Source organism: Thalassophryne amazonica, chromosome 3 (genome assembly GCF_902500255.1).
Source record: "Thalassophryne amazonica chromosome 3, fThaAma1.1, whole genome shotgun sequence".
In the NCBI taxonomy this organism is placed as follows: Eukaryota; Metazoa; Chordata; class Actinopteri; order Batrachoidiformes; family Batrachoididae; genus Thalassophryne; species Thalassophryne amazonica.
Window position 1 is genome coordinate 89,823,282 of NC_047105.1, and position 247,364 is coordinate 90,070,645.

General features: G+C 40.7%; 6 protein-coding genes and 1 long non-coding RNA gene across 8 annotated transcripts in view; 3 read left to right on the plus strand and 4 right to left on the minus strand.

Annotated features, from left to right (window-relative positions):
- aggf1 (angiogenic factor with G patch and FHA domains 1) overlaps positions 1 to 2,306 on the minus strand; it is a 15,167-nt gene extending 12,861 nt beyond the window's left edge. The window contains exons 1-2 of the mRNA XM_034167056.1: positions 2,182 to 2,306; positions 2,035 to 2,096 (exon numbers count right to left, since the gene is read on the minus strand). The gene's annotated coding sequence lies outside the window, so the exon portion shown is untranslated. The remainder of the gene's footprint in view (positions 1 to 2,034; positions 2,097 to 2,181) is intronic.
- A 10,184-nt stretch (positions 2,307 to 12,490) lies between these two features.
- Positions 12,491 to 41,347, plus strand: tacc1 (transforming, acidic coiled-coil containing protein 1). Of its 2 annotated transcripts, XM_034167057.1 has the most exons (14): positions 12,491 to 12,879; positions 15,100 to 15,206; positions 20,517 to 21,849; positions 24,037 to 24,072; positions 24,386 to 24,449; positions 28,753 to 28,936; positions 32,431 to 32,495; positions 33,503 to 33,619; positions 33,705 to 33,781; positions 33,905 to 33,948; positions 37,465 to 37,628; positions 37,723 to 37,829; positions 37,914 to 38,034; positions 41,159 to 41,347. In XM_034167057.1, the coding sequence occupies exons 1-14, from the start codon at positions 12,731 to 12,733 to the stop codon at positions 41,222 to 41,224; spliced, it is 2,634 nt and encodes an 877-aa protein (XP_034022948.1). In that variant the 5' UTR covers positions 12,491 to 12,730; the 3' UTR covers positions 41,225 to 41,347. The 2 variants fall into 2 exon arrangements, with proteins under 2 accessions (XP_034022948.1, XP_034022949.1); XM_034167058.1 differs by lacking the exon at positions 24,037 to 24,072.
- Positions 41,348 to 53,200: 11,853 nt separating this feature from the next.
- Positions 53,201 to 164,528, plus strand: loxl2a (lysyl oxidase-like 2a). Its single transcript, XM_034167060.1, has 14 exons — positions 53,201 to 53,328; positions 56,310 to 56,617; positions 74,220 to 74,395; positions 93,071 to 93,279; positions 106,936 to 107,152; positions 121,272 to 121,455; positions 128,202 to 128,353; positions 128,430 to 128,597; positions 143,850 to 144,015; positions 144,845 to 145,085; positions 151,811 to 151,926; positions 152,018 to 152,154; positions 152,445 to 152,556; positions 163,055 to 164,528. The coding sequence occupies exons 2-14, from the start codon at positions 56,341 to 56,343 to the stop codon at positions 163,123 to 163,125; spliced, it is 2,226 nt and encodes a 741-aa protein (XP_034022951.1). The 5' UTR covers positions 53,201 to 53,328; positions 56,310 to 56,340; the 3' UTR covers positions 163,126 to 164,528.
- Positions 161,125 to 207,750, minus strand: r3hcc1 (R3H domain and coiled-coil containing 1). Its single transcript, XM_034167601.1, is given in 10 exon segments — positions 161,125 to 162,653; positions 176,968 to 177,103; positions 181,622 to 181,717; positions 181,816 to 181,886; positions 182,145 to 182,320; positions 183,504 to 184,042; positions 184,045 to 184,067; positions 187,392 to 187,529; positions 187,753 to 187,878; positions 207,548 to 207,750. Coding segments are annotated over 9 exon segments (1,482 nt in total). The 3' UTR covers positions 161,125 to 162,653; positions 176,968 to 176,993.
- Positions 207,751 to 210,992: 3,242 nt separating this feature from the next.
- golga7 (golgin A7) lies at positions 210,993 to 216,481 on the minus strand. Its single transcript, XM_034167062.1, has 6 exons — positions 216,325 to 216,481; positions 213,985 to 214,107; positions 213,753 to 213,905; positions 212,151 to 212,252; positions 211,565 to 211,823; positions 210,993 to 211,489 (listed from the first exon to the last, which is right to left on the minus strand). The coding sequence occupies exons 1-5, from the start codon at positions 216,331 to 216,333 to the stop codon at positions 211,776 to 211,778; spliced, it is 435 nt and encodes a 144-aa protein (XP_034022953.1). The 5' UTR covers positions 216,334 to 216,481; the 3' UTR covers positions 210,993 to 211,489; positions 211,565 to 211,775.
- Positions 216,482 to 216,523: 42 nt separating this feature from the next.
- LOC117507238 lies at positions 216,524 to 236,885 on the plus strand. Its single transcript, XR_004559652.1, has 3 exons — positions 216,524 to 216,601; positions 228,009 to 228,012; positions 236,872 to 236,885. It is a non-coding gene; the product is annotated as an uncharacterized LOC117507238 (long non-coding RNA).
- Positions 220,438 to 229,490, minus strand: rplp0 (ribosomal protein, large, P0). Its single transcript, XM_034167061.1, has 8 exons — positions 229,451 to 229,490; positions 227,110 to 227,217; positions 225,359 to 225,534; positions 225,053 to 225,140; positions 224,255 to 224,401; positions 223,939 to 224,124; positions 220,968 to 221,108; positions 220,438 to 220,672 (listed from the first exon to the last, which is right to left on the minus strand). Exons 2-8 carry the CDS (start codon positions 227,161 to 227,163, stop codon positions 220,517 to 220,519), a joined length of 948 nt encoding a protein of 315 aa, XP_034022952.1. The 5' UTR covers positions 227,164 to 227,217; positions 229,451 to 229,490; the 3' UTR covers positions 220,438 to 220,516.
- Positions 236,886 to 247,364: the final 10,479 nt, after the last annotated feature.

Sequence of the window (247,364 nt, forward strand, 5' to 3'; positions counted from 1 at the left end):
AATTTGGCATAAACAACATAAAAGCATGGCTCCACCCTGTTTTGTATCAACACTTTAGACTGGTGGTGGTGTTGCAGTGATGTGGTAGCTACGTGACGCCATCATGTCAATATGCACTCAAATCTCAGCACCATGCTGAATCAATGCCAAAAAGAATTAAGATAGTTATGGTGGAGCTGAAGGGAAGAGGTAGTCCAAACCCATGCGAGCGTGCATGCGTGTTTTAATGGAATATGTAAATGTGAATAAACTCAGAAGATTTTTGCTGGATTCAGAACGGGCCACGCAGTATATTTGTATGATCATGATTTCCCCCCATATTGATCAATATTGATATTTATCATGACCTTTCATTTAATAATGCTGACAGAGTGACGAGTATCCTGATTATTAACTGAAACGTAAAACAAACCTGACTTAATTTGTTAAAAATTAATTTGTTAATTCATCTGCATTTTATTGCATGAAATAAGTATTTGATACAATCGAAAAACAGAATATTTGGTACAGAAACCTTTGTTTGCAATTACAGAGGTGAGATGTTTCCTGTAGTTCTTGACCACGTTTGCACACTGCAGCAGGGATTTTGGTCCACTCCTTCATACAGATCTTCTCCAGATCTTTCAGGTTTAGAGTTTCAGCTCCCTCCAAAGACTTTCTATCGAGTTCAGGTCTGGAGACTGGCTCGGCCACTCCAGGACCATGAAATGCTTCTTACGGAGCCCCCCAGTTGCCCTGGGTGTTTGTTTCGGGTCACTGTCATGCTGTAAGACCCAGCCACGACCCATTTTCAATGCGCTTACTGACGGAAGGAGGTTGCTTGCCAAAATCTTGCGATACATGACCCCATCCATCCTCCCTTCAATACGGTGCAGGACTGTTGCATGGGAACATGTACACTCATTTATTGTTTCCTGTTACAGAGTACGTCACAAAAACATACACCCCAGAGATGACATACCAATAATGCAGGGCAGCTGTTTATGGAATCTCACTAGTTAAGGTATAGTTAAGATGGAGTTACTATTTATTTATCTATTTCTTTGAATGTATTTGATATCAGGTTCATTAATGATACATGGACATGGTATGCCACGATTTCTGTATGTCACGTTCTACAGCATTCCAGTTGTAACAGAACCAGCCTGGAACTATACCATGAGTTAGAGTGCACAGTTGTTTAGTATTCACAATACATATTGGTTTGAACACTTCAAGGAGTAGCTAACAGTTCCAACAAATCCCTCTCAGTTGCTGTACGTCACATTTTTGTGCATCTCGTATTGGACCAGAAATATGGATATGCCGATGGAAGAGTATTAGTTTTAAGGAAGTAGGCTAGTCAAAGTTTTTTCTGCCTCAATAGGGTTTCAAATCCCACAATCATTGCTGGTTATGGAAAGTGTTGCTTTCTGTAGCCATCTCTGCCTTTCCACAAAACTAAAATGTCTCTTTTAACATTTCAAAAGTGTCTTCTGTTGAAGAGCACAACATGCTCATGGTTTTCATGTTGGGAGGACAAACAAAAGGAGGCATCTGCTGGTCTACTTTCACCTATGTTTACTTTACACAAGACTACCTCCAGTCTGCATCAGTTAAATCCAGTTATTAACATTTTAAGTTATACAAGCGCAACGGCGCAAAGCTCACTCTTATGGTAGACAAGGCACAAACCGTAAACAGTACATAATCTGGAAATGGCACAAAAAAAATCTGCCCATAGGGGGAAAAGCGACAAACTGGACAACATTGTCGTAAAAAGCCACAAACCGATGGTAGACGAAGACATTGACATATTTAAGTCTCAGAAAACTGTATTAAACAATTAAAAAAAGAAAATTGTGCTAAAGGATAAAAGACCTATAAAGCCCCATAAAGCCCCCCCCCAACACGCGCGCGCGCACACGCACACACACATACATACCGGTGCGTACAAATATGACGAATACATTTCAGAAGCGAGCGAGGACATTTGACAGACGTCAGCAGAGAGACATTAAAACCAAATAAATGAATACAGGCTGCGCTTCTTACCGTTTGTTTCGTTTTCGTCTCTTTATCAGTAAACCTCTTGCCAGCACCGGGCATGAACCGACCTGAAAGTTGAAAATACACATCTTAAAATCAGCCTGCACTGCCGACACAGTCCACTACATGTTTGGATGATAATTAGACAGTTACAGTTAAAACCGTGGATGTTTACAGTCCACCGTGTTCACGGTCGCCATTTACAACTGAGGCAGGGGCTGTTTCTCATGTTGCCAGATTAGGTACGCAGCTTTCCGTCAAAATAAAGCAAACACCCGCCGCTGTAACATAATGTTTCCGTCTTTGCAGCCTCATCAAACTCTACTCCACTGTCTCTAAGCTGCTGTTACAATTCTGTGACTCATCACATTCGTATGTATTAACTCTAAGGAGAAGGTTAGAAGATTGTCTGGTGTTCTACTTGTAAACTCTTGAACATACTTCCAGGTTAATCTGAAAACACTTGTTTTTTCTGTTGCATAGGACAAGATTTTATCTCATGCTATTTTCATTTGTTGGTTTGCCTGATGTTTTAATTCGAGATTTAAATTTAGAAAGTCAACCTTCTGTACAGCCACATAAAATAGCCAAATAAGTTGCTCACAGATGCAAAACCCTGCAGTTTAAAAAAAAATTAAAAAGCTATACAAAATCCATCTACCCGTTTGAGCAACAGTTTATGCATGTAGTGCAATGATCTACAAAGCGCCAACACAATCTGGCAACAAGAACTACTGCTTCTTCGTCTTGCTCTTCTTCCGTCCAATCTGTTGCAAACGGCTTGTTATCGCCCCCTGTCTACTATGTTGACGCTTTCTTCCTTATTCGGAATCTTATTGCAAAACCTTTGCAGTAAATTAGATATTTTATAGATCGCTTCAAGCCAAAGTCATCAAATTTTTTTGTTTTGTTTTTGTAGTTATTAGTGTTTTCTTAGGGGAATGTGGAAGCCACTAGCTTAGTTTATGGCAAGCTAAAAGTGGATGCTGTCGTTTTGGCCGAACAGCTATCCAGTTTCTGGATATTCTGTGTTAGTACGCACTTGCGGGCCAACTTGCTTGATGAATTCTTGCACAAAAAGTAGTTCCCAGATAACTGTGGTATATTCCTGTGAGATAATGGGTATATCTCATCTAAATAAATTCTACAATTTACCAGTAATAAAATTATAAAGATAACTTAAGTTTTAAGAGTTCATGAGCAACTTCACTTGTTATCGCTCAAGCACTTTGTAAACATTGACACTGATGGAGTTTGATGCACAAGACTTCAGAAAGATACGATTGGAATGGTTTGATGACCATTTGCAGTTAGCGATAAAGGACTTGGGTGTTAACTTCGTGTTAAAGTCAGAACAAGAAGCTGCACTGAAAGAGATCTATCTGAAAAGAGACACATTCTGTGTGTTGCACTTGCAAGTGTAGGCACTTGCTTTGATTTAATTTTCACCAGGAAAATCCTAATGATTTCACCACTCAGCGGCACGCTGGGCAGTGCGGCGAAGGTAGTCTCGCGAGCTCGATCTGTGGGCGAGCTATCCCACAATGCCAAAATAGCAGCGATTAGAGGTGGGCGGATTGATCCTAATATCGATAATATCGATACCAACGCTGGTATTGATATTGGACGATCCTCGTGTAAAAAGATCGATACTCAAGATTTTTTCTCTCCCACATGCACTGACTGCTGTGCACGCAGATTCATCAAAGTCCACTCTCTGTCTGTAAGAGCAGTGCTGCGCTGTGTCACACACACAGAGCAGCGCACCCTTGTATTGTGGTTTGTCAGCCCTCTACCTCAGGAGATTTTGTTTTAAGTTGTGTTGAATGATATTTTTTTAAACAAAAATGTTGATTGTGATAATAAAGTATTTTGCTGTCACGTACAATGTTTGGCGAAATTCTATCCTAGGTCTTTTTAATCCTTTGGATCTATGACGCTTAATATGAAAAGGTATCGGTAATGGTATCGATATCGGCGATACTGGGCCTGTATTTACTTGGTATCGGATCAATACCAAAATTTCCGGTATCGCCCACCTCTACCAACGAGAGCGGCACACTGAACGGTCGACAAAGCCACAAACCGGAAATGGCACAAAAAATCTGCCCACTGGATGGAATCACGTCACTGTTCTGTGTTATATTCAGATCAGTGAATCACGTTCGAGCGTGAAGTTATCGCTTCCGAAACATGAATTCGTATTGTTTTGTGTAACACCATGTATGAAATAAATGCACTCAGTAACAGAAACAATAAGCAAATGGCTAAAGGACTGCGGTAAACTGGTTCTGCAACAATTATTCAGTTTTAATTATTGTTGGATGATATATACACAGATAGTGAAGAGCGTCGCTCATTAATCTCAGCGATATCGAACATATTATATATAATATGTTATAAAATGTTATGTAATATTTTCTTGGTTGGAGTCGCACTGACCATGTGTAATGGTGTCTTTTAACCATTAGGTGTCACTGCAACACAACGATTCTCCTGTTTGAAAGCTTGAATGGGCTGTGTTGACACAGGCACAAACAAGCTAACTAAACTTGGAACAGAACAAAACTGGTGATCTTAATCTGGTGTGGACTATTGTCTCCACAATATGTCCCCACAAATGAGTGCGGTAAGGTATTTCTGTCCCGATAACAGCGACCAGTTCTATGTTTCACTTATTCTTTTGGTGACATTTTGAGTCACTTCTTTCCTCCTTGAAAGTTTGGCGCATTCGATCTGACACTGAAGTGAAGCTCATCAGAAATATCTGTAATCATGTGGTTTCTGTATTGTCCTGTGAAACTAGAACACAGTTTTGGACATGTTTGAATGATTTGATACCCACCCAGTGTTTGTGAAGGCCCGAGCCATTCTGTCAAGTCGTCTTCTATAATAAGTACTTCACAGTATTGTTCCTTCCTGGAGGTTCAGCCACATTGAGACTAAACACTAAAGCCTTTAGTCTTATGTCAACTGAGAATAATAGGAGGAAGGTCAGATTGTTTGTTCTATTTCCAGACTTTGTGTTTTCCTTGAAAATGCCTTTTGGTGTTGTCATACAGTGTTTGAAATCTGAGCTCTTTGGACTTGTCAGCTATGTTTGGATTTCAGCAGAGAGAAGCCTTGGCACAAGTTGTGTGATTGCGTTGCAGCTTTTTAAAAATGGTTTGCTCTTTTATTTGCAGACACACAAACAGCTGCCACACGCGGACTACTGATGTTTATTGATGTCACTTTTAGATGACAAAGGCACACTTCTCCAAAAGCTTTTACAAGATAAATATGTTTGTGGTCTTAATAATAATAATGGTGGGCCAGCAAGGTCTTTTGTGCTGGTCTAGATATTGTCAGTGAGAATTTATTTTCATTCATATTACATGTATTTCACAAAAAAAAAGTTCCATTTATTTATTTATTGCTGGTATTTATTTATCATTATTTAAAGCACAGGTCTACAACTTTTACCATCAAAAGAACCATTTTTGTCCCTACTCCCACAAATGGGATGGGACAAAGGAAAGTCTTACATGTTAACATTTTATTGTTTAAAAAAAAACAAAAACAAATGAACACCAAACTCTTGTTTAAAAAAGCAACAAAAAAAAAATACATGTGCATGAGCAGGCATACTTTGAAATAAATTGAACAGAACAATGCAGGCTGATTTCACCCTGCATATTTTTGGAAAATAAATAAGAATAAAATAAGAGGTATAGCCCACTTTGAAATAAATTCTCTCTCTCTCTCTCTCTCTCTCTCTCTCTCTCTCTCTCTCTCTCTCTCTCTCTCTCTCTCTCTATCTCTATATATATGTGTGTGTGTGTGTGTGTGTGTGTGTGCGTATATGCAGCCCAACTTTGAAATGTAAACATAAAAATAGGCCAGTTAGTTGATTTCATTGTGACAGATGCTATTGTTTGTTTTTTCTCTCCCACCTCCTCAGTCACATGCAACCTTAGCAGTTGAACATAAAACACAATTACATTAGGTCAGAATCTGAAATAAATCATTTTGGAAAATTACAGCCTATTAAAGGATCATGTTCTCAACTGCTAAATGTGATTTCTGCTTCTGAAAATCATTGCAGAGTTTCTGCAGAAACACATTTAACACATTCAGATATCCACATATGTTGTTTATTGAGTTTTGACCATTTCTTTTGTCTGTGACAATGCTTAATGCATAAATTGACTTTAACATTGTCTCATAAATTTGTAATAATTGACCCCAGCAGGTGCTGTCTGTGACACATCGTATGCACTATGTACATGTGCACATGGTGTGAATGGGTCTGTACCACATCGGTAGTGAGAGATAAGGTGGTTTTACAGGTTTTTTGTTGTTGTTGTGTGTTTGTTTATTTTCTAGACTTGTTGTTCCACTCCTGCTCCATGCTCGCTGTCTCGCATGCACTGATGTACTCACCCTGTCTCAGTAGAATGTAGTGTTTGGACACAGACACTATGTTCTGCTGGTACCCACCGCTTAACCACAAGACCATCACCTCCCCAAAATGCAGAAAGAAGCAGTTTACCATGTTTTTTGCTTGCCCCGTGTTCTAAATCAATACTGCACCATTTAAAATCATATATTTCCTGTCTAAAATAAAATTAATTAATTAAATAAATAAAATATGGCCCCTGCTGAAAAATGTTGGAGTTCCCCTTTAAAGCAGAGATTTAAACAGATTGTACCAGGGCCTTAGGCCTCTAATGGGAAAGTCCCTGTTAGTCAGGACTCTGGAATTAATGGATTTGTACTTGAGTATCTCAAAGCACACATAAGAAATTAAAAAGGATTTTGTAACACACCTTTTCAGCCAGCTAATAAAGGTGTTTAGGTATCAGGCACTCACTGACAACTGAATCCTCCCTCATTTGACCCAGAAACAATAGGTCAAGGTCTTCAACCTCTAAACTCATGCAAGAGGGATGTGAAGTGAATTTATATTCCAGTTAGTTGGGATACTCAGAGTACAACAACTATACTTTATTTGTTTGACATTGACTCACACAAATTCATTCTTTTTGATTAATTCCAAAATATATGGTTCTGTGTGGCCTTGGCTTATGAGCAGTTCTTTCCAAAATTGAACCACTTTATCCTTGACTAATACACAACACAACCCTTGCACTATGTTTAACCCATATTGGCTCCAAACTGTTTGAATTCAACTGGTATGAACTTGAATTTATCATTTCAAGGTCACTAAAGGTCAAAGACCATATGACCAATAGAAAGGTCATGTGTAACTTTATGTTGGTGTTGAATAGTAACCATAGTATTTTATTCAGTTCCTCAAAATGGTCATTCTAAATGTCCTCTGTATATATATATATAAGCAATGCAAAATGTTGACCTTGGCCCGTGACCTTGAATTTGAACCAATTTTTCTCAAAATCAAATCACTTTGTCCTTGGTTGACTCTCAATTATTGCACCAAGTTTGGCCCAAAGTGGATCAAAACTCTGGTTTATGTTGTTGACACACACAAACACACATATATAGAGAAACAGAACTAAAAACAACCTCGTATGGACCACCATGTGTTGGTGCAAATATGGCAAAATCATATGTAAATATGTTGTATCTATCTGCAAAGGCTTGGAATTGAGTAATCACACGGAAAAGGCCACGGACGGACGGATGCACCCACAAAAGACGCCCATTTCAATTATTCTTACATTGTGGTTGGAGGAGCTAGCAAATAGTTTTGGGCCATTCAGAAATGATGTGTTTTCTGTATCTTGCTTTAATTGTAAAGTAGGTACTGCTGCTGTCCACGCCCCTTGCGTTCTCTTGGGTGGAAGCGTGGCCAAGTGGTTAGTGCACTTGGTTTCAGTGCAGAAGGTTCCCAGTTCAAACTGCCACATTTCTCCATGTAATGTGAAGTTGTGTCAGGAAGGGCATCCGACGTAAAACTTGCGCCACAGTCATCATGCAGCTCCACCTTGGATCTGCTGTGGCGACCCCGAGTGAAAACAAGGGAAGCAACCAAAGGGACTTGTTTTATGTTGGTGTACCGCACAGAGCAGCTCAGTGATCTTGTCTTGGAGAAAACAATTATTTAAATATAGACTTCACTGACACATGTCACAGTGGGCTGAACACATTTCAAACCAAAATTTCATTTATAGCTGGGGTGTTTCTACAAATACAGTTATAGAACTGTAGTTCTGAACATACACTCAACAAAAATATAAACGCAACACTTTTGGTTTTGCTCCCATTTTGTATGACATGAACTCAAAGATCTAAAACTTTTTCCACATATACAATATCACCATTTCTCTCAAATATTGTTCACAAACCAGTCTAAATCTGTGATAGTGAGCACTTCTCCTTTGCTGAGATAATCCATCCCACCTCACAGGTGTGCCATGCCAAGATGCTGATTAGACACCATGATTATTGCACAGGTGTGCCTTAGACTGCCCACAATAAAAGGCCACTCTGAAAGGTGCAGTTTTATCACACAGCACAATGCCACAGATGTCGCAAGATTTGAGGGAGCGTGCAGTTGGCATGCTGACAGCAGGAATGTCAACCAGAGCTGTTGCTCGTGTATTGAATGTTCATTTCTCTACCATAAGCCGTCTCCAAAGGCGTTTCAGAGAATTTGGCAGTACATCCAACCAGCCTCACAACCGCAGACCACGTGTAACCACACCAGCCCAGGACCTCCACATCCAGCATGTTCACCTCCAAGATCGTCTGAGACCAGCCGCTCGGACAGCTGCTGGAACAATCGGTTTGCATAACCAAAGAATTTTTGCACAAACTGTCAGAAACCGTCTCAGGGAAGCTCATCTGCATGCTCGTCGTCCTCATCGGGGTCTTGACCTGACTCCAGTTCGTCGTCGTAACCGACTTGAGTGGGCAAATGCTCACATTCGCTGGCGTTTGGCACGTTGGAGAGGTGTTCTCTTCACGGATGATGCAAAGGAGATGTGTTGCACTGCATGAGGCAAATGGTGGTCACACCAGATACTGACTGGTATCCCCCCCAATAAAACAAAACTGCACCTTTCAGAGTGGCCTTTTATTGTGGGCAGTCTAAGGCACACCTGTGCACTAATCATGGTGTCTAATCAGCATCTTGGTATGGCACACCTGTGAGGTGGGATGGATTATCTCAGCAAAGGAGAAGTGCTCACTATCACAGATTTAGACTGGTTTGTGAACAATATTTGAGGGAAATGGTGATATTGTGTATGTGGAAAAAGTTTTAGATCTTTGAGTTCATCTCATACAAAATGGGAGCAAAACCAAAACAAAAATATAAACGCAACACTTTTGTTGCGTTTATATTTTTGTTGAGTATAAGCTCAGCATAAAACCCAAACCATACTTATCTGTAAAAGATAATCAAAAGCAAATGTTGTAAAGTATGACCTCTTTAAAAGTTCATAATGTTTTGGGGAGACATGCCAATAAAAGCATGAGAGGTAATCAGTGCATGTTAAATCTATAAATAAACTATTAACAATCCAGGTTCCTTACAGTCAAGAAACTACACCATTCAGATGGGATGAGATTGTATTTGACACATTTTTGGCTCTTCCCTTTTGACAGTTTAGTTTCAGTTTATGCTGTTCCTGTTTCTGAATAGGGGCGGTGTCATGATTTTGGAGACTTCCTCTTCCTGTTTAATAGTGTAGCAATACAGTTGCGTTTTGGACACAGTTGAAAAGCTGACAGTTGTTTGATTTCTTTTACATGGTGTCAGTCACACATTTATGCTTGTTATTAATATTATATTGTAGTGACTGTGTGTTATTTCAGAGTTGACTTTTATAAAGTTTTTAGCTCTTTATATCATCTATACATCACCATTTACACAGAGGAGAGGTCTCAAAGCAGAGGCCTGGATCCAAAATAAGGAACCCTCCTAAAAAATGTTTAAAATCCTTTTAATTATAAATCTCAACTGCCTATTAAAAACAAGTTGTAAACCCACACACAAACTCCACAAAACAACTAAAAATAGTTGCTGTTTAAAAACTATAAAATTACTTTTTGGAAGGACAAAAGTGCAAATTTGGAAAGTATGGAAAAAGCTTCACATACGGTACTTCTGGAAAGTATTCACAGCGCTTCACTTTTTACACATTTTATGTTACAGCCTTATTCCAAAACAGATTAAATTCATTTTTTCCGTCAGAATTCTACACACAATGACAATGGGATTTTTTTTTTTTTTGATTTTTGCAAGTTTATTAAAAAAAAAAAAAAAAAGAAATCACGTCTACGTAAGTATTCACAGCCTTTGCTATCTGGAGAAGGGCACAGAAACATTTCTGCTGCTTTGAAGGTCCCAATGAGCACAGTGGCCTCCATTATCTGTAAATGCAAGAATTCCAGATCCAACAGGACTCTTCCTAGAGCTGGCAGCTCGTCTAAACTGAGTGATCAGAAGAGAAGGGCCTTAGTCAGGGAGGTGACCAACAACCCGATGGTCACTCTGTCAGAGCTCCAGCATTCCTCTGTGGAGAGAGGAGAACCTTCCAGAAGGACAGCCATGTCTGTAGCAATCCACCAATCAGGCCTGTATGGTAGAGTGGCCAGACGGAAGCCACTCATTAATAAAAGGCACATGTCAGCCCACCTGGAGTTTGCCAAAAGGCACCTGAAGGATCTTTAGACCATGAGACACAAAAGTCTCTGGTCTGATGAGACAAATAATGAACTATTTGGCGTGATTGCCAAGCATCATGTTTGGAGGAAACCAGGCACCTACAGGGAAGCATGGTGGTGGCAGCATCATGCTGCGGGGATGTTGGCAGGAACTGGAAGACTAGTCAGGATTGAGGGAAAGATGAATGCAGCAATGTACAGAGACATCCTGGATGAAAATCTGCTCCAGAGCGCTCTTGACCTCAGACTGGGGCAAAGGTTCATCTTTCATAAGGACAAGCACACGGCCAAGATATCAAAGGAGTGGCTTCAGGACAACTCTGTGCACAGCCTTGAGTAGCCCAGCCAGAGCCCAGACCAGAATCCAGTTGAACATCTCTGGAGATATCTGAAAATAGCTGTGCACCAACACTCCTCATCCAACCTGATGGAGCTTGAGAGGTGCTGCAAAGAGGAATGGGCAAAACTCCCCAAAGATAGGTGCAACAAGCTTGTGGCATCATATTCAAGAAGACCTGAGGCTGTAATTGCTGCCAAAGGTGCATCAACAAAGTATTGAGCAAAGGGTGTGAATACTTGTACACATGTGATTTCTTTAGTTGTCTGTGGGTTTTTTTTTAATATAAATTAGCACAAATGAAAAACAAAAAAACAGTTTTTTTCATGTCATTATGGGGTGTTGTGAGTAGAATTTTGAGAGAAAAATTATTTACCTAATTTTGGAATAAGGCTGTAACATAACAAAATGTGGAAAAAAGGGAAGTACGCACATTGGATTGCTTACAATAAGTTCTGTGGAAGTGCGATATCTAGGAAAATACCATTATGAGATCATAAGTTTGTATCAGTAGATAATCAAAATGAATTATATACTTGGATTACTTGGTTAAATTAGTTTGCTTGCCATGTAGCAAGTAAGTTTGATCCCTTCTTTGCCTGGCATGGCAAGTGACCTCTGGAACTAAGCGTTCTAAAATTTGTCTCACGCAGGCTGTTTTTAATGTGCCATGTCTCATCAAAGAAAAAAAATTTTTTTTTTTTAAGTTCTGCACTCCCACATGTACTTCTGTCCCAGGAAACAACTTGGCCACAGGCCTTCAGGTAATTTGAAACGGAGACTTCTGTGTTTTCTGGCAGAATTCTGAAAAAGAGGGAGTTTCTCACTCTGCTGATTTGTTTCACATACACCTCATGTCTGGTTTTATCACCTTTTGCAACGTAACAGATGATGCTTTTGGTTTGTCACCGTCCACCAAAGAGTCCAGGTCATTGCCTCTTGTCATGCTAGTTTTTTGCACTTCTCGACAGAGTGAATCACATCTGCAGCCAGGTGGATCCAGTGAGGCCACCCGGCAGAACTGGTTCCTCTGGTCGTGCATGCCTGCCACTGGATGCAGAGATAAAGTGAACTCTTAAACAGCCCGGAGGGAGGCTCAAGAGCCAGCCTCACATTCCTAACCTTTCTGTGGGCTATAAAATGTGGAGCCCCAACAGTTTGGCTCCTCCTCCTCCTGTTTGCTTTCTGTCTCCCTCTTTCTGCTTGAAGAGCTGCATGACAGGCACGTACCATTCTGCAACCACAGGGGAACTCCTTCAGCAGCGGCAGGCAGACTTTCAGTGCTCTTAATGGAGGCCGAAGCTGCTTCCTCCCTGCGCTTTGAGTCTGTGAACCTTCCCGAGGTGGAGGGGGGAGGATGAGGAGGCGGGGTGGAGGAAGAGAGGAGCATTTTGGAAACCAGCTGATCAGAGTTGAGGTATTCTGCCACAGAGGCAGTGGAGAGCAAAGGGAAAGAGAGAGAGAGAGAGAGAGAGAGAGAGAGAGAGAGAGAGAGAGAGAGAGAGAGAGAGAGAGAGAGAGGGAGAAGGCAAAGCCTGCGTGGCTTTGAAACAACTCCAGCAGACAGTGAGGAGGCTCTACTAAGAGAAGAAGCAAGAGGAGCTCTGTGGGAAGATGTGAGGAGCTGCTGGCAGGGTGCAAATCTGAGGAGGAGACACAGCAGAGCTTGAAGCCACTTTGCTGAATCCTTCTCCATCAGTGAGTCTGAGGACAGAGGAAACTCCTGTGATGTCTTGGTTGTCACCCGTGTCCTGGGCCAAATGGACATGGACGGCGGTGAGAGGTGGCGAGGGAGAGGAGGATGAAAACAGACAGGAGGAGAGGGCGCAACGTGGAGAGACATGGGAGGAAGAGGAGGCGAGATCTCAAGGCTGCAGGCAAGTGTGGTGCTGTCAGCAGGCATCGGCCTGTCCAGGGAGGAGTTTGCACATTAAAGAAATGCTGATGGTCTAAAACAGCTGGACAAAACAAGCAAAAGAAGAGATCAGGTCATCCCACGGTTTTGTTAAGACCGGCAGTGTGCTGTTTTCATGCAGAAATGTGCTGACGTTTGTGGTGTTCCTGTGGTTTAGAGTGAACTGCCTCTTTAACTGAAAGAAAAAAACAGTGTGCATTGGGTCTCACTCTCACTGCACATCCTCATTTCTTTGTTTTCAGAAAAACAACTTGAAAGTGCAGCATTCATGGACAGTACAGTGTTATGATGTCATTGCATCGTGACCTTTGTTTCTCTGCTCATCATTTTAACTTCATGTTGCAGAGTTTCCAACATTTTGTTACCAGATACTGAGATCCCACCACATACTGCACATTTATTGTTTACCAGCTGCCAATAAACACTACAGACTTGTAGTGACTGAGTGCTGCACAGTGAATGCAGAAAAGGTTCCACTTAACGTATTGATTGCTTTAAATAAATGTCATGTGACAGGAAAGAATAAGCGGTTGTATTTCCTGTTCTTTTACTTATTCGCACGCTTGCGGAGTTGATTGTACTTGAAGCTCATTGCACCTGCAGAGGAGAATGTTAGCTAGAATACAAACGGATTTTGTGCAAAATTAAAACGTGCATACATTATAGCGTGCAGTTAATATAAAGGGTTAGCAAAATGTTAAATGTAACATTTTATACAGCAGTATGAATCATAAATAGTCTTTTCCAGTTGTGTTTTATTATCACCCTGCTGTTTGCTTGAATTAATTTGATTAACAATTCAAATATTGATTTTGGTTTTTATGCTTTTGGGCAGTTTTATTAAAAACATGCACCAGTTGAATTTAATTGTGAAACAATTTTATATTTGGAGTTTGGAGCAGCAGCAGATGTTATATTACGGTTTATAACTATAATGTGTCAAAGTTTTATACATATTTGACTAAACATTTTTGGGAAAAATCATTTTAATAATGTCTAATTTTGCAATATCTATATTCATTCATTTTCAGTACCCACTTGTGCCAATTAAGGGTTGCAGGATCCTGTCCCAGCAGTCATAGGGCGAGAGACAGGGTACACCCTGGACAGGACGTCAGTCTGTCACAGGGCAACACACAGACAGACAAACGCATACCGTCAATTTAAAGTTTACAATTCACCTAAAATGCATACCTTTGGAAGGGTGAGGAAGAAAAATTTATCAGAGGGCAGCACAGAGGGCAGCACAGTGGCTTAGTGGTTAGCACTGTTGCCTCACAGCGAGAAGGTCATGGGTTCAATTCCCGCCTGTGGCCTTTCTGTGTGGAGTTTGCATATGCTCCCCGTGTTTGTGTGGGTTTCCTCTGGGTGCTCCGGTTTCCTCCCACATCCAAAGACATGCGGGTTAGGTGGATTGGAATCTTTAAATTGTCCGTAGGTGTGCGAATGGATGTAACTGTGTTTGTTTGTCTGTTTGTGGCCCTGCGACAGACTGGCGTCCTGTCCAGGGTGTACCCCGCTCTATGACTGCTGGGATAGGCTCCAGCCCCCCGCGACCCTTGATTGGTCTAAGCGGTTGGTTGAAGGTGTGTGTGTGTGTGTGTGTGTGTGTGTTTGGCTCAGTGATTAAAACACATAGTGATTGGTCTCCTGCAACTAATAGAAAAAATACAATACACCAAAGGAATTAAGCTTTTCGTGTGTTTTTTGGTTGTTTGTTTTGTAATTTGGGATCTTTATAACTTTGTACGTGGGAGATAATGGTCAGGTGGTTAAAGCAGTGGGCTTGTGACCAGGACGTCATCTGTTCAAATCCCTGTCAGACCAAGAAAATCACTCAGGGCCCTTGTGCAAGGTCATTAAACCCACCTTGCTCCTGATGTGCACATTGCATGGCAGCACCTTGATATTCATCGGTGAATGTAAGGCATCACTAGAAAGTGTTTTGACCACAAAAGCACTATATAAACACAGCCCATTTTCCATGATCCTAAAATGAAGCATATAACTTGATAATTGATTGATGTGTCATTATAAAAAAGTCTCATATATATATATATATATATATATATATATATATATATATATATATATATATATATATATATATATATATATATATATATATATGCTGTTTCTTTGTTTCTGAATGCTGTGTCCCTTGTGTGTTTGACTGCCACAGCTCTGACTCAGAGGGTCATTTTGACACTCCAGAAGCTGCGACTCCGGTCCACACCCCTGTGACTGTGCCAGAGCTGGAGAACAACAACACTGATGCAGTCAAAACAGGTGAGGACACTTCTGGGCAAACAGTACAGGTGAAGAGGAGGAGAGACAGTCTGCATACTTTAAAAGAAGTACTGTAAATGTGCCGAAAGGCAAACACTGACCAGAATCACACCATAAACACACACTACAATATCTCTCTTTGATGTGGAAAAAATCTCATGTGTTTGTCAAGACGGGAATTAGAATCACTTATTCTCACTTTCAAAAATATTTCAGCTCAAATAATTGTGATCTGTGGAATTCATTGTTAACAGACAATTTGAGCTATGAGTGTTGGCAGTTACTGTAATTGGATGCATATGTGGTCTGACTGTTGCAGGAATGTACCTGCCTTAATATATATCAGCTTTCAGTGGAATGTACTTGTGAGAGAGTATGGAATATGTGTGTATATATACATACATGCCATGTTTCAATATTCAAGCAAGCTCTGAAATGTGCACTGCACGCATGGTGTGAACTGATGAGATTTTGAGGTTTGTCATTGTCATTTAAATCACTAAGAGGTGGAGCCTGCGGAAGAGTGTGGGAATGGTCTTTGCTCTGGACCTCAACAGGTCTGACAAAAGCTTCAGCTCACCCTGTTTTACACTGGTAACTTGATAGACGTCAAAGAAAAAGGGAGCAACGAGTGAACAAAGCAAGTTATCGGGCAGAACCATCACTCAGGTCAGATTTTAATTAAGCAGACTCACATTTTAGTCTAATTTAACATTGTTATTAGCAATTAAGGCTGAGTGTTCTACTCACATTTGCCAAGCCATCTAAAGAAATATGGTGAGTGTGGTGGTTTTTAAAAAAAATAACATGCCAGGTTTTTTTTTTTTTTTTTGCATCACCGTTAACTCCTGTCAGTATGTTTACCATTCATAACCATCATAAATCTTGCAAACTACAATATAAGAAAAATAGGTAATATACATAACAGGTACAACATAAAATTCCTTGCAGGCCTCTCTGGTAAACTAGCAAAGGTGACAGTGACACTTGTTTACTATTAACCGAGACAACTAACATGCATTTGGGGTTTTGTTTTTTATTTTTTTCAGTCATTACTGAACAGTGAACAATGGCGCACAGCAACGCCGTGATGAAGCCTCACGGGACATGTTCTGGCATGTCCATGAACATCCACAATTTCTCAGATAATCACTCGATGGAAAAACCACCGACAGCTGTCTGAACGCCATCTCAAAGCCGTCCTGTGAGACCAAAACGGAGGTGTTCCTTTGTCTCGCTCCATCAGCAAATCGGTCGTGACGCATGAAGCCTCTGCGCGGCTTTCCATGACAAAATCTCTTGTTAAAAGTGAAATCTGCCGGAAAATGGTTGATGTCCAGCTCTTGTGATAACCAGAGAAAGTGCACACGACGGTCTCGGATCCACAGAGCCATCCGTTTAGAAATGATCCGGTGGTTTGTGGCTCTCGATGGCGGCACTGAGCGCGGCGTGCCGAGCGTCCTTAAAGCCGTCCTTAAAGCTGTAGTAACAGTCCTTATTCTCTGTGAAGCCTGTAAAGTTTTCACCGAAAGTCAGATAAATTTTTCGAATGGTTTCCAGCTGCCAGTCTCTAACAGTTCCTGAAAAAATTCTGATGGGAAAAAAAGCCCAAATCATTCCGCCATTTCCTGACAATGAAAATCCGCCGAGGGGGTGGACCACTCCTCACTCAAAGCCTGCTCACAGGCGAATGACGCAACCGACAGGGTTCACGAGGGTTCAAGCTTGTCTGACGCAATCACACGTGATTCAAATCCATATAGTTTTTGAAAAAATAAAAAGGTTGGTTTCTTTTCTAATAGACCTCATATATTTATAGTATAAGTACCACCACTGGGTAAATAGTTCCTATAGAAATATAATATTATCACCAGCAGTGTTGTATGTCAAAGTCAAGTGTCTTTATTAGCCTCCCTAAGGAGAAATTTGCCTTGGACAGAGGGGTCTACTGCACAACAGCACATCTGATACATACCACTCATTCATCAAAAACAACCCCATAATAGATCAAAATTAAAATACAAATACATAATCAGCAAAAACCATATTAGCATCTTAGTGCAAATTCAGCAACACATGACCTTATACTATCTTCCCTGAGCTATCTGCTCATTTATGAGCTTCACTGACAATGGAATAAATAAATGTTTATATCAGTTATATTTACAAAGAGGAACTCTGTACCTCCTTCCCGAGTTAAGTAAAATATATTCAGAGTGCAGAGAAGCATCTGATAAAATATTTTCTGCAAGTCTGAGAATTGCCTGTTCAAACAACTCTTGGAGAGTTACAGGTACCACCATACCAATGATTTTGCCAGTTTTGTCAGATTTAGTATTTGAGTTTTTGATTTAACCATTAAATTACCAAGCCAGCTGGTAATACCGTACCGTAACACAGACTCAATAGTTGCTCTGTAGAAAATCAGCATAATATTCCTACATACACCCCAGATATACCCCCAGATATTTATATGAATCCACTGGCTCAATGTTACGTCCATGTATGGCTGCCACACGACGGTCCCCAATAGACCTGGGGTCCACCAACATCTCCACTGTTTTAGTAGTATTAATCTGCAGTTGGTGGGCGTCACACCAGTTCACAAACCTGTGCACTCCAGATTTGTGACTACTTAAATTGGTATTAGTGTTTAGCAGACTAAGTATTACAGTGTCGTCTGAAAATTAAACAACATACATTTAATCATAAAATGCATTTTTTGAGTTCATTCATAGCTCTACTGCCAGTTACTTATTCATACTGTGTGTTTCTTTTCTAGCAGTTTGTAGAAAAGGGGATTTCTCCGATAGAGGTGATTAGAACACTCACAGGCTTGATTACTAACAATGTTTAAATATGACTAAGGTTGTAAGAAGAGAACATGCCAATTCAAATAACAACTGAAAGATTAATTCTACAGAAAGTGTCTTTGTGTGTCTACTGCTTGCAGTGCAAACCAACTCTTGTTTTCAGTCATTAGTTGTGCAAAATAATTAAGCTGTATCCATAATTAATGCAAGTTTCAAGTTTAAGTTCAACATTAATGAAATTGGTTCTTGTAATAGCGTACATGCTAACTGTTCCTCCACTTAAAAATTTTTCTGGTTACTGTTTAGCTCAGACGTTTCACCAGTCAACGTTGTTCAGGTAGAGCAAAACAAACAAACAAAAAACTTACATGATTTCTAAGCTCTCTTTTGCCAGAAGCCAAGTGGTAGACTCTAACGTGAGCTTGATGAAGTATCTATCTTCAGAGGGTAAAATGAATGTAGCAATTAAAGGAAAATCTTGATGGAAACCTGATGCAGTCTGCAAGAATTCCATGACTTTGGAGAGTATTTGTTTCTCAATTGGATTGTGACTGTAAGCATAAAATCAAATCACAGGCAAGCGTCTGATGGCTGGGCTTTTAGCCATGTGGCTCGACCAGGATCAGCCCAAAGAAACAACATGGTGTTACCTTTATATGGACCCACAAGGAGAGACAGAAGGGTCTAGTGCATCGCTCGATGGGCAGTGGATAGGGACGCAATCCCAGATGAACTGACACTATCTTATGGTACTTGACTCTGGAAAATTCTTTGTATATGATTTTGAAAATATTAATACAATAAATTAAAATGACATTCATATTTGTAATTGACTTTTAACAATCTCAGAAAAAGCTCCAGGCTTTTAATGTCTTCCTGGACTTGGCCATCAGAAGTGTATCTGTAAGTGGTGAAAGTGTTGAACTTGTAGGGACATTCACTTATCTCAACAGTAGTACTCTGCCTTTGAGATCAAGAGACACCTGAAAAGAGGTTATTTATTCATGAGGGTCGCTGGACAAAGGTGTTTGGTGATGCTGACATCTTTGTAGGAGAACGAAGGTCCTGGTGCTGGTTGTGAGACTTGGATGCTAACCAGTGACCTAAGGCAACAATTGGTTGTATTTGGTATTAGGCCTCATCGGAGGATCTTTGGGTACCACTGGAATGATATTATATCATGGTCGCAGAGAACACTGGATGAACTCTTGGACATTATGGATGATGCCAGTCACCCTCTGCACACTGTCATCAGCAACCAGAGGAGTCTCTTCAGCCACAGACTGCTCCTTCCCAAGTGCAGGACCAACAGACTGAAAAACTCCTTTGTCCCTCAGGCCATCACACTGTACTACAACTCACTCAGGGGGAGGAGGAGTAACAGGAAGACAGAGGACAGGAATGAGAGGAACAGTAGTAGCCTGTAAACCAGTACTAATCAGTGATATGTATAGTATTTATATTGTGTATTTATATTTGCAAACTGTTTTTCTTTTTACTTTCACATTTGATGCTCTGTGTGCTTCTTACCCTGTGTGCCGCTGTTATACAATGCTGCTTGAACCTCAGTTTCCCTGAGGGTGTCTTCCCAAGGGATCAATAGCATTCTATCTCATCTAAGTTAATCTAATTTATCAAGTGAGCAGTTACTTAGGGAGACTCAGATGAGGAGTATCATTCGCATTTTTGAGGGAGCAGATACATACGTAGATGGTTTTTTTAGAGAGGTGGGGATGGACAGGTTGTCTGCCTGAGTGATTGTCATCCAGGACCCAAGGCGATTCCTTGGTGTCATGGATGTGGCAAAGTGCAGCACCATCACATGCTCCTAGACTTGATGTGACTTCAGAAGATCCCAAACAATAACTTTAATAAATGAAAATTGCTATGTGTGCACACTTTTTAAATGCTCTGTCACTAGCACATTTTATTGATCATTATATCAAGCTTATAAGAAAATGGTGCACACATCCCAAATGATTCATTTTATTATTCACACTGGATCACGGTGTTTTGGTTGAAGATGAGTGAGTGTGATGTACTGTAGAAATGGGCATGTCAGATTGCAGGAATATTTTGAAAATGACATGAGGGCTACATGTTATTGTGTAGAGACACATCAGGCTGTACTTGTCTCCTAGCAACATAATATTGCATGTCTAACGGCGTCATGGCATGCACACTGAAATCTGTTGATGTTTCAAAGAGTCCTGAGGGTAAATATCACATCTTTGCACTGTGGCTGATGTGTTTGACTCACAGTGCAAGATAAAACATATGCTGTCTTTTCTTTCTGAGTTACATGTCTTGGGCCTTGTAGAAAGATATTGCCATAGCAACAGCAGGAACTGGAAGATTTGGCTGACTAGTAACCTGCTTTCAGGGACCCAATCAGAAATCACCTAGTTCTGAGATAAACACTGATCATTTGGAGCTGAAATGTGAGGGTTTCTCTCCAGTTAATTCTGGTGTGCTCTTTTCTTTGTTTCATCACCAGATGTGGAGCAAGATGACCACCTGATGGTTAGCTCTGTGGCTGGTGATCAAGACATTGTGCTCAACTTCAACATGGGTCAGGATGAACCTGTGGTGCCACCAGGTGGCTCACTGGAAGTTAACCTGCAGAACCTCGAAGCAGAACAAACACAGGACCTCCTAGAAGCTTTGGACTCTGTCCCTTTTCCACATTCATTCTTACAACAGGAGCAATCTGACATGGATAAATGCACGACTTCAGTCTCTGACACATCCCAAACACCACACACCATTCTAGTTTCAGATCTTGTCCCAGGTTTGGATGCAGATTGTGCTTCAATCCTAGATCCATACATAAGCAGTGAGCCTGCATCCACCTTATGTCAGGACCTCATTGAGAAGAAACCTGTTGAAGTTCCAGAATCAGTGTGGAACGGCATCCCTGACCAGACCGAGCCAACTCACAAGGCTAAAACCGGTAAATCTAAGCCTCCAATACTCAAGATGCAGACTTCACAGGATGAGATTCTACAAGTACATGAGGAATCAGAACTTTTCCTTCCCAAAGCCAGGTACAACTTTGACCCCGAGGAGCTGGATGATTTTAACCCCTTCACTAGTGGCGGATCCAAAATTCAGAACTCTCCCCCACCGCGTGGACTTAACTCTCTTCCCAGGTTTGATTCAGTTGGTAGCTCACTACCTGTCTTTGAGTCCAGCTCCACAGGTCAAGCTGAAATACAGTCTATGGAGTCGACTTCAGAAATGAAGCCAATGATGTTGGAGTTTGGACTTGATGAGGGGACGATCACCAAGCCACCTCCAAGAAAACTGGGTGGAAAAAAGACAATCAGCAAAACCACTTCCAAGAAGCAGAGGCTTAAAGGCTCAGAGGTTTCCTGTAAAACTGTGCCAGAACCAGAACCCACAGTACCAGCTCCGGTTCCTCAACACATATCAGAACCAGTTTCCAGTACTGTTACAGAAACTGCTCTGTCAATCTCAGACTCTGCTGCACCCTTGAATCTGGATGATGTTCCTCTTCCCAAAACAGGAACATATAACTTTGATCCCAGTCAGTGGGACGACCCGAACTTCAATCCTTTTGGGGGCAACAGCAAAGTGAGCAGCTCTCCGGTGCTCCCTAAGGGCTCGTACAGTTTCGACCCAGACAATTTTGATGATTCTGTTGACCCTTTTAAACCTTCCAAAACCCTTAACAGTGAGGACACATCTGGTAGCACCCCTCTGCCTGAGGAAAAAGTAAAGGACAGAAGCAAACAGAAACCAGTGCACCCAGCAGGGGAAAAGAAAGCAAGGCAAACGCCCAAGAAAGGCAAAGAGAGAACAATCACGTAAGTCTGCAGGGAAATGTCTTGAATGGGATCCAGTTTCCATCCATGTGTTTGCAATTTTCCCCCCAGTGGTGGTTACGAGTGCCCTCAATCACACAGCCTTCCTCTAAAAGTGTCAAAATTTTGAAAATGTAACATTACCACATAAAAAGTTACATTTCCATTTATGCCATACAGAGCTTGTTGTTTCTCAAGATGACTCAGTGGCGTCGGTGGGGGTGGATTTCAGGTTTACACACTGACAAAATATTCTTCACACAGTGGTTGCATAAGCAAGACTTTCTGATGAGTTGAAACTAATCAAATCATCTCCTAACTACACATGGCATCCTGAAACAGTCACTTAAGAAAATGCTTCTTTTTAAAACACGTGAAACATAAAATGCAACACTTGCTTCAGAAATTGATTCATTGGTTTGAAACACTCAAAATACTGAATGAACCAATTGATTCAGAAAAAGATTCAATGTTCGGAACACTATGACTGACATTTATTGAAAAATGCAACCCCCAAAATGAATTTCCAGCTGTATCCCTGAGCTGACTCCATTATTTCAGTGGTGGGCACAGCTATCAAAAAAGTTAGCTTCAATATCCATTAATCCACTAACTGAAAGTTAACTTTTATAACGCTAAACCGATAAACCACTAAAAAATTTAGCGGAAGTTACCACTAACTTTTAGTATTGACTCTGTCATGGCTACATCGGATTACACTGTCGGCAACTGCCAGCAGGGGCTGCTGGGTAAATTCCCAGGATCACAAACACAAAACGAACGCATGAAAAATAAATAACTAAAAAATAAAACTCCAAACACTTTCATCATCTTTATCAAATGCAACACATCGCACTATTAGAAGTCACAGTTTATCTCTATGGGTTGCTGCGGACTTTACACCGAGCGCCCTCTGGTGGCCATTTCTGGCTGATGAAAACTGCCAACCTCAATACAAATACATACATACATTTGGTCACTTTTCAAAGGGGTCAGACTCGTCAATAAAGTCAATTTAATGTACAATGGTTCATTTCAGGTCAGCTTGGTGTATAAATCTCATTGTTTCAGGCAGTGAGAGCTGTCAGATGGCTGTTAGAAGCAAGTTAGAGACAAACCAGCTGATTTCAATCAATGCAACCCGAGGTGGTTTTCATCAGGCGGCCAGTCGTGGAAGTACGAATTCTCGCCTTCGGATTGGCCACTTCACCGGAAGTGACATGGCTCCGCGGCAACCCATATTATATATTTATAAACCGTTAACAGAGCTGCATTTACAAACACAAAACAAATGCATAAAAAATAAAATAAAATCCCAAACACAGTCATCATCTTTATAAAAAGCAGTAAATAGCAATATTAATAGTCACAGTTTATCTCTGTATTATATTTATAAACATATGAAAAGCTCAAATCTACACCTCACCTGTTGCATTGAGCTTCCCCATTGAAGAAAACCCACATAAGTTTTGTCTTTACATAAAAATACAGCAATAAGTGTCTTTTCGCTTTAAAAAAAGTAAAGATTTGCAAGTGCACGCTATCTTTAAAGTAGATTTACGCTACGGGAGCATCTCAACAGAACAACAAACAGGAACTAACCTATGATTTTAGAGTTTACAAACATTTTTGACCATTAAACTTTACTCACTTTCCCAGCAAAAAAAAAAAAGTTAGTGGACTGAAAGTTAGCTGAATTAAATTTAGCGGAAGCTAACTGGTCTGCTTATGGTTTTTCAAAGTTATCTGAAAAGCTAATCTGGCAATGAAAAAGTTAGTGTCGCTGATTAGCGGTTAGCAGATTAGCAGAACTGTGCCCACCACTGCATTATTTACATCCACTCCTAGTGGGATAGAGTCCAAACAGTGGTTTCAGCGCTGTTCCAAATGTTAAACGCAGCATACTGTCCACTGGTGCAGTTTTGCAGCAGGTTATAAATAGGCTCTACTGTATGTGCTGATAGCTGCAGCGGTTGAATTACTCTCAGCTTTGTTCAGGCTGTCCACATCAGACTTTAAACTCTATCTAGCACCTCTATTCGCTCACTCGCCCTCTATTGTCTCCCCTCTGCTTCCCATTGCCTCCTACTTCCTGTCCCTCACTTTATCCCTTTCATCCTTCACACTTCCTCCTCTTGTCCGTTATGTAACCCCTCAACCTTTGCTTTTGTCCATGTCTGTTGGCTTCAGGACATCTGATCAAGTCAAGCTTCTCTGTTTTCTTTTGTAAGTACTATCAGTGCTCTCTTTCCTGTCTGTCCGTTCATGCTTGATTCCCATTTTGCACTCACAGCACGTGCACTGTTGAAACCGACTGTTGAGCCATATGAATGTCTCCCATAATTCTGTATGACTCACAGGGCCGCCACATCACATGTGAACATGTTGTCCCATCTTGTGCTCATCACAGAATCTGAGCAGCACCAGTATGGCTGCATGTGGTCGCACCTCCTTTACTTAAAAAGCTTCATGCCTTGTTTAATTTTTAAGGATATCTGACTGTAACATTTGCATTGTCACCATGTGCTTGTTTTTGTAGGAACTCCTGCAAAGTGCAGAAATATGATGAAAGCCAGTCGTTGGTCCTGGACGTGTGTGCTCAGGTAGAGTGTGTCAGAGCTGTTTCACGTTACTGCGTTGACACAATAGCATTCATTATTCAGCAGCTATAAGCAGACGAGAGCATTGGCAGCTTCTCGGCTCTGCAGTGTCTGGCATGGTGACAGATCTGTGACTCATCACTTAACAGTCAAACTTTTATCTTTTTCTCCCATGTCCTCTCAGCACTATCATCACCTTCATCCTCAGGATATGCTCTAAGAGCCTGATACACTCAACCATGATAGCCACAGCGCAGTACGGTCAAATGAATATGGATTTCTTCTGAATATTGGTCTGTAATATTAAAAACAAACACACAGATTGGACACACACAGACATAAAGTTCAAAGTGAAAATATTGAATATGATGGTTTTTCCTCAAAGACAATTTTTTCAAGCATCCATATCACAGTCAATGATAAAGACGTGAAACAGCTGTAAAATATGAGCCTGAACCCACAAGGATGAAGGACGACACAACGCAATACCATGTTTAAAACTCAGCAGTTCCTCAGGTGGACAGATTATTTTCTAACAATTTGTGTGTTAATTCTGTTAGAATACCTACTTTATCATCTTTATCATATTATTTATAAGTAATAGTTGTAAGATGTTTGTTTGAGTCTGTCACATTTTTCAGTCTAATAATTTTTTACATACACCAAAAAATGACTCCCTCTTTGGCACCAGTTCCTTCATCAGTTCCCCAGTTGTAATAATGAGGTTTTGTTGAGGCCTTTAGAACTAGGGTGCATCTGGAAAGTATTCACAGTATCCCCACAGCATGATGCTGCCACCACCATGCTTCCCTGTAGGGATGGTGCCTGGTTTCCTCCAGACATGATGCCTGGCATTCACACCATAGAGTTCAATCTTTGTCTCATCAGACCAGAGAATTTTGTTTCTCATGGTTTGAGAGTCCTTTAGGTGTATTTGGGCAAAGTCCAGGTGGGCTCCCATGTGCCTTCACAGTCTTATTGCAGTTTGTGATGGCATTACAAAAAGTCAGTTAATCTATGGGTTCATGATATCGTCACAAAAATGATGTGCTTTTCGTAACAGGGGATTGAATTCATTTCGTGACGGGGGCATGAAGTGCGGTGTGACGGGGGGTCTTGGGGGTTATTGTTAGGGTTAAGGGAAGCGAGACACTTATGTGATGGTTATGGTTAGAGTTAGGAGAAAGGGGAGGGTTATAAATAGTAAAATAACAAAAAAAAGTCACGAAAAAGCGCCCCATTTTCATGATGGGGGCACGAGAAAAAACGTGAGGGCTTCCATCTGACCACTCTACGATACAGTCCTGATTGGTGAATTGCTGCAGAGATGGATGTCCTTCTCAAAGGTTCTCTTCTCTCCATAGAGGAATACTAGAGCTCTGACAGAGTGACCATCAGGTTCTTGGTCACCTCCCTGACTAAGGCCCTTCTCCCCCGCTCGCTCAGTTTAGATGGGCGGCCAGCTCTAGGAAGAGTCATGGTGGATCCAAACGTCTTCCATTTACGGATGATGAAGACCACTGTGGACATTGGGACCTTTAAAGCAGGAGAAATGTTTCCGTAAGGCACAAATCCTGTCTCTGAGGTCTACAGACAATTCCTATGACTTCATGCTTGGTTTGTGCTCTGACATGCACTGTCAACTGTGAGACCTTATATGTAGACAGGTGTGTGCCCTTCCAAATCATCTCCAATCAACTGAATTTGCCCCAGGTGGAGCCCAATTAAGCTGTAGAAACATCTCAAGTATGATCAGTGGAAACAGGATGCACCTGAGTTCAATTTTGAGCTTCATGGCAAAGGCTGTGAATACTTATGTAGATGTGATTTCTTAGGGTTTTGTTTTTTTTAGTTTTTTTTTTTTGTAATAAATTTGCAAAAATCCAGCAAAAAAAATCACATTGTCATTATGGGGTATTGTGTGTGGAATGTTGAGGACAAAAATGAATTTCATCCATTTCGCAATAAGGCTATAACATAACAAAATGTAAAAGTAAAGCACTGTGAATACTTCTGGATGCACTGTACATTTCATTCATTTCTGTGTGGTAACTTTGCTCTCCTTCTTCACTCAGGTAAAGTCTATAGTTTTATGTCATAGATTGTGCAGTGGCTAAGATTACTATGAATATTCTATAGATGCTCTATAAAATTAGGAACTGGGCTTGTGAAGACCCAAAATTTTGTTCCATAAGCCTGGCTTAATTGTTTAGATTTTTCTCCTGGTGTTAAATGTTAAAAGCTTCTTCCTGTTAGTCAGGAAGAAGCTTGTAAAGTAATTCCATTGACTTCTTGAATTTTCTGTACTGTGCAAAGAAGCATTCATCTTTGTGTGTTCACTGATATGTTGACTCACTGAAAATCTGAGATAAAATTTGAAATAAATATCTTGTTACCATCACTTCTGAATAATTTTAAATGGAAGTAAAGTAGACATTTGAAAGGACTTGACATGCAATTTATTTGTTTGGTGTTGCATCAGGAAGGGTATCTGGGTTAAAACTTTTGCCATATGCCCAATGTGGACCTGAGCTGCATGCACCGTGGTGACCCTGAACACCTGGACACAACCGAAAGACAAAAAATAATACACATATTATTTGATGAGACAGAATAGTAAAATGATGATGCTGGAGCAATTTCTGCTTTTTTTTTTTTTTTCCAAACCCAGATTTATGCACTGGGTCAGGAATCAGACGTACATACTAACCTCAGGTCACAAGGCCATTGCTGTCAACTGCTATAGCAGGGGTTTTAAACTTACAAGTCTGTGTCCAGTGTAACATTAGAGATTTGTGATGTCACAAGGCTTTAAATACTGGGAAACAGCTAAAAGGGAACCAAATCAGGATCTGCCTCAAAACTGAATCACCTGTTCTGTAACCTATAAGCACCATTCCTCCAGGAAATTTTGTTGAAACCTGTCATCTACCTTCTGAATTATAATGAGTTAGTTGCAGACAGGAATGATTGTATAACCCACGCTCTCCAGACAGTTAGCAGAGACAAATGGGTGACATGACTAGAGCCTGACCAATATATCGGCCGGCCGATATTAACGGCCGATATAAGGCCTTTTCAAAGTACTCACTATTGGCCAAAATTTTGCTGATAGAACGCCGATAATTTCTCATAAACAGAACAGTTACTGAAATAATGTTTGTGTCGGCAATGTAAAATGTCCTTGCACTGTTTGTCCAGTAGATGGAGTTCTGACTCCATTCAGCTGAGAGCTGCTTACACCCCTGCTTAAATGTGTTCATCACCACCCCTCATAGTTCGCCGTCACACTGCACTGATCGGCTGACAAAAGCATACAAGTAAGTTTATAAGGATCTATATCCTTATCCTGAACCTATATCTAAATTGTAACAACAAGATCAGATGTATTTCACAACTCTTTTTAAGGATATGTATTTGCTAATTTCACAAAGGTTTAATTCTTTATTGCATTTTTTGAACTTGAAAATTCTTCTCTGTTATAAAGTTAATTAATATGAGGACAAAGCTTTAGCTTTTAGCTCATACCTTTTTTGTTAAAGTCCAAAAAAGAACATTTTATTCATTAAAAAAATATTGGCTGATTTATCGGCTATCGGCAAATCAGCCGATTTATCGATTATCAGCATTTTTTCATCCAAATATCGTTATTGGCATCGGCCTCAGAAAATCCATATCGGTTGGGCTCTAGACATTACCTCATTTATGTCTGGCGCTCTGCATTAAAGGAGCTTGATTTTTTTCAGTCCTGGTGAGCAGAAATTCATGTTTCCATAGTTACTAAAATAATTCATATGAAGCAGGAAGCTGATTGTTGTTCCTAAAATAAAATACTTTTTCTTAAAAAAAAAAAAAAAATCCCTGCTAAAATTCATTACTCAGTTATGCTAATACACATTTGCACCACACAAAAGTACTGTATTTTTTATGTGAACAATATCTTTGATGTTCAGGATACACTGTATTTTAACATTTACTTTCTACAGGTGGTGTGAGTGAGAAATGGAAATGGACTGCAATTTTCCATCTGCAGCAGAAGCTCAAACCGCTTTACAATTAGGTCTCACATTCACACACCGATGTCAGGGTGCTGCCTTGTATGGCAGCACCCTGACATGCCGGAAGCAACAAGCCCATTGCTAAAGGCCCTTAGTGATGGTCTAGTCTGGCTGGGGTTTGAACTGAGGATCCCCTGGTCTGAAGTCCAACGCTTAACCACTGGACCATCACATCCCTCATAGAATAACTACAAAATAAGAAATCTTTTGAGCACGGCTCACACTGTATCTTGCTCCTTGTTCTTTAGGAGGAGGATGAGGTGATGGTTCAGACGCCAGAGATCACTCAGCGAGTTCATCACGCCACTGACGAGGAGAAGTTGGCTTCTACTGGTTTTTTGAGCCAAACGGACAGCCAGGAGGAAAGTGGAGAGCTGGAAAACAATAAAACAACAAAAAACCAGCCAGGCAGCAATAAATCTGTAGTGGAAGGTATGTTTGTCTTTAGGGAACTTTTATGTCATTTTACTATTGTTTATTTGCAGAAGCAGCAATGATAAACCAGACAATAAAGAGTACATGCAACATGAAAGAGATGAAATATGTAGATGAAACTTTAAAAAAAGGGTTTATAAGAAGATTTTTAAAATAAAGAATAATCATTTCGGTTAAAATTTTTCTGCATACTTTCAGGGACTGTGTACAATTTTGAATATAAAGGTCACCATCTGATGTATTGTACCAAAGTTAAGTATATTAACTGTATGCTCATTTTTGTATTTGGTCCTTTAAAGCATTTCTTTTGAAATATTTCTGTTACCTAAATTCCATGGCAAGGTCATGTTGTCATCACAACTCAAACCACATTGCATTGTTGCCATGCTCCGCCACACTGTTAGTCACTGTGAACAAGTAACATTACATATGAGACTGGCAGCGTGTTGTATTAAATGTTACGGTTTATTTGAGGAAACTGATATGAAGAATTATGACAGATTTGCATAATAATAAACAAGTTTGTACATTTACAGAAGCCAGTAATCCCTTCCATTGGGGGAAAAAGTTTACATCCATAAATCAGTGGGAGTGGCTGCCAAGCTAAAATCAGCTGGCGTGTCTGCTAAGCTAGATTTTAAATAACTCACCCTTCAGTGATCATATAAATATATTGCTTTTTGAAATTGAAATACCTCCCAAAATCCTTTGTTCTTCTACTAACAAACTGATTTTGAGTTTTAATACCACGATCGCTTCTGAAAGCATCAAAAGCGACAACAGACCCAAGCAATGAGCCAGCACTTCTATCTTTGAACATCTTGCCCCCTGCTGGAACTTCCTGTTTACTACTGGCTTCCAGCACAGAAGCAACTGAGAGAAGCCATAAAGCTCAGATCTACTCAATCACAATGCTGCCATCAGGCCGAGGTCTTGGAAAATAAAGCAGTGCTGAGTTATGGTTTGGTGTATAAATAAAATGAATACTGATAGAATAACTCTATTAACGTCAATTCTGTCATTTGTACAAAGTTAAAATATAACATATATCTTTTAATGTTGAATAATGCACTAATTCTGAAGTTTTGTAACAAACAGACAGATTGCAAAGGATTCTGGGTAAAATGTGCCTCCGCTAAACACTGATTGCTTGGTTGGTTGGTTGATTACGTTAACCAACACGTTAATGTGACGTTTGTCGTGTGTTGGTGTTTACAGATAAATGTGCTTTTGTAAAATATTCTATTTTTTTATTTGTAAAAACAGGTATTTAAAAAAAAACAACAAAAAAAGCCAAGTTGTAATTAGATAACCATCTGATATAACCGGTGTCAAAATAAATAGAACGCTGCCATGATCTACTGGTGCCAGTGCGAGTTTTGGCCCTTTTTCAGTTGATTTTTCATTGGTGCGAGAATTTTTTGGATCGCACCGAGTTTCAGGTTAATCGCGCGTCCTGCATCGTTTAGTATACATGGAGTAAGGAGCTGCGTTTAACATCTCACAACCACCTCTCGCACTGCCTGTGCAAACACCGCAGATCTGTCTTGTAATGTTTTTTTGTTGTTGTTGTCTTTTTTTTTTTTTACTTTGATGTCTCCCATCGAGAGTTTTTGTAAATTAAGTTTGAAAAAAAATCTTCCGCTTACGTTTTGCTTCTGGAAACACGAGTCCGATGTTGGGGGGGGGGGGTTGCATGCCGCAGAGTTGCTGCAGTTTAAACAGCACAGAGAGAATCCACAATGACAATTGTAAATGAACATTATACAACCAAAATGTACATTTTTATTTCTTTAGCTGCAGCAAGAGGCTGCAACAACTCTCTGATGTGCAAAGGATTATGGGATATCTCACTACTTAGGGGGAATACTGCCATGAACACTACTGGCCAGTAGATGGCAGTAGAGACCTTGAAAACTTGCCAAAACAAATATTCCAAAATAAATAATCCGTGTCTGCTACGTTTAATCTGCATGGAATTTAATAAACGCAAACCGAATTTCAGACATCCTATATATATTACTCTGGAACAAAGATGACAAGCAGTGTTGTAAAGGATAATAAGCACGACATTAAAGAGCAAACAAGAAGCGATTACAACTCACAGTGATTACAATTGAAAATAATGGAGAAGCAACCTGAGCTTCTTCTGGCATTTTTACATAAAACAAACACAATAACAATGTCTATAAACCTCGAGAATATATTCACGAGAGTTTTAGGCACAATATACAAAGAGTTTAATGCTGTTGTCCATGTGGAGCCTGATCAGAGCATCTCAAATGCATTTCTCCTGTTGTGAACTGTTACCCATAATGCACTGGCACTGCCAAGGCATGTCCACACTACAACCTTCAAAAATAGTGCAATACTTTAAAACTAAAACATATAGCTGATATTTCACTTTATAAAACCTTAGAAGTAACGTTAATTTAAATAACATGTCCGGAATTAGTTTGGTTAAAATTTTAACAATAAGTTAAAACTGTATGCCTCTGGATGACTTGGGTGATGTTGCCGGTAAGTTAGTATGGTGTCAAGCAAGGTTGGGTAGGATTACTTTGAAATGTAATCCAAAAGTAATCAGATTACAAGTAATCCAAACGTATGTACATACATGCATGTACCCAACCCTGGTGTCAAGAGCAATTATCCTGTGACCAGTTCTCCTCTGACTACAGAGGATAAAGCAGTTTCTCCTGGAACCATCTTTTCTCTGTTTACAGAAACTAGAGCTGTTTATCTGCTACAAAACATTTAACAGATAAGCGCTCAAATCTTTGATATCAGACTTAACATGTTTTTACTGTTAAAGCTTTATTTACTATGCCTGCAAATACACGATCTAAAAATTATCTGACCAAAATTTATCGGAAGATAATTGGTCCGCTGATGGTTTTCAAAGTTATCTGAAAAAATAAAAATAACATAAAATAATATAAATGTTTAACACGACTGCTAAAAGTGGAAAATCTGACATTTTTTTTAAATAAATAAATGGGATCTGGCTTTGGTTTGTTGGCTAAATGGCACAACTCTACTTCAGTAAGCGGACAAGCTGAGTGTGGCCTTCATGAAACAATGCAGTTTATTCTTTATTATCTAAAGAAAATAGCTCAGAAAGCCAGTACATCATAGGTCTAAATACTCATCATATCTGGTCTGTTTTAATTCTTCAAAGGTCGCCTTGATGAAATGAAATGACTGGAGTTTATGTGGAAGGACACAGTTTAGCTCAGGGAATGCATGGAACATGGTGTTCGGAAAACGTGCATGTTTGTGCAGAGAAGCATGTCTGGTCAAGTTGCAAACTCGATAATCTGATGTTAATAAAACCTGTAATGTTTTAGTTCACATGAATGTTGTTGCGGTAGATCACAGTTTGGATTCTTTTCTTTCTTTCTTTTTTATTCCATTGTGTCTGAGTAACCTATGACTTGACGGTCACTAAGCTCTCCATATAGTCAACTTTGTGTCAATTCCTCATTTAGGTCCTGAGAGCAAGATGGTAGAAAGTCTGAAGGAGGACGATGTCTCCTGTCTGAAAAATGATGCAGTAAGTCAACTCACATGGATAGACGTAATCGGCATGTTGGGTGAGAATACATTAACTGTGCTTCATCCCAATAGGGAAAAAGGAATTTTAACCACAAGGGAAATTGTACTTTTACATTTTCATATTGTTACACTGCGGCATCATTTATTTCCCAAGACAGGCATTAAATCTTTGATCCTGTTTTATCTGTGCAGTATTTGTGTAAGAATGTCATAAATGCATATTGGAGATACAAATGTTTAATTGTTAAAATCAACTCAAATGTCAACACTTTTGCCAGAATCTACAAAACACCTTTTTTGTTTAGAGTTCAAACGAAATAGTCCCATACCTTTGATGCCTTCTGTCTTTGGGAACTTTTACCAAGCTCCTTAGCAATGATTTAAGAAAAAAAAAAAAAAAACAGAGCTGACAGATGGCTTTAGTGACATTTCTCCCTTCTCCAACTGCACACAGTGAGACAAGTCAGTTGTTCCATTGTTCATCCAGTTGGTAACTGGATGAAGACACCTGACAGAGCTGATCTGCTCTGAGGCGATCAGAGACAAATGGGAAATGTGCAGTACTTTGGGTCTTGAGAACCAGGATTGGGAAACTTTTTCAAAGCTAACAGAGGAGCCCTGTGTGCAGAATGTACGTGCATCCTGTGTGAGGCCATCTGTATATTATGCACTGTAAATAGTAGAAAAACTTTGGACTTTACACCAGATTTGGTGATCTGTGACACATATGACGATCTGTTGCCCCATGATACCAGTGCACCAACACCACACCTGACCAGACCTCATTTTTAGACCCATATACATCTGGACACACAAGCACAGCTACTTAATGATGTGGACACTAGGCATGAAAATGGCAACTACATTTGTTGTGAACGAGTGATGACACTTGTGCTGCGTTGTATCGGGGTACAAATACTTGAAGCAGCAAAATGTTAACTTGTAATAAGCCAGCCATAATGTGGCCAGACACAGCTCACGGGCAGCTTTCTTTGTTTTCTGTAGAATGAAACATGCGTGACCCCAACAGCAAAGACGGTGGACACTGAGGCCTCAGACTCAACAAGCACATCTCTGAGTGAAATGGACAAGGCCGCAGTGCTGACTCTGATCAGAGAGGAGGTATGTAAAGTCAAATTCATGATTATATACATTAGATGCAAATACGCCACTTTATTCCATGTTCTTATATTCTGTCTTCAAATAGATCATTACTAAAGAGATCGAGGCCAATGAATGGCAGAGAAAGTTCGAGGAGAGCAGAGCCGAAGTTTTAGAAATGAAGTATGAAGCTTTACTCTTTCTACTTGTGTTCCATTCACAAAACATCATAGTGCAGTTCTACAAAAAATAATGTATGTTGACAAAGTTTAACATTCAGTAAACTTTCTGTTTTTGCCTTGTTAGGAAAATAGTTGCTGAATATGAAAAAACTGTTGCACAGCTGATTGGTAAGTTGCTGCCCCCTGGTGGTGGGATGTTTTTGTTCTCATAACTTTGAAACCATAGTCAGAATCACTTTTTTTTATAAATAAGTTTTTTGAAGTTACATATAAATATTGAGAGTCATGTATTGGAATTTTTTTGGTTGGTTTCCAAAATGTAGCTGCACATTTATGCAGAACTGGAAGTGCAAAAAGATATACACAAAGAAGGCGCTACTCACTTGAATATCATTCATTCTGAATTGCAAAACTGCTGGAGTGAATTCCCAATATAATATTCAGACTGATGAAAGGACATATTGTTACTGATTATTAATATGATCATTTTATTATTGCAGTAGCTGTGGTATTTATTAGGTCTGCATCTCAATGGAGAAAAAGTAACAATAATACAAGTACATTTTGTTAAAATAACTGTGACCCTTAACAGGACATAGCTGGTTCAATAAATGAATGAATGAATGAGGTGTTTGCTATTGTGCATTACTTTTTTGAGACTTGAAGTCATTCTTTCGGGTTTGTTGAGCTGATTCCATACAGTAACTCCACCACTGAGGGTGTAGTTATGATTGTGTTCTTTTAACTCCAGCATTACTTATGACACCAGTTATGTGAAAATATTGCTTGTTTTCAAAGGAAACTTCCATGACATTTTGGTCATTTTCCAGATGTAGAAACAGAAGTTATCTTTATTCTTTTTCCTTCCCACTGTAGCCAAGTGCTTGCTCACAGAGAGTCGTTTTGACCGTTGGGGTTTTACATAATTATTGTATGGTCTTGCCGTACAATATAAAGTGCCTTGGGGCAACTGTTTGTTGTGATTTGGCGCTATATAAAAAAATTGATTGATTGATTGATTGATTCTCATATATGTGAATACTGCGAATACATTCCGGATGCACTGTGTGTGTGTGTGTGTGTGTGTGTGTGTGTGTGTGTGTGTGTGTGTGTGTGTGTGTGTGTGTGTGTGTGTGTGTGTGTGTGTGTGTGTGTGTGTGTGTGTGTGTGTGTGTGTGTGTGTGTGTGTATATAAGGTATTCACAGCGCTTCAGTTTTTCCACATTTTGTTATGTTATAGCCTTATTCCAAAATGGATGAAATTCAAACCCCCACCCCCCTTTCCAATTTCTACACATAATACCCCATAATGACAATGTGAAAAAGTTTTTTTTTACCAAATTTATTAAAAATTTTAAAAACTAATAAATCACATGTACATAAGTATTCACAGCTCCAAATTGAACTCACGTGCTCACTGACATCCTTGAGATGTTTCTACAGCTTAATTGGAGTACACCTGGGGTAAATTCAGTTGATTGGACATGATTTGGAAAGGCACACACCTGTCTACATATTAGGTCCCACAGTTGACAGTGTATGTCAGAGCACAAACCAAGCATGAAGTCAAAGGAATTGTCTGTAGACCTCCGAGACAGAATTGTCTCTAGGCACAAATCCAGGGAAGGGTACAGAAACAGTTTTGCTGCTTTGAAGGTCCCAATGAGCACAGTGGCCTCCATCATCTGTAAATGGAAAAACCACCAGGACTTGTCCTAGAGCTGGCCGCCCATCTAAACTGAGCGATCAGGGGAGAAGGGCCTTCGTCAGGGAGGTGACCAAGAACTTGATGGTCACTCTGTCAGAGCGCCAACATTCCTCTTTGGAGAGAGGAGAACCTTCCGGAAAGACAACCATCTCTGCAGCAATCCACTAAATAGGCCTTTATGGTAGAGTGGCCAGATGGAAGCCACTCCTTAGTAAAAGCCTGGAGTTTGCCAAAAGGCACATGAAGGACTTTTAATGGAATTTTTGCTTCTTTGGTTTGTTGTTGTTTTATTTATTTATTGGGGGGAGATATTTTGTCTTTTTAGTCTTGTCAACTTAAGCTTTCATACACCCAACAAAAAGGGAATGTACCACTTTTTAATCACAGCCTCAGAATGTAATGCACAGCAACAACTTGACTATTAATGTCCCAGGTGAGTTTATTTCAAATTTCACCATTTTATTTTTACATTGGTGACATTGAACCTTGTGTAATGCCAGTGGTGTGTCTCAGAATTGATCATATCACTGGTAATTCCACTGAATATCATTTAAAGCCTGTTCATGAGTTGCACGACACATGAAAGAAACAGTGACACACGTGAGTTTTCAGTGGTGGTGGCATGAAAGTGCTATGACATCTTCATAACCGTGTATATATACAGTGTATGTTCATAACCTAACCAGGAGGTTGCAGGTTCAAACGCAACCTGGAATCTTTGGTCTTCTGATAAACAATGGAAACAGTGAGAGAGTGAGAGTTTTAAATCCAAACTGTGCAAAGTACACGCCATAATGCTGAAAAGATATTTTCTTATGTCAAGATATTGTTGAAAGTGTAACTTCAATTTTGAGCTAGTGAGAAATACATAAACACCATGTTAATTTTAACACTATAAAAGTTGAATTAACACAGAGGATTTTGACCACAATAAGCACAAATGATCCCATCGAAAGAGTGGGTCCTGTTTGGTACCTGGCTGGGAGACTGTTTGGGCTCATCAGAAACTGAGTGTTTCCCCATGTCGAACTGGAATTGTGTCAAGAAAGGGATCCAGTGTAAAACTTGTGCTAAATCCAAATACTACTCTGTAGTGGATCCTTTGCAGTGATCCTAAACAATCATGGGCAGCAAAAAAGAAAGAAAGAAAGGAAAAAAAAGGATATTTATGGACCAGCTCTTTACCCTCGTAAGGATGATAGAATGGACGTGAGAGTATGGCCAGCAGGTCTACATGTGTTTTGCGGACTTGTAGAAGACATATGACCGGGTCCCTCAAGATGTCCTGTGGGAGTATCGAGTACCAGAACCACTGCAACGTATGATCCAGTCTCTGTACAACTAAAGTAGAAGCTGTGTCCGCATTCTTGGAAGCACATCAGTCATGTTCCCAGTGGGTGTTGGACTCTACCAGGACTGTCCCTTGTCACCAATCCCATTTGTGAAGTTCATGGATGGCATTTCAGGGCACAGTCAGGAACTGGATGGTGCCCAGCCCGGTGACCTCAGAATTGCATCTGTGCTTATTGCAGATGATATCGTTCGATTGGCTTTATCGACTGTGACCTCCGATGTACACTGGACAGTTTTTGAGGACAAGTGTGAAGCGACTGAAATGAGAATCAGGACCTCCAAATCTGAGATCCTGGTCTGTCAGAAAAGGGTGGCTTGTCCCCGCTGGGTCAGGGGAGAGTTACTGCCTCAAGCAGGGAGTTTAAGTTAGCTCTAGGTCTTGTTGACAAGTTGGCATACGTTGGAGCATGACCGGACCATCGTGGTGAAGAAAGAGCTGAGCCAGAAGGCAAGACTCTTGATTTATCAATTGATCATTCAAGTGGATAACCCAAAATGTTTTGAGTGGAACTGATTTCTTAGGCTTCACGGTGTGCTGAGGTTGTACAATTGTTGGCGTTTCTTTCACATCTGTAAGATGAGCTGTGAGTGCTCTGACTTTGTGTCTCTTCTGTCATTTACAGAGAATGAGCAGCAGCAGAAGGCTCTATCTTGCAACAAGACTGTCAGGCAGTTGACTTTGGAGAGAGATCAGGCCCTGGCTGACCTCAACTCTGTGGAGCGCTCCTTCTCTGACCTCTTTAGGAGGTACGAGAACATGAAGAGTGTACTGGAGGGCTTCAAGAAGGTGAGCAGTGTAGCCTAATTACTAGATGCTGTGTAGTCCATCTTTACAAAACAGCTACATCACTAGATACTGTCTACAAATTATTTTTATCCAGAATGAAGATGTGCTGAAGAAGTGTGCACAGGAGTACCTAATGAGGATCAAGCAAGAGGAGCAGAGATACCAAACCCTCAAGATACATGCTGAAGAAAAATTGGACAAGTAAAAATCCTATTTCCCAATCATCAATAAATATTTTTGGAGTCTTGGACTTTTAGTGATTCACTCTTGTTGCGTGTTCAACAGAGCGAATGAGGAGATCGCACAAGTACGTGCCAAAGCCAACGCTGAGAGCGTCGCACTAAACGCCAGTCTGAGGAAGGAGCAAATGAAGGTGGAGTCTCTCGAAAGAGCTGTCCTTCAAAAGGTAGGATGGCTGTGCAAGTGAGTAAAATGATTTGCATCAGTGTGTGTAACTGTACATGTTTAAGGTTGGAACACTGGTACAAAACTAACGGATTTGGGCAAGGTTGGCGTTATTGCTTGGAAATTTGGATTTACATTGACTGTTTATATTTTTTGAGGTTGTCATGTGCATAAACCATTATCCAGTCAGGTCCATAAGTATTTGGACAGTAACACACACGCACGCACACATACACACATCTGTACACCACCACAGTGGAGTAGAAATGAAACAATGAAGCAGTTTTTATATTGTAGATGTTCAGCTTTAATTTTTATTTTTAATTTGGAGGTTAACAAAAGTATTGCGTTACCTGTTTAGGAATTACAGTCATTGATATACATAGGCCCTTCATTGTCAGAGCCCACAAGTAATTTATAAAATAAAAAAGAGGATTATTGGTAATACAAATGCAGCCACTCTGCTTTGTGTAATCCTGATCCCGTCAGACCTCAGAAGCTAAGTACGCTAGGTCTTGATTTGTACTTGGACGGGAGACCTCTTCAGAAGAACCAGGCCTATGTGTGTTTCTCCAGGTAAAACTGGCGATAGTTCTGGAATGGCATCAGGTGTACAATTTGTGTCAAATCCCGATGCAGGTCTGTACTGGATCCATTAATGTGACCCTCAAGAAAAACAGGGACAGCCAAAAGACAAACAGCAACATTAAACATTATTGTTGATACAAATCATCACTTTTACCACTAGCTTGTTTTAAACAAGTAATGAGATGATACCTGATCACTTCCAAGACACAGAATATGTCTTGGACTTCATTTCCATCAGTCAGTTAGAAATATAAACACTATGGTACTGTACGGTAAATCTGTCTGGATTAGGTAGTTCTCAAAAACAGAGTGACCACACAACAAAGAGACTACAGAGGGAAGCCACCAAGACATCCATGACATGTGTGACGGAGGTTTAGACATCTATGGCTATGACTGGATAAACTGTGCATCATGCAGCTTTTCTCAGTTGCATCAGCACTCACAGCTTCATGGTGAAGCAGAACAGAGATGAATTTTCATACAAGAAGACAGATCAAATCTGGGCTCACGCCTCTCATGTTTTGTATCTTCTTGGCAAACTCACTGAAATTTCACATCTCATTTTTAAGAAAATTTTTCTCTGTTATGCTCCTGATTCAGCAATGGATTTGTATTTTAAAACAGTGTATGTACCATCATTAAGTGCATAATATAAGCTCTACTAGACCATTGCTCAATCCAGTGTGCAGACATGAGTGATTCATGAGGCTTCAGACGTATGGAGACTAGTCTTCATTAGGTAACAGTATATAGATTCAAAGCAAACAACAGTACATCACACCCTGTAAGAGCTTCATGACACACAAGTGCATATCAACAATAACCAGAGAGTGTGTGCCAATTTACAGGGGCATAACACTACTCAGCCTCCCTGGTAAAGTCTACTCCATGGTGCTGGAAAGGAGGGTTCGGCCGATAGTCGAACCTCTGATTGAAGAGGAACAATGCAGGTTCTGTCCTGTTTGTGGAACAACCAGCTCTTCACTCTCACAAGGATCCTGGAGGGTGCCTTGGAGAATGCCCATCCAGTCTACTTGTGTTTTGTGGACTTGGAGAAGGTGTATGATATTGTGGGAGGTGCTGCGGGAGTATGGAGTGAGGGTGTCCCTTCTCAGGACCATCCAACCTCTGTGCTCACAAAACAAGAGCTGTGTTTGGGTGCTCGGCAGTAAGTTGGACTCGTTTCCGGTGGGGGTTGACCTCTGCCAGAGCTGCACCTTGTCACCAATCCTGTTTGTGATATTCTTGGACAGGATATCGAGGCGTAGTCAGGGGGAGGAGGATTTCCAGTTTGGTGGGCTCAGGGACTCATCACTGCTTTTTGCAGATGATGTGGTCCTGTTGGCTTCATCGGCTGGTGACCTCCAACACTCACTGGATCGGTTTGCAGTCGAGTGCGAAGCGGCTGGGATGAGGATCAGCACCTCTAAATCTGAGGCCATGATTCTCAGCAGGAAACTGATGGATTGCCTACTCCGGGTAGGGAATGCAGTCTTACCCCAAGTGAAGAAGCTGAAGTACCTCAGGGTCTTGTTTACAAGTGAGGGGACAATGGAGTGTGAGATTGGCCGGAGAATCGGTGCAGCAGGGATGGTATTGCATTCACTGTACTGTACTGTTGTGACGAACAGGGAGCTGAGCCAAAAGGCGAAGCTCTCGATCTACTGGTCAGTCTTCATTCCTACTCTCACCTATGGTCATGAGGGTTGGGTCATGATTGAAAGAACTAGATCGCAGGTACAAGTGGATGAAATGGGTTTCCTCAGGAAGGTGGCTGGTGTCTCCCTTAGAGATAAGGTGAGAAGCTCAGTCATCCATGAAGAGCTTTGAATAGAGCTGCTACTCCTTTGCATTGAAAAGAGCCAGCTGAGATGGTTCAGGCATGTGGTAAGGATGCCCCCTGGGCGCTTCCCTAGGGAGGTGTTCCAGGCACGTCCATCTGGGAGGAGACCCCGGGAAGACCCAAGACTAGGTGGAGAGATTATATCTCCACACTGGCCTGGGAACACCTCGGGATCCCCCAGTCAAAGGTGGTCAGTGTGACCCAGAAAGGGAAGTCTGGGGTCCCCTGCTGGAGCTGTTGCCCCCGTTACCCAATCCTGGATAAGCAGTTGAAGATGAGTGTTAAGTAAACAATGACTGCTACGAGTGGAAAATAAAAGTAAAGCATGTTAAAACCATGATGAGCAAAAATAAAATGACTATTCATTGAAGACACAGATCTTCTCATGAAAAATGTAATAATTAAAAATTTATATATATATATATATATATATATATATATATATATATATATATATATATATATATATATATATATATATATATATATATATATATATATATATATATATACATATAAAACTTAGATAAACTGTGCATCTGGCAACGTGTCTGTTACATGATCATTTATACAGCTTCATGGTGGAGTCCTACAACCCAGATGCCCAGTTTACCCAGGATTTTGACAAACTCCCATGAAACTTATCTTTACCACCAGTAATGAAAAATCTGCCTCTTTCTGTCCGTCACAGAATCAAGAGATCGAGGAGCTCACCAAGATCTGTGATGAACTGATCGCAAAACTTGGACCAGAATGAACAGTTGTCAAACCCATGAACACTTCTTCGTTATCAGAGGTGTGTTTCCTGTAGTAGTCCTGTAGAGTTCTTCGCTGTAAGGCAGGGGTGGACCTGCAGAAAGAAACATTCATGGGGTGGCAAGAGGATAGCATAGAGACTTTAAAGGGTTTTTTTATACACACACAAACATATAAAGGATGTGCATGACAAAATTTGAACCATTAGTGAGCCTTCAGCCAGGTTTGCTATCTAGCAAACATTGTATGTGTATTCCACTTGTCTTGCACTTTTCTGATTATTCTGATAGATGAACTGTACATTTTATGTCTTTCCTTCATGCTTCTGTTGACTGCAAGTGAAGTCACGAACAACTCTGCATGGTGTTGTGGAAGTCGCTACCGCTTTCTTCTAACAGTCCCATGCTTTTGGAATACGTGGCCCTCTGATCTGCACATGTGCAACAGAAAGCAAACATGCACAATGTCTGGCGTACATGCACATATAAGTACAAGAGGACTGAGTATTTTGTAGTCCAGTCGCTTCAGACAAAAAGTTGTGGGTTTTTTTTTCTTTCTACGAGGTCTGTTAGAAAAGTATCCGACCTTATTATTTTTTTCAAAAACCATATGATTTGAATCACGTGTGATTGCGTCAGACAAGCTTGAACCCTCGTGCGCATGCGTGAGTTTTTCCACGCCTGTCGGTTGCATCATTCACCTGTGAGCAGGCTTTGAGTGAGGAGTGGTCCAGCCCCCTCGGCGGATTTTCATTGTCAGGAAATGGCGGAATGATTTGGGCTTTTTTTCCATCAGAATTTTTTCAGAAACTGTTAGAGACTGGCAGCTGGAAACCATTCAAAAAATTGATCTGGCTTTCGGTGAAAATTTTACGGGCTTCACAGAGAATAAGGACTGTTACTACAGCTTTAAGGACGGCTTTAAGTACGCTCGGCGCGCCACGCTCCGTGCCACCATCGAGAGCCACAAACCACCGGATCATTTCTAAACGGATGGCTCTGTGGAGCCGGACCGTCGTGTGCACTTTCTCTGGTTATCACAAGAGCTGGACATCAACCATTTTCCGGCAGATTTCACTTTTAACAAGAGCGTTTGTCATGGAAAGCCAAGCGGAGGCTTCGCGCGTCACGACCGATTTGCTGATGGAGCGAGACAAAGGAACACCTCCATTTTGGACTCACAGGACGGCTTTGAGGTGGCGTTCAGACAGCTGTCGGTGGTTTTTCCATCGAGTGATTATCCGAGAAATTGTGGATGTGCCTGGACATGCCAGAACATGTCCCGTGAGGCTTCATCACAGCGTTGCTTTGCACCATGCGGCACTGCCGCGACGCGCGGAATTCCTCCGCACGTCTGTCTCAATGTGCCGAAAAAGTGCTGATGTCCACTTCTTTTCACAATTCCTGTGCTAGTCAGACGACGTCCCGGATAAAACACAGCGTCCAGTTTGGAAATGAATGGCACATACCACTGTTACAGGAGTTTTTGTCATGGAAAGAGGAGCGGAGGCTTCGTGCGTCGTGGCGGTGCCGCATGGCGCACAGCAACGCCGTGATGAAGCATCACGGGACATGTTCTGGCATGTCCAGGCATATCCACAATTTCTCGGATAATCACTCGATGGAAAAACCACGGACAGCTGTCTGAACGCCATCTCAAAGCCGTCCTGTGAGACCAAAACGGAGGTGTTCCTTTGTCTCGCTCCATCAGCAAATCGGTCGTGACGCGCGAAGCCTCCGCTCGGCTTTCCATGACAAAATCTCTTGTTAAAAGTGAAATCTGCCAGAAAATGGTTGATGTCCAGCTCTTGTGATAACCAGAGAAAGTGCACACGATGGTCCGGCTCCACAGAGCCATCCGTTTAGAAATGATCCGGTGGTTTGTGGCTCTCGATGGCGGCACGGAGCGCGGCGCGCCGAGCGTCCTTAACGCCATCCTTAAAGCTGTAGTAACAGTCATTCTCTGTGAAGCCCGTAAAATTTTCACCGAAAGCCAGATAAATTTTTCGAATGGTTTCCAGGTGCCAGTCCCTAACAGTTTCTGAAAAAATTCTGATGGAAAAAAAGCCCAAATCATTCCGCCATTTCCTGACAATGAAAATCCGCCGAGGGGGTGGACCACTCCTCACTCAAAGCCTGCTCACAGGCGAATGACGCAACCGACAGGCGTGGAAAAACTCATGCATGCGCACGAGGGTTCAAGCTTGTCTGAAGCAATCACACGTGATTCAAATCCATATGGTTTTTGAAAAAAATAATAAGGTCGGATACTTTTCTAATAGACCTCGTAAAGTCAACAGAAATACCAGGGTGAGCTTGTTTGGTTACGGAGACAGTAGTTTGTTTTGGCTTCATTCAGTTCGCCCAGGTCGCACTGGTCTTGCTCACGCTCCGCTTCTTTACTCACAAAGTCAGATACAAAGATCAGAGCAATCACAGCTTATTTTACAAACGCGACAGAAACGTCAACAATTGTACAACCTCAGCACACCGTGAAACCTGAGACATCAGTTCCACTCAAACATTTTGGGTTATTCACTTGGCTGATCAACTGGTAAATCAAGAGTCTTTCCTTCTGACTCAGCTCTTTCTTCACCATGATGGTCCAGCCCAGCATCTGTGGAGTTAAGCAGAGTAAGCACTGTCTCCATTGGAGCTTCAAAACAACACTTCAGAAAACCAATGGATAATGTCACAGAGGGTTTTCTAGAATATACACAGTCTATGGTCATCTCTTGCTGCTATATTCACTTGCACCTCAGTTTCTAAATACTGTATCTCTACTGTACTTTCAAATTAGATCGTCCAGAACTGGAGTGGCAGCTCAGGTGACAAGGTATTTTTTGTTGTTGTTGTTTGTTTTTTTAGAGGTGCCACTTGCCACCTCATGCCACCCCAATAGATCCGCCCCTGCTGTAGACTTTGGTGTTATCAGCTCATACGAACATATGAAAGAGTCTACACTTTTCTGTCTGTCTGTCTCCTCGTGTTTTTCAGAAGTGACATTTTGAGAAAATTTTGATCCACTTGGTTTTTGCTGTTGTTGTTTACAGGCCACAATCAGAAAAAATCTCAATCATGTAATGGCTAGTAAAGCACAAGGTTATCATGTGATGTATTTAAAGATAATTATTTTGAAGGATAAATATCATGATGACATTACAGCTGTGATCATTTGCAGAAGATTTAAAGACCCTTTATCAACTTGTAATTCTGTAAGCACTACAGATTTAGCATTTTTTCTGCTATTTTATGCAGCATGTTTAAGGAAAATGTATCGCCAATATAGTGGAGTGGGATTACACAGTTATGGCATAATTAACTATAGTGATAATTTTAACAAAGAACAAATCATTTCATCGAGTGCCTAAACCTATCTTATATTGTTAGGTCTTTTTTGTGTGTTTGTTTGTTTGTTTGTTTTTTGCTATATCTCATGCAGGTGTGTGTGCGTGTGTGTGCGCGTGTGTGCGCGTGTGTGTGCGTGTGTGTGTGTGTGTGTTACTGAAAATGAGCCATTTCCCATGTTGCACCTGTCTTTAAGGAGATTTTGAAGTGACACCAGCATCATGTACAGCAGTCTATGGAACTGTTATGGAAAGAGCACTTAAGGGGTTCTTATCTGTTATTTGGATCTTGCAGTTACTTGATTCTTGATTTGATTTGTTTGATTTAATCTGATTATGTAGGAAATGGGCAGAAGTCCATTTGAAGCTGCAGCAGTAACAAACATTGCTATATTTATTAAAAGAACTGTCATGACGTCCAACAAGCAGTGGTGACGTTGGTGGCCATCAGACCTACTTGTGAGGATACATGGTCGAGTGGCACCCAAGGTGGGTGGACACAAATGCAAACTCTGAGACAATACGTAAGATGTAATAATAAGCTTTATATCAAAAACAGTCCAGGGTCCAGTACACAGAAAGGCAGGCAGCGTAGCAAAGGTACAAATGAGGGCAAGGCAAAAATACATGGTCAGGAACAGGCTGAGGTCAAATGGCACGGAGACACAATATCAGAGGCTGAGGCAGAAGGCAAAATCCGGATAAACAGAACGAGTTCAAAAACACTATGAGGCAAAAGAGACAAGATCAAGGCTGGAACGAAGATGCAAAAGATCAACGAGCTGGCACCGCAGTGAGGGAAGTGAGGACTTAAATAACAGGTGATGTAACAAGGTGCACTTGTAATCGAGGGTTCTGGAAGGAGGTGTGGTCTAGTGAAGAAAAGAGACGGGAAGAGAGGCAAGAGAGAGAGGCTGAGTGAAAACAAAGCAGATCAAAAGCAAGAAGAGTCAGTGAATGAAAACCAATGGTGAAAGTATTATGTGCCCACAGATCAACAAAAGGAAACATGAGCAAAATAAAGGGCAAAACTAGGAAACAGAGTGACAGACCTAAAAAGAGCACAATAATAATAAAAGACAAGACTAGAACCAAATCTGAATATGACAGATGTATAAATCCACTCACAAACACAGAAAATAAGATAGAACAGATTATAACCCAAACTAGAACAGAACGTGGCTGAAATATAACGAATAACCATCACAAAAATAATAAACCAAAGCAAACTATGGAATGACCAGAAAATAAAGAAAGAACAGAAACAAAGCCAGAACCTACAGCAAAACAGATAATGGAATGACTAGAACAAAAGATAAATGATCACAGGTGACAATACCAAAAACAAAAAGAACACAAGATAATAAAACACAGAAGATACATAATAAAGAGAACCAGAGAAAACATAATACAAAATGATCATATAAGGGCAACCAAGAGGATCAAATAAGGGGAGGCAGATGACAACAGGGTACAAACCCATAACCTCGCCCCGAGCCAGAACGCACCCTGACACTACTGTAGGTTTTGGAAATGAGAAACTGAAAAACATGCTCATGTAAAGCTACATATTACTTCAAAAACAACCAAGTTCATTGCTTTACTTCTTTGCTGTGAAGGGTCATAAATTAACCTGGATGGAAGGTAGTGGGCCAAATGTGGATATTGTGGGAATTACATATAGATACAATTACAATGCAGTTGGGCACTGCGGTCTTGTTTGATGTCAGGCGCTTAAAGGGGTAAAATATGACGCATATGACCTAATATCTGTACTTCCGGGAAAAAACCTGGCTTTTTCTCTGAGTTTTGGGCAAATTACACACAAACAAAGTAAAAATGCAAAGAAAAAGTGACAATGCGGTGGGAAAGTGGTCATGTGTTGCGGTTTGTTTGTGACCCAGACCACAAACGTGTCGAGGCGGTTTTGCAGGCGAGAGAATGTGCCTACTCTGGTTAGCTGTGTAGGCTAACACTTACCGACACAACATCTTCCATTTGCCCCTTCTCCACTGGGAACCGCAAAAAAAAAAACAAAAAACAACACTTTGCATCTGCTTCGGTAATTGCAGCTGAAAACAAAACACCATTTTTCCATGTGAAGTTATGCTGTGTATATATTGCACAACGGGAGCGGCTGTCCCCGTAAGTGGTCAAATCCCGTGAATGAGACATTATATCTCATACAAAATCCAAAGAATTTGTCAGTTGGGCGGCGCATTGGATTAGTGGTTAACACTGATGCCTCACAGACAGAAGGTTGTGAGATCGCATCCTGCATGGTCCTTTCTGTGTGGAGTTTGTGTGTTCTCCCCATGTTTGCGTGTGTTCCTTTTGGATGCTCTGGCTTACTCCCACTTCCAAAGACATGCAGGTTAGGTGAATTGGTAACTTTAAAATTGATCGTCGGTGCAAGTGACAGTGTGAATGTGTTTGTCTGCCTATTTGTGGCCCTGTGACAGACTGGCATCTTGTCCAGGATGTACCCCGCCTCTCGCCCAGTGATCGCTAGGATTGGCTCCAGCTCCCACATGACTCTTAGTTGGAATAAGCGGGTATAGAAAATGAAAGCTTGAATCAGTCCACATATTCACACATTTCAAACAGACTGCAGGGTATTGTCAAAGTATTTCCCAAAATTGCCAGCATGACCTTAAATAACCGTCTTCATTTGTACAAGGTTTGGTCTTTGAAGAAGGCCCAGTCGTTTTTGGCTGATCCTAATCTCTTCCTGTTTAAATTGTTCAGTTTAAATTGTCCACATCTGGCTACAGATGCAATCTGCCAAAATGCAGGATATTTTGACTTAAAAACTCCTCTTTCCCAGCTGCTATTGGCATTTTAAATAACTAAATGTGATTCTTATTTAGTATTTACTGTCCAGGTCTTATTGTTTGTCTGATAATTACATGGTTGCTGCTGGGTGGACAATAATTTGCCCCTTGGGTTCAGTAAAGTTAACATTGATTCTTGATGTTATTTTCCACTCATTCTGCATTTGTGTGAAAACTAGAAGCACATCCTACTGAGGATGTGAACATTTTTTAAATTCGATTTGTATTTTATCTGTCCCTGTATGTTACTAGCAGGCCTGTTTTTTTAAACAGAGGTTTTGATTAAATAACAAGGTCAATTCTCAAACTGGTGCCAAACTGAACTGCATATGAAGTATCATTTAAGATGAAAATGTGCTTTGTGCTTTGATTTGCAGTTCTGATGCTTTACTTGTATTGATGGTATGTTGTTGCGTGCTCACGGAGTGCTGTAGTACCATTCAAGCTTGCCTTATTTTAACATTTGTGGAGGAGTAAAGGGAGGCTGGAGGAGCACACAAGTGCACTTTTTGCTCAGATATATTTCAGATAAAAGGATGTGTTCTAGTATCATCACCCTGATTTGGACCTTCCCTTTTGGGGATCAGAACAAGCAGCTCCACTGAAATTAAATTGGTTACAGAAATACTCTTTGTCTTACTGCTGAAGTGATTTTCTTTGAAAGTTTTTTTTTTCAATGCAAATCCAGTATTGCAGTAAACTACGTTGTACATTTTATACTAAAATAAATATTCACAAATTTATCCCTAATGTTTGTAAAATATAAGAAATATTGTAGTCAGATTGTATGTTAACTGATATATTTTGTGCATAATGTGTTTCTGAATAAATGTCAGAGTTAATATTATGGCAGTGTCTTATTTATCTTTGCATTTGGCAAGTCCTTATTTTGCTGTGGAACATAGTATGTCCACATCCTTCACACCATTCATAAAAATCCATTATTCAATGATAAATGTATGAGCTTGAAGCCCTCAGCAATGATGCACTGTTCAGGATAACTGGTGACATCATTGGAAGCTATCTGGTCTGTAGTTCTTCTTTTTCTTCTGGACAAACATTGTCATTATGGTGAAAATATAATTTAATTGCGTTCATTTTTCTTCTGTAGCTTTTTTGCCTCAGGTTCCATTCATACAGTTGTGGTCAGAGGTTTACATACACTCATCATGGGCTTCAGTGTCGTGTTAATTTGGGGTTTTTAATGATGTCTTTGAACTATTCTTTTGCAAGGGTGGAATGATTGTACAGCATGCATCATGAACAACTTAAAAAAAAACAAGAATTGAGTGCACAAGTTTGAATTTATTTTGTTCTCTAATCTACACGGATTCAAAATTATACATACAGCCTCAAATATATTCATACATTCACTTCAGTCTTTTAATAGGTGGTGCTGAAGGTTCTACAGGGTCTTCTAACATGACAAGGCCAAGGTCTATTAACTCCTTAGTGATCATTATTGACTACAACTGGTAGTTTCTCTTTGGCAGCATAAAAAGGATGTGTTTGACAGCACTCATTGTTCTGACCAAAACTCAAAACAATGGGAAAGTTCAGTGAAGATCTAAGAAGAATTATAGATTTACACAAGTTTGGAAGGCATTTTGGAGCCATTTCTAAATGACACCAGATTCCAAGCTCCTTAGTTCAAACAATTAAATGGACTGCATTTTAATAGCACTTTTCCATCTGCATCAGACGCTCAAAGTGCTTTACACATCAATGCCTCACATTCACCTCGATGTGAGGTGGCTGCCATGCAAGGCACCCACTACACACTGGGAGCAATTAGGGGATTAAGGACCGTGCCCAAGGTCCCTTAGTGATTTTCCGGTCAGGCTGGGATTTCAAACAAGGATCCTCTGGTCTCAAGCCCAATGCTTTAACTGCTAGACCATCACCTCCCAATCACAATTATGTTAAGTACAAGTTAGTTGGATATGTCACCATTTTGCCAAGGACCGGTAGAAGACCCAAACTGTCACCCTCAGATGAGAGAAAATTGGTTAGGATGTTCAGGAACACTAGAAACTGCTGGAACACCAGCATCACTGTTCACAATTTACATCACCATGGACTAAGAGGATGCCAACGAACTAAGAAGCCCCTGGACCAAAATCAACACCTTCAAGCTAGACTGAAATTTGCAGTTGCCCACATGAACAAACCAAATGCCTTCTAGAGAAAATTTTTATAGATAGACGAGCCAAAGGTTGAGCTACTTCACCACAATAACAAGTGGTATGTTTGGAGGAGTAAAGGTGAGGCTTTCAGACCTAAGAACATTGTACCAGCTGTCAAGCATAGTGGTGGTAGCATCTGCTCTGTTTTGCTGCTAGTGGTACTAGTGCTTTGCAGAGGGTGGATGGAATCATGAAAAAAGAGAACTGCCTCTAAATTCTTCATTGCCACTTCAAATAAACAGCCAGCTGGTTAAAACCTGGCCACAACTGAATGTTCCAACACGAAAATGATCCCAAACACACATCAAAACTGGTTTTGGGTTGGATACAGCAGACTAACATTAAGTTTCTGCAATGGCCTTTCCAAAGTGTCAACCTCAAACCCCGTTGAAAATTTGTGGGCTACACTTAAAAGCCTAGTCTGTGCCAGCAAACCAACTAGTTTAAATTAACTAATTCTGCCAAGAAGAGTGGTCAAATATTATGCCAGAAGCTTGATGATGGCTACCAAAACCATCTAGTCAAAGTGCAGTTTGCTGAGGGAAATTTAAGGACATGTCAAACGTTTTTTAACATTCCAGTTACCAACACAACATCAAAGTATTCATGATTGTAAGTCTCTCCGTGCACAAGTGCTCATAATTAGTGGCATGTTTTTTATTGCTCTCCCTGAGCGAGTTAACAGGTGCATTTCTGGAAAACGTCTCACTCAGCAATTCTCCGTGTGTGACGTACATATTAGCAAAACAGAAACATCCCGATGGCTAACAGACAGAGTCAAATGAATGTGGTTATGTCAGATAATGAAGCATTGAAGCTTTTCTTTGAAAGTGATGGCTGATTTACAGAGGAGACGACACACTTCACCCCAAAACTCTTAACTTTCTCGCAGTCTGTCTGATTTTGGAACCTAATTATGGTGACACTGCTGTTTGTTTTGCAGGATGATGGTTTACTGCTGCCCTGATCATAGACATGGACTGTGTACACCATGCTGTTTTGAAAGACATCTGTGACTGGACAGATGTGATCAAAAAGTGTCAGATCTGATCTGATATATCTGATCACATCTGGCATTCCACATCCATATACAAAGGCAACATGATGACACAGAACTATAGCTATCTATTTATCTAGATCTATATTTTCACGGTTATATACAACACTTATAAGCATTTGTTTTGATTTTAACAGGCTGTGTTGTGCAGATGCACTAAACCTTCTCAGGGGTGCTGCTTTCACCGTGACTGCATCAAAATACACAGTTATCACTTAAAAATGAGTCATCATAACACAACATCACACTTATGTAAACTTTGTAATTAATCTGTGCCTTAGTTCTTAATGTTAGCAGATAGATTCCGTTCAAGTGCATGCTGGGACACTTCTAATAGTCACGTAATTGCTGTCAGAATCACTCAAGCACTCAAGAGTACTTTGTTTTCTTAAATGTCTGCAGCTGCTTGTTTTTGCGAATGCCGCATACTCTGAAACCGGTCACGGAAGTACACAAAGTAATCCCGGTGGATCAGATGGTCTCAAACAACTTAAATCTTAATTGTTATGATTTCGGTGCAACATGTTCTTTCACCAAATATTAGTGTGGGATGCAATTCTTCTTAGTTATTAATGGTTTATGCTGTACAAATCATTCCACCCTAGCAAAAGAACAGTTCAAAGACATCATTAAAAGCACCCATGGCATTCATGTCCATGATGAGTATGTAAACCCCTGACCACGTCTATATGTTGTTGCTCACCAAAAACTGTAAAACTGAATGAAAATAGGATTCTGAGCCTGGTGCACATGGAAAACAAACCTGATACATATTTTAACCTGAGTATAAAGAGATGAAAGTACATTGGAGAAACAGAAAAGTCATTGATAATCTTTCCCTTCCACTTTCCCACTTCCACTTTCCAAAAACAGGAAAATCAGTACACCATTCTGTAACTACCACTTTAAACAGTTTTAGATTTGCAGATGTGTTTGTATCTGCTGCCGCATTTTCCTGGTTTGTTGCAACTTGATTACAAATGTGAACATCACCTGCTCTTGGCTATGCAAGCAAACTGTCAATCACATTTCACTTTTTGTTACAGTATCTGATTGTAACTTGATCAACTGTTTGTGCTGCACAGTGCACACATTTTACCCTCAAAATAATAGCGGACAAGGTAGTAATTAAGAAGAGATTTCTGACACTGTGTGGGGCTTTCACACCGCAGAGGTCAAAGGTCAAATGAGAGAGACTACTATTGGGTATTTGGTATTTGTCCTGAATTTACTCATCTTGAAGCAATTAGTATTTGCAAAAACATCTTTATTAAAATGCCCATCAAGAAATAAATATGCATTTGCATTCATGGACCATATATGGCCATGGAGTAGAAAAGTAGATTTAGTGATGTTTGACAAATAGACTAATTTAGGTCATTTTTAAAATAAGTATTTTGTTATTTGATTTAGCTTGTCAAACTGAACATTTCCATATTCTGTAATTATATATGGCTTCTGGTTTCTAAATTTCTGATTTAAATGTATTCAACTGTTGATCACCACATGCAGTTTCTCACCACCACAGGGTGGCGTCCTTTAACAACAGCGTTAGTTATGTCAAGATGCAGGACCCAAAATACCTTCAACATGAGTTAATCTGTAGTTACACTGTAATCCCAAATTAATGGGACATGGCAGAACCAGTCAGACACAATGCCAGGGTGAAAAGGAAGAATCTGTTTCATTTTTAAGATTCCTAATTTAGCACACATCATACCAGAATAGAGGTCTGGATACTGCACTTAGAACCAGATCAAGAGTACCTTGTACCGTGCAGCATAACCCCCCCCCCCCCCCCCCCCAAAAAAAAAAATCCAAACATGCACTGTTGATGCAAACACAGTGCACAGTTAACTTTAAATTTTGATACATCAGCAGTGAACTCCGATCAGTTAATTTATTTATTGCCGGGGCAAACAGTGTTGGATGTTACAAGTGAACGATATGATGCCATTAGTACAATGGACTACTACCAATACTACTACTACTACTACTAATAATAATAATAATAATAATCACAATAATATGCTAATAACAGTAATAACAACAAACATAATATAATAGAAGATGAAGGATAAAACTAAAATGATTAAGAATTATTATTACTCTTTTACTTATAGTATACATCATCATTATCTCTATTTGTCCTTTATTTATGCAATTGAAAACATAAGCAAAATAAATAAAAATCAATAAAGCTCATTGGAATAAATTAAAAATAAATTAAGTTTGCTAACGGAATAAAGTTCAACAATTAATTGACATTTGTCCATTTATTAAGCAAATGTAATTAAATATAACTAAACTCATTAAAACTTTTGATGTATTTAATAGTTATGTTTTCTCAGATTTTTCCACAGTTTTGAGCGACAGTGTATATTACCACTGGATTAAATAAATGATGGCTGTTTGCAGATGTTTTACTTGTAGAGTTTCGGTTTTTAAACAGATGAGAGGCGTTACTTTGGGTTGAGGGGGCGGGCTCAGGATGCTTAGGCGGCCGCTGATTGGCTGTCGTGTGTGGAGTACTGGACAGCAGGAGAGAGGAGCTGTGAGGAGCAGAGGAGCAAACGGAGCAGTACAAGGACAAAAGAGCCGCTGCTCCACATCCCGGCTGCTCCAACAGGTTCCTAACACTAACCTGTCCTTTGGAAAAGCGTCTTCTTCACTTCTGTCAAAGTAAGTTCGTTTTAATGTGATGTCTGTGTGGTCTTTTAGCACCCGCATGCTAACTGAAGAAAAAAAAAAAAACAACAGTTAAAACTTTTTTCTCATGTTCAAGGATTTTCTGCATTTATCTTAATAATTGTGTAAGCCTAAAACATTTTATTATATTTCTTGTCCTTGTCTGACTAACCAACCCCTAAAAGTTAACACTTTTTGTGGTATTTGTGGTGTTGTTACAAAATGCATCAATATTTCGTCTATGTCCATTATACAACATTGCAAAATACCATCACACTTAATGTGCTATGTTTTTCAACAGTCTAGCAACCAAAGCATGTAGAATAAATCAGACACAAGCTAGAAATCGTCATATTTCAGAAAATGCCAGGTATTAGTGTTTTCAATTGATAAATTAAGGATCACATTGTGCAATGTGGGTTTTTAAATATGTGCTCCAGTTAAAGGTGGTAATGCCACAAGAATGTGACTGCACTGATATAAACTGCTCTCCTGTAAGCAAAGAGCTCATTGTAGACTTGTGTGACATGTCACAGAAGTTGATTTCTGGTCTCTGAGACACGTGTCCACTGAGCCGGTCTGCACACTGTGTCTCACACACCCTTTCCGGACAGCAAGACTACATGTGCTGTTTCGGCTTGATGAAGATGATGTATGTTATTAATTCATTTGTGTAACAGACACAAAGGAGTTTATGATAGCACTTGTCCAAACAGTGGCTGTGTAATTTTACCAAAAGCTTTTTCTAGCTGATTTCACTTCACCACATAAAGAATAGGATTTCTGCTGCTGTTCTTTTCACTTTCTCAAGCATAATACAGATGAAGAGTTGGAGTTTGGTCAGGGAGCGGATGAGTTATTAATGCAAATCATTAATGCCAGTTATAGCTTCTGTCAAACAAAATAATGGTCACATTTTTTATATCCAAAATGTGACCTTGACTTGATGTGTCTTTGATTAAAAATGCTTTTGACAAATTATGAATGACCACAAGATTTGATCTCTGAAATGTAATTTTATTGTCAATTATATGTGGTCATTTTATTAGCATTATGACATCAAATGTTTATGTTAAAATACAAGCAGTGCATGAATGTCAATTGGCACATCACGTAGCATATGCTTCAGTTATGTAGAGAAACTTGAAACTAACAACACAGATTGCGATTATATTCTGTGAAGGAGCAAATAACAATTAAAACTAGAGACATTCATCACGAAATGTCCTACGCGCAGTATTATTTTCCATGCAAAGTGCAGTAATATGTACTTGTATGGGGTAGGTATTTGGTTGAAGCCTTATGTGTTTGATGTAAACTGGGATATACAATGAAAAAATTGGAGATTGGCATAATATTTATTTAGAGGATGTGACAAACAGTGACCATAAAAGGTCGGTCACGGTCGCCAGCCTTCAAAACAAATGCAACCACTGGTGACCTTGAAACAGAGGTCAAGGTCACCGGCCTTCAAACCCATGCAAAATAGTCCTCCAAGGCATGTACCCACCAAATATGAAGTTTCTGCGAGCAGTAAGTGCGAAGCTACATTGCGGCGAAGGATTTGACAGTTGTGACCACTGGTGACCTTGAAAAGTAGGTCAAGGTCACTGGCCTTCGAACCCATGGGAAGTACTCCTCCAAGGCATGTAACCAATAAATATGAAGTTTCTGCGAGCAATAAGTGCGAAGCTACATTGCGGCGAAGGATTTGACAGTTGTGACCACTGGTGACCTTGAAAAGTAGGTCGAGGTCACTGGCCTTTGAACCCATCTGAAGTACTCCTCCAAGGCATGTAACCACCAAATATTACGTTTTTGTGAGCAATAGGTGCCGAGCTACGTTGCGGCGAATGAATTGTGGACAGACGAACTGACGGAAGGACGGACGGATGGACGGACACCTCGGATGCCATATGCCCCGCCTCTAGAGTCAACATGTTTTTATGCGGGGCATAAAACATCCACTTAAAGTACAGTATGTACCTGACGGTAGCCGCTCAGGCATGCACTTTGAACTGTGATGGGTTTACTACTAATGTATAACTGACATCATGCTGCTGCTTCAGTTCTGTGTTAAACTGTATCTAATGTTGAGACAGACACTGAATTTTCAAACACTAAATTAAAGTCACAGTATTGTTCTTGCACCTCTTATGGGACAATGAATCAGGTGTTTAAGTGGAACATCTTACACACCACGGAACTTTATTGACTGTACTTCAGGGTGTTTTTTTGTTTTTTTTGTCAAGCATGCCCACGGTGCCCTTTGTGTGGCTGTTTGCTATGATGTCATCTCGGAAAGAACCCCCTCCCCAACACAGAAGTGTAGCTCTCCTTCCCTCTCTCACCCCTTTGCTTGCTTTCACTGTCATTTTCCCATCACTTAATTCCATCAGCATTCCTCCCTTAGGGTCTTCGGTGCCTCACTTGGTACTAACTTGAAATACTGAGGCAGAGTTAAAGTTCTCCGTCTCTGAACTTCAGTCGTGCGGCTTCCGGGCTCAGATCAGCAGATAAATGAGAGGAGCAGCACCCTCCCTGCAAAAGTCGACATTTGCTCTTCATTAGGCTGTCAGAGAGAGGCCTCTGTCTCACTCTTGTTCAAATATGGTAATTCTTTAGTCTCTCTTTATGGCAGTCAACTTTACTTTCAGTGATTGGTTGATCTACAGTGAAACAGCTGAATCCAGTTAGTAACTGTTCGGTCTAAATGTATGATCAATGCTGGTGGTTGGTTGGGTGTGTGTCACACTGAAACTGCTCCTTCTTTTACATCATAGATAAAATTACCACACCACAAATTACTGTCTGCCACTGCTTGTTTTTTGATAGCATTTAATTCTGTCAGATCTCTGTCAGTCCACAATAATAGCCATTACATAATTCAAAATAAGCCATTCTTTAATTAATTTCAGATGTACATGGCATCTGTTGATATTTATGCTGACACTTTATTTTTTATCCCTCCTTAGGTCACTGCCTTCACATTCGTCATCCTGCATCATGTTGCACCTAGTTTCCTGTTTCATGTCCACCTTGCTGTGTACGTGGATGCTGTGCAGTGCCCAGTCAGACACTGGCATTCCTGTAATCCAGCTGCGTCTTGTTGGGGAGAAGCGGAAACATCACGAGGGCCGGGTGGAGGTTTTCTACAATGGAGAATGGGGGACAGTGTGTGATGATGACTTCTCCATCTATGCTGCCCAAGTTGTGTGCAGAGAACTTGGTTTCCTAGATGCAGAGAGCTGGTCACCTTCAGCAAAGTATGGAAAAGGAGAAGGTAAAAGAACTAGTATTTTAGGTGGTAGTGTCTCATTGTTTCTGGGAGATTTTTTAACTTTAACCAGAACTACTTTGACTGCTGTGGGTCTTGGACTTGAGTGTAAATGGAGGCCCCCAACTACTACAAACACATGAGCTGTTGTTGAGGATTTACAACTCGGATATCGGCCTAATTATCCTGCCGTGTGAACCAGGCCTTACAGAGCTTGTTGTCTGAGTCCTGCATTTGCGTCCAGCCAAATCCATCATTCAGACCTGATAACAGTTGCTGAAGTGTACATATGTCTTCACCCATTCTCATGCCAAGTAGTGGCTGGAAGGCCATGCTGTCATCAAACACTTGATACAATAACCTTTACCTCATACACCTGTGTATTTTTATTTTATTCTATTTTATTTATTTATTGGTGATTGGATTAAATTCAATTTCAGTTCAGTTTTTTTTTTTTTTTTTTTTTTTTGCAGCACCAAATCACAACATAGGCTGTGTCAAGGCACTTCACAAGAGCAGGGTCCAAATAAGAGTGGACCCAACTCAGTTGGGCGACCTTCCATTCTGACATCCACAACAATGTTATACATCAACAAAAGCAATTCAGAGTATAAGAAATTTGTTACAACTAACAGCAATGAAAGCAAAATTGACAAAATGAACAATAAAATTCAAACAATTAAAATTAAAGTACAAATCAATACCACTAAATCAGTGTCAGTTATAAGAAACAGAAAACAGATCATTCTTCAATCAGACAGTGGTCACATGAAAGGACAGCTGTAAACCCAAAATATATTGAGGCTAGATTGTGAGTTGATCAACTAAGGCTTAGTTCTGGATACAATACCCTTTTTAAGTGTAAATACACGCTCCATGTATAATTCCTGACATATTTGCATATGGCATTCTACAGTGCATCTGGAAAGTGTTCATAATGCTTCACCTTTTCCACGTTTTGTTATGTTACAGCCTTATTCCAAAATGGATGAAAGTTCATTTTTTTCCTCAAAATTCTACCCACAATACCATATAATAATAATAATAATAATGTGAAAAAAAGGTTTTCATTTTGTTTTGTGTTTTTTGTTTGTTTGTTTGTTTATATTTTTGCAAATGTATTAAAAATAAAAAACTAAGAAATCACATGTACATAAGTATTCACAGCCTATGCCATGAAACTCAGAATTGAAGTCAGGTGCATCCTGTTTCTACTGATCATCCTTGATGTTTCTACAGCTTAATTCAGGGGTGCCCAACCTTTTTTGAACTGAGATCTACTTTTAAAGTTGACAGTGTATTGAGATCTACCAAGTTATACAGAATGCCATAGCATAGCAACAATTTATTTTGAACCAATATAATAACACAATTTTTTGGCACAAAGATAAAGTTTTAACAATAATAATGCATTATTGAAGTAAATGTGCATGGTGAGAAGAGTAAGCACAAGTCCCACTACCTTAGTGGGACTTCTGGCACTGAGAGGAGGAAGCTAGTCTCTCATAGTCGAGACAGTAGGCCATAAGCAGGCACTCAGACACACTCTTTCTGCATTTGATTCCAAATGTGGACATTCATGTCAGGTGTTGCTCTGAATTTAAGCTCAATGTCATTTTTCAGTGTGAGGATCTCATTCTCAATAGTACAGATATCCAGGCTGAAGAGTGATGCCACTTTGAATGTTATGCCATCCACATCTACAGTGAGGAAAATAAGTATTTGAACATCCTGCGATTTTGCAAGTTCTCCTACTTAGAAATCATGGAGGGGTCTGAAATTTTCATCTTAGGTGCATGTCCACTGTGAGATCAAAAAAAAAAATTCTGGAAAACACAATGTATGATTTTTGTTTTTTAATTTTATTTGTATGTTACTGCTGCAAATAAGTATTTGAACACCTGTGAAAATCAATGTTAATATTTAATACAGTAGCCTTTGTTTGCAATTACAGAGGTCAAACGTTTGCTGTAGTTTTTCACCAGGTTTGCACACACTGCAGCAGGGATTTTGGTCCACTCCTCCATACAGATCTTCTCTAGATCTTTTAGGTTTGGAGTTTCAGTTCCCTCCTAAGATTTTCTATTGAGTTCAGGTCTGGAGACTGGCCAGGCCACTCCAGGACCTTGAAATGCTTCTTACGGAGCCCCTCCTTAGTTGCCCTGGCTATGTGTTTGGGGTCATTGTCATGCTGGAAGACCCAGCCATGACCCATCTTCAATGCTCTTACTGAGGGAAGGAGGTTGTTTGCCAAAATCTCGCAATACATGACCCCATCCATCCTCCCTTCAATACGGTGCAGTTGTCCTGTCCCCTTTGCAGAAGAGCACCTCCAGAGTATGATGTTTCCACCCCATGCTTCACGGTTGGGATGGTTTTCTTGGGGTTGTTCTCATCCTCTAAACATGGTAAGTGGAGTTGATTCCAAAAAGCTCTATTCTGGTCTCATCTGACCACATGACCTTCTCCCATGCCTCCTCTGGATCATCCAGATGGTCACTGGTGAACTTCAAACGGGCCTGGGCATGTGCTGGGTTGAGCAGGGGGACCTTGCTGTCCTCCAAGATTTTAAACCATGACAGCATCATGTGTTACTAATGTCATCTTTGTGACTGTGGTTCCAGCTCTCTTCAGGTCATTGACCAGGCCCTCCTGTGTAGTTCTGAGCTTTCTCTTGCATGGAATCCCAGACCGAGGGAGATTGACAGTCATCTTGTGTTTCTTCCAATTTCTAATAAATAATCATAACAGTTGTTGTCTTCTACCAAGCTGCTTGCCTGTTGTCCTGTAGTCCATCCCAGCCTTGTGCAGGTCTACAGTTTTGTCCCTGGTGTCCTTAGACAGCTCTTTGGTCTTGGCTATGGTGGACAGATTGGAGTGTGATTGACTGAGTGTGTGAACAGGTGTCTTTTATACAGGTAACAAGTTCAAACAGGTGCAATTAATACAGGTAAAGAGTGCAGAATAAGAGGGCTTCATAAAGAAAAATTAACAGGTCTGTGTGAGCCAGAATTCTTGCTGGTTGGTAGGGGCCCAAATACTTATTTGCAGCAGTAACATACACTCAACACAAATATAAACGCAACACTTTTGGTTTTGCTCCCATTTTGTATGAGATGAACTCAAAGATCTAAAACTTTTTCCACATACACAATATCACCATTTCCCTCAAATATTGTTCACAAAACAGTCTAAATCTGTGATAGTGAGCACTTCTCCTTTGCTGAGATAATCCATCCCACCTCACAGGTGTGCCATATCAAGATGCTGATTAGACACCATGATTAGTGCACAGGTGTGCCTTAGACTGTCCACAATAAAAGGCCACTCTGAAAGGTGCAGTTTTGTTTTATTGGGGGGGGGGGGGGGGGTACCAGTCAGTATCTGGTGTGACCACCATTTGCCTCATGCAGTGCAACATATCTCCTTCGCATAGAGTTGATCAGGTTGTCAATTGTGGCCTGTGGAATGTTGGTCCACTCCTCTTCAATGGCTGTGCGAAGTTGCTGGATATTGGCAGGAACTGGTACACGCTGTCGTATACGCTGGTCCAGAGCATCCCAAACATGCTCAATGGGTGACATTTCCGGTAATTATGCCGGCCATGCAAGAACTGGGACATTTTCAGCTTCCAAGAATTGTGTACAGATCCTTGCAACATGGGGCCGTGCATTATCCTGCTGCAACATGAGGTGATGTTCTTGGATGTATGGCACAACAGTGGGCCTCAGGATCTCGTCACGGTATCTCTGTGCATTCAAAATGCCATCAATAAAATGCACCTGTGTTCTTCATCCATAATAGACGCCTGCCCATACCATAACCCCACTGCCACCATGGGCCACTCGATCCACAACATTGACATCAGAAAACCGCTCACCCACACGACGCCACACATGCTGTCTGCCATCTGCCCTGGACAGTGTGAACCGGGATTCATCTGTGAAAAGAACACCTCTCCAACGTGCCAAACACCAGCGAATGTGAGCATTTGCCCACTCAAGTCGGTTACGACGACGAACTGGAGTCAGGTCGAGACCCCGATGAGGACGACGAGCATGCAGATGAGCTTCCCTGAGACAGTTTCTGACAGTTTGTGCAGAAATTCTTTGGTTATGCAAACCGATTGTTTCAGCAGCTGTCCGAGTTGCTGGTCTCAGACGATCTTGGAGGTGAACATGCTGGATGTGGAGGTCCTGGGCTGGTGTGGTTACACGTGGTCTGCGGTTGTGAGGCTGGTTGGATGTACTGCCAAATTCTCTGAAACGCCTTTGGAGACGGCTTATGATAGAGAAATGAACATTCAATACACGAGCAACAGCTCTGCTTGACAATCCTGCTGTCAGCATGCCAATTGCACGCTCCCTCAAATCTTGTGACATCTGTGGCATTGTGCTGTGTGATAAAACTGCACCTTTCAGAGTGGCCTTTTATTGTGGGCAGTCTAAGGCACACCTGTGCACTAATCATGGTGTCTAATCAGCATCTTGATATGGCACACCTGTGAGGTGGGATGGATTATCTCAGCAAAGAAGAAGTGCTCACTATCACAGATTTAGACTGGTTTGTGAACAATATTTGAGGGAAATGGTGATATTGTGTATGTGGAAAAAGTTTTAGATCTTTGAGTTCATCTCATACAAAATGGGAGCAAAACCAAAAGTGTTGCGTTTATATTTTTGTTGAGTGTACAAATAAAGTATTAAAAAAAAATCATACATTGTGATTTCTGGATTATTTTTTTTTTTTAGATTATGTCTCTCACAGTGGACATGCACCTAAGATGAAAATTTCAGACCCCTCCATGATTTCTAAGTGGGAGAACTTGCAAAACCACAGGGTGTTCAAATACTTATTTTCCTCACTGTATATTTTCCCCGAATGGAAAACAGAGAAAACTGCAACAGGTTAAATGGATGCAAAGTCAGTAAAGCACCTGTCAGATTCTGACAAGATGCTCTGCACTTGATCATCATAACGTGCACCCTCAAGCTCCACCCAGTCTTTGTCCTGCTGCTTAAGTTCTGTGGCCATGTGTGGAAAGTTCTGCAGGTCAAACTGTTGCAACCTGCTTGATAGATGTAACTTGCTTTTAAATCCAAAAGCTGTGCATATTCAGCATGGCTTGAACATTTCAGAAACTGGAATGCTGGGTACTGGATTCATGCAGCTGCTTCAGCTGTGGTTCAGAGGGCAATCAAGACTGGTGTTAGTGTTGTAACCCTGACAAACCTACGTATGTGCCACCCAGAGGTAGACATCCCCAGCTTCATTTAGTAAAAGTCCTACCATGCATTGCTTCTACCAGTGCACCTAAAAAAAAGGTGAGTTTACTAATTAGCTCATGCCTGAAGAGTTGAAACAGCTAGTTTAGTAGGTAGATGGAAAAAGTATGTGTTAGGATGTTTACTCACTCAAGCCAGGGTTTTCGACCTCTGGTGCTATCAAAGCTTTCATTCTGTTTGCAAAAGACTGGTCAGTGTTATCCACAAGAGACACATACTTGTTCTCAGCCATACTGTTGGGAGAGGAGGGTCACAGAAAAAAAAAGAAAAAAGAAGATTAGCCATACTAAAAAAGACAGTTCCCGGTGACTATTTGGTACTGCTCATGGAGGTGTTTTGGGCGACTGGTAACACATTTACAGTTAAACTGGTGCTTAATATTGTCATAATATATCCCGACCACCTCCATAGGTGGTTTGGCCAATTGGATGGTTTGGATGACAATCCGTCCTCAATGGCTGCATTTACATCTGTTCTTTCCTGTGCCTTCAAGTGGTCAAACACTACCAATTGCAGTCCGATCGCCCAAAATGCTTTTTAATATCAGGTGTAAATTTGGTATGAGGGTTGTCTTTTTTGTGGTTGTGGTTCTCGTGAGTCTTGCAGTGCTGCTTGCATAGCAAATAATACAACACAGCAGGTTTTGCACCAATACACGCTGTTATTTGCCAGCTAAAGCTAACATGAGCATATTAACAAATTATGATAAATTAAAAAACTAACATGAATGCTAGCTTGCCTCTACCAACTTAATTTGTACTAACAAGATAAACACAGTAATGCACTGATGGTGTATTCTAACTGTATTGTTATTCAGTTAGAAAATTAATAGCAATAACTAGCAATTCCTTGCTAACATCAGTATTTTTGAATTGCAGTGATGCTAATGTTTTGCATGTTAGAATCAGTGGTATATTCTTGGTTGTCAAGCAGCAGCTTTAAGTAGTCCAACAGCACCCATATCTTTCCCACATTATTCCTCTGGCACTATGAAGGTATGGTCACATTAACAAGAAGTGACAGCAAGTCACAGAGGCAAAGCAGCGACTTGCCATTCATTTTCAATGAGAAACGACATATTGCAGTGGCAAAAGACAATGGTTGCTCTGCTGCCAGCTGGGTGCGGCCAAAATAGATTTGAAGTCTATTTTATGACGCAACACAGCAATTGCCATTCTGAGTGAATAGGCAATGTGATGCCACCTGGCTGCTACCAAGATGGTAGAAAACACTCGGAAACAGTACAGTCTGTTTCTGTATAAATCTAATCTTGTTCTCATATATTTTGTAACGGTTGGGGAGAAATAAACACTTCTAAATCTAAAAATGCTTTTTTGTTACCAGAAAACACCTCATAGAGACATCTTACCTCAGTAAGATGTTAGCGTGCACGCCCAGGAACACCCACAAAGTGACAAAGCCAACTGCAGGTCATCGTCATTTTTAGGTAATGTTACCGTAGCATTAAAGTGCTACAGATCTGTTCTGGTGGATTTTTTACTGTTCCACTCACTTTTGGAGCCGTTCAGAACTTTTTTAAGTTCTCCTAACCCCCCCAACCTTGTATTATCTAATCAAAATCCTGCAAAGTTCATCAAAAGTCAGTGTTATTTAGATGTGTAACAAAAACTTTCTGTGGGTTATGAGGTTTTAATTTCAGCAAACCGTCAAACCCATATTTTCATAGGGAGTGCTTTATATGCTTTGTGGAAAATCTGCAGTGAGATGCATGTATGTTCTTGTGTGACTGCTAATACCCCCGTGAACTGGTTTCTCCATTAGTGGAGAACTGAGAGACGCCAATCAGCTCCAACCATTAAAGTCTGGAAATAAGGTTGTGTAAGCCAGCCATGCTCAGACATAATCTCATCTCCACTCTCTTTTTCTAATAGGAAGTCATCCATCTAATAAAAAACCCAGAAAAAAAGAGAGAGAGGAGATTCCCAAATCTGTAAATGTAATGGCTGTGGCTCTTGGTAAATGCAAGTTGGTAGCTGATAATTAACTCTGTGTTCCTTGTTAAGGACATATGTTTTCACTCTTTGTTGGCCACATCCAGTCATCCACTTCAAACAGGAGGGAATTAACTTTGGTTCCCAAAGCACCACAGTCACGGTAGCAATTTGGAGAATAACGTTCATTAAGTAATATACTGTATGCATGTAATGTTGCATGCATACAGTAGTTTACAAGAAGCAAAGAATAGACTGTAAATTACAGGGAACCATTTGATATGTGTGTGCTTTGCCTGGGAAATAAGGCAGCTGTTCGTAGTGGATCTCAGTGACCTCGATGTGTGAAAAGGGTTTTTGCTGTGAGTGTTTTTATTAAATGTATTGTTTAAAAAAGTTTCAAGCAGGGATAGGACATTAACAATTTTTTGTCCATTTGGCCAGGGGGCCAGTCACTCTTCAAATTTACTGGCCCACTTCATTTTTATCTTCTGCATACTTGCCTATTAATTGTAATCCAACGAAACAGCAGCCAAGACTTGAGAACTTTCTTACAAAGTATACTGCAAATTTTTGAAATTATAAATGGCATGCTTGTAACTTTGCAAATGGTGGGTTCTGTACTGATGTTGTCTCTGTGTGGTTTCCACAAAGGCATGCGAGTTGAATCTGCAAAGGGCTTCAAAGAAACCAGATGCCATCAGGATCAAGCATTTCCTAAAATTACTGACTTCAGTCTGAAAAGAAATGAAGAGCGCGTGCAGGTTCAACATATTAGCTTTAGTCTCATGCTGTGTACACATTATATCAACAAGACATGCGTGGCCCCGCCATTTTTGTTTGTTTTGCATTGTGACAGTGTTGCATGGAGGAAGGCAATGCACACCACAGAGGAGAACCATGTTGAAAGTTCAAATTTGTTGAAGTGTGAATCCAGAAAAATTAAGACCTTTTGAAGCGCAGCCATGAATGTAGAGTAGGGTGGTGACTGTGCCGACAATGGCAAAGAAAATGTTAATAGCATGTGTAACATAATTATTTTCCCATACAAAAATTTAAAAAACAAACTACATGGGTAAATGTCCACTTTCAAATGCAGCCATCCAATATATTATGAAGTAATCATTCATTCATTATTCATTCACTATACCCACCTACTCTAATTAAGAGTCACGATGGGACTGGGGCCCATCCCAGCTGTTATCAAATAATCTGAAGTCCAAAATAAGTGCACCTGATATCAAGCTGATGTTATGGATAATGATACACATACCCACAGGGTTTATACAGAGCACAAGACCACAACAATCTGAACAACTTTTTTGCAGTACTTTCTTGGTGCAAGTGGGCCAACACATCCTAGGCAAAGAAGATATTAGGTAGGCCATTTCAGGTTTTGTCCAAATCATAAAAACATGCTGTTGGGTTATTGGGCAAGTCTTAATATTTGCCCCTGAATGCACTATTGTACAGTGTTGTTAATTGCAAAATTGCACTTTGTCTTATAATGGGTTAGGCAAAAAATAATTTGCTATTCAGTAAATATGTACAGTATAAGTTCTTTCTTACTTTCTTCTTTCTTTTTCTTTCCAGTTATCGTTAAAATTGTACCATATAAAGTACTGAGTTGTTAACATTTTAGGAATTACAGCTGGGATGCCTTCTCTTTTTAAGATAATTACATGAATCCATTTTGAAATGAGTGTATTTGTGTCTGAAGCTTAATCCCTTGTAAACCCCTTTATTGGTTTAAGACAAATGGCTATAAAAGTGACCAAGAGAATTTCCATTTCCCATTACGATGACTTTTGCACTGGTGAAAGAAACCACTAGATGTTTTAATTGAAGACCAAACTTCATAACCAGGGCCAAGGGGATCATTGTGTTTTTCTGCTCAACCACTAATTAGAGTTTTAGCAAATTACACAGTCATTATGTTTTTCAGTCTGTAAAATCAAGGCTAAGACTGCACACTTACATGTTCACTTGTTATTGAAAGTGCTGTCTAATTTTTTTATGGTTCTGAATTAAGATGGCGGTTGTCTTTGAAGCATCAGTAAATGCTCAGTTTAAACGTTTTTGCTCCCTGAGTGTTGTACTTCCTGCACAATTTAGTGGGATGTGAAATTAGATTCTCATAAGTCTTGCAAATGATAGTTTATTCAAAAAAGTCCACATTTAACACAACTGGCAATACTAAATCCCCCCCAACAAAAGCATCCAATAAGTGTTTTTCTTAAGTCTTTTCAGCTCACTTTGAAACTGTCATATTATTATGAAATTTTTCCTAAGGCACTCATCTTCTCCCACCGGGGTGTCTACGTGACCAGAAACATGAAGTCACTTTTGTGGCATGATCGGGATGTTTCTCAACATGTTGAGACGGTCAGAGTGAGGAAGAATTTATGGTGGTTTCCATGGCCACAGTCAGTTTGTGGATTTCCTGACAGCTGATTCACAACAGCCAGCTGGACACCAGATGATCCACTTGAAATGTGACGACATTTCTTGGCTACATTTTTTGTTGAAAGAATGTGTCAGGTTAGGTTGAAAACCAAACACATCTCCGTGTGAGTAGTTTTGTTGTCTATGTGCCCAGACGTCAGTGGAAATGTGGAAAAAGCTGTCAGTAGGCCAGGACACATGACTTAGGTTATTAAGGTAAGATGTTAAAATTAGTCTCACATTTCTATTTTCATGTAAAGTAAGTATTTATCCATTAAGGAAAGTCAGGTGTAGTCCAGCAAGAAGAATACATGTGACACCAACTCTGGGATTGTTACTGATTTGATTTGTTATTGTGAAAGTTAGCCACATTTGGTAATTGAGTGCATGTTGAGTATAGCATACTCTCATCACAATAACAAGTGAAATCTTCTCACACAGAACAACAACACACAGCACTTACAACAGAATTACAAATACTTTCTGTCTTTACATTTGTATTTATGTAGCTCTGCATATTTAGGCATAGAGCATTCCAAGCCAAGATGATGGGTTGCATAAGTAATAACCCCTTTGGTATAATACCTGTAAATAATCTGTTTAATTGCCAGTTTTCTTCAGACAAGTCAGGGGATGGATACATGAACATTTCCAAGTCACTGAATGTGTCTTGAACTTTATTTACATCAGTTATGAAGAAATACAAACAGTATGGTACTCTATGGTATATCTGTGTGGAGTAGACAGTTTTCAAAAACTGAGTGACTGTGGAAGAAGGAGAAGAGTAAGGAAAGCCACCAAGACAACCCAGAAGAAGTTACAGGCTTCTCTGGCTGTGATTTGAGAAATTGTGCATCGTGCATGTTTTGCATTTAGTATCCCCAGTTATACAGCTTTACAATTTGCCAGAAGGTACATCTGAGATGGAAGCCTAGATTTAATGTTTTGGTGAATGAAAATCCTTCTCTGTACCACTTCATCATGAAGCTGTATAACTGGAGATACAAAATGCAAAATATGCACTGTGCACAATTTCTCCAATCACAGCCACAGAAGCCTGTAGCATCTTCTGGGGTGTCTTGGTAGCTTTCCTCACTCTTCTCCTTCTTGCGCAGTCACTCAGTGTTTGAGAACTGTCTACAAAGATTTACCATAAAACGCCATTTTGTTTTTATTTCTTTATAACTAATGTAAATAAAGTTCAAGACATATTCAGTGACTTAGAAATGTCCATGTATCCATCCCCTGAGTTGTCTGAAAAAAAAAACTGTCAATTAAACTGATTATTTACAGGTATTATACCAAAGGGGCTGATTACTTATGCGACCCATCATCTTGGCTTTTATATTTTTAATTAATTAATATCATGCTGTAGAGATTTACTTTCAGTTTGAGTTTAAGGAAGATAATTTAGAAACTTTATATTGAGAAGCCTGATTTACTTTTTGTATTTGAAACGCCATAAACAAATTAAAATGTGTGAAATACCAAGGGGCTGAATACTTTTGCAAGCCATTGTATGTATATATATATATATATATATGTATGTATGTATATATATATATATATATATATATATATATATATATATATATATATATATATATATATATATATATACACACAAATAATGGATGGTAAGGAGTCCAACATAGAGAAATATTGGATTCAGAAAAGTTATATTGGACTCGGCTATGCCTCGTCCAATATGACTTTTCTGAATCCAATATTTCTCTATGTTGGATGACTTGCCATCCATCAATTGTTATGTTCTCCACCCCCCTCCCAAATTAAGCAAACAACAAAGAGTCAAGTAAATTAGATTAATTTATTTTGTTGTGAACAGCATATGAATGCTTCTAAAATGTCAGTAGCGTACTTGTCTACCGTCTTAGTGTTTTTGGCATCCTTGGAGTTCAATATTTCCACTGCTGTTGTTGACATGTTTGCTGCCATTTTTTCAACCAGCGTCTGTCAGCAAGTTTCTGACCTCCGCTACGTCATTAGTGATGTCATTTCATGAATAATTGTATGCCGCGCTCTGATTGGCTAGCTGTTGGCAGTAAGCTCTAACGCTATTGGTCAGTGTGAACGATCCAATATAACTTTTGGTCCTAGCCTTTTTGGATCCCTTTGGATCCAACATAACTTTCTAGTGCCAAGCATGCCAAAATACAGGTAAATGATGGACAGAAAGGCTAATCTGTGATTGGCTATTGCAATCTGAGTGGAGAACATACGTATATCTATATATATATATATATATACTCAAAAATATAAACGCAACACTTTTGGTTTTGCTCCCATTTTGTATGAGATGAACTCAAAGATCTAAAACTTTTTCCACATACACAATATCACCATTTCCCTCAAATATTGTTCACAAACCAGTCGAAATCTGTGATAGTGAGCACTTCTCCTTTGCTGAGATAATCCATCCCACCTCACAGGTGTGCCATATCAAGATGCTGATTAGACACCATGATTAGTGCACAGGTGTGCCTTAGACTGCCCACAATAAAAGGCCACTCTGAAAGGTGCAGTTTTGTTTTATTGGGGGGGGATACCAGTCAGTATCTGGTGTGACCACCATTTGCCTCATGCAGTGCAACACATCTCCTTCGCATCATCCATGAAGAGAACACCTCTCCAGCGTGCCAAACACCAGCGAATGTGAGCATTTGCCCACTCAAGTCGAACTGGAGTCAGGTCGAGACCCCGATGAGGACGCCGAGCATGCAGATGAGCTTCCCTGAGACAGCTTCTGACAGTTTGTGCAGAAATTCTTTGGTTATGCAAACCGATTGTTTCAGCACCTGTCCGAGTGGCTGGTCTCAGACGATCTTGGAGGTGAACATGCTGAATGTGGAGGTCCTGGGCTGGTGTGGTTACACGTGGTCTGCGGTTGTGAGGCTGGTTGGATGTACTGCCAAATTCTCTGAAACGCCTTTGGAGACGGCTTATGGTAGAGAAATGAACATTCAATACACGAGCAACAGCTCTGGTTGACATTCCTGCTGTCAGTATGCCAACTGCACGCTCCCTCAAATCTTGCGACATCTGTGGCATTGTGCTGTGTGATAAAACTGCACCTTTCAGAGTGGCCTTTTATTGTGGACAGTCTAAGGTACACCTGTGCACTAATCATGGTGTCTAATCAGCATCTTGATATGGCACACCTGTGAGGTGGGATGGATTATCTCAGCAAAGGAGAAGTGCTCACTATCACAGATTTAGACTGGTTTGTGAACAATATTTGAGGGAAATGGTGATATTGTGTATGTGGAAAAAGTTTTAGATCTTTGAGTTCATCTCATACAAAATGGGAGCAAAACCAAAAGTGTTGCGTTTATATTTTTGTTGAGTATATATATAGATAGATATATAGATAGATAGATATTTGTGTGTGTGCGTGTAGCTCTTTTAACTAGCAAAAAGTGCTGCATTGATATTATATGATATGCTACTATTCAACTTTATGTGCCCATCAGAGGATCATTGTAAGATCAGCCTAGCATCAACCATAGTACGAATACAAAGAACATAATTATTATAATTAAATGCTGCAGACAAATTATGAGGCATGAATGGAATACACTACAGTATTTCAGCATTTTTATATTAGCTTTATCAAACACAGTTTTCATTTCTTGTGTGTTTAATATCAAGTTAAATACCTTGAGATCACAACATGAACAGCAACATTAATTTGGGGGGGTGAGGGGTGTACAGTGGTCCCTCATTTATCGCGGGAGTTACGTTCTAAAAATAGCCCGCGATAGGCGAAATCCGCGAAGTGGCCAGCGTTATTTTTTACAATTATTATAGACATTTTAAAGCTGTAAAACCCCTCACTACACACTTTATACACTTTTCTCAATCAGGCATGAACATTTTCTCACTTTTCTCTCGCGTGTAAACACTCTCAAAGTTCAAACCTGAGTAGAAAAATAACACCAACCTGTTTTCAGGCCCAAACATTTGTTTGAGAAATAAAAATAGAACGTTTTCCTATAAATAATTATGATGGCTTTTAGAACTAACAAATTTAATTTTAACGATCAACGTACGAGGTTGGACACATAAGAAATTATTAATAGTGACTGACCAGTATTTCACAGTTCCTCTGATCGTGCCTCTTCGTCCTGGCGCCGCTGCGCTGTCACGTCTTTTTCCACTGACTCACACCTCGCTGCAGGTGTCTTTTTCCGAGTGTAGAACACAGTTATGGGTAGTTGTTGTTGTGTGTGGGCCGCCAGAAGAGGAGGTACTGCTGGCCCACCACCAGTGGGCGCCCTGCCTGAAGTGCGGGCTTCAGGCACAGAGGGCGCTGCCGCCACGGACACAGCCGGGGGTGACAGCTGTCACTCATTATCTATTGACAGCTGTCACCCATCTACTCAACATCATCTCACTCCATAAAGACCAGACGTCATCTCCACCTCGTTGCCGAGATATCGTACTTCATTGGAGGTAATATCCTCAGCCATTTGTGTTACTTATAAGCTGTATATTGTGAGTGTTTGCAGGAGTACCAGTCCCTCTTCCTGTGGAGGCTGAGTGCAGGACGGCACTCTTTTCCTCTGAGGGATCACTGTAAATTCATCAGCGTATTAAGTGAGAGGTGGAGGTGGCATTCCCACCGTTGTTGTTACTGGGTGTGCACACACCTACACTTGACTGTCTTTGTTCTCGCCAGCAGTACCAGATCCGACAGTCGGGGACGCTGATCACCTGGGAATTCGGGACTTGGCGGCTCCAGTATTCACCAGGTTCGGTGGCGGCGGAAATCGTGTGGTTCCGGCTCTTCCCAGGACAGACGTCTTCTATCCTCGAGCCTGCCCACATGTCACCTTTGTGATTTGACTGTAATTATATTCTGAGATTGTCTGTATTTCGTTGTGCACATTTCACAACATTAAATTGTTACTTTTTGGCTCATCTATTGACCGTTCATTTGCGCCCCCTGTTGTGGGTCCGTGTCACTACACTTTCACAACAGTTGTTGGCGCTCTTTTTTCTTCTGGGCGAGAAGATTCTTATAAACAGACACGCAGAACACAATGCACGTGCTCTCCCTTCGCAGTGTCGCGACCGGCTGCTTGATGAGGCTGCGGAACACAATGCACTGTAAAAAAAAAAAAAGCATGCAAAATTGGACTAAAAAAAATCCGCGAAACAGCGAGGCCGCGAAAGGTGAACTGCGTTATAGCGAGGGACCACTGTATACTCAACAAGAAGGCACCTAGGTGCACAGAGAAATGTAACATATATGACGTTATCACATATTACAACAAAAATATGCCCTATACTAGTGAACGAGCACTCATGAGATGCAAGAAAAAATAGGGCTGATAAATCATAAACAAGCTGATTGTAATTAGTTCAGCTCTTCAGGCAGGTTGACGAGCTATTTATTGAGCTCACCTGTTTTCGGTGCGCACATGGAACACATGGGAAGGCTTTTACTTTCTGAAGCCAGTTTTACACCTCTGCAGAAAATACTGTGTTAAATTTGAGTCTGTGGATAGCTATCACTCAAAGTCATTCATGTGGATGATATGTGGTTCTTGTTCTTTATTTTTGTTGTAATATGTGAATGAGTTGTTATTAAATGGAGATGACGATAATTATATGATTCTTGTTCTTTATTGTATTGTATCTGTACCAGCCTTCGTCCTTCGGACTCGGGGCTGATACGATACGTGAAAAGAGATGTGATAAGGTATACTTACACTCCCTCACAGTGCAAGCGGTATTGATACTGAAGGCCAAGTGGTTCTCACGCTTTATCTGGCTCTGGCAGATGGATGGTTACTTTCAAAATACAAGGATGGGGCTGGTTGCCAACCAGTACTCAGCTTTGTGGATGAGACACCTTGCCACAGCAATGGATACTCCAAGACGACATGATTTGACTTGACCTTGGGTTTATACTTCCTGCTGATCATACTTTCTCAACTAGTGATCTAATAAACATACCAATACAGTATTAATTCAAAAAATAAATTTAAGAATGTTTTCTGCAAGCACTCATGCTCCATTAAATTTTGAGTTCAGATAACAATGTTCACGCCCTGCAATAGACTGACAGCCTGTCCAGGATGTACCCCACCTCTCACCAAATGACCGCTAGGATAGGCTTCAGCTCCCCATGACCCTTATTTGGAATAAGTATGTATATAATATTAATGAACGAATGACAGTGTTCACTTGTACTGTATATTTCCATAATCACATAGTATACTCTTTCATCTTAAATTTCTTCATCTCCGGCTGAGCTTCAGATCAGTTCCGTTTGTGGTTATATACTCAGTGAAAATCATTCCAGCAACAGGTGGCAGATTCTCACCTCACAGAGTACACTTTATATTTATCTTGTTTATTTAATCATTGGTGTGTTTTCGGGACACCCATGTTTCACCTGGGTGCAGCGTGGCTACTCTCAAAAAGTGGGGATGAACTGGTTGTCTGTCTGGGTGCTTGCTGTCCAGTACCAAGCACTGTTGTGGTGTGCTGGATGTAGCACCTTGCTGCATCTGTGCATGTTCCCAGACCTGGTCTGGTGTGCTTTGGGCATGAAATGAATTAAACCATCCAACTTGTTGTCTGTAATATCCTTTAAGAGTTATTCCTGCTTAACCTTGGCACATTACTATTGAGATGTTCTGACGAGGTAATTGATCAAGGCGTTCAAGTATGCAAGTGTGATGGACTCCAGCAGGAATCGCTGTGCATGTGGTACTCAATAGGCTTCACTCCCCCGACAGCCAAAGGATTCTCTGTCCGCTCAGGTCAGAGCATGGGTTTCTAGCCAACTGGTCAGTCAAAATCACAACACAGAGTAAGCCGCTAGCTACACAAGCAGCAGATGTTCACCTCCATTCCTAAAACACTTCCTTGTCCTCCAACCATTCAAGCTCCCCATTTCTCATCAGGACCATCCTGTGGCCGACCATGTGTAGGTACCCCCTACCTCCAAACACTACTAGAAAGAAAACTATTGTTAAAAATGCATTTCAGTTAGTTTTTGCTTTTAATTCATTTTTAATGTTTGTTTTCAAGTCAGTCAAACCTGACTCTATAAGGCACATCTGATATTGTGCTGTACAAGTAGGAGAAAATCTCTACTATCTTGACTGTAGGCCAGGTCTTTGTTAGTTTATGATAGCGATGCACCAGCACGGCCTCTAACCAGACCTCATTTTAAGACTAACTCATCCGTGGGCACACAGATGAGTGCAAGTACATTTGCAGTTAAAGTGGAATGTGGGTACAAAGTGCATAGGTACCTCAGCGTTGAGGACCACAGCGGCTGGAGAAGGCCAAGGGCGTGCCCATTTTTCCTTTGGCTGTGGCAGATAGATTGTTACTTTTGAGCAATGGGAATGTATTGTTGTCTGCCTGGGTGGTTGCCATCCATGACATAGAGCGGTTCTGTGGTGTGGTAGATCTCCCAGGTTTGATTTGTAGCCATATGTAACAATGAGAAAGCATCAGTTGTTCCGTGCACTGCTTTATTGTGGGTGTAAGATATGGCCCAAAGTTATAGTTTGTTTTACAGTTATTTTGCATTGTGAAATACAGTAAAAATATATATTGTCCAATGTCAAAAAATGACTATGTTTGACCACAAAAAAAGCAAGCCAAATTACACAGACAGAAGAAAGAAGTCCCATTTGTGCTGATGCTTATTTGTACAATGAAATGGATGAGTCTACAAATTCCCCTGGAGAGGATGCGAGGTTACACAGACAGTAAAAAAGCAAAAAAAAGTTATAACATTTAGACCAGACCAGCAGGCTCACAGGTTCATTCATTCAAAGTGTAATTAAGCAAAGTACATGCAAACTCCTGAATGAATGGGTGACAGAAACTGTTCATCAGAACATATATTCATGAATATCTTTGTCTCCATCTTTCCAGGCCGTATTTGGCTCGACAATGTGCACTGCAGTGGTACAGAGAAGACTCTGGCTCAGTGTCGGTCCAATGGTTTTGGAGTGTCCGACTGTAAACATTCTGAAGATGTCGGGGTGGTTTGCAACCAGAAGCGAATTCCAGGTTTTAACTTTATCCGGACCAAGGCCAACAGTGAGGAGGTAGGTTCAGATTGAGCAATGCACGCACAGATGTGTGCAGATATACAAATGGACACACGTTTAAATAAACACCACAGGTGGATTCATTTGATGACTCGGTACCTTCCACTGAAGTGCTCACATCAAACCTGAGCAGATGTTCACAACAGTAAAAGAAGACACCGATGATAGGCTTAAGAAGGAGGAAAATTCTTTTGTCACTGAATTGCTCCAAGTAGCTCTCTTCAAATCGTATCGACTTTCCAAACTGAGCCACAGGGTTGGTGGATTGTGAGCAGACCCTCTGTAGCAAATTAATAGGAACAAGTTGTTTGTATTGTTGTTGATTTTTGTCACACGGCACTAACAGGGGACACCGAAGCCAAAACAAAATGAGAAATCTGGACTTACATTGACTTTCAGAGACATCGTTAACCATTGTCCAGCTTCGTTCCTGTAGGAGGCACTTTGTCAGAATTTTCAAACTTGAAAAATGTGAACGAATCCCGACGACAGCTTCAATTCGTTTGTATTCTGTTTTGCTTTCTGTCTTGACGGTTCCTCATCGTTTGCATAGTTCCCGTGCCATCAGCGTTCTGTTTGACTTTCATCCAGCTTTGTCCAACCTCCCAAGTCTGATGTCTTGCACGAACATTGACGATATCTGAACGGATCAATAACTAAAGATCCGACGAGCTGAACGTGACTTGTCCATGTGTGGGACGAAAAGCAACGTTGTCATACAGAAACAATAGCGGCAACAACGTTTTATCATCTAATTTAAGTATTTACGCACGTTCCAATCGTTTGTGGCTGGAATGGCCGTGCGCACACACATGTTCTTCATGAATGTTTCGTTTTGATTTTGTTTAAAGCATCAAGGTCTGCATTCGCTTCATTTTTCTTTTGTTAGTTTCAGTTTTGTTTCATTCCTTTATGCGCTTTTGATTTGCTGTTTTTTTGGTGATGGGAGAAGTGTGGGATAATTTGTTAAACTTTCATTGACGATTACTCAAACTCTGTGCAATGATAATCTACTCACAGAGAGGCAGCAGTTTTGTTTTTATCTCAGTTTTCTTTTATTTTATCCTTACGATTAAATAGATGAGCTGAGGTACTGCAGTAAATAAGACAGCAGTCTTCATCTGTCCTGTGCTTGTACGAGGGCTGTCAATAAAGTAAGGGTCCTTTTTATTTTTTTCAAAAACTATATGGATTTCATTCATATGTTTTTACGTCAGACATGCTTGAACCCTCGTGCGCATGCGTGAGTTTTTCCACGCCTGTCGGTGACGTCATTCGCCTGTGAGCACTCCTTGTGGGAGGAGTCGTCCAGCCCCTCGTCGGAATTCCTTTGTCTGAGAAGTTGCTGAGAGACTGGCGCGTTGTTTGATCAAAATTTTTTCTAAACCTGTGAGACACATCGAAGTGGACACGGTTCGAAAAATTAAGCTGGTTTTCAGTGAAAATTTTAACGGCTGATGAGAGATTTTGAGGTGATTCTGTCGCTTTAAGGACTTCCCACGGTGCGAGACGTCGCTCAGCGCTCTCAGCCGCCGTCGTCAGCCTGTTCAAGCTGAAAACCTCCACATTTCAGGCTCTATTGATCCAGGACGTCGTGAGAGAAAAGAGAAGTTTCAGAAGAAGTCGGTTTCAGCATTTTATCCGGATATTCCACTGTTAAAGGAGATTTTTTTAATGAAAGACGTGCGGACGGATCCGCGCGTCGGGACGCAGCCGACGCGGTGCGGCGGCACAGGAAAAACACCTCCGTGTTGATAACCATTTGTAAAATCCAGGCAGCTTTTGATGGCTTTCAGTGGAGTGAGTATATGAGAAATTGTTTAACAGGCAGGACATGTTCCAACTTGTCCTTAAGGCTTTCAACAGAGGTGTTTTTCCTGTGGCGGAGCGTCACGGCGGCTGCGTCCCGACGCGCGGACCCGTCCGCACGTCTTTCATTAAAAAAATCTCCTTTAACAGTGGAATATCTGGATAAAATGCTGAAACCGACTTCTTCTGAAACTTCTCTGTTCTCTCACGACGTCCTGGATCAATAGAGCCTGAAATGTGGAGGTTTTCAGCTTGAACAGGCTGACGACGGCGGCTGAGAGCGCTGAGCGACGTCTCGCACCGTGGGAAGTCCTTAAAGCGACAGAATCACCTCAAAATCTCTCATCAGCCGTTAAAATTTTCACTGAAAACCAGCTTAATTTTTCGAACCGTGTCCACTTCGATGTGTCTCACAGGTTTAGAAAAAATTTTGATCAAACAATGCGCCAGTCTCTCAGCAACTTCTCAGACAAAGGAAATCCAACGAGGGGCTGGACGACTCCTCCCACAAGGAGTGCTCACAGGCGAATGACATCACCGACAGAAAAAATCCATATAGTTTTTGAAAAAAATAAAAAGGACCGTTACTTTATTGACAGCCCTCGTAGTCATATCTGTCATGATGTAAAGCTGTACAGCCGTTTGGTTTTTTAAGATTTAAGCCATGAAAAAATTTTTCTTTGGCACCATTTTAATTTTTATTCTTTACCATTTAAATAAGGGATTCCTAATGGTATACTGCCATGATGATCAAAATTTGCGCTGTCTAAAATTTCGACCCACGTGGGTCAAAATTCAAGAGCTCAGACGCCATGACTTACAGTTGTGTTCAAAAAGATAGCAATGTGTTTAGAGTAGTGAGTAAAGCTGAAAATAGCTTATTAATAGCTTTTCTTTACATACATGCAAATACATTTGGAACACATTGTAATCCAAATCAAAACATGAAGACAAATTGATCAAATGTATAACTTTACAGGAAGTGAATAAAAAAGGAATATTAGGCTGTTCAAAAAATAGCAGTATCTGCATTTTTCTTTACAAACTCAAACATTTATTGTTTAAACTGAAAAATGCTTGAAGATTTAGCTTTACTGCAAATCACTGAACTAATATTTAGTTGTATAACCACTGTTTATGAGAACTGCTTCACATCTGTGTTGCATGGAGTCGATCAGCTTCTGGCTCATGTGAACAGGTATTCCAGCCCAGAACAATTAGACTACATTCCACAATTATTCTGCATTTCTTAGTTTTACCCCAGAAACAGCATTTTTTTAATGTCACCCCAACCAAGATGGAACCAAGATGCTGCTCACTTGCTGGTATGTTCGGGGTCACTGTGCTGTTGAAACACTAATTTCAAGGGCATTTCTTCTTCAGCATAAGGCAACACGACCTCTTCAAGTATTCTGATGTATTCAAATTGAGCCATAATTCAATTCACCTCGATTTATTTTATTTGTATATCGCCATATTCTAACAATTCTGCCTCAAGGCGTTTCACAAGAGTAAGGTCTAACCTTACAAGTACCCTCTGAGCAAGTACACAGGTGACGGTGGTAAGGAAAAACTCCCTCTGGTGATAATGGGGAAGAACTTCAAGCAGACCAGACTCAGAATTGAACTGCTCAGTCCATTCTAGCAGTTACAAGGTTTTTACAGATTGTACAAGAATTTCTTAAGAAACAGAAGAAATGGAAAAACAGAAACGGAAAAAAACAGAAGAGTAACAAAAACAGAGTTCTTAATTGAACTAAAAAGCAGCCCATGTTAGATCTTTAATCCATCAGTGTCCATGTCCAGTTCCGGTTAGGTCCTGAGGAAGTAAGACTTCCAGTCATTAGTGAAACAGGCAGAGCATCCTGAGGTCAGTCTGGTGCCCTGGGGTGCAGGGCCAGGATCCATCGAAGGTGTCATCAGTGCTTTAGACAGAGGGAAAAAGAGCAGAATCAGTCAGCCGGAAATAACTGCACCTGAGGCATTAGTTCTCCAGCATTAAATCAAGAGGGAAGCAGAGAGATTACTAAGGTGGTTGATAGCAGCTAGCCCTGTGCTTCACTAACAGACTCAGAATTTAGAGCCGAGACCTGTTCCGTTGCTAATAATATGAATTAAAAGGACAGGAAGCATATTACCATACTAAACTGGTATGTTAACCATACCAGTGGGAGAATAGATGTGTCTTTAGTTTGGTCTTAAATGTGTCTATGGAATCTGACTGTTGTATCTCTGAAGAGAGATCATTCCACAAGACAGGCACACAATAAGAGAAGGTTCTGCAGCCTGCTGACTTTTTTTAACCTTAGGAACACCTGTGCCCTGAAAACATAGAGCATGGGCTGGTACGTAGGGTGTAATTAGGTCAGCTAGGTAGCGAGGTGCTAATCCATGAGTAATTTTATATGTTTACAACAGAACCTTAAAATCAGACCTCACAGAGACAGGAAGTCAATGAAGAGAGGCCAAAATAGGTGTAATGTGGTCAAACCTTCTGCTTCTTGTCAAAATTCTTGCAGCAGCATTTTGAACCACTCACTCATCTTCAGCCGCTTACTCCAATTAAGGGTTGTGGGGGGCTGGAGCCTATGCCAGCAGTCACAGGGCATGATGCAGGGTACACCCTGGACAAGACACCATTCTGTCGCAGAGCGACGTGTAGACAAACAAACACATTCACACCTGCACGCACACGTGATCACCTTATGTGAACACGTGCTTTCTCCTGAAGTTCATCTGCATGATGGTGTTTGAAGGAAGAGACGATATTCACCATGGAGTTCCCCCAGATAAATGTTCTCTTAAAATGAACTGTAATTTTGCAACATGTTAGAAAAATAAAGCTCCATTATAAAGCTTGAATTTTGTAATTTTTGTGAAATTTGAAAGACCCTACAGCTTTAAGATCATTGACGTCATCCATGTATCAGCTCAGGATTCTCCATGAAGATGAGGTGTCCGCTCCACTGCTGGTACTGATGGCTTTCCCATATTTGTATTAGTCTGTCCTCGCCCTCACTCGACCTCTACTCTGCCGCCTGGGACATTGTGGAAATGACTCACTCTCACAGAGGGGGAAGACCATCCTGTCTGGTAATGGAAAGTTGCTGTGGGTCTATGAATGTGATGAGAGAATGTGTGGGAGAAGAGGGTCTAATTCCTTCACTGTGGAGCAGAACTTTTCACTAATTGCAGCAGACAGTATCCCTGTGGAACCATTTCATAATGTACTTGGCAGCAGAGGATATGGTGGTTGTTTTAGCACGTTACGACTGCATTATAATTGTTCATACCACACATTTGGCTATTCTAGTCTCTGAACAACAGCTCAACCTTTGTTTTAAACTGCATTCATTAAAGACTACCAGACTCCCGTCCTGAAATCGCTGATTCATTGGCGTGGAGGGGTAGAGGAAATAATAAATTTAAATTGTTACTAACGAATGACTGAAGCCAATTCACAACTGTCATTTTTTAAGTAATGTCTGTAAACAGAGGCCTTGTTTCTTATTTGTCTGGAGTATTCAGGGTCTCTGAGGTGTGTCTGTATTTCAGACCTCCACCCTGTAAATATTTCCTTGGTCTGGTTATAGCCTTTCAAGTCACAGGGGCGAAGGAATGGGAAAAGGTGTAGCTGCACTTTTTTTTACCTGTGTCTGAGCAATGGGCAGCACTGTTCCTTCAACCTGTTTATTCACAGGATGAATTGACATCTTGTACTCAGTGTGGAACGTTAACACTCTAAAGTCAAAGCATAGATCACTTCTAATAGCAAGGAGCAGCTGGTGGTTGTGTTTCTACGCAAACATTCAACCACTTAAAATATCAAATTTGTACGTTTGAAGTATAGTCTGCCATGGTGGATCTTAGTGTCACGGATCACGTTTTTTTGTATTTGATTTTGATCCCTGTTTGATTCTGGTTTTGGCATTATCTCCCACATATTATTAACAAACTCGTGTTTTCATTGTTATGCAGGGATATTTCTGCATTTCTCTGGTGTTATTCTCCCTCCTCTTCGATGTTCATTGTGTTCTCTGTTATTCTCACCTGCGTTAGATTATCTCTGATGCTGCTTTGATATCTCTTCCCTGTGCACTATGTAGCTTAACTGCCTGTTTCTGGTCTTCTGGGTTCATGTGTCTCTGTTCTTCCGCATCTAATTTTTTACTTGCCTTTATAATATTGTCAGCTCATTACCTCATCACCAGATTGTCTGGTTTCATACCTGCTCTTTCATGTTATAATCTCGAGTGCTTTTCTAGTGTTTGCCTTGTTGTTATGCACCCATACTGCCATTTGGTGTTTACTGAGGTTTTTGGTCCCCCTTAATGAGACTAAAGAACACTTACACTTCAACTTAATATGCCATGACCTACACAAAAATGGTCATGGTCATAGCCATCCCAGAGTGGTCGGTATTGCCAGGTCAGTGAAGAATTACACAGAGGTAAAGATTTTAAAATAATGAAGGATTATTAACTGAGCAAGAGATTGATACGAGGAAATATCAGACCAAGCTGTTGATAGTATGGACCAAGTGCAGCGAGTAATATCCCCGTACAGACTAAGCAAACAAGGTTAATAATTTGTTTATTATATGGCTATTAAATACTAGATAGATGCTCCCAGTGTGTAGTGAGTACCTTGTATGGCAGCACCCTCACATCGGGGTGAATGTGAGGCATTATTTGTAAAGCGCTTTGAGCGTCTGATGCAGATGGAAAAGTGCTATATAAATGCAGTCCATTTACCAGGATTTTTTCACAGCATAGGGGATACCTTAGTGGGGCCTAGGCGCACGACAAGTGTTGCAGGCGTGAGTATTGTAGGAGAGTCCGGGGGCATCCCCCCAGAAAACTTTGAAATTTCTAACCCTTTGAAACACTATTTTTCTGTGTTTTGAGGGCCACTTTGTGATGCCAATTGGGACGTTAAATAACATGCGACGTGTCCTTTAAAAAAGGGACTAAAAAAAAAGCCCCCTATGAAAAGCACCACTGTGTTGGTTAAATCACAGCATAGGGGCCCAAATCACAGCATAGGGGCCCTCTATGCTCAGCTGCGCTGGCAAGAACCCTAATATACAGAAACACGCAAACATACAGTATTGCCCAAATATGTTGCTGACGGCGCTGGGCTCGTACCCATTCTCTTTCTTCACCTCCACTAGCTTAACAGGCGGTCCGGTTGTTAGCTGGTAAGCTTTCAATCTGTTTTTCTAATGCTGTTTAGATATTTACATTCATGTCCGTCTTGGTTTTCTAATTGTGTTTTTAGCTTTCTGGTTTGTCATAGTAACCGGTCAGATATTGGAAAATATCAGACCGGAAATCAGCCAATCAGAGCATGCGTAGCATCGCTGCCATACGAGGTGTATTAGATAAGAAACCGACACTTTTATTTATTTTTTTAATTATATGGATTTGAATGACGTGCGATTACACCAATCATGCTTGAACCCTCGTGCGCATGCGTGACTTTTTTCACGCGTGTCGGTGACGTCATTCCCCTGTGGGCAGGCCTTGAGTGAGATGTGGTCCAGCCCTCTCGGCTGAATTCCTTTGTTTCACACGCTGCTCGAGACGGTGCGCGTTGCTTTATCAAAATTTTTTCTGGACCTGTGAGGAATATCCGAGTGGACACTATTCGAGAAATTTAGCTGGTTTTCGGTGAAAAGTTTAACGGCTGATGAAAGGCATTTAAAATCTCTTCCGCAATTTCTCGGATAGTCACACGACGGTCCCGCATCACCACAGTGTTCACTGTAGAAATGATCTGGTCATTTCAGCGTGTTGATGGCCGCCCAGAGCGCGGCTCACTCTCCACCGTTGTGCGGCCGTCTTTAAACCGGTTGTACCGCTCCTTAATCTGTGTGATGCCCATAGGATCGTCACCAAAAGCCGTCTGAATAATCCAAATGGTTTCTACCTGGCTGTCGCCCAGTTTCTGGCAAAATTTGATGCAATCGCGGTGCTCCAGTCGTTCCGCCATTTCCTTGCAAAGAAAAAACAACGAGAGACTACACCCATCCTCACACAAAGGCTGCTTACAAGCAAATGATGCAATCGACAGGCGTGAAAAAATTCACGCATGCGCACGAAGGTTCAAGGTTGGCTCATACAAGCACACGTGATTCAAATCCATCAGGTTTGTGAAAAAAATAAAAAGGTCGGATACTTTTCTAACAGACCTTGTATGCTCACTAGATTTTTCAGGTTTATCTGTAGTCAGCACAAAGTTATATGAAGCCAGCTGCAATAACAGAGTGCATTGGATAAAGGTTTATTTTCTTCTTTACATTTTGAAACAAGACAAAAGTTAATTTTCTCCTTTAGTCATGATGGTGTCCACTTACAAGAATTTCAAGGCTTCACATTCACAATTATGCAACAAAAGGAAACGTGAGCCAGAGTTGGGTTGGAGTCTAAAATGACGTATGCAATAAAGACCACATGATCAACAGGTGGATTTAGAGCTGGAATCTGTATCTCAGTTTGGATCCATGGGGCTCAAAGTCTAGGGATGTGCCTCTCATTACAGCATTATATGATTTATCACACTGGCCGACAGACTTATTCAGTGTAAATTATTTAAGAGATTGTAAGCCTTCATATACTCCACACATATATAATTACCATCAATAGTCTTAAATATTCCAGCAGGGGTGGTGGCCAAGTATTTGCCCACCACCACTGCAGAAGGTTCCTGGTTCAAACCCCATGTACTCCATGTACTGTGAAGTTGTGTCAGGAAGGGCATCCAGTGTAAAACTTGCGCCAAATCAACGTGCAGGTCGACCTTGGGTCTGCTGTAGCAACCCTGAGTGAAACAAGGGAGCAGCTGAAGGGACTTATTAGTGGCTCGTACCTTGGAAACATGTACAGATTCTGGTCACCATAGGGTAGAAAATGAAGTACCTTGAAATATGCAATGTAATGTATGTGGGTATATATATATATATATATATATATATATATATATATATATATATATATATATATATATATATATATATTCTATTTGTACCTCATTCTCTTATCTTATTACATTATTACAAGTATCATTATTATTGCCTATCCTTGCACACACTGTTTGATGCACGTTTTCCTCCACTCGCACCCATCTTGTGTGTCTTTTTTTAAGAGCTGAAGTAACACGAATTTCTCCACTGTGAGATCAGTAAAGTCTTATCTTATACCATTTTAAAGGGTACTGTCTGGAGTATTAACCTGTGAAATTTCAGACCTTAATATCTGCTCAGTGTGGCAACACAGCTGAATCAACATTCAGATTACCTCGCCACAGGCAAAAAAAAAAAATGCATTTTTGAAGATTCTTGGACCACACTTTGACTAGCCTACTTCCTTAAAACTAATACTCTTCCAATGGCATGTCCGTATTTCTGGTCCAATACGAGATACACAAAAATGTGATGTACACAAAAAGGTGATGTACAGCAACTGAAAGAGATATGTTGGAACTGTTAGCTAGTACTTGAAGTGTTCAAACCAAGATGTATTGTGAGTACCAAACAACAGTGCACTGTAACTCATGACATAGTTCCAAGCTGGTTCTGTAACAACTGGAATACTATAGAGCAGGGGTGAAATTACCTGGTGGAGTCAGTGGCTGCAAAGATAACCTGCACCCTCTTGGCCCTTTCTGGAATAAGTTGCCCACCCCTGCTGTAGAGCGTAACATACACAAATCATGATGTTCCATGTCTGTGTATCATTAATGGACCTGATATCATACATATTCAAAGAAATAGATAACTAAATAGTAAGTACATCTTAACTATACCATATGCTGCGTTTACACATAGGCAGGACACGTTACGAATGTCATATTTGCATCATTCTTGGCACATTCCTGACATTCTTAATGTGACTTAACGCATCTGAATAGGTTTCTTAATAGTGCATGTTGGTGCGTGATATTCGGGATTTTTGTGGAGCATGTTTTTGGCTGTCAAAAATCTTCCACGAATGTCATGCACCACCCTCATTTCACTTCATGTCGTGGAGGTCGTAACTGAGCGTGTTGATCCATCTTGATTAGTGGTGATCCTTAAGAGAGCGTGACAGCGTTCTTCTCTGACGTGCGCACAATTAAACCCTGCTGCACTGCATTCAGTTTCATTGCTGCAGTGTGCTGAAGGACAGTGACACCAAATTGGCTAAAAGTTTCATTCCAATCCTCCTAAGCATGCTCCTGCAGGTGTTCCACCTGCTGCATGTGCCTGATGTTTGGGAAAATGCATGAGATGAGAGCCGCGTGGAGCCACACATCTGGCTCTCTCATGTCCTCCTCCTCTCTGCGCCACTCCATGGCACAGAGCCCAAATAGGCATGCCATCACAAAGTTCTTCTGCTGTGGATTTTGAGGAGCAAACTGGAGCGATCTGAATTGTTCAGCAGCTGATGCATGAATATGGGTGTGTGTGTGGAGACAATTCACCTCATTCAGACGTGACAGAATGTAACAATGCGCTGTTACGTGGAACAGCACGGAACATTATTCTTGACTGTGGGTAATGGTTCCTGATAATTCGCCAGCAACACGTGCTACTAATCATAACACATGGTAACAGGTTGCAGCAGTTCCTGAGGACACCTGACGCAAATCATCACATTTGTGATCAGCAGCCAAGAATGTATACTTTGTAGCATTCGTGACTTGTCATCGTTATGTGTAAACGCAGCATTAACTAAGGAAATTCCATAAACATCTGCCCTGCATCATTGGTATGTCATCTCTGGGGTGCAAGTTTTGTGACATACAAAAAATGTGATATACTCTGTAACAGGAAACAATAAATGAGTGTGTACATGTTCCCATGCAACAGCCTAGTCTTAAATTTTCCAAAATTCTTTTTTTTTTGAGCTGGCCATCAAACTGCTGATGTTATCACCATTTCTGAAGTTGTATAACTAATGATGCAGCAGACAAAAGTTGCACCTTGCACAGTTTCTCCAACCAAATACACAAAAGCTTTTAATACCTTCAGACTTTTTGTGGGTGTTGTGGCTTCCCTTGCTATTCTTTTCCTTGCACAGTCACTCAGTTTTTGAGAACTGCCTATTCCACACAGATTTACCATACAGTACCATACTGTTTGTATTTCTGAATGATTAATGTCAATAAACTCCAAGACATATTCAGTGACTTGGAAATGTTCATGTATACAGTATTGTTCAGAATAATAGTAGTGTTATGTGACTAAAAAGATTAATCCAGGTTTTGAGTATATTTCTTATTGTTACATGGGAAACAAGGTACCAGTAGATTCAGTAGATTCTCACAAATCCAACAAGACCAAGCATTCATGATATGCACACTCTTAAGGCTATGAAATTGGGCTATTAGTAAAAAAAAAGTAGAAAAGGGGGTGTTCACAATAATAGTAGCATCTGCTGTTGACGCCACAAACTCAAAACTGTTATGTTCAGACTGCTTTTTTAGCAATCCTGTGAATCACTAAACTAGTATTTAGTTGTATAACCACAGTTTTTCATGATTTGTTCACATCTGCGAGGCATTAATTTTGTTTGTTTGGAACCAAGATTTTGCTTATTTACTAGTGTGCTTGGGGTCATTATCTTGTTGAAACACCCATTTCAAGGGCATGTCCTCTTCAGCATAAGGCAGCATGACCTCTTCAAGTATTTTGACATATCCAAACTGATCCATGATACCTGGTATGCGATATATAGGCCCAACACCATAGTAGGAGAAACATGCCCATATCATGATGCTTGCACCACCATGCTTCACTGTCTTCACTGTGAACTGTGGTTGAATTCAGAGTTTGGGGGTCGTCTCACAAACTGTCTGCAGCCCTTGGACCCAAAAAGAACAATTTTACTCTCATCAGTCCACAAAATATTCCTCCATTTCTCTTTAGGCAGTTGATGTGTTCTTTGGCAAATTGTAACCTCTTCTGCACGTCTTTTATTTAACAGAGGGACTTTGCGGGGGATTCTTGCAAATAAATTAGCTTCACACAGGCGTCTTCTAACTGTCACAGCACTTACAGGTAACTCCAGACTGTCTTTGATCATCCTGGAGCTGATCAGTGGGTGAGCCTTTGTCATTCTGGTTATTCTTTTATCCATTTTGATGGTTGTTTTCCGTTTTCTTCCACACATCTGTTTTTTTGGGGGGGTTTTTTTTGTCCATTTTAAAGTATTGGAGATCATTGTAGATGAACAGCCTATAATTTTTTGCACCTGTGTATTGGTTTTCCCCTCTCCAATCAACTTTTTAATCAAACTACACTGTTCTTCTGAACAATGTCTTGAACGTCCCATTTTCCTCAGGCTTTCAAAGAGAAAAGCATGTTCAACAGGTGCTGGCTTCATCCTTAAATAGGGGACACCTGATTCACACGTGTTTGTTCCACAATATTGACGAACTCACTGACTGAATGCCACACTACTATTATTGTGAACACCCCCTTTTCTACTTTTTTTTTTTTTTTACTAATAGCCCAATTTCATAGCCTTAAGAGTAGGCATATCATGAATGCTTGGTCTTGTTGGATTTGTGAGAATCTACTGAATCTACTGGTACCTTGTTTCCCATGTAACAATAAGAAATATACTCAAAACCTGGATTAATCTTTTTAGTCACATAGCACTCCTATTATTCTGAACACTACTGTACATCCCCCTCTCTTAGCCACAGAAAATTGGTTGTAAAAGTGAAGATTTGCATTATATGTGGTTTGGGAGCAAGTTATTTTGGCATTTAGTGAGGATTGCCTTGTTGCGTTCACTGTCAAGATGGGAGCAGGACACAGTGATGGATGTGCATACACACATCTTTATTTGTGTTTGTGAGGCAAAGGTGAGCAGATTTGAAAGGCATTTAAAAGAACCTCATTGTTCTCTTGGTCTTCATGTAATTTTTTGGTGTTATATATATTTATATTATATATTTATATGTGTGTATTTTAAGGGTGGGTGTCTGGGTGGAGGCACGTGTAGAAGAATGTGCAGCATAGCTGCAGAGCTGACTGGAGGGGAAGAAATGCACAGTGGTAGAAACAGTCAGTCTGACTAGACAGTCTTATGTTCACGGGCCTCCCGGCTGACGGGGATTCAGTCAGAAAAACACAGTGGAAATAGTTCAGTAATGGTCAAAGCTCACCAAAAGTGCTACTGCTGAATCCTTCCACGTTTTTTCTCCATAACTCACATTGCTCCACAGGATGAAAAATATTTGAGTTTTTTCAACAGGAAAGGAGCACTTTAAAATGAAGCTACAGAGTGAATAACTAACCGTATTATACTGCTGTTTGACACTTTTACCAAAATGAGGGAGTGTGTTTGTTCTCTTTGCTTCAGGGTGAGCAGAAGGTCATCACAAAATTTCTTAACTCAACGTGGCATGTGAGCTAACTATATATAAAAATGTCCACACGAGCACAACATGAATATGAACAGAAGAGAGAAATCTAAATATAAGTACTGCAGTTCTACACCAACAATGTATAGGTTTAAAAGGCTTTTAAGTAGTTTTAAACTGGATTTAAATTAGCTGAAAGAAACCAGATATTAGCTGAATTTGAACTTGTCTAAACCAGTGAAAACTGCTATATCCTGTATTTGGACTTTTCTTAAGAAATAATAATCTGTCATTGAGTTTATATTTTAAAAAAGACATTCATTTTGTTTCAGTCTTCATTTTATAACCAGTCATTCATTGATTAATTGTAAAAATAATTGACCGATCAAGACAATAATAAAAGTAACCATTAATGTTATCTCCCCTGTTTGTTTGTTTGTCTGTCTGTTTGTGAACAGCCTGGAGCCCACAACTTTTTGTTATGCTATGAAGTTTTACTGAGGATTAATATCCTGATAGGCAAGAGGTAATTCAGTTCTCAAGGTCATAGATCAAAGGGCAAAGTCAGGAAAAATCATGGAAAACTGAAAAATCCCTATCTTTACCATTGAACGAATTTTCAAAAAATCATAACTGTCAAAAAGAGTGTTGTGTAGGATGTATCCTTTATTGACTGACAAAGTTTGATCTAGATTACAGATTTTGTGGCCATTTAAATTTAACATTGAAAAGCCCATTTAATGTATATTTTACATTATATCTTAATCAAATGTGCCCCAATCACTCTCATATTTGAAAGTGAGGTGCAGACTTGTGCTCACTATCACCTGACAAAGTTTGATCTAGAACTGATCAAACTGACATTTGAACTGACATTTGAATTTCATATTGAAAAACCCATTTGATGTACATTTTGTATTATATCTCAATCAAAAGTGCCTCAATCACTTTCATTTGTGACAATGAGGTGCAAACTGGCACTCTCAATGAACAGACTAAGTTTGATCTGCATCTGAGCCCCATTGTGGATTTAGCGGATATTTGATTCTTTTTAACATTGAAAAGCCCTTTTGATCTATATTTTGTATTATATTTTAGCTTATGAAAAGCCACTTCTAACAGGACTTAGACCTTGAAATTTTTTTCCAAGGTAAAAATTTGTGGAATTGGAAACTAGTGTTGGTGGAGGTTTATGCTCTATGAGCACAGTGCTGTAGTTTGGTTTGTTCTTGTTGTCAGACAGGGATGGTGGCCAAGTGGCTAGTGAACTTGGTTTCAGTGCACAATGTTCTCAGTTCAAACCCCACCCCTGCCATATTTCTCCATGTAATGTAGAGTTGCTTCAGGAAGGGCATGGCATCCGGCATAAAATGTGCCAAATCAGCATGCAGATCCACCTTGGATCTATTGTAGCGACCCCGAGTGAAAACAAGGGAGCATCTTATTTTAATCTGTTCTTGCTGTCATTCCACATGAAAATTTTCTTGTATCATACATTTATAGGTATGTGTTAGATTATAGTGGTCAGGGTTTCAATTTGCACCAATAATTTTTCTTTCACATGACATGATTACATCCTTCTGCATTTCAACAGATCAATGTACACAGTATATGTGATAAAGGTGGATCTTGTTCAGGGTAATAAAAACATCAATCATCATCAAGCCATCATCTTATTTGCTCTGTTGATGTCATTCTCTTGGACATTTCTCTGAAACCCAGTCCTAAAAATGACCCCTGTGGATCTGGCCCTTATCCAAATAGGATAATGCTGCGTTTATGTCTGGTGGTTTGTGGAGAAATTCCTGGATGTCACCCAGATGTGGGTAGGTGTCATCTTGCCTTTCACTTATCAGGTTTGGGCGACCAGTTTCCTTTCTTGCAGTCAAACACAATGCTGGCCAAACTAGTGTGCTTGACATTCTCACCTTCTACCCACTATCTTATCTTCACTTGCCTTTATGCATGTTTTCTCTTTCATTAAACACATTTTCCCATTGACTTTGTACTATAACACTGTAAGTCTTTTGGGTGTATTTATGGACATGTTTTTTTTAATGTTTGATGGTTCATTAATGCATCACAACAGACCCTAATAGAACTGGTTTACATGCGGACTCTCTGACCCCCTGGTCATGCTCTTTGTCTCAACTCATTCAGCCATTTATTCAGGAAACATTCAGTCAGTTCTTAAACGAGTGGTTTTCACTCACTCTGCTCACTGCTTGTGGGGTGGTGACTGGTGTCACCCCAGTCTGAGCTCTGGCTCCACCTCCTTTGCAGCGTTTGGTTTTAGCCTTGAATATTTCCCTCAGGCTGACACTACCTCAGGAAACCACCCTCTGTGCAAAGACTTAATATTTACTGGGAGCTGTGCCTGGAAGTTGGGTTTCTCCAGGGTTAAAGAAGCTAGCTGTTAGAAAATTACTGAGTTCAGCATTAACATACCTCAGAACAGCTCAGAGGTCTCTCTTTGGTATCTGCAGTGAAAACTCGCAAAGCCAGGATCACACTGCAGGACGTGACTCTCAGAGGGCAGAGAACAATGGCACAATTATTCGCCAGCTGGTTTCCAATAAAATCTGGAGTTCAAAGGTTCCCATGCGTCACTGATTTTGAGGATAGGTCACATGACGTTCAGTGTAATTAACTGTGATGTTCAGAGTGATTGACTGGCTTTAAAGTCAGCGTTGTGTTAAGATTTCATTACACTGTGGACCACCTGAAAACAAACTCCCAACCTGAATCCTGTCAGCAGCTCAGTTTGTTTTAGCTTTTTTTGAATCGTCATTTGTTAATCTTCATTTTGTAGAGCAGGTAGCCCAGTGGGTTAGTTAGGCTACCAATATGCAGACCTGTGTTTGATTCCTGGTCACACTATCTGTCTGTGTTCTTTGACAAAATGCTTAGTACACTAAGATGCTTTCTCCTAGTTCACCCAGCTGTCAGTAGGTATTGGCCTTGGCTGAGGAAGTAACCTGTTTTAGACTGGCATCCCGTATTTATGTATTTCATTTGGAAGTGTTTTCGTATAATCCTCAATAATAATAATAATAACAAGAGCAACCAGAGATTTCTGATGTCCGCAAATCCGGATCCGGATCACCTCCAAAATTTAATGGAGTCTTCCATAGCGTAAAATGTATCTGTGGTGAAAATCTGTGAAGTAGTTTTGATGTAATCCTTTAAAGCATATAAAGTGAAATCCTGAGCCAGAATCCAGATCCAGATCACCTCCAAAATTCAGTGGGGACTTCCATGCCCTAATATCTATCTGATCACCTCCAAAATTTAATGCAGTCTTCCAAGGCCCAATATGTGTCCGTGGTGAAAATTTGGTGAGAATCTGTGAAGTAGTTTTGACGTAATCCTTCAAAGCCTATATAAAGTGAAATTTGATCCAGAATCCAGATCCGGCCCTTGGCAGATGTAATAAAAAACAAAACAATTCGACATCATCTGTTTTTAATTTTTATTTTTCCTTTGGGCTCCATGGTAATTCATGAAATCCAAGATCTTAGATGAGAAGCCGACAGATGTTTTGTCTGAATACCTTCCTCTCTGCCCTGTAGCGACATTTCTTTCAGCTCTTCTGAGTCATGGACTCAGTGTTTCCAAAGCAACAGGAAAACCACTGATATATGTTACCTAATGTATGTACAGTATGTATACATCATAAGTATTATAACCCCAAATCAGAAAAAGCTGGAATGATATGGAAAATGCAAACAAACAAACAAGCAAGCAAAAATAAACAAGTAAATAAAAATGCTGTGATCCCTACATTCATGTTAACTTCCATTTCATTGTAGAGCGTATGAACCCAAGATATTTCAGGCTTTGTGTGATCAACTTCATTTTCTTTGTAAATATACATCTATTCCTACATTTAAAGCCTCTAAGACAGGTGTTTTCAAAGTGTGGGAGAGTGAGCTCCCCCTCGGAAAACAAATGAATAACTGCCCCCCCGACACACAAACACACAATGTCAGCATCTTTCTGTGTTTCTTTTTATTCTTTTACACATCTTAAACACATTTTTAAAAATATTTGTGTGTTTTTAAGGAACTGTCTATGCATTTACACATTTTACAGCCTTCGTAAACATTTTAAACGTGTTTTTAAAGAACTTTCTATAATTCTTTTTTTTTTTACTTTTTGTCATATTTTAAGCATCTTTTTAACATGTAAACATCTCTGTGTGTTTTTAAACATCTTTGGCATAACTAACACATTTTAACATAATATTAATTCAACTTTTATTACATATTTGCAAATCATTGTATTCTGTTTTTATTTACATTTTACACAACGTCCCAACTTCAATGGAATTGGTGTTGTAAAAGTTGGCTTTACAGGTTTTCTATGTCAATCACATTTTATTGAGTCTTAAAGTAAATAAATATGAAATTGGTTACTGGTTCCTTGATCTCTGGAAATAAACAAAAATAAAATCTGTAGTTTCCATACCTCTGAGCTGAGCTGTTGCAGCTGGCTGTGCTGCATGTCAGCATCAAAGTAATTCATAAAGAATGCAGGATGTCTCATTTTGGGAGGAAAAAAATGTTTTAGTCAGTTGTAGTTTGTTGTCTGTGTTACAACATTTGTAAAGAGGTGTCATTTGATTTCAAACAGTGATTCACTTTGAAGTTATTAATTCCAACCGGACTCTTAACTTGACTCGGCAGAGAGCAGCACAGTGTTTGGAGCTGTATGAATGGAACGGAGGATGATTCTCATTTCATGCCCGCAACAAGACAAAAGTCCCAGTTAGTGACTTTAATCCACACAAAAGTGACTCACGATTGACATCTTTAAATGGCTTTGAGAGGGGTTAAGAAGCCGACTTGCCGCTTCTGAAAAGCAGCAAAGCAGTGAACCAGAACCAACGATGCAGTGGGTCAGAGCACTGCTTTGTTGCTTCAAGCTTCAAGAACAGCCGCTGCAGAAATGGTTGATTACAGACCCGCTGCAGTGTCTGCAATCAATGTAAAGAAATTATCATTTTCCTGATAAACAGCCTCTAAAACAACGGCCGCTCTGAAGGACAGATAAGGGAATCGTTAAGCAAAAAGGCTATTGATGTCGGTGGATCGAATAATTTCTTAACGATTTGCTTTTAATGTGAAAGGTGAAAGATGTTTTGTAATATTTAAAAGAATGAAAAACAATGATTTGTTATAGCTCTTCATAAAATCTTGCCATTCCAAATTATTTCTTGGACTAGCCTTTTTTTGGTGGGGAAACCGCAGCTTTTTTCTTTTTTTTTTTTTTTCCTTTTTGTTTTTTTTGTTTCTGGAAAATGAAAAATATTTCAGAGGACTGTTTTTGACTAACAGAAGACAATAATCCTGGCTGCAAAGATCTCTGAAATAATGAACTATCTCATGAACTAAAACTGTTACACTGTAGTATCAGCTCTGCTGTCTTCACAGTACTGCCGCTTTCTTTGTAACGTGTGTTACTCTGAGGGCAGTAATGTAACACATCCTCTGCTGTGTTTCTTAGTATTTTCCTGTGCAGGTGGAGGATGTGAGGATCCGGGCCACATACTCTCAGAGGAAAAGGATTCCGATCACCGAAGGCTTTTTGGAGGTCAAAGATGGAGGAAAGTGGAGGCAGATCTGCAATGAGGACTGGACAGAGATGAACACCAGAGTCATCTGTGGCATGTACGGCTTCCCTGAAAAGAAGCGCTTCAATATCCGACCCTACAAGTGAGTAATGTACAACTGAGATATCACAAACATCATAATGGGACAGATACATTCAACGTTTGATTTATTTTTATTTGATTAAATATAAAACAAATTATCCCATATTTGAGGCAGGTCAGGTCCAGGAGCCCCATACCATGGAACCATCATGGTTCCATGGTACATTACAATCTTACAATCACCCAGACCAAAGAAAACAGCCACCTCTTCTCTAACTCTTGAAAGAACCTATCTTTCTGCAGCAGGCCAAATGAAACCAGGGCATCCCATTGGCCTTTTCCAGCTGCTGGGGCCCTCAGCACTGAGTCACCTGTGTGCTGAATCATGCCCAGAGAAATGCATCACTCAATGCATATGGAGATGTTTCTCATTCTATGGTGTTGAGCCTATTTATCGCATGCCAGAGTTTTAATACATGAAAATACAACCCCAATTCCAATGAAGTTGGGATGTTGTGCCGAAGAGGAAATGTCCTCTGAATGGGTGTTTCAACACAACAGTGACCCCAAACACACCAGCAAATGAGCAGCATCTTGGTTCCAGACCAGCAAGATTAACATTATGGAGTGGCAAGCCCAATCCCCAGAACTTAATCTAATCAAACATTTGTCGGGTGACATCAAAAATACTATTTCTGAGGCAAAACAAAGAAATGCAGAGGAATTGTAGAATGTAGTTGAATCGTCCTAGGTTAAAATACCTGTTCACAGGAGCCAGAAGTTGGTCGACTCCATGCAGCACAGATGTGAGGCAGTGCTTATTTAGTTATACAACTAAATATTAGTTCAGTGATTCACAGGAAAGCCCAATCTTCAAGCATTTTTTTTCAATTTATACAGTAAATGTTTGAGTTTGTAATGGGGGCTTCTTGCCCATAGCTTGGCTTCACATAGGTGTTTTCTAATTGTTACAGTACTCACAGGTAGACCTACAGTAGTGTTCAGAATAATAGTAGTGCTATGTGACTAAAACGATTAATCCAGGTTTTGAGTATATTTCTTATTGTTACATGGGAAACAAGGTACCAGTAGATTCAGTAGATTCTCACAAATCCAACAAGACCAAGCATTCATGATATGCATACTTTTAAGGCTATGAAATTGGGCTACTAGTAAAAAAAGTAGAAAAGGGGGTGTTCACAATAATAGTAGCATCTGCTGTTGATGCTACAAACTCAAAACTATTATGTACAAACTGCTTTTTTTAGCAATCCTGTGAATCACTAAACTAGTATTTAGTTGTATAACTACAGTTTTTCATGATTTCTTCACATCTGCGAGGCATTAATTTTGTTTGTTTGGAATCAAGATTTTGCTCATTTGCTAGTGTGCTTGGGGTCATTGTCTTGTTGAAACACCCATTTCAAGGGCATGTCCTCTTCAGCATAAGGCAACATGACCTCTTCAAGTATTTTGACATATCCAAACTGATCCATGATACCTGGTATGCGATATATAGACCCAACACCATAGTAGGAGAAACATGCCCATATCATGATGCTTGCACCACCATGCTTCACTGTCTTCACTGTGAACTGTGGCTCAAATTCAGAGTTTGGGGGTTGTCTCACAAACTGTCTGCGGCCCTTGGACCCAAAAAGAACAATTTTACTCTCATCAGTCCACAAAATATTCCTCCATTTCTCTTTAGGCAGTTGATGTGTTCTTTGGCAAATTGTAACCTCTTCTGCACATGTCTTTTATTTAACAGGGACTTTGCGGGGGATTCTTGCAAATAAATTAGTTTCACACAGGCGTCTTCTAACTGTCACAGCACTTACAGGTAACTCCAGACTGTTTTTGATCATCCTGGAGCTGATCAATGGGTGAGCCTTTGCCATTCTGGTTATTCTTCTATCCATTTTGATGGTTGTTTTCCGTTTTCTTCCACACGTCTCTGTTTTTTTTTGTCCATTTTAAAGCATTGGAGATCGTTATACATGAACAGCCTATAATTTTTTGCACCTGCGTATAGGTGTTCCCCTCTCCAGTCAACTTTTTAATCAAACTACGCTGTTCTTCTGAACAATGTCTTGAACGTCCCATTTTCCTCAGGCTTTCAAAGAGAAAAGCATGTTCAACAGGTGCTGGCCCTTACATAGGGGACACCTGATTCACACCTGTTTGTTCCACAAAATTGACGAACTCACTGACTGAATGCCACACTACTATTATTGTGAACACCCCTTTTCTACTTTTTTTTTACTAACAGCCCAATTTCATAGCCTTAAGAGTGTGCATATCATGAATGCTTGGTCTTGTTGGATTTGTGAGAATCTACTAAATCTACTGGTACCTTGTTTCCCATGTAACAATAAGAAATATGCTCAAAACCTGGATTAATCTTTTTAGTCACATAGCACTACTATTATTCTGAACACTACTGTACTTTATGGCCCAGTCACATGGCACACGACGATTCCTGAACGAAGGGAAAAAGTAAAAAAGTCACAGTTCGTTGAGAAAAGGTGGACGAAAGAGCTTTATCATGAACAGTCTGCGAAGCAAGAGCGCAAAAGGGACGAAAGAGGAACTTAACAAAACCGAAGCTCACGATCTCCACGCTTTAACGAAACACGCCTGGAGCCACAGCTGGAGGTTCCTCATCCAGAACAAAAGAGGGATCATCATCATCATCAGAATCCTCACTGTCTGTCGACACGCTGCGCACTCCGTCTTGCTCCAATTTAAAAAAAAAAAAAAAAGTATGCTGTGGTCACTGCTGTATCACTGTATTACGTTCTAAACCATATATATTGATTTATAACAGAAAACTGTCCAAAGGGAGAATAAATATAAGTGTAAAGATGATTAAATATATCAGAGCAGTAAACTGATCAGTGCGTGTGAACGCGCATTGACTCACATGTGCGGTTATTTCCACTAGCTGCAGCTAATCCACAATGTGAATTCTGCCTTCCAGAACAGCTCTTTATATTTTTTTAATTATCTACCTGTTGCCACATGTACATAAGGGCTGGATTGTCATTCCTACACTCATATTGTTATATTTAATATAAAATAATAAGCACATGCACGAGCTGCTGCGCTGCTACTAATGCTGCATTCAAGTACCGTCGGAAATTACACAACTTTTTTGTTGTTTCAAATTCAAGAGTTGCTTGTGGCAAAATAATTAATTATATCCACACAAAAGATTAATTCTTCCCTATATAAGGTGCCTGAGCCCATTGAAGCTGACCCCCCCATGCAGATAAAAAAAAATCCAAGCAAACAGGCTGAGTTTGCCCTGTAATTTCTGACGGTACATGAACGCAGCAGCAGCCTCAGCACTCACAAACCGGCTTCTGTACTGTGTGAAAACACTTAGCTGCTCCAACGAAGTCAAATTAAACAATAATGTTTCAAAAACTAAACAAACGATTAAAAAATGTCAAGAATGACAGCAAAACGAAACACAGATGAATTGAGGTTTTTGTTGCCCTTCGTTCAGATGTTTCAACAGTTTAAAAATCCTGACGAAGCGCCAGCTGCAGGAACGAAGCTGTGTGAAGGTTAAACTATGCCAACGAAAGTCAAGTCCAGATTTCTTGTTTCGTCAGGGCTTCGTCACCCTTCGTTAAGTGCCGTGTGACTGGGCCATTAGATCATCTTTAATCACCCTTGAGCTAGTCTTTGCTATTCTGGCTGTTCTTTGTTCCACTCCAATGGCGATTTTCCATTTTCTTCCATGGCTTTCTGGTTTAGTTGCCATGCCAAAGCACTTGAGATCATTTTAGCTGAGGAACCTATCATTTTCTGCACTTCTTTATATGTTTTCCCCTCTGCAGTCAGCTTTTTAATCAAAGTACATTATTCTTCTGAACGATGTCTGGAATGACCAAGTTTACTCAGATTTTCAGAGAGAAATGTACTTCAACCAGCATGTGCAACATTTGCCGCCTTCATCCTTAAATAAGGGTCACATCTAAGGGTGTAATAAGGGTCACAGAAAGAAAAATGCAGTTTTTTTTAACAACCTAATATTCCTTTTTCTTTGCTTTTTCTAAAGTAGTAACAAATTTGAGATTTTTTTTCTTCATGTTTTGATTTGGAATAGAATGTTCTGTTTTCCCAATGAATTTGTGTGTATGGAAATAAAAGCTTTTTTTTTCTTTTTTCTTTTACTTTTTATTTGTGCTTTTTCAAATTATTACAAAGACATGACATTGGAACTTAATCTGTGGGGTTCTATCAAAAAGGAAAAACAAGATTATACAGTAGACAGAGTTTTATAATCAATCCACTTTGACCATTGTTTCTCAAATTTACCAGCTTTCAACCTCAGACAGTGAGTAATTTTTTCCATCAAATAAATTTCCTCAATTATGTCAATCCACTGTTGCTTTTTAACCAATTCCTTGTTATATCTTTTTTTTTTGCTGGCCACAAGCATAATTTTAAACAAATAGAAGTCTTCAGTTTGAATAATTCCTTCAGGTAGCAAGCCCAAGTATACACCACATGGGTTGTTAGGAATTGTGTAGTCCAGTATTTCTCCCATTACTTTTGCAAGATTTTACCAAAACAAAACAATTTTTGAACATTTCCAAAATATATGAGCATGATTGGCATTCTGAACCCCACACAATCTCCAGCATTGTTGTTGTTTTTTTCAGTTGTTTGCTTTTGACATTTGGAGTAATAAAATATGTCACCATGTTTTTACAACCAAATTCTCTCCATTGCCTTGAAGTGGTTGAAGTGTGCTGTGAGAGACATATAGAGTGCCAATCATCCTCTGACAATTCAATATTCAGTTCTGTCTCCCATTTTTGTTTTATATACCAAGTATTATTTTTGTTTGCATTTTGCAATGATTTATACAGTCTTGATACAGTTTTGGGGGGTAATTGTCTATATGCCTTAGTCATAATTTCTACTAAATCGCTGCCCTCATTTGTCAAATGTTTTCTAATTTCTGAGTTGTAAAAATGTCTTAATTGGAAATACCTAAACAATTCAGACTTGTCGAGATCAAATTCCTGTTTAATTTTCTCAAAAGATTTAAAAATATTTCCTTCTACCAATCTGCATATGGCTGTGATTCCCTTAACCCATTTTATAAAGGTGGCATCCAGTTGTCCACCTCCAAATTTTGGGGAGTATGCTGGCCACACCAAACTCTACAGTCACCCTCAATCCCATATCTATTCACCACATCCCACCAGATTTTAATAGTCGTCTCAATAATAGGATTCATATTTTCCGGTTGTGTCTTATGTTTTTCACCAAGTCTCGTTTGTGGTTGACAAGTATAGTAATTTAACTCAATTTGTTTCCATTTTGATTCATATTCTGCTGAACACCAGTAGGCAGTGTATCTTAGCTGAGCAGCCAGAAAATAATTTTTAAAATTTGGGAGGGCCAGCCCACCCTGTTTTTTCTCAAGTTGGAGTGTTTTCAGTTTAATCCTGGGCTTTGTTCCCCATCCAAATAACTCTACATACAAGTTTATCCCACTTGGCAAATTGTTTAGCTGGAATTTGAATTGGTAAGGAGATGAATAAATACAATAGGTGAGGCAGCACATTCATTTTTATGACCTCAATTCTAGAACTGAGATCCATAGTCAGAGTTGCCCATGTTGTCAGATCTTTTTCAATTACGACATTAATCTTATAATAATTCTCCTCATACAGTTAGTTTGGATCTCTAGTTAGATATACTCCAAGATAATTTATTTTATCTAAGTCCCATTTTAGTTTATATTTTATCTGATTGAATCACTGGGGCTGTATTTGAAACATAGGATTTGAGTTTTTAAAATATTTAATTTGTACCCAGATTTCCTACCAAAATATTTGAGAATTTTTAGCAGCTGGGGAAATGTATTATCAGGATTCTGGAGGAATACAATAACGTCATCCGCAAATAGACCTATTCTTTGTTCTTCCCTCGAAACCCTAATTCCCTCCAGCTTACTGCTTTGTCGTATATGTTGAGTCAATGGTTCAATAAACAGTGCGAAGAGGGAGGGGCTTAAGCAACAACCTTGCCTAGTGCCTCTAAATAACTCGAAGCTGTCCGTCAGATCTCCATTTATTTTGATCCTGGATGATGGTTTTTGATATAAGGCCTGAATACACTCAACTATGGCATCGTTAAAACCCATTCTTTTTAGGACTGCAAATAGGAATTTCCATGATACCCTATCAAAAGCCTTTTCAGCATCTAAGCTTACCAAGGCAGTTGGAATGTTATGTTTATTTACTTCATTTATGACATGTAATGTGCGTCAGATGTTATCTTGCGTTTGACGTCCTTGGGGCAACTGTTTGTTGTGATTTGGCGCTATATAAAAAAAAAATTGATTGATTGATTGATTATCAATCAGATCTGGAAGAAAGACTTCTAGACATTTTGAGATTATAGAGGTAAAAAGTTTGTAATCCACGTTTAAAATAGAAATTGGTCGGTACGACTCACAATACTCTTTATTTTTGCCTTGCTTTGGTAAGACTGAAATTATTGCATCCTGCCAAGAAGAAGGGATTTTTGCATGTTTAAATGTCCAGTTAAAAGAGTCCAATAAAAGAGGAGCTAGGTCTTCTTTAAAGACCTTGTACCACTCATTTGGATAGCCATCACTCCCTGGACTTTTGTTATTTTTAGTTCTACTAATAACCTGATTCAATTCTTCTTTAGTAATTGGTTTTGTTAAGGATTTGTTTTGAGTGATTCCTATGGAGGGAAGATCTAAATTTAACAAGTAATTTTCAATTTCATTTTCTCTCACAGTTTCTGACTGACCATATAGGGTTTTATAATAGGTTAAGAAAATGTCTTTAATTTTTTCTGGATCATAGTGTATTTCTTGATTTATTGGGTCTCTGATCTTATTGATTGTAGTCCTTAGAAATAAAAGCTATTTTAGGGATTCTGAGCTTTCGTGATTTGTTAAACACACTGCTATTAATCTGAACACAGGTGTATACAAACAAACACATTCACAAACTCATGCAAGCCTATGGTGATTTTAAAGTTTCCAGTTAACCTAACCTGCGTGTCTTCAGAGGTGGGAGGAAGCAGAGCACCCGGAGGGAACCCACTCAAACACGGAGAGAGCATGTCACTTCCACACAGACAAGTCCCAGGCGGGAAGTGATCCCACAACCTTCTCACTGTGAGGCAACAGTGCTAACCACTAACCCACCGTGCCACCTCAAATCTCTGTGCATATGCTGCACAATTACTTACAGACCAAAGTTTGAAGTCCCTCCTTTGTCAGTTTGCCTGAGCAGAGGAATGTGCTGTCTAAGTGCAGCTACTTGTTTCCTCTCAATGACTGTATCTTAACATCTGAAACACACCACATAGTCCAGCGTTATACAAACAAATTTTATGCATTTAAAAACTTTGCATTTCCTGCTGTTTAGTTTGTGGATTTTTCAGCAGTTGAATTTATACTACTGTCCAAAGCAAGGCCAAACTGATGTAAGGAAGTGTTACATAACTGTGTTTTTTCTGGACATCAAAGAGCTCTACATCAATTTTCAGCTCTGAGATTAAACAGACGTGTGTCAGCAGATTGTTGACAGGAAGCCAAATAACACTCGAGGACATTTCAGAGGATGACAGACGGAACTTACTCGGGAATAACTGAATGGAATGAGACAGGACCCAATCCCTGAGTGCTACCAAAATGAAATTATAAAATCTCATCCTTAACATGTATGCTATCACAAACTCATTTTTATGCTCAAGATGAAAAGTTGAATTTTTAGTTTCTTGCACCTTACATGGGATTTAGAAGTTATTTTCATCTTAAGAAAATGCGGCAGAACAGAAATTCACCACTCAAGACAATGAAAGGCATCGGAGTAGGGGATGCATACTCTGTGCATGCACATAATACTGCACTGTAAATGTAGATTGCCATTTTAAGATACACATAGGAGGAATACCCCATCTCATGCCCTGTGACTGCTGGGATAGGCTCCAGTCCCCTGTGACCCTTAACTGGAGTACCCAGGTATTCAAAATGGATGGACATAGGAGGAATGGTGGTTCTGCAATCAGTAAGCCAGACATTGTTAATCGAGCTCAGTGGTTGTAGATGACCTGTAAATGTGTTCGTCAGACGACGGTGACATCAATTTATAATTTTTATCTTCATGATATCGCTTAAACCAGTGGTGTCCAATGTATTCCAGAAAGGGCCAAGAGGGTGCAGGTTTTCTTTGCAGCCACTGTGTTAATCAGTGAAATCACCTGCTGGAGTCTGTGGCTGCAAAGAAAACCTGCACCCCCTTGGCCCTTTCTGGAATACTTTGGACACCACTGGTTTAAACACACAAATAATTAGCTGATACATATAATCTTTGAATTACTGCTATACTAATTCAAATTCCCTATTTCCTGTGCAGATAGTTTGGGAAAACGTGCTTTTCTGGCTGCAGTGCGCGTCAGCGCATCTCCGTGACACGCTGATGCACAGCACCTGTGATTGCAGTGTAACATCCAGAATGTGCATGATATCACACATCCATTGTCAGTCCACCTCATGTGTCAGTGGATGTATCTGTATTATCATGTTATCATGGCTGTTAGACCCCATCTAGATGGCCACAGTGCACATCAGTACGTCTCCGTGACGATGAAGCTCCTCACCATCTGACCATGTCATTTAGGTCCTTCAGACGTTTTTTTCAGTAAAATAGTTCTGGGGAGCATTGGCATGGCTAAAACCCTTCATCTTCTGGAGGGCTTTGTGGGTTATAGGCTGTTCACAAACAGACAGACAAACAAACAAACAAACAGCCATGAAAACATAACCTCCGCCCAATTTTGTTGGCGGCAGTAATGTTTGTTTTGCTTAAACAAAATTTTTATTGATACTTTTATTTTATTACTTTATTTTGCTGAATTAGTTGCCTAAAATGTTTGATTTGGACTAACTTATCACATCAACCACAATCTTAAGGGCCACTGCATTAATAATACCTGAGTACTTTTGTAGGTCAAAATGCTTGACTTTATCAGGACATTTAACAGTAATTAAACAAATTCATTTTACTTAGTGAAAATTAGTTTTGGTACTTGAATGACTTGGGTTCACTGATAGGATTTGAGGTAATTAACTTTAGAACACACAGGTAAGGTTAGACCTTACCTGTGTGAAGCGCTTTGAGGCAACTCTGTTGTGATTTGGTGCTATATAAATGAAAATAAATTGAAAATTGAAATTTAATCGAAGAACCTGTCACACTTAGCAAGAAAGAGAATGACTCAAACTGAATCAGGCAGAATGTCCAAAAAAAAGACAATTGGTGCCACATCTGCAAGGGAATAAGAATTGCGGAAGACAGCCATCCGAATAACCAGACATGCTGTGTGCATTAGCTTACAAACGCAATACAAATACGAATGCAGTGAGAATATGACAAATGCACTTTCAATGTCTTATGAGTGAGGTCCAACTGCGGGTCGAAGACATGTATTCCAGCAGCACTCAAGCTTCACTCATGGTGCATTCAGGCCGGGACATTCAGCCAGGATTTGATGTGGGGAATCATTTCGAACTGCCCCTGGAATGCGATCAGACTAGGGCTGCAGTTATCGATTACTTTAGTATTCTATTATATCTAGTATCGAATAGTCGGATAAAACCTACTTTTGTGTTTTTAAACAACATCAGTAGTCCAGGTCTCTCCCTAAGCAGTGGCACAATGTCGCTGCGCCAAAGTCTTGACATTTTGTTGAAATGTTGATGGGATGTGGCTTTCTGTTTTGTTTAGTTTTTTCTCAAACTTTTCCCTTTGTTTATCCCTCTTTCTCTGCAATTCAGCAGATGCATTTCAGCTGGAGGTTGAACATGCAAGCCTCGTGGTCACTTTTTTATTATTATTATTTTATTTAGGTTACAGTGTTTGTGAAGCATTGTGTGTTGCCCAAAAAAGCAAAAATTAAAAAGGGAAACATTCAGTGCGAGTCTGAGCAAAACACAGAAGAAAGAGTGCACTTCTGCTGAGAGGATCTTCTTTCAGAGACTGTTTGTCAGTGTGGCCGTGGACGGAGCTGTGACTCGCCCGGTGTGGGGAGTGCTGAGTACCTCACATCAGATAGAGAGAGACAGCAGCCGGCCGCCGGGCGAGTCACTCCCCACATAGAGCGGACCGTGTGTTTTTTTTAACAATAGACACACTGCTTCGCTTTAAATGCGCAATAAGTCTATTCCAGATGATCAACATGGACCCTTTTTCTCTTAAAAGGCTTCATTGTGTTCTGTGTGTTGCGTTGGAAAGCTGTAGCATTTGGTGCTAAATCAATTAGAGTTTACACGGCATATGTGCATGCTCTAGGCTTCTGTAAACCAATTTTACCCAAGGGTATAATAATAAATTGAATCTTGAATCTTGTGTTTTGTTCTGGGGACGTTACAGCGCCAAACACAGGCCTGGCATATGCACTACAACATTAAACAGCACTTTGAGGCACAGAATTTGCCTCAAACATTTTTTTGTAATTGAATTATTCGTTACTTGACTAATCATTTCAGCCCTAGATCAGACTGGTCCAAATGCCATTTTCATGCTGTAGGAATATTTAGAATGCAGTCAGACTGCATTTCGACTGCCGTTTGACATTTTTCCACCTCGAGCGCACCTTGACAGTTGAATACATGTACTCTACATTCAGGCTGGCTGCACGATTGTGCACGGCTATTTAGACTGCTCCCTGAATGCTGTCCGACATCTTCAAATACACCTCGACACGTCCAGAATGTGGGTCAAGTTTTCATTCGGCCTCTAGTGTGACGGAGGTGTAACATCTGCAGTTTTACTGGGTAGTCTTGATTTCATCTGCTTTGCTGTTTTCTACATGTGGATGTATTTTAACTAAAGAAAAACTGGTTCTTGTTAATCACTGATAATTACAAAGCCTGTGCATGTTTAAAGTGTGAGGCTGCTGTGTTGCTTTTAACCAAACAACAAAGGACACGTCAATTCATCCAATGTGCCACAGGCATTAAAAATGAGACAAAAACAACCTCTTGTGACGTGCGCACATTTCATGAAACACAAAGTGTTCTCGTATTCAGACTAACTTAGAAGTTAGATTCTCATCTGTTTAGAGTGTCTGTATAAGTTAGAAATCAAATCAAATCAATTTAATTTATATAGCGCCAAATCACAACAAACAGTTGCCCCAAGGCGCTTCATATTGCAAGGCAAAAGCCATACAATAATCACAGAAAAACCCCAACGGTCAAAACGACCCCCTATGAGCAAGCACTTGGCGACAGTGGGAAGGAAAAACCCCCTTTTAACAGGAAGAAACCTCCAGCAGAACCAGGCTCAGGGAGGGGCAGTCTTCTGCTGGGACTGGTTGGGGCTGAGGGAGAGAACCAGGAAAAAGACATGCTGTGGAGGGGAGCAGAGATCAATAACTAATGAGTAAATGCAGAGTGGTGCATACAGAGCAAAAAGAGGTGAATAAAAAGAAACAGTGCATCATGGGAACCCCCCAGCAGTCTAAGTCTATAGCAGCATAACTAAGGGATGGTTCAGGGTCACCTGATCCAACCCTAACTATAAGCTTTAGCAAAAAGGAAAGTTTTAAGCCTAATCTTAAAAGTAGAGAGGGTGTCTGTCTCCCTGATCTGAATTGGGAGCTGGTTCCACAGGAGAGGAGCCTGAAAGCTGAAGGCTCTGCCTCCCATTCTACTCTTACAAACCCTAGGAACTACAAGTAAGCCTGCAGTCTGAGAGCGAAGCGCTCTATTGGGGTGATATGGTACTACAAGGTCCCTAAGATAAGATGGGACCTGATTATTCAAAACCTTATAAGTAAGAAGAAGAATTTTAAATTCTATTCTAGAATTAACAGGAAGCCAATGAAGAGAGGCCAATATGGGTGAGATATGCTCTCTCCTTCTAGTCCCCGTTAGTACTCTAGCTGCAGCATTTTGAATTAACTGAAGGCTTTTTAGGGAACTTTTAGGACAACCTGATAATAATGAATTACAATAGTCCAGCCTAGAGGAAATAAATGCATGAATTAATTTTTCAGCATCACTCTGAGACAAGACCTTTCTAATTTTAAAGATATTGCGTAAATGCAAAAAAGCAGTCCTACATATTTGTTTAATATGCGCTTTGAATGACATATCCTGATCAAAAATGACTCCAAGATTTCTTACAATATTACTAGAGGTCAGGGTAATGCCATCCAGAGTAAGGATCTGATTAGACACCATGTTTCTAAGATTTGTGGGGCCAAGTACAATAACTTCAGTTTTATCTGAGTTTAAAAGCAGGAAATTAGAGGTCATCCATGTCTTTATGTCTGTAAGACAATCCTGCAGTTTAGCTAATTGGTGTGTGTCCTCTGGCTTCATGGATAGATAAAGCTGGGTATCATCTGCATAACAATGAAAATTTAAGCAATACCGTCTAATAATACTGCCTAAGGGAAGCATGTATAAAGTGAATAAAATTGGTCCTAGCACAGAACCTTGTGGAACTCCATAATTAACTTTAGTCTGTGAAGAAGATTCCCCATTTACATGAACAAATTGTAATCTATTAGACAAATATGATTCAAACCACCGCAGCGCAGTGCCTTTAATACCTATGGCATGCTCTAATCTCTGTAATAAAATTTTATGATCAACAGTATCAAAAGCAGCACTGAGGTCTAACAGAACAAGCACAGAGATGAGTCCACTGTCCGAGGCCATGAGAAGATCATTTGTAACCTTCACTAATGCTGTTTCTGTACTATGATGAATTCTAAAACCTGACTGAAACTCTTCAAATAGACCATTCCTCTGCAGATGATCAGTTAGCTGTTTTACAACTACCCTTTCAAGAATTTTTGAGAGAAAAGGAAGGTTGGAGATTGGCCTATAATTAGCTAAGGAATAAGGAATGAGTCTGTGAGTGCAGCTCATGCTGGTTTCATTACGTGCATGGTCTGTGTCTCTCAGTGCCAGGAAAGAGTAGACCTGCTTCAAGGATTCAGTGTTGTCGTCATAGACCTCAGTGACCCTGAGTTGATGACTTACATTGAACTGTGGGGTCAAGTAAATGTTACTGTCTTCCCACACCACATCCACATTTGTACTTCAGAGCGTAGGATGGTCGTTGTTTAGTCATCACAATAAATAACTCAAGTTCTAGTGATTTCTCATAAAAATAACAGATCACTAAACTGAGAAAAAGAATGGTAAAACATGTATTTATTCAGCAAAGATAAAAGCAAAATCTCCCGTCTTACATTTTCAGAGGTTGACATGTAAATATGTTATAAAGTAATTAATTGATGTGTTGTAGTTAAGTCATCACTCATACATCCATCCAGTCTGTTAACAGTGTTGACTACTGCAGGAAAGTTATGACTGAATTTTTGGAATGTAAAAGCAGTCATTTCTTGACTCAAGTCTACAGCACGAAATACTTTTAGGAACAGTTTGTCCTGCCAGCTGCAGTGATCTGCAGCAATAACAGAATGACAGGGTTGACAGGGTCACTGTGGTGGTCTGCATTTGTAAGGCAAGTTTGAAAGTCGGTGGAACAGCAGCATGAACTTATAATAAGTCGCTGGAATTAAAGTGTAATTGATCATCAGTACTTAACACAAAAAGTGCAGTGTGCTTTTTAAATGTCTGCTAGTGATACAAATGAATACAAACTGCTTTGATCCTTTCCAGATTGCTGGCCAAGCGTCGTAGGAAGAACTACTGGGGCTTCTCTGTAAACTGCACAGGCAACGAGGCCGACCTGTCTGATTGCCACTTGGGTCGAGAGATAGACCTAAAGGGCAACAACACCTGTGGACAGGGAATGCCTGTTGTGATCAGCTGTGTACCTGGGCGCGCTTTTGCTCCCAGCATCAGCAGCGGCTTCAGGAAAGCCTACAGAGTGGAGGTACGTGCATGCTGATGAGTCTTTGGGGCCAATCTTACACTTGACAGACACAGCAGCACAAGTGTTATTGCACATTTCCAACACATGCATGTTGTCATTTTCATTAAATAGGAAATATACAGTACCTGCTCTCATCTGTGCACCCATGGGAGTGTTGTTGTTAGACACAGTGTTGGTGCATTCCTGTTTTGAGGCAACATAGTCCACCAAAAACCTGGTCTAAAGTCGAGCACAGAATTTTTCTGCTCTTTGTATGGTGCAATAATCAGTCATCAATCGAAAATGAGACAGACATTGGGGAAAAAAGATTATCACTTGGAAAAGAGCCGCTGCTCCTTAGCATCAAAGGAGCCAGCTGAGATAGTTCATGTATCTGGTAAGGATGCTACCTAAGGATTCATCCAGAAAGTATTCACAGCGCTTCACGTTTTCCACATTTTGTTATGTTATAGCCTTCTTCCAAAATGGATGAAATTCATTTTCCCCTCAAAAATCTACTCACAACACCCCATAACGACAACATGAACTTTTTGCTGGAGTTTACCTTAGATTGCATAACATGAATCGACAATTAGCCATCCACCAAAAGTCGTCCAGTATCTTCCTGATGTAAACACACGAAATGAAAAAAACTGCTTTAACTGTTAAACGAAGCACAGTTATTTTATAAATGTAATTCAGGTAGTGTGGTATTTATTCTTGCTTTTGATCTCATTTGACTGAGCTGTACCAGATGAATGGAAAAACTGACAACACATCTCATCAAGGAGAATACATCTGGGCCTAACAGACATCCAGGCAGAAAGCGTAATCCCATCTGGAAGACTTATTTCTCCTTACTCAAAAATATAAACAGAATCTCTCACACTTCAGTAAATTGTGCCATATGGTTAATGATAGCTGACTATGGACTAGACGCACTGCACCACTGCTTCATGGACTCAAAGGCAAACTGTTTTAAGATCACCTCTGTATTAGCCTTAATACTTCATTAAAAAAATCTACATCTGGTTTTTACTGGACAAATTTAATATCCAAAAATCTTTGTTTAATGAGAAAAGACATTCTGCCAAGGACATCAAGTTTTCACTCACATCTGTTTGTTTGTTTGTTTAATTGAAGCTGGATTTAGAAAAAGTAATTAAACCTATCTTAGTGAAATCTGGTGAAGGGGGAAGGCTACGGAAGAAACCTTTTAAATATGTGAGTTAATGCAGATAAATGGCTAGATGTGGCGTCGTTCACCCCCAACCCCCCTCCATAGTATCTTTAACGTAGTGAATTGTTGTTTGTGAGTTGTTTTCAGATTTTATGCTTATTTTAGAGTTTTCATTTTGTCTTCATAAGTGCAACAGAGGTATGTTTAGAGTTACTCCTCCTCCAAGTTAATATGCAACATAGGACTAAAATTAAAAATAACATTTACAACTATCAAGCATACAGAATCTTTCCATGTTATTAATCGAGTGGGGCAGCACTCTGGTTTAGTGGTTAGCATTGTTACTTCACAGGAGGAGGTTCCAGGTTCACTTCCAAACGGGACCTTTCTGTTTGCATGTCCTACCCGTGTTTGGGTTCCCTCCGGGTGCTCCGGCATCCTCCCACCTCTATAAACATGCAGGTTAGATAAACTGGTGACTCTAAATTGACCATAAGTGTGAGTGTGAATGTGTTGCTGTCTACATGTGGTGCTGCGATTGACTGGCAGTCTGTCCAGGGTGTACCCATCCACTTGCCCTGTGTCTGCTGGGACAGACTCCGGCTCCTCCATGATCCTTGATTGGAATAAATGGGTTTAGAAAACGAATGTATGGATGGATGGATTAATTGAATGTTTATATTTGTTTAAATTGGTTACATTTTCACATGCATACTTTAATTTTATTTTCTTCTAATTTGTTTATTTATATACTGCGCGTCATGTTAAATTGTGTCTCTGTGCAGTTGTATCATAAGCAGTTTTGTTCTGGATTAATAAAGTCAGTGAGAAGACAGACAGACACATTCACACGTGCACTCACACCTACGGTCAATTTAGAGTCACCAATTCACTTAACCCGCATGTCTTCAGAAGTGGGAGGAAGCTGGAACAGTCAGAGGAAACACACGTAAACATGGGGAGAACATGCAAACTCCACACAGAAAGGGCAGCCAGGAAGGAAACGATCCCATGACCTTCTTGTTGTGAGGCAGCAGTCCTAACCACTAAACCACTGCACAGTCACCAGTAAAACTTGAGAGATTATGATAAAGAGGCAAAGCTAGGAAAAAAATTAAATATTTTTCTGCAGTTGTGCAGAGCAGGTGGCTCTGTAGGATAGGAGCTGGATGTCCAACCTGTTGACCAGGTTTTGATTACAGGTATGTGCTTTGGGGTATCTGTCTGTGTCCTTGGAAAAGACACTTCACCTGCATTGTCCCAGTCCACCCAGCTCTAAATGGGTACTGGACTTGGCTGTGAAAGTAACTGACATGGATTAGCATCCCATCCCAGGGGAGTGATAGCTCCCCTGATAGCCGTTAGCTGTCCCCCAGCGGATCCCGAGCAGCCGGGAAAGCAGGCCGGCTGGGTGACTGTGAGGAGGAAGCGTAGTCCTAAACAGAAGCCCCCTGTACACCACCAACCCGTTCACATCTCTAACCGTTTTTCCCCACTCGGCGACACACCCGCCGAGGAACAAACTCTGGTTATTGGCGACTCTGTTTTGAGAAATGTGAAGTTAGCGACACCAGCAACCAGGGGCGTAGGTTTGCATATGGACCATAGGGACAAGTCACAACCAATATTTTGGGATGGCAAAATAGTCCCTACCAATATTTAGAATTTTTTTTATATAACAAAATCATTCACTATTTTTTTGCAAACTCAATACTATAATTTTAGTCGTCACGTTTTGTGTTTTCGACGTGCCAGAGTGACAGGGTTACCCATGTTGCAATTTCATTAGCTCACGTTCTTCTCACATGGACGTAAATAAAGCGCATCTCGTGGCAGGCAGTGCTTAATTTGTAAAGTGGGAGGTCCCAGAGCGCAGAGGATGGGTGGCTCCGGTGCAGTGTTGCCAGATGTACGATAATTATCGTATTTGTACGATAGTTTTGCCCTCTGTACGATGTACGATCAATAAATGTACGATCAATAAATGTACGATCAATAATGGGAAAAAATCCAATATGTACGATAATTTCAGTTGGTTGCCCAAACACGCATCTCTCTCTGACACCCAAGAATCATTTTGCAGGTGTTGCACTCAGGCGGCATCAAATGCTGGCTTTGGGCGACCGGGACAGTCATTTGAAAGCCCGCCCCCTCTCCATACAAAGTAATGAGTTCCCATCCAATCTTTACCGTGACAGGAAGATTCCCCAACCAACATCTTTTTTTATTTTCGAAACTTTATTTCAACAAATGCAATAACAAACAAACAAAACACAAGAGCAAAGAGATATACAAGAAGAATAAAAAAAAGTTAAAGTTCCTTATGGAGGTGTCAACATTTTTTCTGTGTTCAACAAAATCTGCACAAGTGGCCATGGCATCGGATGACGACAGCGACCTCGAGGTTGAATTCGACTCTTTCTAGTCTGGTAATTAACACGTTTGTGTCCCTTCACAGAAAAAAAAATCTTTCTAGTCTGGTAGTGCATTTGCTTGTGCATTTGCGTTCTTTTTGTGCCATAGTTTCCCCATTACTATAATTACTGTTTAAAAATGTGACATAAAATTCTTTGTAAATTAAAAAAAAAAACGCTAAAATAGCTACGTTGTATGCGTTTTGTTTGTGTACGATAATTTCTCCCAAAATACGATAATTTTGAGGTTTTGGTACGATAGTTTCATATTTCATATCTGGCAACACTGCTCCGGTGCAGAAAAACAAGAAGGGCGGGGGCTTGCGAACAATGCTGTGCGCCACACTTAAAATAAACTGCACACCCACACAAACACGCACGCACCTTCACAAATGACACTAACACCCTGCCTTTTCCTCAAAAATTACTACATTTATGTTTGCTGTCTGTCTCTGTACTTTTCTGTCACTTTTGCGCTCTTTTTCATACTTTTCCCTCGTTTCAAAAGTCACCGAACGCACTTTACCGTAATATATGCAACATATAGCATGCTGTTGGAAAGCACGGGTTCTTGGCTTGCTGTCAGTGTTGAAATTTTTCAGCGTGAGGGCTTACATGAGAACTTACGGTAATGAGAATCAGCGGCGCACTAGTGTGAAACTTCCATGTTTTTCCTCTGCGTTATGACATCACAGGCTTACGTTTACCGTAATACACCATATATATCATTGTAAAGCCCTTTTTTTTTGTTGGCAAATTAGGTTGCCAGATACCTACAACTGCATTATTGATGAAGAGAATAGATTATACATCTTGGTTGCAAAAACTTTTTTTTTTTGTTAGCTCCACAAGTATTTTTTTTGTTGTCTTGTTCTCTCAGGTGTAGGCCTATAGAATAGATTCGTGATTTTGGGTGCAATTTTGTTATTTAAGCTATTTGTTTGTCTGCCTACACACTTAATAATGTAAATAAAGTGTTAAATTATTCAGCATTATGTCGTCATATGTTATGTATTATGCTGTACTTGTGCGTCTAATGGTATGAGTGGGTTAGGGGGTGGTGGTGGTGGGCAGGGGGGTGGGGGGGTGGTATTGTCCCTACCAAAGCTGAGACCAAACCTACGCCCTTGCCAGCAACCATAGTCAAATGTCTTCCGGGAGCCAGAGCAGGCGACATTGAAGTAAGTTTGAAACTGCTGGCTAAGGATAAGCGTAAATTTGGTAAGATTGTAATTCACGTCAGCAGTAATGACACCCGGTTGCGCCAATCGGAGGTCACTAAAATTAACATAGAATCGGTGTGTGACTTTTCAAAAACAATGTCGGACTCTGTAGTTTTCTCTGGGCCCCTCCCCAATCGGACCGGGAGTGACATGTTTAGCCGCATGTTCTCCTTGAATTGCTGGCTGTCTGAGTGGTGTCCAAAAAATTAAGTGGGCTTCATAGATAATTGGCAAAGCTTCTGGGGAAAACCTGGTCTTGTTAGGAGAGACGGTATCCATCCCACTTTGGGTGGAGCAGCTCTCATTTCTAGAAATCTGACCAATTTTATTAAACCCTCCAAACCGTGACTACCCAGGGTTGGGACCAGGAAGCAGAGTTGTAGTCTTACACACCTCTCTGCAGCTTCTCTCCCCCTGCCATCCCCGCAATACCCCATCCCCGTAGAGACGGTGCCTGCTCCCAGACCACCAACAACCAGTAAAAATCTATTTAAGCATAAAAATTCAAAAAGAAAAAATAATATAGCACCTTCAACTGCACCACAGACTAAAACAGTTAAATGTGGTCTATTAAACATTAGGTCTCTCTCTTCTAAGTCCCTGTTAGTAAATGATATAATAATTGATCAACATATTGATTTATTCTGCCTTACAGAAACCTGGTTACAGCAGGATAAATATGTTAGTTTAAATGAGTCAACACCCCCGAGTCACACTAACTGTCAGAATGCTCGTAGCACGGGCCAAGGGGGAGGATTAGCAGCAATCCTCCACTCCAACGTATTAATTAATCAAAAACCCAGACAGAGCTTTAATTCATTTGAAAGCTTGACTCTTAGTCTTGTCCATCCAAATTGGAAGTCCCAAAACAGTTTTATTTGTTGTTATCTATTGTCCACCTGGTCGTTACTGTGAGTTTCTCTGTGAATTTTCAGACCTTTTGTCTGACTTAGTGCTTAGCTCAGATAAGATAATTATAGTGGGCGATTTTAACATCCACATAGATGCTGAGAATGACAGCCTCAGCACTGCATTTAATCTATTATTAGACTCAATTGGCTTTGCTCAAAATGTAAATGAGTCCACCCACCACTGTAATCATACTTTAGATCTTGTTTTGACTTATGGTATGGAAATTGAAGACTTAACAGTATTCCCTGAAAACCCCCTTCTGTCTGATCATTTCTTAATAACATTTACATTTACTTTAATGGACTACCCAGCAGTGGGGAATAAGTTTCATTACAGTAGAAGTCTTTTGGAAAGCGCTGTAACTAGGTTTAAGGATATGATTCCTTCTTTGTTATGTTCTCCAATGCCATATACCAACACAGTGCAGAGTAGCTACCTAAACTCTGTGAGTGAGATAGATTATCTCGTCAATAGTTTTACATCCTCATTGAGCACAACTTTGGATGCTGTAGCTCCTCTGAAAGAGAGAGCCTTAAATCAGAAGTGCCTGACTCCGTGGTATAACTCACAAACTCGCAGCTTAAAGCAGATAACCCGTAAGTTGGAGAGGAAATGGCGTCTCACTAATTTAGAAGATCTTCACTTAGCCTGGAAAAAGAGTCTGTTGCTCTATAAAAAAGCCGTCTGTAAAGCTAGGACATCTTACTACTCATCACTAATTGAATAAAATAAGAACAACCCCAGGTTTCTTTTCAGCACTGTAGCCAGGCTGACAAAGAGTCAGAGCTCTGTTGAGCCCAGTATTCCTTTAACTTTAACTAGTAATGACTTCCTTTGCTAATAAAATTTTAACTATTAGAGAAAAAATTACTCATAACCATCCCAAAGACATATTCTTATCTTTGGCTTCTTTCAGTAATGCTGGTATTTGGTTAGACTCTTTCTCTCCGATTGTTCTGTCTGAGTTATTTTCATTAGTCACTTCCTCCAAACCATCAACATGTCTATTAGACCCCATTCCTACCAGGCTGCTCAAGGAAGCCCTACCATTAATTAATGCTTCGATCTTAAATATGATCATTCTATCTTTATTAGTTGGCTATGTACCACAGGCTTTTAAGGTGGCAGTAATTAAACCATTACTTAAAAAGCCATCACTTGTCCCAGCTATCTTAGCTAATTATAGGCCAATCTCCAACCTTCCTTTTCTCTCAAAAATTCTTGAAAGGGTAGTTGTAAAACAGCTAACTGATCATCTGCAGAGGAATGGTCTGTTTGAAGAGTTTCAGTCAGGTTTTAGAATTCATCATAGTACAGAAACAGCATTAGTGAAGGTTACAAATAATCTTCTTATGGCCTCAGACAGTGGACTCATCTCTGTGCTTGTCCTGTTAGACCTCAGTGCTGCTTTTGATACTGTTGACCATAAAATTTTATTACAGAGATTAGAGCATGCCATAGGTATTAAAGGCACTGCGCTGCGGTGGTTTGAATCATATTTATCTAATAGATTACAATTTGTTCATGTAAATGGGGAGTCTTCGTCACAGACTAAGGTTAATTATGGTGTTCCACAAGGTTCTGTGCTAGGACCAATTTTATTCACTTTATACATGCTTCCCTTAGGCAGTATTATTAGAAAGCATTGCTTAAATTTTCATTGTTATGCAGATGATACCCAGCTTTATCTATCCATGAAGCCAGAGGACACACACCAATTAGTTAAACTGCAGGAATGTCTTACAGACATAAAGACATGGATGACCTCTAATTTCCTGCTTTTAAATGGAGGCTTGGAGACAAGCTGACAAGAAAGACGTGGATACATACTTGACTGAAGGTGGACTGTGAAATGTGAACAGCAGTGGTGCCGGCAATGCGTTACTTACGAAATGGGGAACCATGAAACATTCCACCTGCTGTCGGGAGGGACACACGGTCGGACAGGCGTCCACAATACAGGCGTGCACGCTCATTTTTGTGCACATGAAAGTGCGAGCACATGGAAAGTCGTGCACACAGCAGCGGAGCAAAAAATTAATAAAACACAATTTATAATACTTAATTCCTGTTGTAAAGAGCAGATTTAGACTACACCTAGACATACACCAGGAGGTAATGAAATGACGTGGATTACTATTCTCTCTTTTATGTTTTACATGAATTACTTGATGCGCTCGTCTCATGAAGAGCCGGCTCCCGTATCATGAAAAGCCGGGCTCTCACGTCATGAGCACATCAGCCAGCATGGCGTATCCAGCGCGCAGTGATCTGCTCAAAATGTGATCTGTGTTTTAATTATTACAATGTGGGGAAATCCAGCCGTGACACGCACCTTGGGGGGGGTCCCATGGGGTGATTTCCTGCATGGCACGATATTCTGCAGCACTGCAGTGCACTGATGCAGCGGTCAGCTGAAGCCATATGTTTTAATTTATTCCCACGTGGGGACAGCATGCCGACATTCGCGCTTCACAGTACAGTCATGTGAGGTCGTATCCTACAAGCCACTACAGGTGTTTGCGAGCTGTGACTTGCGAGCACAGATATCTAAACAGCTGCATGTTGCAGGGGGACACGCCCACCTCTGTCAGTGGACCTCGCAGCTCACAGAACAAAAAGGCTCACTCTCTGTCGCTTTGTTCTGTGATTTTAATTTAATGTATGTATTATTATGTGTTTGTCCTGCATCTGTCTGATGTCTGTGTTTTTAATTTAACACCTTGCATGCACAGTCACGTCCAGCTGACAGTCCGCGGTCAGCTGACAGGTATTGTATGTCCACAGAAAAGTGTATGAGCAAAGCGATCACACAAGAATGAGTTCACGCCTTCACCCTTATTTGTTTTATTTAATCTCCACTCTTTCTGTCCATCATGTAAACTACAATTTACATGGTGGAAGTGACATGAGCCTGCTTGGCCGACTGTGCCGCACGCTCAGGCGCTGGCTGGTCCTCATGAGAGCGTACGTGCCCGCACACACATGTGCCCTGCATGTTCTCCAGCTGAGCTCCAGGACACAGCAGTTAGCTGTTCCAGCAGAGCACTGTGCTGGACAGCGACCGGACTCCAGGACCTTCAGCCACAGCTGACAATGTTGGATCCATGGTGTGTGTGTGTGTGTGTGTGTGTGTGTGTGTGTGTGTGTGTGTGTGTGTGTGTGTGTGTGTGTGTGTGTGTGTGTGTGTGTGGTGGTTGAGGGAAGGGCACTCCACAAGCCATTTGTGTTGGGGGGGGGGGGGGAACGACACACTACACACGCTGTTCATGTGTGTGTGTGGGGGGAGGGGGTTGGCACAGTTACACCTGTGTGTGTTGCTAGGTTACGCCACACCCATGTGGCAGTTAGACACTTTTCACAGACAGGTCGAATGTGGTCGCCTGCCGTCTACTCTCGTACCAGGAACACAAATAGCCTCTCTTTTTCTAAGTGTCCAGCGAGCAGTGTTGGATGTTCGTGTGTGACACCTGGAATTTTCTGATACCTGCTGATAGAGCAGGGGTGGGCAACCTGTTCCAGAAAGAGCCATGAGGGTGCAGGTTTTCTTTGCAGCCACTGACTCCACCAGGTGATTTTACTGATTAATATCACTTTGAGCAGATGGAATCAGTTAATCAGTGAAATCACCTGGTGGAGTCAGTGGCTGCAAAGAAAACCTGCACCCTCATGGCTCTTTCTGGAACAGGTTGCCTACCCCTGTGATAGAGGGATCAAATGAGCACGCGCAGGGCATTCGCTGTCTTTCGGCCACTTGTGTGCGCAAATGGTTGTAGCAACAGCTGTACGAGGTATTTGTGGTAGCTCTGATTTTTCACAAATGACATGGAATTCCTCCTTCTTGCACTAGTCAGCTTCAGTCATGTTATGTGTGAAGGGGCCCTTAGTTGCTCTAATCTGACCCCCTTTTCAATAACAAATAATCTTGCGTGTTAGTCTTTCCAAATCAGTAATCAGATTAAAGTGACTTCTCCAAGTTACTGTGTTACCATTATATTTGTATTTAGGTTGATCGCAGTATTAAAACCGGCCCGTGGGCAGGGGGAGGTCGGCATTTTCGTTGAACAGCCCACTTTCAGCGAGCACAGAGCTGTATCCACTGTGCAAAACAAAACAGTGTTCTCTCAAAGCGCGGTGATGCTCAGAGCTATGGTTTTTCAAAGATATTTTTCGCCTTTTTTCTTTAAAACTCGGTGCTGCTGGGCATCTGCTCACTAAAAACAGCTGATCTGCGTCACGTTATCAACAAAAACGACATGACGTAAAAAACGCTGATAAAACTTTATTACCTGCCAATCTGTTCGTGCTTTCTGCATAAATATACGTTATCCATGCTACTGCTCATACAGCGAACCAGGGGCGAATACATGCAGAAAGGGGGTGTGGGGGTGGCTCCCCACAACAGCCCTAGATTAAAGGTACACTTTTGAAGACATTTTTCTTACCATTACTACTAATAATACTATAATAACAACAATAATAATAATAATAATTTCAACAACTAAAATGTTTAGAAAGAATTTAATGGTTACATTTATAAACAATGTTGGTTATAAATTGTATGTTTTACCATTACAGTGCTGCCAACAGTTAAATATGAGGTCAAGAAAGATATCTTTATTTTATTTTTGTAAAACAAGTATTTATGTTCATTGAAGTCAAGGAAGGTTGACTATAAATCATGTTGACGTGGCAGGGGGGTGTTTTCAGCAGCTGCTGAAAGCAACTAATAAAGTAACTAGTAATCTAACTTAGTTACTTTTAAAACTGAGTAATCAGTAAAGTAACTAAGTTACTTTTTCAAGGAGGAACCAATAATCAGTAATTGCATTACTTTTTCAAAGTAACTGTGGCAACACTGGTGAACATGACGATAGATGCTCTGAATACGAACTAAACAAAAAGTAGGCAAATCACTTTCACTGATGAAAACAAGAATTAGGCACACAACATTCACCAGGGAGAACCAAAACATGCTGACAAAGGTAAACTGAAACAGGACCGAAATAGTGCGAGCAGTGATGAGACAACCCAAGACAGGTGCTGAAACTAATGCAGAACTCATAATCTGGCAAAATTATAAAACAAGAACACTAGGATCAAAAACATAAAACTAATCAAATACCACACAAATAACAGAAATACATTAAAAACCACAACCCAGAACATAGCAAATGTATATCATTTTACATGGTGCATTATGTATGATTTTTTTGTTTTTCCTCATGTAAAAGTTAGTTGAGTCTATAACATGCAAGTTGTGAACTTTGTGAGCAGATGGGTAAATAGGTGTAGTCTAAAAATAGTTTTTACAAGATCATGGAATTATGAGCTCGATTTGAGTTCTTATTCAAGTTAATGATGGTTAATGCAGCACAAACCAAATAAAACAAAATTATTTACATGTGAATTGAAACCTGTAGTTTGCATTGGCTCAGGCCAAGATGAAGCTGTGTGACCAAACAGAAGTTGAGCTGTCCAATGGGGCAAATGTGTTTGTGTCTTTGCGATGATGCGAAAGACGTAGTGTCTTATCATCACCTTAGTCTCTGTAACCTTGTTTGTATCTATATGTGCGTGTTAACAAGATAGAACGGCAAATCAGATATTGATCAAACTTGGCAGGTACATTGGGTTTGAGGATGGGAACTGATTTGATTTTGGTTGGTCAACGTTCAAGGTCAAAGTCAAATTTCCAGCCCAATGCTAATATATAGGAAAATGGCAAATGTTTGGGGAAATTAGTTCATTAATGTAATTGTTTCAAAGCACAAATAACATTATATCCTACCTGCCTGATACTTTGAAATATGGGTATGGTGCCACTGTGTTCTCTGAGCACTTTTGAGCTGTTTAAAACAACAAACAAACAAACAAACAAATATTTTGGTTGTTGTTGACATAAGTGCTTGCATTTAATTGAATTTTTTTGAATTTTTGAATTTATTAGACACCCATGCAACAAAATTTCACTCATATACAACACAAAACTCAAACGAAATAGTCAAAGAAAAAAGACAGTAAAAGAAAAATAAATAATGTACACAGTGCCTAAAGACGTAGGCAGAAGCAAAGCTTATCAACACCTACACCCCCCCCCCCCCCCCCCCATGAAATCAAATCAAACCAGGCATATGTGCCTGTTCATAAACATTCATTTCTAAACAAAATCTGAACAACAGCAGCTCATAATTACAATTAAAAGAAAACAAATATTTCACAACAGCTCCCAGTACAAGCTGGTTACCATCTATATATTTCAGTAGAAAAGGTTCAAGTATAACGCCTTCATACAACACAGCTCAACCACTTTCCTCTAATACATATTTGAAGAATACCATTTCTTTGTATAAATATTTGAACCGGTTGATATCTGGACATCGCTTGAGTTTCTCAGGTAGATTATTCCATTTTTTTAGGACCACAAGTGGAGACACAGAAGCATTTCCTGGTTGTCCCAGAGCCAGCAATTTTAAAATGATACAAACCCCTTAAATTATACATTCCTTCTCTTTGCGTAAAGTATTCTTGAATTCTAACTGGTAATTGCTTATTTTTCACTTTATATATCAATTGAACAGTCTTGAATGAAATCATATAAAGTATTATTATCTTCGATTTATTGAACAATGGATTGGTATGGTCCCAATACCCTGCATTGTGAATTATTCTTAATGCTCTTTTTTGAAGGATAAATAATGGTTGCACTGTAGTTGTATAGTTATTGCCCCACACTTCAGCACAGTACGTCAAGTGAGGTGTAATCAATGCACAGTACAGAATGTGTAGTGATTTGCCATCAAAAATGTGCTTTGCCTTATTTAATACTGCAATACTTTGGGGTGTTTTCTTTTGAATATGTTGAAAATGAGCTTTCCAGTTAATTCTATCACCAATAATCACACCTAACAACTTATTTTCTTTGACACATGCTATGTTTACCCCAAGTATATTTAACTGTATATGTACATCCTTTTGGTAATTTCCAAATAACATCATTTTAGTTTTAGACCAATTTAGTGACAATTTATTCATATCAAACCAACTCTTCAACTTTATCATTTCAGTTCTTAAATCAAATAATAACTGTTGCAAATTCTCTCCTGAAAAAAACAAGTTTGTGTCATCAGCAAAGAGAACTGCTTTAAACACATCCGAAACTTTACATAAATCATTGATATATAAAATAAATAATTTTGGTCCCAACACAGAGCTCTGGGGAACCCCTCAAACAATGTCCAGATATATAGAACAGCAGTCCCCAAATTCAACAAACTGCTTCCGGTTTTGTAAATCCAATTCAGAGCCACTCCTCTAATCCCATAGAGTTCCATCTTTTGAAATAATATGTTGTGATCAACTGTGTCGAAAGCCTTTCTTAGATCAATAAATAAACCAATTACTAATTCCCTTTGGTCCACATCTTTATTGATCTCTTCTATTACATCGAATAAAGCCAGTGCAGTGGACCTTTTCGCTCTGAACCCATATTGACTGTCGTCAAGCAAGTTGTGTCATTCAATAAATTTATCCAATCTGTTATTATAAAGTTTTTCCAATATCTTAGAAAACTGTGACAATAAAGACCAGTCTGTAGTTAGTAAAAAGATGTTTGTCACCAGATTTGAACAGAGGAATCACTTTTGCCACTTTCATACCATTTGGGACAATTCGTTTGAAATGGTTTATTTAATATATAAGTTAATGGTTTAGAGCTATATATAAGTTAATGGTTTGCCTTACTAAGGCCATATGTACATCATTATGATCAGTTGACTTTTTGCTTTTACATGTGCTGACTACCATAATAATTTCCCTTTCATCTGCTCGGCCAAGAAACATTGTGTATGGATTCTATCAATTAATTGCTGGTTTACCCATGTAGTGTGTGGAATGTCAGCTGCCAAATTTGGTCCGACATTAGCAAAAAATGTATTAAAACTATTCACCACTTGGTTCATGTCATATTCATCTTTGTTATTATAAGTAAAGTATGTTGGCTAGTTCTTTGCTTTGGATTTATTTGATAAAATACTATTCAATATTTTCCATGCTTCCTTTATGTTATTTTTATTATTGTTTAGTATTTTTCCAAAGTATGATTTTTTTACTGTTCTGCATAATGGTTGTTAATTTATTTTTATAGTGCTTATATTTAATCTCTGCCTCTCTTGATTTGCTTAATCTCTGACAGAGTGGTGTGTGCCATTTTTTTAAGCATGTTTAATGAAGGTTTTTGTTGAGTAGACACCATTTTTGTTGTTTTTTTTCTGAATCTACTGAACATATCTCACTGTGCCATTAGAGTTATGAATTCAATCAGTAAATTATGTTTTTTATCATGATTATCTACAAGAAAGATCCATGTAACATTTCATTTAATTTTAGTTTTTGGTGGTCTGTTCTGGCAGCAACCCCTGGTACGTTTAAGAGGCGGAGCTATGATAGGAGAAGGTCGTGTGGAGGTGTTGAAGAATGGTGAGTGGGGGACCGTATGCGATGACAACTGGAACATTCAAGCTGCCAGTGTCGTGTGTCGAGAGTTGGGGTTCGGCAGTGCTAAAGAAGCCCTGAACAATGCCAGACTGGGACAAGGTAGGAACAACACATCAGTCATCATCATCATTAGTGAATGTTCAGTCTTCACAATTGATGACATTTTAAATTTGAAACATTAAGTTAAGCACACTTTAATGCAACTCCTCAGCTATGAAAATAAAACTTCCATCTCTGCTTTATCTAAAGCCTTGGTCTTTCTACACTATAAAAAATGAACCACTGTCTCACCAAGAAAAATTGATGGAACAATTTGCATACATTTTTAAGTTAATTCAACTTAACTAAAGTTATTTCATCTTAACTAGAGACATCTTGTGCCATTAACTCAGTTGAAAGTTGAAATAACTAAGTTGAAATAACTTTAAAAAATCTATGAAAATTATTATATCAATTGCTGCTTATCTGGAATCAGGTCACGAGGGCAACAACTCCACGAGGGGACCCCAAACGTCCCTTTCCCGGGCCATATTTACCATCTCTGACTGGGAGATCCTGAGGTGTTCCCAGGCCAGTGTGGAGATACAATCTCTGTACCTAGTTCTGGGTCTTCATCAGGGTCTCTTCCCAGCTGGATGTGCCTGGAACACCTCCCTAGGGTAACTCCCAGAAGGCATCCTTACCAGATGCCTGAACCGCCTCAGCTGGCTTCTCTCAACGCAAAGGAGCACCAGCTCTACTCCGAGCTCCTCGTGAATGATTGAGCTTCTTACCCCATCTTTAAGGGAGACACCAGCCACCCTCCTGAGGAAACTCATTTCAACCACTTGTACCCACGATCTGGTTCTTTCAGTCATGAACCCAACCCTTGTGACCATAGATGAGAGTAGGAATGAAGATTGACCAGTAGATCTAGAGCTTCACCTTTCGGCTCATCTCTCTTTTCATCACGACAGAATGGTAAAGCGAATCCAATAATGTCGCTGCTGTGCCAATTCTCTGGTCAATCTTAAGCTCCATTGTCCCCTCACTTGTAAACAAGACCCAAAGATACATACAGTGGGGCAAATAAGTATTTGATCCACTGTCGATTATGCAAGTTTTCCCACCTACAAAGAATGGAGAAGTCTGTAACTTTTATCATAGGTACACTTCAACTGTGAGAGACAGAATCTAAAAAAAAAAAAAAAAAAAATCAGAAAAATCACATTGTATGATTTTTAAATAATTAAACGCATTTTGTTGCATGAAATAAGTATTTGATACAACAGGAAAACAGACCTTAATATTTGGTACAGAAATCTTTGTTTACAATTACAGAGGTCAGATGTTTCCTATAGTTCTTGACCAAGTTTTCACTCACTGCAGCAGAAATTTTGGTCCACTCATCCATACAGATCTTCTCCAGATCTTTCAGGTTTTGAGTTTCAGCTCCCTCCAAAGGTTTTCTGTTGATTTCAGGTCTGGAGACTCCAGAACCTTGAAATACTTCTTACATCCATCCTCCCTTCAATACGGTGCAGTTGTCCTGCCCCCTTTGCAGAAAAGCACCCCCAAAAATGATGTTTCCACCCCCATGCTTCACTGTTGGGACTGTGTTTTTAGGCTTCTTCTCATCCTCCAAACACGGCGAGTGGAGTTGATACCATAAAAGCTCTATTTTGGTCTCATCTGCCCACATGACCTTCTCCCATGCCTCCTCTGGATCATCCAGATGGTCATTGGTGAACTTCAAACAAGCCTGGACATATGCTGGCTTGAGCGGGGGGACCTTGCTGCCCTGCAGGATTTTAAACCATGACGGCGTAGTGTGTTACTAATGTAATCTTTGCGACTGTGGCCCCAGCTCTCTTCAGGTCATTAACCAGGTCCTCCTGTGTAGTTCTGGGCTTTCTCAGAATCATCTTTATCCCATGAGGAGAGATCTTGCATGGAGCCCCAGACCAAGGAAGACTGACAGTCATCTTGTGTTTCTTCCATTTTCTAATAATTACGCCAACAGTTGTTGTCTTCTCACCAAACTGCTTGCCTGTTGTCCTGTAGTCCATCCCAGCCGTGTGCAGGTCTACAATTTTGTCTCTGGTGTCCTTAGACAACTCTTGGGTCTTGGCCATGGTGGATAGGTTGGAGTGTGATTGATTGAGTGTGTGGACAGGTGTCTATTATACAGGTAACGAGTTCAAACAGGTGCAATTAATACAGGTAAAGAGTGCAGAATAGGAGGACGTCTTAAAGAAAAACTAACAGGTCTGTGAGAGACAGAATTCTTGCTGGTTGGTAGGTGATTAAATACTTACTTCATGCAATAAAATACAAATTAATTATTTAAAAATCATACAATGTGGCTTTCTGGATTTTTTTATTGTTTTTTTAGATTCTGTCTCTCACAGTTGAAGTGTACCTACAATAAAAATTACAGACCTCTCCATTCTTTGTAGGTGGGACAATGTGCAAAAACGACAGTGGAAATACTTATTGCCTCACTGTATACTCCTTCACTTGGGGCAAGACCTCATTCCCTACCCCAGAGTAGGCAATCCATCAGTTTCCTGCTGAGAACCATGGCCTCAGATTTAGAAGTACTGATCCTCAGTCGCTGTACACTCTGCTGCAAACTGACCCAGTGAGTGCTGGAGTCACAGGCCGATGATGCTAATAGGACCACATCATCTGCAAAAAGCAGTGATGACACCCTGAGGCCACCAAACTGAAGACCCTCCTCCTCTTATCTACACCTTGATATCCTGTCCATGAATATCACAAACAGCATTGGTGACAAGGCACAGCCCTGGCGAAGGCCAACCTCCACCAGAAACAAATCCGACTTATTGTCGAGGACCCAAACACAGCTCTCGCTTTATGTGTAAAGAGGTTGGATGGCCCTGAGAAGGGACCCACTCACTCCATACTCCCACAGCACCTCCCACAGTATCTCCTGGGGTACCCAATCATACACCTTGTGTCCACAAAACACATGTAGACTGGATGGGCATACTCCCAGGCACCCTTTAGGATCTTTGTGAGAGTAAACAGCTGGTCAGTATTGAAAAAGAACAGTCATCTGTTCCTGACTGTATGGAACAACACTTTGATGTTTATACCTTCACCCACACCCTGATTCTGCGAATTGCAATACTCCACAGTATTATCGGAATCATATGTCTGTGAAAACGCCTGCCCAGTGCACTATCCTCAGAGCAAAACAGAAGGCTGCTGTAAAATATTCCAGGAAATAAAAAGACTGTTTATGGCTTTCAGAAAAGAATTCTTTATTGGTGAGTTTGCTGGGTTATTTGAGGAATGTTTTTTCTGGATCTGCCAACTGGTTCCAAAAATGTAGGCTGCACATGCCATGCTGGAAAGAGTTGATGTTTGCTTCTGAAGTCACTGTAGTGGATGAGGCAGGAATGTGAAAAATTAAACAGTACACAGTAAATTTTGCTGAGTAAAATTTTCTGTCAGGATAACATTTGGTCCCAGTCTAAAATAGAGTAAAATACACTCTATTATAGAGTGAAATCAGCTCTAGCGTCTTGTCAAATCAAGTTTTTCTACTCCAATAAGAGTTGAGTTTACTCTATGATAGAGTTGATTTAGCACTGTGATAGAGGATATTTTACTCTATTTGGACTGGGACCAAATGTTGTCCCAGCAGAGTAAATTTTACTCTGCAAAATTTACTGTGTTCACATAATTGTCTCCAGGATTTGGAGGGGGACACGAAATACTCAGCACAATGCAAATAATTGCTGTTGGTTTGTGTGGAAACAGTATTATTCTTTTATATTCTCCATTTTAAGTGTCTGCTGACCATTGTTTGCCCTATCGTGATTTTCTGGCACTACATGCGTGCGTGGTAGCTCATGTTGGTTTCTTGTTTTTGGTCCTGTGAGTCTGTCCATCAGAGTGTGAACAAAATAACTTGAAGGGTTTTGATCCAATTTGGACCCAACTTTGTGGAATGTTTGTCGGTCAACCAAAGACAAAGTGATTTGTTTTTGAAATCAGTTAAAAATCAACGTCACACATACCAAAAACAAAATTATGAACAAATACACACACACACATGTATATACATAAGTAGTCTCAATGCGGCTGCACACACTTTTCCCAGCAGTTCTTCCATTGATGGAAGCATTCCTTGAAGCCCTCTTTTGGAATGGTGTCTAACTGGGCCGTGTGTTCTGCATGATGTGTTCTTGCGACTCACATAGAGTCTCTTTTAGTGGTTTTTTTTTATCTTGGATCTTAAATTCCTATCAAACACTGATATAAAGTCATCTATCATCTTTTTATTGACCACATTATCTTTCTAACCTTTGATGACCTTGAAAAGTCAAATTCAAGGTCCTTCGTGTTTACCTCAAACATTTTGGAGCCCGTATGGATGGTGGAAAAGCTGCGTGTTTGTCAAGGATAAAGTCTTTAAATTTTGGACTAAATTGATCAAATGTCAAGACCAGTAATAATACATTTTATTTATAGTGCCCTTTTCAAAGATCAAAGATCTCAAAGGGCTACAGGTTAAAAAGATAAAATAAAAGCAAAAAACAAGGCAAGCAGTCATATTTTAAAATGGAAAGAATTTAAAATAAACATCTAAGAGGAGGAACCATAAGTTTTATTAAAAAGAAATGTCTTTAGACTCCTTTTAAAACAGTCAGTGGATTGTGGTGCCCTCAAAGTGTCAGGGAGGGCATTCCACAGGCGTGAGGCAGCAGCACAGAAGACCCTATCTCCCATGGTCCTTAGCCTGGTTCTAGATGTGTGGAGGAGATTTATGTGAGTGGAGCGGGAGGAACGTGTTGTGTTTTGTGGGTTGAGGAGTTCTTTGAGGTGGGGGGCGGGGGGTGTCCATAGATGCATTGGTGTGTGAGGAGGAAGACCTTGTATTCCATCCTGGTGGAGACAGGAAGCCAATGGAATGAGTGGAGGATGGGGGCAATGTGCTCATGTTTACGCACTCTCATCAGGATCCTAGCTGCAGAGTTCTGGATGTATTGGAGCCTCTGCAGGTTCTTGCTAGGGATCCAGATGAGAAGTGCATTACAGTAGTCCAGTCTGGAGGAGATAAAGTTAAAGTCCGGAGGTGATAGAAGGAGGTCTCGCAGAGGTGGTTGATATGGGATTCAAAAGTGAGTCCATTTTCACACCAAGATTTGTGACTACTGATGAGAGAGGGATATTGGAGCTAGAGAAGATGATGCTGGTTATGGGTGATGATTTGGTCTGGTGAGGAGTGCCGACCAGGGTGGCTTCGGTTTTGGAGCTGTTGAGTTGGAGGAAGCTGTGCTCCATCCATACCTTTATCTCTTCCAGACAACCCAAACACAACCCTTATGGAATCACTGACTGACAAAGAATTAATTTGTATGAGTCTGAGTCAGACATGTAAGGTGCAGGTGTTGCATTCGCTGAGTGTCCCTTCTTATTTTGGATTTTCACTGACTGTCCTAAGAACTTAAAAATCAGTGGTGTGGTTCCTGTGACGTGTTCTCACTCTTGTCACTTTATATTCTCCAGTGGCTTCCAGTCCGTCTCAGTCTCAGGCTGCACTTGTACACCACTACAGTCATTCCTGCTCAGTCACATGAAGAGAAAACCAGTAAGGAGGAAATAGAGAATAGTTACACATTATTGTGGAAAGTCAGTTATGTTGGAGTGGGGGTTAAAAGGCCTCAAGTGTGTAGTTTGCATTTTATATTGATGAATGCTTATTTACTTTCTAGTGTGATCCAGAGGAATAGAAAATGTTACGTCTGTTTTTGGCCTATGACTTGAGGTTACTTGTGTTTACCCAGGAACCATTCAGAAAGATTCTGGGTTGTTTCCCAAAATTATTGTGTAATTCAGTCCAGAGTACAGCATGCTTCCTTCCTGAGTAGTAATAGCAGTTGTTGGCAGCTGTTTTTAAGCTCTGATTCTCATGTTCACTTCTGCTGAATTAAATTCCCAAATTCCCACTGCAGAGTATTCAGGACATTTTGTTATTTTGTTTGTGTGTGTATGTGTGTGTGTGTGTTCTGAACACAACTCAAGAATAATACATAAACCTTCAATGCCCCTTAAGGAGATGAGTTGAGATGAGCATATTAAATAGGATTAAATGATTTATCTTGTGAATATTATGGGCCCAATCTTGACGGTCTATCTTGCATTGTACACAGTGCATAGAGCACACTATGAAAAATACTTGCAGATAGATAGCGCACTATAACTAATTAGCGCGTTGCCCTTGGCGATCCATGGGCTCCAGATTGACCCAAAATACATAAACATACCAAACATCAAATGTCAGCTCTCCCCAGTTTCTCCATGATCGAAGTTACACACACTCAGACATACACAGAGGTCACTTGGCTTTTAATATATAGATGATTTACTGCCCCCTGCTGGAATGACATGTGAGTCCAGAATTTAATTATTAACATCTGTTGTTCACTGTTGTTACCTAATATCCCTAATTTCTCCAAAACTATTAGTCCTATCAACTTTCCGTTTTCGGGGCATTCGTCCTTGACCCAAAATACGTAAGTATACCAAACGGCAAATGTCAGCTCTCCCCAGTTTCTCCGTGATCAAAGACATATGCACGCACGCACACACACATACATGTACACAGAGGCCACTTGGCTTTTAATATATAGAAAAACAGTAGGCGATAGACACTCGATGCTTACACCACAAACACCGGGGACAGAGCTGTATGTTAGCTACACAGGTGTGATGACATTTTTTTGATATAATAATTACAGAGTGTGTCATTGAGCATACTTTTTGCTGAACATTTTTAATTATATTTTTTGGTTTCACACATTTGTGCCTGATGTCTTTCCTTTCTGTAGGCATTGGGCCAGTACACATGAATGAGGTGGAGTGCTCTGGTTTTGAGAAGTCACTCACTGAGTGTTACTTCAACCATGATGCTCTGAACTGTAACCATGAGGAAGACGCAGCAGTCAGGTGTAACGTTCCCGCCATGGGCTTCCACAACAAAGTGAGTAATGGCATCTCTAAAACACAGTTTTATTTGTTCAGCAGTGCAGGCAACTTCTGTATGTCTCTGTCCTCAGCTTCGGCTAAGTGGTGGCCGTAATCCCTATGAGGGTCGTGTGGAGGTCCTGGTGGAGAAAAATGGTACTTTGGTGTGGGGTGCGGTGTGCAGTGACAGCTGGGGAACCATGGAGGCCATAGTGGTATGCAGGCAGCTAGGCTTGGGCTTTGCTAGCCAAGCCTTCCAGGTAAAGTCTTGAAAATGGGTTATGCTTTTCTCAAGTCATAGTGATGATGAAGTTAGCTTTGCTGTACAGGTATCAAACACAAAGCCATTTTATTTATTTGTTTTAAATCATTAATACAGTAATGTTTGGTACTGTAGTGACTTTTGGTCATGCTGTGGAGCAGATTGTTCCATTTAGCTTAATTTTTATGAACTATGACCTCAATTTGACCTGAATTACTTTGACTTTCACCTAAATGAGTGACCTCTGGCTGACCTTGTGAGGGCAGTTCCAGAATCCAGCTAAGTGTGTGCCACATTTGGTTCAATTTGGTTTGAAAGTCAAATTCCTTGATATTGACCTTTGCCAAAATTCATTCTTTAAGGGAAGTATTCATTGACGTGCCAAGTTTGTTTGAAATCAGTAAAAGTACCTGGGAGGACTAGGAGAACAGACGGACAGGCAGATATCATCTTGACCCCAGTGATTGGCCTTTGGCTAATTTGTCTGGGCAATACTAGAATCCACCTCAATATGTGTGCCACAATTAGTGCACATTGGAATGAAAAACTTACATTTTGTCCTTTGACTCCAGTGGGTCTTAATCCCAGTGATCAAACTTTGGTAAATTTGATCTCGTCTGGGCAGTTTCAGAACCCACCTATATATGTGTATCAAATGTGGTGGACATCAGAGTGAAAATGTATATTATGACCATTGATCACATTGACTTCCAAAACAAACGCTTTAAGGACAATTCTAGGGTTGACCACCAACCACATAATAAGTTTGGAGATTGGCCAAAGGACCTGGGAGAAGTAGGGCAACAAAGAGACAAAGGTGCTCAAATTATAGTGTGATGTATTTGACCATAAATTGGCACTCGTTCAGTTTTTTCTCTTAACTGTGTGATATAAATTATGTGAAAATTCAATAAGGTATGTCTTCTAGAATACATTCCATTTCTAAGGTAGAACTCTACTCGTGTATACTAAGGTATATCTAAATATCCAAAAAAGGAAGAGTAGAATAGAGTAAAGTAGAGCATATAACATATATGCATGTGAAAAATAGTAGTTGCTATTTGTCTTTCAATTGCCCCTGGTTGTCCAGAGTCACTACAGAAGATCCAGCACAAAGCCACATTGGGATTTAGCACGTTTTACATGGGATGCCCTTCCTGATGCACCTCCAGTTTCACACGTAGAGACACACTTAAACCCTGGTGTTCCTAAAGCCCCGTTTACACATAGACGGTAAGAGCTCCCGGAAGTGTCCCGGAAGAGTTTTTGGCCGTCTTAAGGATCACACGCCGTTGTTAACGCCGGCACTAGGGGGCGTGGCTTAGTTCCGGCTTTACCGGGAATCGTCGAAAAAATTATTCAACATGTCGAATAATTCCGGGAGCGCTCCCGGAGAATTCGCGTGACAACAGAGACAACGCGAACAATGGCGTTTGATACTTTTTAATCGCCGTTTCATCCTGCCCCTTCCTGTTGTGCCGGAGTTTACACCGCCATAATTGGCGGCCGGCGTTGTATCCCTAATCAATGGCGTGTAAAACGGCGATAGAGCCCACATTGGTGTCCTCAAGGCCGTTTTAACCGGCGACAGAGGCAGACAAAATGGCGGCGCTAGCGGACAGTACGCCATTCTAAACGCCACCTCCCGGTTAATGGTGTTCCAAACGGCCGATAGGCGGTGGTCAATATAAAAACGCTAGCGCGCTGCATGCAGGCCTCTCACTCGTGGCCAGCTCCAGATAGTTTTGCAGAGAAGCTCCAGTATGCCTCCTAAGAAAATTGGCAGCGGCAAGGACTTACCAAGAGGTCTGGTTCAGAAGCAGAGGGTAGCCCTGTGGTGGAGACAGAGCAACACGTTGAGGAGGGGAAAAAGGAAAGAGAAGAAAAGGCTGAGTATCTCCCTCCCCCTGCAGTGACAGAGGCATGTATTCCTGCTGCTTCAGCCTATTATACTCTGGGGACAGTGCCTATATGCAAAAGTTCCTGGAGTAACGCAGGATTTGCCTGGATAAATCCAGCGGTACACAGGGCATTATCGGCGGCAGCAGAACACCGCCGTTCTCACGCGCGTCTTAACCTGCGATTGTAAAGGATAGAACTGGGTATTAACCCCCGTTGCCTGACGTGTGCCGGATGCTACGGCGTCAAAACGCAGCTTTATTCGACGGATTTAGCGGCGTTTTATTGGCGTATTTGCGGCTATTACGGCGGTCAAAACGCCGGCGAAATGCTCCGCCCCTTTCCACCGCGAAAATAGCCGGAACTACCGCGAACTTCGGTCTACGTACTACCCGCCGACAAAACCGTCTATGTGTAAACCATGCTTAAGTGGTCTCTCAGCCAAGTACTAATCAGGATCTACTTTGGTTCGTCCATGAGATCTGATGAGATCAGGTGTAAGCAGAGCAGAAGGCCCTGTTTTGTGAAGAATGGTAATCTTACCAAATTTTAATAAAAACGTCTTAATGCTTTTCTTGTATTAGCTAATGTATCAATTGTTTCTTCAATCAGTTTGTTTACAGGTTCTAAATAACTTTCATTGTTCTTCGGTGGTGGGGTGACACTTTTGTCTACCCTTACCAAAAAAGTAAGCTTAATGTTTATTTTATTAAATAAATGTAAGTAAATCTCACATTTATATCTTCGGTACACTTTATAGTATACTTGTAAATGTACTATTTCAATACTTCTTGGGACTAAATTAGCCTGATTTTGAGTTTACAAAAGTACACATTCAGAGGGTACTTACAAGTAGTAAATTTCAGTACACGCCTAGTTTTGTTTTTACAGTACAGGGTGCTTAAAGGTACTACTGTAGTTACACTTTTTAGTTTCTGAAAGTACGCTATGTAAGGGACTTTAATGACATTCTGGTCTGATTAACAGTTGATTCAGTAACCTTCTGGTTACTAGCCCACTTCCCTAACCCTTAGACCGTGAAGTCTAGCTTTACAACATATGATTTATGTGTTTACTGAAAACAATTGCTTCTTATAGTTCCAACTGTACTTGTTAGTATTCACCAATTAGAGAGATTCTTCTCAGTCTAGGCAAAGTATACAGATTTTATTAATTTATTTATTTTTGGTATGCGTTTTCCAATATAAAGAAAGCATACTTTAAGTATAAGTATATATCTAATAAATACATCAGTAAACTGAAAGTATACTTGTTTATTTTTAGATTAAAAGTGGTATACGGCTAATAAACTTGTATAAAATTGTTTTTAGTAAATGTACAACACACTTATGGGTGCAAGTGCATTTGCTGTTTAAAAGACGTGGGTGCTGGGTGTGAAAAAGACAACTACATCAGTTGGAAAATAGCAGTGACACTTGCTGTGTAGCAGGTGCTAAGATAGGCTGCTGAATGTTCTCAGAATGTTTCTGGCACAGTTTACAGAGCTGAGGCTAACTGTTAAAACTAAATTTCCTGTAGCTTAGGTTGAAAGGATGACTGCATCTGTGTCTGTAAGATGAAAGAAGACTCACCCCATTCGCTGCCACCACTCAGGTGCCCATGAGCAAGGCCATGACTCCGCATCTTCTCCACTGGAGCCACTGAGTGGCCAACAGATCAGTGTGTGGTTGTACTGAGCAGCCTCCAAGTGTGACTGTGAACGAACAGGGTGAGCCTGAAAAATACAGCACAGTAAATGAGTAAAGCCCCTTTCACACCGGGCTTGCATAGCGTTGCATTGTGCTGCGTATCTAGTACGCAGGAATGGCTGCGTAGCTGCGCGCAGGGAAAGAGAGAGAGAGAAAAAAAACCTTGCACGCATGGGGGAGAAGGTTGGCTCCATGACACTACAGACTGCCTGGACACGCAGATGGATTTGACACACTGGAAAAAGTCAGAATACATTATTTCCAGGAGTTAATGGACTTTATTAACGTGCCACAATTGTGAGAGAACTTAAGAAGGTGATCAACAATCATGTGCGCATTCTGTCCATGAGGAGTGGATGGTGGACATGTCCTATCGTTGGCGATCAGTCTGAGAGCAGGAGTTAATGGACTTTATTTAACTTGACACAATCTTGAGAGAACTTGGAGGTGAAAGAAAGCTGCAGAGCTGCAGCGCGATTGCGTGCGTCCGTCCGTGAAGAGTGGACATGGACATGTCCTCTGAACGTGGAAGCTTAGCCAGCTGCTTCTTCTTCCATGGTTTTGAAGCTTCACTGCCAGCAAAGTTCAGTGGGATGAATAAAATCTATTAATGGAGATGATGGTCTAGTGGTTAAAGTGTTGGGCTTGAGACCAGAGGATCCTCGGTTCAAATCCCAGCCCGACTGGAAAATCACTAAGGGCCCTTGGGCAAGGTCCTTAATCCCCTAGTTGCTCCCGGTGTGTCGTGAGTGCCTTGTATGGCAGCACCCTCACATGGGGGTGAATGTGAGGCATTATTTGTAAAGCGCTTTGAGCGTCTGATGCAGATGGAAAAGCGCTATATAAATGCAGTCCATTTACCATTTATCAATGCCAGTATGTACTGATTAAAAAAAAAAAAAAAACACGAAAAGGATTTTTCATCCCATTGCAGAGACTTGGTGTATAGTAGCGGAGTGTTGTGTAAACTTGCTTAAGAACTGCATACTTTCTATGTCCAGTGCTCTACGCCGAAAAAAAATTAAACTTGTTTAATTTCTGGCATCCGAATGGCATACCTCTTAGCATACTACTGTGTAGGGGAGCAAAAACTCGGCATAGAACTGCTTAAACTCAGCATAGAGCTGCTTAAACCCGACGTAGAGCTGCTTAAACTCAGCATAGAGCTGCAAAGCTCAGCGTAGTCGGTACGCCGCATTACGCAACTCTACGTTGGCCACGGTGTGAAAGGGGCTTAAGTAATAAATTTTGATTTTGCTGAAAGAGAAGCACACAAAATGATATGAGTCAAAATTTTCCAAAGTGCAACGTGGATGATACCTCAGACCGAGGGCACTGTTATGTTATCACAAACATCTGACTTACTGAATCCGTGTTCCATTGGCTGTGAGTGTAGATAACATAAAATCTGCAGCTGTGTGAGATGTCAGTGCAGCTATAAAAGCTTGTCTAATGTTTGCATGTCAGCAGAAGCTGTTAAGTTGCATTTTATGAATCATTAAGGAAAAAATAAACATGCCACTGCCTTAGAAACACCACATAGTGGAAACAGAAAGGTCACAGATGTTCATCACAGCCCTCTGAGGGAGGGAGGGGCTTACTTTGTGCTTGGTGACCCTCCTGCACGTTATCATTACCACGTGCACATCTCAGTGCTCTTTTACATTGAGACGTGACAAGATGCACTTTAAATATTCTGTGTAGGACTTGAAGCCAGTGTCTGTGGTTTTGCTTGGTGATATAAGTCTGGAAAGTATGTCTGGACGTGCTGTAACGGCAGGGGGTGGGGGGTTTATGAGTGGAATTTGGATTGGGTCTGGCAGAGGCAGTTTTATCAGCCTGAACTGTGTTTGGGGCAATTATGTACAACACAGTTGTAATGGAGCAGCACTTAAACATGTCATTGTGTGTTTGTGGTCACTGTGAACACTCACACTTGTGTCACGTCCAGTTCAGAGTTGTACAGTGGAGTCTGAAAATAAGGGTCTACTCATAATTACACAAAACAAGAATGCTGTGTCCAATAACCACCCATCACTTTGTCGCCACATACAATCATCATGTTTTAACACAAGAAACATGTCCACATCTTGTTACTGTAATAGTGAATCATTATTCACAGCTCTGTAATGTCTTTTAAATAGTTCTACAGACAAAACCCAGCACCCAGCAGAACACATGACAGCTTTAACTATCTGTGTGCCTCACACACCAACCAGAAAAACCCCCACAGCCATGAGAATTGTCTTTTTGCTCAGCTTCTTTGGAAGTTCATGGAAACTATGAGTTCTTACGTTTCCTCTGGGCTTAAACAGGCTGAGTCAGAACATCAGAGCACCTCATGCTACGTGACTGATGGCTGCGATTAGACTTCAGCCAGCTGGATTTACACATAACCTTAATAAATCAGATACAAGAGTGTAATTAATGTTTCTGTTTATAAACTTCCAATATAAATATTTCTTAACACAACTGCAGGGCTGCCCTCTCTCACCCTTGCTGTTTGCTATTGAACCTTTGACTACTGCTTTGCGATCCTCCCCTTTATTTAATAGTATCTTGCTCAATGGCTCAGAATATAAAGTATCGCTGTATGCTGTTGATTTTTTATTATATATTTCCAATCCTGCAGCTTCCATTCCTGCCATCTTAAAAATTCTGGAGTATTTTGTTTGTTTGTTTTTTTTGGGGGGGTTTTTTTAGAACTTAAATTTTTTATTGAATTTTTTCATAACAACACAGCATATCACACAATCATACCTCAGTAATATATGTTACCTTAGTTATAGCACATCGTTGAACATACCATAAAATAAACATCACAATCAGTTTTTACAGGAAAGTATACGTGGCTTCAGCATCACAACATCCAGAGGGAAAATGAATGGGGATACCAATGCGCTGCCAACACAATATCCGAGAAATAGCAATTTAGGTGTACAAAATGTGGCTTTACATGAGTAAGGCTTCCGCACGACCCCACCGGGCAGCAAAAATAGGCTTTTGAAGTCTTAACATGTATGTTATCTTTTCCATTTGGTAAAGTTCCATTACCTTTTGGATCCAAATGTTGTAGGTGGGTGGCTCTAGTTGCAGCCACTTAATTGTAATACACTTCAAAGCTGCTGTAAGGATTTTGTTTGTTTTTGTTGTTGTTGTTTCTAATTTAAATTTGGGGAAAAGTGAATGTTTTCCAGTTAATGAGGCCTCACTGAAGCTTGACCAGTCTGTATTCCCATTTCAGTTAAATAACACCAGATTTAAATACCTGGGTATTACTGTGTCGTGTTCATTATCTAATATATTTTCAGATAATTATGCTGTTCCGCATTTTCTGTACTGTTATTGGGCTTTGTTTTTGGGTTGGATCACCTGATACTTCTTGGTGTAAACTGGAGCTATTTTCCTGTAAGGCATTCTCGATTTTGGCCTTACTTTATTCATCCTTGCCCACCAAAACCTCTCAATTCCCTGGCAATCCTGTAGTGTTGAACATTTAAGATTTGGTGTCATTTCAAATTTGAGGCTATCTCTCTTTTAGTGCCATTTAACAGGATTCATTTATTTCCCACTTCACTTTTGGACAAAGCCTTTTCCCTGTGGTCTGAAAAAGGCTTGAATTGTTTGAAAGACTTCTTTACTGGGGGGGGGGGGATTCCTTTGCCAACTTGTCCACCACTTATGGACTTCCTGTAACACATCTGTTTCATTATTTTAAAATCCGTAGCTTAATTTCTAAAACTTTTGTAAATTTTTCACTGATAAATGGTAAATGGACTGCATTTATATAGTGCTTTTCCATCTGCACCAGATGCTCAAAGCGCTTTACAAATAATGCTTCACATTCACCCCGATGTGAGGGTGCTGCCATACAAGGTACTCACTACACACCGGGAGCAACTAGGGGATTAAGGACCTTGCCCAAGGGCCCTTAGTGATCTTCCAGTCAGGCTGGGATTTGAACCGAGGATCCTCTGGTCTCAAGCCCAACGACCATCACCTCCCCGATGGTCTAGTGGTAATGATACCCCCTAAACAGTCCTGAGAAGATTTGCTCTCCCTTAATCCACATGAAAAAGGATCTATTTCAAAGTCTTATAGTTATCTTATCCGTTAAATTAGATTTGATCAGTAAAATTAAGATCGCATTCGAAAAGGAACTGGGTATGCAAATGAAGCTGTGGGATAATGCTATAGATAGGATTAGAACCACTTCCTCTTGTGCACGGCTTTGACTTACCCGATTTAAACTTCTGCATAGGTTTCATTTTTCTAAATCAATATTTCCTGAGATAGAAAACAAATGTGATAGATGCTATGGCTCTCCTTGCCATTCAAGTCATATGTACTTCCTTTGTCCAAACCTACATAGTTTCTTTGGTATTATATGGTAAATGGACTGCATTTATATAGCGCTTTTCCATCTGCATCAGAAGCTCAAAGTGCTTTACAATTATGCCTCACATTCATCCATTGACACTCACATTCACACACCGATGCCAGGGTGCTGCCATACAAGATACTCACTACACACCAGGAGTAACTAGGGGATTAAGGACCTTGCCCAGTGATTTTCTTGTCTGGCTGGGGTTTGAACCGTGGATCCTCTGGTCTGAAGCCCAATGCTTAACCACTAGACCATCACTTCACCTGCCAGAGTTCTTGGAATCCCTCTGCAATCATGCCCATTAGTAGCTAATTTGGGATGCCTGATAGTTCAGTTCCATTAACCTCCATACAGAGTTATATTACTCATTTACATCATTGATAGCGAGACAGACTATCTTGTTACATGGGAAATCAGCTAATTGTCTATGTCTCAATGGTTAAAAGAAACCATGTTTTATATAAAATTGGAGAAAATCAAAAATACATTGGATAGGCCACCGGCCAATACCCGACCTCAAATTTTTTCTGAAGCCTAAACATGTCCTTTATCCAAATTTGACTGGTAACAGTGTATAAACTGGGATGCACTATGCAATTTTAACATATTTCCGTTGATACTGTCAACTGTGTTGAAGAATCCACAGCAGGTCGTAAATTTGTCATTTTCATCATATCTCTGCTTCTACTTGCTGTAGAATCGTGTCTAAACTCATGTTTTTCAGGCCAAGGATTTCATTGGTAGTCCTTCTGGCAATCGATTACGAACCATTTTTGAGAAATTTGAGATGAAAATGATCAAAAGCTAATTTTTACATCGTTCTGATTTTTGTGGAATTCTTATTTGCACCCTTTGCTCAGCCAAAGTGAATCTTGCTAACAGACAAATAAATAAATAAACGGATATGATTTTATTACGTCCTTGGCAGACATAATAAAGTTAAAACAGCACATAAAACCAAAACATGTCACAGCACCTCTAGGTATTAAAAGCCGGCTTCATTTTTTTTTTTTTTTGGCTTAAATTTAAATCGTTTCGACACTACCTACTACTTGCTTTGAAATCCGAGACACATTTTCGGTCTATTGAATCAGCCGCACATCCGGGTACTCGGCAGCGTGCTTTGCAACACCGGTAACTTATCTGACATTCCATGACCAAATCTTTTTATTTTTTGTTTGCCGCGACCGAATCAATTGTTCCCCAATGCTATTTTAGATCACATCACGTGACCTTCGGTTCTAGGAGTCCTTAAGGTGGATGAGGCAGACACTGATGTTATGCAGAAGCAAACCGTAAGTGAAGTTTCCGCGGTTGACAAAAAGGCAAACCGGAAGTGACGTCGCCGTGAGTGAATCCTCATGGCGGGTGAAACACTCGATGTTCAGTATAAAAAGAACACTTTGGCTAAGCAAAGGGTGCAAATGGGAATTGCACAAAAAACGGAACCATGTAAAAATTAACTTTTGATCATTTTCATCTCAAATTTCTCAAAAATGGTTAGTAATGGATTGTCAGAAAGACCACCAATGGATTCCTTGACTAAAAAAAGTTTAGACACCGACATTATTACGGCAATTAGAAGCAAAGATATCATGAAAACTATAAATTTACGACCTGCTGTGGATTCTTCGACGCAGTTGACGGTGTCCGTGGAAATATTTTAAAATTGCATAGTGCATCCCAGTTTCTACACTGTTACGAGTCAAATTTGAAAAAGGATGCGTTTCAGCTTCAGAAAAAAATTGGTTTTGCTTTGACATGGGGGGGTTGGGTACATAGGATCGGGTATTGGCTGGTGGCCTAAGAGGATCCACTGGGAAGTTTTTTCATAAATGGCAACCTTTTATATCTTATTTCATGGAACTACAGGTGTTGCCGGATTTAACTCTCGTCTGCCACTGTTTGTACAGAATTATGTGGCTGCTCTGACTGGCCGGGGGCGGAGTGGGTTGGGGGCGTGCCTGGTGTGATTTTTATTTGTTTCTATTTTTATTTGAATTACTCTTTGAAATTTATGGTAGCTGATTATTATTACATACTTTTGTATTTAATCTTTTTCTGCCTCTTTTCCACCATATACAGTGGGGTAAAAAAGTATTTAGTCAGCCCCTGATTGTACAATTTCTCTTACTTAGAAAGATGAGAGAGGTCTGTAATTTTCAGCATAGGTACAATTCAACTGTGAGAGACAAAATGAAAAAAAAAATCCAGGAAATCACATTGTAGGATCTTTAAATAATTTATTTGTAAATTATGGTGGAAAATAAGTATTTGGTCAATAACAAAAGTTCAACTCAGTACTTTGTAACATAATCTTTGTTGGCAATGACAGAGGTCAAATGTTTCCTGTAAGTCTTCACCAGGTTTGCACACACTGTAGCTGGTATTTTGGCCCATTCCTCCATGCAGATCTCCTCTAGAGCAGTGATGTTTTGGGCTGTCGCTGGGGAACATGGACTTTCAACTCCCTCTACAGATTTTCTATGGGGTTGAGGTCTGGAGACTGGCTTGGCCACTCCAGGACCTTGAAATGCTTTTTACGGACCCATTCCTTCATTGCCCGAGTGGTGTGTTTGGGATCATTGTCATTCTGGAAGACCCAGCCATGTTGCATCTTCAATGCTCTCACTGATGGAAGGAGGTTTTGGCTGAAAATCTCACGATACACGGCCCCGTTCATTCTTCCCTTAACACGGATCAGTCGTCCTGTCCCCTTTGCAGAAAAACAGCCCCAAAGAATGATGTTTCTACCCCCATGCTTCACAGTAGGTATGGTGTTCTTGAAATGCAACTCAGCATCCGTCTTCCTCCAAACATGACTAGTTGAGTTTTTACTAAAAAGTTCTATTTTGGTTTAATCTGACCACATGATATTCTCCCAAGCCTCTTCTGGATCATCCATATGCTCTCTGGCAAACTTCAGACGGGCCTGGACATGTATTGGCTTAAGCAGGGGGACACGCTTGGCACTGCAGGATTTGAGTCCCTCTCTGTGTAGTGTGTAGCCCTTGTTACTTTGGTCCCAGCTCTCTGCAGTCATTCATCAGGTCCCTCCGTGTTGTTCTGGGATTTTTGTTCACCTTTCTCATGATCATTTTGACCCCACGGGATGAGATCTTGCGTGGATCCCCAAATTGAGGGAGATTATCAGTGGTCTTGTATGTCTTCCATTTTCTTACAATTGCTCCCACAGTTGATTTGTTCACACCAACCTGCTTGACTATTGTAGATTCACCCTTCCCAGCCTGGTGCACATCTACAATTTTCTTCCTGGTGTCCTTCGACAGCTCTTTGGTCTTGGCCATGGTTGAGTTTAGAGTCTGACTGTTTGAGGCTGTGGATAGGTGTTTTTTTTATACAGATAAGTTCAAACAGGTGCAATTAATACAGGTAACTGGTGGAGGACAGAAGAGCTTCTTGAAGAAGTTACAGGTCTGTGAGAGCCAGAAATCTTGCTTGTTTGTGGGTGACGAAATACTTATTTTCCACCATAATTTACAAATAAATTCTTTAAAAATCCTACAATGTTATTTCCTGGATTTTTTTTTTCTCATTTTGTCTCTCACAGTTGAAGTGTACCTATGTTGAAATTTACAGACCTCTCTCATCTTTCTAAGTAGGAGAACTTGCACAATCGGGGGCTGACTAAATACTTTTTTACCCCACTGTAGGAGGAGCTTTTTTTCTTTACATACTCAAAATGGAGAATTGTTTTGTTTTTCACATTGTATTGACAAACTGTTATTCTCTGAATAAAAAAAAAATCACAACAGTCTGAGCTGCCTGACCTTATGTGTTTATTTTTTATTTCACTCCCGACTTAGTGAATTAGAGAATTGTGCAATGACAGGTTTGACCTGTGTTTTACTAACTGCAAAGTCTATCTGCAAACATTTGTTAAATAAACAGACCTAGGCTTTGGAAATAAAAAAATAAATAAGTAAATAAAAAAAACCCCTCTGAGAAATAAGCTCAATTCAAGCAATTATGTAACTTTAAAACTACACAAAATATTGAGAGAAACAGGGAGCATTAGAAGTGTCTGCTTTAGCTGCTTTCAGCCAAAACCCTTTCTGCAGGGTTAAGTGGATTTGTGACTGTGTTATTTTAGATTTATAAATCAAATCAAATCTATTTTATTTATCTAGCGCCAAATCACAACAAACAGTTGCCCCAAGGCGCTTTATATTGTAAGGCAAAAGCCATACAATAATTACAGAAAAACCCCAACAGTCAAAACGACCCCCTATGAGCAAGCACTTGGCAACAGTGGGAAGGAAAAACTCCCTTTTAACAAACCTCCAGCATAACCAGGCTCAGGGAGGGGCAGTCTTCTGCTGGGACTGGTTGGGGCTAAGGGGAGAGAATCAGGAAAAAGACATGCTGTGGAAGAGAGTAGAGATCAATCACCAATGATTAAAAGCAGAGTGGTGCATACAGAGCAAAAAGAGGTGAATAAAAAGAAACACTGGGTGCATCATGGGAAACCCCCCAGCAGTCTAAGTCTATAGCAGCATAACTAAGGGATGGTTCAGGGTCACGTGATCCAGCCCTAACTATAAGCTTTTTCAAAAAGGAAAGTTTTAAGCTTAATCTTAAAAGTAGAGAGGGTGTCTGTCTCCCTAATCCGAATTGGGAGCTGGTTCCACAGTAGAGGAGCCTGACAGCTGAAGGCTCTGCCTCCATTCTACTCTTACAAACCCTAGGAACTACAAGTAAGCCTGCAGTCTGAGAGCGAAGTGCTCTATTGGGGTGATATGGTACTACGAGGTCCCTAAGATAAGATGGGACCTGATTATTCAAAACCTTATAAGTAAGAAGAAGAATTTTAAATTCTATTCTGGAATTAACAGGGAGCCAATGAAGAGAGGCCAATATGGGTGAAATATGCTCTCTCCTTCTAGTCCCTGTCAGCACTCTAGCTGCAGCATTTTGAATTAACTGAAGGCTTTTCAGGGAACTTTTAGGACAACCTGATAATAATGAATTACAGTAATCCAGCCTAGAAGAAATAAATGCATGAATTAGCTTTTCAGCATCACTCTGAGACAAGACCTTTCTAATTTTAGAGATATTGCGCAAATGCAAAAAAGCAGTCCTACATATTTGCTTAATATGCGCATTGAAGGACATATCCTGATCAAAAATGACTCCAAGATTTCTCACAGTATTACTGGAGGTCAGGGTAATGCCATCCAGAGTAAGGATCTGGTTAGACACCATGTTTCTAAGGTTTGTGGGGCGAAGTACAATAACTTCAGTTTTATCTGAATTTAAAAGCAGGAAATTAGAGGTCATCCATGTCTTTATGTCTGAAAGACATTCCTGCAGTTTAACTAATTGGTGTGTGTCCTCTGGCTTCATGGATAGATAAAGCTGGGTATCATCTGCGTAACAATGAAATTTTAAGCAATGCTTTCTAATAACACTGCCTAAGGGAAGCATGTATAAAGTGAATAAAACTGGTCCTAGCACAGAACCTTGTGGAACTCCATAATTACCCTTAGTCTGTGAACAAGACTCCCCATTTACATGAACAAATTGTAATCTATTAGATAAATATGATTCAAACCACTGCAGCGCAGTGCCTTTAATACCTATGGCATGCTCTAATCTCTGTAATAAAATTTTATGGTCAACAGTATCAAAAGCTGAGGTCTAACAGGACAAGCACAGAGATGAGTCCACTGTCTGAGGCCATAAGAAGATCATTTGTAACCTTCACTAATGCTGTTTCTGTACTATGATGAATTCTGAAACCTGACTGAAACTCTTCAAATAGATCATTCCTCTGCAGATGATCATTTAGCTGTTTTACAACTACCCTTTCAAGAATTTTTGAGAGAAAAGGAAGGTTGGAGATTGGCCTATAATTAGCTAAGATAGCTGGGTCAAGTGATGGCTTTTTAAGTAATGGATTAATTACTGCCACCTTAAAAGCCTGTGGTACATATATTTAAGATCGAAGCATTAACTAATGGTAGGGCTTCCTTGAGCAGCCTGGTAGGATCGGGGTCTAATAGACATGCTGATGGTTTGGAGGAAGTAACTAATGAAAATAACTCAGACAGAACAATTGGAGAGAAAGAGTCTAGCCAAATACCAGCATTACTGAAGGCAGCCGAACATAAAGATATGTCTTTGGGATGGTTATGAATATTTTTTTCTCTAATAGTTAAAATTTTATTTGCAAAGAAAGTCATGAAGTCATTACTAGTTAAAGTTAAAGGAATACTCGGCTCAATAGAGCTCTGACTCTTTGTCAGCCTGGCTACAGTGCTGAAAAGAAACCTGGGGTTGTTCTTATTTTCTTCAATTAGTGATGAATAGTAAGATGTCCTAGCTTTACGGGGGGCTTTTTATAGAGCAACAGACTCTTTTTCCAGGCTAAATGAAGATCTTCTAAATTAGTGAGACTCCATTTCCTCTCCAGCTTATAGGTTATCTGCTTTAAGCTGCGAGTTTGTGGGTTATACCACGGAGTCAAGCATTTCTGATTTAAGGCTCTCTTTTTCAGAGGAGCTACAGCATCCAAAGTTGTGCTCACTGAGGATGTAAAGCTATTGACGAGATAATCTATCTCACTCACAGAGTTTAGGTAGCTACTCTGCACTGTGTTGGTATATGGCATTGAAGAACATAACAAAGAAGGAATCATATCCTTAAACCTAGTTACAGCGCTTTCAGAAAGACTTCTACTGTAATGAAACTTATTCCTCACTGCTGGGTAGTCCATTAAAGTAAATGTAAATGTTATTAAGAAATGATCAGACAACAGGGGGTTTTCAGGTTATAACATAACTACTGTTAAAGCATCAGAATTTTTTTATGTGTCTGAATTTGTACATTTCTGTGCAGCAATACCGTCTATCGTTGACCCCATTAACTCCACACTTATCCCTCTCTGTCTTTTCTTTTGTGGCTGCAATCACACAAAATCCTGTCCGTAACTAAAAATGGGGACAGCTGAAAGACAAACAACAACAACGTTGAGGGAGTAGTGGAGCAGTTTTTTTGCCAAATTAGTGTCATTTTGTCCTCATATGTCCTTTTGATTTGGTAAGTTACAAGAAGCTTTCATTGTTTTTGATGTAGTGCGATAAACTAGAGATGATGGACTCATCTCACCCTCTATCCACTCTCTGTATTTTAGTGGATTCATGCCTTGACTTTTCCAAAGCTGAAGAATAGTTCATTGTATTTGATAGATTTCTTGAAAGGTGTTACTGAAAAATTTCTTCTCTTTTGTCAGGAGACATGGTACTGGCAAGGAGATTCTTCATCTGAAAATGTGGTGATGAGTGGAGTGAGATGTTCAGGAACTGAGCTGACCTTAGATCAGTGTCTCCATCATGGGAAACATCTCCAGTGTCCCAGAGGTGGTGGACGCTTTGCTGCTGGTGTCTCCTGCACTCAGAGTAAGAAACTACAGTCCTGGTCAGAATTATTGTCTTGGACTTTATTTACATCAACCGTGAAGTACAAACAGTGGTACTGTATGGTAAATTTATGTATAGTGGGCGGTTCACAAAAACTGAGTGAACAAACAAATCAAAATCAAATCAAATCAATTTTATTTATATAGCGCCAAATCACAACAAACAGTTGCCCCAAGGCACTTTATATTGTAAGGCAAGGCCATACAATAATTACGGAAAAACCCCAACGGTGGTAGTACAAGAAGGAAGGTAGTGAGGGAAGCCACCAAGACAACCGTGACAGTTGTAGAGGAGTTGTGGGTGTCTGTGTTGTGGGCATCGTGTAACTTTTGTGTTTTGCATCATCAGTTACACAACCTAAATGGTGGAGAAAAGCAGATTTTCTTCAAGACATGAAATGTCAAGTTTGCCAGACAGCACATGGAAGACTCAAACCCATATTCAGGGGTGCCCAAGTTCGGTCCTCGAGATCTACCTTCCTGACACTCTGCATTGTCTCCCTGCTCCAACACACCTGAATCCAATGAAAGGCTCATTAAAAGCCTGCTAATGAGTCTTTCATTGGACTCAGGTGTGTTGGAACAGGGAGACAACTAAGAGTGTCAGGAAGGTAGATCTTGAGGACCGAGCTTGGGCAATCTATTTTCTTGAAAATTAAAGTCCTCTTCTACTCCATCATGAAGTGGTGTACATGGCTTACATTATAACTACTTACATCCAAACTTTTGACTGTTGTTGACTTTGAGATGCTGTCTGTGATACACACTGTTGTGAAACACAAGCTCACTTGTTAGTGTTCCCGTCCCAGCTGCCCCAGACCTCGTCCTGAATGCAGCGATTGTAGAGCAGACCACCTACCTGGAGGACAGACCCCTGTACATACTGCAGTGTGCCAAGGAGGAGGCCTGTCTGTCCAGCAGTGCAGACACAGCCAGCTCCAGCTCCTATCGCCGCCTGCTCCGCTTCTCTTCCCAGATCCACAACAACGGGCAGTCAGACTTCAGGCCACGGGCAGGGCAACAGTCCTGGATTTGGCATGAGTGTCACAGGTGGGCTGTCTGATTTTGTGACTCTATGAAAGCTGACGTAACTGCAGCAGAGTTTACTGGTAAGCGAAGGGCACTGGGTTCACTTGTATAAGTGTTTTCCAGCATGATACTGAACCTTTCAATTACTCAATGTTAGGGCCCCTTACCCTTCACACAAACGTGCAACAAAATTGTACTTGGAAAAATGTGAGTTGGTTAGCAAATCCCAGCTTGTTGTCACGGCGGACGGCTGTCCGGCATCTGTAGCGACTGGACCTGCAAAGCAGACTCCCAGACTTGGCGTAGGAGTAGGAAAAAACATGATCTTTATTCCAGGCTTAGGTTTGGTGCAAAGGTGATCAAGCAGCGGAGCAGAGGTACAATTGTGGTCGGACAAAAACATAGTCATGATCAAGCAGGGGTCAAGGCACAAGCAAACACAGTAATCAAAGATGAGGCAACAGGTGTGGTAGAGGAGAACAGAGCAATATTTGGTACATGGCTAGACAAAAACAGGACTGAGAACAAAAGTCTTGAATGTGTGCAAGAAGCAACAGCAAACTGGCGGTGAGCTGTGAGACTGTGATGGTTTAAATAAGGAACAAACAAATCAGGGTGATGTGAAGCAGGTGTTAATTTGGTGTCCTAGCAAGTGAGGGAGGATAACACAAGGTGGAGTGATGTAAGACTCGAGGATGTGTGAACAGATGCAAGCGCGTGAGTGGAAGAGAACACAAAGCAGAAAGGGTCACAGTGAGAAACGAAGACACAATGCAGGTGCAGTGATGTGGAGTGAGAACACAATCAGATGTGCTTGAGGAAAACAGAGAACAAAGATCAGATAGACTATAACACAACTATGAACATCAACCAGGCATGAACATGAGAACTAAAAAGCGAAAATAAACAAAAAAGCGAAGACAAAACTAAACTGGAACTGACTGTGATACCAGATGACAAAACCAACAAAGACTAAACAATTAACAGAAAACAAAACCCGATACTACAGCATAACCCAAATCACAAATGAGATAGGCAAAATAAACAAGTGATAAACAAATGATTCATAATGAAAACACAAACCAGCTGAACAAAACTAGAACGGAACTGAACTAATGGCTAAAGTATGAACAGTAACAAAGAAACAAAGTGGCAAAACAGAACAGAAAATAAACACATGATGAAAAATAAAATAACTAATAAATCAAAGCTGGAGCAGATGGTGAGTAAAAGAAAGAGCTAAAATTTAAACTATAACCCCGATCAGGGCCGAGCAAGACACTTGTGTAGATAATAACTCAAAATGCTATCATGAATGTCACCAACATAATGAGCACTCAGTGAAGATGGATTAGTCAGTAGTGACCTTTGACACACCAGATCAATTCCTAAAGCAACTTTGTTTTACCCTTGTAATATTATATAGACATGTCTGCCACCTGCTGGATAGTTAGTGAACGCTGGTTTTATAATCAAAATTTGGAAACACCTGTTTGGATAGAATGTGTGGCTGGGAATGATACGTACTATAACTTCATCAGTATTGCAAATTAATGATGGCAGACTCAAAACACTGTTGGGGAACGTTTTGATGCTTTTGCAAAACTCACATTTCCAAACATTGTTTCGGACTCCATATCAAAAGGAAGAAATTACGTGCTGTGCTAAAACCAGGCCTGATTACATCACCTTACAGTTGATTTGCTCCTTCTTGTTTTGAAACATAACAAAATGATTGAATTCAGGTCAAGATGAATTAAGCTGTTTATTGATTCATAAACAATGCGTAAGTACAAATGAAAAAAAGTAAAAGTTGCGTCATTAATGGAAAAGCTACTCTCAGTGCAGTATCTGTGCATGAAGACCCTGTGTCCATACACACTACTCACATTTATTAAAGGAGCAGGTACAAATTTTAGGTTGTGTTATATCCAGTGGTGGGCACAGTTCCACTAATCCGCTAATTATCAAAGCTAAAGTTTTAGTTATCAGATTTGTGTTTCAAATAACTTTGAAAACCATCATCCGACCAATTATCTATGTTTTGGTCTGATCATTTTTAGACCACTAACATATTTTTGGATGTGTGGTGAACAAAGCTTTATAGTTGAATCAGTTGAGTACCTACCTGTTAAATGTTTTGTAGTTGATGTGCTGTTCTATCCTCTGCAAACAGAGGATAGCTGATTCCAGAAGAAACCACTTTATCCTCTGCAGGCAAAGGACAACTGGTTACAGAAAACAAAAAAAAAAAGCAAAAAGCTTATTGCTTTTGACCCCATAGTGATACACTGGTAATATCACCCAAGTCACCTAGAGGCATACAGTTTTAACTTATGGTTAAAATTGTAACCAAACTAATTTCTGACAAGTTATTTAAATTAACGTAAGTTAACGATATATGTTTTAGTTTTAAGGTATTGCACTAATTTTGAAGGTTTTAGTGTGGACATGCTGTCTCCAGGTGCATTATGGGTAATGTCAGTACATTCACAACAGAAGAAATGTATTTGAGATGCTCTGATCAGGCTCCCCACAGACAACAGCATTAAACCCTTTGTATATTGTGCCTAAAACTCTTGTGAACATATTCTCTGGGTTTATAGACATTATTGTGTTTGTTTTATATAAAAACGCCAAAAGCCCAGGTCAGTAGTATGTGTCTGCAGAGCAGGGGGCTGTTCGTTTACAGCTACATGTTTACGGCTGCACTTTCAGGCCGCACGCTGCTTCTTCTACTGACGTCGATTCAGAGCATTTCTTTAGAGACTGCGCCACCTACCTGTGATTCAAGAGCGTGACTTGCTATTTTCAAATTTGATTTCACTCCAAATATACTTACAATTCAACTAAATCAGTTAATACGTCTCTAGAGCCTATAAGGCTGCACTTTCAAGAGCACATAGTATTGCACAAAAAATAGTACTTCAGGTCCTACCTATAATTGTAAAGGTTAAATGTACCCAAAAATCTTTAAAAAGTTAAGCTTTTAAAGGTTTATTCCACCCAAAAATATTACTTATTAATAAAAAAAACTGTGTTTCATGCATTGGGACAAAATGTGTAGCAATATAATGTTATAATCAGGTAATTTATCTAAATCAGTTAGTACGTCTCTCGAGCCTATAAGGCTGCACTTTCAGGAGCACATAGTACTGCACAAAAAGTAGTACTTCAGGTCCTACCTATAATTGTAAAGGTTAAATGTACCCAAAAATCTTTAAAAAGTTAAGCTTTTAAAGGTTTATTCCACCCAAAAATATTACTTATTAATAAAAAAAACTTTCATGTATTGCGGGACAAAATGTGTAGCAATATAATGTTATAATCATGTAAATTAATAATGTAATCATATGGTGTGGTCACTGTGTTCTCTCGATCTACAACAGGACAGTTTGAAAGTTTTGAACAAGGTGATAAACAAAGACAATGCTGGAGGCAGATATTTAAATTTATTTTTACATTACTAAACCAAAATAAAAGCTTAAAACACAGAGACACACACACACACACATACACACACATAGAGATCCAAAATGCCGGAAGAGCATCAAGTTATGTGGACATCACTGAAGTAGCTCCTCAGTCTCATTTCAGAGCCTCCTGGGAGACAGTAATATATATATATATATATATATATATATATATATATATATATATATATATACACGAGGTCTATTAGAAAAGAAACCGACCGTTTTATTTTTTAAAAAAACTATATGGATTTGGTTCATATGTTTTTACGTCAGCCAAGCTTGAACCTTCGTGCGCATGCGTGAGTTTTTCCCCACACCTGTCGGTGACGTCATTCGCCTGTGAGCACGCCTTGTGGGAGGAGTGGTCCAGCCCCCTCATCGGATTTTCATTGTCTGCGAAGTTGCTGAGAGACTGGCGCTGTGCTTCATCAAATTTTTTTCAAAAACTGTGAGGCACATCTGAGTGGATGGAAAAACACCTCCGTGTTGATAACCATTTGTAAAATCCAGGCGGCTTTTGGTGGCTTTCAGTTGAGTGAGTATCTGAGAAATTGTTTAACAGCAGGGCATGTTCCAAATTGTCCTTAAGGCTTCCAACGGAGGTGTTTTTCTTGTGGCGGGCGCGCTGCGCCGGCTGCGAGCCGACGCACCAATCCGGTCGCACGTCTTTCATTAAAAAAATCTCCTTTAACAGTGGAATGTCCGGATAAACTGCTGATTCCGACCTCTTCTGAAAGTTCTCTGTTCTCTCACGACGTCCTGGGTCAACAGAGGCTTAAATTTGGAGGTTTTCAGCTTGAAACAGGATGACGACGTCACCTCGGAGCGCTGCTCGATGTCCCGCTCCGTGGGAAGTCCTTACAGCGATAGAAACAATCCAAAATCTCTCATCAGCCGTTAAAATTTTCACCGAAAACCAGCTTAATTTGTCGAATGGTGTCCACTCGGATGTGCCTCACAGTTTTGGAAAAGATTTTGATGAAGCACAGCGCCAGTCTCTCAGCAACTTCTCAGACAAAGGAATTCCGACAAGGGGGCTGGACCACTCCTCCCACAAGGCGTGCTCACAGGAGAATGACGTCACCGACAGGCGTGAAAAAACTCTCGCATGCCCACGAGGGTTCAAGCTTGGCTGATGTAATCACACGTGATTCAAATCCATATGGTTTTTTAAAAAAATAATAAGGTCGGATACTTTTCTAATAGACCTCGTATATATATATATTTTGTTTTGGCAAGTTTTCACGGTCTCTACTGCCATCTACTGGCCAGTAGTGTTCTATTTATTTTGACCCCGGTTATATCAGACGATTATCAAAATAACAACTTGACTTTTTTTTTTTTTACAAATAAAAAAGGCATATTTTACAAAAGCACATTTATATGTAAACACCAACACACACACGTCACATTAACGTGTTGGTTTTTACATAGAATGAATGAGTCACTTTTCAATTTCAATGACAATTTTTTTTCCTTTATATAGCGCCAAATCACAACAGAGTTGCCTCAAGGCGCTTCACACAGGTAAGGTCTAACCTTACCAACCCCCCAGAGCAACAGTGGTAAGGAAAAACTCCCTCTGAGGAAGAAACCTCAAGCAGACCAGAGTCAAAGGGGTGACCCTCTGCTTGGGCCATGCTACAAACATAAATTGCAGAACAATTCACAGAACAGTTCATGGACGAATATACAAGAAATGCTGTTGGTGCACAGGACAGGAGGGTCGCCAACACAAATACAACTCCCATCTCTGGATGGAGCTGCACCTTAAACAAAGGGAAAAAACAGAATTAGGCATCAGAAAGACAAAGAAAAGACTGTATAATTTGCCAGCATTAAACAACAAGAAAAACAGAAGAAATACTAAGCTAAGCTTCACTAAAAGACCCAGAATTTAGGTAAAGTTGAGGCCGCGACAAGCTCCGTTTACTAATAAAGTGAATTAAAAGAGTAAAAAGCGTAAAACAAAACTGTACCAGTATGCTAGCCATATGAAAGGGAAAATAAGTGCATCTTAAGTCTGGACTTGAAAGTCTCCACAGAATCTGACTGTTATATTGACGCAGGGAGACCATTCCACAGAACTGGGGCACGATAAGAGAAAGCTTTGTGACCCGCAGACTTCTTATTCACCCTAGGGACACAAAGCCCGCTTCAACCAATCAGTGTTAGCAGAGACACATTTTACCCATAATCCCTTTGGCATCTGTCTGTGTTTGTTACAAAACTTCAGAATTAGTGCATTATTTAAAATTAAAAGATATATATTTTAACTTTGTAAAATTACAAAATTTACATTAATGGAGTTTTTCTATCATATTAATTTTATTTATAACCCAAAACCATAAGTTAGCACTGCTTTATTTTCCAAGACCTCCACCTCACGTGACACTACTGTTGAGTAGAGAGTGGAGTTTTGCTGCTCCTCTCAGCTGCTTCACTGCTGGAAGCTATGTAGTAAACAGGAGCTTCCAGTAGTGGGCAGGGTGCTTAAATACAGAAGTGCTGAGTCATTGTTTGAGTCTGTAGTCACCTTTGATGCTACCAGAAGTGATTGTGGTGTTAAAACTGAAAATCAGCTTGTTAGTAGTTGCAAGTGTACTGGAGACAATGCTGAAAGTTATTGGTTAGCTGTAGCTTCCGATAAAGTTTTGGGTGGTTTAGCTTTATAAAATATAATTTTTTAGTTAGCTGATTATCTGTTATCGAAGCTAGCTTTTTGGTTAGCTGTATCATTGCAAATGAATGGAAATAATTGTGTATATATGTGTTTTGGTACTTATGCATATTCTTGAGTGATTTGGCAGTTTTTTCTCACAATTAAAATCCACAAAATAACCCAGATCAATCAAGTCTGAAAGTTACCCCATAACAAAACAGCTCGGTATGCCAACAAAACATTTATTAAGCCAAATTCAGACATGAATCAATACCTGTTCAGGGTCTTGGAGGAGCTGGAGTTTGTCCGAGCGCACATTGGATGAGTCAGGATACATTCTGGAAAAGTAGTCCGTCCATCACAGGGCAGGGGATCGAATCTTCAGTACACACTTAACTTTTATACAGAGTAAAGTAGAATGTTTATTAACATTTTGATGATGTCAATGCCAGTGTTTTCTTGAGACCACTGCATCCCTGTCTCTTTACTGTTTGGGAAAAAGCCTAATTTATTTTGAAGAAGACTGATGTTTCCACAGATGCATGTACAGTGTGTTACTGTGGAGTTGCTGTATGTGTGGTGTGCAGTGTTTCCTTTGTCCTTCTCAGACATTACCACAGTATGGAAATTTTCACCCACTACGACTTGCTGAGCCCGAATGGAACCAAAGTGGCAGAGGGACACAAAGCCAGCTTCTGCCTGGAGGACACCCACTGTGTCGAAGGTCAGCACACACACGTCTTCCTTCAGTTTGATTCAAATGATAATATTTATGCCAATTATACAAAAACTAAATCTGCACTGAATGCTGACAGGTGTTCAGAAGAGATACGAATGTGCCAACTTTGGGGTACAGGGCATCACAGTTGGATGCTGGGATACCTACAGGCATGACATCGACTGTCAGTGGATCGACATCACAGATGTGAAGCCTGGTGACTACATCCTCCAGGTGGGTGTGTTAATGGATCCATAACTGATACGTCCGCTGCTGGATAGACTCATTTCCAGCTAGCTCAGGCTAACAGACCATACAAATGCTGAGAGATTGTTTACCAGAGTTAAAAACACGGGCAGCTGTAGCTTCACAGTTTGTTTCTGACTGACACTGTTTGCCTGATGTGTTTTGTGTTGTAGTTTCCGCCATTACAAAATACACTTGCTGAATTAAAAGCAAGGAAACAGTTACGTGACATCCAGACTCAAACTCACGTTGAATATAAATGTTGTGTGCTCTGTCAGGTTGTGATAAACCCCAACTATGAGGTTGCCGAATCAGATTACACCAACAACATCATGACGTGCAGATGCCGATACGACGGCCAACGGATATGGACATACAGCTGTCATATAGGTGAGACCATTGCTACCTATTATTGTAGTTCAAGCAAATATTCTCTGATATAGACTAATCTGACATAAATTGCTAAATTGGAATTGATTGCTACAAAAAAAATAAAAATAAAAACTCTTCCATGGAGTAACACCACCAGAAAAACAACCAGGTGGTGTTTAATGTGAGTCATTCTCGCTGACTGCAAAAGACTTGCAACCAAATGTTAAATATGATGACTAATATTATTTAAACTTGTCCTCTTATTTTGTGTTTGGGGAGAGTGTAGGTGAGCAACAGTTTCCACATTCTCCATCTCACAAATTGTCAGCATCCTCACGTTGAAATAAAGTGGTTTCAGTTCAGATTCATAGAGCAAACTCTTTATGAATGCACCATTTACAACTTCATATACGAGGGCTGTCAATAAAGTATAGGTCCTTTTTATTTTTTTCAAAAACTATATGGATTTCATTCATATGCTTTTACGTCAGACATGCTTGAACCCTCGTGCGCATGCGTGAGTTTTTCCACGCCTGTCGGTGACGTAATTCGCCTGTGAGCACTCCTTGTGGGAGGAGTCGTCCAGCCCCTCGTCGGCATTCCTTTGTCTGAGAAGTTGCTGAGAGACTGGCGCTTTGTTTGATCAAAATTTTTTCTAAACCTGTGAGACACATCGAAGTGGACACGGTTCGAAAAATTAAGCTGGTTTTCAGTGAAAATTTTAACGGCTGATGAGAGATTTTGAGGTGATACTGTCGCTTTAAGGATTTCCCACGGTGCGAGATGTCGTGCCGCACTCCCAGGCGCTGTCGTCAGCCTGTTTCAGGCTGAAAACCTCCACATTTCAGGCTCTGTTGATCCAGGACGTCGTGAGAGAACAGAGAAGTTTCAGAAGAAGTCGGTTTCAGCATTTTATCCGGATATTCCACTGTTAAAGGAGATTTTTTTAATGAAAGACGTGCGGACGGGTCCGCGCGTCGGGACGCAGCCGGCGCGAAGTTCCGCCACAGGAAAAACACCTCCGTTGGAAGCCTTAAGGACAAGTTGGAACATGTCCAGCTGTTAAACAATTTCTCATATACTCACTCCACTGAAAGCCATCAAAAGCCGCCTGGATTTTACAAATGGTTATCAACACGGAGGTGTTTTTCGTGTGCTGCCGCACCACGCCGGCTGCGTCCCGACGCGCGGACCCGTCCGCACGTCTTTCATTAAAAAAAATCTCCTTTAACAGTGGAATATCAATCAATCAATTTCAATCAATTTTTTTTTTATATAGCGCCAAATCACAACAAACAGTTGCCCCAAGGCGCTTTATATTGTAAGGCAAGGCCATACAATAATGATGTAAAACCCCAACGGTCAAAACGACCCCCTGTGAGCAAGCACTTGGCTACAGTGGGAAGGAAAAACTCCCTTTTAACAGGAAGAAACCTCCAGCAGAACCAGGCTCAGGGAGGGGCAGTCTTCTGCTGGGACTGGTTGGGGCTGAGGGAGAGAACCAGGAAAAAGACATGCTGTGGAGGGGAGCAGAGATCGATCACTAATGATTAAATGCAGAGTGGTGCATACAGAGCAAAAAGAGAAAGAAACAGTGCATCATGGGAACCCCCCAGCAGTCTACGTCTATAGCAGCATAACTAAGGGATGGTTCAGGGTCACCTGATCCAGCCCTAACTATAAGCTTTAGCAAAAAGGAAAGTTTTAAGCCTAATCTTAAAAGTAGAGAGGGTGTCAGTCTCCCTGATCTGAATTGGGAGCTGGTTCCACAGGAGAGGAGCCTGAAAGCTGAAGGCTCTGCCTCCCATTCTACTCTTACAAACCCTAGGAACTACAAGTAAGCCTGCAGTCTGAGAGCGAAGCGCTCTATTGGGGTGATATGGTACTACGAGGTCCCTAAGATAAGATGGGACCTGATTATTCAAAACCTTATAAGTAAGAAGAAGAATTTTAAATTCTATTCTAGAATTAACAGGAAGCCAATGAAGAGAGGCCAATATGGGTGAGATATGCTCTCTCCTTCTAGTCCCCGTCAGCACTCTAGCTGCAGCATTTTGAATTAACTGAAGGCTTTTTAGGGAACTTTTAGGACAACCTGATAATAATGAATTACAATAGTCCAGCCTAGAGGAAATAAATGCATGAATTAGTTTTTCAGCATCACTCTGAGACAAGACCTTTCTGATTTTAGAGATATTGCGTAAATGCAAAAAAGCAGTCCTACATATTTGTTTAATATGCGCTTTGAATGACATATCCTGATCAAAAATGACTCCAAGATTTCTCACAGTATTACTAGAGGTCAGGGTAATGCCATCCACAGTAAGGATCTGGTTAGACACCATGTTTCTAAGATTTGTGGGGCCAAGTACAATAACTTCAGTTTTATCTGAGTTTAAAAGCAGGAAATTAGAGGTCATCCATGTCTTTATGTCTGTAAGACAATCCTGCAGTTTAGCTAATTGGTGTGTGTCGTCTGGCTTCATGGATAGATAAAGCTGGGTATCATCTGCGTAACAATGAAAATTTAAGCAATACCGTCTAATAATACTGCCTAAGGGAAGCATATATAAAGTGAATAAAATTGGTCCTAGCACAGAACCTTGTGGAACTCCATAATTAACTTTAGTCTGTGAAGAAGATTCCCCATTTACATGAACAAATTGTAATCTATTAGACAAATATGATTCAAACCACCGCAGCGCAGTGCCTTTAATACCTATGGCATGCTCTAATCTCTGTAATAAAATTTTATGGTCAACAGTATCAAAAGCAGCACTGAGGTCTAACAGAACAAGCACAGAGATGAGTCCACTGTCCGAGGCCATAAGAAGATCATTTGTAACCTTCACTAATGCTGTTTCTGTACTATGATGAATTCTAAAACCTGACTGAAACTCTTCAAATAGACCATTCCTCTGCAGATGATCAGTTAGCTGTTTTACAACTACCCTTTCAAGAATTTTTGAGAGAAAAGGAAGGTTGGAGATTGGCCTATAATTAGCTAAGATAGCTGGGTCAAGTGATGGCTTTTTAAGTAATGGTTTAATTACTGCCACCTTAAAAGCCTGTGGTACATAGCCAACTAACAAAGATAGATTGATCATATTTAAGATCGAAGCATTAAATAATGGTAGGGCTTCCTTGAGCAGCCTGGTAGGAATGGGGTCTAATAAACATGTTGATGGTTTGGATGAAGTAACTAATGAAAATAACTCAGACAGAACAATCGGAGAGAAAGAGTCTAACCAAATACCGGCATCACTGAAAGCAGCCAAAGATAACGATTCGTCTTTGGGATGGTTATGAGTAATTTTTTCTCTAATAGTTAAAATTTTGTTAGCAAAGAAAGTCATGAACTCATTACTAGTTAAAGTTAATGGAATACTCAGCTCAATAGAGCTCTGACTCTTTGTCAGCCTGGCTACAGTGCTGAAAAGAAACCTGGGGTTGTTCTTATTTTCTTCAATTAGTGATGAGTAGAAAGATGTCCTAGCTTTACGGAGGGCTTTTTTATAGAGCAACAGACTCTTTTTCCAGGCTAAGTGAAGATCTTCTAAATTAGTGAGACGCCATTTCCTCTCCAACTTACGGGTTATCTGCTTTAAGCTACGAGTTTGAGAGTTATACCATGGAGTCAGACACTTCTGATTTAAAGCTCTCTTTTTCAGAGGAGCTACAGCATCCAAAGCTGTCTTCAATGAGGATGTAAAACTATTGACGAGATACTCTATCTCCCTTACAGAGTTTAGGTAGCTACTCTGCACTGTGTTGTTATATGGCATTAGAGAACATAAAGAAGGAATCATATCCTTAAACCTAGTTACAGCGCTTTCTGAAAGACTTCTAGTGTAATGAAACTTATTCCCTACTGCTGGGTAGTCCATCAGAGTAAATGTAAATGTTATTAAAAAATGATCAGACAGAAGGGAGTTTTCAGGGAATACTGTTAAGTCTTCTATTTCCATACCATAAGTCAGAACAAGATCTAAGATATGATTAAAGTGGTGGGTGGACTCATTTACTTTTTGAGCAAAGCCAATAGAGTCTAATAATAGATTAAATGCAGTGTTGAGGCTGTCATTCTCAGCATCTGTGTGGATGTTAAAATCGCCCACTATAATTATCTTATCTGAGCTAAGCACTAAGTCAGACAAAAGGTCTGAAAATTCACAGAGAAACTCACAGTAACGACCAGGTGGACGATAGATAATAACAAATAAAACTGGTTTTTGGGACTTCCAATTTGGATGGACAAGACTAAGAGACAAGCTTTCAAATGAATTAAAGCTCTGTCTGGGTTTTTGATTAATTAATAAGCTGGAATGGAAGATTGCTGCTAATCCACCGCCCCGGCCCGTGCTACGAGCATTCTGACAGTTAGTGTGACTCGGGGGTGTTGACTCATTTAAACTAACATATTCATCCTGCTGTAACCAGGTTTCTGTTAGGCAGAATAAATCAATATGTTGATCAATTATTATATCATTTACCAACAGGGACTTAGAAGAGAGAGACCTAATGTTTAATAGACCACATTTAACTGTTTTAGTCTGTGGTGCAGTTGAAGGTGCTATATTATTTTTTCTTTTTGAATTTTTATGCTTAAATAGATTTTTGCTGGTTATTGGTAGTCTGGGAGCAGGCACCGTCTCTACGGGGATGGGGTAATGAGGGGATGGCAGGGGGAGAGAAGCTGCAGAGAGGTGTGTAAGACTACAACTCTGCTTCCTGGTCCCAACCCTGGATAGTCACGGTTTGGAGGATTTAAGAAAATTAGCCAGATTTCTAGAAATGAGAGCTGCTCCATCCAAAGTGGGATGGATGCCGTCTCTCCTAACAAGACCAGGTTTTCCCCAGAAGCTTTGCCAATTATCTATGAAGCCCACCTCATTTTTTGGACACCACTCAGACAGCCAGCAATTCAAGGAGAACATGCGGCTAAACATGTCACTCCCGGTCCGATTGGGGAGGGGCCCAGAGAAAACTACAGAGTCCGACATTGTTTTTGCAAAGTTACACACCGATTTAATGTTAATTTTAGTGACCTCCGATTGGCGTAACCGGGTGTCATTACTGCCGACGTGAATTACAATCTTACCAAATTTACGCTTAGCCTTAACCAGCAGTTTCAAATTTCCTTCAATGTCGCCTGCTCTGGCCCCCGGAAGACAATTGACTATGGTTGCTGGTGTCGCTAACTTCACATTTCTCAAAACAGAGTCGCCAATAACCAGAGTTTGATCCTCGGCGGGTGTGTCGTCGAGTGGGGAAAAACGGTTAGAAATGTGAACGGGTTGGCGGTGTACACAGGGCTTCTGTTTAGGGCTACGCTTCCTCCTCACAGTCACCCAGTCAGCCTGCTTTCCCGGCTGCTCGGGATCTGCCAGAGGGGAACTAACGGCGGCTAAGCTACCTTGGTCCGCACCGACTACAGGGGCCTGGCTAGCTGTAGAATTTTCCACGGTGCGGAGCCGAGTCTCCAATTCGCCCAGCCTGGCCTCCAAAGCTACGAATAAGCTACACTTATTACAAGTACCATTACTGCTAAAGGAGGCCGAGGAATAACTAAATATTTCACACCCAGAGCAGAAAAGTGCAGGAGAGACAGGAGAAGCCGCCATGCTAAATCGGCTAAGAGCTAGTAGCTACGCTAAGCTAGCGGATTCCTAAAAACACGCAAAGTGAATAATGTGTAAATAATTTAGAGGTGATTCAGCAGAAGGAGTGCTTTAGTTAAGGCACGTAAAGATTACACTGGGAAACAAATCGTAATCTAGATAACTAGATCAATCTAACTGCGCAGATTAAACAGCTAACAGATACAGAAAAACACCGCTGTGCTCCGGAACAGGAAGTGATACAATACCGCAGTGAGAGCCAACCACCAGTAGAGGCAAGCAAGCAAAATAACAGATGAATTTCAGATGCATTGATGCACATCAGCATCCAATATCCAATATCCAGATAAAATGCTGAAACCGACTTCTTCTGAAACTTCTCTGTTCTCTCACAACGTCCTGGATCAATAGAGCCTGAAATGTGGAGGTTTTCAGCTTGAAACAGGCTGACGATGGCGCCTGAGAGCGCTGCGCGACGTCTCGCACCGTGGGAAGTCCTTAAAGCGACAGTATCACCTCAAAATCTCTCATCAGCCATTAAAATTTTCACTGAAAACCAGCTTAATTTTTCGAACCGTGTCCACTTCGATGTGTCTCACAGGTTTAGAAAAAATTTTGATCAAACAAAGCGCCAGTCTCTCAGCAACTTCTCAGACAAAGGAATTCCGACGAAGGGCTGGATGACTCCTCCCACAAGGAGTGTTCACAGGCGGATGACGTCACCGACAGGCGTGGAAAAACTCACGCATGCGCACGAGGGTTCAAGCATGTCTGATGTAAAAACATATGAATGAAATCCATATAGTTTTTGAAAAAAATAAAAAGGACCTATACTTTATTGACAGCCCTCATAAAGTTTTGCAACATCTATCACCTCTCATACAACTTGTCAGTGAATAAACTGTCCCATTGTCATATTTTAATGATCTTACGCAGTATTTTATTGCTATATTCAAACCTTTCCCTAAAAAGATAAACAGTCAGGTCTGTTTTTTTCTTTCCTGTAATTCTGCTTTTGTACACCACCACAGTGGAGTTGAAATGAAACAATCAAGGTGTTCTTGTAGTGTAGACCTTCAATGTTTTTTCTATGGGTTTAAATAATATATACAGTGAGGCAAGTATCTGATCCACTATTGAATTTGCAAGTTTTCCCACCTACAAAGAATGGAGAGGTCTGTCATTTTTATCGGAGGTACACTTTTTAACTGTGAGACAAAATCAAAAAAATAATAATAAAAATGATTTGATCACCTACCAACCAGCAAGAATTCTGGCTGTCACAGACCTGTTAGTTTTTCTTTAAGAAGCCCTCCTATTCTGCACTCTACCTGTATTAATTGCAAAAAAGGGGGAGTGCTCTGAAAACACACACACTGGATGCGGCACTTTTCCTCTAGGAGGACACATATGTCCTGTTCTTATTTGGAGCAATTGCAAGAATAAGGTGATACTCAGAAAAACAATGCTACAGTGCCTTCCAAAAGTATTGGAACACTTGGCATTTCACACATTTTAGGGTGATTCTTTAACTACGGGCACTATTGGCCTTGTAAATGTAATTTCCACCACACCATTGCCTTACAATATAAAGCGCCTTGGGGCAACTGTTTGTTGTGATTTGGCACTATATACATGTGCTCTGATGTCACTGTTTATCTCCATAGAAACTACCCAAACAATCTTTCATACAAACTGTTTAGGGACATTACAGTGTTGTGGTGGAAATTACGGCAATAGTGTGGGACAACTACATTTTGTTTAAAAAAAATCACAACAGTTGTATGACATTGAATACCCCAATTATGTTTTGATTATTTTACTGATATTTTATTCAGAGATATTTTAAAACATTAGAAAAAACGTTTCTTTACCATTCATTTTTATCATTGGAGATCAAAAGTCTGGGTGTGGGACAAGCACAAAACGGCAATATTTGCATATAATGATGCTGAAAAAAGGTGAAAAAGTCATCATAGACTACTAGAACAAATTTCTTAACACACTTTCATTGTAAAGATAACTATAAAAGTGTGAAATTTCCCCTTTTTTCTGTTTTTCATACAATATGATCAAAGGACACAATAAGTGCCCGTAGTCTAAGAATCACCCTTTAATTTGTTTTTGCCATTTCAAATACAAAAATAAAAATTTTAAAATGATCTTCCTTAAACTCAAACTGAAAGCAAATCTCTACTTGATATAAATTAATTAAAAAATGTGAAAGCCAAGATGAGTTGTATAAGTAATGGAACACTTTGGTATAATACCCCTCTAAAAAAATTGTTTTATTGCCAGTTTTCTTCAGACAAGTCAGGGAATTGATACATGAACCTTTCCAAGTCACTGAATATGTCTTGAACTTTATTTACATCAGTTATGAAGAAATACAAACAGTATGGCACTCTATGGTAAATCTGTGTGGACAGTTCTCAAAAACAGAGTCACTGTGCAAGAAGAGTGAGGAAAGCCACCAAGACACCCAGACAACCCAGAAGAAGGTACAGGCTTCCGTGGCTGTGATTGGAGAAATTGTCCAGAGTGGATGCTTTGCATTCCAGTTATACAGCTTCATGATGAAGTGGTATTGAGGACAATTTTCTTAAAACAAAGACCTGAAAGTTCAGCTACAGTTTGCCAGAAAGTACATCTGAGATGCAAGTCTAGATCTAATGTTCTGCTGAAAGAAAAAGTGGGCAGCACAGTGGCTTAGTGCTTAGCACTGTTGCCTCACAGCGAGAAGGTCATGGAATCAATTCCCACTTGTGGCCTTTCTGTGCGGTGTTTGCTTGTTCTCCCCTTGTTTCCTCTGGGTGCTCCGGCTTCTTCCCACATCTAAAGACATGCAGGTTAGGTGAATTGGAAACTTCAAAAACTGTCCAGGTCTCCCTTGTAAAAGAGATCTCAATCTCAGTGGGACTAACCTGGTTAAATAAAGCTTCAATTTAAACAAAGAAAACACAAATTGGTGAAATGTATTTTATTGAAGTAATCGGGGCAGAAGATTAAAAGACCCCATCCAGGATTCGTGAATAACATGCAAATAAAAAAGTTACCATCTTCAATATGGTCTTAACAGATTTACAGGTTTTGTGCTCACACTGATCTTGTCAGATGGCCTGCTTCCACAGTCTGAACTGTTGACGGTCTTTGGGTAGAAATGGATAGAATGCCCTTTTCACACCATTTTTAAGGTGCTGCATTCAGGCACACAACAGAAATTCCCACCATCCAATCCCTCAAATGGTTTTGGAGAACAGATTTCAGGCACTCGTACACTTCCTTTTTCCGACGTGGCAGATTTTTGTACACCAAAACCACATCAGAGCTCCGGGAATGCAGGGATACCCTGAAAAACTGTTTCATTATTTGTTTTTATTTAATTTCCAGTAAATTCCGAGTAAAAGGTACCATTCATTCAACTAAAAACATGCTGTTATAAACTAGTGTTTACATGCACTTAAACTTGATAGAACCACGCCAGGCACAAGGGCTTGTGGGGAGTCCTGAAAAACTATAAAAAAATGGAACTGCCAAATACAATCTTTACTCAAAGCACACTCATATCTTTATGGCATTTTGCACCAACAAAAATGTATTAGTTGGCCTCAATGTTTTGTCATGTTTTTTTAAATGTCAAACATAAAATTATATTATAAAGATGACACTGTTTAGTTTTCCATCACTCAAACAGTTTTATGCAGTACGGAAGTGAGAAAGCGCAGGAACGCACCACGTTAGCTCAACAACAGTCATTTCAAATAGTGAAACAAACTTTTTAACAAGTAAAACCTTTTCAACTTGTTTATTAAAACAAAGAATGTAACATTTACAAGAAATATATATATATATATATATATATATATTGATTTTAACATTACAATGTTCTTACATTGGGTTCTTTACGAATATATTCCTCAAAATCTTAGACTTAGATAAACAATATTTACTGCAACTTTATGAAAGAGTACAGTCAACTGTCATCAGAAACAACTTGGTGACTAATGGTGGGTCATTATCAGTGTTCTTTCTTGAACATCAGTCTATAAAAATGGCTCCAACAAGTAAACATATCTCTTTAACTTTAATCTTGACTATGCATGGAAAAGGTGACATCAAGTCAATAAAGAATTACAACCTACAAACTTATAAAAGTGGCTTTAACTTCGGCAAGGAGGAAACACAACGCCACCCCTTGTGAATTTAAACATCCTCAAAACATACCTTAATTTCAAACTAACATGCAACCAAATCCAAGAAATCAAGAACTCCTCTGTGTAACTTCAAGAGCTTCTTCAGAAGCAGACAACTGCTCCAAACACTATTTTTTAAACAACTGATACCTCAGTGTGACCTCTGACCTCGTCACTTTGCCATCTTGACAATCGTAGAAGTACACAAATATCTGGTGGTTGTTGTGATCTGGAAGGTCAGCTGACTGGTTTGAGGAGTTATCAAACATCTGCAGAGAACCAACAATTGCTGAGACGTTCTCTGCAAAACACAAGTTTACATTAGTAGATTTTATTGTTATTTTTATGTCCCAACCTCATACAAAAAATGTAAGGTTAAAATCACAGTGTACTTCCTAGTTTTTGTACACTGGTAGATTTACTGTATGTCTAGGAAATAGTCATGAAAGTTTAAGTCCAAAGGTTGCCATTTCATCTCATCCACTATATGGCAGTTAAGAATCCTAACTGAGATACAGAATTAGGAAAAGTTTGATCATAAGCATAATTTCATCTCCCACTGGTTCTGCACATTAAGGGGTTACTGTGGAATGAATAAGAATGCAGCAGTGAACGGTGCACTGTTTATCACAACAAACGTTATGCTCAGGTTATGTCACATAGAAAGGTTTCATTTATTTGCTTTATCTTTCTCTCTTTTAGGTGGCTCTATGAGCTCAGACACAGAGGAAATGTTCCCAGGGTTGTTGACCAACCAGCTTTCACAGAGGTAGACTCACAACAAGCAACAAAGATGGACAATCAGGAAGCATGCAATAAATATTTGTCAACCACTAGAGGGTGCTACACTCTTTTGCTTCCTTGTAGCAGCGTTTTTTTTTTTTGTTTGTTTTTTTTTGTGCTGAATGGGACATGACAAAGACTGATTGGGAAAATTTATATGCAACTATACATCAACAGTGTTCTTCAGTCTTACTGTAAATGTTCTTTGTGTAAACATAGGTTTTCAATTGGTGCTTCTTAAGAGAGGTCAGGGAGGATTTCAGCCAAATAACCAATCACATTCAAACTGTTCCAGTAGTTATGTGGTGGTGCTTCTGTGCTACAAATCATGCACAATTTCTTTTTCTAGTAACAGAGGCAATGACGTGAGTTCATGACTGTGAGCACAAACTGAAACGTGACTATAAAACAGACTGTAGAATATATACTGAGAAATAACCCATCAACAACACAACTGTTCTCGTTCATTAATAGAAGGCACTTTCAGAGTTCATACCTAAAACCAAACAATTCTCAAATTCTGTATTGGATTAAGAGTATGAATGCACATTTTTAGCCATATTTCTTGCAATGCAACACACATCCAAATGTATGTGTCACTTTAGCAGAACTGGAACCTTGTCTGGGTCTACATAGAAGCTGACTTGTTGATTTTTTCTTTTCCCCTGTATAACAGTTTAATCAAGACCAGAGCAAAGGCGTTTGAGAAATTACTCAAAATGTTGAAAAATAACTAAACACTGCAAATGAATGTTCAATAATGAGAGAGAATCCACTTCTGGATCAAGAGCAACACCAAAATTAAATACATTCTTATTCTCAAAAACAGATTTCTCCACACAGATCTGATGAGATTGGCTGAAAACATTTTGGGTAATTCTGCTAAAAACAGACAACCCAGTGAATTATTTTACAGTAGTTTTGTTTCCTGCAGTATTTCCACCATCTGTAAAGACTTTCAGTCATAGGTTGATATCTCTGCATTGACCAGAGTTGAAAATTATTTATTTTTTTTCATCAAGGATGTCATCTTCCACATACTTGAGTCTGTTCCAAAAAGCTTTTTGTGTTTTTATTTTTTATTTTTGGTTGCTAAAATAGTTTCATCTTTATTGTCTTGACATTCCTTCAACTTCGTTCTCAGTGTCCATTTTCTTAAATTACGTATTGTATTGTTGTATTAAATTATCGTATTGTAGTCAGGGATTTCAATGTCATAATATTTGTACTGTATTGTCACAAATTATGTAAAAATGTAAAGCGTTGATTTTAAAGTAGCAAGTTCACAGACCCTTCATTTTACAAGGGGACTTGTTACTGGGTGTTTGACATTGTGTGCTTGGTTGAATGTAAAAAATAATTACATTCGCTGTAATAAAGAATGGTGGAAGCAACACTGCTGAATGGGTCATTCAGAGAAAAAGAAATGTTTAACCAGATGAGGTGTGGACACAGATGTCACAGATGTTGTGAAAGGTCTCAATATAATGGCTTAACATTTTTGTGGTCAAACCACAAGCAAACAAATCAACATAACTAGAGATGGGTGGTGTGGAAGAATTAGTGACATCAACAGCAACGATTTTGATGTTCAGTTACCAAGTATAAGTCACACGGGAGTATAAGTCACAGCCTTTTCTGGATTATCAGATGTTTAATTTTGGATTTTGTGCATTGTTGAAGTCAATTTTTTTTATTATTGGCATTTAGTATGATCAGACTTTATTTTGTTTAGTGCTTTGATTCCTGGGCAAAATCCCACATAAACAGTTATTACAGCTATTCCCATTAGCAACGAAATGTATGACATTTCGGTATATAAGTCGAAGCAGAGTATAAGTCGCAGGGTTTCCCAAACTAGTAAAAACACCTGCAGAATCTGACTGTTTTATTGACGCAGGGAGATCATTACACAAAGCAGGTGCACAATAAGAGAAAGTTCTGTGACTTTTTATTCACCCTAGGAACATAAAGTAGTCCCGCACCCTGAGAACGCAGAGCCTGGGCCGGTACGTATGGTTTAAGCAGGTCAACTAAGTACGGAGGTGCCAGTCCGTTAATAATTTTATAGGTGAGTAACAGAACTTTAAAATCTGATCTCACAGGGACAGAAAGCCAGTGAAGAGATGCCAAAATGGGTGTAATGTGGTCAAACTTTCTGCTTCCTGTCAATAGTCTGACTGCAGCATTTTGAACCAATTGGAGACCCCTAATGCTGGACTGCAGTAAACCAGAAAATAGAACACTGCAGTAGTCCAATCTAGAAGAAACAAATGCATGAATCGGGGTCTCAAGAACCCCGTCACACATAGCAAAAATATGCAGCAACCAGGCCGAAACAGCAAATATACCATCATCAGATGCAGTCGGGAGGGAAAGAGGCGTGGTCAGCAGTGTCAGAATGCATCCAGATTACATCATCCACACCTGCACGATGGCATCCAAAGTGCATGTAGACAACAGTTTAGATGACATAGACTGCTGTCAGATGGCAATAAAAGGTGCTGAAGACTGCCTGATGTCCAAACGTCTGGATGGCAAACATGGGACCGGAGTGGGAAGGAGCGCTGTGTTCCTCACGTGCACGCACAGCGAGGGGCTGACATTATCATTCAGCTGTGTGTGTGTATATATTCATAACCACTGCATGCGCCACTAAGCGTGCGCGGACGCCACTGGACACCTTTGCTGAACGTTTGCTGGCAGTGGGCCAAGCAGTCACACCATGCGTCAGACAGCCTTTCCAGTGAACTTTAATTTCTTTTTTGCTCACTTAAGGAGCACAACGCAACTCTGCACACCGTGATGTCGGTTGGATTATTACATGAAAATTCAGTAAGGTGTATCTTCTATTATACATTCCAAATCTAAGGCAGAACTCATATATACAGTAGTGTTCAGAATAATAGTAGTGCTATGTGACTAAAAAGATTAATCCAGGTTTTGTGTATATTTCTTATTGTTACATGGGAAACAAGGTACCAGTAGTTTCAGTAGATTCTCACAAATCCAACAAGACCAAGCATTCATGATATGCACACTCTTAAGGCTATGAAATTGGGCTATTAGTAAAAAAAAAAGTAGAAAAGGGGGTGTTCACAATAATAGTAGTGTGGCATTCAGTCAGTGAGTTCATCAATTTTGTGGAACAAACAGGTGTGAATCAGGTGTCCCCTATTTAAGGATGAAGCCAGCACTTGTTGAACATGCTTTTCTCTTTGAAAGCCTGAGGGAAATGGGACGTTCAAGACATTGTTCAGAAGAACAGCGTAGTTTGATTAAAAAGTTGATTGGAGAGGGGAAAACTTATACGCAGGTGCAAAAAATTATAGGCTGTTCTTCTACAATGATCTCCAATGCTTTAAAATGGACAAAAAAACAAGAGACGCGTGGAAGAAAACGGAAAACAACCATCAAAATGGATAGAAGAATAACCAGAATGGCAAAGGCTCACCCATTGATCAGCTCCAGGATGATCAAAGACAGTCTGGAGTTACCTGTAAGTGCTGTGACAGTTAGAAGACGCCTGTGTGAAGCTAATTTATTTGCAAGAATCCCCCGCAAAGTCCCTCTGTTAAATAAAAGACGTGCAGAAGAGGTTACAATTTGCCAAAGAACACATCAACTGGCCTAAAGAGAAATGGAGGAATATTTTGTGAACTGATGAGAGTAAAATTGTTCTTTTTGGGTCCAAGTGCCGCAGACACTTTGTGAGACAACCCCCAAACTCTGAATTCAAGCCACAGTTCACAGTGAAGACAGTGAAGCATGGTGGTGCAAGCATCATGATATGGACATGTTTCTCCTACAATGGTGCTGGACCTATATATTGCATACCAGGTATCATGGATCAGTTTGGATATGTCAAAATACTTGAAGAGGTCATGTTGCCTTATGCTGAAGAGGACATGCCCTTGAAATGGGTGTTTCAACAAGACAATGACCCCAAGCACACTAGTAAACAAGCAGAATCTTGGTTCCAAACCAACAAAATTAATGCCTCGCAGATGTGAAGAAATCATGAAAAACTGTGGTTATACAACTAAATACTAGTTTAGTGATTCACAGGATTGCTAAAAAAAGCAGTTTGAACATAACAGTTTTGAGTTTGTAGCGTCAACAGCAGATGCTACTATTACTGTGAACACCCCCTTTTCTACTTTTTTTTTTACTAATAGCCCAATTTCATAGCCTTAAGAGTGTGCATATCATGAATCCTTGGTCTTGTTGGATTTGTGAGAATCTATTGAAACTACTCGTACCTTGTTTCCCATGTAACAATAAGAAATATACTCAAAACCTGGATTAATCACATAGCACTACTATTATTCTGAACACTACTGTGTGTGTGTGTGTGTGTGTGTATATATATATATATATATATATACAGTGGTGGGCACAGATAACCAAAAAATGAACTTCGATAACAGATAAGATAAATGAAAAGTTATCTTTGATAAAGATAAACCGATAAACCACCCAAAAATGTATCGGAAGTTACAGATAATCGATAACCGATAAATTCCGGTGTTGTCTATGGGACATTTGCAGTTACTGAAGAGCTGAAATTGATTTTTAACACGATCGCTTTTGAAAGCATCAAAAGCGGTAAAAGACCTAAAGAATAAGCAAGAATGTTTCACCATGCTGCCCCCTGCAGGAAGCAGCACAGACAAATCCTGAGAGCACCCACGAAATCAACTCTTTATTAATCATAATCATTTTTCTTTCAACATTCTGCCCCTGCTGGAAGCTCTTGCTTACAACAATGCTCTCACCACAGAAGCACACCAAGAGCAGCCATAAGGCCAGCTCCTTATCAATTTCAACACTCCGGTCAGGCGAAGGTCTTGAAAAATAAAGTCATACTAACTTATGGTTTTTGAAACTACTGATAGAATAACTCCATTAATGTCAATTCTGTCATTTGTACAAAGTTAATATATAACATATATCTTTTAATGTTGAATAAGGCACTAATTCTGAGGTTTTGTAACAAACACAGACCGCAAAGCATTCTGGGTAAAAGTGCTAAACAGTGATTGGTTCAGTAATCCATTATGTAAACCAACACGTTAATGTGACGTGTGTTGGTTTAAAGATAAATGTGCTTTTGTAAAATATTCCATAATGTGACGTGTGTCGTGTGTTGGTTTAAAGATAAATGTGCTTTTGTAAAATATTCCATTTTTATTTGTAAAAACAGGCATTTTTACGGAGCCCTGGAAGTGTCATCGCAATTGCATGTTTTAAAACTTTTATGTTGTAAAACGTGCACTCAGTATTAGTAAGTAAATTTATTTATATAGTGCCTTTCACAGACATAAGGCCATGTACACACGTTGTCGGGTATTTGTAAAAACGAATATTTTACTCTTTCAGTTTGGGGAAAAAACTTCATCCACACTACGTCGTTTAAAAAAAAAATCCATCCACATCGAACCGTATAAATGTGTTGTAATTAGTCTGCCAAACCTTTGGGTGGCGGTACTGATTAAAATTCTATCCAATCAGGAGCCTTATTCTCTTGTCGTCACTTCCACAAAAACTAAAAACATGGCGCCAACCTCGTTCGTGTGGACCGATAAGGAGTCGCAATTACTTCTAACCGTAGTTTTAGAATACAAAGTTAACATATATGCACACAAAAAGCGCCTGGACAATGGACAATACCAACACTTAGAGCAGCCATGTACCCAGACATTTAATACTGCCATGAACACTCCTGGCCAGTAGATGGCAGTAGCAGCCTTGAAAAAATGTCAAACAAAATTCCAGATAATCCGTGTCTGCTACATTTAAGATGCATGGAATTTAACAAACGCAAATACACTAACGTCTATAAACCCAGAGAATATATTCACGAGAGTTTTAGGCACTAGAGTTTAATGCTGTTATCTGTGGACCCTGAACAGAGTGTCTGAAATGCATTTGTCCTGTCGTGAACGTCTGAGATTACCTTATGCTACCCATAATGCATTGCTGCCTGGCACAGCATGTGCTCACAAAACCTTAAAAATTAGCACATTACTTTAAAACGAAAACATATATCTGATATTTTCACTTTATAAACTTCAGACATGACAATAATTTGAAATAACTTGTCTAAAATGAGTGGTTAAAATTTGAACCATAAGTTAAACATGTATGCCTCTGGATGACTTGGTGACATTGCGATTATATTAGTATGGTGTTAAAGGAAATGACTTTTTTTTTGGTCACCAGTTCTCCTTTGCTTACAGATGATAGAGTGGTTTCTGATTGCAGAGGGTAGAACAATATGCTTATTAGGAAACTTTTAACAGGTAGGTCTCAACAGTTTTAACAGTTGTAAAAATGTTTTTCACTTCAGCTTAGTTTAGTACGTTATCGGTCTAAAAGTTATCGGACGGTAATTCATCGGAAGATAATTAGGCCAATGATGGTTTTTAAATTTATCTAAAAAGATAATCCGATAATGAAAACATTATCTTCGATAATTATCTGTTATCGGATTATCGGAAGTGTGCCCACCACTGTGTGTGTATATATATATATATATGTGTGTATATATATATATATATTAGTGTTGTGACGTTTGCAAACGAGCCGATTATTTTGAACGGCTCTTTAATATGAACGAAGGGAATCGAGTCGCGGCTGCGCGGGAGCCGTTCTTTTTGTCGTTCTTTTTTTTTTCGTTTTTTGTGTTTGTTTCACACAGCACCCAGGAACATCACATCCCCCCCGCATAGAAACAGAGCAGCTACTGGGGGAAGGGCACAGGCGGCAGCATGTGCCTTCACATCAGTACTCCTGCAGGGGGGAGGGGGGTTCTTGTAGTGCGAAAATAAGCGAAAATAAGGCAGAGGCATGTTGTACCACTAGGTGGTACAACATCGACCACCAAATTATAATGGGGTTATAATCAGTATTTCCAAATAATTCAAACTCAGATAATGGTTGATAATGGCTGTGATATCAGATTTAAAGTGAATAGAAAAAAGAACATGTGCAATACAAAAACTTTCAAAATCAAACAATATATGGAAAGAACAAAAACAAATGGTGTTGGTCTTAATGACCTTTCATTCATTTTTGTTTCTCAGTATGGGTTTCCTTGGTTATTTACAATGCGTTAATGCCATCTACTGGCTACTTTAAGAAACAACAGGTTTGGTTTAATGTCATGTTTCTATTCCCTGTTCTCTTCTCGTTTGGAACGAGATTTCGGTCAGTCAACACCAGTCTTTTGCCTGAGCGTGCTGTTCTCCCCAAGGATTCATGTCGATGTCCACTGCTGGCAGAAAAGGTAGGGAGACACAGAATAGGGGAGCAAATTTGAAAAATGACATTACATTCATAAAACCACATCATACAAATTCATTAACATAAAAACATAAAAAACATAAAAACACAGCAGAATAAATATACAAAACAAGAGCCCAGAAATAAGTGCGAGTAGGCGTAGACTTAAGTGCAACAGTGAGTCCTTAGGTGTTATTTAGGAGAGCAATGGCTGTGGGAATAAAAGAGTTTTTAGTCTGTTGGTTCTGCATCTGGGCATTACCAGGCGTCTGCCCGAGGGCAGAAACTTAAATTGTGGGTGCAGAGGGTGTGCAGAATCGGCCATAATTTTCCTGGCTTTTGACACAACCCTTGTTTTAAAAAGGTCCATAATGTCCGTGCACTGAGTTCCCATAATTTTACCACATTCCTTGACAATATTACAAAGACGATTGCGATTCTTAAGGTTCAATAGGTTAAGCCAACACAGGAAGGAAAAGGTTAACACAGACTCCACAAAGCAACTGTAGAACATTTTCATGAAGACACCATCTACATTATAATTCCTAAGTTTTCGCAGAAAGTGCATTCTCTGATGAACCTTACTGCACACTGCATTAACCTGCAATTCAAAGGATCATTTACTGTCAATTTGGGTGCCCAGATACTTATAATTCTCAACAATATCTATTTAGCTGTTCAGCTAATTTAATTTTTGCATGGTTATTACAGCGCACAGCAGCCAGTTGAGGCTTTTCACTACAGGTTGTGGTTTGGTTCCTGTGCACTCTGCACTGTGAAACGATCGTGGTTCGGTGCTGGAGGGGAGTCTCATGTTTAATAACGTCATGGCCTGGCAATACAGTTCCACATCACACCTCCTACAAAGTTTAGATGGCGAGCAGGTAATAACATGTATATTACAGCAGTGAGATCCTTTAAGCTCCATGCCTGATGCGTGCTATGACGCATTACTGCACGAGCCCACGGAGAGCCGCAGTGGCTCATGGTACTTTTGGTTTGATTGTGCAGTGTTCACTGTATATGATGAATGTGTGCCACATACATGTTATTACATATCACATTTCCTTTGCTCTCCCTGGCCGGGGTCCAGTAGAAGTGGATATCCCACAACATGCCGGCAGGCTTTGCTGTGACTGATTGATCTCAGAGCTCAATCAACCGCGATCAGATCATTACAGATGCTGTTTTGATGCCATGAGAATATGTAGACTGCGATCAGATTGCATATACGAGTAGACCGCTGTCAGATGTGCATTCCATCTCAATGGTGCCAAAAGTGTTTTTAACATGTGCAACACACTCGGGACAGCCGAGCGAATGGGACCAAATATGTGGATGCTCACAGACTGCAATCCGTAGGTCTTCAGACCGCAAGTCAATATTTCCCAATTGTGGCCGGATGTGTCATTCTAATGCAATTCAGCCTAAATCAGCGTATGTGTGATGGGGGTATCAGCATCAGCCATAGACAGGATGGGATGAATCTTCACTATATTTTGCAGGTGGAAGAAAGCAGTCCTCATAATATCTCTAATATGGAAGTCAAAGGACAATGTTGGATCAAAAATTACCCCAAGGTTCCTCACTTTGTCAGATTAATAATTTCTAGCACAGTTGGCCTAAGAGTGAGCCACAGGTCCTGAAACAGTTTTGTTGGTATCAGATCAAATAAGCAGGTTGTGCTTTTTGTTCATGTTACGAGTTTCATCAGCACACCTAGTGAGATACTATCAAATTCTGTAAATCTAGGTCAGAGGTGGGCAACTTGTTCCAGAAAGGGCCAAGAGGGTGCAGGTTTTCTTTGCAGCCACTGACTCCACCAGGTGATTTCACTGATTAATATCACTTTGAGCAGATGGAATCAGTTAATTAGTGAACTCACCTGGTGGAGTCAGTGGCTACAAAGAAACCCTGCACCCTCTTGGCCCTTTCTGGAACACGTTGCCCACCCCTAAACTAGGTCATACCTCAGTAATGGCGCGCACCTCAATAGCAGGGTGTAGTGGCTGAATTAAGGCATGCTGGGATATGTCTAACCTAATGTCTTATATTTTCTTCTCACAGTAATCTAAGAAATCGTGTGCTGTAAAAGGAGAGTGACATTAATATTAACTGTGTTAGTAGGGTTGTCTGAAAAAAAACGGTTCACGTCCGAATCGTGATTCTTATTTATTACGATTCTGTTTTGATCCAAAATGTCCAAGAATCGATTTTTTTTAAGCATTTTTTAAACATAATCTTGCTTACTCGCTGCGTGTACTGTTTGTCAGGCAACGGCTTCCGTACTACCGCGTCCGCGCGAGGGGGGGGGGGGGGGTCCGGCGTGCTTCAAACACTCGTGCGGTGCAGAGTTCAGTGGCTGTAGCTTAGCATGGCGGACGAAGAGCTAATTCAGCCAGCACCGTCTTTGCTGAAGGCAAATGTTTGGGTGCATTTTGGATTTTATTATTTGCTGCGTAAGAAGGAGCTTGACATGACTTATGTAGTGTGCAGAATCTGCAAAATGAAAGTCAAGTACTTCGGAAACACTTCAAATTCGCAGCCCACATGCTACGCTATCACCCGGAGCTAAAAGAGGGGAGCAGCGGTCTCTGCCGACTACTGACCAGCGCTTCGCTAAACTGCCAGCCAACTCCGAACGAGCAAAGCAAATAAGTAAATTTACATCTAGAATCACTTGATTAACCTTGTAAAGCTGCATTTTCTTAAACATAAACATTTTTAAAGTAATATAACTATTTCTCAGAGCTCTTTGAATCGAAAATCAATTCTGAATCGAATAGTCACCCCAAGAATCGGAATCGAATTGAATCGTGAGTTGCTGTACGATTCACATCCCTATGAGTTAGTTATTAATCCCCTTTGGGAAATTGCCACTCTGCATTTAATTGTGTATGTTATTTCACACTGAAAACCAATCTAGGGCTGCTTGCAGCTTCTCAAATGTGATGATTTGAAACATCTCTGGAATTTGGTCTGATGTCAAAGAACAGTGTGAAGACGTTGCTGTTGAAAATCACAATATTTTTCTGTCTTTTTTCTTTTACCCCCTAATGCTGCGTTTACACATCGGCAAGACGCGTTAAAAATGTCATATTTGCATAATTCTTGGCACATTCCTGACATTCTTACCATGACTTAATGCATCTGAATAGGTTTCTTAATAGTGTGTGTTGGTGCGTGATATTTGTGACTTTCGTGGAGCATGTTTTTGGCTGTCAAGAAATCTTCCACAAATGTCACGCACCACCCTCATTTCACCTCATGTCATGGAGGTCACAAATGAGCGTGTTGATCCGTCTTGATTAGTGGTGATCCTTAGTAGAGCGTGACAGCATTCTTCTCTGACATGCGCAGAAACCCTGTTGCACTGCATTCAGTTTCATTGCTGCAGTATGCTGAAGGACAGTGATGCCAAGTTAGCTAAAAGTTTTGTTCCAATGCTCATCAGTGTGCTCCTGCAGGTGTTCCACCTGCTGCATGTGCCTGATGTTTGGGAAAACACGTGAGACGAAAGCCGCGTGGTGCCACACATCTGACTCTCACAGTCTCCTCGTCCTTTCTGCGCCACTCCATGGCACAGAGCCCAACTAAGCATGCAGTCACAAAGTTCTTCTGGTGTGGATTTTTAGGAGCAAACTGGAGCGATCTGAATTGTTCAGCAACTGACGGCTGGATGAATATGGGAGTGTGTGTGTGTGGAGATTATTCGCCTCATTCAAAACGTGACAGAACTTAACAATGCGCTGTTACGCGCAATAGCGTGCAACAACGCGGAACATTATTCTTGACCGTGCGTAATGGTTCCTGATAATTCTCCAGTAATGCGTGCCATTAATCGTAATACGTGGTCACAGGTTGCAGCAGTTCCTGAGGGCACATGACGCCTCTGCCCTGAATCATCACATTCGTGATCAGCGGCCAAGAATGTGTACTTCGTGGCATTCATGACTTGCCGTCGTTATGTGTAAACGCAGCTTAACAAATAATTGACTCAATAACAAGAGAAGCAACAAGAGCAATCAGAGATTTCTGACATCCGGATCGCCTCCACAATTCAGTGGAGTCTTCCATGCTCTAATATCTATCTGTGGTGCAAATTTGGTGAGAACCTCAGCAAAACAATGTTGGCAGTGTGGTGGCCGATCAGTGTGCATGCCTCCAAACAGAAGGTGACCACATGTGGTTATTCTCTACGTAACACAGTATCTAGCACAAAAACCTGTGCCAAATCCACAAGAAGATCCATATTGGATTTGCTGTGGCAACACAGAGTGAAAAACTGAGAACTGAAAGAATTTATTTAAGTAATTACTTTACCATGGCAAATAAAATTTGCTGTTCTGTGCAATCTGGTGTATCGAAGTTCACCACATGCAATACAGTTTGCCCTCAATATATGTTGTTTTAATGTGAAGGGTTACAAGATTACACCATTTATTGTTTTTTGAGTAACTGGCTACACAAGTTGGCTGGGCTGGACTAACTCATTCACTCACTCATTGACATTTTGGCTGTCTAAGTCCTACCTACACTGTGACCAATAATCATTACGAGAAATGATTATTGGTAACAGTCCAACTCATGGAAATAAACAGTATTACCAGAGTAAACATGATGACAGTACTACCACATAATTACCTCATAAAGGGCAACATCAGTCATCAATCATGAAGTTGTGTTTTGTTTTGTTTTCTTCCAGAAAGGTAGTGCAAAAGATGCACAGTCTGAGAGTGTCTCAGAAAATTGAGACTTTCAACCAGGGCTTTGAACCAGGGACCCAGAAACAGGGACCCTACTAATCCCATGAAATAAACTTATCGTGTATTTAAAGCAAAGCAGTGTGTTTCTTGTATTTTTAAATGACACAGTGCTGTGTTGTTCTCAGCCTCACAGAGAAGCCTGCACAAACCCACTGCTGGCCATTGATTTTCTGAGGAGCAAAAGCTATAGTCCTCACATGACCATAACAATAATTGCAAACCATAACCATGGCAAGGCTGCACTACGTATGAATGTTATTAATACGTCTACGTACGAACAGCCGCTTCCTAAAACCATTCACACATTGAGTAAATATAAAGTCTTAATCGTCGTTTCAGTCGGATTGATCATCACAGCCTGACAAGAAGATCTTGTTTTGGAAGACTACATCTGGGAAACACTTTAATTTCTTATTGTGGAAATTACTTAAGAAACACAGCGTTTTTAAAGTCCCTCAGTGTTTGTCTGCTCCAAGTGTGTTTCTCAGACCGAACCAGAGGACTCCAGTGCTTTGTGCCATCAACAAGAAAAATAAGTTATTTTAAAAGTTGAAATATATTCCCACCAGTATTAAGCCATGTGATATATGTATGTTCAGCATTCTGCTCGCAACAAAAATAAATCCTATTTGACCCACCAAGACAAAAATAAAAGCATAAAAGGCTCGCAGCATGGGAATGCGTACAGATTCTGGCCACCATAGAGTAGAAAATGAAGTAATGTACCATTTTAAAGGGTACTGTCTGGAGTATTAACCTGTGAAGTTTTAGAGCTTAATACCTGCTCAGACTCAGCTGAATCAACATTCAGATCACCTCGCTGCAGGCAAAAAATGCATTTTTGAAGATTCTTGGACCACACTTTGACTAGCCTACTTCCTTAAAACTAATACTCTTCCAATGGCATGTCCGCATTTCTGTTCCAATACGAGATACAAAAAATGTGACGTACACAAATACGTGACGTACAGCAACTGAGAGACATATGTTGGAACTGTTAGCTACTGCTTGAACTGTTCAAACCAAGATGTATTGTGAGTACTAAACAACAGTCCACTCTAACTCATGACATAGCTCCAAGCTGGTTCTCTAACAAGTGGAATGCTACAGAGCGTGACGTACACAAATTGTGACGTACCATGTCTGTGCATTATTAATGGACTGATATCAAATACATTCAAAGAAATCCATGACTAAGTAGTAACTACATCTCAACTATACCTTAACTAGTGACATTCAGGAAACAGCTGCCCGGCATCATTGGTATGTCATCTCTGGGGTGCACGTTTTTGTGATATACAAAAATGTGATGTACTCTGTGACAGGAAACAATAAATGAGTGTGTACATGTTCCCATGCAACAAGCCAAAAATGACCTGAATAAATGCAGCGTTTTTAAAGAAGTCCATTGATGCTTGTCTGCACTGAGTGTGTTTCTCAGCGTGAAACACAGGACAACAATACCTTGTCCTGCCAATGTCAGGTGTAAGTGAATCTCACCGGGTCTTCTTCTTCATCGGTTGAGTTTAATGGTGGTTTGCAAACGAACATAGTGCATTACCGCCATCAACTGTTTAGGTGTAGAGTATTAATGGAATCTGACAGCCTCACCGGGTCATTGTAAATGGAAATCTTTTCAAGAATGAAGTAAATCACGGTATTAACCGCGAACCATTATTTTAAATAAAAGTTTCTGTTCCACAAACACAAACCAATTCAAAGCCTTGCTTTCAACAACTGTTTTTTTTCTTTGTGTGTGCGCGCGCATGTGCTGTTCACCTGTTTGTCCACAGCGTTAGTCATTCTTAGTATCTCTGCCCTCGTGCACCTCTCTGCAGGCCCAGGGCTCTGGTTACCATCCGTCTGGCGACAGCACAGTCGGTCTTTGGACGTTCTTTCACTGGCTGGATGAACTCTGGAAAACAGCACAAACAGTTTGATCCACATTCACAGAAGAAAGAGCTCACAGAAGACTTCAAGAGACTCTCAAAAGGGCAAATTTTTCTATCTCAGTTATGAATGTCTTTGCAACCAATAACAACTAACACAAGTAGATTACAGGACTTAGATAAGCTAACGGTCCCCACACAGTGTGATTCTGATAGTCTGGTAAAATCATATGTCATACTGTGCAGTTGAAATTTTTAACTTTTTTCTCAGGCTTGCCACCGTGTGTTGCACTGATGTATCCTGCGTCCTCTGCTTGGTGGCCGAGATATGTGTCCACAACACATACCCAAAAAGTTAAGAAGAAAATACCAATAGTACTTCATTCACTGTCCACAACATCACACCAGGACTACACATGATAAAGACATGTTGTATTTTGTCTGCATCCTATCACTCTGCACTGTGTTGATCACAGACTTTCCAGGGATTTGAACCTGGAACCTTCTGCATTGAAACCAAGCGCATTAACCACTTGGCTACCACTCCTGCTACTTGGCTACCACTCCATCATCTACAGTCCACAATATAATCAGAAGATTTAGAGAATCTGGAGAACGTTCTTCATGTAAGTGGCAAGTCCGAAAACCAACATTGAATGCCTGTGACCTTCGATTCCTCAGGCAGCACTGCATTAAAAACCAACATCATTGTGTAAAGGATCTTACCGCATGGGCTCAGGAACACTTAAGAAAACCACTGTTAACACAGTTCATCGCTACATCAACAAGTTCAAGTTAAAACTCTACCATGCAAAGCAAAAGCCATACATCAACAACATCCAGAAACGCCGCCGCCTTCTCTGGGCCCGAGCTCATTTGAAATGGACAGATGCAAAGTGGAAAAGTGTGCTGTGGTTTGATGATTCCACATTTCAAATTGTTTTTGGAAATCATGGACGGACAAAAGAGGGAAAAGACCATCCAGATTGTTACCAGCGCAAAGTTCAAAAGGCAGCATCTGTGATGGTATGGGGGTGTGTTAGTGCCTATGGCATGGACAACATACATATCTGTGATGGCACCAACAATTCTGAAAGGTACATCCAGGTTTTGGAGCAACACATGCTGCCATCCAAGCAGTGTCTTCTTCAGGGACGTCCCTGCTTATTTCAGCAAGACAATGCCAAGCCACATTCTGCACGTGTTACAACAGCGTGGCTACACAGTAAAAGAGTGCGGGTACTAGACTGGCCTGCAGTCCAAACCTGTTGCCCATTGAAAATGTGTGGCACATTATTGTCCTCAGTTCCCAAACACTGATGAATGTTGTTAGAAGGAAAGGTGACATAACACAGTGGTAAACACTCCACTGTCCCAGCTTTTTTGAAACGTGTTGCAGGCATCCATTTCAAAATAAGCAAATATTTGTACAAAAACAATAAAGTTTATCAGTTTGAACATTACATTTTTTGTTTTTATGGTGTATTCAACTGAATATAGGTTGAAGAGGATTTGCAAATCATTGTATTCTGTTTTTATATACATTTTACACAATGTCCCAACTTCACTGGAATTGGGGTTGAATATGAATGATCACAATGAGATACAGTAGTGTTCAGAATAATAGTGCTATGTGACTAAAAAGATTAATCCAGGTTTTGAGTATATTTCTTATTGTTACATGAGAAACAAGGTACCAGTAGATTCAGTAGATTCTCACAAATCCAACAAGACCAAGCATTCATGATATGCACACTCTTAAGGCTATGAAATAGGGCCATTAGTAAAAAAAAAAAGCATTTAAGGGGTGTTCAGAATAATAGCAGCATCTGCTGTTGACGCTACAAACTCAAAACTGTTATGTTCAAACTGCTTTTTTAGCAATCCTGTGAATCACTAAACTAGTATTTAGTTGTATAACCACAGTTTCCATGATTTCTTCACATCTGCAAGGCATTAATTTTGTTGGTTTGGAACCAAGATTTTGCTCATTTACTAGTGTGCTTGGGGTCATTGTCTTGTTGAAACACCCATTTCAAGGGCATGTCCTCTTCAGCATAAGGCAACATGACCTCTTCAAGTATTCTGACATATCCAAACTGATCCATGATACCTGGTATGCGATATATAGGCCCAACACCATAGTAAGAGAAACATGCCCATATCGTGATGCTTGTACCACCATGCTTCACTGTCTTCACTGTGAACAGTGGCTTGAATTCAGAGTTTGGGGGTCATCTCACAAACTGTCTGCGACCCTTGGACCCAAAAAGAACAATTTTACTCCCATCAGTCCACAAAATATTTCTCCATTTCTCTTTAGGTCAGTTGATGTGTTCTTTGGCAAATTGTAACCTCTTTTGCACGTCTTTTATTTAACAGAGGGACTTTGCGGGGGAATCTTCCAAAATAAATTAGCTTCACACAGGCGTCTTCTGTCACTGCACTTACAGGTAACTCCAGACTTTGATCATCCTGGAGCTGATCAATGGGTGAGCCTTTGCCATTCTGGTTATTCTTCTATCCATTTTGATGATTGTTTTCCATTTTCTTCCACGCGTCTCTGGTTTTTTGTCCATTTTAAAGCATTGGAGATCATTGTAGATGAACAGCCTATACTTTTTGCACCTGCGTATAAGTTTTCCCCTCTCCAATCAACTTTTTAATCAAACTACGCTGTTCTTCTGAACAATGTCTTGAACGTCCCATTTTCCTCAGGCTTTCAAAGAGAAAAGCATGTTCAACAGGTGCTGGCTTCATCCTTAAATAGGGGACACTTGATTCACACCTGTTTGTTCCACAAAATTGACGAACTCACTGACTGAATGCCACACTACTATTATTGTGAACACCCCCTTTTCTACTTTTTTTTTAACTAATAGCCCAATTTCATAGCCTTAAGAGTGTGCATATCATGAATGCTTGGTCTTGTTGGATTTGTGAGAATCTACTGAATCTACTGGTACCTTGTTTCCCATGTAACAATAAGAAATATACTCAAAACCTGGATTAATCTTTTTAGTTACATAGCACTACTATTATTCTGAACACTACTGTAAGTGTGCACATTCCATCCTCAACACCTGTTTTGTTTTGTTTGTTTGTTGTTTTTTAGCAATTCTTTCTGTGCTTGGACCTCAATGTGTATCAGACTGACCTCAGGATACCCTGCCTGTGCAACCAATGACTGGAAGTTGTACTTCATTGGGACCAAACCAGAACTGGACACAGACACCAATGGATTTAAAAGTTTTTAGTTCAATAAAGGACTCTGTTTTTGTTGAGCTTCTGTTTTTTTTCTGTCTGTTTTTCCTTTTTTTTGTTTGTTTGTTTGTTATGAAATTCTTGCAAAATATGTAAAAAAAAAAAAACAACAACAAAAACCTTGTAACTATTAGAATGGCCTAAGCAGTGGGTCACCCCTCTGAGCCTTGTCTGCTTGAGGTTTCCTCCTCATTATCACCAGGGTGGGAGTTTTTCCTTACCACTGTCACCTGTGTGCTTGCTCGGGGTGGGAGTTGGTAAGGTTAGACCTTACTCATGTGAAGTGCCTTGAGGCAGCATTGTTCTGATTTCATGCTATACAAATAAAATAAAATTAACTGAATTGAATGTACACCAGTGGAGCACAAGGTGACAGCAAATACACACCATACAAACTCACACATAATGGATTCAGGTGGACCAGTGAATTCTGTCCATTATAATCAAAATCTGCTATATGTATAAAACAGACAAAATCCGTTTATATGTATGAAATGGACAAAATTCATTATGTGTATAAAACAGATAGAATCCATTACATGTATGTAATGGATCAACTATTGTGAGGATACCTGATGTCCCCACAGCCTGGGGACAACTGTTGTGTAATGATTGGTGATGCTGCCCTGGATGTTGTGACTAAAGCTATAACATGATAATAGAAGGCAGTTTGAGTATTGCCTTTGTCTCTTCATAGCTATTAGGTCATCTCAGAACTCTCACATTCTAGCTGCTTAGTCAGACATACATATCCCAATAATCATGAGCAACCCGAGATTTCTGATGTCTGCCAATCTGGATCCGGATCACCTCCAAAATTCAGTGGAGTCTTAGATGCCTTAATATCTATCTGTGGTGCAAATTTGGTGAGAATCCGTGAAGTAGTTGTGACGTAATCCTTCAAAGCCTATATAAAGTGAATCTTGATCCAGAATCTGGATCCATCCGGATCACCTCCAAAATTCTGTGGAGTCTTCTACGCCCTAATATCTATGTGTGGTGAAAATTTTGTCAAAATCCGTGCAATAGTTTTAATGTTTTTATAGTTATCCTTGGTTATTACATCCTTGGCGGATGCAAAAACTGTGGCACGACTGCCTACAACCTGTTAGAAAGCCCATGTTTGTGGGCGGCAGTGATCAGATACTGAAAGATCTTTATTAGAACCTCTGTGGCGATGGATGATCTTCCAACCCGTCTTACTGACACTTACAAATCAACTCACCATTTTATCTAAAATGACACCGTGTGGTGCGACCCTCAGTGTGTATCTGTCATACCTGCACGTCTCACAGCCTTGCTTTTGGATTTCTTACTCCCTACAGCCAAAGCACGTGCTTTCAACAGGGGGTGAGAGATGGAGAGAGCACTGAGCGCTGCATGAGACAGAGCAAACAGTCAACTCCTACTGAAAGAAATCTACACTTCACATTTTACTACCAGCACACCTTCATCACGCAGCGAAGCCTCTTACCTGCTGACTCACTGCAGAAAACACCAAGAGCATGTGTGTTGTCCACCCATTTGATTTTCATTCCACCATCACTGTAACAACCAAGAACATACTTTGTAATACATCACTTACTTACAATCATCTCAATTTAACTTAAAGTGGACAAAGCTAGGGCCCAAATTTCAATGTTTTGTTGTATTGCAAAAATAAACTAATTACAGCAAATGTGTTTCTCATGTCTGAGTGAGTCAATGTGTACTGAGGGGTTTTTACAATCCTGATTAAAAGGGCTGAAGGCACAAAGTGACAGAGCTGTAGAGGGTTTGAAGGTTCAAGCAGACGGCTCACACCTGTATTCTCTGAAAGCATCCAGAAGGTCATCTGTTTTGAACATGGATGGGAAGTCATAAATTTCGATCACGTGTCCAAACTCATCTGAGCTGTTCCACACCTTCTCATAAGTGGAATAATCGTTGTAGACATCCTCAATGGAAACATCCGCTGCCTCTTTCAGATGTGCCCTTATCTGAAATGCCAAACATAGTCAAGTCACGCTGTTAACCCCTAAAATGATACAAATTGTGAATTGTCCACAAACCATGAATTGTAAAACATAAATACTGAAAAAGTATCTCCCGAAACGTGAAAGCACATCTCGCAAAACTTGAATTTCACAATTTCACACAATTTGGTGTATGTGCTTGGCTGAGGAGCCAATGGTGCGAAGCTAGCATCTGTGGGATTATGACTGCCCCCCTCCCACTTTCATTGCACCAAGGGGATTTGTGCCACCCCTTGACTCGCATGCACGTTACTCTTTCACGTTCCCTATTAGTGGGTGAACAATCCAATGCTTGGTGAATTCTGCTTCATGATGATAGGAAGAGTTGACAGAAGGATCAAAAAGTGACGCTGCTATGAACGTTTGGCCGCCACAAGCCAGTTATCCCTGTAGCAACTTTTCTGACACTACTTGCTTAAAACCCAAAAAGTCAGAAGGATCGTGAGCCCCCGCTTTCACAGTCTGTATTCATACTGAAAATCAAGATGAAGCGAGCTTTTGCCCTTCTGCTCCACGTGAGCTTTCTGTCCACCCTGATTTTGCCTGAGGACACCTGTGTTACCATTTTGACAAGTGTACCGCTCCAGTCAAACTTCCTACTTGCCACTGTCCCTGGAGTGGGTCATGCCCAGCGGGGCCATGCACTTGACACCAGAACCGACAGCCTGCTCGGAGCTCGCCTCCCTGGGTGTAATAACCTCATCCACCCCACCACCCACCCAAAAAAAATAATAATTTTGCAGAGATAGGGTTTGTTGATCAAGATTTCCTGAAGCAACTGATCCGTAACTGAAATCCATAAATGACTTAAACTGAAAGAAAATATATATCATGAATGATATTCACGTTTTGCGACTTACATTTTGCGAGACCCTGCATTCACGTGTTTTGTGAGATATTTTATTCTTAGTTTGCAGCAAAATTATTAACTGTTCACGGATATTCAGTTTGTGCAAATTTTCATTAATGGTTTGCAAATAATTGACGATTTGCGGCAGATTCATGTTTTGGGGGACAAAACACACCTTCATACGGTGTGGAGGTTAGCCAGAGAAATACTAAGCACTGAGAAGAGCGGTCCTTATTTATCTTCTTTATGCAGTACTTAATATTGCAATCACACTGCAGGTGTTCTATGCACATTTACCTCAACAGTCAATTCATAAGTGTCAGTGCTTGTGTTTTCATTATGGGAACTGTGTGCCAAGTTTTCCTCCTCCTCCTCCTCCTCCTCCACCAGAGTCATGGCACAGAGGTATGCTGCAGTTTGGTTCACAGTGAGGTGGGGGCTGTTATCCAGCACCAAATCCTGTGCTTTCTCCTGGTGACCAACTAGTGAACAGTCTTCAGTGTGGTCAAAGACACCGTCAGCTCCACTGGGCAGGGAATCCTGCGTGCATGCAGATGAAGCCCCTTCATCCTTTGTACAGCAGGAAGAAGAGCCGGATGAACTGCTGATACACCCGCAGTTACCAGAGGCAGGATTTACAAACACTGTGCCTCCTGAAGGTCCCGCAAGGTTGTGTAAGGAAAGTCTCTCCCGAACAGCTCTCGGCATATAAAGAGGTTTGTCTGGCCTCCTGGGTGCTTTGTTTTGGAGTGAGAGTGATGATTTAAGTTTCGCAATTTCTCCGATCATCTGTTTGCCTATTGAAGGCTCCTCACAGAGGCCATCATTGCTCTCCAATCACTGTCTTCATCTGCCTCATCCCTACAAAAATAAAGAAACCATTACAGAGGATCTATTTCTGACTTGTTCAACAAGAGACAACTTAAATATTAGAAATGTAAAAAAAAATGTAGCAAAAAACAAACAAAAAACGAACTGTATAACAGCTACTATCATGTTGACCACAGCTCAGTGTTTATCCAGGATCCTCAGATGAAGATGATGAGCCTGGCTTCGCACCAAAGATCTACCATTGACTGAATGCTAGAATTGTAAATGCTGAACACAAGTCCATGTATCAGCAGTGTTTCTCTGCAGCCTACACTGAGTTTCACAAAGAGTTTCTCTTGGCTGCCCAGGCTGCACCCTGGGGCATCCTGTTCATTGGTGGGATCCCAACAAGTTGTTGGACATCATAGCTGGTCCATGCACAAGTACTGTGACAGCTCCTGACACTTCTCATCAGGGATGAGTTGTGGTCCTACCCTGTCAATGCTTACATGGACTCTGTGTTGTTAGGGTTGTGGAGAACAGCAGTTTTGGTGCCTTTCTCAGCAAGAAAAGGCTTACTGACCTTGACTTCATGGCCAGTAGTGCAATTTTTGTGGAATCAACAGATTCATTGATGCAGCACCTGAGAGTGTCTGGGTTGGTGATTGTCCTGGATCAAAACCAAGATCCAGGCATTCAATGACTTCTTAGACTCAGCCATTTGAATTGTATATGTATGTGGTGAAAGTGTCAAATTTGTATATATATTAATTTTATCTTGGCATGTCTGTTTCCTTGGCCTTTGAGGTTGAGATATGCCTGGGAAGAGTTTATGGAGTCATCAAGTTCCTGGACAGAGATGCCTGGTGAGTCAATAAGTATGCAGGCGAAAGAAGGTCCAACTCGCTATGCTCCTGGTGCTTCCTGTCTTACTGTATGATTGTGACTTGGATACTAACCAGTGACCCCAGGTGTTGACTGAATGCTTTGAAACAAAGTCTCTCTAGAGAATCCTTGAGTACCACAGGAATGACTTTGGGTCAAATGAAATGTTACTTAGTGAGACTCAGATGAGGAGAGTCAGTTGCGTAGTGAGGGGCTGTCAGCTACAACATTTTAGACATGTGGCACAGTTCTCTGGGTATCATTCAGCATAACAGATACCTCAGTGCTGACAATGGGGACAACAATGCGGAAAGGGCCAAGGGGACACACACATTTCCCCTGGCTGCAGAAAATAGATGGCTTCTTTCAAATAGTGGGCATGGACTGGTTCTCTGCCTGTGTGACTACAGCACCAGCACCCCTCCCAGTCCTGAAATTTATATGTAGACAATCATTTTAACATTGTAAAGATAACATTAAATAACTAACCTCTTTGACTGGACTTTCTGTGACTGGGGAAGAAGTTACAGACATGAAGAATACATGTTTATTTTTTTAATCATAGCAGTGATTAAAAACAGTCACATGATTGCTATCCATTTACAAGAGGTCACTTTATGCTCTTCACTTTTCCAAATGCTTGTCAGCTCTGAGTGTGTTTTCACATGGAGCTCTGGGACCACAGGATCTGGATGATAAAAATAATCTAACAAAGCAGAAAATGAAGTAAGTCTATATGTATTTATATATTCATATTTTTAAGCTTATAACACATTAGGAGGAGTTTGTATGATTTTGAAAACATACTGTGTTGCATGTATATGAGTTACATGAATGTAGGTGTGTATGTCCACTTGTGTATGCATGTGTGTTTATGCATGTGTGTTATGCAAGTGCAGTGAATCCATGTGAGGAGTGCAATAAACATAATGAGATTCATGATAAATGTGAGGAGTCTTATCTGTGTTTTTCATACAAGAAAGAATGTCAAAGTTAGCTTTGATTCTCCTGTGTGCCTTCTGGCCAATTACAACTGAAATGTCATACCTTCTTTTTAAGAAAAACTGTCTCTGTGCCACTCCAATGTACTTAAGGGTTCTAAAAATGGAGGGACTATGCATAAAATTAGTAATAATTTTGAAACAATCAGAGTAATATCTTATTTTTGTTAAATCACTTGAATTCAAGCAGAAACTTTGAAACCAATTGCATGAATTACCACCATGAATGCATGTATGATCTGATGATATTTTCTTTTGATTCGCTTCCCTAATATACAGTCAATCCAATTCATGCGTATTGGTATCAGATGCTATGGCAACAAGCTTGTGAACATGTCCTGTTCAATAGAATATAAGAATTTTTCCTGAAGTTATTTTTCCCATACCTAAATCCTCAGTCTGCCAAGGGAAACGGCACTTTGAGGCATATCCAAGTAAGTCATGCATGAACTCCTTGTACTGCAGATGGCACAGATCGAGAGACAAATGTCTGACCAATGACTGATTTTAAAGGGGTACCAAATCAATATAAGAGGAATCCCCAAAATTCTGCAAACTGTTATATAAAGTAGAGATGTTGGTTTATCCATCTTGCAATTTCACTAAAAAGGCAGGTGGCGCTAAACTTCCTTAAATTGGGCAAGTCGAGTACTTTGGCCTGGTGGCCAGCGCCATCAAGACCCCAATGTTTTTTTCAGGTTGCATTAGATAGAGTAGGGCCTATATTTATTGATAACATTGAAATCTTCTTGGGGTCTTGATGGCACAGAAAGTTATGGCCCTTTAAATACAGCCAATTTCGCAAAATGACCAGACTTTGAACGCCCCTTATATTCAGCGCCATCGATCTCCCCAACAAATATGTATATAAGATGAAAGAGTTTGCCTCTCTGTGTCATTTCATAGTTAAACTACCTTGAGGGCTTGATGGCGCTGAATGTTACACCACTTGAAAGATGGGAATTTAATGAAATATCAGCTTTTGCATATTTTTGCCTTGAAATTTGATGACTCCTGGCAAGGTCACTGTTTGGTTTTTGGTCGAGAAATTTTGGGAAAGTTCATTTCTTGGTAGGTTCCATCTCTGAGCCAAGTTTCATTGAAATCCAAGCTCAGCTTGAATCACATCCTAAACCTGCCTGAACTTTAAAATATTGCCTCTTAATCTGGTTTAGACGTGTTTCCAATACTGTCTCTGAAAAAGTGTCCATGTCATGTCATGAAAATGTACCTTGTAATTTTCCACTCATCAATACATTACTTTTTCTCCTCCTTCCATTTCCACGTTGCCATTCTCACTTTTACGGTTTTCTGTCCCACACAACAGAGGCCAGTGTAAATCCCTTCTCAGTCAATAAACAGAATATATACAACAAGAAAGGTTCTGTACCATAGATGGACCCGGCTCAAATAAGGTATTTTTTTAATAAGCCACATACTGAATAAAGTAATAATTAAAAAATGCATATGATCTGTGAAAATTTACTACCTGAGCTGAGAATAACAGACCACCACCCTACGGCAGAAGATCTCTCCTACAGAGAAGGAGGTCAGCTCTGGCACTTCCTCTATAGTCTTGTGGATCAGGTAGCGCAGCCTACTGGGTAGATGAGGGAACACGAGTACACTGGACAGGGACACAAATGACATTACGAAACACATGGACAGTTAGAGGGCCTCATGTTATTCTAACAGGTAAAAGAAACCTCATTTGTCAATCCATCCTCATAACTTACACCTACTGTGTCATTACTATTACACTGAAATAATCAGATCCAATTAATTTCACAACTGTTGAAAATTTTTTAATACTTCTACTTGCGTAGTTGACAGTGAATTGCTAACCTCACCTTTTGTGGTTGCTCTTCCGTTGGTATATTTCAAGCTCATCCATGACTTGGTGCACAAATGCATTTTCTTGCTTTGGGAGATAAATGCCATCAACACAAGGAAACGCCAGGGTGGACGGGGGGGTTCTGTTGTGGTAATATAAGTAAAAAGATGAAGAAATTATGCAATATTATATTAGTTACATAACTAATATTAGTTCACTTGCGTTAAACAATTTTGTTAACATTAGGCCTGAGTGTTTCATGCATGGCCAGGGGCCTGTTTCAGAAGAATGTTCAGCAAGATCAGATGTGAAAACCTGAAGTTAAGTTTAAATGGTTAAACTCTGAGTTTTGGTTTTAGAACAAGGGATTATAATTACTTCAATCAACTCTGAGTTAAGTAAATCTTGTAAAGGACATGTCTGAGGAGATAAAAAGTAGGGATGTGGGTCAATTCTTAGAGCATCGGGATATGGACATTTGGGACACTTGTGAATCAATCCAAAAATGTCAAAAATCAACTTTGTAAATCTTAATTGCAGGGGTGGAATGCAGGTGTGGCCACTGTTAACAAGCACTTTTCACATTTGTTAACCCGTATTTTACTTTTACTCACGTCATTATTTTGAGCCAGCAAAGTATTTTTTTATTTAAGTATATTTTCCATATGGTTTATTCCACAAGCAGTTACAAATCTGCAGATGCCTGTGCCAAAAGCCACTGTGATGAACAGAAAGGACCATCTGTTTCTGGACTGTGGTGAATTTTGTACACGACCGAACAAGAGCACCTAGCAAGAATTCTGGCTGCATCCCAACAGCTTTTACTTTAAAAACAAACAAAAAACTAAAAATCAAAACAGAACGCTGTTATGCATCTAAAGAAACTTTTGCATGACAGCAATATCAGCAGTGCAAAGTTTTGTCATGTCACAATGAATATCTTGTGTCAGTTATTCTGAGTCGTGAGTACAACTGCATTAGCGCAGCACAGTGTGTGTGCACATGGCTGTGCATTGCAACAATGGTGCATTAAAAATGTTTTTCCTTGTACTATACTGGAGTGGTAACAGTCCAAAGTGGAGTCAGTCACGTACAGGAGCTCACACCCTACACATGCTATACAAAACCAGCAAATAAAAATGTGGCCTGGCTTATCAAGAGAAATTTCACACACACACACACTGTGCGTGTGTGAGAAGTGGTCACAGAAGTGGTTCTGTATATATTGGATGTTCCAATCATCAGTTGTATGTACGTACACACACACACACATATATACATACACATATACGAGGTCTATTATAAAAGTATCCGACCTTATTATTTTTTCAAAACCATATGGATTTGAATCATGTGTGATTACATCAATCAATCAATCAACTTTTTCTTATATAGCGCCAAATCACAACAAACAGTTGCCCCAAGGCCGTCTCCACATTGCAAGGCTAAGGCCATACACAACCATGAAAAACCCCAACGGTCAAAACGACCCCCCTATGAGCAAGCACCTGGCCACAGTGGGAAGGAAAAACTCCCCTTAACAGGAGAAACCGCCAGCAGAATAGGCTAGGAGGGGCAGTCTTCTGCTGAGACTGGTTGGGGCTGAGGAAAGAACCAGGAAAAAGAGATCGATCACTAATGATTAAATACAGAGTGATGCATACGGAGCAAAAAGAGAAGAAACAGTGCATCACGGGAACCCCCCCACAGTCTACGTCTAAAGCAACATAAACCAAGGGATGGTCCAGGGTCACCCAATCCAGCCCTAACTATAAGCCTTAGCGAAAAGGAAAGTTTTAAGCCTAATCTTAAAAGTAGAGAGGGTATCTGTCTCCCTGATCTGAATTGGGAGCTGGTCCACAGGAGAGGAGCCTGAAAGCTGAAGGCTCTGCCTCCCATTCTACTCTTAGACATCAGACATGCTTGAACCCTCGTGGGCATGCGAGAGTTTTTTCACGCCTATCGGTTACGTTATTCGCCTGTGGGCAGTCTTGATTGAGGAGTCGCCCACCCTCTCGTCGATTTTTCATTGTTTAGGAATGGCTCAGAGGACTGCTGCTTTTGTTTGATCAAAATTTTTTCAAAACTGTAAGGCACAACTGAGTGGACACCATTCGATAAATTCAGCTGGTTTTCGGTAAAGATTTTAAGGGCTGATGAGAAATTTTGGTCTGGTAGCGCTTCGAGGCGGCAGCGTCTCGCCGTTTCAAGTTGATAACTTCCACATTTCAGGCTCTGTTGACCAGTAAAGTCATCAGAGAACAGAGAACTTTCAGAAGAAGTCGGCATGAGGAGTTTATTCGGACATTCCATTGTTAACTGACATTTGTAATGAAAGAACGTGCGGGCAGAGTAGCATGTCGGGCCGGACCCGACCGCGGGGGGTCGCGACAGGAAAAACACCTCCGTTGGAAACCTTAACGGGCAAGTTGGAACATGCCCAAGCTGTTAAACAATTTCTCAGTTACTCACTTGTTGAAAGCCATCAAAAGCCGCCTGAATTTACAAATGGTTTTGGAACACAGAGGTGTTTATCCTGTCGCGGCGCACACAGATTTGCCGAGTCGTCATGGAAACGACTCGGCGAACTGTCTTTCATTACAAAATGTCCTTAACAGTGGAATGTCCGCATAAAGTCCTCATGCCGGCCTCTTCTGAATCTTCTCTGTTCTCTCACGACGTCCCTGGGTGAATATTAAACCTTAAATAGGATGTTTTTCAGGTCGAAACAGGCCGACGATGGCGCCTGGAAGCGCTGCACGATGTCTCCGCTCCGTGGGAAGTCCTTACACCGACAGAACACCCCATAATCTCTCATCACCCGTTAAACTTTTCACTGAAAACCAGCTAATTTCTCGAATAGTGTCCACTCGGATATTCCTCACAGGTCCAGAAAAAATTTGGATAAAAGCAACGTGCGCCATCTCGAGCAGCGTGTGAAACAAAGGAATTCAGCCGAGAGGCGGGACCACATCTCACTCAAGGCCTGCCCCAGGGAAATGACGTCACCGACGCATGAAAAAACTCACGCATGCGCACGAGGGTTCAAGCATGATTGGTGTAATCGCACGTCATTCAAATCCATATAGTAAAAAAAAAAAAAGGGTCGGTTTATTATTCTAATAGACCTCGTACATATATATATATATATATATATACACATACATATACACACATACATACATATATATATATACATATATATATTATATACACGAGGTCTATAGAAAAGTATCGACCTATTATTTTTTTTCAAAAACCATATGGATTTGAATCACATGTGATTCGCGTCAGACAAGCTTGAACCCTCGTGCGCATGCTTGAGTTTTTTCCATGCCTGTCGGTTGCATCATTCGCCTGTGGGCAGTCTTTGAGTGAGGGAGTCGCCCACCCTCTCGTCGATTTTTCATTGTTTAGGAATGGCTCAGAGACTGCTGCTTTGTTTGTCGTTGTTTCATTGCCAGGAAATGGCGGAATGATTTGGGCTTTTTTTTCCATCAGAATTTTTTCAGAAACTGTTAGAGACTGGCAGCTGGAAACCATTAGAAAAATTGATCTGGCTTTCGGTGAAAATGTTACGGGCTTGGTAGAGAATAAGGAGTGTTACTGTCGCTTTAAGGACGGCCCCCAGCGGCTGTGGGGCGCGCCGTGCTCCAAAGCCACCATCGACAGGCTGAACGACCATTTCATTTCTAAACGGATGGCTGTCTGGATCCGTGACCATCGTGTGCCATTTCTCTGGTTATCACAAGAGCTGGACATCAACCATTTTCCGGCAGATTTCACTTTTAACAAGAAATTTTGTCATGGAAAGCCGAGCGGAGGCTTCGCACGTCACGACCGATTTGCTACTGGAGCGAGACAAAACCACCTCCGTTTTGGTCTCACAGGACGGCTTTGAGATGGTGTTCAGACAGCTGTCGATGGTTTTTCCATCGAGTGACTATCCGAGAAATTGTGGATGTGCCTGGACATGCCAGAACATGTCCCGTGAGGCTTCATCACGGCGTTACTGTGCGCCATGCGGCACCGCCGCAACACGCGAAGCCGCCGCTCCTCTTTCCATGATAAAAACTCCTGTAACAGTGGAATGTGCCGTTCATTTCCAAACTGGACGCTGTGTTTTATCCGGGACGTCGTCTGACTAGCACAGGAATTGTGAAAAGACGTGGACATCAGCACTTTTTCGGCACATTGAGAAAGACGTGCGGAGGAATTCCGTGCGGAGGAATTCCGCGCGTGACGGCGGTGCCGCATGGCGCACAGCAACGCCGTGATGAAGCCTCACGGGACATGCTCTGGCATGTCCAGGCATATTCACATGGTTGATCCTCATGGATCTACTTTTTCCTAAAATAATATAAATATACAGCACAACAAAATTAGCATAGACTCTGTTCCAAATATTATGCCAACATATCTGACCTTAAAGCATACAAAAATAAAGAAAGAAATTAGTTATTACACAGTTCACTTGACCTGGAAGCAACTCTAACATGCCGAGTGATAAACAGCTGAAGTCACAACTTCAGAACCACATACTTTACTGATGGACCCATATGACTTTCTTTCTATAAATCAAATCAAATCAAAATTACATCTGTTTAAAAAACAAAAACAAGTCTATGGCTGAAACCTAGCATTACCTGCCACATGCTTGTAATTGGCGTTTAGCTGCACAAACATCATTATATAATCTTTAAACTCTCACCTTTAACTTTAAACTTGTTTTGCTTTCACTCGAAGATTAGCTTCAGTTAGCCTCCTTTATCTTTCTGCTTCTAACTCTGTGAAACTCTGTGTGTGGTTGCTCTCATCTGCGTGGCAACTGTCACTTCGGTTCAAAAGGTCTATTCATTCCAAAAATTCTACAAACTGGAACTCTACATATACTGTAAAAAAAAAAAACACTCAATGTTAGCTACAATGCTCAGTGCTGCGCTGCAAATGTTTTCTTTGTTGTGTTGTTGTTGTTATTTTGGTTGGAAAACGACTGTCATGTCATACTGCCCCTTCTGGACAGGAGGGTGGACGAGAAATGATTCAGAATATGCATGAAAGGAGGCCGCCCCGAAATATCCAATGATTGATGATCACAATCATAATAATCAAGGCTGCACGATTAATGACATCGCAGTGTAGTGGATGTGAATACACTGGGAAAGGTGTAATTTAAATAAATACAAGTGCACAATTCATCCAATCTTTTGACTTAATCTACTACTCTATTATAAAATAATTAAAATAGTTTTACATGTTTAGTTATAATTTCTTTGCCTTCATTTCTGAAATTTCAGGTGATGTAGGTTCTTTGTTTTGTTTTGGAGTTGAGCAAAACGTAAATAAAAAAATTGTATTTTGTTTATACTAATTTTTACAATTTGAGAAGAAATATTGCATTTAGCTTGCTGAGGTTTAACAAATTCATTTTTAATTTTCATATTTGAAATTTAAAAAATCTCCCCCTTGAACTGCCACTTATCGTGGTTATAAAAAATAAAAAATAAAATACTACTACATGTACAATTCAATTGGAATTAAGTTAATTAAAATTGCAAGTCTAATTTCATACATTTATATATTTTAAAAAACATACCTGTAAGAACAATAACTTATTAAAGTGCTGTAGTGCATTGCACATTTCCTACAGTTCTTCTTAGTTCTACAATTGAGTTCATAATGCTCACATTTTTGTTTTGATTTGAGCCACTCCTTTAAATGACTTCTGAAAGCTTTAAAGCTTGGGGCCTCCCTCACTGTAGTTGGCAAAGCGTTCCATTGGGCACTGCCTTTGTAAAACAGAACATTTTGTGCAAAAGCTGTTTTTCACACATACACTTCACAGTTCCCTCTACTCACGGCTCTGGTGACCCTCGGACCAGTTGTTCTATATTTAATATAATTTGCAACAGGTGGAGGAGCCAACCATGTAAAGTTTCAATTTAAATCTGCAGTGATTTAAACCATTACTAAAGAAACCTAATGTTGACCCTATTGAAAAACTATACGATATCAAATCTAACATTTTGCACTAAATCTGGAAAAGGTGGTTTCACGGCAGCTCGTGGACCACCTTACTGAGACGAATCTTTTAGCCACTGCAGTCTTCTTTACAAAATATCATTCCAGAGACAGCCCTCACTAAAGTGGTGAATGATCTTCTGCTTGCAATGGATTCGGACACCACAACGGTTCTGGTGCTGTAGATCTTAGCGCTTGTGTTTGATACCATGGATCACCATATTCTACTTGATAGGCTGGAGAATCATTTTGGGATTACTGGGAGTGCACTTGCGTGGTTTGATGCTATACCTGACCAATCATTTCTCACTGTGTTTTGTACAATAACACTACCTCTAACCTTAGTGAAATGAAATTTGGGGTTCCACAAGGGTCTGTCTTAGGCCCCCTGCTTATCTCCCTTCGTATAGCATCTTTAGTGCACATATTGCGGCTTTTTGGGATTACCTTTCATCGCTATGCTGATGATACTCAGTTATACATGCCGATAACTGCTGGTAATCTCATCCACATAAAATCCTTAGAAGATTGCCTTGCATCAGTGAAAAGCTGGATGTCTAGCAATTTCCTACCTTTTAAACTCTGACAAACTGAAATGTTGTTTCTTGGTCCAGTGAGACATCTGCATCAAATTGACCAGTTAACACTTAGCCTAGGCTCGTGTGTCATTATCACACCAAAGTGAGGAACCTGGGCAATTTTTGATCCTATGTGTCCTTTGACCTCCACATTAGAGATATTATGAGGACGGCTTTCTTCACCTGTGAAATATAGCAAATATTGTCCATTCTGTCTATGGTGATGCCAAGACCCCTGAATTCATGCATTAGTTTCTTCTAGACTGGACTACTGCAATGTTCTATTTTTGGTTTACTGCAGTCCAGCATTAGGGGTCTCCAACTGGTTCAAAATGCTGCTCTCAGACTTTTGACAGGAAGCAAATGTTTGACCACATTACACCCATTTTGGCATCTCTTCACGACTTCCTGTCCCTGTGAGATCAGATTTTAAGGTTCTATTACTACCTATAAAATTATCCACGGACTAGCACCTCCTTACTAGCTGACTTAATTAAACCCTACGTACCAGCGGGCTGTGCGTTCTCAGGGGTAGGGACTACTTTGTATCCCTAGGGTGAATAAAACGTCGCGGGTCACAGGGGCTTTCTCCGCCCGTGTTCTGTGGAATGATCTTCCTGCTCAATAAACAGTCAAGATTCTGTAAAGACTTTCACACTTGTAGAGTTTCTGTTGGGAAGGTGTCGTGACACGGACCCACAACAGGGGGCGCTAAGGAATGGACAAGGATAAGCCAACGAGTAACAATTTAATGTTGTGGAAACACACAACGGAATACAGACAGAAATATGGATTGTCAATTATACACAGGTGACGGTGGGCAGGCTCGAAGATAGAAGACCTCTGGCGAGAGAAGAGCTGATTCCCACACAGCCTCCACCACCAACGGGCCTGAAGAACACGGAGCCGCCAAGTCCGAGTCCCCAGGTGGCCTCTGCCTTCGGCTGTCGACCCTGGTACTGCTGGCAGAGAACAGAGAAATCCAGGTGAGTGTGAATCCGCACACTCAGTAGTCCACTCACAGATAAATGTTCTTTAAGGAGGGAGCACCTCCACCTCCCATCACACACTCGTGCAGCTCCTGTGTAACCACTTAGCTGGTATGGAGCGTGATGCGAAGTCGTCGCGGTCACGCCCTTACTCCAGATCTGATAAGGACACCACAGGGCAAACGGCTGCAAAGAAGAGTTCAGTTAGCAGAGAAATTACCGCAGAGGTTGCCTCTTGGTTGCTGATTTCTCGGCGGGGAGGTGGAGTTGTAGTCCGGCTTTTATGGTGATGTGGAAGATGAGTGACAGCTGGTGCAGATGATGAATGACAGCTGTCACTCTCCGTTGCTCCGACGCCCTCTCGTGCTTGAAGCCCGCACTCCAAGCAGGGCGCCATCTGGTGGTGGTGGGCCAGCAGTACCTCCTCTTCAGCGGCCCACACAACTGGAACCCCCCCTCAACGGGCGCCTCCTGGCGCCCGACCAGGCTTGTCCGGGTGACGGTGGTAAAACTCAGCCAGGAGGGCCGGGTCCAGGATGAAGCTCCTCTTCACCCAGGAGCGTTCTTCAGGTCCGTACCCCTCCCAGTCCACCAGGTATTGGAAACCCCGGCCCTTCCGACGGACGTCCAGGAGCCGACGCACAGTCCATGCCGGCTCCCCGTCGATGATCCGGGCAGGAGGCGGTGCAGGTCCAGGGGTGCAAAGTGGTGAGGTGCGATGGGGTTTCAAACGGGACACATGGAAGACGGGGTGGATCCACAGTGAAGCTGGCAGCTGCAGCTTCACTGCGGCCGGGCTGAGGACCTAGAGGATGGTGAACGGTCCAATGTAGCGGTCTTTGAGTTTTGGTGACTCGACCTGGAGCGGTATGTCCTTGGTAGATAGCCACACCTCCTGCCCGGGCTGGTACGCAGGGACCGGGGAACGCCGGTGATCCGCATGGGCCTTGGCCCTCGTCCGAGCCTTCAACAGGGCAGAACGGGCGGTCCGCCACACCCGGCGACACCTCCTGAGGTGGGCCTGGACCGAGGGCACTCCGACCTCTCCCTCCACAAGCGGGAACAATGGGGGCTGGTACCCCAAACATGCCTCAAACGGGGAGAGGCCGGTAGCAGACGAGACCTGGCTGTTATGGGCATACTCGATCCAGGCCAGATGGTTACTCCAGGCCGCCGGGTGCGCGGAGGTTACGCAGCGAAGGGCCTGCTCCAGCTCCTGGTTAGCCCGTTCTGCCTGGCCGTTTGTCTGGGGGTGGTACCCGGACGAGAGACTCACGGTGGCCCCCAGCTCCTTACAGAAACTCCTCCAGACCTGCGAGGAGAACTGGGGACCACGATCCGATATGATGTCCGATGGTATCCCATGCAGAAGCACGACGTGGTGGACCAGGAGGTCTGCCGTCTCCTGGGCCGTCGGGAGCTTCGGGAGGGCCACGAAGTGGGCCACCTTGGAGAACCGGTCCACTATTGTGAGGATGACGGTGTTGCCCTGGGACGGCGGGAGGCCCGTGATGAAGTCCAGGCCGATGTGGGACCAGGGGCGATGAGGCACCGGCAGGGGCTGGAGGAGGCCCGTGGTCCTCCTATGGCACAGGTGGTACAGGCCTGGATGTAGTCCCGGACGTCGGCTTCCAGGGACGCCCACCAGAAGTGCTGCTGGACAACTGCCACGGTCCTACGCACTCCGGGATGACAGGAGAGCTTGGACCCGTGACAGAAGTCCAAGACGGCAGCTCTGGCCTCTGGTGGGACGTACAATCTGTTCTTAGGGCCGGTCCCCGGGTCTGGGTTTCTTGCCAGGGCCTCCCGGACGGTCTTCTCCACGTCCCAGGTGAGGGTGGCCACGACAGTGGACTCGGGGATGATGGTCTCGGTTGGATCCGACAGCTCAGCCTTGGCTTCCTCTTTGTGCACCCGGGACAGTGCGTCCGATCGTTGGTTCTTAGTCCCGGGGCGGTATGTAATCTGGAAGTCAAAGCGCCCGAAGAACAGAGACCAGCGGGCTTGCCTGGGGTTCAGCCGCTTGGCGGTCCGGAGTACTCCAGGTTCCGATGGTCCGTGAAAACCGTGAAGGCAACGCCGCTCCCTCCAACAGGTGTCTCCACTCTTCAAGAGCCTCCTTCACCGCGAGGAGTTCCCGATTGCCCACGTCATAGTTGCGCTCGGCTGGGGTCAACCTGCGGGAAAAATAGGCACAAGGATGGAGAACCTTATTGGACTCCCCGCTCTGGGACAGCACAGCTCCTATCCCTGAGTCAGAGGCATCCACTTCGACAATAAACTGGCGATCAGGGTCAGGCTGCACCAGAACTGGCGCAGTCGAGAACCGACGTTTCAACTCCTTAAACGCGGCTTCGCACCGATCCGACCAGGTGAAGGGGACTTTAGTGGAGGTCAGGGCAGTCAGGGGGCTAACTACCTGACTGTACCCCTTAATGAACCTCCGGTAGAAATTCGCAAAGCCGAGGAACTGTTGCAGCTTCCTTCGGCTTGTTGGTTGGGGCCAATCTCTCACCGCCGCAACCTTGGCCGGATCAGGGGCGACGGAGTTGGAGGAGATGATGAATCCCAAGAAGGACAAAGACGTACGGTGGAACTCGCACTTCTCGCCCTTCACGAACAACTGGTTCTCTAACAACCGCTGTAGGACCTGACGTACATGCTGGACATGAGTCTCAGGGTCCGGAGAAAAGATGAGTATATCATCCAGATATACGAAGACAAACCGATGCAGGAAGTCCCGCAAGACGTCATTTACCAAAGCTTGGAACGTCGCAGGGGCGTTCGTGAGACCGAACGGCATGACCAGGTACTCGAAGTGACCTAACAGGGTGTTAAATGCCGTCTTCCATTCGTCTCCCTTCCGGATCCGAACCAGGTGGTACGCATTCCTAAGATCGAGTTTAGTGAAGATTTTGGCTCCATGCAGGGGCGTGAACACCGAATCCAACAGAGGTAATGGGTATCGATTGCGAACAGTGATCTCGTTCAGCCCTCTGTAATCGATGCATGGACGGAGTCCGCCGTCTTTTTTGCCCACGAAAAAGAAACCCGCACCCATCGGGGAGGTAGAGTTCCGGATCAGCCCGGCAGCTAAGGAGTCCCGGATGTAGGTCTCCACTGATTCGCGTTCCGGACGTGAGAGGTTGTACAGCCTGCTGGACGGGTACTCAGCGCCCGGGATCAAATCAATGGCACAATCGTACGGTCGGTGCGGGGGAAGTGTGAGTGCCAGATCTTTGCTGAAGACGTCAGCAAGATCGTGGTACTCCTTTGGCACCGCTGACAGATTGGGGGGGACTTTGACCTCCTCATTAGCCGTCATGCCGGGTGGAACCGAGGATCCTAAACACTCCCGGTGGCAGGTTTCGCTCCACTGCGACACAACCCCAGACGGCCAATCAATCCGGGGATTGTGCTTCACCATCCATGGGAACCCCAAAATCACGCGGGAGGTAGAAGGTGTTACGTGAAACACGATCTCCTCCCTGTGATTCCCAGACACAACCAAGGTCACGGGCTGTGTCTGATGTGTGATTAATGGAAGTAGGGTGCCATCTAGTGCCCGCACCTGCAATGGTGACGGCAGAGCCACCAGGGGGAGCCCTACTTCCCTTGCCCATCTGCTGTCCAGCAGATTCCCTTCCGATCCCGTGTCTACCAGTGCTGGGGCGTGAAGGGTTAAATCCCCACTCCAGGATCGTTACTGGGATCGTGCAGATTTGCGGGGCTTCCCGCGTGTGTGTTATGGCCCACCCTTAGCCCAGTTTCTAAGGACGGGCGTTGTAGTTTGACCGTTTGGGGCAGTCCTTTTGCATGTGCTCACATGAGCCACAGAAAAAACACTCCCCGCGGGCCAGCCTCCTTTGTCTGATGTTTGCTTTCACTTTGGCCCTGCTCGTGTCCATAGCTTCGTCAGCAGGGGGAGCTGTTGCCACACGGAGCTCTCTGGCAGTGAAGCATGGGGACGACGGCACCCTTTCGGAACCGGAAGGGAGAGGGACGGCTCGTGCCTGGCCACGCCCCCGGCCTGCTCCCGACGGTGTTCATTCAAACGGTTGTCTAAGCGTATAACCAAATCGACAAGCCCATCAAAATCCCGCGGTTCCTCCTTAGCCAGCAAATGCTCCTTCAGGACCGGAGACAGTCCGTTTATGAAGGCGGCGTGGAGCGCAACGTTATTCCAGCCGGACCTCGCTGCCGCGATGCGGAAGTCGACTGCATACTCAGCTGTCTCATTGACAGTAGCACGCTCGAAGCAGTCTCGCCTCTGTTGGGATGATCAAAAACCTGTTTGAACTCCCGCACAAACCCAGCGTAAGACGTTAGGAGCCGTGAGTTCTGCTCCCAGAGCGCCGTAGCCCAGGCGCATGCCTCTCCTCGAAGCAAATTGATCACATAAGCCACCCGGCTAGCGTCTGATGCGTACATGATTGGACGCTGTGCAAAAATGAGCAAACACTGCATGAGGAAGTCTGCGCACGTCTCGACACAACCTCCGTACGGTTCCGGAGGGCTTATGTATGCTTCAGGGGATGGTGGGGGGGGGTCGTTGAATGACCAGTGGAATGTCTGTGTCGGGCCCAGGACCAGCAAGAGGAGGGACTGCAGCAGCGCCTTGATCGCGCGCTTCCACCCTGGCGGTGAGAGCCTCCATCCTCTGATTAAGGAGTACATTCTGCTCGGTCACCAAATCTAACTGAGCCGTGAAAGCGGTTAGAATATGCTGCAGATCACTCAACACACCTCCCGCTGCCGCCTGCGCCTCTTGCTCTTCCATTGGCCATTCAAGCTCTGGTTGACGCCCCTCAGGATCCATGACGATGGCCGAGAAATCCTGTTGGGAAGGTGTCGTGACACGGACCCACAACAGGGGGCGCTAAGGAATGGACAATGGATAAGCCAACGAGTAACAATTTAATGTTGTGGAAACACTCAACGGAATACAGACAGAAATATGGATTGCCAATTATACACCAGGTGACGTGTGGGCAGGCTCGAAGATAGAAGACCTCTGGCGAGAGAAGAGCTGATTCCCACACAGCCTCCACCACCAACGGGCCTGATGAACACCGGAGCCGCCAAGTCCCGAGTCCCCAGGTGGCCTCTGCCTTCGGCTGTCGACCCTGGTACTGCTGGCAGAGAACAGAGAAAATCCAGGTGAGTGTGAATCTGCACACTCAGTAGTCCACTCACAGATAAATGTTCTTTAAGGAGGGAGCACCAATCACACACTCGTGCAGCTCCTGTGTAACCACTTAGCTGGTATGGAGCGTGATGCGAAGTCGTCGCGGTCACGCCCTTACTCCAGCTCTGATAAGGACACCACAGGGCAAACCGCTGCAAAGAAGAGTTCAGTTAGCAGAGAAATTACCGCAGAGAAGGTTACCTCTTGGTTGCTGATTTCTCGGCGTGGAGGTGGAGTTGTAGTCCGGCTTTTATGGTGATGTGGAAGATGAGTGACAGCTGGTGCAGATGATGAATGACAGCTGTCACTCTCCGTTGCTCCGACGCCCTCTCGTGCTTGAAGCCCGCACTCCAAGCAGGGCGCCATCTGGTGGTGGTGGGCCAGCAGTACCTCCTCTTCAGCGGCCCACACAACAGTTTAGACTTAAGACGCACTTATTTTCCCTTTCGTATGGCTAGCATACTAGCATAGCACTTGTATATTACTATACTCTTAACCAATTTAAAGCAATTTTATAGGTAAACAAAGTGGGCCACAGCCTCAACTTTATCTAAAGTCTGGGTCTTTTAGTGAAGCTTAGGGCCAGTGGCTGGCGATCACCTTAGTATTTCTTATTTTTCTTGTTGCGTAATTGCTGACAAATTATACAGTATTTGTTGTCTTTCTGATGCCTGACTCTGTTTTTTTCTCTCTCTCTGTTTGAGGTGCAGCTCCATCCAGAGATGGGAGTGGGTGTCTTCACCTGCAGGCCTCCTGTCCTGTGCATCAGCATAATTTCCCAAAATTTTCTGTATATTCATATTGTCATTTGTGTCAGTAGCATGGCCCAAGCAGAGGTTCACCCCTTTGAGTCTGGTCTGCTTGAGGTTAAATTATCAGAGGGATTTTTTTTCCACGTCGCCTGTGTGCTTGTCTGGGGGTTAGTAAGGTTAGACCTTACTTGTGTGAAGCGCCTTGAAGCAACTTTGTTGTGATTTGGTGCTATATAAATGAAAATAAATTGAAATTGAACTAAATTGAATTAAATTAATTTATTATTAGCAAATTTATATGGAATGTGAATGGGTCTGGTTAACCAGGCTGAGGTAAATTGCACTAAAACTGCAAAAACCATGAATGTTGCGTTGCTGTGCAGTGGTGTCGCAATGTAGCCTGGACTCTCTTTCAGCACCCCCAGCTCTGACTGACTTCCAACGTCCCTGTTCAGAGAAATCCTTGAACATCAAATATTGCCATAACATCCATGACCTTGAGTTTATGTACAACACCAGTTCCAATGAAGTTTGAACATTGTGTGTGAAATGTAAATAAAAACATAATACAATGATTTGCAAATCCTCTTCAACCAATATTCAATTGAATACACCACAAAGACAAGATATTTAATGTTCAAACTGATAGACTTTTTTGTTTTTGTGCAAATATTTGCTCATTTTGAAATGGATGCCAGCAACACATTTCAAAAAAGATGGGATAGGGGCAACAAAAGACTGGGAAACACCTGTTTGGAACATTCCACAGGTGAACAGGTTAACTGGAACCAGGTGAGTGTCATGATTGGGTATAAATGGAGCATCCCTTTAACTTTAACTAGTAATGACTTCATGACTTTCTTTGCTAATAAAATTTTAACTATTAGAGAAAAAATTACTCATAACCATCCCAAAGACATATTGTTATCTTTGGCTGCTTTCAGTGATGCCGGTATTTGGTTAGACTCTTTCTCTCCGATTGTTCTGTCTGAGTTATTTTCATTAGTTACTTCCTCCAAACCATCAACATGTTTATTAGACCCCATTCCTACCAGGCTGCTCAAGGAAGCCCTACAGTTAATTAATGCATCGATCTTAAATATGAACAATCTATCTTTATTAGTTGGTTATGTACCACAGGCTTTTAAGGTGGCAGTAATTAAACCATTACTTAAAAAGCCATCACTTGACCCAGCTATCTTAGCTAATTATAGGCCAATCTCCAACCTTCCTTTTCTCTCAAAAATTCTTGAAAGGGTAGTTGTAAAACAGCTAACTGATCATCTGCAGAGGAATGGTCTATTTGAAGAGTTTCAGTCAGGTTTTAGAATTCATCATAGTACAGAAACAGCATTAGTGAAGGTTACAAATGATCTTCTTATGGCCTCAGACAGTGGACTCATCTCTGTGCTTGTTCTGTTAGACCTCAGTGCTGCTTTTGATACTGTTGACGTTGACCATAAAATTTTATTACAGAGATTAGAGCATGCCATAGGTATTAAAGGCACTGCGCTGCGGTGGTTTGAATCATATTTATCTAATTGATTACAATTTGTTCATGTAAATGGGGAATCTTCACAGACTAAGGTTAATTATGGAGTTCCACAAGGATCTGTGCTAGGACCAATTTTATTCACTTTATACATGTTTCCCTTAGGCAGTATTATTAGACAGCATTGCTTAAATTTTCATTGTTACGCAGATGATACCCAGCTTTATCTATCCATGAAGCCAGAGGACACACACCAATTAGCTAAACTGCAGGATTGTCTTACAGACATAAAGACATGGATGACCTCTAATTTCCTGCTTTTAAACTCAGATAAAACTGAAGTTATTGTACTTGGCCCCACAAATCTTAGAAACATGGTGTCTAACCAGATCCTTACTCTGGATGGCATTACCCTGACCTCTAGTAATACTGTGAGAAATCTTGGAGTCATTTTTGATCAGGATATGTCATTCAATGCGCATATTAAACAAATATGTAGGACTGCTTTTTTGCATTTGCGCAATATCTCTAAAATTAGAAAGGTCTTGTCTCAGAGTGATGCTGAAAAACTAATTCATGCATTTATTTCCTCTAGGCTGGACTATTGTAATTCATTATTATCACGTTGTCCTAAACGTTCCCTGAAAGCCTTCAGTTAATTCAAAATGCTGCAGCTAGAGTACTGACAGGGACTGGAAGGAGAGAGCATATTTCACCCATATTGGCTTCTCTTCATTGGCTTCCTGTTAATTCTAGAATGGAATTTAAAATTCTTCTTCTTACTTATAAGGTTTTGAATAATCAGGTCCCATCTTATCTTAGGGACCTCAAATAGTCCAAAGGTTTAAAAACAATGTTTCTCAACATTCAATTGCAAGGAATTTAGGGATTCCATACATCAACAACATCCAGAAACGTTGCCACCTTCTCTCGGCCCGAGCTCATTTGAAATGGACAAACGCAAATTGGAAAAGTGTGCTGTGGTCTGATGAGTCCACATTTCAAATTGTTTTTGGACATCATGGACATCGTGTCCTCCAGACAAAAGAGGAAAAACACCATCCAGATTGCTACCAGTGAAAAGTTCAAAAGCCAGCATCTGTGATGGTATGGCGGTGTGTTCGTGCACATGGCATGGGCAACTTACACATCTGTGATGGCACCATCAATGCTGTAAGGTACATCAAGGATTTGGAGCAACATATGCTGCCATCCAAGCAACGTCTTTTTCAGGGACGTCCCTGCTTATTTCAGCAAGTCAATGCCAAGCCACATTCTGCACGTGTTACAACAGCGTGACTTCATAGTAAAGAGTGCGGGTACTAGACTGGCCTGCCTGCAGTCCAGACCTGTTCGCCCAGTGAAAATGTGTGGCTCATTATGAAGCGCAAAATATGACAACGGAGACCCCGGACTGTTGAACAACTGAAGTCGTACATCAAGCAAGAATGGGAAAGAATTCCACCTACAAAGCTTCAACAATTAGTGTCCTCAGTTTCAATACACTTATTGAGTGTTGTTAGAAGGAAAGGTGATTAACACAGTGGTAAACATACCACTGTCCCAGCTTTTTTGAAACGTGTTGCAGGCATCCATTTCAAAATGAGCAAATATTTTCACAAAAACAATAAAATTTGCATTTGAACATTAAATATCTTGTCTTTGTGGTGTATTCAATTGAATATAGGTTGAAGTGGATTTGCAAATCATTGTATTGTTTTTATTTACATTTTACCCAACGTCCCAACTTTACTGGAATTGGGATTGTAAAATTCTGACAACTGTACAAATTGTAAAATCCAGATCCAGGATCAGTCCTTTTTAAACACACACATCTGTCAATAAGAGAGAACAAGGAAGAAGAACTGTAGATTTTCAGAACATTTTATTTTGACAAACCAACATTTGTTAAAAATACCTGCAACAACAATCTACAGAACTGACTGTTAAAGGTTTTTGCAAGTCACGTTAATTGAAAAGGGACAGATGTATACAAAATATATAATTTTTCACTCACTCATCTTCAACCACTTACTCCCATTCAGGGTCACGGAGAATATTATTTTTGAGGACTGTAAATAAGACAAATAAGACTGTAAATAAGTGTGGTGATGCAATCAGTTACAGCTTGCCCACCAAAGAGAAGGTTCCTGTTCAAAGCCAGCTGTGGACATTGTCCACATAAATATGGAGTTGCATCAGGAAGGCCATCAGATGTAAAAATTGCTTAAAATCAATGTGCAGATCCATATCAAATGAGCTGTGGTGCTCTTCCCTCCCCCCCTCCCCAACCAAATAGAAGCAAAAAAGGGGACCGATGCACACATCTGTGTGTACATGTAGAAGCACTCCTGCTGTAAGACAAATTTAGGCTTGAAATGGATCAGTAAGAGTAAATTAAAATTTTAGGGTCCCTTCACACTTTGCACGAAAGAGCAAGAAGGAGGCTGATTCACACCGAATGGCAGAAAATGCCAGATGTCGTGACACACGTGCAGGAACACCCAGTTGGACAGGTGTGTACAGATACCGTGTGACCACCGAGAATGTGGGCGAATCCCGCGCCAATGAATTTGTGTGCGGTCATGTGCACGCGCACGTACACATGGAGACAGATGTGAGACTGCACATCACACACCAGTGGGGAAGCATGGAATATTTAATTATTGATATTAAAAAGTGGAGAATACAGAAAGTACCATCCGTCTGTTCCTTTTCGTTTAAGTAAGCAAGGACTTTAATGAAACTACATGTATGAAATAAAATTAAATATAAACATCCCCCCCTCCTGTGCGCAGTGACCAGTGCTCAGTCCACTAAAGTTAACGGCTGCTGTGGGCCACCCGCCTGGAGCAGCTCTTATTCGCACAGACATCAAGTGTCCAATGCGCTCACATCATGAACACATCAACCAGCCACACGGAGGTGAAAGCCGCCGGCACAGTGGCGGCTGACCCATAGGGGGCGCTCGGGCGCTGCCCTCCCAGATGTGGAGGGGAAAAATGCTAAAATATATATTTTTAAAAAGTATGATCAATGTCAGTTAGTTTTACTTAATAGTATGCGCCTTCATGTAATCTGAATTCCAACTCCAATTCCAATGAAGTTGGGATGTTCCATAAAATGTCAATAAAAACAGAATACGATTTGCAAATCCTCTTCAACCTATATTCAACTGAATACACCACAAAGACAAGATATTTAATGTTCAAAATGATAAACTTTATTGTTTTTGTGCAAATATTTGCTCATTTTGAAATGGATGTCTGCAACACGTTTCAAAAAACCCGAGAAAGTGTTATGTTTACCACTATGCTACATCACCTTTCCTTCTAATAACACTCAATAAGCGTTTGGGAACTGAGGACACTAATTGTTAGTGTCATGACTGGGTATAAAAGGATCATCCCCAAAAGTCTCAGCCATTCACAAGCAAAGATGGGGTGAGGATCACCACTTTGTCAACAACTGCATGAAAAAAGTAGTCCAACAGTTTCTCAACGTTCAATTGCAATGAATTTAGGGGTTCCATCATCTATAGTCCATAATATAATCAGAAGATTCAAAGAATCTGGAAAACTTTCTACACGTAAGCGGCAAGGCCAAAAACCAACACTGAATGCCCGTGACCTTTGATCCCTCAGGCGGCACTGCATTAAAAACAGTCATCATTGTGTAAAGGATCTTACCGCGTGGACTCAGGAACACTTCAGAAAACCACTGTCGGTTAACACAGTTAGTCACTACATCTACAAGTGCAAGCTAAAACTCTACCATGCAAGGCGAAAGCCATACATCAACAACATTCAGAAACGTTGCCGCCTTCTCTCGGCCGGAGCTCATTTGGAATGGACAGATGCAAAGTTTAAAAGTGTGCAGTGGTCTGATGAGTCCACATTTCAAAATGTTTTTGGAAATCATGGACGTTGTGTCCTCTGGACAAAAGAGGAAAAGACCATCCAGATTGTTACCAGTGAAAAGTTCAAAAGACAGCATCTGTGATGGTATGGGGGTGTGTTAGTGCCCATGGCATGGGCAACTTACACATCTGTGATGGCACCATCAATGCTGAAAGGTACATCCAGGTTTTGGAGCAACACATGCTGCCATGCAAGCAACGTCTTTTTCAGGGACGTCGCTGCTTATTTCAGGCAGACAATGCCAAGCCACATTCTGCAGGTGTTACAGCGTGGCTTCGTAGTAAAAGAGAGCGGGTACTAGACTGGCCTGCCTGCAGTCCAGACCTGTCACCCTTTGAAAATGTGTGGCGCATTATGAAGCACAAAATACGACAACGGAGACCCCAGACTGTTGAACAACTGAAGTCATACATCAAGCAACAGTTAGTGTCCTCAGTTCCCAAACACTTATTGAGTGTTGTTAGAAGGAAAGGTGATGTAACACAGTGGTAAACATACCACTGTCAAAGCTTTTTTGAAACGTGTTGCAGACATCCATTTCAAAATGAGCAAATATTTGCATAAAAACAAAGTTTTTCAGTTTGAACATTAAATATGTTGTCTTTGTGGTGTATTCAATTAAATATAGGTTGAAGAGGATTTGCAAATTATTGTATTGTTTTTTACATTTTACACAACATCCCAACTTCATTGGAATCGGGGTTGTATTAAAACATTTCCACCAACTGACTCTTATTCAACAGTGCATTTCCACAGATAGAACGTATCATTTCTCGTCTTGGGTGATCACTCAAACAGCCCCTTGAAGTGCAGCCCCTGAAAGTGCTGCTGTTTTTGGTGGAAACAAAAACCCCACCAACATTTGGATTACCGTATTTCTTTTTTGTCTCCGTGTGCTTTGCTGGAGTAAGTTGAAGAACTTTGGGACACAGTTTTCAGGAGGTGAGGGGGAACCTGGGATAAAGGAGCGACCACAAACTGCTGCACACTGGCTGCGCTCACGTTGGCGGCTAGGAGTTTGGTCGGTGGGAAAGCAGCAGCAAGATGCCAAGTAAAACCAGCTCCCAGCCTCATGTCTTACAAATGGAGCCGTCTGTTTGAGTTTGTTTGTTTTTTACGGAGGTGTGTGGTCGCACATTGCGCACAGGTCTGCCCAACATGCCGGTCCGCCCCTTGAACACTATCAGGCTGAGCCGAATGCCATTTTCATGGCATACAAATATTGCAACTGCAATCACTTTGCAGTGGGACCGCAGTTAGACTGCCGTGCGATATGTTCGACACCTGTGACGCACAGCAAATGTTGAGTGCATGTGGTCTGGCTGCATGAATATGCTGACTGCGATCACACTTCTGTATGACGTGTCCAAATGCACGTGGACTAGAGTGCCTTAATTGAGAGAGTGGCGTCAACTCAGAACATGGCGCCATTTTGGTTCCAACTGCGCTGAACTACTGAATGAACCTTTAATGTTTTCAACATTTTTTAAAAAACATTTAACTACATACAGCAACACATTCAGGTGGAACTGCTATCAAAATAAATATAAAAAAAATAGTTAAGCTATCAAATTTACAATTTATGATGATTTATTTAATTAATTTAAAGCCTGATTTATGCTTCTGCAGCTCTGTAACTCTGTGTCATGCAATGACGTGCGTGACAGTTTTAAAGTCCTCCATCTCTGGATTATGCTTCATTTATGGACTAATTTGACCCTCAACAAGCTTTTCTTTCTACAATCATCACCTGTAATTCAAAGGTAAGCCATACAATTTCATCTTTTAATGACTCCACGCTGTAAACTTGTGGACTTTTCTGATACATTTGTAATCAGCATGCGCACCGCAAGAATTATTAAAATATGAATGAGTGAAAGCAGAGAAGTTTAAAATCACAGGCTTTTTCTGTCTGATTTAACAGGTGCACGTCCGGGCTGTGGGTCCCAGTCTGAACAAGGTGTGGAAGGAAGAAAAAAAAAAAAAATACAAATACAAACAACATGGGAAGGTTGTTAAAGGCAAACATACTGGTAGACCAAGAAAGACATCAAAGCGTCAAGACAGAAAACTTAAAGCAATATGTCTCAAAAATCGAAAATGCACAACAAAACAAATGAGGAACGAATGGGAGGAAATTGGAGTCAACGTCTGTGACCGAACTGTAAGAAACCACCTAAAGGAAATGGGATTTACATACAGAAAAGTTAAACAAAAGCCATCAACACCTAAACAGAAGAAAACAAGGTTACAATGGGCTAAGGAAAAGCAATCGTGGACTGTGGATGACTGGATGAAAGTCATATTCAGTGATGAATCTCGAATCTGCATTGGGCAAGGTGATGATGCTGGAACTTTTGTTTGGTGCCGTTCCAATGAGATTTATAAAGATGACTGCCTGAAGAGAACATGTAAATGTCCACAGTCATTGATGATATGGGGCTGCATGTCAGGTAAAGGCACTGGGGAGATGGCTGTCATTACATCATCAATAAATGCACAAGTTTACGTTATTTTGGACACTTTTCTTATCCCATCAATTGAAAGGATGTTTGGGGATGATGAAATCATTTTCAAGATGATAATGCATCTTGCCATAGAGCAAAAACTGTGAAAACATTCCTTGCAAAAAGACACATAGGGTCAATGTCATGGCCTGCAAATAGTCCAGATCTTAATCCAATTGAAAATCTTTGGTGGAAGTTGAAGAAAATGGTCCATGACAAGGCTCCAACCTGCAAAGCTGATCTGGCAACAGCAATCAGAGAAAGTTGGAGCCAGATTGATGAAGAGTACTGTTTGTCACTCATTAAGTCCATGCCTCAGAGACTGCAAGCTGTTATAAAAGCCAGAGGTGGTGCAACAAAATACTAGTGATGTGTTGGAGCGTTCTTTTGTTTTTCATGATTCCATAATTTTTTTCCTCAGAATTGAGTGAGTCCATATTTTTTTCCCTCTGCTTGGTCTAAAAAAGTAACCGTTACTGACTGCCACAATTTTTTTTCCTGATTTCTTATAGTGTTTCTTAAAGCCAGAAAGTTGCCATTTGAAATGACTTTAGTTTTGTGTCATGTCTGTGATCTGCTTTTTTTCTACAAAATTAAACGGCTGAATGAACATCCACCGAGGCCGGTGATTCCATAATTTTTGCCAGGGGTTGTACATTGGGATCAGACGGGACATTTTATCCATTGTGAAAGAAATCTGTTACATATGGTGTTAATTACATGGAAAACAATACAAAAACGTCAGGACTTTTTTTGTCCGGTGACTGCAAATATCCAGTTTATATGATGATCATTTAGGTGAGTTTTACTATATGTGGGACTGAACAATAAATTAACCTCAAAACTTTGACGATGAAGTCGCTTCTATCCCACATGGCTGACTTTATTTTCTTTTTGTTCTGATCTTAAGGAAATTTGTACATCTTGAAGCCATTGTTATACATCCTAATGCACAACACCACAGCATTTTCAGTGAATATAATAGCTGGTTATACATGCAGATAGATTAACAGCAAATGCTATTTTGAACCCAAGATGGCACTAAGAGTCACGTGACCTTTTTTTTTTTTTTTTTTAACACTTGTCATGTCACCACTCTCTCAATTAAGGGCACTCGAATCTGGACACCTCACCCACCCCCACCCCAGACTGGGGGCAGGTCACCATTCGGCCTCCTTCGTGTTATATGTGAAGGAGCCTTTAAAACTGAATAAGGAGTCAGCACCTCTTTCTGCAAAGGAATTTGGTTACAAACTTTTAATAACTGTTTCTGTCAGACATCTAGTGACAAACGCCAGCCAACGTATGAGCTGAAAACATGCAGGAGTCAATACCTTTAAAACCACACACACACACACACACACACACAAAAAAAACCCTGCAGCTCAGAATGGCCACTGAGTTCAATGTCCATGGCCCCAAATCTCCTTGTACATGAGGAGGAGCATCTACCATAAAACTAAAACTTGTGCCAAATCAACATGCGGATATGAGCAGCAACAATTCATGAATTACTAATCAACAATTATTTTAATTGACCATCCTAATTCTCTTATTTCAGCTTCTTAAATGTGAATACTTTCTGGTTTATTTTACATTTCTTTCCATCTATTTCTGATTAAACTGAATATTTCTGGGTGGTGGATAAAAGATATCTGAAGGCATCATCTTGGGCTCTGGAAAACATTGTTAAAAGTTTTTTCATCATTTTGGACCAAGCAACTCATCAAATGTGAAAATAATTGTTGCCATCCTGATGCAGATCCATAGCAGATCTGCTGTGGTGACCCTAAATGAATGGACAAGCTAAAAGAAATGACTGTATTTTACAATAAATTATTTTTAGTTCCTTCCAAGTCCCTAAGTCCATATTGCATTAATGTACAGATAAAACTTTTGCCTCAACAAAGGCTACAACCAGCATGTTAATATGGCATTACACTACCCATAACAGAATCTCTGTTTACAGACATCAACAACTTCATCCCAACCCACAGTTATTGGTGACTATAAGTTATGACTTCAAACCATCTATAAAAACACAAGACAATCAAATCACTTGAATTACCATGTTCAAAAAGTGGCATTTAACACAATGGCACAATTGAAACAACTCAGGCACAAACACCTAACACATAGTTCATATATTACCCAATGCATTTAAAAAAAAAAAAAAAAAAATTACAAAAATGAGGACAGGTAAACCACAGTTATAAATAAAGAGAACCAAATCAAAATTATATACATCTATTGAAATGAAGCGGGAGAGCTATATATGCTGTCAAATTAAGAAGATCTGATCAGTTCTATAAGGAGTAAGCAAACTGTTTTCACAAACAAGAAGATGTTACCTGTGCTTTTACGTTTTATGGTTCTATTACGTTAGTCCTATGATGGATTTTAAGTGGTCAGTGACTAATCTGTTTACAAAAGGGAAAAAGGATAATAATAATACTAATAATAAAAAATGGCATATTCTTTATGTATGCTTTAAATGTATTATGTATCAGCAAAGGAGCTTCCACTCTTCTCTCAATGAAGTCTTATTCTCCCACAAAAATGCATGCGATGGAAACCATACCACAAGGTTCTTTATCTTCCAGAACCAACTGTTCTGTCTTCAAAGATGGTAATCTCAACCTAAAGAAGAGCAAGCTAAGGAAAAGGCACAAAGCAATACAAACACTTTTTTTTTTTTTTTTTTTTACAAAAAACTGTGATAAAGAATATTCCCTCCACCAAATTGCAGTTTAATTATATATACGTATATAGATAGATGGAATCATAATTATCACAAAAATAATATTAATATTAAAATTCTAACTTGCACAAACCAAATAGTTTGATTACATCAGCATATGTGAACATGACAATGTTCTACCAAATACAAAATAAAGGGGTGTGCACTTCAGACAAAAAGGGTTGCCCATCAGACAGCCCAGTGATAATAAGCCAAGTGAAGGATACAACTCTGAGACCTCTTTCTATGGGGTCAGTCAGCAGCAAACCCCTGGGGGCATAGATCTTCTCATTCTGGTCCTTAATATACCTGGCTATTTTCTTTAATACCTATAGACAGAAAAAATATGACATTCAGTGTTGTGTGCATCCACCCATCTAATGAGAGACTAAAAACTAAGCTCTGATATACAGTGTAACCAAAAGTATTCACAACGCTTTGCTTTTTCCACATTTTGCTATGTTACAGCCTAATTAAAAAAATGGATGAAATTTATGTTTTCCCCTCAAAATTCTACTCACAACACCCATAATGACAAGATAAAGTTTTTGTTTTGTTTTTTTTTGCGTCATACACAGCCATTTTCAGATCTCTTCAGAGATGTTAAGTTGGATTCAGGTCTGGGCTCTGGCTGGGCCACTCAAGAACATTTACAGAGTTGTCCTGAAACCACTCCTATGATATCTTGGCTGTGTGTTTAGGATCACTGCCCTGCTGAAAGATGAACCATCGCCCCAGTCTGAGGTCAAGAGCGCGCTGGACCAGGTTTTCATCCAGGATGTCTCTGCACATTGATGCATTCATCTTTCCCTCAAGCCTGATTAGTTTCTCAGTTCCTGCTGCAGAAAAACATCCCTACAGCATGATGCTGCCACCACCGTGCTTCACTGTAGAGACGATGCCTGGTTTCCTCCAAACATGATGCCTGGCATTCATGCCAAAGAGTTCAATCTTTGTCTCATCAGACCAGAGAATTTTGTTTCCCATGGTCTGAGAGTCCTTCAGGTGCCTTTTGGCAAACTCCAGGTGGGCTGCCATGTGCCCTTTACTAAGGAGTGGCTTCTGTCTGGTCACTCTACCATACAAGCCTGAATGGTAGATTGCTGCAGAGAAGGTTGTCCTTCTAGAAGTTTCTCCTTTTTCCACAGATAAATGTTGGAGGAGTGACCACTGAGTTCTTGGTCACCTCCCTGACTAAGGCCTTTCTTCCCCAATCACTCAGTTTTGACAGGCAGCCAGCTCTGGGAAGAGCCCTTGTGTATCTGAACTTCCATTTACGGATGATGGAGGCCACTGTGCTCATTGGGACCTTCAAGCAGCAGAAATATTTCTGTACCCTTCCCCAGATTTGTGCCTTGAGACAATCCTGTCTCTGAGGTCTACAGACAATTCCTTTGATTTCATGCACTGTCAACTGTGGGACCTTATATGTAGAAAGGTGTGTCTTTCCAAATCATGTCCAATCAACTGAATTTACCCCAGGTGGACTCCAATTAAGCTGTAGAAACATCTCAAGGATGATCAGTGGAAACAGGATGCAGCCGAGCTCAATTTTGAGCTTGATGGCAAAAGCTGTGAATACTTATGTACATGTGATTTCTTTGTGTGTTTTTTTTATATATATACATTTGCTAACATCTAAAAAACGAACGAAAAAAAAAACACCTTTTCACATAGTCATGATGGGGTACTTATTGTATGTAGAAATTTGAGGGGAAAACATTAATTTCATCCATTTTGGAATATGGTTATAACACAGCATAATGTGGAAAAAGTGAAGAGCTGTGAATACTTTCTGGATGCACTGTAGAATGCTAAAGCAACTTCACCTTTTCATAGTGTGTCTCCATACAGAGGAAGACTGTATAAGCAGTGAGACATGCCAGGCAGCCCTCCAAATAAGACTTTCCCCCAAGTTTCTCTGCCTCTGCATACAGATTGTTTAAAGTCTGGATGGTTTCTTCAAACTGTTGCTTATCGAGCTGGAAACAAATTAGATTAAACACACAAGATTTACACACTGTCTCTACAATCATAAAAGCTTGTAAAGTTTACACACACCCTTGTCTCCAGTTCAGATGGGAACTTTGTCTGAAACTTGCAGATGGTTCCTGAGCTATAGTCCCTCTGGATGAACACTTTGGAAGAGACAGCTGGCTGCTGAAGGTCCTGTAAACTGTGGGTCTGGACAAAGAATAGGAATTCATACAACTCTGAGCAGTAATTTGGATTTTCTATCTCGAGACTAACGCTTGCCTGCTCAACAATGGTGAGTGAATGTTGATATTGGACAACTGCACCATGTCCCGATCTTGCATGATGTGACAAGATAATTTTAAGGGCCATTTAGTACAAAAGTCTGGTTTATTTAAAAAAAAAAAAAAATCAGTGATGTTTTGTTTTTTTGATTGAGCAATTTAAGATAAATGAAACCTGATTCTGTAAATCCATGCATGCTTCCTCAAGATCTGAAGTCTTTTTGTGTGGAAGAATGGGCCAAAATCACAACTGAGCAATGCATGTGACTAGTTTCTCCATACAGGTGGTGTCTTGAAGCTGACATTACCAACAAAGGCTTTTGTACAAAGTATTAAATAAATTTCAGTAAGCATGTTCAATACTTTTTACCTGTGTCACAACATTATATTGCACATAACTTCCTTTCTGTACTTACTTTTGTTTCTTTGTATGTGTGGATTACTTGGGTTGTTACCGACATCTGGTGAAAATTTAATGTCAATAGCACCTTTAGAAATACACTATTTACTGAGAAAAATTGTGACATGTTCAATGCTTTTATATATATATGTATATGTCTATAAAAATTTGGCCGTGGCTATTCGCACTGCGGCTGTGTCCATAACTCTCATTTGGCTATTCGCATGGCAAGACTCTGGTATGTATATTCACACGGCAAGACTCTGGTGGCAAAACTTGGAACTACTTGTATAAACAAACATACTGCATTCAAGATGTCATAACTCCTTTACTATTTTTCATTTTTGATGATTTTTTTTTTTTTTTTTATTCAGCCGTGTCCACATTTCACTATTCACACGGCAAGACTCTGGTGGCAAAACTTGGAACTACTTGTATAAACAAATATACTGCATTCAAGATGTCTTAACTCCTTTAATATTTTTCGATTTTGCTGATTTTTTTTTTTTTTAATTTCTCCATGTCCATAACTCTCATTTCAGTATTCGCAAGGCAAGACTCTGGTGGCAAAAGGCCGACCCTATTCGAACGGCGGCCGTGTCCATAAGTCTCATTTAATGCAGTATGTTTGTTTATACAAGTAGTTCCAAGTTTTACCACCAGAGTCTTGCAGTGCGAATAGCCAAATGAGTTATGGACACGGCAACCGTGCGAATAGCCACTTCCAAAAAAATTATTAAAAAAAAATTAAACAAAGCAGCAGCTTGGACTGAAAGGAGTTTCTTAATGTATTGCAGAGCTGTTAAATTGTCAAACATAAACACTGGATGGATTTAATGTACTTATAATGTAAACAATATAATATAAATAAGAAGAGTGGTTTTGTGAACTTGCATATAAAAATGTTACAAAACTGAATCATCAGAAACTCTGGCTCTGTCTTCCAATTTGGTTCCAAACAGCGCTCAATGGATTTCAAAGTACCTGCAAGGTACCAAATGACCTTACAATTTATATTTATGTATTTAGGTCATTTGGGTGGGGACATTACAGTTCACTGCTACCCTCCAACCAATTTTCTTTTTAAAATATTTCTATGTCTTTTTACAGTTGCTATGCACCTGTTTGCATGAGTTAGTTGCCATGCTCTGTTTTTTTTTTGTTGTTGTTTGTTTGTTTTTACAATTTCAACAACTTCCAAAGACCACTGTCAGGTGAACATGAAATCATACGCAACATGAGAAACAAGAAAAATAAAATAAAAAAATACAAAGAAAATGTCTGGACAACAATAGCAAGAACATGTTTTAAACAAAGGGAGAAAACATAAACGTTGCATTTCTGACAGAAAACATATTAATACGAGTTTCTGCTAGTTATAACTAGTCTGATAACACTGATCTGTATGACAGCTAGCTACATAAGCAAACACAGCTATTTGCTAAAGCTATCACATAAACCGCATTTACCAATCTTAAGACAGAACATCAAATAATGTGTGATATGTCGATAGTAGTTGCGGGACCTCAAGATAAACTGGCTGCTAATAGTTTAGATATTAAATGACGTGTTCTGCTTAGTTTTTGAGCTAGCATTAGCTGATAGCCATGGACGTGTCAGCCGATGTTTAAGGAAGAGTTAGCAATTAATATCTTTAAAAACACGACCAGTGTAAACGCTTTAAGTATTAACACAAACAGCTAAACGTTAATCTATGTACTCAAGTGATATAACATTCGTTACCTCAGCCATAGTGGTAATGGATAGCCCTAGCGCTACTGCATATCCTTTTAACTTCCTTTCTTCTTCTGTGGTGTCCAACGAGTTGGCACCGGCGATGTTGTGTAACTGGCCCCTTCTGGACTTAATAGTTTATTCCTCTCATGCACCGCATGTCACTATCGGTCCTCACCATCCTCACTCACCTTCAACCGCTTACGCCGGGTTGGAGCCTATCCCAGCAGTCATAGCGCGTGAGGCGGGATACACTCTACAGGTCGCCAGTCCGTCACAAAATTGCGTCATAAAAACATTAAAAACCCAGTGACCCGCTAAAGTGGGTCACTCTTTGACGTCATAGCGCCCGACCACTCACAGGGTGACATTCAGTTATTGAATGGCTTCTATGAGACAACAATCTTTTCATTTTGGAGATGATCTGCACTATGTTGGACCAACCAACACAGGGCAGTTGTTACTGTTACATTATGTCCATATCAACCAGGGGCTGATCCAGCATCAGATCTTTAGGGGGGATCAGCCCCTAATTTCAGGGCAACATGCACACATTGCCTGCAAAAAATGTTTTATTGCCAAAATGCTTGTCAGCAGATGGAAGCATGAAGTGCTTTAAAATCTCCCGTTATGCAGCTGTGTGGACTTCAGACTTGATAAAACACAGTGGACCAACACCAGCAGATGACATGGCACCCCAAATCATGACTGACTCTTCCACTCTTCCTCCACAGTCTGAGACTTTAATTTCCAAATGAAATGCATAAATTAGTTCTATCTGAAAAGAGGACTTGGACCTACTGCGGAATATGGTCTGGTTCCTCCTCTCCTTAGGCCAGGTAAGATGCTTCTGACATTGGTGCAGGAGTGGCTTGACACTGGGATTGCAACACTTGTAACCCATTTCCTGGCTATGTCTGCACATGGTGGCTCTTGATGCAGTTATTGGTGATTACTTTTTGATTGTAATCTATTTTAAATTTTGTCCTTAAGATATGTCTTGGGGAGTGCAACCCACATTTTGTTGTGACCCCTTCAATACACTGACAATAAATCTTGCTATAAATGCATTCTTTTTGTATTCCCGAAATAATCATTTTCATTAATGTGCATGAAATAAAGTACTTGTTAAATTATTAGTATTTAGTAGTATTAGCATTATTATAGTAAACTTGACAACAGCTCTATCCTGAAGTACTAAGGTTTTGTCAATCGACAAATAGGTTTAAAGGTACAAACTATATTTGAGAGCTATGCAGAAATTGCAAAAATAAAATTAAAAAAAAGTCATACATGGTTAATATCCATCCATTCATTCATTTTCTTCCCCTTTATCCAGAGTCGGGTCGCGGGGGCAGCAGCTCAAGCAAAGCCGCCCAGACCTCCCGATCCACACACACCTCCCCCAGGGGAACCCCAATGCGTTCCCAAGCCAGCCGAGAGATGTAGTCCCTCCAGCGTGTCCTGGGTCTTCCCCGATGCCTCCTCCCAATGGGACGTGCCCAGAACACCTCTCCAGCGAGGCGTCCAGGGGGCATCCGGAAAAGATGCCCGAGCCACCTCAACTGACTCCTTTCGACGTGGAGGAGCAGCGGCTCAACTCCGAGCTCCTCACCCTATCTCTAAGGGAGCGCCCAGCCACCCTACGGAGGAAACTCATCTCGGCCGCTTGTACTCGCGATCTCGTTCTTTCGGTCTTGAGCCAAATCTCATGACCATAGGTGAGGATCGGAACGTAGATCGATCGGTAAATCGAGAGGTTTGCCCCCTACTCAGCTCTCTTCACCATGACGGTCCGATACAGCGACCGCATCACTGCAGATGCTGCACCGATCCGTCTATCGATCTCACGCTACATCCGTCCCTCACTTGTGAACAATACCCTGAGATACTTAAACTCCTCCACTTGAGGCAAGGACACTCCACTGACCTGAAAAGGGCAAAGCACCCTTTTCCGGTCGAGAACCATGGCCTCGGATTTGGAGGTGCTGATTTTCATCCCGGACGCTTCACACTCGGCTGCAAACCGCCCCAGTGCACGCTGAAGGTCCGGATTTGACGAAGCCAACAGAACATCGTCCGCAAACAGCAGAGACGAGATTCTGTGGTTCCCAAACCAGACCCCCTCTATTCCCTGGCTGCGCTGAGAAATTCTGTCCATAAAAATAATGAACAGAACCGGTGACAAAGGGCAACCCTGGTGGAGGCCAACGTGCACTGGAAACAGGTTTGACTTACTACCAGCAATGCGAACCAAGCTCCTGCTGCGGTCGTACAGGGACCGGATAGCCCTTAGCAAAGGACCCCGGACCCTGTACTCCCAGAGCACCCCCCACAGGGTGCACCGAGGGACACGATTGAACGCCTTCTCCAGATCCACAAAACACGTGGACTGGTTGGGCAAACTCCGAGGTTTGACCATCGGTCGAATTCTCCTCTCCAGTACTCTGGAATAGACCTTACCGGGGAGGCTGAGAAGTGTGATCCCCCTAGTCGGAACACACCCTCCGGTCCCCCTTCTTAAACAGAGGGACCACCACCCCGGTCTGCCAATCCAGAGGCACTGTCCCGATCGCCACGCGATGTTGCAGAGGCGTGTCAGCCAAGACAGTCCCACAACATCCAGAGACAAGGTACTCAGGATGGATTTCATCCATCCTGCGGTGGATGAAAGACACCATTTAGTTTCAGTTACATGGTTAATATTTATGTACAATATCAGGTGAGGTTGTAAAGCATACTATTAAACTGAATTCATTTGAACCAGCTTGTTGCTTCAGTCAGGATGTGGCTCAGCTGGACTTGTGATGAAGTAAATAAAAACATTTCTACTAATTAAAGCTTTTGCATTGTGCACTTTTTAAACTTTTCTTCATGTACAAACTGCCAAACAATTATTTACCATTAAATTAACCAGCAATATTTCCTGCTCTCTCAACTTTGTGGGGTATCCCAAAACATTCTTGAATGGCTCCAAAATCTATCCAGCATGTCCTGTCTTCCCTGGAGCCTTCTAGTGGTGCAGCATAGCTACAACTTTCATAAAAATGGCTCATTTTGTGAAAAAAGCATGGAAATTGGTACACATATTCTAAATGAACTGTTTATTTTCAGACATGGATCAATCCTGGAGCCGACCATGAGCTACAGGGGTCAAAAAAAAAAAAAATGCTCCAATCATGTTGAAAACTACATTTGCCTGACCATGACTCCAAAAAGGTATAGTATGAACCATATGACTGAATTTCGTGATGGGGTAAAAACAGCAGAAATATTGACAAAGGTCAGTTTCAGTTTGTACAGTTTGACCTTTATGGAGACCAAGCATTCAATAGTTAAAACAATTCCATTTATTAAACCTCATTTCAACAAATAATTGTTCTGCTATGCCGCCCCACTATTCCACTTGGATGTGCCTTTAGACTTTCAGTAGATTCCCAGGTACCGTCCTCACCAGTTGCCAAAATCACCACAGCTCACTTTTCATGCCGTGAAGCAGCAGCAGCAGCTTTTCAAACTACTAGGAAGTAGCAAAAAAAAAAAAAAAAAGTCAAACCCGCTGCAGATTCTAAATTTTTACCACAGATATTGGGGCATGGAAGACTCCACTGAATTTTGGAGGTGATTTGGATTCAGGCTCAAGATTTCACTTTATGGGCTTCTAAGGATCATGTCAAAATTAAGATCAGGAAGACACCATTTAGTTTCAGCTTGTGAATTAAATATACACTGCAGCTTTTTTCAGTCAGACCATTCTGGATCAGTATGCAATTATTGTACTGTGGAATCCAGATCATGATGTGAATCACATTTGACTCCTCATCAACCCTTGGTGGACATCAGAAATCTCAGATTACTCTTGTTACAGAACTGCTTTATTTTAGTTCATTAACTTCATCTCTGGAGTAGTTTTGGAGTCTACCATTATTGCATTTGCAGTACTTCATTATCACTATTTACTGATAGCACACTACAAAAGAAAAAAGGTCAAAATACTTTTGTACCCAATTGTCACGTAATCACCAAAACATTATGCTTCAGTATGTTAAATAACGCAAACAGGGCAATGCGAATGTACACCATCATAAGATCCACCAGCCACTCAGACTAAAAACAAACACATTGAGCCAATCAGGGACTTTATTAGATCATGCTGACCATCTTATGTGAGCCAGTAACAGTTCTGCTGGCCGTATGCGTATTAGTCGAATAGGCCAAAGCCCATGTCGTCATCTGATTCTTCAGACTCCTCTTTAACTTCCTCCTTAGTAGCAGCTGGAGCTGCTGCCGTCTCAGCAGCTGCTGCCGGTGCTGCCACTGAAGCAAAGGCAGATGGGTCAGCCAGGTAGGCTTTAACCTGTTATGGGGAAAAACATTACTGCACACAGAGCATCCTGATGATCTGAGGCTAATGTTAGTTGTGTTGAACATTATGAGAGATTTGACTGTTTATTTTATTCAACTATTTTAGCACAACCTCCGTAAGACTGTCTGAAACCAAGTATACCAGTCTACTAGCACACTGTGACAGGGTATAAATGAGAACAAGTTGCTTTTTTGCAGGGTGATCGTCAGTGCAGCACTGCGGCAGCAACACCGAAACCTATCCTGCAGGTTAGGGAATATACTGGTTAAAATTCCCGTCGCCGTACCTTGTCTGCCAGAGGGAAGGAATAGTCCATCTCCACAGCAACACCCAGGACTCGCTTGTAGCCATTGATGACGGAGTGCGGGACAGAAGCCAAAGTGGGGTATCCAATCTCCAGACACACACTAGCAATGTTTCGCACACCCTGAAGCAATAGTAAAGTCAGAACACAAGAACCTACACATGGTGACAAACAGTACCAGATCACTGACAGAAGAACCTTAATGGTTAGAGCCAGTGATGGCTGTGGAATGCAACATACAGCCAAAAACACTGAATTTAAGGTGAACAGAATAGACAGTTGCTACATTCTGAATGTGCACGCAAGGGTGCTGGCGAGAACAATTTTTTTTTTTTTTTGAAGTTGGATGGATTGTACGGCAAAGCGGTGCAACATGAGAGCAGAAGGCACAAAGTCCTCTAAGGGGGGGTCAGGGGGCATGCCCTCAAGTCACATTTTGACCGTCACGGACTCTACAATAGAAAGGATATCCTTAATACAAGAGTCACTTATTTTACTATTTACTTAAAAAAATTGGTATGTTTTGGTTATAAGGCTTGAACTGTATTCTTCAATATAGATAGAGCACTTCATCATGGATACTCGTAGACTCATCCATGTACTATTTTAAAACTATATATCACAGACTCTACATAGGTAGAGTCCGTGACACGGTGCTACCTATAGCCTTCATCATAACAGGTATATGACCTAATTATTTACTCCATTCAACTTATGTCCTCTAATTATCCTAACATAGGACAATAAAACTACCCAAGTTACATTCACCATGCTATTATTTTTAAATATAGGTATGTCACAGACTCTACAGGATTTTCTGCACATCTGCGACCATGCAGTGCGATCATCGCCAAAAACAAAATATTGCTCCGGCCGCATTAAATCTTTATTTTTTTTAGACACCCTTGAGACTTCAAATAACATTATTTAAAAACCAAAGGATGACTTTTTATTGTTTTCATTCAGCATTCCCATTCAATATTGTTTTGAAAATTAAATTTTACAACGGCGTAACTCATTTCTGTAAAACTATGTAGCTGTCTCTCGGATCACCTGAAATTGATGAAATTTTCTGAAAATAGAAAACAGGTATTTGTTTATATCACAGAAAAACATTTACATAAAAGACTATCACACCTTTATTGTTATACAATAAAACATGCTGCATCAATTTTAAAGTGACACAGAATAACACCTTATTTCATTTAAAAATGCACCACGTTTCTGGTCATAACTTGTTAAATAGGATTAATCAAACCATTTTTTCAGCAACATGAAGTTTTTTTCATATGCAGATACTGAAAGTAAATATGATTTAGTGTTTCTGATATAACATCTGTATTTTGTATCTATAGCCTTGATTGTGACCGACCCGATAACACTAATACATACGCCAGGCCTGTATGTGGCATTATAATGCTCCCAGAAAAAACAGAAGACCATAGAGGACGCGCATCATGTAAGAGCTAATCAATGCAGCAGCCGATGCTACAAGTTTACAAAGCTGCACCCTGAGTAAAATAAAGCCTTTGAAGAGAAAGGGTCTACGCTGATCATCTGAAACAGACTTATTGCGCATTTAAAGTTTAGCAGTGTTTGTATTTTTTTTTAAACACTGCTCTCCACCTCCACAGATGAAGCGAAAGGACGCACACTTTGAGAATCATGTTTACCTATTCAAAAAATGCCTTTATTTGGATTTGAGGAGTTTTTAATCAACAGGCTGCAGCTTATTTATAAGTGCAGCTATCACTCCACAGCCGTTTGTCACAAGCTGTGTTTACTTTTACATGCAGCCTGAAGGTTTCACAGACCGCCTTCACTTACGCTCCGGGAGCACTCCAAAACTCTTAACAGCGTGAAAAAATAATTATCCAGGAAAACAGAGAGCGGGAACACCCTAAACTTGAAAATCACAGCTCATGTAACAAGTTTGTCCGCTTCGGTTTCACTCAGGAGATGGCCCTCGTATTGAGAAAAGTCACCACATGGAATTCTTTGGTTTTCACGTTTTGTTTAACGGACCACCAGCACAGCTGCGCATGCTCAGTGGTGCATAAATCTTGCGTGACACAGCATGAACTCCCAGCACCACTGTCAGCATGCGGGTGGGAAGCGTTAAGTGCATATTTATCCAAAACACTCCAGAGTGCAGGCCAAGGACACTGACACTACCTAGATCCAAGACCGACAGCCCCTCTGACAGGGATACTTTGGCTGGGAAGAGACGACAAGCTGAGCAACCATGAGGTCTGAGGTGAGGTCAAGTTCAGCTGCTTACAGTGCATCATTTACGGTTTTTAAATATCTCAAAAATATTGAGTTGGTGCTTTCCTATCATGACTGGAGCAGTATTGTTGAATGTTATTGATGAATGAATTAAACTTTGCATTTTTATAGATTGCTACAATTTACCTGGGAACGCTCCGTGATGGAAAACACTGCCGTTTTCCCAGCACCCTCTCTAAAGAAAGTTATCATTTGGGCCAAGCACATTTGAATCAAGACATTAAATGGCGTTTCACACAAGCTATTTTTATTGTAAAATTGAAAGATTTTCATGAATAAAGCCATGAAAAAAAGGTGTGCACAGTGCGTACATGATTACAGCCATCTGTGCCAATATTTTCTACGAAATTGTGTCTCCAACTGTCACACCTGGGACACGTTTAACAGACTTTGTCCACCCTTCTTTGGGCAAATTAGACATTTTCCAGTGTCATCCATTGATTCAACCATGTCCAGGTAGTTGCGCAGAGCACAGATGTCCTCATTAAATCACTTTGCTCCCCAAGGTGTTCCACATGAGTGACTTGCGGAGTACTTAGTGCACATGTGCCAAATAACATAACAGTCTATTCAGCAAGCCACTTTATAAAGGACTGGCACTCTGCTATACAGTGTCACCAATGTGTATATATATATATATATATATATTAAAAAAACAACTCACCTCCAGGAACCTGGCATGCAGAGCAGCCTCTGTGATGTCGAGCACCTCAGGACTGTAAACGCTGCCGTTGTCATACACCTGCTGGATGATGAGTCCGAAGGAGAATGGTGAGATATTCAGCATGTTGAGCAGTGTGGCCTCGCTGGCACCAACCTTGTCGCCAGTCTTGATCAGATTGACGTCGCTCTAAGAGAAAGAACTGTTAACACCTCTGCCTAAGCTCCCAACGTCATTTTCAACACATTTCAATTAAGTCACACCACAACCTTCTTGCATTAGATAAATGAGTCAAAGCAGTTCACATCATCGAACTCACCAAGATTTCAATGGTGCCCTTGGAGATCTTGGTGGTTATACCGAGAGCCTGAAAGAAAGAGGTTTTCTCAGGACCCAGACCAGTGTTCTGGGCTGGCACCATGACCTCACAGGGAGCGATGGCTCCAGCTCGGGCAGCTGCTGGCACCTGGGTATGAAAGAAAGACAGGATGTCACTTTGCTGAGTGCGAAAAAGAAGGAGATGATCCAAGGTTCATAAAGTTTAATAAACACTGTAATGTCCTGTTGACAACACTGTTTGAGACCATAGGTCCCGGGCTGTCATGGATTGCTGACAGACATGGATAGCGGGAAACAAGTTACTATTTGCAGGGGGAACGACAACACAGCACCGCAACAGCTGCACTGTAACTAATCCTGCATTTTGTTGATACATTACCAAACGTCACACATCTGCTTTTACACTCATGTCGATGTACACGCTAAGCAGGATAGACATTGCAACAACATTATAGATTCTGGAGATCATGCACCAAAGTGTTTCAAAGATTCTTTTCTGTTCCCTGGCATCTGCAATGCTTCACAATTTACACAAGTTATCCTCCCAAAAATAGCTGCACATAGGACATGACAGAGATGCAGACAGATAAATGTGTGCATCATGTGCTCAAGGACTGCATAGGATAGACCAACATACCTCTACGCCATTATTTTCTGTCATGTCATTTTAAGTCTTCAAAATAAATCTTTGAAATGATCCCAAACACACACAAAAAAAATGCAGACATCTTGTAGGCAACACAATCATGTATTTGGATAACCAGAGAGGTTGCTTTACCTTGTTGGCCAGCAGCATATCTCTGACCTCAGCCAGGTCCTCTTTGGTAAAGACAAAGCCCACATTTCCTTTAATGTGAGGTAGGAGCCTAGCAATTAAAGATATCACCTGTTAGACACACCGACTTTCCCAATGAACAAAAATGGAGACTGTCTGAGACCTTGCGTCCCTGGCTGTCGGGGTATAGACAAACAGGGATAGCTGGAAACACTTTTCTGTGTGCAGGGGGAACGACAACACAGCACCACACAAGCTGCACTGTAACTTATCCTGCAAGTTTAACAGAGTTATTTCATCTCCACTCACTTCTCCAGAGCAGGATTGTTCTCAAGGTGGCCACGGATGGCTTTGCGCATCATGGTGTTTTTACCCATCAGCACCACTGCTTTGCCACGCAGAGACAGACGAATGGTCTGCATCTGCTTGGAGCCCACATTGTCTGCACCCACAATGAAACATTTTGGGTAATCATCCAGAAGTTGCTGCAACACACACACACACACACACACACACACACACGCACAAAAAAGATCTGTGTCAGACAAAAAGCATTAATAGCACAGATAGTGTATGTTACATGTAGTATGAGAAGTGTGCCAACCTAAGGCACATCTGTGCAATAATCATGCTGTCTAATGAGCATCTTGATGCCACACCTGTGAGGTGGGATGGATTATCTTGGCCGCAGCTATGGATTATTTTAATAATTCAGTATTCTATTGATTATTCTGGTGATTAATCGAGTAATCGGATAAAAAGTATTTTTGCGTTTTTAAGCAACATTAGCAATGACAGAATGACGGTGCACCAGTGTTGACATTTTGCAGAACTGGCAATGGGATGTGGCTTTCTGTTTTGTTTAACTTGAAAAATTTAACCATTTCTAAGTTGTTTTTTGTTTTTTTTTATAAAGGTTGGTGGACTGGATCCCTGTGTGATTTTTTTATCCCCCTTTCTCTGTGATTCAGCAGATGCATTTCAGATGGAGGTTGAACATGCAAGCCTCGCAGGCAGGTTTATTTTTTATTTAAGTTACCGTGTTTGTGAAGTGTTGTGTGTTGCCCCCCCAAAAGCGAAAATTAAAAACCGAAACACTCAGCGCGAGTCTGAGGAAAACACAGAAGAAAGAGTGGACAGACAGCAGCCAGCTGCTGGGTCACTACTCACCTAGAGCGGACCGTGTGTTTTGCACAGCAAGTCTATTTCAGATGATCAGCATGGCCCATCTTTCTCTTAAAAGGCTTTATTTTACTCTGTGTTGCGTTGATAAGCGGTAGCTATCACTGCTAATTTGATTAGCTGTTATGCTCTAGTCTTTTATTTTTTTTCCTGGGGATGTTGCAGCGCCACACACAGGCCTGGCATGTGTACTACAACTTTAAATGAAGCTCCGAGGCACATAATTTGCCTTGAAGATTTTTTGTTATCGAATTATTTGAGTTACTCAACTAATCGTTTCAGCCCTCGACAAGAGTCCCAGTTAGTGACTTTAATCCACACGGAAGTGACTCACGATTGACATTTTTAAATGGCTTTGAGAGGGGATAAGAAGCTGAACCAAGGAAGCAGCGGATCAGATCACTGCCTCGTTTCAAGATTCAAAGCGGAGCCGTTACAGAAGCGTTTGATTATAGACAGGGTCTGTAATCAACGTAAAGAAATGATCATTTTCCTGATAAAACACCCTCAAAAACAAGGGCCGTTCTGAAGGACCGCTAAGGGACTTGCTAAGCAAAAAGGCTATTGAAGTCGGTGGATCTAATCATTTAATTATCGAAAAGAACCGGTTCATGATACCCAACTCACGCCTCATTTTGAAAACCACTGTTGTCTATGTTGTTTAGACTGCAGCAACTCTCTGGCACGTAGAGGATTATGGGATATCTCAGTAGGGCGAATTATTATAATGGTTTAGAGAGCAGTGCTCTCAGTTCCTTAGGGTTCAGTTCTTGTGTACATAACTTTTGAAATTGTAATACATTCTCTTTTGACAACGCACAAAATGTGAAAGATAATATTTAGTCAAACTAACTCAAAATAGATGAAACAGCACTTACAATGATTTTCAAGAAATAGTTGGACTTCCACGTGGCCCTGTCTTCCCTGGGCATCTTTGCAGTGCTTCCAAGGATCGCTAAACAGCTGGTTTAAAGACAAGGTTGTACCTAGAATTGAATTGAATTTATTAGACACCCATGCAACAAAATTTCACTCATATACAACAACAAAACTCAAAGTAGTCAAAGAAAAAAAGACAGTAAGAAAAAATAAACAATGTACACAGTGCCTAAAGGCGTAGGCAGAAGCAAAGCTTATCAACGCCTACACCCCTCCATGAAGTCAAATCAAACCAGGCATATGTGCCTGTTCATAAACGTTCATTTCTAAAAATCTGAACAGCAGCAGCTCATAATTACAATTAAAAGAAAAATATTTCCCTAACAGCTCCCAGTACAAGCTGGTTACCACCTACATATTTCAGTAGAAAATGTTCAAGTATAAAACCTTCATGCAACACAACTCGACCACTTTCATCGAATACATATCTAGAGGATACCATTTCTTTGTATAAATATTTGAACCGGTTGATATGTGGACATTGCTTGAGTTTCTCAGGTAGATTATTCCATTTTTTTAGGACCACAAATGGAGACACAGAAGCATTTCCTGGTTGTCCCAGAGCCAGCAATTTTAAAATAATACAAACCCTTTAAATTATACATTCCTGCTCTTTGCGTAAAATATTCTTGAAATCTAAATGGTAATTGTTTATTTTTCGCTTTATACATCAACAGTCTTGAATGAAAACATATAAAGTTTTTTAATATCTTCGATTTAATGAACAATGGATTGGTATGATCCCGATACCCTGCCTTGTGAATTATTCTTAAAGGTCTTTTTTGAAGGATGAATAATGGTTGCACTGTAGTTTTATAGTTATTGCCCCAGACTTCAGCACAGTATGTCAAGTAAGGTGCAATCAATAAACAATAGTGTGTAGTGATCTGCCATCAAGAATGTGCTTTGCCTTATTTAATACTGCAATACTTTTGGATGTTTTCTTTTGAATATGTTGAATATGAGCTTTCCAGTTAATTCTATCATCAATAATCACACCTAACAACTTATTCTCTGACACATGCTGTGTTACCCCAATTATGTTTAACTGTATATGTACATCCTTTTGATAATTTCCAAATATTTTAGTTTTAGACTAATTTAGTGACAATTCATTAATTTTAAACCAACTCTTCAACTTGATCATTTCAGCTCTTAAATCAAATAACTGTTGCAAATTCTCTCCTGAAAAAAGGTTTGTGTAATCAGCAAAGAGAACTGCTTTAAACACATCTGAAACTTTACATAAATCGCTGATATATAAAATAAATAATTTTGGTCCCAACACTGAGCCTCGGGGAACCCCACAAACGATGTCCAGATATGTCGAACAGCAGTCCCCAAATTCAACAAACTGCTTCCGGTTTTGTAAACAGCTTTTAATCCAATTCAGAGCAACTCCCCAGATCCCATAGAGTTCCATCTTTTGAAATAATATGTTGTGATCAACTGCGTCGAAAGCCTTTCTTAGATTAATAAATAAACCAATGACTAATTCCCTTTAGTCCACGTTTATTGATCTCTTCTATTACATCAAACAAAGCCAGTGCAGTGGACCTTTTCGCTCTGAACCCATATTGACTGTCGTCAAGCAAGTTGTGTCGTTCAATAAATTTATCCAATCTGTTATGAAGTTTTTCCAATATCTTAGAAAATTGTGACAATAAAGACACCGACCTGTAGTTAGTGAAAAGATGTTTGTGACCAGATTTGAATAGGGGTATCACTTTTGTCACTTTCATACCATTTGAGACAATTCCAGTTTGAAATGACTAAATATATAAGTTAATCGTTTAGCAATTTCTGTAATTATTTGCTTTACTAAGGCCATATGTACATCATTATGATCAGTTGACTTTTTGCTTTCACATGTGCTGACTACCATAATTTCCCTCTCATCAACTGGGCCAAGAAACATTGTGTATGGATTCTATCAATTAATTGCTGGTTTACCCGTGTAGTGTAGAGTCGAAACACATAAGAATTATTCCTTCTTATGCTTTAATAACGTTAGAAGTATACGAAGTGGCGAACAGACCGCCACATGCCATCAGCTAACGTCAAACTGCTAACATTAGCAAGCTAACAAGAACAGCTAACAGGCCGCACTTGAGTAAGTCAGAATCACCGCACTGCAAGGGGCCATAAAATGCATACTCATCGAAACTACACAGATAATTAACAACCATCAAAATCACTTGTATCTTAATTATTCCACGTAAACAACGTTTTGCCGTAGTTTAATCAAACGACAAGAGGAAAAATCCTGAAAAGTCTTACCGCACACGAGAACCGCGTGAAAGAAAGAGAAAGCAACAGGAAGTGAGAAGAAAATATATCATATAGGGAGCCAATCAGAACCGAGGTTATGGGCGTTTATGCCAAAGCTATTGGATAGTTAGGGCATCAATCAATCTGTTACCAATCAGGGAACAAATCACCTTTTTCTCGTTCTCCAAATTTTCTGAAATCAAGTTTTTCTAAAACAGAGTACATAAACGTTTGGAACTTTATCGTAATTTACACCCACCACTAGGGCTCAAACATATATTACAAAAACTCACAAATGAACATAAAATACAAAAATCAAATATACAGACACGTTAAAATTGCAGGACTTTAGATTTCAACATGTCATGTGTATAAACCTGATCAATCTAGTCTCACATGATCAAAGTGTTAGGCCACAATGGAAACAAGCGCTTTATGATTTTTTGCGTTACCCTGTATATTTATGTATCCATGTTTATTTAATACATAAAAATCAAATCAAATAAATATGAAATTATTGCCCCTTAATTTAAAAAATTGTTGCACTGATTTATATAGTTATTAAGCAGGGCAGCATGGTGGGTTAATGGTTTGCACACAGCAAGGTCCACCTGTGGCCTTTCTGTGTGGAGTTTGCATGTTCTCCTCATGTTTGCGTGGGCTTCCTCCGGGTGCTCCGGCTTCATCCAAAGACATGCAGGTTAGGTGAACTGGAAACTTTAAATAGGTCCATAGGTGTGCAGGTGTCAATGTGTTTGTCTGTCTATATATGGCCCTGAGATAGACTAGTGCCCTGTCCAGGGTGTACTCTTCCTCACGTCCTATGACTCCTGGGATAGGCTCCAGCGCCCTGCCACCTGATCTTGGATAAGTGGTTGAAAATAAGTGTGAGTTATTCAGCAAGGAGAACAGAGTACCAAGCGACGACACTCCGATGCATTTTAGACAATAGCCACTGGGACCGTAAAATAATTACAGAAAAGACTTTCAGCTCTTACAATCTTCTTCTTCTACAGCCTAAAGGCTGTTGCCATTAGGAGTTGTCCCAACTTGAGTTTTTGTCCAGCAAAAGATTCACACAAACACCAGAGTGAAGTTGGTTACCACTTTCTAGTTTCTTATTCAGACACTTATTCGGCTTTTCTTTTTTTTTGTGAAGTTCATTACCAGTTACTTGTAACTGATATCACTTATTCGGCATCTTATTTTTATTTTATTTATTTATTTTTTCGTATGAATGCCATCCAATTGATCCACAGAGATACAAAATATAAGAAATGGGGCTGAAATTACGAATATGTGTGCAAATTTATGTCCAGTCTAGTCCAAACACTTAAATTGACAAAAAAAAACAACAAACAAAACCTATTTGTTTTCGTTCCGCCAAATTGTAACCTACAATTAATCAACATGGAGCTAACCGCCCGCATCAGGTGTCGGACACAGCGGGAACCGAACCCGAGATGACGGCTTGTATGAGAGCGTCTCTAACCGCTGTTCCACCTGATCGGGACGACAAAAAGTTCAACGTTGTATATATATATATATCCTTACTCAACTTTGTCAATCCAAAATATTTAAGTGACACTAACATATATGTATCATTTAAAAGCGAGTAGTGTGTATCTGTGTGAAAAAAAAATCAATAAACCGTCTAAAAATGGTCGAAAAATAGATGGCATATATGTCTATATAAGGCTGTATTGTTCGCTATGACGGTACTTCTGCATTCTATTTTTTGTCCGTTTTTAGACGGTTTATTGATTTTTTCACACAGATACACACTACTTGCTTTTAAATGATACATATATGTTAGTGTCACTCAACACTTCAAAAATATTTTCAACTGACAAAGTTGATTAAGGATAAATATAAAATGTTGAACATTTTGTCGTCCCAATCAGGTGGCACAGCGGTTAGAGACGCTGTCCTACAGAGCCGTCATCTCGGGTTCAGTTCCCATTGTGTCTGACACCTGATACGGCCAGTTGGCTCCTGGGCGGAACGAAAACAAATAGTTTTTTTTTTTTTTTTTTTCACCGATTTAAGTGTTTGGACTGGACATAAATTTGCACACATATTCGTAATTTCAGCCCCATTTCCTATATATTTTGTATCTCTGTGGATCAATTGGATGTCATTCATATGAAAAAATAAATAAATAAAATAAAAATAAAAATAAAATGCTGAATAAGTGAATCAGTTACAAGCAACTGGTAATGAACTTCACTAAAAAAAAAAAAGGAAGTGGCTATTCGCACGGCACGACTCTGGTGGTAAAACTTGGAACTACTTGTATAAACAAATGTAGCGGGATGAAGGTCCCAGGTCCTTATTGAAGAGACATTCCCGCTAGCTTGGTTAACGGAGAATTACCCTTTGGCTGACCTGGTAGAGGAATGGTCTTTAGTGCGAGCCATCCGGCTTCAATCCCACCGCCGTCCCGGCCACTAAGGTCCTGCGGTCACACAAACATATGGCATTTTTCCACCAGAGTCTTGCCTTGCGAATAGTGAAATGAGAGTTATGGACACGGCCGAATAATAATAATACAAAAATAATAATCAAAATCGAAAAATATTAAAGGAGTTATGACATCTTGAATGCAGGATGTTTGTTTATACAATAATTTTGTGTTGTCTCTGTGTTAATCTTGTTTACAGCAAATAAACTATGAATAACTGGCACAAGTATTCACATGAAACCACCATGAGACTTACCTGCTTCTCTGTGGTGTCCAACAAGTTTGACCAGGTTTGTGTTCACTGTAATTGTTACTTTTAGTTTTTTTTTATGAGTTAATTCAGAAAGACCATGAACATTTTATTACATTCAAATGCAGAAACACTAACTCAGAAGCTAACTAAAACCAAGATATTATGACACAGTTCGGGGTTTTAAATGTTGTTATTGTGGTTAATGTTAGTTTAACGGTTTTGTTAGTGTTATTGATAATTGTGTTTTTGTAGTTCACTTGGTTTACTCAGTTTTCTAAAGTGTCATGTTGCCGTTACCATCAGTGAAAAGAGTATTGCTTTTGATGTCTTCTGCCACCATCTCTGTTTGTGCATGTGTACAAAATTGGAAGCACCTGCTTGCAGCAAAATGCAGAAAAAAACAAAAAGCTCTACATCTATGCGACTGGGGACAGCTGACATTTGCCATTTAGTATACTTATGTATTTTGGGTATTTTGTGCGCCAAAATGAAATGTTGATAGGACAAATATGTTTGGAAAAACTATGGATATTAGCGAACATTGCTACAAACACCCCATTCCAGCAGGGTGCAATAAATCATCTTTATATTACATGTGAGTGTATGCATTCTTGATTTTATTTAGGAAGTTCAATGTAAGTACATAACATAATTATAAATATGTAAAAAATACATTGGAGGAGAACCACTTTCATTGACTAGACAGTGTCGCCAACCAAACGGTCCGCCCTAAAACTCGGTCCGTCTGCCTTCACTGTGCATGCGTCATCAGCTGCATTTCACCGATTATCACCTTGTTTCGGCTTCAAACTACACTCCAGTCACCATCTATCTCAGCGACAGATATCTGAAGCCATCGTACAACAATCATTTCCACATAAATTCAGCAATATTTCATTAGAAAAGACGAGGAAGCGATCACAGCGCAACAACTACACGGGCTGCTAGCTCAAATAAAATGCATGCATGCAAGATCATTTCATTTAATTTAGTTGGGACTACAAATATTAATTAGATAGAAATCCTGCCCATAATTGAATTGAGTTCAACCAAAGAGTCATTTGTTTGAATGATATCACTCAAAAAACTGACTCACTGGATTGGATTCCACCTAATGAATATATATATAGTCCCAGCTAAATTACATTATCTTGCATGGATGTGTTTTATTTGAGTTGGGGCTACATATATTTATTAGATGGAAATCCTGCACATAATTGAACCGAGTTCATCCAAAGAGCCATTTTTTAAGTGTACTTCATGGCTAGAAGGTGTTCTTGGGGTTGTTCTCATCTTCCAAACACGGTGAGTGGAGATGATACTAACCAGGACCCACTCTGCGTAGTTTCTGAGATCTGGCAGGATCAGACTGGCTGCAAGGGCATTAAATATTACATTAATTAAAAATTATATATTTTAGTCCTTTTAGCATTGTAAGGAGATACAACTTTTGCACTCAACTGTAATGTTGATAGTTACCTCAGTGGAATATTATATATATCACTGCGACTGTATTATAGAGAACAGGAGACTCTGGAATAAACGAGCCATGTCTATTTGTTTAATGAGAGAAAAAAAATTATATCAGGAGGATTATCTCATGATCTGTGAAAGCAATGTGTGTGTGTGTGTGTGTGTGTGTGTGTGTGTGTGTGTGTGTGTGTGTGTGTGTGTGTGTGTGTTGGAGGGGGGGGGCGACACAGAGTTCAATGCCACATTTTATGCAGCATTAAAGATAGCAAATCCCTTCAGTTTCTCCTTTATTTCAGGGTAACCACAGCAGATCTGCATGTCGATTTGGCAAAGGTTTTCTTTCAGGAAAAGACTGGTATAACTTCATGTTACATAGAGAATGGGCATGGGTGGGACTTGAACTATGAACCTTCCACAATGGAAAACTGGAAATCCCACTTAGCCACCACAACTGCCCCATATATGTGTAGGTGCTGGTCATATAATTAGAATATCATGAAAAAGTTGATTTATTTCAGTAATCCCATTCAAAAAGTGAAACTTATATACTATATTTATTCATTTCACACAGACGGATATATTTCAAGTGTTTACTTATTTTAATTTTGATGATTATAACTAACAACCAATGAACATTACAAAGTCAGCATCTCAGAAAAGTTGAATTTTACTTAAGACCAATACAAAAAAAAAAGGATTTCTAGAAATGTAAGCCAACTGAAAAGTATGAACATGAAAAGTATGAATGACATGATCAGGAAGCGAGTGAAGCTCACAGCAGCTCCCACTGAAAATAACAGAAAGACACCCTGTGATTCTCAGATGTTTACATAAAACAAACACAATAACAACGTCTATAAACCCACAGAATATATTCATGAGAGCTTTAGGCACAATATAAAAATAATTTTATGTTGTGATGTTAATGGTGTTGTCCATGTGCAGCGGTTAAAGTGCAGCCCGATCAGAGCGTCTCAATGTTACTGAGACCTCTTCGAAGTTTTGTGGGATTTGAACCCTTAATAAGGCGTCTGCACTGAGGGACTCTGTATCGCCAATAACCACACGGTAGGAGTTTATACTCAGGATGTGGGAAGGATCCGACAAAGCTCGCTGTGCTTGTTTGAGAACAGACTGTTCATACATGGACTGCTCCATAAAAAATAAATAAATAAATGGAGTTGTGATCCTCTCCAAAGAAGAGTCCGTGTTCATGAGTTTTTGTCCAGCAAAAGATTCACACAAACACCAGAGTGAAGTTGGTTACCACTTTCTAGTTTCTTATTTAAACACTTATTCGGCTTTTTTTTTTTTTTTTTGTGAAGTTCATTACCAGTTACTTGTAACTGATTCACTTATTCAGCATCTTATTTTTATTTTATTGATTTATTTTTTTTCGTATGAATGCCATCCAATTGATCCACAGAGATACAAAATATAGGAAATGGGGCTGAAATTACGAATATGTGTGCAAATTTATGTCCAGTCTAGTCCAAACACTTAAATCGACGAAAAAAAAAACTATTTGTTTTCGTTCCACCCAATTGTAAGCTACAATTAGCTCAACATGGAGCTAAGCGCCCGCATCAGGTGTCAGACACAGCGGGAACCGAACCCGAGATGACGGCTCTGTATGAGAGCGTCTCTAACCACTGTGCTACCTGATCGGTACGACAAAAAGTTCAACATTATATATTTATCCTTAATCAACTTTGTCAATCCAAAATATTTGAGTGACCCTAACATATATGTATCATTTAAAAGCGAGTAGTGTGTATCTGTGTGAAAAAAAAAATAAACCATCTAAAAATGGTCGAAAAATACGAGGGCTGTCAATAAAGTATAGGTCCTTTTTTATTTTTTCAAAAACTATATGGATTTCATTCATATGTTTTTACGTCAGACATGCTTGAACCCTCGTGCGCATGCGTGAGTTTTTCCACCCCTGTCGGTGACGTCATTTGCCTGTGAGCACTCCTTGTGGGAGGAGTCATCCAGCCCCTCGTCGGAATTCCTTTGTCTGAGAAGTTGCTGAGAGACTGGCGCTTTGTTTGATCAAAATTTTTTCTAAACCTGTGAGACACATCAAAGTGGACACGGTTCGAAAAATTAAGCTGGTTTTCAGTGAAAATTTTAACGGCTGATGAGAGATTTTGAGGTGATACTGTCGCTTTAAGGACTTCCCACGGTGCGAGACGTCGCGCAGCAGTCCCAGGCGCCGTCGTCAGCCTGTTTCAAGCTGAAAACCTCCACATTTCAGGCTCTATTGATCCAGGACGTCGTGAGAGAACAGAGAAGTTTCAGAAGAAGTCGGTTTCAGCATTTTATCCAGATATTCCACTGTTAAAGATTTTTTTAATGAAAGACGTGTGGACGGGTATAAACAAATGTAGCGGGATGAAGGTCCCTGGGTCCTGATTGAAGAGACGTTCCCGCTAGCTTGGTTAACGGAGAAATCGCCTTTGGCTGACCTGGTAGAGGATTCGTCTTTAGTGCGAGCCATCCGGGTTCAATCCCACCGCCGTCCCGGCCACTAAGGTCCTGCGGTCACACAAACATATCGCATTTTGCCTCCAGAGTCTTGCCGTGCGAATAGCCATGGCCAAAAAAAAAAAAAATTTAAAAAATGCAGAATAAGTGTCTGAATAAGAAACTAGTAAGTGGTAACCAACTTCCCTCTGGTGTTTGCTTGAATGATTTTCTTGCAGGGAGTGCAGGCTTTTTCTGTGCACATTTAACATTTATGTCATCCCTATCAGGTGGCACAGCGGTTAGAGACGCTCTCCTACAGAGCCATCAACTCGGGTTCGGTTCCCGCTGTGTCCGACACCTGATGCGGGCGGTTAGCTCCATGTTGAGCTAATTGTAGCTTACAACTGGGCAGAAGGAAAAATAAGTTTTTTTTATCCCACCGATTAAAATGGTTGGACTGGAATGGACATAAATTTGCGCATATTCGTAATTTCAGCCCCAATTCCTATATTTTGTATCTCTGTGGATCCATAGGATAAATAAATAAATAAATGAAATGCCGAATAAGTGAATCAGTTACAAGTAACTGGTAATGAACTTCACTAAAAAAAAAATGCTGAATAAGTGTCTGAATAAGAAACTAGTAAGTGTTAACCAACTTCACTCTGGTGTTTGTTTGAATCTTTTGCTGGACAAAAACTCAAGAACACAAACTCTTCTTTGGAGAGGATCACAACTCCGTTTATTTATTTATTTTTTATGGAGCAGTCCATGTATAGACAGTCTGTTCTCATAAAATAAACAATAAATTAATAATAAATAAATATAATATACAAGTTTCACTTTTTGAATGGGATTACTGAAATAAATCAACTTTTTCATGATATTCTAATTATATGACCAGCACCTACACATATATGGGACAGTGGTGGTGGCTAAGTGTGATTTCCAGTTTTCCATTGTGGAAGGTTCATAGTTCAAGTCCTACCCATGCACATTCTCTATGTAACATGAAGTTCTTTCAGGTAAAGACTTTGCCAAAACCTTTGCCAAATCAACATGCAGATCTGCTGTGGTTACCCTGAAATAAAGGAGAAACTTTATTCCAAAACGGTTGCAATTCTTTTTTTTCCCCTCAAAATTGTATACACAATACCCCACCCATAATGACAATGTGAAAAAGGTTTTCATGATATTTTTGCGAATTTATTAAAATAAAGAAGGAATAACTCATTCACAGCCTTTGCCATGAAACTCAAAATCGAGCTCAGGTGCATCCTGTTTCCACTGATCATCCTTGAGATGTTTCTACAGCTTAACTGGAGTCCACCTGGGGTAAATTCGGTTGATTGGAAATGATTTGGAAAGGCACACACCTGTCTACATATAAGGTCCAACAGTTGACAGTGCATGTCAGAGCACAAACCAAGCATGAAGTCAAAGGAATTCTTTAGCTCCAAGACAGGATTGTCTGGAGGCACAAATCTGAAATATTTCTGCTACTGTGAAGGTCCCAATGAGCACAGTGACCTCCATCATCCATAAATGGAAGAAGTTCAGATCCACCGGGACTCTTTCTAGAGCTGGCTGCCCGTCTAAACTGAGCGATCGGGAGAAAAGGGCCTTAGTCAGGGAGGTGACCAAGAACCCAATGGTCACTCTGTCAGAGCTCCAGCATTCCTCTGTGGAGAGAGGAGAACTTTCCAGAAGAACAACCATCTTTGCATCAATCCACCAATTTGGCCTGTATGGTAGTAGTGGCCAGATGGAAGCCACTCCTTAGTAAAAGGCACATGGCAGCCTGCCTGGAGTTTGACAAAAAGCACCTGAAGGACTCTAAGACCATGAGAAACAAAATTCTCTGGTCTGATGAGACAAAGGAACTGGGAGACGAGTCAGGACTGAGGGAAAGATGAATGCAGCAATGTACAGAGACATCCTGGATGAAAACCTGCTCCAGCGTGCTGCATGAACTCAGATTGGGATGACGGTTCATCTGTCAGCAGGACAATAAATGAATGAATAAATGAATTTATTTGGCACACAAACTCAACAGTAACAAAAAAGTGATACACAAGACAATTCCGCAGTGACATGTGTGACCAAAAGGGGGTGAGCAGAAGCAAAGCTTATAAACGCCCACCTCTTATATACATACAAACATACATATATACTCATTACCAACCCCCAGAGCAAGCACACAGGCGACAGTGGTAAGGAAAAACTCCCTCCGATGTATTGAGGAAGAAACCTCAAGCAGACCAGACTCTAAGGAGTGACCCTCTGCTTGGGCCATGCTACAAACACATTTAACACAACACAAACTCAAGTCCCGTCATCATAAACATCTCTAGTGTAGATACATACATATATACGTACGAGGTCTGTTAGAAAACTATCCGACCTTGATATTTTTTTTAAAAACTATATGGATTTGAATCATGTGTGCTTGCATCGGCCAAGCTTGAACCTTCGTGCACATGCGTGAGTTTTTTCACGCCTGTCGGTTGTGTCATTCGCCTGTGAGCACGCTTTGAGTGAGCAGTGGTCCACCCTCCTCGTCAGATTTTTATTGTCTGAACGATTTGGAGCTTTGCTGCATCAAATTTTTCCAGAAACTGTGAGAGACAGCCAGGTGGAAACCATTCGGAAGATTCAGACGGCTTTCAGGTACGATTCTATGGGGATCACACAGATTAAGGAGTGTTACAACCGGTTTGAAAACGGCGCACAATGGCGGAGGGCGTGCCGCACTCCAAGCGGCGATCGACAGGCTGAAACGACCTGAGTGAGTTCTGGTCCAGAATGTATTTAACTTTGTTCAGAACTGAAATGCTTCTTGACAGTTTGCTCTGTATATGTTTTATATGAGACTTCCAGTTTATTTTATCATCAATTATCACCCCAAGAAACTTAGTTTCATATACTCTTTCAATATCCACCCCCTGTACTTGTAACTGTACTTGTATGTCTTTATTACAATTGCCAAATAACATATATTTTGTTTTACTTAAGTTTAATGATAATTTGTTTTTGTCAAACCACATTTTCAGCTTTCCCATTTCTGTAGTGATGTTCCTTAGTACTTTCTGCAAATCCCCTCCCCAGAACAAAAATACTTGTGTCATCAAGAATAATACTAATTTTAATATCTTGGACACATTAAAAATATAATTTATATAAAGTAAAAAGAGTATCGGACCCAATATTGACCCCTGTGGGACACCATAAGCAATGTCCAAGCATGATGATGTATATTCCCCCAACTGTAGTGTGTGTGTGTGTGTGTGTGTGTGTGTGTGTGTGTGTGTGTGTGTGTGTGTGTGTGTGTGTGGTCAGCTGGTCCAACTAGGACAGCTTTTGGGTGTCTGCTGTTCCCCGTCCAGTCCGCTGTATCTCCTGTTGGGATTTTGAGATGGTTTTTTTGTTGATGGATTTTAAATTAAACCATTTCTTTTTCACTGATTTCCTGCAGCAGTACCTCCACATCTGAACTGCCACAGTTCTTCTTTCTCTTTGCCTGCTGCACTGAAATTGATTTTACTTTTGCTTACATATTTTGTTTCCTCTTTTTGAAATCTGTGTTTGGCCACGGCCATGCAGCAGAGGTGGGACAAAGTCACTGTCAAGTCATTCTCAAGTCATGAATCGGCAAGTCACAAGTCAGCTTGCAAACAAGTGGAGGTCGTCATGACTTGAGACTTGACTTGGGACCTGTGACTTGCCGATTCATTACTTTTTTGTTTGAAGTAACTTATTTATTTATTTTATTATTCATGTGTTTATTTTATCTCATTACAAGCTGTAAATTTCAAACTTTTCTGGAATATGTTTCAGGCCTGAAATGTAGGAATGGATTATATTAAACAAAATGATGTTGATCAGAAAAAGAAATTACACTGTGCAATGTGTTATACTGTGTTTTGAGGATAATAATTAGGAAGAATAGATGATTTGAGCAGGTTTTGTGGAGACTGATTCAAAATGTGACTAATCCAGCAAACTGACAAACAAGTAGTTGCCACTAAAAACAGACCCTCACAGGTTGTTGGTGACATCACTGACCTTCTCATCTCCGTTTGCTAGCTTGATGATCCTCAGCGTCCAGCCTCCGCTTCCGCATCTTTGGTGTGGTCTCATGCTGCTCTCTGGGCTTCAGGCCTGCAGCTGAAGTGGATGGATGAAGACGTTGATTCGAGTCACCAGCTCTGTGATCAGCAACTATGTCAGTCAAGAGTCTGCTGCTGAGGATCTCTGCAGCGGACAGCCTCAGAAAGTCCTACAAAGAGAACCATTTTTCATTTGGGATGTGATCCAACAACATCATAAATCAGTCAGAACAATGCTTTTAACAGCAGAAATTGAATGTTTACAAAGCTCCACGAGTTCTGCAGAACTCCTCAAAGGTCATCTCGACCACATGTTGCAGGTTACACTCACAAACATAAACCAGGATCACTACACAGGTTTTAATGTGGATCACCTCAAGATGCTGATTGTATGGTGACGTCTTTGAGCCAATCACATCATTGTGATGAGCTTCCTTACGGACTGAGATGGTTCAAATTTGTTCCCACCCCTCATCGAATCCATGAGGTCACAGATAAAACATGTTCTTATAAGCTGGTGTGAAGTTGACAGACGTGAATGTCTAAAATAACAGTGCAGTAAATAAACGTTTATCTCACCAAGACTTGCAGCATGTCCCCGATCAGGGCGTTCAGCTGGTCAGAGTACTGGGCTGGAATTCGTTTGAACGCCCCGCCGTTGACACAGTTCTGCAGACATTTTCCTCTGGGAGCATTAAATGGAAGCCTGAAGAGGAGAAATTCGTCAAAAAGTTATGCAGCTTTATTGTTATCAAATTCTCCAAAATCAGCTCAGCTGTGATTTTCAGAACTGACATTTTTGCACACAGCTCATAAATCAGACACCCCAGAGACCAGATGTCAGACTTTTCATGATAAAAAGTCTTGTTTAATTTTTCCTGGGGAAAAAAGGAAACAAGTTTAGGAGATCTGCACAATTTCATGTTCGATGTTTCACATTTACAATATGACACTTTGTGTTGTTCTGCAGAATTTTGTCATTTCCTGAAGTGTAATCCCAGATTTTAGGAGCAGTTGGCCTGACCTCTTGACCTGACCATTGAACGTTAATGTTGTCCCGATCAGGTGGAACAGCAGTTAGAGACGCTCTTCTACAGAGCTGTGGACTCGCGTTTGATTCCCACTGTGTCAGACACCTTATGCGGGCGATCAGCTTTGTGTACACAAGGTCCCCAGTTTATAGAAAGACTCAATAATTGTTCCTGTGCCAAAAATCAGTGTACCTAAGCAGCTAAACGATTATAAGCCTGTTGCACTTACCTCCTTGGTGATGAAGACATTTGAAAAAATTGTGAAAAATGCTCTTTTAGACCTCGTCAAAGATTATTTGGATTCTCTTTAATTTGCATACAGGTCAGGTAGAGGAACTGATGATGCACTATGCACTTTACTGAATACAGTAATTGCACATTTAGAGGGGGCTAAAACCTTTGTACGTCTTTTATTCATTGATTTTTCTTCTGCTTTTAACTGCATTCAACCACATATTCTAGCAGAGAGGTTAAAAAATGAGCACAACTTTGACCCAGGAATTTTATGCTGGCTTATGGATTTTTTAACTAACAGATCTCAACGGGTTAGAGTCAATGATGTTTTATCTGATGCTCTAATTTCTTCTACTGGTTCACCACAGGGTTGTGTCCTTTCATCTCTTTTATTTGATCTATATATGAACATGTGTCAAAGTCAACATCATGGTCGACTTATTGATAAATTTGCTGATGATTCTGTCATTGCGTCTCTTTTAAATTCAGATGATCATGACCATGGCCCTGTGGTGTCAGATTTTATCAGCTGGTGTAAATCATCCTTTTTAGATATCAATGTGAACAAAACTAAAGAGATGTTACTTGATTTTAGGAAAAAGCAGGATGACATTTCTCCTGTAGTTATGTGGAAGTTGTACAGAACTATAAGTACCTTGGAACCTGTATTGACAGTGGATTAACCTTTGAGCACCACATTGACCAGGTATGTAAGAAAGTTCACCAGCGCATGCATTTTTACCGTAAACTCAGGCATTTTAATGTGGACAGTACTTTTATGAAGAGGTTTTATTCCTGTTTTATTGAATCTGTTCTTACCTTTTCTTTTATCTGTTGGTATGGGTTTTTAAATTTGAAAAACAAAAAACCATCTGGATCGTATTGTAAATGAGTGCAACAAGATTGCTGGCGTTTCCTTAAACAACCCGCCATCTATATATAAAAACAGATTAATTAAGAAGGCGAGGTTGATCTTGGATGATTCCAGTCACCCCCTGTACCCACTGTTGTTAGATTTTTAAACACTATCACGAGTGGTTTTTAACTAGGTTTCCTTATTACTGAGTTATTATGTCTACTGGGTGGTGAGTTTTCATGGTGAGTTTTTATGCCATATTTTAGATCATGTTATGTTTATATGTCCAAATATGTTCCATTGCTGGCTGCACAACAAATTGCCCCTGGGGGGCTAATAAAGTCTACTTGATACATGATGCTTGAGCTCCATGTTGAGCCAATTGTAGCTTACAATTGGGTGGAACGAAAACCAGGGCCGGCCCAAGCCTTTATGGGGCCTTAAGCAGAATTTCATTTGGGGGCCCCCCTACCATCACCTCAACACCAGATGCCTCATTATTCCATAGGCTACACTGTTATGTGTGTAACGTACCCACAATCATTAGCATTATTTGTAATTATCTTACATCATACAGGTGTCATTCTTGTTTTTAACCTTAAAGGGGTAGCAAACTCATAAATATGTTTTAATTAACTTCTACATACAGAGTGATGTATAAGTATGGCTCATTAATTTAACTATTTGAAAGTAACATCAGCAGGCAGGAGACTGCATTTATAGTAAACACGTTAAATAGTTTAATTTAGTAGTTTAATTTCTTTCAGATGTGCAATGGTGTGCAAAATGTTCAATATCCAAATACAAAATAGAATCAAGTGACATTCACATTATCTTACAGAAAAATAAAGTTGTAATCAAAATTAAATACTTAAATAATAAATACAATACTTAAATAATCTCCAAAATGAATGAACATAGAAATCCACAGCATAACAGCAATGTGTGTGCATAGCAATGCACCAACATTGCACTGGGGGCTATTGCTTTAACTTTGGCCTGCAAACCATTGAGAGCTGAGCTACTTTTCCCCACCTTTTGCACCAAATTAATCTGAGGAGTTGATCTGCCCTGCTGTTTAACTTTAAGTTTTTCTTCGTAAGGAAGACTATCAAATGGCTTCGCCAAAATCCGGTCCACAACATTCAAATTGTCTGCCATTATGTGCAGCTTGCTACCTAGCTAGCTCGCTAGCTGGGACTGGCGCGAGGCTAGTGTGAAGTGTATCCGCCTGTGAGTGCTTTGTGACGTTGGAGGAGCTCAGCAGCACCCGCTGCTCGGTAGGGACAGAAACTGCGATAGACGTCAGAAAGAGTGATAGAAGTCAGTCTCCAAACACAAGCTGCTACAAAAAAAAAAAAACACCAGAAATAGAAGCTCGATTTGTCGCTAGTCGTTTTTAACAAAGAAAATGCCGCTAAGAGGATTAGGAAAGTCTCCGGTTCAACTCAGAACAGAATAAAAATGCTCCCACGGATGTTTACACCAAAAGATCGCTGATTCGCTCATTTCGCAGTCAATCAAAAAGGGATTCAGCCTCAGACAGATCATCCAATCATCATGCAGAAGCTGAGCGTCCGGGCCAGCCGAGGCCAGCCCACTGCCCCATAGACCCCCAGACACACTGAGCGTCCGATGGGCGGGACAAAGACCAGCATTTATCCAATGACTCGTCTCGTTTCGCTGCACTGTGAAGCTGCGGGTTTGAGTGAGAGGAAAGCCGCGTGTTATCAGTGATAAGAAGCTGATTCTGAACAAAAGCTGAGCACATTGTAGCGCATATTTAGTTAATGACATGTACACACAACAGTATATATTTGATCACTTATTTTTTGACATTTTAGGGGAAGCTGAGCTTCCCTTGCAGTCTTAGAGCAATCGCCTCTGACTTTAAGACACCTAAAGCACTTTACACTAAACGAACGGAGCATTTCGCAAATAATGACAACAAAAATTGTAATATTGGACATGCAAACCTACCTTTGTCTTGTTGTTGTTTCTCGTCTTCCAACTTCTTTTTTCTTTTCTCCGCTCCAGAGGGATAATTTCTTTTCTGAGACCTGACTTGCACTCACGTCCTTCCTCACGATTAGTCATCGACCACCTGACCCAAGCGGTGCATCTAAATTTGCCCAACGGTGGCAGCAGCCAACAGGAGGCATCAATTAACCTAGTATTGGTATTTAGTCAAAATGAATTTATTTTTTTCGGGTGTAATACAATTTCATTTAAATTATTCAATATTATTTTAATTTCATGTATATATTGACTTTTTTTTAATCACAACGTCTCGGTGCTCTCGGGGCCCCCTGGAGGCGTGGAGGCCCTAAGCGACCGCGTAGTTGGCGTATGCCTTGGGCCGGCTCTGACGAAAACAAATAGGTTTTTGTTCCCGCCGATTTTAAGTGTCTGGACTGGCACGGTGTAAACGGACTTTGTTTGCTTTAAAATGGACAAACGGTTCTGTTTGACTGCTGAAACTTGCACAAGTTTGTGATGGAAGACTTTGACACATTTAGCGCACTGAAGTTTGAAATAGTTTTTGTGAATGAGTTGTACAGATAAAGACTCAACTACATAACTATGAGACTGCTAAAATGTATTTATGTTTGTCTTTAAAGGGGTCACATTGTCGAAAATTACTTTTTATCTGACTTTTACAGTTCCATATTGTTAGGAGTTACATTCCAAACAGCTTCAAACTCCCACAATTCTACATGTACTGTGAATGTGAAAAATATTCACAGCGCTGAACCTTTTCCACTTTTTTATGTTGCAGCCTTATTCCAAAATGGTTGCAATTCTTCTGTTCCCCTCAAAATTGTACACACAATACCCCATAATGACAAGTTTTCATGATATTTTTGCGAATTTATTAAAATAAAGAAGGAAAAACTCATTCACAGCCTTTGCCATGACGGTCAAACGTGAGCTCAGGTGCATCCTGTTTCCAATGATCATCCTTGAGATGTTTCAACAGCTTAACTGGAGTCCACCTGGGGTAAATTCAGTTGATTTGCATGTTCTCTCTGTGTCTGCGTGGGTTTCCTCCCACAATCAAAAACATGCTTATTTAGGGTCTCTATATCTCGAGTTGGTCCCCGGGCACCGGACAGTGGCTGCCCACTGTTCCTAGTAGTTGGATTGTGCCTAATGGTAATTGTGATGGGTTCAATGCAGAGAACAAATGTCACTGTAAGTACAGTAACTTTAAAGGCCCTTATTTTTCATATATCCATCCCCTGACCTGTCTGAAGAAGACTGGATGTAAAAGTGATGGTTTATAGATGTTATACTAAAGGGTGCACTCACTTATTCACACCATCATTTTGGCTTTTAGATTTTTATTTCTTTTAATTCATGATGTTGATATTACTTTTGACTGTGAGTTTAAAGGGCATCATTCTTAGAAATTTTACAATAAAAAGCTAGGTTTTTTTTTATGTCCCACACATACACTGGGAGAACTTGCAAACTCCACACAGAAAGGCCACAGGTGGGAATCAATCCCATGACCTTCTTGCTGTGAGGCAACAGTGCTAAACACTAATCCACCGTGCTGCCTCTGGCCCATCTCGCCCACGGCATCAGAGAGGTGGAGCATGAGTGCGTGCAATAGTATCCAAAAGATGGTTAATTATTCCTGTGCAGGGCAAAGTCAGAAGAAACTGGTGGAGGCTCGCAGTGGTCCTGACTTGCAAATCAGTCATCAGACCTAGGTATAGGGGCAAAAGACAAACCATCTCGTAACTGGTTTCCTCGGAAGGTTCTCTCAGGATGCAGAGAGCATTCGGTTCGAAGCCCCGGATGTGGCGAAGTGGGGCAGGGGGCGCTGTAGAGCTGGCGGCGGGGCCAACAGCCACCTTCACCCCAGGCCCTTCCAAGCTGACAGCTGGAGGCAGTGGCAGCACATTGCTGGAAAGGAAATTCACCCGGTGGGGGCCAGCCAGCACTGTGCTCCTGGCCCATTGAATCCCCCTTGGCGGACTGCGTGGACCCCACCTGTTTACCTCTCAATGCTTTCACGCCCTCTTGAACTCTCCCTTTGAACTTCTTTTCAACTTTCCCTTAGGGTAATTGTCAACTATCAGTCTCGTATTGGTATTTAGCCTTAGATGGAGTTTACACCCACTTTAGGGTGCATTCCCAAACAACCTGACCCCAGTGCGATAGGGGCCATTACCGGCCTCACACCATCCACGTTCACTTGAATTGTGAGAGAACATCAACTTTTACATTTTGCCCATGTGGTGCGTTTCTGTGGGATTGTTCCAGAAGGTGCATCAGTGTTGCAGCAGATACAGTTACTTCTGAGAGTTGGGGATGAACTAGTTGTCTGCCTGGGGGGTTGCCATCCAAGGCCTAAGATGTTTCTGTAGTGTGGTGTTTGTGGAATCAATGCATTCTTCCTGGAAAATGTAAAACTGCCTTTTCTCCACACAATGATCAAATCAAGCTTGTTCAATATCACCACAGGTGTTGTGATAACTGATATGAAATAACTCAAACCAAAGTTTGATTGAAAATGAGAAAAATGTGCCCACAGAGCGCCTCTCCGGACCCGGATGTACAGTACATATATTAATTTCAACAAAATAGAAGAAATCAAACTTGAAATAGCTTGAAGCTAAATAGATACTAATAAAAATAGAGAACAGAACTTTAAGAGTGAACAGATCCAATTTCAGATGTGTAACAACGGGCTCCTGAACAAACAGTGGTGATCAAAAGAGGAGCAACATGTTTGATTGACTGATTGATTCTAACTCGTTATTAACTCATTGACCTTAACAAATACTGCACAAAACAAAAGATCACATTCAAAGATATGAATTGATGTATTTATCATTTGTCTTGTGTCGTCCTCTGTCCACAGTGGTGACTCACATTCAGTCCTCCAAACTCACCCGAGGTGTAAAAATGAGAATTACACTTCTTCGATGCTGTTGACAAAATCACCTCACATCTGGTCCACCGCACAGTCCAGAGTAACTGATTTCAAGTATGATGCACATTATGTTGTTTATATTA

Bases quoted from the DNA above. Each gene is read 5' to 3' on its own strand.
- tacc1 (XM_034167057.1), top strand. From the start codon at position 12,731: ATGTCTTGGTTGTCACCCGTGTCCTGGGCCAAATGGACATGGACGGCG. The intron at 37,830-37,913 runs GTAAAAATCCTA...CGTGTTCAACAG, and splicing joins GCTGAAGAAAAATTGGACAA to AGCGAATGAGGAGATCGCAC. The intron at 38,035-41,158 runs GTAGGATGGCTG...TGTCCGTCACAG, and splicing joins AAAGAGCTGTCCTTCAAAAG to AATCAAGAGATCGAGGAGCT.
- golga7 (XM_034167062.1), bottom strand. The intron at 213,906-213,984 runs GTGTGTGTAAAC...ATTTGTTTCCAG, and splicing joins CATCTGAACTGGAGACAAGG to CTCGATAAGCAACAGTTTGA. The intron at 211,824-212,150 runs GTATCCTTCACT...GCTCTTCTTTAG, and splicing joins TAGAAAGAGGTCTCAGAGTT to GTTGAGATTACCATCTTTGA.
- loxl2a (XM_034167060.1), top strand. From the start codon at position 56,341: ATGTTGCACCTAGTTTCCTGTTTCATGTCCACCTTGCTGTGTACGTGG. The intron at 93,280-106,935 runs GTGAGTAATGTA...GATCCTTTCCAG, and splicing joins TTCAATATCCGACCCTACAA to ATTGCTGGCCAAGCGTCGTA. The intron at 144,016-144,844 runs GTAAGAAACTAC...TTCCCGTCCCAG, and splicing joins TGGTGTCTCCTGCACTCAGA to CTGCCCCAGACCTCGTCCTG.
- rplp0 (XM_034167061.1), bottom strand. From the start codon at position 227,163: ATGCCCAGGGAAGACAGGGCCACGTGGAAGTCCAACTATTTCTTGAAA. The intron at 225,535-227,109 runs GTAAGTGCTGTT...TGTGTGTTGCAG, and splicing joins ACTATTTCTTGAAAATCATT to CAACTTCTGGATGATTACCC. The intron at 225,141-225,358 runs GTGAGTGGAGAT...TTTAATTGCTAG, and splicing joins AACAATCCTGCTCTGGAGAA to GCTCCTACCTCACATTAAAG.